At 40.0% G+C, this 284,578-nt stretch overlaps 18 protein-coding genes across 35 annotated transcripts; 6 read left to right on the top strand and 12 right to left on the bottom strand.

Annotated features, from left to right (window-relative positions):
• The first annotated feature begins 7,315 nt into the window (after nucleotides 1-7,315).
• On the top strand, nucleotides 7,316-10,570 carry znf648 (zinc finger protein 648). Its single transcript, XM_082524273.1, has 2 exons — nucleotides 7,316-7,715; nucleotides 7,993-10,570. Exon 2 carries the CDS (start codon nucleotides 7,993-7,995, stop codon nucleotides 9,457-9,459), a length of 1,467 nt encoding a protein of 488 aa, XP_082380399.1. The 5' UTR covers nucleotides 7,316-7,715; the 3' UTR covers nucleotides 9,460-10,570.
• Nucleotides 10,571-10,962: 392 nt separating this feature from the next.
• On the bottom strand, nucleotides 10,963-26,875 carry sec16b (SEC16 homolog B, endoplasmic reticulum export factor). 5 transcript variants are annotated; one of them, XM_082524270.1, is made up of 25 exons: nucleotides 26,717-26,875; nucleotides 25,736-26,014; nucleotides 25,405-25,493; nucleotides 25,205-25,307; nucleotides 22,940-23,142; nucleotides 22,713-22,864; nucleotides 20,810-20,871; nucleotides 20,548-20,686; nucleotides 20,195-20,425; nucleotides 19,665-19,762; nucleotides 17,510-17,591; nucleotides 17,292-17,409; nucleotides 17,103-17,214; nucleotides 16,831-16,936; nucleotides 16,054-16,191; nucleotides 15,845-15,958; nucleotides 14,135-14,210; nucleotides 13,896-14,055; nucleotides 13,631-13,794; nucleotides 13,499-13,527; nucleotides 13,236-13,343; nucleotides 13,053-13,148; nucleotides 12,860-12,974; nucleotides 12,502-12,545; nucleotides 10,963-12,113 (listed from the first exon to the last, which is right to left on the bottom strand). In XM_082524270.1, the coding sequence occupies exons 2-24, from the start codon at nucleotides 25,996-25,998 to the stop codon at nucleotides 12,529-12,531; spliced, it is 2,775 nt and encodes a 924-aa protein (XP_082380396.1). In that variant the 5' UTR covers nucleotides 25,999-26,014; nucleotides 26,717-26,875; the 3' UTR covers nucleotides 10,963-12,113; nucleotides 12,502-12,528. The 5 variants fall into 5 exon arrangements, with proteins under 5 accessions (XP_082380396.1, XP_082380394.1, XP_082380395.1 ...); XM_082524268.1 differs by lacking the exon at nucleotides 26,717-26,875 and adding an exon at nucleotides 26,089-26,685; XM_082524269.1 differs by lacking the exon at nucleotides 26,717-26,875 and adding an exon at nucleotides 26,510-26,685.
• Nucleotides 26,876-27,367: 492 nt separating this feature from the next.
• Nucleotides 27,368-29,207, top strand: gadd45ab (growth arrest and DNA-damage-inducible, alpha, b). Its single transcript, XM_082525798.1, has 4 exons — nucleotides 27,368-27,513; nucleotides 27,820-27,921; nucleotides 28,023-28,230; nucleotides 28,435-29,207. The coding sequence occupies exons 1-4, from the start codon at nucleotides 27,464-27,466 to the stop codon at nucleotides 28,546-28,548; spliced, it is 474 nt and encodes a 157-aa protein (XP_082381924.1). The 5' UTR covers nucleotides 27,368-27,463; the 3' UTR covers nucleotides 28,549-29,207.
• A 2,245-nt stretch (nucleotides 29,208-31,452) lies between these two features.
• Nucleotides 31,453-59,958, bottom strand: gng12b (guanine nucleotide binding protein (G protein), gamma 12b). Of its 3 annotated transcripts, none has more exons than XM_082523239.1 (3): nucleotides 59,660-59,958; nucleotides 33,592-33,712; nucleotides 31,453-33,482 (listed from the first exon to the last, which is right to left on the bottom strand). In XM_082523239.1, exons 2-3 carry the CDS (start codon nucleotides 33,682-33,684, stop codon nucleotides 33,357-33,359), a joined length of 219 nt encoding a protein of 72 aa, XP_082379365.1. In that variant the 5' UTR covers nucleotides 33,685-33,712; nucleotides 59,660-59,958; the 3' UTR covers nucleotides 31,453-33,356. The 3 variants fall into 3 exon arrangements, with proteins under 3 accessions (XP_082379365.1, XP_082379366.1, XP_082379367.1); XM_082523240.1 differs by lacking the exon at nucleotides 59,660-59,958 and adding an exon at nucleotides 55,414-55,486; XM_082523241.1 differs by lacking the exon at nucleotides 59,660-59,958 and adding an exon at nucleotides 37,314-37,577.
• A 1,446-nt stretch (nucleotides 59,959-61,404) lies between these two features.
• LOC309699954 (protein wntless homolog) lies at nucleotides 61,405-65,887 on the bottom strand. 2 transcript variants are annotated; one of them, XM_082523237.1, is made up of 12 exons: nucleotides 65,663-65,887; nucleotides 64,813-65,076; nucleotides 64,590-64,714; nucleotides 64,343-64,498; nucleotides 64,094-64,230; nucleotides 63,341-63,509; nucleotides 63,157-63,254; nucleotides 63,018-63,081; nucleotides 62,780-62,923; nucleotides 62,569-62,652; nucleotides 62,269-62,434; nucleotides 61,405-62,160 (listed from the first exon to the last, which is right to left on the bottom strand). In XM_082523237.1, the coding sequence occupies exons 1-12, from the start codon at nucleotides 65,844-65,846 to the stop codon at nucleotides 62,060-62,062; spliced, it is 1,692 nt and encodes a 563-aa protein (XP_082379363.1). In that variant the 5' UTR covers nucleotides 65,847-65,887; the 3' UTR covers nucleotides 61,405-62,059. The 2 variants fall into 2 exon arrangements, with proteins under 2 accessions (XP_082379363.1, XP_082379362.1); XM_082523236.1 differs by having other exon boundaries at nucleotides 62,780-62,901; nucleotides 63,029-63,081.
• An 83-nt stretch (nucleotides 65,888-65,970) lies between these two features.
• Nucleotides 65,971-69,276, bottom strand: dr1 (down-regulator of transcription 1). Its single transcript, XM_082523238.1, has 3 exons — nucleotides 68,334-69,276; nucleotides 68,046-68,209; nucleotides 65,971-67,165 (listed from the first exon to the last, which is right to left on the bottom strand). Exons 1-3 carry the CDS (start codon nucleotides 68,551-68,553, stop codon nucleotides 67,019-67,021), a joined length of 531 nt encoding a protein of 176 aa, XP_082379364.1. The 5' UTR covers nucleotides 68,554-69,276; the 3' UTR covers nucleotides 65,971-67,018.
• Nucleotides 69,277-70,885: 1,609 nt separating this feature from the next.
• On the bottom strand, nucleotides 70,886-73,527 carry LOC309699953 (retinol dehydrogenase 8). Its single transcript, XM_082523235.1, has 6 exons — nucleotides 73,237-73,527; nucleotides 72,311-72,472; nucleotides 72,033-72,212; nucleotides 71,862-71,955; nucleotides 71,306-71,489; nucleotides 70,886-71,221 (listed from the first exon to the last, which is right to left on the bottom strand). Exons 1-6 carry the CDS (start codon nucleotides 73,331-73,333, stop codon nucleotides 70,991-70,993), a joined length of 948 nt encoding a protein of 315 aa, XP_082379361.1. The 5' UTR covers nucleotides 73,334-73,527; the 3' UTR covers nucleotides 70,886-70,990.
• Nucleotides 73,528-73,633: 106 nt separating this feature from the next.
• scinla (scinderin like a) lies at nucleotides 73,634-85,284 on the bottom strand. The gene is made up of 17 exons (XM_082523234.1): nucleotides 85,153-85,284; nucleotides 84,128-84,320; nucleotides 83,873-84,027; nucleotides 81,359-81,520; nucleotides 81,094-81,243; nucleotides 80,893-80,979; nucleotides 79,688-79,820; nucleotides 78,696-78,784; nucleotides 78,376-78,588; nucleotides 78,165-78,298; nucleotides 77,269-77,359; nucleotides 76,515-76,685; nucleotides 76,244-76,418; nucleotides 76,049-76,164; nucleotides 75,831-75,908; nucleotides 75,676-75,736; nucleotides 73,634-75,112 (listed from the first exon to the last, which is right to left on the bottom strand). The coding sequence occupies exons 2-17, from the start codon at nucleotides 84,303-84,305 to the stop codon at nucleotides 74,967-74,969; spliced, it is 2,139 nt and encodes a 712-aa protein (XP_082379360.1). The 5' UTR covers nucleotides 84,306-84,320; nucleotides 85,153-85,284; the 3' UTR covers nucleotides 73,634-74,966.
• Nucleotides 85,285-100,659: 15,375 nt separating this feature from the next.
• Nucleotides 100,660-103,018, bottom strand: LOC309700295 (uncharacterized protein). Its single transcript, XM_082523782.1, has 2 exons — nucleotides 102,606-103,018; nucleotides 100,660-102,504 (listed from the first exon to the last, which is right to left on the bottom strand). The coding sequence occupies exons 1-2, from the start codon at nucleotides 102,784-102,786 to the stop codon at nucleotides 102,287-102,289; spliced, it is 399 nt and encodes a 132-aa protein (XP_082379908.1). The 5' UTR covers nucleotides 102,787-103,018; the 3' UTR covers nucleotides 100,660-102,286.
• Nucleotides 103,019-113,561: 10,543 nt separating this feature from the next.
• On the top strand, nucleotides 113,562-125,370 carry dipk1ab (divergent protein kinase domain 1Ab). The gene is made up of 5 exons (XM_082524888.1): nucleotides 113,562-113,863; nucleotides 123,670-123,804; nucleotides 123,900-124,007; nucleotides 124,095-124,268; nucleotides 124,358-125,370. Exons 1-5 carry the CDS (start codon nucleotides 113,810-113,812, stop codon nucleotides 125,168-125,170), a joined length of 1,284 nt encoding a protein of 427 aa, XP_082381014.1. The 5' UTR covers nucleotides 113,562-113,809; the 3' UTR covers nucleotides 125,171-125,370.
• Nucleotides 125,371-125,697: 327 nt separating this feature from the next.
• On the bottom strand, nucleotides 125,698-133,565 carry rpl5b (ribosomal protein L5b). Its single transcript, XM_082524889.1, has 8 exons — nucleotides 133,457-133,565; nucleotides 132,888-132,957; nucleotides 132,680-132,795; nucleotides 130,484-130,618; nucleotides 130,056-130,258; nucleotides 126,847-127,024; nucleotides 126,062-126,150; nucleotides 125,698-125,858 (listed from the first exon to the last, which is right to left on the bottom strand). The coding sequence occupies exons 1-8, from the start codon at nucleotides 133,457-133,459 to the stop codon at nucleotides 125,759-125,761; spliced, it is 894 nt and encodes a 297-aa protein (XP_082381015.1). The 5' UTR covers nucleotides 133,460-133,565; the 3' UTR covers nucleotides 125,698-125,758.
• A 4,490-nt stretch (nucleotides 133,566-138,055) lies between these two features.
• evi5b (ecotropic viral integration site 5b) lies at nucleotides 138,056-183,046 on the top strand. Of its 3 annotated transcripts, XM_082523418.1 has the most exons (20): nucleotides 138,056-138,325; nucleotides 145,835-146,067; nucleotides 153,367-153,556; nucleotides 158,065-158,289; nucleotides 158,458-158,532; nucleotides 158,622-158,747; nucleotides 158,836-158,979; nucleotides 159,718-159,807; nucleotides 159,993-160,090; nucleotides 160,565-160,625; nucleotides 160,721-160,774; nucleotides 161,724-161,756; nucleotides 162,139-162,291; nucleotides 163,062-163,193; nucleotides 163,340-163,480; nucleotides 164,294-164,452; nucleotides 164,974-165,120; nucleotides 165,270-165,365; nucleotides 176,784-176,879; nucleotides 181,166-183,046. In XM_082523418.1, exons 2-20 carry the CDS (start codon nucleotides 145,916-145,918, stop codon nucleotides 181,439-181,441), a joined length of 2,448 nt encoding a protein of 815 aa, XP_082379544.1. In that variant the 5' UTR covers nucleotides 138,056-138,325; nucleotides 145,835-145,915; the 3' UTR covers nucleotides 181,442-183,046. The 3 variants fall into 3 exon arrangements, with proteins under 3 accessions (XP_082379544.1, XP_082379545.1, XP_082379546.1); XM_082523419.1 differs by lacking the exons at nucleotides 161,724-161,756; nucleotides 162,139-162,291; XM_082523420.1 differs by lacking the exons at nucleotides 138,056-138,325; nucleotides 145,835-146,067; nucleotides 153,367-153,556 and adding an exon at nucleotides 154,362-154,430.
• A 267-nt stretch (nucleotides 183,047-183,313) lies between these two features.
• Nucleotides 183,314-189,568, top strand: gfi1ab (growth factor independent 1A transcription repressor b). The gene is made up of 6 exons (XM_082523424.1): nucleotides 183,314-185,805; nucleotides 186,328-186,516; nucleotides 187,010-187,389; nucleotides 187,715-187,852; nucleotides 187,998-188,163; nucleotides 188,343-189,568. Exons 1-6 carry the CDS (start codon nucleotides 185,601-185,603, stop codon nucleotides 188,519-188,521), a joined length of 1,257 nt encoding a protein of 418 aa, XP_082379550.1. The 5' UTR covers nucleotides 183,314-185,600; the 3' UTR covers nucleotides 188,522-189,568.
• Nucleotides 189,569-207,484: 17,916 nt separating this feature from the next.
• Nucleotides 207,485-214,374, top strand: glmnb (glomulin, FKBP associated protein b). 2 transcript variants are annotated; one of them, XM_082523422.1, is made up of 18 exons: nucleotides 207,485-207,681; nucleotides 208,093-208,218; nucleotides 209,078-209,188; nucleotides 209,266-209,374; nucleotides 210,107-210,356; nucleotides 210,472-210,562; nucleotides 210,660-210,826; nucleotides 210,909-210,962; nucleotides 211,050-211,080; nucleotides 211,161-211,250; nucleotides 212,183-212,224; nucleotides 212,329-212,402; nucleotides 212,678-212,762; nucleotides 212,841-212,950; nucleotides 213,557-213,620; nucleotides 213,700-213,835; nucleotides 213,941-214,035; nucleotides 214,121-214,374. In XM_082523422.1, exons 1-18 carry the CDS (start codon nucleotides 207,640-207,642, stop codon nucleotides 214,214-214,216), a joined length of 1,773 nt encoding a protein of 590 aa, XP_082379548.1. In that variant the 5' UTR covers nucleotides 207,485-207,639; the 3' UTR covers nucleotides 214,217-214,374. The 2 variants fall into 2 exon arrangements, with proteins under 2 accessions (XP_082379548.1, XP_082379549.1); XM_082523423.1 differs by lacking the exon at nucleotides 208,093-208,218 and having other exon boundaries at nucleotides 207,486-207,681.
• Nucleotides 214,375-214,377: 3 nt separating this feature from the next.
• On the bottom strand, nucleotides 214,378-216,441 carry cUnh1orf146 (chromosome Un C1orf146 homolog). Its single transcript, XM_082523425.1, has 5 exons — nucleotides 216,233-216,441; nucleotides 215,910-216,003; nucleotides 215,191-215,362; nucleotides 214,631-214,709; nucleotides 214,378-214,526 (listed from the first exon to the last, which is right to left on the bottom strand). Exons 1-5 carry the CDS (start codon nucleotides 216,296-216,298, stop codon nucleotides 214,386-214,388), a joined length of 552 nt encoding a protein of 183 aa, XP_082379551.1. The 5' UTR covers nucleotides 216,299-216,441; the 3' UTR covers nucleotides 214,378-214,385.
• Nucleotides 216,442-216,796: 355 nt separating this feature from the next.
• On the bottom strand, nucleotides 216,797-242,841 carry btbd8 (BTB domain containing 8). 3 transcript variants are annotated; one of them, XM_082523233.1, is made up of 19 exons: nucleotides 242,725-242,841; nucleotides 241,784-241,905; nucleotides 239,045-239,224; nucleotides 236,851-236,975; nucleotides 236,364-236,481; nucleotides 234,173-234,262; nucleotides 233,398-233,478; nucleotides 233,215-233,311; nucleotides 232,668-232,756; nucleotides 230,989-231,091; nucleotides 230,353-230,535; nucleotides 230,074-230,244; nucleotides 227,872-228,001; nucleotides 226,885-226,946; nucleotides 225,774-226,317; nucleotides 225,074-225,161; nucleotides 222,941-223,065; nucleotides 220,908-222,857; nucleotides 216,797-217,730 (listed from the first exon to the last, which is right to left on the bottom strand). In XM_082523233.1, the coding sequence occupies exons 2-19, from the start codon at nucleotides 241,888-241,890 to the stop codon at nucleotides 217,231-217,233; spliced, it is 4,743 nt and encodes a 1,580-aa protein (XP_082379359.1). In that variant the 5' UTR covers nucleotides 241,891-241,905; nucleotides 242,725-242,841; the 3' UTR covers nucleotides 216,797-217,230. The 3 variants fall into 3 exon arrangements, with proteins under 3 accessions (XP_082379359.1, XP_082379357.1, XP_082379358.1); XM_082523231.1 differs by having other exon boundaries at nucleotides 242,733-242,841; XM_082523232.1 differs by lacking the exon at nucleotides 242,725-242,841 and adding an exon at nucleotides 242,474-242,718.
• Nucleotides 242,842-244,888: 2,047 nt separating this feature from the next.
• ephx4 (epoxide hydrolase 4) lies at nucleotides 244,889-258,877 on the bottom strand. Of its 2 annotated transcripts, none has more exons than XM_082522874.1 (7): nucleotides 258,852-258,877; nucleotides 254,090-254,175; nucleotides 251,877-252,034; nucleotides 248,985-249,113; nucleotides 248,548-248,651; nucleotides 247,145-247,293; nucleotides 244,889-245,765 (listed from the first exon to the last, which is right to left on the bottom strand). In XM_082522874.1, exons 1-7 carry the CDS (start codon nucleotides 258,873-258,875, stop codon nucleotides 245,525-245,527), a joined length of 891 nt encoding a protein of 296 aa, XP_082379000.1. In that variant the 5' UTR covers nucleotides 258,876-258,877; the 3' UTR covers nucleotides 244,889-245,524. The 2 variants fall into 2 exon arrangements, with proteins under 2 accessions (XP_082379000.1, XP_082378999.1); XM_082522873.1 differs by lacking the exon at nucleotides 258,852-258,877 and adding an exon at nucleotides 257,490-257,827.
• Nucleotides 258,878-262,250: 3,373 nt separating this feature from the next.
• On the bottom strand, nucleotides 262,251-276,208 carry brdt (bromodomain, testis-specific). Of its 5 annotated transcripts, XM_082523416.1 has the most exons (21): nucleotides 276,109-276,208; nucleotides 272,087-272,357; nucleotides 271,816-271,953; nucleotides 271,414-271,549; nucleotides 271,084-271,220; nucleotides 270,427-270,768; nucleotides 270,207-270,335; nucleotides 269,086-269,283; nucleotides 268,816-268,997; nucleotides 268,411-268,700; nucleotides 267,454-267,564; nucleotides 267,326-267,380; nucleotides 267,204-267,295; nucleotides 265,875-265,930; nucleotides 265,609-265,783; nucleotides 265,179-265,249; nucleotides 264,680-264,740; nucleotides 264,479-264,585; nucleotides 264,006-264,178; nucleotides 263,558-263,774; nucleotides 262,251-263,447 (listed from the first exon to the last, which is right to left on the bottom strand). In XM_082523416.1, the coding sequence occupies exons 2-21, from the start codon at nucleotides 272,276-272,278 to the stop codon at nucleotides 263,385-263,387; spliced, it is 2,925 nt and encodes a 974-aa protein (XP_082379542.1). In that variant the 5' UTR covers nucleotides 272,279-272,357; nucleotides 276,109-276,208; the 3' UTR covers nucleotides 262,251-263,384. The 5 variants fall into 5 exon arrangements, with proteins under 5 accessions (XP_082379542.1, XP_082379539.1, XP_082379540.1 ...); XM_082523413.1 differs by having other exon boundaries at nucleotides 267,204-267,380; XM_082523414.1 differs by lacking the exon at nucleotides 276,109-276,208 and adding an exon at nucleotides 275,770-276,102 and having other exon boundaries at nucleotides 267,204-267,380.
• Nucleotides 276,209-284,578: the final 8,370 nt, after the last annotated feature.

Below are 284,578 nucleotides of genomic sequence, written 5' to 3'. Positions count from 1 at the left end.
CACAACTGCTATGGGCTCCACATGGGTTAGCCCATATGGGTATTTTGTGAGCAAGTCCGTAGTGGATTTGCCAAAAGAAAATCCATATAGGAGTCCAAAAGAGCAAAACTGGTCTGTGTTTGTTCACCCTTTTTAGCCATACCCACTTGGGGCCAATGTGAGATAAGTGTGGTGTTTCCCTGCACACACATCCCCACAATTCACCCACATCCACCTTTGGAGAATGCAATGGTCTCATGTTGTTAGTATGCCACTGAGACACAGTGTTCTGTCTAAGTGTGTGTGTGTGTGTGTATGTACGCATGTGTCTATGCTTTTGTGGTCTTTGGAAAAATGTAAAAAAAACCCTGATTAGATCTATTTTCTGTGCTTACTTCAAACAACAGATTAGTCTTTGCCCTGACAAGGACAATCAGCAATAAATTCATCCTTGGCTATATTTGTTTTTGTCACTGTCTATCCAAATATAGTTAAAAAGTGTCAATCAATGAATTAATCACTGCTAACAAATGGGATGGATAAGTTTGAAACAAAAGCAGCTAACTGAGTTGTGAGTTGTTTTCAAAATGGATTCCCTTACTCTGATTGGCTTTCTGGACTCTGTGGTTCTCACAGTGCAAATTCTCCCCTCTCCCCCTAAAATCTCATCCTGCCATTGACAATGCCCCATTCCAAGACCTACAAGAAGTACAACACCACCCCCACCCCAGAGTTAAAGGCTGTGGAATTTTACAAAGGTCACACAAGTGAGAGGAGGGTTAGCACGCAATCAGATAGAGCCTGTAAGCCTGAGGCAAGTAGAATAACATGAAAGCACTAAACAAAGCAGTTTTGTCACTATTACAGTAGTAAAAATTATTTTCTGGCCTTCTTAGAGACGTACATTTTTATACACATTTTGTAGGATTTGATGGATTTTGTGGCCATTTTTGGAATTCAAATGTCCCCTGGCACTCAAGGTCTTTACCCTGTTAATGATCATGACATGTTCTTGAACCAGTGTTCTCAAAGTGCAACCCTCAATGTGCAAACCTTGGAGAAAAAACATTTCTAGTGCACATTTCATTCATACATAGTTCATTGTATACTTTGATAAAGAAGTGCAGAGCAAGATTTTTAAAAAGCATGATCCTTTTTTAAATTCAAACAGAGCCAGGAAAGTAATCCTTTTTCAATAATGAGTAAAACTGGTATCAAGTACTGTAACAGCTGCCTAATTATACAGCTGTAAATGTCAATAAATCATCATCCTCTGACATATAATAAACACTAACTTAAAGTGTTTTTATTATATGTCAGAGGCTACCTAAATACCTCAGTAATTAAGATATTTGAGACTTATTTGTCTGCACAGTAAGCTCAATAGATATCATTCTATCCTGTCCTAAGACAAAAGAATCTTGTGACAAAAGTTCAATCTTGCTGTTTGCCTTAACTCATCCTGTCTTCAGTTGACCTTGTCCTTTAATATTTCCTTTGGTTTTGATAACCTTTGTCATTTCTTGTTGTTATGTTAAAAATCTTTGTTCATATAAGTCATGTTATATAAGTGATTGAAAATAATAAAATATTTGGCGGCCACAAAATAAAATCTAGATGACAGCAATAATCCGATTGTTTATGTCCCTGTAAAACATTATAATCAGATAACATTTTGGGAACCATCTTCTTACAAATAAGAGCTGCTTAGTTTTGCTTAGCTTATCTTAGCTTAAGTTAATGACAATTTACCAAACTACAAGCTACATATAAAGCTCATTAATATAAAGTCAAAGTATCCAGGCTACACATAGCATGGTATGCATCAAGCCTTAGTTGCTGGTAGATGTAGCTGTTTTCCTACTGGTAATTGTCTTCTGTTGGCTTGTTGAAAGGTCTTTGAAGCACATATTGCAGGATGACGACAGTTTTATGGCAATTTTGTGTCATTACTGCTCATTCTCTTTTCTGGGGTGTGAAATGCTGGACTCGCTTATTTGGGCATAATGTTTCCTTTGGCAGTTGTGCCTTGATTCACTGGGATACACATTGCAGAGGACAATGGTGTCACTCCTCACTCATCAATCAATTCTAAAGTCGCTGAAAAGACTTTTTTTTCCTAACTTTTCATATGCAGTGTTACGCCATCACTAGTATTTTAACAACTTGGTTTGGGCTTGGTTAGAAGTGACAGGGTGGTCACTTTCAACTCGTCATTTCTCAGCAGGCAGCAGATGTGGTAACTGGGCAGATTTTTGACCCAAAAAACAAATGGGAAATAGAATCGTACATGGAAATGCAGTATATAGGGGAAAAACGATTCTAACAAACTTGAAAATCTAGATTTGGTATGATTAGCCTGAACTCTTTGAAGCAAGTGTTGTTGTTGTTTTAACATAGTCCTCAGGAGTAGTTCTGCAGGATTACTGAAGGACATTCAAAGCTCTTCTTTGGATGGTGGCTGCCTTTTGTTCCCTTCTTTGGTAAAATGATCCCACACTGTTTCAATAATGTTCAGGTCTGAGCTCTGGGCAGGCCAATCCATGACTGGTGGAGTTACCTTGACTCTATCAACACACTGGTAAAAGTAAAATTTGTCTTCATCACCCCATCAGAGGTCCAATTTTGTTTACCACAACTTTTCTCCCTGTTTCCATTTTTTAAGAAAATGAGGCTTGAGTGAGTCAGTAGATTGATTCACTTGAATGGTCAGCTGATGTCCTTTTTCCAGTGTAGTACACAGCAGGAGATATTCTCTGACTGACTCCATCAGTGTCATGGTCCTGGGTCGAGCGACCCAGTGTTTGAGTTTTATGTATCTTTTGTATTTATTTGTGCCTTAGCTTAGTTCACCTAGTTAATTTCTAGATTGCTGTTTAGTCTTGTTGTCTCCCCCTGTACTAAGTCTCCCTGGTTCATGCATCATGTCTGCGTGGTTATGTTTAGTTCATGTCATGTCTAATCTCCATGTTTCCTGTTTTACTTTGAAAGTCTGTATTCAATGTCAGTGTATTTAGTTTCTCCTGTCCTGTCGTAAGGTTCATGTGTGTCAGCTGTGCTCCCATGTGTGGCCACTTCCCCTGATCATCCCTCATGTGTATTTAGTCTCTGTGTTTCATGTAGTCTGTGTCGTGTCGTCTGTGTTTCCACCCTCCATGTTGTCACAGCCAGTCTTAGTAGTCATAGTTATGGTTTCCTGTGTCTTCTTAGTTTTTCCTAGTTTTACTTTCCCAGTTTAGTCATAGTTTAGTTTGTCACTGCGTTTCTGCCTTGTCTGCACTCCTTGTCACCAGCCACAATAAAGGCTTGCTTTCAGTTAAGTTTACTCCAGTTTACTCCAGTCTACTCTCGTGTGTTCGCACCTGGGTCCACCACACACATCACCGCACGTCTGCCTCCTCAGATCGTGACAATCAGATTGTTTTCACTTTTGGAAATACACAGTTTAAGTTAGGTGAGAGCACCGAGATGCAGACAGTGCAGGGGACTAGATACATTAAACCCGCTCGCTTGTTGGAAATTCATTGGACTGTTCTCACATGTGACTAACTTGTTTTTTGGAAACTGGCTGAAGAAGTGAATGCCAAAATCAAAGTGCCTCAGACAATTGTGTTCTCCCATGCACATCTGTTACATACCATCTAGAAGAGGTAAGGGCTGGGGTGCTTGTGGGAAAACAGATTAGCAGTATGGTGAATCAACAGAAGTGGCTCCTTCCAAATAACAACTAACAAAGTCCATCTTCCAGCACCTCCAGCTCATCTGTTCTTATCTCACTCTTGCATGCAAATAAATAAAGGTTCCCAAATTGTTGCTGTAAAGTTGGAGCCCTAAATTTTAGCCACTTCCAGAAATAAAAATTTCCCCAGACTCAAATGTTGTAAGCGTGTGTACTTTAAAAACAGTCAAGACAGAGTGGAATTAGGAGTACTGTTGATAACTTTGTACACAAAGGAGATGTTTACAAAATAATCCATGTCACAAAACAAAACAAAAATAATAATTCACTAACACTACATAAAAGCATAATCTAAGTTTTAGTATGGGCAGCCTAACAAACAACAAAAATAAAAATATACCAAAATATACCATGAGCTGGAACTTGCTTTAAGTGGATTAGTTGTATGGGCTTTGTATGCGCTTTAAGCCTTTAATTATACTTATTCAACAGTACCTGTCAAATGCAATTGCTGATGGCAAACTATAATCACATACTAAGGTAAATTGGACTCATACAAGTCCACTTCTTAATAGACTCTAATTTAAATTTTCTCAATTGCAGAGAAATAATAGAATGAAAATCCTTGTAAACTGAGAAACTGCAGGTGTGAGCTTGAAGAACAACCAAATTCACTTAAAAAAAACTACTAAGGACAAAGAGGGCAGCTTTTAGTCTCCCAATACTGTAATATTCACCCTAATGAATGGTATAAGTTTAGGGTCCCATCTTTCTGTGACCTTATGTCCACAGATAGTAAATAAGATTAGGAAGGATACTTACCAGCAACAGGTTAGTAAACACTTTCATAATAAGCTAGTACCCCTTTCAACACTAAAGTCATTCTAACAGGATGTTTTTCGACAGTGCATTGGTACAACTGTTCCTTACTATATTTAGAAGCACACTGAAGTTATGAATCCTGCATGCCAACAATGGTGCCAAGCTTGTCAGCGCCGTCCAAGATGCAAACATACTGAACCACTAATTGTGCACATGAGAAGTAAGCCTGCAGCTTATGTGACTACATTCAAATAACCAGTGATCAAATCAGGTTTGAATTAAATACATTACAGTTTGTTATCATTTACAGTGTTCAGCATCATAAAGAATCTTAATTCAGCTCTTTCGGGTTACTGTTGTGCTTTGCATTGCACTCTATTGTAAGCTGTTTTCATTTTGTTCTCCCCCTGTACCTCATCACCCCATGCACGAACCAATTTGGCACAAAAAGAAAATCTACATGGAAAAACTGAAAAGTGAAACCACACCAAATTTATATTGAGTGGTACAATATGTCCTTTAAGGTAGAACTTAGTGGATGAATAGTGAAAAAAACCAACAATTTCCACAGCCACAGAGTGAAGGTCTGTGGAAAATTCCCCATTTGGGTATGTTCTCAATTAAGGCAGTTTACTCTCCAGCATGAAATTGAAGAACCACCTCCAGGATGACTCTGCACTTTTTCAGTGCACTTGAATGAGTTGCATGGAAATCAATAAAATGTTTATTCAAGTGTAACTTCCAAGGAAAAGCAGGTCAGTCAGAGCGAGTAGAACTAAAATTTGCATTTGGAGGAAGAGTCGCTCTCTTTCCATTACTTGCTTTGAAGGAATCACAAGGGGATTATAACACTTTCTTTACTGGGGGTCTGGAAAAAACACAAACACAAAGTAAACTAACAAACCACAATCTTTTTACTCCCAACAGAGACTTCCTGGGTGATGCTCTTCATGCTGATTGTTAGTACAGCTTCGGCATCCGGGTTCACGTCACTGCAACCCACTTATGCAACATCCACCAAAGCTTTGTTATGACAGCTTCAAGTTGATACATATACAAAGAAAAAGAGTAATTACCAGTTTAACTCCTGATCTGATTTTAACATTATGTAGAGTTAGAGTTACTTTTTCAAACTTGGAACTTGATGAATAAACTTGAAATAAACTAAAAATGATGGTTTTCACAAAACTAAATGTTGGACAACACATAAATATGCACAACTCCAGAGATTATTTTCATTGTTCTTTTTGTTTTTTCTTTTAATTGTGATATCTATGAAATTGTCCTAAATTGGTGTATCAAATCATCCATTTGTACCTACTGTTCAACAAAGGGGGCAATATCCCTGAAAGCTTACGTGAGAAGACATGTACAGGTATTCTTGTGGTGGATATGTGTGGGAAACTGAAGCCAAAACTTTGTGTTGAGGTACAAACGAATGGAAAATGCAGCCTTGTAAAGGTGATTTGTTAAGGATCTGATTTCAATCTGTTCTCCTGGGAAAGTGCTCTGAGTGCAGACTACAACTGTCAATTTAATTAAGATTTAAGTTACTTAACACATGCAGGTTTAAATCCTGTCAGTCCCTATAGTGTAAAAAACAAAAACAAAAAAAACCACCATTAATCTGACAGGGAAAAATAGGAAAGCTCTGGAGGATTTTATCAGGGAGGGGAAAAACACGAGTTCTCAAAAATAATAAAGACATGTCCTACTATTGAGTATGAAAGAAATATTATTATATTTTGATTACAGGACAAGTGGATTCCCTTATTTCCTTTTCCATGATGACTCTGTTTACTGAATGGATATTTCGAGGCCATCTACTGGCAAAAAACTGGACTGCAACTTATTTATCACAAAAGCTGTACACAGTGTTCTCTAAACAAGGGGGGGCACTAAGTTGAAGCCATTCTCCCATGTTGATTTTGTTAAGCATACCTCGGGCACATATAAGTATCCTTCAGAACTTCTGTTGTTTCGAAATCAACAAGATTCATCTGTTGATATATCCATAGATATTTTTTTTTCATTCAGAGACTGAGCTGAAAACATCGTGTTTTTTTCTAAAGCAACACAGATGTCTACAATAAGATGCATTCTAAAATTCACCCTTTTTTCTCTTTTTCGTAGAGCTGGTGATTTTCCACAGTTTTGGCTTCTGACTTGGCAAAATATCAGGTGAACAGTGACATCTTGTGGTCGTTACCCCAAAATGCTCATGGACTTAAAATAGAGGTGAAAATAACTTTGCTGTGATCTGAAACACCGTCATCAATGTGATACTTTATAGACTTTTGGACAGTACGGTGCTCACTCTTAGATTATTACTAACGGTTAGAGTTTAACGGGGAATGAAAATATACTTGAATATTAGCTGTGCTGAAACGGTTAGTGTTGGTCAAATGTTTTCAGCTCAGTGTAATTATTTAACAAGCAAATGGTTTAAATTTCTGTCCGTCTCCACCTGACCTCATAATGCATTTAATTAAAATATCAATGCACTAGTCGCATACTTACAAATACGACCATTATTTTATACCCGTTCAAAAACAAAATATGTCACTCACTAATAGCAAGGGCGAGTAAACTTAAACTGAGCAAAAATGTTTCCAGGTCTGTGATATGTAATTTAAGTAGAGTGTTGCATTTTGTTTCTTCCTTGGCTTAAAGGTAATTTGAACGTTTCATTAACGCCCTCCTGAGAGCGTAACCTAAATATCAATGCGCGGACGGCGGCACTAACTCACACATTATCAAAAACATTTTATTTTCTTCTTTTTTTGTTGTTGTTGTTTTTATTTCTATTTTTTAAAGCTGTTAAAACAAATTAATAAAAAGAAAAGAAAAAGAGTCAAAAAGAGTGTTGGTAAACTAAAAGTTAATTAAAAGTTAGTCTTTCCAGTTCAAGGATCCAACTTAAGCGAGTAAACTGTTAAAGTTTCCGACTTTCTACCGTCCAACGCAATCTGAAAGTCTCCGTCTGATGCAATTACTCAACAAGTCGTATGTAAAACGGGTGGCAAGTTCAGTGAGCGGAGGGTAAATTGAGCCCGGCTGTGAAGATATAATTGCTGCTGCTGACTTGCAGGATAGATGCTGACCTACAGAGGCTTGCTGCCAAACTCCGCCCGTTAACGCAACCGGACATCTCTCATAGAGTTATACTAGTACCCGGCCTAGTATATCTCCCAGGCATCTCCGGGATCTGACCTGCTCGCGTGGAGACTCCAGGGTAAGCTGCTCTATAAAACGATTTAATGTGTGAAATTACAAAATAATGAGTTGTTTTTATTTTTATAGTAATATAACGCTGCGGGAACACATAGTAAAGTTCTGGTGTCATATGACGAGCATGGTGTCAGAGCATGTGTGGGATATTTACATGATACTGGTGCATGCAGCAACAGCAGACTTGCTGCAGAAAGTCTGTGTGGCATCAGTTATGAGTAAAAAATAAATAAATAAATAATTCAAAACACATTTCTGACAAAATCAGTGTCATTCTGCAGATGTCTACTGGGACAGATGTTGACAAAAAAAGGAAAAGGAAAAGGAAGGGAAGTGTCACTCATTTTCCCCTGGATGGATACATCTTGAGTAACACTCACAGTGTGAATATAGAGTCTTCATTTGGCAGTAATGGTGTAAGAATGGAGCCATTCCCAGAGAGTAATGAGACTGGAATCCTTTATCTGAATCCTCAAACACCAAACTTCTCTCTTGTGGAGAGGTTTGCAGGGCTTTCACCAGGAGAAGAAACACCAATCCAGGATGAGCAAGAACACAAAGGGGCATCGCTACGATGCACTACATACACTAAGACCAATGAAATATGTAAACCAAATGACGTGCTCCAGGATGCTGTGACACAGAATGAAAGCATGTTCTTGAAACAATCCAAGAGCCAAAGTGATGTCTCAGACCAACAGAGGACATCTAAGCTAGAGTTAAGTAGTGAGGAATCTTCTCCAAGCGAAGGTGAGAATAAGACCAAACATCTGAATGTATATAGTCCTTCACTTATGAAATTGCTTAAAAAGTGTAAAGACGACAAAATCCCTCGACTTTTGGTAGCAATGAAAAAACGCAATGGAGTTGACACTGACACAGAGGAACGTCCATTCAAATGCACGCACTGCCAATGGGCTTTCAAGAAGCTGTGCAACCTGCAGAGTCACTTACAAACACACACAGGCCTCAAGCCGCATGTATGTGATATATGTGGCAAGGCTTACTCTCATCAAGGCACGCTGCAGCAACACAAGCGTCTGCACACGGGTGAAAGACCGTATCACTGCCCCTTCTGTGTCAAAACCTATATCTGGTCCTCAGATTACCGTAAGCATATCCGTACACACACTGGTGAAAAGCCATACATCTGTGACACCTGCGGCAAGGATTTCATCCGCTCTTCAGACCTGCGGAAGCATGAGCGGAACATGCACACCAATGACAAGCCCTTCCCATGCACGCACTGCGGCAAGACCTTCAATAAACCCCTAGCTCTGAAGCGCCACGAGCGTAAGCACCTGGGAGAAAGACCCTTCTCCTGCCCCGACTGTGGGAAGAGGTTTGCCCTGGCTAGCCGCATGGCAGAGCACCAGAAAATCCACAGAGGAGTGCGTCCTTTTGTCTGCTCTGTGTGCTCCAAGTGTTTCACAAAGTCCTCCAACCTGACCGAGCATGAAGCCATTCACAGCGGAGTGCGGCCCCATAAGTGCACAGAATGTGGCGTGGCATTTGCCATGGCTTCCCGTCTTGTTCGTCACCAGTTCATACATAGTAAAGAGAAACCCCACAACTGCGTGGGCTGCAGCAAGAATTTTAGCCACCCAGCAAAACTGAAGCTTCATCAGGAGCAAAACTGTGCAGGGAGGATTTTTGTTTGCACAGAATGTGACAAATCTTTCCAGTGTTCCAGAAAACTTGCACAGCATGTGCAGAAACATGGGGACAAAAGTGTCGCAGCCTGTTAAAGACAAGAACTGTACATATCCATTACTGTGCTACAGCTGTTTCATTTCAGTTATTAAGGTCAAGAAACATTGGACAAAAGGTTATAGGGCACCACTTTACATATGCTAATGAGCAATATTTATTTAGAGTGCCATGAGCTGTAAAATCTTCACTCTGTTTCCCCAGGGTGCTGGGTTCCCACGAGAATGTCTTGGGATAAAAATTACTGCCAGCACAGCACTGACACTGGAGCTGACAGTTTAATGGTGTGATATGAAACTCATTAAAAGAGCACTGAACCCTTTTTTAAAACTGTGAATGCACTGTAAATGTAATTAATGTTACCCACAATATAGCAGTTTTGCATTTAGGCATTTAGGCATTTTATCATACGACTTCTTCAATCATGCACTACAGCCATGAACTTTACAACACATTTCCCAAAGGAAGTGTGGAAATACATAAATGCACCACCACTCTGTAGCAACAGTGGCAGAAGCCAAACATACACTAGACATACCAGCTTCAAATGATAGGCAGCTTATTGTTCTTAACCCTTGCGAAGAATAATACAAATACAATTACAATATTTAAGTACTGCTCTTGAGTAGATAAGATTTTGCATCACTGATACTAAAAACATTACTGTGACAACATTAATAGACCAGTGCATTTGTAATCATTCAGGGAAGCTGGATTGCCAGTCAGTTACTGCTTACTCTTTTTGCTGATTTTGACTTTTTGGATGTGAATTTCACGTACTAGTACTTTGTATTCATAGTGCGCTTTATTTATTCAACTACAGCATTTGTCATGCTTACTTTTGTAGTTTAATTTCTATTTTACCAACAGAAATACACATAGTGAGAAAAATTGAGTTTGCCCGGATACAGAGTGTGATATTTTCTAAACACAGTAATAGCATTTATGATATTGTACTAGATGTCAGATTCCTATACGTTAGGTTTAAATGTATTTTAATCATGCATGCTGCCATCTTCTGAGTTTTGGTTCTTTGTAATCATATTGCTACATGTACAAGAAGCGTAGCATGTTTGGAGTTTATCAGTGAGTAAAAGTGAACTAGCATTTTACTGTGAATCCGAATCTCAATAAAGATTTTGTATAAGATGTCTGCCTGTTGAGGTTTTTTTATTTGTTTATTTTCCAATTATCAAAATATGTAACTTTGTTCGAAATATATTAGGTTCTAGTATAGTCTCATCTGGATGCCATTTTAAGCAGTCTTTCATAAATCCACTCTGATAATTTGTATAGTGACACTTTATTGGCAGGACGTATGCCATAGTTCACATGCTGCTCATCTGCATGTGTGTGTTTGTTTGTGCGTGTGTTGAATTCAAGGCCAGCGTGTGCCACTCATTCTTGGCTACTGCAGACTAATCGTAAAAGGAGACGGCACCTGCCGTGTTGTCACTTGCTCTACATTAATTGAGAGGCTCTGTCGGGAATTGCAGCTATTTCTTGGCAAGATGTAATTATTCAATATGTGACTATTAACATGACTGCAGATACAGCTTTTAATAATACTTTCCTCTGCTGCGAGAATCTGCTGAAAAGCTAGAGAATAAACACATTTCATGTGGTCGTATAGAGGTACAAAAACACAATACATTGAAACTTAAAGTCAAATGACTTAACAACATCCCAGTTACATCCAAACATGTTTACACGGTGACACAGAAATAAAAAAGGTCAATCTAAAATCAATTACAAGAGTATATATTACTGTTTTTTATATACAATTTAAAGAGCAGTGTGTAAAATCAACCTTTTATATGCTGAGCTCCATTTCATTACAAATAAGTCATCAGCACATAAACAGTTTGGTCCTGGAAGCGTCTGCTCTCTGGTGGGTGTAGAGGCTGTAAGAGGGTACTGGGTATTTGGCTGGTAGAGGTCTTCCCTGAGCTATCCTCCCCTCTCTCGCCATGTGGTATCATCAATCTTGGCAGTATGACAACATGAGAAGACACTATTCCAATTTTATTTTCAGCATTTATTTTCTGTCCCGTGTGCAATTTAAAATACAACTGTTGCACTTTTCAGATGACAGAAAATAATCAAGTACTGCCCATGATGTGGTACAGCTCTGCAAAGCTGGGCTACAAATTATGCTTAAAAAGCTTCTGTGACCACAGCATTTATTAGTGTGCGTCTTATTTCTGTTTTAAAACAGTGGTTGGAGCATAGATAATATAACTGCAGTGGTATATGTGTGTATATCTTTAAATATTTTCACGCTTATATTTAGCTGGATATTTAATTGCAGCATATAGCACAGATGATCGTGGCATAGTGATCACAGTTACACCAACATTTTTTGCCACAGTAGAACTTCAGCCCCAGTGTTGCTGGCGTGATTGCTCTGAGTTAAGCTATCCCTTTCCCAAGATATGTACTGCGTCTGCTGGTAATTTCCCCTAAGTCAGCTTTTAGAACACACCTCAGCTGTTTTTGTCACTGCAATATGAGTTGATATCCAAGTCGATGCAGAGTATTCCTGTAACTAACAAGGAACATCATGGTTTGCAAGCTCTAGGATTTTAAAGGGCATTACTAAAAAAGAACTAGTGAGCGGTATGCATCTTACAGTACACGACATGTGGTGTGACATTGTGATATCCTCACTTTTGGTGCAAGACGCATGACCCTGCAAACAGAACATGTTTAGTTAATGTGAATCCGTAAAGAATTATAAAGAATCAATATGCTTATCTTTAACCTCCTAAGACCCGAACTCTTCCACGACATGCATTTTTAATTTCTCTTTGATATTTGGGCATATTGGGGCCAGATGAATGTAAAAACAAAGAATTACCTGATTTTTTTTTAACCTTATTTTTGTTTTTAAGAAAATTAAGAGCCACATCTGAGGATATTCATTTAAAATTTTGATAGAACAGTAGCAGTATAATGCCCTCGTAAGTGGATATCAGGCCCATGTAGAGCAAAATTGAGTATTTTAGTCTAAATAACCCAAAATGTGATGTCCACATATGTGGACGGCAGGTCCTAGGAGCTTAAGTAACGTCATTTACCTGTGACAGAGGTGAGTCTCACGGTTTCTAACCCAGCTGCTGGCCTATAGTGAAGACATGGGTATTTAAAGAAAATGCTCACAATTGTAAAGTTAAATGGAGGTAAAATGTCCTCAGTAACAGCCGAAACACTTGCAATGTTTTAAGTTTCTGCACTAAAAAAAATCCAAGCGGTGTCCATCATGACTGTAATATATGAAACTGGACACGCTAGCTAAGACACTCATTGACCTCAGAACATACCATAAGAATGTGGAAGCTGACAACATGTTTATGTTGAAATCTATTATTAAAATAGTGATAAGTGACTAACACTGACACAGAGCCAGAATATTATGTAACTGATCACGTGACCCACCTGCTTTCCGTGAGAATGGATTAATCCCAGCAGTGGAAGACTGTGGTGGAAACGTGCCAGGAGGGATACTGGCAGGCGGTGGAGGAGGACAGACGTCAGCAGATGGCGAAAAGTCCTGTAACATACACAGCGATTAGTATCATTAAATGAAAACTGAGATCACATCTGAGCTCATAGTATGCTTGATACTTACTGTGTGAGCTGGGCCTCCCTGCTCTGAAGCCTCTTTTTGGACCACTTTAGGTTTTGACTTGAACCAGCCACTGAACCATCCTTTCTTTGTGTTCTGCTTTTAACACAGAACAAAGTGTGATGCATGTAAACTAATTCTAATGTCACTGAAAGCTGTGTGACATATGATAGGCAGCCCACCCACCTGTTTAGGAGGCTCAGTGGTGTCCTCAGAAGCTTTCAATCCTTGAGGGACAATCTGCTCGACTTGTCCCGGCTGACCGAAGTTCGTCTCAATCATCTGACCGTGTATCTTCAAAGGCAAATAAAGGCAAACATTTTAACTTATAAGCAGCACTAATCAATGCACAGCACAATACATTTGAATGTAATCTTTAAAATTATGCTTATGCGATAAATAAATCAAAGCGAAAAGTTGCCAGTGGAATATTAAAATGCATTTCTCACCATCCCTGCTCCAGAGGATGCTCCGGCCCCTGTAAAAGCAATAAAAAGAAAATGTCACACTGACTCACCGCGGGCCATAGTAAATACCCGAACAGAGAAGGGAATGATTGCTGTCTAACATTAGAGTCTCACCCTCTGCTATTGCTGGCAGATTATTTGGAGGACAATGTTGTGAGGCACTTTTGACTTCACCACTATCTGTGTTATGATAACTGAAGTTCTGGCTTGGAGCCACTGTGGGCACTGAGGGAGTATAGGCCACTGTTACTGGTGTAGCTGGGCAGTGGGCCTGTGGCCTAGACAAAGAGGCAGAGAGAGATCAGTGACATAATAGACTCAGTTACACATATCAAGTAAGAGTGTTGTCTGTGTGAAAGAAAAAGTAAATGAGGCACACCAGTCCTGAGCTGCTCCCATGCCCCATGACCTCACTGCCATTTCCTCAGTGTCTCCTCCATCTTCATGCAATATGCTTTCTTGGTCCTCATGTCCTCTATAATAAAGGAGTTCAGGCTCAGGACTCTGAATGCCGTGGCTCAAATCATCTAAATCTGATTCTGCATAGGGAAAAAAAGCATTTTATTAAGGTATACTTCTGCTCTACAGTGTGAAAAAAGCTACACAATGCAAAGTTACCTGAGGGCATTTCATGTGACATAACAGTATTCCCAGGAGCTGGCTGGTATGCTTCAGTAGAGTCGACAGTTCCAGTCTAATAAAGATAACACCATATTAGTTACAGAGTTTAAGTTCCATTACAGCTATGTTAGCAGTGTGAGTTTGTACCGTGTACACTCCACAGATGCTAATATTTCCCAAGTACAACATTTACCATGTGATGAAATTAATTTGACAGTCATTTTGTTATAAAGCCAAAATGACAATAGTTAAAAAGAAGTGAAATATTGGTGGTGCTAGACGAAAGGAGCTAGAGCTGTCTTTGCAAAATTCAGAAGCAACCATTCAATATGTTCATCTTATGTCAAACTTGTCATCATAGGCTACAGTGCCTGGGATCCCTGCATGTCTGTACCAAATTTCATGGTAATCCATCCAATAGCTGCTGAGATATTTTAGTTCGCTCTACAGTAGAGGAGCAACCACCAGATGGGATAACATTACCAACTCTACTGACACAGTAACATGACTAAAAAAGCTTTGCTACACAACTGGCATAACCAATATTCAATACATTTTATAATGATTAATAATTATTATTTTTAGTAGCATAATCAGCCCTGAATGTTTACATAAATATGGAAACTGAAGCAATTTAAGGGACCATTTTTATTCCTTTAAAATCTATTAAAGTAGTTTTTTTTCTTATTAATGAGTAAGTAAAGGGATTTGAAATGTAGAGAAAGATATAATGAAAATATTTAGCGGTCTATCATAAATGGCTGTGAGGCAGGATATGAACCCAATACGCTGGATTCAGGAAATGGAACATGAACTCAAAAAACAGCTCTAATGGTGAAGTCTTCAATTCACAGCTATAACCAGGAATCAAAAACCTACGAATCTAGGGTAAAATTCAGAACAATGGAGCACATAACCGAGAGTAAAGCAGGAACCGCAGGAACCACAGAAAGCATGGAGCAGAGGAGCACATAACACTGAGAAAGGACACAAAAAAGGGCAAGAGGAGACTTGAGTTATAAATACACACAAGGTACTTAGATAGATGGGAAACACCAGGGAACACAGCTGGAACTAATCAGGGAAATTAGACTCAGGAAAGTAAAACTGAACACTAAACACGTAGGGCAAAGGTTAACAAAATGAACCAGGAAATAACTAAGGGAGGCAGGAATACACAGAGACCCTAACCAAACCTAAACATGAAAAAACTAGATGTGAAATCAGAATTTTGAAATAAAATAAAAAGAAACCAAGAAACACTTTAATTTAAAAAAAAAGGTATCCCAGACCCAGGGACCATGACACAACCATCAGAACAATGATGATTTGCGAGCCTAATTCATGAAACAACTTCCTACTACTTATTTTTATATCACAGGAACGCAACAGTAACTTATGTGTGCAAATAATACCACTGATATCTGAAAAAATATGCCTCACTTACCGTTTTGATTAGGTACCTCGTATCACTCCTGTTCAAGGTGTGATGAGGGAAAAATGTGCACAATAAAATCACAAGTCACTTGTGAGCAGTTGTGATTGCTGACAGTGCTGAACTGATGCTAAGCTAAATTAGAAACCCTCATATATCATACATTTCCTCCACGATTTAATTCTTCCTTGTACAGCAGTGACAACGGAGACATTTCCTCTCACACACAGGTAAACATAGTATGATGTGAAAAGACTGAAGAACCTGATCACCTGTAAACTGTGGTGCCTAGCACGTAGGTGCTTCAGCCAATCAGGTTCTTGCCCGTCTCTATGGAGCCCTGCTTCACTGAACTGACCCTCTGAGTATCTCAGTCTGTCTGACAGCTGCAAGAAAAACATACATACAGTATAACCATTGTGTCGTAATTGAACAGATCACTGATAGTTAGTCAGATGTGTAAGACAACCTGTAGGTTTACCTTGACGACTTCACCAGTCAGCACAAAGAAAGGCTCCTGATGCCTGAGGATCGCCTGTCCGACCACCTCACAATAATCAAAGGCCTGAGATGAAAGCCCACAGTCCAACAGACGATTGGCGTACAGGAACTTATACACCTGACCAAAATACAACAATAACCACAGTCATGCATTTATTGCAGATTTAATGGTAATGATTCCAAATATTTAAGTCTTTGCTAAGGGTTGTTTGATCTAATGCAGTGAGTCTAAAATAGTGTCCAGAGATACAAAAGATGGGCAAAGTTTTGCCGGCAATCTTTATCCTTCAAGATCAGGTCCTCTACCAGAGGTCTAGGACTTGAGGGTCCCAAGCAGTATCTTTGCTGTTCCTAGGACTGCGATCTTCTGGACAGAGATCTTGGAAGTTGTTCCTGGGATTTGCTGGAGCCTCTCAACTAGCTTGGGGGTCACTGCACCAAGTGCTCCAATTACCACTGTTACCTTCACCTTCCAGATGTTCTCAAGGACCATACATTGCAACAAAAAGATATTCTGATTCTGAATGAAATGTTAATGTATTATCTTCCTGTATTGAATCCAAACTAGAAACCTTTTGTTAAACTGTGTAAAAGTGTCTAATAAATTGATGGGGGGAAATGTATTCTATGTGCTAGTGGAGCTGTGTTATAATGGAAAAATGTTAGATGTTAGATGACACAGAGAATATTCGGTGCCTTTAAATTTGATATTTCCATTTGGTACACCATTAACACAAAAAATATAAGTAGCACCCACTTGAAAGGAGGGTATTGAAAAGCTTTTGTTCCCAAGAGTCTGGCAATACTCATATAGTTCAGTGCACTGGATGGCAGTGTTTGTGGCAAAGCACTCAAACAATTTCCTAGAGGAAATAAAAACAGACAAATTCAAAGCAAAGAGCTGACAGAAATTAAGATCAAAATAAGACATGCACGTGTTTCAGCAGAAAATTAAGCTTGTGCTGTCAGTATAACCAGATGAACAGCACTTGGACTGATGAATGGCAGCAAGTCTGAATCACAGCTCACCTGTGGCTGCTGCCTAGAAGTGCCAGTCTCTCAGCCTTCTGTGTAAACACCCCGAAGGGAACACTGGCTGTCAAGTAGCACACATGGGCAGCATGTATGAGGCCTCTGGAGGCTGCACAGGGAAAAGCAACACACATCAGTTTGTATGTGTGTGCATGACAACCTGTCAGTCAGTCGGTGTATCAGTACCGAGTGTATCTCCCATGGTGACGATGGCCTTCTGTTGGATGGCTGGATCTCCTGTCTCATTGGAGAGCATAACAGCCAGATGGGGCCTCCAGTCTCCCCATTTTTCATTTCCACAGCACTGAGCACAGAAAATCACTATTAAACCTTAGTAATAAGATACAGGCTATAGCATAAGCTTGTCTTCATATAAGAGTTTTGTTAGGTTCTGGATATTTTACCGTGGCTGCAGCAGGAATTCTCCCAGAACGCAGCTGGAAGAGAGTCTGGAGGGGATCACTGGGCGTTAGCTGGCCTGTGAACCTGCCAACAGAGCAGCCTGTGTCACTGCACGTCTTAAGCAAGGCTTTACAAAAACAGGAACTATCCCATTTAAAGTGCATCTGTTCTGCTAGTATGCACACAAGTGAAACACCACACTGATAGCTCAGATTCTGCCCCTCTTGTCAATTACAAATCAAAATCAGTCTGCCTATCTGCCAGCCTTCTCCCCAGACATTCCTCTACTGACAACCTGCTGCTGGGCTGCTGAGACATACCACTTAGTCTGTACAAATAGTCTGTAAAAACTAGACTGGGTTACATGATAAATAGCTCACGGGAGTTTAATGAGAATATCTGTATTATAATGATTTCTGTTTATTACTGTTAATGAAAACTAAACAAAAAAGAAAACTAGAAATAAATGATTTTAATTACGAGGCTTTGGTACCGATTTTTAGTGTATGAGGGAAAGCCAACTGTTCTTCTCTAATACGTTTGGTGAACTTTTCAAACGTTTCCACTGACAAACAGCACCTATATTGTCATTAATTAGTTAGTAAATAAAAATGACAGTGAAACTAAAAAAACAACAAAAAAACTCAACATTTTGAAAACAATTAAAACCAACCAGCGCGGTTAGACACACACACTCTGAAACTCTGAAAAATAGCTGACGCTCAAATTAATTGAAACAAAAATATAAAACAAAAAAATTAATGCAATATGGTGCAAAAGCCAAACGGAGTATTTATGGCAAACTGAGTTTGTACAATTATAATGATCTTCAAAGTTAATATCAGGCATGAATATCTTTATTTTTCAAAACAACCTAAACCCCCTTAAGCAGCTTTCTCATAATTTCTTTAGGTAGTCTTCAGGAATACTTCTCCAGGCTTTTTGAGGGACACTCAAAGCTCTTCTTTGGAAGGTTGATGGCTTCTGCTTCATGACAGAACCTCCACTGTGTTTTCAGAATGGTGGTAGATACTCACTACAAGACTTGTTGCCACTGATTGTCAGTCCATGTTTTGATTAATTTAGCATAGTGGAATGGCTCATCCAGTGGGATCAATTCTAGGGAAGCTTCAGTAGATAGATCAAATGAAGTGACAGATGTACACCTGCTACACCTTATTTTATCCCCCCTTTGTCAAGTTTCCCGTTTTCATTTTTTAGGATATGTGCCAGGTTTTTGATTAAATGCTCTATAGGAATCACCTTGCTGGGACAAAAATATATTATATGCCTGTGAAACTGTGTTTTCTTCAGTGTCCTTTATAGATTCAACTACATAAATGGGAATAATTTAAACCTTTGCGACAGGCTGCTGGTGACAAAGTGATTAAAGAAATCATTTAAGATTGGTTATTTGCTAAGTTTTCTGCTATGTGTAGACACAAGACTGGTTCATCTCTTGAGTTCGGTGCCTTGTTATGTTTGAATGAGTCATAGGTCAGTGTTAAATGTGTTAAAAAGAAACAATCTCAAAAATGGACAGTTCAGGACCACGACTGGACTGAACTGGACTGAAAATGAGTGAAAAGCAGTCAATGTCCAACGAAAAAACTTTGAAAGACCTTCAGAAAGCCTGGAGAACTATTGCTCAAGACCACTCCAAGTCTAGTTTCCTGTTCTGGAAGCAGAATATGTAACCTCTACTTTTAAAAAGTAACCTTCTCATCACTACTCCTAATCTTAGCTGTCCTTGCGCCTAAAGGCAGGAAAGTCTGGGTACTCACTGTGATTGCTTTCAGCAAAAACAATCAGATCTCATTTTAAAATATTTCTATCTAGCATATCAGATCACTAAGGTACTGTTGGACAAATGAAAAACCTCTTGGGAGTGCTAGAGGAAGTTACTGGAACATCAAAGTTTCTATTTTTCATCCTCTGAGGATTTGAAAGTCCACATTTTGTGGAAATATATCAAATAATTTGAGTCTGGACCAAAATGGACCGACAGGAACATTTCTCACACTTCCTAGTAGTGCTAACGCAAGTGTGAAGGAAGCCATAAATATCTAAGTTTAGCAATTCTTGACAAATTACCACATAGAGCTGTGTGCTGATTTCTCTCAGCTGTCACGTCTCAGAGGCCATGAGTTTTCTCACCTGTTCAGTACAGTCATATAGGACCTGTTGTCCATTTTGCTGGCCAGAAAAAGTGCATGTCCCCACAGGCCGCTGGTCATAGCCGACTCCAGGGCCTCCTGAAAACCACATATGAAAGATAGAGACTGAGCTACAGTACACAGTACAGACTGATTAATATTTGATTATTTTATCCTGACTAAATGTGACTGACTAAATTCTTGCATATATACACATGAATTTAACTTGATTAGTTTCATTTTATGCTAATTTATATATTTACTCCAGAGCATCCCAGAGGAAACATTGTAAATTTGCATTCATTATACAATATCATATTACCTGTTGCTCTAAAGAGGTCTCTATAATGTTTCACGCAAAATCAAACATTAGAGAAAAGTGCAGAGGATTAAAACTAAAATCATGTCTCATGGTCACATTAATTTATCTTGGCTCTGTGCAGTGGGCCTGACGTCTTTTGAAGCCACTAGAGTTAAATGCTAGACTTGTCAGCAGCTGTTAAAAAGCTAATTCAAGGTGAATGTGGAGACCTTCTTTCTTCCAGCCAGCAGTAGTTGAGTGTAGGTCTGCAGGCCCTTCTCAGAGTTCTCTGAGCTAAAGCTGCTCCGGTTTCCTGTGAGCAGGTCGTCTCCTTTGCAAGGTGGTGCTTCAGCAGTTGTATCCTCATTGAAGTCAATAAGCGTGGGGGCATCTGATGGGCAGCTTCCATCTGAATGTGAGTCCTGCATCAGCAACTCTGCGATATCTGACCCGACTATTTGCTGAAATACCAAAATACAGTGACAACTGTATCAAAAATAATCACAATAATTGCTCTGATGTCTCTCTGATGGCAATGTGATCCCTCTACATACTGTGTAATGCCAACACATAATCCACTTACTCCATTCTGTCTGCAGAGCAATATCAGAATATTCCACAAAAGGGCAGCAGAGCTTTTATCTTGCAGTTTGTTGTCCCTCGTGCAGGCGCCTGCCATCTGGTGGGCAAACTCTATAGCATCCACTTTGTGCAAATCCTCCCTTCAGTAAAATATACATAACATTCAAACATGGAAGTCTCACAAGTCTAATAATAATCCTAGATCTGGCATACAGCTGAATGCAGTTTGTTATTGTCAGAATTACAAAACCAAAGACTATTACCTGGTTAAAGGCCCTGGGAAGCTTCTCATTTCATGCTGCTCCTGTGTCTCACTTAGAATAACCTATGTACATTTAAAGACAAAAATAATGTCTTGAAACCTTACTGGAAACATTACTGCTAATGTTTTATTGTAAGGGCCAATTTACTCTCCTGTAGCTGTAAATTATAAAGGTATTTCTAAAACAAAAATAAAATAAAAGCCCATTTCTGCAAGATTTACTATTTAGTACAGAAAACTGGATAGTATTAACTACTGTAGTTACTAACGTACCTAGTGGTTATATTTAAGATTATAAGGTGTCAGTCTGCTGAACCAGAACCCCAATACAGGAAGTCTGGATCAGCCCTCTGTGTTAAAAAAAAAGAAAAAAGAAAAAAAGTCCAGCCTCTGACCCCGAGTATTACCCAGCAGGCTAAATTTCATGGGGAAGCGTTTAACTGTTTGTAGACTCATATCCACTGTTTTACTATAACTTTTAGTAAAAATAAAAATAAAAATTAAAAATTAAAAATTAAAAAATTAAAACACTAGAGGTACATTTGAAGAGAAAAATCCTCCATCAAGACTTATTCTCCCATGTGCAGTTTCAAAACATGGATTTATACTGATACTGACAGCAGACAAAACAGAACTAAAACCATGGTGGACAAAATGTGCCACATCGAGTAGAAATATAAAACATATATTTGTAGCTACTGAGTAGTGGAAAACTTAAAACCAATGTGCAGGAAAGACCTCAACAAATCAATATTCACCAATTAATAACCCTAACTACTCTGTGACATAAATATTTTCAAACTCAAAGAGTTTTTAGGTTTCCAAGAAACCATTATACATGCTGTGTTACACGTTTCAGGGGAATACAAAGCAACAACAGAAAAAAAAATGTATTCTGTATTAGGGCTGTGCAATATGACCAAAATATCATATCCTTATATTAAGACATCTACCGTCCGATAACGATATAAATCACAAAAATGTAACATTTTCTGTAAATTCTGTGAATCTCGGGCAGCTCGACTTGCGTTAAGTGTTTCCAGCTAGGCGTCGTGTACCTGGAGTTGAGTGTTTTAAGAAACTATACATTTTTAGACATAAGTTGTAACGGCCGCCGTTTTCTTTGTGAGTATTTATTACACAGCGTGCTGCGGGGAAAAGCCTGTTCTAACGTTTGAGTCTAAGGTTTATTTTTTAGCACCTGACGGCTCTTTTTTTGCTTCTCATCCGTAAACACTCTGCATCCTTCACGTGATTCAGTTTATTTTGAAAAGTCTCAACAGGATCTTGAGCTTTATTGTGAAAGGCTTATGTGGACCAAGCGGACACGCGATGGTGTTACCGTCGTTGTTGCTAACGACAAGGCATAAAAACAAACGCTTGTCTGTCTGTAGTGTGGTTATATTAAATGTAAGAGAAAGAGAGAACTTTAAGAAATTAATATAGCCACTACAGTGACCATCAAAACGATGAAAAAAATATTGCCATAAACAGTTTATTTTGCGACACCACGAAACAAACAGTAGCGTAAAATGAAACATAGACATTTTTATATCGTCATCCGATATATATCGGTATATCGAACAGCCCTATTCTGTATGTATTTATTTATTTTATTTGTTATGGACCCATGTGTTTCTTTAATAAAGGGAAATTAAATTAAACAAATGACAATGCATGAAATATTAATGTTAATGGCTTAATTATCACTGACATGAGCAAAATAATTGTGGATTTGTGAAATCCTTTCCAACAGACCCAAATCAATCCTATTAGTCTGACTATAGTATACCTTTAGGACCCTTAAGGTCCATGAGAGTGCTATAATTTTCATCTGGTAAAAGATTAGTAGTATCCTCCATGAAAATCGGTTGCTTTTTTTTAAACAACTTGACTGAACCTACCTCCAGACTGTGGATTTCCAGGTGGCTGACATTCTCCTGTGCTGACAAGCCTGTAGTGACCCGAATCAGTTGACCCGCAGGCCCAAAACTGATAACAGCATGAGGGATCGAGTACTTCAGAGGAGCTGACATCTGATGCACATGTGCTTGGTCTGAGAAAATACAAAGCTTTAAAAAAAGAGGCATAAGCAGAGACAATGTGGACGTGAGAGGAACTGCGTGCTCACCTCCATAGGGTTGAGGGGCAGCATCACTGTGTTCGGCTCCATTCATGTACTGACTCAGCTCATAGCTGCTGGAAGATAACCCTGAGTTTTTGGAGCTTTCTAATGTCCCAAGGTAAAAAGAGGAAATCTCTTCATTGTCTCTGGAGGGATTGTCCTCAAAGTCATTGAGGTAATGCTGAGAGCTGTCTCTCACCTGGTTGTACCTGGAAGAAATGCATTTTCATGTGCATTGCTTTCTTCTTCACTGCGAGAACACATAGCAGTTAAGTCTATGCTGTATTCGTGTGACTTTCTTGCTCACAGAATTTGCAGTGATTATTAGACAGACAGTAATGCAGGAAGTATGTTTGTTTTTTAATAAATATTTAGGCATTAATTGTTTATACAGGGAGTGCAGAATTATTAGGCAAGTTGTATTTTTGAGGAATAATTTTATTATTGAACAACAACCATGTTCTCAATGAACCCAAAAAACTCATTAATATCAAAGCTGAATGTTTTTGGAAGTAGTTTTTAGTTTGTTTTTAGTTTTAGCTATTTTAGGGGGATATCTGTGTGTGCAGGTGACTATTACTGTGCATAATTATTAGGCAACTTAACAAAAAACAAATATATACCCATTTCAATTATTTATTTTTACCAGTGACACCAATATAACATCTCCACATTCACAAATATACATTTCTGACATTCAAAAACAAAACAAAAACAAATCAGCGACCAATATAGCCACCTTTCTTTGCAAGGACACTCAAAAGCCTGCCATCCATGGATTCTGTCAGTGTTTTGATCTGTTCACCATCAACATTGCGTGCAGCAGCAACCACAGCCTCCCAGACACTGTTCAGAGAGGTGTACTGTTTTCCCTCCTTGTAAATCTGACATTTGATGATGGACCACAGGTTCTCAATGGGGTTCAGATCAGGTGAACAAGGAGGCCATGTCATTAGTTTGTCTTCTTTTATACCCTTTCTTGCCAGCCACGCTGTGGAGTACTTGGACGCGTGTGATGGAGCATTGTCCTGCATGAAAATCATGTTTTTCTTGAAGGATGCAGACTTCTTCCTGTACCACTGCTTGAAGAAGGTGTCTTCCAGAAACTGGCAGTAGGACTGGGAGTTGAGCTTGACTCCATCCTCAACCCGAAAAGGCCCCACAAGCTCATCTTTGATGATACCAGCCCAAACCAGTACTCCACCTCCACCTTGCTGGCGTCTGAGTCGGACTGGAGCTCTCTGCCCTTTACCAATCCAGCCACGGGCCCATCCATCTGGCCCATCAAGACTCACTCTCATTTCATCAGTCCATAAAACCTTAGAAAAATCAGTCTTGAGATATTTCTTGGCCCAGTCTTGACGTTTCAGCTTGTGTGTCTTGTTCAGTGGTGGTCGTCTTTCAGCCTTTCTTACCTTGGCCATGTCTCTGAGTATTGCACACCTTGTGCTTTTGGGCACTCCAGTGATGTTGCAGCTCTGAAATATGGCCAAACTGGTGGCAAGTGGCATCTTGGCAGCTGCACGCTTGACTTTTCTCAGTTCATGGGCAGTTATTTTGCGCCTTGGTTTTTCCACACGCTTCTTGCGACCCTGTTGACTATTTTGAATGAAACGCTTGATTGTTTGATGATCACGCTTCAGAAGCTCTGCAATTTTGAGACTGCTGCATCCCTCTGCAAGATATCTCACTATTTTTGACTTTTCTGAGCCTGTCAAGTCCTTCTTTTGACCCATTTTGCCAAAGGAAAGGACGTTGCCTAATAATTATGCAATCCTGATATAGGGTGTTGATGTCATTAGACCACACCCCTTCTCATTACAGAGATGCACATCACCTAATATGCTTAATTGGTAGTAGGCTTTCGAGCCTATACAGCTTGGAGTAAGACAACATGCATGAAGAGGATGATGTGGACAAAATACTCATTTGCCTAATAATTCTGCACTCCCTGTACTTGCCTGTTTGTTGATTTCTTGTGTACACATTCTCCTCTAGCTTATTTCTACACTCACTCTTGATCAAGAGTGACCATCTATCACCACAACATATTATACTGAAACCCCAACATTATAGGTTTTCTTTTACTTTTTATTGTTTCTTCTTTTTTGTTTTTATTAAACCCTCCATACAAACTTTGTAGTGCTAGAGAACCGTTTAACCTGTCAACATTTCTGGATGTACCTCTCTCTTTTGTGCAGGTATCATTTTCACAGTATCATCAGATAGCAAAGGCACTGGCTTTGATAGAAGTAGAGTGCACTGACCCACCTGTACTCCTGAGCATTCACTCTTCCTAGTTGTTCTTGGTTGTGTGCCCTGTCATGGTACCGATCTGCTCTCCATGGTTCTTGAGGACCCCACTGGCCACCATCTTAAAAAACAGCGTTACACATCATCCCATCTCTCTTATACAGAGAGTAGAAGATGACTTTAAAAAAAAAAAGCTTGGCTGTTTTGTATCACTACACCTTGTCGTCCATGCTGCCCTCTGTAGTCATAACAACCATAGCTGTCTCTGTAGTCCCAGTGGCTGTAAGGTGGATAGTCATAACCATGCCTGAAAATAAAGGAGAATCTTAATGAAGTCATTACATTTCCATCATCTGTGATGCACTGCATATCCCAGCATGCACTGTTAGCAAGGACAGAAAGCTACACTAAGCTCAGTGTTGGAACCAGGCTTCTTTTACCAACTGTTGTGCAACTTTTATCCTACATTGCATTCACAAACACACTAATAATACCCAAATAATAACTCCAGCTTAGTAGCCAGTTGGGGTCACTTGTAACTGTACAAACCTGGACAGAGGTCTTTGGTGCTCAGGTCCATACCCATACTGATACTGCTGACTGTTGTATGGATAAAAGTCAGGTGTAGGCAGAGGGAAATGAACATTGTAACGGGCATCAGGATGGCCCCAGTGCCTGTCCCTCTCTCTGAGGTCCGGAGGTGGATAGAGCTGGTCCCTTTCCTGCTGAGAGTGGCTGGTGTATCCCTCTCTGTCTTTTGTTCTGTGGGAATGACGGCCTGAGTCCGGCCAGTAGTGACCTCTGTGATCCATGATGACCCTTTAACACCTGCGGTAAAAAATGGGAAATGTCTGCAATCATTAATTCGCAGGAAGAAAGTTGCAAACGTTTGTTATACTTACAGCTCACACATCCCAGCCACAGTCAAAGTACATCCACAAATGCCACATCACTCCATGGGAAACTCACAACATGAGCTGATAACAAATCGGTATGATAACAAGAGGATAAAGTTCACAAAATACTGTGACCCATAAAAAATGTCGTCTCGGTGCTCTGGAGGTGAAATCAGAGTAAATCCAAGTGCGAGGAATATATATATATATATATTACCATAGTATAGTTACATATTAAACAGATTAAAAAGCACACATAAGCGGCGCACATTCCTTGATCGCCGTTGTGTTTGCATTGTGTATCTCAGTGATCTGAAGGTAAACAGTGGAGCACGCCCTGAAGAGTTTGACAGCTGCTGTTCCAGGGGGCTGTAAAAGAGGAAATCACGCTCATCCTCGGGATAATCACAATAAAAACTAAACTGACCTTCTGGTCTACGTCAGCACAACATGACAAACCGTGCCTTCGACTGTAGGTTGCATGTGCAGAAAAAAGCGCAACTTGCCACGTTGCCGGTAGGCAGGATGCAGATGACGGTCAGCTGGTCTCCGATCAGATTTAGTTTTCGAGACAGCGAAAGCGTCAGAGCCCAACGTTTTTTCACAGTTTAAAAAAAAAGTACACATTACTTACCAGCAGAGGCGCTATATCCCACATTTCCTTTCATTCAAGTCATATATTTACATCTTCCATCACATGGTGCTGCAGATGTGTAGGCTGCACATCCATGACGCGAATCTCGCGCTCTATCACACCCCGTTTGATTGCGATCTGGTGACTGTGGTGGTCATTAAAGTGCAGTGAACTTACTGTCATGTTCAAGAAACCATTGTAAAATTATTAGACATTTTTATATTGAAGCCAGAAACTACTTTGCACCGTAAAACGAAATCACTAAAGGTTAATGTTTTAAATCTGTATTTGTAAAAACACATGAATGCATTTGGGGTCTATTTGTTAAAATGAATATTTACTGGGGATTTTTTTTTTTTTTTTGCAAATGTTCATAGAAGCTATGACATGTTACTTTGTTTCACCGTGTGGAAGTGAAATAAAATGTTTGGTTAGTTGCTGTAATTCTGAAAATGCCTCGTGATTACTGACGAATTGGTTTTACTATATTTCCAGAAACTAGTTCTGATTATTCTCATATTAGTCATTGTCCTGTTATGGCCACGGGATGTCGCTTTCTTCTAAGCACAGGTTCAATGTGAATCACGTGACCAGTCATCCACAACTGGGTAGGCTTTATGCAAATGAGTTCTGCGTACACAGGATTTTTACTACTGGAACCCGGACTCTCCGAGCACAGCGAGAGTCTCACTAGACAACAGAGGACGCACAGATTCCGCTCTGGACATTATACCAAGACCCGGTTGGATGTGCAATATGACTTTTGAAGATACCAGTGGAGATAATTCAACAGAAAGGTTAGCTTTGCGTTGAACTCTGCATTTTCCTTTAATTTAATTCTGTTTTTAATACGAATTTAGAAACTTTTTGTTAGAATTATTGGTTTGCAGATATAATTGCACACTGCCCTTTGTGACCGACATTCAGCCCTATTATATTGAGCCGTCCCCCGGTTCTTGCATTTGTATCACACATGCAACGTTACATCACGAGCTGGCATTCACATGTCACGTGAACGGCGTTAGATGGAAAATTGGGGCATCAAATCTTAAACTAACAGCCTCTCTGATCATGCGCGTTCTGTTAAACTTTTGTTTCTTTAGAATGGACTCGGTGGCTACAGCGTTAGAGGAGGTCCTGAGCTCTGCATTGCCTCAGGGTTGCATCACTGTCGGAGTTTATGAAGCAGCAAAGTCACTCAATGTGTAAGTTGATAGTAAGCTCGCTACTGCCGCACTATGAAAAACTAGCTGGGATGAGCATGAAGTAGTAATGTTTGCTTTATCTTTTTCCTCATTGCTTTTAGGGATCCAGACAATGTGGTGTTGTGTCTACTGGCCACAGATGATGAGGAGGATGTGGCTCTGCAGATTCACTTTACCTTGATACAGGCATTCTGCTGCGAGAATGACATCAACATCCTGCGTGTGAGCAACATGAGGCGTCTGGCAGAGATACTCGGCGGAGTGAAGCCTGGAGGAGAGCCAATGGACTTACACTGTGTTCTAGTTACTGTAAGTACTGTTACTCACGTCCGTGTAGTTTAAACCTTGGGAATATTGCTCATTTCCTTTTGAGCAATCAAATGTACCTGGGGTTTATTGCTTCTCGTTTCTGCTGTCAGCACTTGGGAGTTGGCATCAGTTATGCAATCTGAATTATTATTTGCAAGTTTCATAAAAGAACAGATGGTAACCGCTTTGCTCTTTCCTGTGCAGAATCCGCAGTCATCCCCGTGGAAGGACCCTGCACTGAGCAAGTTGAACAGATTCTGCAGAGACTGCCGGTGTTTGGATCAGTGGGTGCCTGTTATCAACCTTCCTGACCGATGAAGCTGCTTGGAATATAAATGTATTGTGTGCAATGGGGAAAAAGTAACTGCCTAAGGCCTGTGTTAATGTCTGTGTTGGACTTGATTGGAAAGCGCCCCAGAGAGAGAGAAGTGGAGAGGGAGCGACGGGAGAGTTAGGAGAAGGAAGGGGGGGGAAAAAAGAGCACAAGCGTTCCAACAAATTTACCAGGTCAGGGTGAACTTGTGGGCCAAGGAAGAGTGACTCAGCTGTCTGGGTTCCCGGATTTTAACGTATGACTGCGCCTTTCTCTGCCGAGAAAGAATAATTTTCGAGGAAACTGAATCATGTGAGCATGGAGCACACGTGGTGCCGAGCACAGGCGCATGGACTGGGGGAAAAGCCGACAGAGTGTCTCAGCTGACAAGACTCCAGGAACTGGACCACAACAGAGTGGATCAGTCAGCTGTCAGCTTGAAAAACTCCTCATGAAAATTTGACCAAATTGACTCAGCATTTCTTCAAGAGAACATTTACTTAATCTTATTTAAAAACTTGTCACTTTGATAACTCTGATAACTCAAAAGGGAAAGTTTTCACAGTTTATTATTATTATTATGGACAATACAATGTTTGTCCGGTAACTTGTTATGTTATTAATTTAATAAGTTATATTTATTGTGCATAGTTGAAAAGATTGTGCCTTGAAAATTTGAATAAAATAACATTTAAAAACAGTTCTCAGATGGGTTTTGCTTTACCTTTTCAGCAACTACTCCATCCGTGCACTTTTAGAAAATCATGCATGAATTTCCTGACATTTGGAGTTTGTTGTTACATGTCACAAGGGAAGTGACTCGTTTATTTATTTACTTGACATATGCTTTCGCTTTTCTTTTCTTTTGCATTTCAGCATAAAGCCAACCTGTTTAGGAGGGTGTACAACAAAGACAGAAGTGGAGTAGCTAACGTGTTTTCGGTAATCCACATGGTCTGAGAAGGAACTAGAGTTGTGCACCTCATCTGGGCTTTGTTTCCCAGCTTGAGGGGGGGGAAAAAAATCTAGCCTGTGGCAGAAAAATGGACAACTACAAGTCTTTTCAGACCAGATTAGCTGGCTTTGAAATGTGCTGCAGGCATTAGGTTTCTTGAAATAAAGTTTACTCCTGCATGGGAACCCTAGTAAACGTTGACCTTTTGCACATCTTGGAGATCTTATTACACAGAGGGGTGGAGAATTCCCATTGTAGTCAAATCTAAGTGGGATGGGGCTCATTGTGACAGCTCCTTCTTCACACCCCTCTGCATTCACGCAATCAGTGCTAAATTTACTGCTGAGAGAATTAAAAATAGCAGTGAGGCATGAAAAAAAAAAATGTTGAAGACCCCTTTCAGGCTGTAAAGAGAGAAAACCAGAACTTATGGTGCTTGCACAGAGTTAGAAAGGACAAAGGTTTCCACACAGAGCGTCACGAGACAAAGGATGCATGAGTCAGGGCTATTCAGCTCTATTGCTAGAGCTGTACAGTACTTTAGCTTTATGCCTAAAAATAGCCACATGAATAGAGGCATACCCTCTGACCACTGGCAATAATAGTTCTTGTAATTAACATGCAGTGTACGCACAGAGACTGACCCACTGAAGAGATGTCAGTTTGCAGGCAGGGATATCACAAAGACAACATTCCTGTCAAGCGGAGGGCTAACAGATGGGGAGGGAAAACTGGGTCAAAAAGGGACTGGAAGACTGAGGAGGATTGTGGGGTATGACAGAAGCTACACGGTCTGTGGTTGTCTTAAACTGACTGCAATAAACAAGAAAATTTTGCAAATCTGATAAACTGTATAGAAGTCTGTACATGTAAATAACGTTAACCTTGATAGAATTTTTAGATCTGAAGGGGTTTTTTAGGTTGTTAAACAATATCAGAAATAGTAGAGTCTGATCTGTATGACATGACACCTCCTGAAAATCAGTTTGATCACTGAAAGGCCTTCCTGACACTGAGGGAGGAGCTTCTAAAAGTAGGTGAGATAATGGAGATAGTGGATTATTGGCTTATCCCAGGGCTTCTTCATTACCAGGTAACACTATCACTGCAAATGATGCTGCTACAAAAGCCAGCCATGTAAGTCATCTGACTTGAGTGGGGATTACATGAATGTGGGCCAACAAATATGGCCTGACCTGATTGTGGATGTAACATCGCACCTGAGAAGACTGAGACAGGAGATAAAAGGGTGCTCACAGAAGTAGGGATTATTGCATAACATGGTACTCATGGCTTACGGGCATGTAAACAACTTTGCTGAGAAATTAGAACAATCAAAAATGTTTGGGTCTTTGACCTGATTCACTCACCCACTTGTCTAAACATTGTGACTTGTGATTCAGACAAAGGAGTAATATTCATGTTGTTACAATAAGACATTTTCTATATAATTACAGTGGTGGGCGTGCATATAAAACATGCTCAAACTCTCAATTAATGAGGTCAGCAACCCCTCATAGCCAAAAGCTCAAGCTCCAAATTGCTTTAGATGCTCGATATCAGGACACTTTTCTGCTCTCGGCTCTACATAATGTCAGTGAGAGTGGATATCCCTACTATGAATTTCTTAATGTCAGGAACACAGCTACAGCTACAACCACAGCTGTTCAAACCCTGCTGTTTACAAGGGGCAGCCAATCAGCAGATAGCTTGCTTAAAAGGTAGTTCAGTTTGTTTTAGATGTTGGATTCACTTAAGATCTGCACCAATGCTCAGTCTAAGACAAATAAGGATCATCATGAACTTTAAATGATGAAAACCTACTATTGTAAAGTCCAATATCAAACATATGGAGCCGAAAAATGAACACTGTAGACCCTCCATTTGATTATATAAATGATGATTCATGCAATGAAAATGTCTAAAACAGGCTTATGTAAATTTAGTTGAATAATTTAACTTGTTTTCCATATTTATTTGCATTGAATATATGCAACAACAGGCAAAGGTTTGAATATGACAGTAAGCTGTTATTGACACCACGTGTGAGAAACCACAGACTTATCAACAAAAACATAAATCCATACAGACTGATCAAAATCAACCAGATGTATCGTTAACACAGCAACACGTAACACTTTTTAATCCCAAACATTGAACTCATGAAACAAAATAGAAAGTCAAATGTTAAGGTTTGACTGAAACCTGAAAAGAACATTTACAAGCAAGCACATACTCTGGTACATGGGCACAGTGTTACAAGCCTTTAGTAAGATATACCCCATATATCTCTTAATTCACCTAAAGAATCTTATAATTCACAGTTTTAGACAACAGCACTTATGTGACTTAAAGGTAGTCAAGAGGTTAAAGTAGGATTAACTTCATTATTAAGGCCCTGGCTGGTAAAATTACAAAAGTAGTTGCTCATGTTTTAGCAAGAGTATAGCTCACAAATGACATAAAGTTGCAGCTATGTCAACATGATATAATCAAAGGAAGTTTGAGCTGTAAACATGAAATGTTTCAAACTCATAACAGTCATTTGGTGTTCATTAGTTTCACAGTGCCTGAAGTGTACAAACAAGAAGCCTCAGGTCTGCAGACAGAAGCAGCGAAACTAGATCTGATGAGTCTGATTACTGTAAATATTTTTCTTCTACAGTAACGGCTTCATGGCAAGGTTAAGGTTTACTCCATTTAAGAGTGTCATCCTCCAAGTACTTGCATCGTAAGACTTACAGATATCATGTTCGTGTTCTTTTATCGCTCTCCGCTGAATACAACCAAAGTTGCAAAAACAGCAAGCTTACAGCAAAATTAAGCATCAATTCATCCTGAAATATTGGCACTGCACTGTACAAGTGCACCACATCATTTTTTGAAATGTCTAAAAAAATCAAAATCTGAATTATATTTGAACAAACTCTTTGCATCTCTGGAAAGGTTATATAAGGTTAGATATAAGAGACACGTATGATCGAGTAATCCCTATGATCTAAAAGCTCAGCCTTCAGACTGCTCTAAGCACAGCTTCAGGCAGTCCCCCTCCCTCTTGGGCAATAAGGTATGGTGCAGAAGCCCCACCTACTTGTGAGAGGCAGCCAATCAGATTAAACGTGACATAAGAGGAGGGGAATAGGAAGTAAAGTAGAATGCACAAAAACTAAGGAATATTTTAAATTGTAAAATCATATAAAACTACTGTAGTAGAGTCTAAGGATAAAATGCGGAGCTGGAAATTATCATAATGGGTCTCCTTTGATGATTTTAGACCATTTCTTCTGAGTCAAAATGCGTGACAATAAAAAGTACATCAGTGGTTATGGACCTCCCTTTCTGTTTATCCCGGAAATGCAGGTCCATTAGAGTTTGGACAGTTAACTCATCTGACAGGATATCATTATCTTGTTAATTGTCTCATTCTGAACAGAATACAAACCGTTTCCTGATGAAAGCAAGAAGTGAAAACCCAAAGCCTAAATCTGATTAGACCAATGACTTGAAGGGGGCTTGTTTATACGTGCTGTCATAATTACAGTCATCAACTCTCAGCTCCTTTCAGGCTGAGGTCTGTGGCCTTCCAGATCCTGTCAGATTACAGTGCAGACAAACAAAAGCCACCACTTTTAATCATCTTTGTTAGAGCCGCAGCTTTGATCAGAGGCAACGGCTTCAGCCTTCTGCCCGTTCTTTGGTGTCACAGCTATTTGACTAAAAGGCAGAGAGGACTACATTCCTTATCAAACTCAAGCAGGCATGTGAAAAAGTTAAGGGGTATACTGGCCTTAAGGCAAGTTGTGAGCAGAGCTTTTACACATAGGATTTAGCATCAAAAGCAAGAGTTCAGGTGTTTCCCTACAAAACTGTGCAAGGCTTCTTGTCCTTGAAAGGGTTTTCTGAAGCAGGGATACCCATTAGCAGCGGGTCATTCTTGGCATGCTCTCCACAGTAGCGCATCAGCTCCGATGAAGCCTTGGACACCTGCAAAGAAATCAGTAAATACACCAATCTCCTAAAAAAAAAAGAAAAAAAAAAAAAAAAAAAAGAAAGTGGAACAGTCATAGTGGTGTGAATGTGACTGCAGACATACCTTTATCCTCTCGATGCTGGCTTCTATCCTCAGCTGCTGCACCGTCCGTCTGGCCTGAACTATGCTACTGGAGCTCTGCATTTTTGATGACATTGCAGTTTTTAGACAGCTGTGCTTAAACCTGTGTAAGACAAAATATGATCCTTACTGAATGCACGTTAATTAGTGTAGAGATGCATCTGGTATTTAGATAAAGGAAACCAAATAAACCACAGTCTAATTAATTTGTTGATATGCTGACTGGCAACAAGATGTTCCTGCGGGAGATTAAAGAAGTGACACAAAGGCCAAGCTGCTGCTAAAAATACATGCGAGGCTATAACAGCAACAAAACAGAATCTAAGTTGATGAACATAGACTTGATGCTATTAGTATATAGAGACGAATGAGCTTAGCATCAAGTCAAATTGCAGTTATTTGGCTTAAAAGCTGTATTCGATACCTCCCATGTCCCAGCTGCACATTACCTTTCTGCTAAGGTTACAGCATTTAAATGCAATATTAAGTTACAAAATTAAATGTTGAAAAAAATATTGTTTTAAAATGATACCAATAAGAGGAAAGATGTGAAATAGAGCTATAAAAGTTGAAACGGAGCAAGAAGGAATCTGGCTCGGACTAAAACAAAAGAACACAAAAAAGTCTCTTCTGCCAAAAAATTAATGCTGATGTACTAAGTGGGAAGTGCAATTTTATTTCATGACCCAACGACAAATCATTGTGGCATGATTTGTCATACCTGACATCAATTGGCTTGATTTTCCTCCACCTGCCATAAGATTCTCCCAGGAAAGTAAAAATCCAATCAAATGACAGATCACTTATTGACACTACACGAGGTGGTTCTAGACAAAACATCAAGGACCAATGGCTTTAACCATCTTTGAGATACAGTCTATATCACTGTGTATGTCTGCATAAAAATGTTGCAACAATCTATGTAATACATGAAATATTTCAGTTATTGGCAAGCACTCACTAACAAAAAAGGGCTATAAGAAAAAATACAAAGCTGCATGTTTACGCATTAGAGGTTTTATGCATGATGTCCTTAGATATAAGAAATCAAGTTACTAAAATGTGGAAGCTGAAACAAACTCTATAACTGTGCAACTTCTCAGAAGTGGCAGTTGACCAAATCCTGAATTCATTCAATATGCGTAAAAGCTGTGACCCAACCCAGTTTCACAATTCCCACTTCCAGGATACATTGGTTTGCTTTTACCGACTCATTACGTCATTGCTCGTAGGGGAGGCGACACGCTGGCCATTTTTTACATTTAACTTTAGCCAACTGTCAGGCAGAATTCAAAGGGGAAGCAGTCTTTGAACAAAACCTCGTGTTTCCTTTCTGTTTTCTCCACTAAAAGCAATTTCCTTTAAAAACCAGAAACAGTCTCTAACGCAAGAGTAACACAATGTCTTGTATTCAAAGTTAGAGTAAAACACAGTAAATGCACTGTTGAGCAATTTTATTGAGAACTTAAACTGTGCATAGCAATTGTTCAGCTGATAATTTGCAGCTTTTGTTCCTGGAACACATTAAGAAAACACAGCAGAGAGCAGCTCTGTGGGACTGACAAAAATAACCTTTGGCATGTGGTGCAGTAAATGTTAGCTCTGTGCTCTGATGCAGGATATTACGGAGGAGGGGAACACGCTGAAACGGAAGGGAGATGAAACATGGGCAACTGCAGAACTGCCTACAGAAAAAAAGACAAGACCATACATCTCTCTAACCCCCCCCCCTCACCCACCCACTCCTTTCCGCTTCCTCCACAGGAAGCAGTATCGCCTGTTACCCTCCAAAGTATAAATGATTAAATATGGGGTGGAGGTGCTAAAAATAGAAGCTACAGACATGGGATAATAACCTAGGATAGAGAAAGTGTAGCTGTTATTGCTGGAGTGCAAGGCTTTTGCAAGGCAGTTGTCAAGGTAGCTTTCCTGAAAACCTGCATGCTGACATTAAAACCAAAAGCACGATTGCACATATTTACTGTCAGGCTCGTGTACAACATTCTGGACCTGTGTACTCATTGTACAAAGGAAGTTACCACTTCATGTCATGCATCTCTCGTCAACACAGCTGTGCTGGCCAGGCAGGAGTGGACTCTGAAAAAGGTTAGAGCTGCGTCACAGCAGGGTTAGTAACTACCCACTAACGTCTGCACGGACACTGTGTGACGCTGGCTGTTACTATCAAGCCCTGAGACCAGAAACATAAAAGTGCTGGGTAACAGTGACTGTTTACACTGATCTAAACATTAGATTTTTGAGATGGAAGTGTAGAGACCTTTCATCTTGCAACACAAGTCACAGACTAAAAAACATCTAAGGTATTTAGGGCATCCATACCTATCCTGGTATGGCTGTGTAGGTTTACTTGCAGCTTGCATGTTTAATGTTAGTATAGCAAAGGGCACTATGCCCTAAAAAACTGTGACCCCCTGTTGCATATTATTCCCCATACAAACTGCCATAATAAGTACACTTTAGAGTCCAAAAAAACTCTTTCCCAACTAAGCAGCTTATCCTTCTAAATATTGCAATCCTGCTTAGCACATTTTATGCCTAAATGAAAAGGAATGCTGCACAAACATGCTACAGCTAGCATGAGTAACCTGTTTGGAATTTCAAATATTATAGCAGATATACTGATCCAAAAGAAAACTTCTATAGGTGTACTACTTTGCTCATATAAAACTGGGTCAAGGGAATTAAAGAATTTAATAGATAAACAAATTCAGTAATGGAATTGCTGTCAATTAGACGCATAATTAAGAAGATCCACTTAAGATTGCACTAGTTGTATGACAGCTTTGAAAGTGAAGCAGATTGGTGGCTTTCAGATTGTTTAGGTGAAGCAACTTTTAGCTATTGTTCCCTCACTGGTTATGCCTTAAACCATTAGGCAAGAAAGCAAGTAAACCTGGCTATGCCTCACATTTCCAGCAGACCAGGTGTGTCTACCCTGGAGCCGAGTACCTGAACTTAATCAAAACCCTGACCAAAAACAAGCCACACTCCATTCTTCAGAGAGATGCTCCACCCTGCATTTTTCTGGAGAATGATACATACTGCAGCAGGACAATGAATCCAAACACACCTCAAAGCTTTGAGGGCCTACTTGAACACCAAAGTAGACCAGGGAGTGTGGACTGCTACCTGACCTCAACCTCAAAGAGCATTTGTGGGGGCACTTCAAAGACAAGTATTCCTGGCATCTCAAGAAGTTCAGTGGAACACTGTCAGATCATGCCAGTTTGTGTCCATGATGTTATTAAAATACAAAGAGTGAAATAAAAACCATTCTGAAATAAATGTACTTTTTTTCTAGAGATTCAGCTTCTCACTTAAACTATTAGGCAAGAAAGAAAGCAGAACTTATTTATACAGCACATTTCATTCTAGGTGGATTCACAATGTGCTGCACAAAGCACGAGCTACCACAGAGGCTGCAGGCACAAACCTAGTCAGATAATATGAAACTAAGTCAACAGACTGACGTGAGCAAGTGAATAAATAAAATAACTAAGAATATACCCATAAGATCCATAACACTTCACCACTTTTGACTGATGTCCCAGAATAAGCAGGCAATGAAGAAGAAAAAAAGTATTAGGGGTTTAGTTCTAAAACAAGCAAAAGCCAATACAATGACCTCAGTACAGGTGCTATAGTGGTCATATTTCCTGTAGAGCTGAAATTAGGATGTTTACCTGATAATCCTTTGAGCTGCACATCCAGACAACTAAAAGTAAAAGCATGGACAATTCTTTCTGCACATTAAACAGATAAAAGGTTTAAAACCTTTGTGCTATTTCCCGATTTATCAAATTGCTTGATTTATTTTGGCTCTGCTGCTGATTTGTGAAAAGATTTATAACCTATACCACTTTCTATAGAAAGCTGTAAAAAGTTCATAAGAAAAACAAAGTGAAATTATTTGCAATAAAAAATAAGTTCCAGGTTACAAAAAAAAAAAAAAACTCATGAGAACAGCTAAAAAGTAGCTGCTGGGAGGTGATCGTCCACCAGTCACAGAGACGTGGAGACCGCAGAGACCAGATGTGGCATACTGTCTTCAGCAGCCAGACTGAAAGAGGTGAATGGGTTTACAGATCCTTCCAGCAGGATTGGTTCATCACACACAGACTCTGCTGTGCAACTTCGTTCAAAGGAACTGTCTGATACAGGGAGGTCCCTCTCCTGAAATGAGCTGGATTCCAAGTAATCCCTTATTATAAGTCAAGGCAGTGACTAGTGTTACAGTAACCCTGCTGCTTCTGAGGGATCAAAATAAACTAATTACTTCTAAATTTCATGCATGTCAATAATGTGACTTTTGTTGTAGGTTCTCCTTAAGATTCTGACCGTACTAAAGCTATTTGAATAAAATGAGTATTTTTATATTTCTTGAAGAAGAAAAAAAACTCCCATACTTTTCCCGTAATATGTATGTACTGTAGTGAGGCAAACCGGACTGGTTTATAGCATGCATACTCAAATACAAGAAACGTTTAACCTGGATTTGCCCCAAAGTCAAAAAACATAAACAAGCTCATTTGCCCCGAATGAGCTTGTTTATGTTTTATACTTCTTGAAAAACATGAAGTATTCCTGAGTTAAAACCACCACTGCACTATATGCAGATAGTTCCTACTGCAAGGAACACTTTTTAGTACACTAGAAATTTTATTTTTGAAATAAGACCTCAATTAAACAAATGCGTGGTTTAAAAAAAAAAAAAAAAGTGCACTCATTCCAGTAAAACAAACATAAACAAGTAGTGAACTTTTATCACTGCGGGTGTGTGATTCCAAGTGCGGCAGAGTCTTTAAGATCCTGCTAGCCAAAAGAATGTCTGAAATGTCTTCAGCTGTGTTGCGCCTGTCTGCATCTAGCGTGTGTGCTTATGTGTGGCAAATGTAAACATGTGGCATACTGAAAGGATTGATGAAAACATATTTGAAGTTTTACAGCGGAGGGCTTACTTTGATGTGGCTTCAGGGCTTTTGCACAGGTGGGCCCTCACAGTGCCAGCACAGAGGTCCTGCAGAGTTTATGACAGCAGCTTTTGCCCTTTAGTGTGTAATAGTGCACACAGATCTGCTGCCTGACCAAATACTCTAATGACCTAATGACATATCATATGCCCATATGTGTACTGAAATACTCCTTAGCTGTTATTATCATTTCTTTGGTCCATATGGTCCTCCCTAACCCTAACAAGCTCAAAGCGGGAGTGATTGCTACAAAAATTTGCAAAACTCATTAATGAAAGCTCAAACTATTCCCGTTTCCATCCGTGACTAGCAAGAGTTCAAGAATTGGCTGTTGGTGCTGCAAATTCTTCATTTTTTAAAATTATGTTCTGTGTTTAACCTTTCTGAGACAATTCTTTTTTTTTTTTTTTTTTCAAGAGTGAAATGGTCAAGAGGGTGGAAAAAGATAGGCACACGCAAACATACAACTGAACAAATTAATTTTCGGTGCAACATTCAAAAGCATGGGTACCGTTTTCTTGATGCTTTACAAATGACTTAAATTGCCCCACTGCATGCTTCTCATGCTCTCTTTTTTTTTTTTGGCATGTTCCAGTTCCAAAGCCTCACTTGGCATCTCCCTTTCTCACCTACAGTGACTCCAAGACCCACAGTTTGAGAAGTGAACTTGTTATTTAACTGACATTTTGGTCTGTTTTCTGGTTTTTGACGTGCAAACCTTAGGCTAATTAGAGATTTATTGCGCCGTTATATCGATACACCTCGTTCTCATTCCCCAGGCACCATTTAGTGGTATTTTATTAAATTTGTGACTCATTTAGGTACAAAGTGTCCTGTCCTGTGGCACTGGGTAATGGCAGGTTGGGTTACTGAAGTGGCTTTCATTTCCAAACAGAGTTACTGTGAAGTGAGCAATTTTAAGCTTTTTTTTTTTTTTTTTTTTTTTTTTAAACACGAGTTATGAGAGTAACCACAAAAGTAAAAAGCTAGTGAGAACAAAAAGTAACAGAAAACCAAACTGTAAGAGTTCCCAAGGTGATGCACTTCCACCTGCATGTGCGCCCAACCTGCAGTGTCTCCATGCCTCCATGCTTTGAGAAGCACTGCAATAGAATACTGAAGCCTGTTATTTAGCTGGCTTACAGCCCACTTGCTGGTCTTTGATTTGCATGTTTCAGGCTAATTACAGCTCTAGATTTTTATGCATCGATTCAGCTCATTCTCATCCCCAGGCTTTTAGTTCTGTTTTACTAAATAAGCTCACATGGCTCATTTAGGAACAAGGTTAGCTTCCGGACCCTTACGCACTGGGTGATGACATTAGTGATATGTGGGTGTAACGGAAAACTCCTACAAGCAAGGTTACTATTGTGAGAGGGCATATTTCAACTTGAAAAACAGTATTTTCCTAACCCTAATCAACAGGAAAAGGACCTTGAAAAATAAAGCAAATCAGCAAGTGGAGAAAATAAACAAAGTGCAAGCAGGACACGCACCAGGGTATTCATCCTGATAACAGGGTTTGGGTTAGAACTGACGCATTGCCTGTCAACAGTGTGGCAGTGTCATGAAAAAGCACTCCCCCCTTCCTGATTTCTTTTTTTAATATTCATCACACTTACAGATAATCAACAAATAACAACAATAGACAAAGATAACCGGAATAAAAACAAAATGCATTTTTTACATGATGATTCAATTCAGAGTTAACTCATTAATTAACCATATTGTTTGGAAAGCTGAGCTCAATTTCAATAGAGACACAAGTGTAATTATTTCAAATACTGTTGAATCAAGAAATCACTTAATCTGAACCTGTCTGATAATATGAAGTAAGCTAAAAGATCTATAAACGCAACACATCATACCACGATCTAAAGAACAAATGAGAAACAATGTTATTTATATCTATTAGTCTGGAAAGACTAATAGCCAGATTGCAAGCCGTTCAAGGTTCAAGGTTCTTTATTTGTTATCCACAAATGACAAAAACTGGGATCAGTGGTGAAGACTAAGGAGCTGGTGGTGGACTTCAGAAGGGGTCAGCACAGAGACTACAAGCCCATTATCATCAATGGAGCTCCAGTGGAGAGGGTGCAATCCTTCAAGTATCTTGGTGTCCACATCTCCTCAGACCTGACATGGGCTGCCCACATTCAGGTCCAGACCAAAAAGGCTAGGCAGCGCCTGTATCACCTACGACAACTGAGGAAGTTCAGGGTCTCTCCAAAGATCCTCAGGATTTTCTATACAGGCGCTGTGGAGAGCATCCTCACACAGAACATGACATCGTGGTTTGGGAACAGCTGTGTGAAGGACCAAAAGGCTCTCCAGAGAGTGATCCGTACAGCAGAACGCTGCTGCAGGATTGCTCTCCCCCCACTTCAGGACACCTACACCAGGAGATGCTGGACTAGAGCAGCGCAGATACTGAAGGACCCGTCCCATCCTGGCAACAAACTGTTCCAACTTCTGCAATCTGGTAGAAGGTTCCGCATCTTCCGGGCAAGGACAGAGAGACTCAAGAGGAGCTTCTATCCCCAAGCCATCCGTGCCCTAAACACACACACCCGCCCGCTCACATCATCTATAATTGACTGAGACAGGACTCTCTTCCAGACACTCTAAACCCAGGCACAATGTACATTTCAACTCCTTTAATTTTAAACATGTTTATATTGTCTATCCTGTAAAATAGTCAGATGTCTATTCATATTAATGTACAGAATTCGCCTGCTTGCAGTATTCACTGTGTGTTATACTTGTATAACTATGCATGTGACAAATAAAGAACCTTGAACCATCCCAGGAGTGGCCAGCCTACCAAAATTACTCCAGGAGCAAGAAAGAACCCAGAACTACGGACATGCAGCACTCACTTGTCTCTGTTAAGGTCAGTGTTCAGAATATTTAAAAAAAGAGTGGGCAAAAATGGAATCTACTGGTGAGGTCCAAGGTGAAAACCACTGTTGACCAAAAACAACACGGAAAAAAACATTTTGATGAATAGATTCTGTGGACTGATGAGACAAAAGTTGATATTTCTGGAAGGTTTGCGTCCTGTTATATCTGGCATGAAACTAACACTAACACAGAAACAGCTCATGTCCTGAAGCTCAAGCTGGGCAACTCAAGAGTTGGGAGTTCGCCTTGTAATCGGAAGGTTGCCGGTTCGAGCCCCGGCTTGGACAGTCTCAATCGTTGTGTCCTTGGGCAAGACACTTCACCCGTTGCCTACTGGTGGTGGTCAGAGGGCCCGGTGGCGCCAGTGTTCGGCAGCCTCGCCTCTGTCAGTGCTCCCCAGGGCAGCTGTGGCTACAATGTAGCTTGCCATCACCAGTGTGTGAATGTGGGTGCAATGTGCTTTGGGGTCCTTAGGGACTAGGAAAGCGCTATACAAATACAGGCCATTTACCAAGTACAAATGATTCTGAAATACTCCAGCAAATTAAATGAATAAATTTTTTTTTAAATATGTAAAAGTCAAAGTCTGGACTTAAATCACATTGAGATGCTCAAAACCCCTCCAAAGTGGCTAAATTGAAAAAAATATATATATCAGCGAAGAAGCTATCACAGCTATCACAAACACGATAGAGTGCAAAGGGTGGCGCTACCAGTTATTACGTCTAGGGGGTAATTACTTCTTCGCAAAGGACCAGGTTTGGATATTTTTTGGCTTTTAATAAATCATATTTTCATTTCAAATCTTCATTTTGTCTTTACTCGGACTGTGTATGTCTAACATTACAAATTCTTTGATGATCTGAAGGATTCAGCACACATATGATAATATGTCAGTAAGCCATTAAGAGTGTTTGGTCAGGCAGATCTCTGTGCAATGTTACAAGCCAAAGGGGAGCAACTACAGCTTTGGATGGACTATGTAATTTCAATACTCTGCTGCAATATATCACTATTTATAATACTTAATTGCTTCAATAAAGAACAAATGCTTCATTAACTCCTATCTATTGCATACAAAGGTGTTATTCATTGTTTTGCCCAACTAAAGGCAGGCTACTAACCATGTCCTGTATGATTAGTTATCAGCTGCAGTTACAAAAGTGTTGCTCCGTGGGACACAGAGCACCTCTGTTATCTGTCCCTTACACTGAGACAACCCCGGCAGGCTCCACAGTCTACTCCTGGGCCAGGATCTGTGGCAGCCTCTACAATAAGCTCTGAGGCTTAGGCTCATTTGAGAGGCACAGTAACAATGCAGACAGGCTATCAGTATTGTGCCACACTCACAACAGCTATTTTTGCATTGTTCACAGCAGAGGCAACTGGGACAGGAGTTGTGAGCTTTTACAAGTTTAACTGCGCCCTCATGAGCACTAATCTCAGACAGCCTGATGTTATCAGGGAACCAGACTGCCCAGTCAGGCGTGCAGAGGAAAGAGACAGAGGCCTCCCAAAGAGAGACAAACACACAGCGTCTCTTCTGAGTGTTGGAGGAGGCAAACTGTATGACTAATGCTATAACATTTCAATGTGTGCATGAGCATCATCGATTACAAGCTTTGATGGTGACAGACTTTGAAGGCGTCGGCGGTGCTGTCCAAAAAGCTTTGAACACCTAACTGTGTGAAGTCAGCAGACATGAAAAGAATCACAGAAGGTGTCGGTGTTTGCGCTGCAGATTAAAAAGGAGATCGGGGTTCCGAGCCGCTGAGTCACAGGCTGCAAGTTTCTCTCTGAGCTTCTCACTTTACTTTACATCCATTTCCTGAACTACTGGCATGCAGATTTTTTTTCTTTTTTTTTTTTTTTAAAACCAAGGGTGAGGTCAGATTTAGGACAACAGATTTTCACTCCAGTTTCCGTCTGCCTGTCCTTTCTTCCCACCTGGGCCCCATGTGCGGAAAAACAGGTTTCTTTTGAGAGCGTGTGCATGTTCGGTCACACAGCCTGCAGACAGGCGCAGCCGTTTAAAAGTTCAAAGCTTTGACTAATGTGCTTCTGATTCCCTGAGAAATAAGTTCATCTTGGTCTTTTTCATACACACCCTGTGGAGAGGTACAGTGAATGACATCTATAGATTAGAATGCTCTTTGAAGTTCTGGCAACTTGTCTTTTATGTACTTGGAATTTAGTGAAAGACAAGCAGCTAAAAAGCCCCAAACCAGGTGCTGCTCTCTTCTACTACACTTTATCATGCTGTATTCAGTTTCCTCCTCCCTCTGCTTTGATTATTTTCCAAAGAAATTAGATTTGGCTTTGGGAGATATTGCCTTTATTTGACAAATACAGAAGAGCAACAGACGGACAAAAGAGGAACTACCCCACCATGTCTGAAGCGAAATCTGGACGGCCAGATGCAAGACAACATGCCAGCCAGCAGCTGTTGCTATTAATATGGAAATTAATGTGGGTGGGGGTTATCATGCAAACCTGTTGCAAAACTCACTTTGAACATGTGTAATAAAAAGAGCTTTGAAACAACACTTTTTTAAAAACTTGTTGATTTTTTCATCCACCCACTTTGACTGCAATCCATCAACAGTTGTTTGATGGCTAACTTAAAAAAGTTTTCCATCTAAATCAGGGATGTCAAACTCATTTTACATTGCGAGCCACCTACAGCCCACTTTGATCTTAAGCAGGCCGGAGAAGTGAAACTCCCCTTTCTGAAGCCACATATTTGACTGTTTTCTACATCTTAAAGAAAAAGTTGCTGCGACAAAGAAAAGAAATCTGTCAGAAAGTTGAAATCTCTTTAGTACTGAATAGCAGAAATTAGGCTCTCTTGTCAGATGTCATTTTTTGGAGGAAAAAAAGGAGGCCAACAACACTGTACACAATGATAAACTGATGCGTAATGAGCAAGCAAATAAGGCAGAAAATAGAGATTTTTGATGGGAAACTGGTCTCAAAGTACACTGAGCGAAAGCTGTGAGGGAAGACAGCCAAAGTAAGTGGGAATTCATTACAATGTTTTTCAAACGTAAGGTGTAAAGTAGTCGTCTCCTTTTGCTGCTGGTTCAGTGAATTTTGGTTGGAGAGTGACAAAATCTGTAGTTTTGGAATCTGGGAGATGTTGGCTTCCCGCACCTGTTCGTTAATTGTTTGCCGATTTAGCTTTTTGGTGGTTGTTGAAATGGTTTTATGAGCTTTTAACTGAGATTCTGATGTTTCTGTTGTCTATATTCAAACAACAGATCTGGCGGTACATCACATTAAGCTAGATGTTCTCCCGCTTGCCCCCGATTGTTTAAAGCGATGTTCAAACAATCAAAATGCATTGTGGGAAATGTAGTTTATAGCCAACATATGCTTTAAGCAGCATACAGTAAATGTATTTGAAGACAATAATGCACAAGCTTTCGCGGGGGTTACGCTTGCAATATGTGAACTAAACGATCATTTGAGTCTTGTTACTAGCATCTGAAATGATGAACTTTCCTGAAATAGCACACATGAGTTTCCACTTCAAAATTAGTGACAAACTCCGAGTCATCACAAAGACATGTTATAGAGTGTGCACTCACATTTTTTACCACCTATTTGTTCATTTTAAAGTTAGAAGGCAACTATCTACTGATCCCAAGTAGTGCAAAGAAATGTATTCAGTATCTTTGTTTGACAGTAGTGAAAAGTTTAACATTTTAATATAATCGCCCAATCCTCCCTGACACCACGTTACTAGCGCCCTACTCCAGACAAGCCAGACATCCAGATTGAAGGGGACGGGGCGTCTGCAGGGATATTTCTGTGTTTATCCAGACTTTATTATCGTCACTTAGATTTTGGAAATGGTTAATAAGTCTGCTGTCAACCCTAAATCCTCCAGACAAGAATCTGTCTTGGCTCCAGGAAAGAGCCCTCAAGGCATGGCTGAGTGTAAGAGTTAATGAACCCTTAGTTAGTTCTGTCTGCTCACAGACAGTCATCGTCTTTGACTTATCTTGCTGCAAACAGCCACTCAGAGACAATTGAGCCACACAAAGGACGTCCATAATCAGAAAGCTAAAGACCCGTTTTACTTGTAAAAATGTTCTAACTGTGATCCAACTGTGATGGGCCCTACACAAAGTGGCTGAGTGTGTATGCATCTGTAAATGTGAGTATTCAGGATGTTATTTCCTGGTGAGTGTGAGACATGAAAGCAGTGGGATTTTTATGCCACTGATATCACTGCACACATGCACCAAGCTGTCTCCACCCGATCATGGGAGAAAAACTCCCACCACCACCAACAAAACAAAAAAAACCCCACTCTCAGCAATAGACTGCATTTGCTGAAATCCCCAAAGGAAAGAAAAGTGAGCAGGATGGAGGAAAAAAAAATAACAGCCTACTCTCTCCCACCAATACTTCCTGGAGCCTGGGGCAGTCCTGGATCTGCATGGGTCTCCCCGACAACTGAGCTTTGTCTAGACAGAAACCAATGCACCGCTCACCAGATAGGAATTCAGTAAACCCACAACCCCTCAGTCTCGCACCACCTTTAGCTCTCACATGGCACCAAACGTACAAGTCACAGCTCTCATTGTTTAAATAATCCAGCATTTACACTTCTAACCAACTGCACCACCCTGTTATTCATGAACAGCAATGGATGCATTTAGCTCCAAAGGGTTCTTTCTCTGCAAGAAGACCAACCCGTTTTACTCCCTACTTTGTGGGAAAATAAACAGGGAGAAGGAAATTCCTCTCAGTCCACATTAAACTGCAGCATCACATCACAAGACGCTTCACATTTAGCTTCAAAAACAGCAATACTGAACACAGACAGGGGTGTGAATGAACAGTTGAATAACATGTCAAACCAAGTAATCTACAACTTTTTTTTTTTTACATGCTCTGTTGCTCAAGGATAAACGTCAGCAGGTCGTCCTCCCTTGTATCACCATTACACATTCAGCTGACACTTCCATGCCATTCCTCCAAGGTTACCAACACACAGTGCTCTCACCTTTTCCCCACTTCCCCACACTCAGCATGCCTAACCATCACACATACACTTATTAGCTTACATGCATGCAAAGGTTGTTCTTTCTTTACTGGTTCTGCCAGAGAGGAAGGCTAACTCACTATACCTTTACTACTGGGTGGCAGGTTTAAACATTTTATATACATTCTATTATAAAATAAAATTTTGAGAACATTTAATAGCAGGCAGTACTTCACACTTCACTCAACCATTAAAAAAAAAGTGCAAAATAAGAAACCACATTTTGTGGCAACTCATTAGCATACATTTTATCAATGCTCAGTGCACATTTTCTGCAAAGAAAGCATGCGATTAAAAGGGTAAGAACGTGTAGGAAATTATGAGCATCCTGAGTCTAATTCTGAGTCTAATGATGGTAAAAATCTAATCTAGTATATTTTTTATTTATATTGTGGAGGGTGCAAAAGACTCCTGCAAAGACAATGCAGTCCATTACTTTTATAGATGATTTTTGTGTCCATCTTTTCAGATATTACTCTCCTTTCTACTCTTTTCCACTGCAATGCAAAGCAGGTCAGTGGAAAGTTGCTCCAATTACCCAGGATTAAAAAGGGAAGTTTATCTGAAGCTACTACTCATTTTTTTTTAAATGTTATTTCTTTAATGATTTGTTGCTTTTAAATTTTAGTCACTTTCACTTTAAAAAAAGAAAAGAAAAGATGATTATTCTGTAACTGACATCAGCAAACACATTCATTCATTTGATCAGCTGCTGTGCTCGCAATTGCTACCAAGGTCAAAATGACCCCTTCCTCCTGAGGTTTGTCAGGACATTTCAATGAGACCCAGTTTATCTTCATGTAAGAACTCCATCCTGCAATTTAAAAAAGCAGGGATGATAACTGATCTACAACTAAAATAAGTTAAGCACTCTAAATGTGCTTGATTTCAGCACATAGACTTTGCAGACTCAAAGTTTTGGTGTTATCAGTGGTGTAGCACTAAAGTCTGAGCCCTATACATGTGCAGGCGCAGTGCCACCCCGCTTCTTTTGATGACTCCACTATCACACCTCCTACATAAAACTAAATCAAGCTAAATCTATGTGTCTGAAGTACTTATCCAGATTGTCAGTAAATGTTAAACTACATTTAAATATATTCTTTCAACATACTTCAAATACTGTGTGAATTTTTTAAGCAAGAACTGTACATGAACATAGCCACTGTAGCATCATCTATTGGTTACTTTGTTCTAGACTTCACATCATGAGGCGTTTTCAAAGTGGGCATCATGAACCGGATCAGGTGGATCTCAATGGGAAACCGTCAGTAACTCTATGCTCTTAAGGTAGCAATTTCTCAGCCGATTCAAAGAATGCAATTGCACAAGATGCAACACAGAATGTTTCATAAGCATCTGAGAAACAGCACTTCCCTTCCCGAAATATATGTCGTGTCTGTGACGGAATCAGACTCAAGCAAGACAGATCTGAGTCAGAAACATAGAATCTGTAGTCCATCCTACATCAAAAGTGGCCAATGGAACAAAACCTGATGCACTCACAGGTCACATTTGAGTGATGGGAGCAATGTAAACACAAATCGATTAAATGTTTTAATTTAACTATGCAAGTGTGGATTGTTTAATGAGCCATTTAAAAAATATATATAGTTTTTATTAACAAATTTATGCGATAATTAGACAGTTAGACTGCACATATTTATTGCATTACATTGTTTGACTACATGGTATGACTTACAGAGCAAGCTGAGCTTCGAAAGCTGGACCTGAAGACCTGCTAAGTTTAACACATATTTACACATACAGTAACTGTATCTCCATACCAATATCAAACACAAACAAGTTTAGCAGCTTACATCTTTTATGGGTGTTTTTGAAATCTAAAACAAACACTTGAAGTTTGAAAAACTCTTCTCTTTATTATGCTAAGCTGATGTTCTGGTTTTTCATAAACTGGAAAAAAATTTGTTGTCAATAATCAGTGACTCTAACATGCATTGGGTGCATGCTAGATTTTGAGGCAACCAAAAAATTTATTCTGGTATGGCATACCACGTTGCATGGCAGATTACAACCTGCAAATATAATACTGTCTGCACAAATAAAATGAGAGTCTGGTTTTTAGTCAAATGAGAGCTTCCTGTGGTTTTTGTAGAGAAGTTGATATAATCGCATGATGTAATCAAACATGCCCACTAGTGAGAGAAGGTGGTGTTAAGTGATAGTGGCTGACAGGAAGACTACTTCTGCTGCCACCTGACTGCTTATCATGACGAACAAAGGACAGAGAGGCATAAAAAGAGGCTAGGGATGGGAAAGAAAAACACAGCCTTCTGACCTCACACTAACAACTCTCCCACCTCCCTCTTCTTCTCCCTCCGGTGAACTCTAGAGCACCCCAGAGCTGAGTGAGCACACAATGAACAGCCGTGGGAGAGGCAGAAGACAAGGCTGCAGACGTAAGAGCAGATAGGGTGGACACCGTGCAAAAGTGTCCTAATAGGGACACTACACAAGTGCTTGCAGCTTATGTCTCGTGACACCTGATTGTAAACCTGCAGTCCTAACCCATTACTAATCTGCCCTTTGGACTAACACGTTATTACCAGAGAGTTTGTATACACTGAGTTGAGAGCAATGAAACAGGTATTATTAACTGAGAAAGAATTCGAAACATCCACCTCGCCCATCTCTGCACAAGGAGGCAAAGTACATTTGGGAAAGTTTCAGGATGACAAAAACCTATACAGCACATCACTGAGGATTTAGTTTTCACGGAAATTCAAGTTTAACTGGTCTGAATGCAACTGCAATCTCAGTGGACATTTTGACTGAACCCAAATAATAATAATAAGAAGAAGAACAAAATTACTATTTGAAAGTACATTAGTTTATTTAGTTAAGCATTTGTCTTTAACTTGTCCATTTATAATGTGTCACCTTAAACAGTCACACTTTCAATCATAAATATTTTAAATGTATTTTACAGGAGCAATTATAAAGCGCAGTTAAGCAAATACACTTGTTCAACAGATTTCCTGAAAAAGAAATTAAAAATAATAATCATATTTTATACCTTTTTAAGTTTGTATGCGAGTTACTCTTTCAGCTCTGTTTTTGTTTTCTATCAACTTACAAAAGTTGTTTTGTTATAGACACCAGATGTTTGCCAGCTACATTAATAACATAGTTACAGCTAAAATGAAAATAAAAGCATGTCTTTACTAGTTAGGGCACATATCTTTGACTGGGCAAAGGACAGAGAGACCTTCAGAGTCTACAAGGCAAATCAGTTCTCACTTTCACATTAACTGGCTCTACCATTAACCTCCTAAGACCCGAACTCTTCCACGACATGCATTTTTAATTTCTCTTTGATATTTGGGCATATTGGGGCCCGATGAATGTAAAAACAAAGAATTACCTGATTTTTTTTTACCTTAATTTTGTTTTGTTTTTTTAAAAATAAGAGCCACATGAGGATATTCGTTTAAAATTTCGATAGAACAGCAGCAGTATAATGTCCTCATAAGTGGATATCAGGCCGTTGTAGAGCAACATTGAGTATTTTGGTCGAAATACCCCAAAATGTGATGTCCACATATGTGGACGGCAGGTCCTAGGAGGTTAAACATGGCGTCATTGTGCAGTAATCTCATAATAACCATTAATATTGTCATTCCAGTTCTGTAAGATATAAGAAGAATTCTGCAACCCCTCCTGCCTTCATCTCCAAGACAGAAACAATGAAGTCTGTAGTACGTCTTTCCAAAGAGAAAGCATTGAAGGGAGGGATTATAAGACTTCAGATTTCCATGCACTGCAGCTTTAACAAGGTTTTACAATGTAGTGTAGGTTTTGTGTTGTAGTCATGCATCATGGCTCATGTCAGAAGCATGCTGAGCAATAGCTCAGTCAGTGATACTGCTCATTTCCAGTCATGACAGTTAAAACACCAAATAAACAGGATTTACTGCCGCCACCAACCAGTCAAGCTGCAGTTCACATTTTCCCCTCTAGTTCCTAAACAATGCACAACGGACAGAAAATCATTTTTGCAGAATATTATAAAGTGAGGTTGACCTTTTGCATTTAAAAATTAATTACTTTATCACTTCATTCTTTCTTTTTTCACTCTTCATACATTTAGTAAGGTTAAAGCAACTTTTGAACACCAAATTTGAATAATTTCATTACTGACTTGCATTTCACTCTCAGCATCTTCAGCAACTTCAAAACTTCAATGTCAGTTTGTCTGCCACATGTTCTGACCTGCTGTGTCACTGTTGAGAAGTGAATCACAGCTGCTTCGATTTTAACAATGAAAGCTAAACAGAGCGCTTTTCAATATATAATCTCTTGGCAATTAAGCATTTACATCAGTAAGAGCATTTATGCTGTCATTAAGTTACAAAGACCTAGACAGGTCTGCGATTTCAAAAGTGCAGAAATCTGTAGTTTCATGCAATAGCGACCTGCTTATTATCCAAAATAAGCAATTTAACTTCCCAAAAGATTACCTCAGTCTGCCTACATGACCTACATGATATGACAGTCAAACCCGGTCCAGTGCAGAGAGTTCAGATGGTGGCTGAGCCTTTTTCAGTCATGCATTTTGGAGTATTATAATGCTGCATTCATTCAAAGCACCGACCAGGATCTCACAGGGAAAGTATGTGCGCACCAGTTGGAGCGGTTTGTTTTGAGAACAGTGCAACTGCATTGGAACGTGGCTGCAGTGCTGAGCTGCATACCACCCTGTTTCATCTCTAATGAATGTCAATCAAAGGCACATTTTTACAGCAGCGCAGACCACCAAGTGTATACTTGTAAGGCAATGCAATTAAAAGCAACTTATTTCTGGACTGGAAAATATTTCGCTGTGCCACTGTCTGGTAGAGGAAAATGTTTTAGGAAAAAAAAAAAAAAATCAAAGCAGGAAAGAGCAGCTTGTACAAAAGAATCCCAGGCATGCAACCAGTGGCTAGGCAGAGTTTCTGGGCAGGATGACATCCCGACGGCTGCTTGGCCTCCCTCTCTTAACTGCCAAACCCTTATGTTTGTTAACTGGACGCCAACACTCCCTGAACGGCTTCCGCAGCAAAGATCAGGGTGGCTGGAATTCTCGTCTGGCAGACATGTGGCACAGGAGCGTCTCAAAGTGGACACCACAGCACACGAACAGATAAAGCAGCCTGTGTGCACTGTTTATTGTCAGGGCCCTGAAACCATGATTAGAGCGTTGGGTTGTTTTTTTTAAACGGGGCACATTTGTTGCTATGCAGAAGCACTTTCTAATACCTTCTATACAGTAGCATGTACAATGACAGATACATATGAAAACAAGCAGCTGCTGCTTTGTCTCTACAAGGGAAAGTCACCCATGCTTTGTATGAACTATAGCTGGAGTGGACAGGTACTATAGTTGCATGCTCAAAAAACAAAACAAAACAAAACAGGAATGCAGGTTTGCAGGATAAAAATATGCCTTTAGTTGCATTTATGTGTACCAAGGACAGAAATGGAGCTAAACAATGCATGGAGCCTGTGCAGACAGCTGCATGCATTGATTAATGAAGATCATTACTACATCATCAGATATGCAGTACAGGGACAACTGAACGCTTCCTGTGTGGACACAGCTTAACTGCCTATTGCCGTGTTAGTACCTCCATGAGGATGTACACAGTCCACAACTGGGGTAATTACAAAAATCTTGCTAACCTACCCACATAATGCTAATGTTGAAACGGATCATGTTTACCATGTTAACCATTATTTACAATTATTTTTTCTATAAGGAAATGGCAGTGGATCATCTTTCAGTTCATCTTTAGAAAACAACTCTGTTGTTGCAGACTGGAGAATGTATTCAGTTCTTGAACCATGCATGCGTGCGCAAAACTTCATGGCAGTTGCATGAAAATTCTATTGATGGAAACTGGATATGCAGTGACCTAGTTGTTGACTAAGCTGATATTTCATCGGGAGCAACAAGAGGGCGACATTGTAATTACACATCTGAAACTGTAGCAATAATTCATTTGTGGCTTTATGTCTACATAATGATGGGTAGACTGGACGTTCTGTTTTATTCTCACAAAGCATGCCATGGAGAAGGTTCCTGTGCTAACAATAAACTACATAGTAGATTTATAGTATTAGTCTAATGCATATGGTTCCCACTGAAAAGGGTTTTACAGGTAAACAAGGAGCAAGTAGAATCAGTGGCTGAAGTAGCCCCAGCTGCACACTTCTGAGACTTTATGTTCTTTGACTTGCAAACTTGATGAATCTGTTTGTCCTACTTCAAAGCCAACATGTGTCTACATTATAGTTCTGCAGATAGAAGAGCTAATCTCAAGTGGCATCTGCAAGCCTTCGGGGCAATCAAAGGCCACCCAGTGAACGCCAGTCCATGTTAGAGGTACATAAATAATACTAGAACTTAAATCTCTGTTTCACTGCAGTTTCTGGGAACACGGGACCAGTGCAAAAGAAAGTCCAGATGAAAAAGAAATGCTATCGAACGCATTCACTTCCCATACACTTCAAATACGTTTTCCAAGAAACAACTTGAAGCATGGAATGTGCGACATGAGAGGAAAAAAAACTTCGCAAAGCAAAGTACAAAATAAGTGCTACCCGGCATGAGAACTGGTGAGCAAACTACTTCCTGCAGAGGGGCCGGCCACTCCTGCCTCAGCCCATTGCTAACCGGCATGAGTAGGAGTGTGCGTGCATGTTTGCGTGTACAGTAAGTGATTGTGGGGTGAGAGGGAAATTCGAAGGGAGGGGTGGGGTTGTTGTTCAGGAAGTAGACAGTGCAACAGAGGAGAAGGAAGGAAGGAAGATGCCCATATATGAGCAGGCGCTTACGAAACAGGATGGAGGACATGACTGAAGAGGCCTGGGATCTCCCGTGGGTGCAGAAATAATTAAGTAAATGTGAAAAAACCTCCTACACATATAAAAACACACACACTGTCAATCAAAAAATGCCAAGCCCCAATTTTCATGCATCCTGACGCTTGCACAGTAAACTGCTGTGTTCAGTTAAGATCTCACATTAAACCTGCTCAGTAAGAAAAAAAAAGGTGTTAGAAATTGAAGCAGTTATTGAGGAACCAAGATAGTCCCACCAAATGCAAGACATTGCCCCACAAGGTTTCTGTTAGCACAGTGGAAAGACTATAGACAGAGGCCCTGCAGCCAATTAATAACACACCTGCACACAGGCAAAAAGAGCCTTTGTTTAACACCTGCATGTAGACTGGGTCACCTTTTTTCACTTGCTGTTTGATTTAAATTCAGGTGAATGCATATTTTTCAAAGTACTTACTTTGGACCTACAACTGATTTAAAGCTTTTATTTCCTGAGGGGCTGCCCCCACAAATTGCACAGTAGTTTACATTACACACACCATAAATTTCACTATACACCCACAGGTTCCTATAAAAGGCAAAAGGTTTGTGTTGTACCCCTACACAAACATGTAAAAAATAAATAAATAAATAAAAAACCTACACGTTATTAACAAATGCAAAGTTCTTAACAGGGTCACTCTGCACAACACATGAGTATTCACACACGAGTCCCAACACAGCTGCAACAAATGAGCAGATGTGCATGCTTATGGAGGTCCCAGTGTGGGACATTTCAGATTCTCAGTGTTTCAATGGCATAAGCGAAAAAGGAAAAACAAAGCGGTTTCTACATCAGTTATTAATTTAACAGACCTTCAATATGCTGCAGCAATGAAAGGGTTATCTCACGCCTAACATAAGGACAAACCTATAGACTGTATAATACTGCCACCATGTGGGGGAAATTTGTAGAATTGAGTCATACAACTATCTGTAAGAAGGTATCCACAGAGAAACTAATCTGAAACTAGCTTTTTCTTTCATTTCCTAGATTGATATTGTGTTAGCAGCAGATCTCTTAATTAAAACAGATACAAGTAACAAAGAACAGATTGTTTCCTTATTAGTACATGTGTATTGATTGGCAAACCTGAGACTTTTATTATGTGTAATATACTTTTAACTGAGTTATTAGCCAAGACATTTTTATTATATTTAGGTGCATATTTTCCTGACCAAGAAAATAACAAACATTAGTTCAAGTAAGTATCCAATGCACCTAATCATAGGTAATTATTTAGAGAAATTAATTCATTAATGCTATCAAAACAGCTTCTATTTCTAGTTAGAGAAGATTCTTTGGATCTAAATCATGATTTTGTAGAAATGTTTTAAGTACTGATATCATTTGGAGCCAAAACGTGTACAGGCTTTTCTTCCTTTCTTCTTTCTGGCCTGAATCTAGTAATGTTTCACATTTTTCCCCTCTAATATTAAATGAAGAACCACTCAGAAAATAGGCCATTTAAGGCCCTCACAGTAAATTCATATTAAAGGGGTTATCAAGTATAAAGTTGGATGCTTGAAAACAGGGGCAGGGGTGAGTAAGATCCAATTTCATACAGTTAAGTGAAACAAATTATAAATGTTATGTTTCACTGTGTTTGAAGCATACATTACCAGTAATGTAATCAGTAGCATGTATTTGTATCTTACAAATTCCACACCTGTGATGCCTTTTTGTAAATGTAGGACCCAAGTCATAATCCTAAAGAGCAATCCCCTATGATTTAAGAATATAAGAAGATACAGTGTAGACTCTTTCTAAACACAAGAGGGCAGCACCTCACAGATGGTCCTTAAGTCTGAAGATATGAAATACTCAAACAGGCTGTGCCTAATTAATAATGAATAGGCTGGTGAAACAATGTTTGCAACCTGAGCCACCTTGCAATTACAGAAATGGCTGGTGGCGATAGTTGTTTTAAAGATGGGAGGCAGCCTATAAACAAGGACACAGACCTGTGTGCGAAATGTTCTCAGGGAGCATGTACTTGGTGTTTCTGTCTGAGTGGGCAGCATAAATATGGAAAGAAAAAGGAAAGAAAATATTATTTTTCAAAAAATTAGCCAATCGTGGATTCATGTTTACCATTTCTTCCAGATGAGGCCAAACAAAGAGCTGTGAGCTCCCACGGTGTAATTAATGAATGCTAGCCCTCTGACACTAGTTTCCACATCATTTAGGACAAAATGTGAAGCAGTGGTGGGTGGGGTATACCCAACCCACTGCTCTACTTGCATTCATTACCACATTCCAGTGAGACCAGTTAGATGGCCAGTCCTTTAGTCAGAGAACTTTGTGTCTGGGCAGTTTGTCCCAACAACAGAGAAGAGGCAGGACTTGGTGGTTTAAAGTAAGGAACAGATATCCTCAAATATTTTTAGTACTTTCCACTGTTTATTATTTTCTTTCCACAGTAGTAATTCATCTTACACATTCTTCAAGCCTGAGCAATACTCGGAAGAGTTGCTATATAAGCATTAACATATAAATAATATTCTTAACTGAAACAAATGCAACAATTAAATACAACATAAAAGGTTTTTGCACAGAGTAGTAGAGTTTTTGGGGACAAACATTCATACTGAAGGTACCATTTATTCAAACTGTTATTTAGTCATTATTTACAGTAGTTATACATGTTCAATATCAAATCAAAGCACACACACACAGTCCTGGAGTTGGTTTATGCAATTGTCAGTTGAGCTGTACATCATGTAGAACTGCTCAACGAAGCACGTGTCTATAAATAACCCACTGCAGCAATATGACAAGTCCCAAAATGTCACTGAGATCAGACACAGGGTGACACGAACAAGTAACCTGGCTACTGTCACACAGGGTCTGTGTGTTGCTCTGCGGGTCAGGGGGAGACGCGGCAGATGAGATGTTAATCCTGCCACAAGGATGGAAAAAACAACAATGAGGCTGCAATTTCTGCTCCCGCTAAAGGAGTTTACAGCAGATGTTCGGCGGAAATAATTTGGAAAATTAAAGGAATCTTTGATGAGAACGCAGAAGTAATAAAATTTCAACACGCAATGTTCTAAGATGCTAATATTGGGAGCAACAAGAAAGCCAACAAGTAAGGCGAAGTAAGAGACGAGAGCGTGAGTTGGTTTGGATAAAACAACAACCTCCAGGGCCAATCCAACAAAGAAAAAAGCCAGGACTGAGGTTTCAACATGTGGAATCCCAAAAACAGATGACGTCATGGTGGCTACATCCATCTTCTACATACCATCTATGGTTTATAGACAGATAAATGAACTGAAGTGGCACAGCAGTTATAGTCAAATATACAGAGAGTTTATTTGACTACACAATCATCTTGTTCAATCAAACCACCTAAATATTGTGCATGCGTTTCATTCTGAAATGTTACATTATAGGGCGCTCATTTCAAAATTGCTTTCCAAGTAGACAAATAGTAAAAGAATACACAATCCCAAGTGACATCTTTGTTCATTTATTTATCCGAATATTGACATAAATCCTAAGTATTTTTATAAAGGTTTAAACTGGAAAAAAAGGGAATCCTTACACTTACAGAACCTTTATGAATTGCTGCTTGATGAATACCTGCATCAATTAACTTGTAGCTGACTAGTTCCCTGCATTAAAATATCTGTTAAATGTCCATGCTTTTAACTGTCTCCATGACATCTGGAGGAAACAGCTGCTGTGTGAACAACGGTCTGATTTTGATTAACTGATTAAGAGCTACACTGGTTTTATTGTAGAAGGTCTGAATATTACAATATTAATAACAAAAGCCCTTCTCTAATCTAATAACTTTAAATAGAACAGTACACTGCCTGGTGGCCATCACACAGTTTTCAGAAATGCCGCATCTTGTTTGAAGACAGAGAGAGTCAACACTGTAATTACAGGGTGCATGTAACTAACTATCGGTTTAAAAATGGAAAGTATTTGAGAGGTAAAGTCATTGAAAGCTAATTGTGAAAGCCTTTCATCACTTGCTGATAAGCAGTTAATGCCTTGTGCACTAAGCAGCCCTCTTACGTGCGACATATTCTCCTCGTTGAGGGTATAATACCTTCATCACTGCGACACGCTCCAGTGAGGAGGCTAAGAGAGCTCTGACATACGTCAAAGCAGGAGGACATTTTTCACATATTGCTGTGGACTAACAGCTCGAGGGTGCCGTCGGCGACTGTGCTGTGTTGACTGGAACTTCTCTCTAAAGGTCTTTGTGACCAGAGCTGTGACGCACAGACGAGTTCCCCAGAGGCTGAGCGTGGAATTTGAGTCAAGGGATAGAAGGGGGGTAGGGGGGGACCTTCTCACGAGATTAAACCACGCTAAGGTCTGCACCAGTAAGTGTGGGGTAACCAGGCAACATGACCATACCCACGTCAGCACCACAAATGCACTCAGGTGGAGTCACGCTGGACTGCCAGAAGCCATGACAAGATAATTCTCCTGAAAGATGAAAATCATTTGTCATGGACACACAGAGTTACGTTGCATGCTCTCCACAAACATGCTCACAGGTTCAATAATAATAACAGCCATACCAAAATTATCTCACAGAAACGTCATCATACTACTGAAAGAAAGTAAACACGTGTAGCGCTTAGAAAAATATGTAGCATCTGTTTATGCAGTGTAAAAGACAGCTGTTTTGATCAAAACTTTGCCAGTTTTACACTCAATTTTTATATTAGATTTTGGCATGCTGCACTTTCCTTTGGGGTGGACCGAACATTTGCTCAACAAAAAAGCTTCAACTGAATGCCCCCTAAATGCAAAATTTTCAAATGCATCCCTTTATTCATTTAAAAAGTCTGACAGACTAACACTAAAACACTGCTGAATACTGCAGATGGATTTCCTGGTACTAAAAATCTTGATCAATACGTATTTAAAATGATCATCATTACCTGTCTCATTAGCTACAAAAACAAACAAAAAAAGCTATTAACTGAGAGTTAATAGATTACTAGCTCGGTTAGTAAACTGAGACTAGTTTTGCCAATTTTCTGTAGTAATTGGAGATGGGAATCCAGAAGTGGTTCCAACTGATTCAATACATGGGAATTATGTGCCTCAAACTTCCTTTTATCATTGCTGGCATGTTTGTTTTCCTGACAGTTGGATGTTGCAAAATGTCAGAAGCTTTTGCACAACTCAGTCATATGCAATTCTTTGTCTTCTACTCTGTTTCTGCAGTCTTCAAAGTCAGAAAAAAAGACTAAAGACTAGTGCAGGTCTTCATATTATCCACAAAACAGATACTGTGTGGAGTAAACGGATCAGAAATCAGAAAGGGATTAATACCAAATAAATGTAAGTACTAAAAACACTCTTAAACACTTATTAACATTTAAATAAAAGCTAAACTCTACAGTTATTTTTTAATCATAAATCAGTCTATCATCTACATTACTAAAAGTCCAGTCCAAGAGTTTGTGCAATGCATAGGCTTTAAGAATGCGACTTCACATCTTAAATTCAGATTTTAGCTGAGCACATTCACCTGAGAAATACACCGCTTGGAACGTCAGATATTATAATGAAGTGTTGCTACTCCTATAAGAACAGCAACTCCTCCCGAAACACGTCTGAGTTAAAGAGAAGTTTAAACATTTAAGGCAGACTATGTTAATCGACTGTTTACTGCAGGTCTAATAAAGCACTTCACTCACATTTACTGAACTACGTTTAAAAAGAAGAGCATCAGTTTCCCCGCTCTGATAACCTACAGTATGATAACTTCCCACAACACGCTGTAGTGTTTTCACACTGTTGTAATACTGGCGCTGTTAAATTCAAAGAAAGCCCTGCTGCAGGTAGGCTTTCCAAGAAGTGTAATATTCCATCATACTTGTAAATCTCTCAAATATTCGCTGACCTTCACAGAGATTTATCCAGCATGTTTTCTCAGAAATATCGCCATGACATCACTCATGTCTCCTCTTGAAAAAAAAAAAAGAATCCTAACCGCTGATTGAAACACCTGTTTACCAACCATGTATTTGCACAAAAAAAATTTGCCAACCATTTAAAGCTGCAAAGTGTTCTTTCCCATACTCTTACCTCGTGTTTACACTGGTTGTTGCCTCAGGTTAATGGACTGGAAGTCACAGTCTACCATCTGGCGTTTATTAAAAGCAGCAGCAGTGTGGACACAGCAGAATGAAGAAAGATTATTTATGTAATCTCTGTACTGATACTCACCTGGCCTCTCGGATCCAAAACCGGGTTTGTTCCTTTGTTTTGTTTTTGTTTTTTATGTGGTTGTTTTGTTTGTTTGGGGGTGGTGGTTTCAAAGTCGAGCCATGAAATAATCCCACACGAAGCTCTCGCAACTCGACAAAAATGTCGACTGAAAAGTTTCAGCTCGGATTAAACAAACATTCAGCCGTGTGGAGGTGAAAGCGCAGTGACGGGAGACGCGCTCAGTCATCTGCTGTTGGCTGCTGCTGGGCAGGACTACACGCCGCTTCCTAATCTTTGGACAAGGCAACAGCGCCCCCTGTCGGTGGCTTATACAGATGGTAATTCATAGGATCCTGATTGTGCTACATCTGCACCTGAGATATTCAAAATGTAGAAATCCAGGTGTCCACGTCCACGTTTCAAAATGATCCTGCACTTGCCATAAATATATTTTCAGTATGAAGTGCGGTTTTGTTTTGGTTTTTGTAATCTTGATAAATAAAAAATACAAATATTTTCATTAGTCAGAAATAGGTTTTTTTTTCCCCTTTAATTTTGTCTCCTGATTGTCAATACCCAGAGAAGTTTATATATATATACATATGTATATATATGTATACATGTATATATATGTATACATGTATATATATGTATATATATGTATACATGTATATATATATATATATATATATATATATATATATGGTAAATGGCCTGTATTTATATAGCGCTTTTACTAGTCCCTAAGGACCCCAAAGCGCTTTACATATCCAGTCATCCACCCATTCACACACACATTCACACACTGGTGATGGCAAGCTACATTGTAGCCACAGCCACCCTGGGGCGCACTGACAGAGGCGAGGCTGCCGGACACTGGCGCCACCGGGCCCTCTGACCACCACCAGTAGGCAACGGGTGAAGTGTCTTGCCCAAGGACACAAGTGGTGTCAAATTTATTTCATGGACTTCTCAGAGCTTCATCTACTGACTTGACCAATAAAGCAACTGCATAATAATCTAAAAATGAATAAACCAAATAAACATTTTTAAAATTCTTCCCATTTCTTCTAGTATAGGTTTTAGCACATTCTGAAAACATTTACATTCCATAAAGCATCTTGCAGATGAACAGTCTGAGATGATGAAGAAAATTACATGCCATTCCAACAAAAGGCTTCAGGGTTTTTTGGTTTTTTTCGCATTAAAGAAATGCTGTTATTGTAGATAAAGAGAGCTGTTAGCTGGACTCCTCGGGTTTTAACCACAATCAAGGAAATAAATGTCTAAAGTTACAGATACAGTACTAGCAGTCTTTTACCCGGACTTTGCTCCATAAATAAAAACAACCAGAACAGTGGATGTACTGAAACACAAGCAGGAAATTTTCAGTGATATAATCAAATATTTGCTGGAAAAAAACACCTAATTTTTTATTTATTTTTTGGTTTATCTCTGGCAGGCCATGGGAAATATCTTAGACGTCTATAAAATGAACACTTCAGACTAATTTTCAGACTTTTCATCTGGTGGCTACATGGGTCTGTTCTGGCGCTTTGGCCACATATTTGAGATCCCTGGTCTAGATGTATGATTTAATTTATTTGTTTGTTACAACCTTACGCTGCATGTCATGAAAGCTCATTCTTGCATAAAGTAATAAACGCCAGAAACATTCAGTAGCAAAGTAAGTTGAAATAAGCAATTTGAGCACTGTTTTATTAGTAGAAAGCATATATATAATACTTTCACACAATGCTTTTTCACTATTTACATTAAAAAAATTAAAGTTGTATTTTGTATCTGTGTTTTAGACTGAATGTGCACAAAACCTGAAAAATTGTGAAGAAATGTTTAACTGTCCATGCACTTTGTTGAGCCATACACTGTATATATATAGTATTAAACCAAGTATTTAACAAAGGATTTAGATTTATTTTGGCATTTTGCAAAGATACAAAGAGTGAAAAGATTGGCCACTTTTTCTTTTCATTACAAGTTTAAGGAAACAAATCTACATTATAGGAGGTTGTAACAACATAGTCACATAAGGGGAGTCACAAGTTAACAAATTTCCTGTCATACCACGTAGAAGATGTCTGTTAGATAACAATAAGAACTTCAATTTATAGCATGCTTTAATTATTTTTCCCACGGTCACAAAGTTTAAAATAAGCAGCTTTTGGAGGCCTCTAAGGTCTGACCTTCCAGTGAATCTAACTTTGAATATTCAAGCTTTCCTCACTTTTCCTTATACTGTAGCTTCCTGTAGCTTTTGTTTCCCCAGTCTGTTCACTTGTTAAAGGTTACAGTATTGTACAATGGCTCACTTGTACATTCAATAGTGTAGAAGACTCTGGCAAGTAACATCAAATTAAAAGATAACACACCACAAATATCCTGAAACGAGCCCAGCAGCTATTCCTCAGCCACCTTCCCAGTGATCCTGTAGACCTCTGTCGGCCCCTGCTCTCCACAGGTCAGCTGTGTCTCTTGGCTCTCGGGCTTGTCCGTCATATCTGCAACATAATCTCAGATAAACACCTCCAGCATATTTACAAAGCAAATATCTCTCGCCATCGGTTCGCTAAACTGGATTCTGACCAAACAACAGAACTGTTACGCACCTGTGTGTTGAGTGTCTCCTAACTTCTTCCTGTTGTGCTTGTGTGAGGGGGCATAGAGGAAGATAATGGTAAAAACGTACAGGTTCCACATGCCATAGATTCCTGTAAGAAAAGCACTGTGGACCTGGAGAGTGTAGTCTCCCCAGTGCCAATGACCTTCGCTGACCTATTTGAAAAAATAAGAATATTTGAAATAATTTTTAAGAAACCCAAACATGTCCAAATAACAAATCATAAACATATTTTAAAGAAGAACAAACTGCAATTAAAACTGCTGCTCCTTAGAAGGCTAAAACTTACTTGATTTAAGATGAAGAAGATGATGGTGAGAGCAGCACATGTGAGTGTTGCCAGCATTAAAAATTTAAACCTGAAAATAATACCCTGGGGGGAAAGCACACCTACAGTCAGTAAAGTAAGTAGAATTTCTGCATAATCTAGTGAATGAAAAGCTTTTTCTTTTTGTCAAATTCACTACTTTTTCTTATGTGATTTTGATATAAAATTAAACCTTATAGCGCAGTCTCCGAGTCTCTGGCATTGTAGGAAGCTGTTGCAATTTCCCACTAATGGTTCTGAACACGCAGTGCACCATGCGACACAGGGAGAAGAAATAAAGGCAAACAGAAATCCCTGCCACAATAATGAAGGTAATATGTGGTTTCAGATAAGAAAAAAATCTTGGATGTTAATGGTAGCCTGACTGCTGAATTACTTTTTATAATAAAGAATAGATATTTGAAGGATACTGCAAACTTACTCCTGGATTCTGACGCCCACACACTGTAGAATGGATTGCTCAAACGAACCCCCCTTCGGTAAGAGAGAAAACAACTTACTTTTTTTATTAAATCCACACCAATAACACAAAAAATGAAAAACATTTACCTTTCACTCAGGTCAAATATGAGAAGAACAGAAGATCCAAACACCACAAGCCCAACTTGCCACCAATAAGCTGAGAGGAGATTCCTCTGACGTTGGTCCTGGTGATTTAATGAATGAAAGAATAAGTAACAACTGGCAGGAAGGTGCAGAGAAATGTGCAAGCAGCAAAGAAAGACCTGCTAACCATGAGGTGTTCACCACAGAAGATGATCCAGAAACAGAAGAGTACAGAGTATAAGGCGCACTGCTGGGCATCTTCAAACAGCAGCATCCATGTCCACTCAAAGCCCATGGACAGCCACTCCACCGGCATGTCCAGGAAGGCCATTGAGAGGCCCAGAGCAAAAATCACCCTGAGCAGGACGAATACATCAGTGAAAGAAACACTTACATCCACTCTAACAGACAAATAACTCCTTCTGCTCTATTGCAAATGGAGAAATGACCTAGCTCTAGGCAATCATGCACTTAGATCAAACACTTTTCATTTCCTCTGCTTGGAAATGCTACACAAAAGTATGTTGGACTTCTGAAAAACAAGCTCTTAAAAGTATGCCAGAAGGTTTACTTGCAGTTTTAAGTTCTCATTGAGTATAAAAGAGCCAGGAGCTCCTTACAAGTAGCTGTATTGTATAACTTCACTCTACCTTTTAAATAAGATGATTTTGTTTCAGTCTGCAATAAAATCTCAATAAAATCAGTCCGCAGAGGCAGCAATCGCAACCTAAAGTGCTCAAAATTAAATATTCTTATTCTTATTAGTGGTAGTAGGAGCAGCAGTAGTAATATTATTATTATTATTATTACATTGTTTTTTATCATTTGAGAAATTATTAAAATTCAACTCAGTATTCTGACATAAAATTCATAAATATACTTAAATGTTAAAATGTCACTCTTAATCTCTCTTTCCACATGCAGGCTAGCCAAAACATACTTTTCCAAAAGGACCGGAGGTCTCGCCAAGAGCCGAATCCTGTACCAGTACCAAACTGTAGCCACTGATATCCAGGGACTGAACACAGTCTTCATGCTGATCCACACTTTGGTGAAGCCTCCATTCTGGTGGATGCCCTGAGGAAGAGGAGGGACATCAGATGTCAGAGTGCCAAATTTTTAGCTTTGGAGATTAATTCAAACACAACATGCCGTATAACAGAAGTTAACATGTAGAAATTATACTCACCACTACATGGATGTCCTTTATTTCCCCGATGCCAACGTTCATTGTGTCATTCACTGGCAAACGCAGGTTCATTAAAAAATATTTGTGGGCTACACTTCCCAGCTCCATGAATGGTATTGGGTCACAGTGATAAAAGCGCCCTTCGTTTTCATACGTCTGAAAAAAACACTGGGTTTTTCCTCACTAAGCAGAGAAAAGTGTAACTATTTCTCATTTCTGTGTATAACATGAAGTCATGCAGGTTTACCTTGGATACTGCAAATGTGCATCTGAGTGGCCTTTGCTCCACCGAGTGAAATTTTGTGGTCCACTCAGACGTCATGTCATCCCTGTACGCCAGACGGGCATCGATAGTGATGACCACATCATCTTCTACACAGGCAGGAAAATTGCTCATTTTATTAGAAACCCACTTTAACTAGGAAACTACGCTATTTACATTTCTGACAAAGACAAGACACACGTCTTACCAATCTGATTTATCATTTTGAATGCAATGTCAAACTGCAGAACAGCCAGCATGTATTGAAACCACGGACTCATTTCAGTGTTGGGTAGGGGTACATGCACAGCAAAAACAATGTCGTTGGCATCGAGCGTTTTTGCCAGAGGGTCGTCAAAACTGTGGACCTGCTGGCATCGATTTGAGCCCCATGGCATGAGCCAAGCATGTGTCCTGTGGAAATTGATGCATTTGGTGGCCAAGTAGCTGATTGCAGTGGTAGGACTGGGAGCTATCATAAAGGAAATCAGATATATATTATGAAAAAAGACAGACTAAAGCTTAATCATTAAGAGCATTGGGAAAATTTGTTTTTCAGAGCGCTTCCAACACAAAAAATTATGTTAATTAGACTTCATTTTCCTAAAATTGAAATCATTGAGGGCTATCCTGCATTTACAATCAAGCTGAGTAGCTCAAAAGCACACAAACAATAAAAAAAATATACAGTAGGTGCAAAGAAACCCCATGCAAAAACTATAAATATAATTAAATATGGAAACTCTACAAGATAAAAGATGCAAAACTGCTCACCCAGGTGTAGAAACAAGCTAAACTGCTTGCAATCAAGAATTTAAATTAAATAAATGTTTAGTTTTTAGAATACATAGAAAATAGAAAACAGTGAGGAAATAATTGAGAACATTAAAGGAATGTCGCCAGCTTTCATTGGCTGGCTGAGTAGAATCTGCAGTGCAGTAACATCTAAATGCACATAACAAAGATTGAATAAGATAAATTACTCCAAATAATTATTAGAAAACATTATTATTTGCAAACAAATGTAAAAATATGTTTTAAAAAAATCATCTACTTACATATCAATGCTCCAACCAAGATGGAAAATATTTGGAATAATAAAATGAAGAAAACAAATAAAACCAACTTTTTAGTGCTCATCTTCTCTATGATCGCTCCTGCCATTTGTAAAAAATATTTTGGGTAAAAAAATATAAAAAGAAAGTGTTGTCCAGACAAGCCAAGTGCTCCACTGAAGCTCATCTACCTGCTCACACACATCTGACTCTCATATGGGATACGCCAGACATTAGGCTCAAACAGAGCATGTGCAGAAGGGACAGGAGGTGGAATCATTAGGCATTAAAAAGATCAGAGAACACTGGTCTATAAAACATGATTCCTTTATTGCTTAAAGAATACAACTTTGTAGTATAGGCAAGTGAATGTGTATCACAACTAGGTTACTTATCTTTACACTGAGGATTGACCACAGTCACAATGCAAATGTTTGATACTGCACCCAAGGAAAAGGGAAATAACAAATCTGGCCTCGATATCAAAGCGTCTTACAAAGTTATAGGTTAATAATATTTAACATTATTCACACTGATCTGGAGCCAGCAATGAGAATCACAGTAGCACCTACACCTTAAAAAGAAAACAAAACACGAACTCTGGGCTGTTAGTCTATCTTTGGTTCTATCAGACAAAAATATTCAGTTTTTCAAAGGTGCAGCTAAGAACCAATACTGTGTGTAGTTCAAGGTAGAAAGGAAACAACATAATGTTTCTGAATAAGCTAAAACAAAAATGTATTTTTCCATTATCTAATAGTACAATTTCAATATTGACGCCCCCTCAACTCTTCCACTGTCGAACAAATAACTCCACAGAGGGGTAAAGAAAACCCTTTTTGACAAAATGGCAAAGACAAGAGAAGAGGAATTAGATGCTCTGGAGTCGTCAGGAGCGATTCGCCTACACCACTGATTGTTATCTAGCACTATGGTTGACATAAACAAGCTAGTTGGTGCAGTACCTGAAAGAGCAAACACCTGCTGCACCATTACCAAACTTCAGTGAAATGTGCCTTCAGTGCATCCACAGTACATCCAGAAATCTACAAATTACTCACAACATAACATCAAGACATAATTAAACGGAAGTAACTTAAAAAGGGGGGGCGGGGGGATAATCCAAATTTTATTAACAGCTTTTCAAACCAAACAAATTTCAGGTTCTGGTATCATCATGTTGACATCCCCCTCCAACTCCATCTCCACTGTCGATACCAAATGTGCATTTTCCTTGTGTCACTGATGTGCACCAGCGGTCAAACACATCTCAAGTCTCTGTCAACAACAGCACTGGGAGGTTTGCCCGCCAACACTGTCCCAGGAAGGGATTCGGACAAGCTGAACGGTATCCTGGGATCATATGTCATCCTCTTCGTCTTCATCCTGAGAGGAACCGGCCTGTTGGGCAGCAGTGGCAGATGCTGCCGCCATCTGTGCCTGCTGGGCGGCCTGCTGCATCTGCAACCATTCCTGCTGAGCGAGTTCTGCCTGCTGCTGTCGCGCCTTCACAAACACATGAGAGGCATGAAACAGGCGAAGGTGAATGAGGATTATATCAGGCAATTAGAGAAGCTCATGGTGGTGATATCTGATGTCTAATTAGAACTTGAATATTTTAAGACACATTCGTTTTATATGTCACTATAGCACTGAACATTGAAAAAAATGAAAATAAAGTTTCTGCAACATATTACTATCGCTGAATTATACTTGCTTATACTTGTTTCTAGAAAGGGATTGAGTTAATAATTAGCAAAGTACTGCTGAAAGTTAACTAAATGGATCTGTCATGCATTACTGAACAGTATAGTGCAAATAATGTGCCTCAAGTGGTTATGTGTAACAGCCACTCAGCACACAGATGATTTAAATCGGACATGGCTTTGTTGTATTTCTCCCTAAAGGTTTACTCATTTCCTAAGGAACTTAGCCCAAAACAAAAGACCAATCACAAAAGACCTACTTCAGAAAGACTCAGATCTCTACATAATGTGAAGTTCTGGTCCAATAATTTTGTTTATCATAACATTTCTGAGCAATCATAGTTGTGCTGGTTTGTTTAATTATTTTTTAGAACACAGTGTGGCAGCAATAAATTCACATTTTCAATTCCACTGTTTTCGCGGACTCTGAAAGCAGCACAGAATGATTTCCTCTAGTCAGAACTTCAAAAACAGCTATGCTCAGTTCAGTGGCTGTTGGAAGCACCTGGACATTTTCTAACAGCTGCTTTTTATCATTTTATTATGTCTTTGCTGTTTTTAAACCTGATTTTTAAATGCCCCTCAGAGTTAGACTAAATGACCTGGTGTGGAAGTCAGTTCCCTGAGCTGAATTATGTGGATTTGTACTGTTTCTTGTGTCTCCTCTCTCAAAATCATACCTTTGCAAACAATTCCTGTTGTTGTCTGAGGAGCTCTTCTTCAGGGATGCCCAGGTTCTCCAGTCTCGAGCTGGCCTTCCTCCTCTTCAGAGCAACAGTTTTACACTCCTGCAGGACGTCTTTCACCTCCGTGATGTACGATGCGAAACCGAGGCTCTCGAGCGCTGCGGTGCGAAAGCAAGAGGCGAAAGTGTTTCAATCACTCTCTGTGGTTTAAGGCTCATTACATGGTGCTGCACACACATACACACACCTTTCAGGGTATAGGGAAAACAAAGCTGGACTCACCGTTGATGACATGCTCTGGGGAAATGGTTTTCTTCTCCGACTTGTTGCATATATCATTGGCTTCTGAGGATATGAGGTGGATGAACTCTGTGCAGCAGTTAACAACAAGCTCCCTGGCATCGTTGGCCACCCGTACATTGGGGAGAGTTTCTTTAATCATTTTGTTGATAGCTGCTCTCGGGATGGTGAGGTCGTCGTCATTTCCAGAGGAAGAAGCCATCGTGGCAGTCGACGGGACAGAAACCAGGGAAAAAAGAAAGAGAAACTCCGATACTCGACGGAAGGAAACTGTTACGAGGCCTTCTCGGGTCGGCAGAATTAAAATATAACGGTCAGGTCAAGACAACGTCAACGCAGAGTTAAATGTCATATGGGAGAGTGACGTTCCTCCAAGTTAGCCGGCTAGCTTAGCTAGTAGCTAATAGTTGAAACAATTTCCGCAGAGTGGAGCCTTTGTGCGGAACGTGGTAGAAAAGAAACCGTTAGAAAACGCTAAAGCACATACACCATAAAAGAAGACAAAACGTCAATACTGTGTGGAAAGTGCTTAGCTAGCTAGCAGCCAGGCTAGCTAGTAGCTGTGGTCCCTGTCGCCAGAAAGCCGCCGCAACGCAAAAGACAAGTGAAAGCGGAGAGCATGGCTACCGCTAGGCTAACAATGAAGTGCCTCCCGCATGGCTAAACAGTTAGCTGCATAGACACAGAAACGGGACACACGTGCCACAACACTGCCTGTTGTTCTACCCTGCATCGAGAGATGATTTGGACATTTTAGATAAGCAGAAACATGGTATCGATTCGTTTATACGTTTGAAATGTGGGCAACATTAGCTTAATTCAGTCCGGATGCAACGTCAAACAAAGAGCCGGATACCGTTCTTCTTCTTTGGTGTTTAAAGCCTGTCTGAATCGCATTGCTGTGTCCTTGTGGTATTTGTCGTCCATTACTGCCCTTAGAAGATATGTTTGGAGAATTAATACAGATGGTGGAAAAACATCGAGATCAAAACAAATAAACTGAATATGTACTTTTTTACATTATCTATATATTTTGATGGTAGCTAATATTTCGTATACAGTCAGAGGACCGAATCCCATATGCACCTCACATCCAAAACATAAAAGATGAGGCCAATCCATAGCTGATTGTGTGAGTTTTATATCCAGGTATGTTTTTACTACATTATCTTTAAAAAAAAATGAAGCTGTTGCCAATCAGATGCTTTCCAGATGGTCTTGTTGTACCCATCTCCCGAATTTCACTTTTTTGTTTATTTTTCATATTCACCATTCCATAATACCTGTTTCCATTGATCTTCAGTCCAGTTCAGCAATTTCTCCCTGTGTCCATAATTCCAGTGAAACCTCTTCTAATGAAGTTTCTGTTCGTGGATCAACTGATAGTCTTTGCTAGGGTTTTTTGTATTAAGGACATGATTTCCAAAGACTTTTCATTTGCTGTACATAGTTTTTCAGACCTTCCACTTCTTCTTTTGTCCTCCACTTGTCCAGTTTTCTCAACAACAACAAAAAAAGCACACAGTGCAATATGCCAGGTTTTCGCCTAATAGTTCAGTGGGATTTATATTGTTGGTGCAACAACACAAATTATGTGCTTTGGTGACAGGCTGCTAGTAACAAAGTGCCTAAAGACATCGTTTAGAATGGGTTCTTTGCTAAGCTGTCTGTTATGTGTTTACACAACACTGGTTCGTGTAGTGAACCAGTATCTTTGTACAGTACTGTATGTTACCCTCGTGTGGTAAACATAATTATCAAGAGCATCTCTTTTAACCCTGTTATCTCCTCCCCGGAAGGGTACGTCTGATAACGTGTCTACTAATGCTTTTTCATGTATATTTTTCAGCACAAGCACAGATCTTGCTGAAACAAATTTGAGCCGCAGTCATTTATGGCCCTATTTCTGCAATAATTATCTATTTTATTTTTGGACTTATCAGTGTTCAGCAGCATCCAGACTGGTTTCACAGATGTTTGAATTTCCTAATAATTGTTTACTGCCATCTAGTGTCCATCAAGAGAATACCAGCTTTTACTTTATTATTTTCTTTTTATATTCTAACATGATCAATTTTCTAACCAAAGCCTGTCAATATCCTACAAAAAATAAATAAATAAAAGTTTTCTCACATTAAAGTCCATGTGGCGCGAGGCTCAGAATTCAGCAGCTATATTCCAGATTAAGCCATGAGTAATTATGTTATGTAATCCAGCAGATTAAGATAAGATAAAATAACCTTTATTAGTCACACACAAGATTATGTAAGATATACATAATCTTCTGACACTGTAACAGAACCCATTAACAAAACAATGCTTTTAAAAAGACAAAAAGTTCATAAATTAGTCGTTATAACTCTGAACTACCTGATTTACTTTGATTTAATCTTGCTGTTCGCATAGCTTTGCTTGTTTCCCATATTACACAAGGCTCAAGGGCTTGTCAACTTAAGACAGTAATGCCACTTGAATGCACCAGGGTGTGGTTTAAACCTGCAAGAGCTTACTGCCACGTATGAAAAGAGACTGCATTGTCATGGCATTTCATAGCTTTATTTATTTCAGGGAGGTAACACTGCTAGACAATAACAGCCAAATATGCCCATGTCACAAAAATAACAAAGATATGACATGATTCAGTTGCTCTTCTCTAACTTAAAACTCTTTCGGCTTCTCCACTGCAAAAGCTTGATGAAGTTCAGGCTGGCCGTGAAGACCTTGTCGTGTTCAAACACCATTTTGTAAAACGTTTCAATCGGGAGGTCACCATTTGGGTCAGCGTACTTGAGTGTGGTCATAGGGGTATAGAGAGTGTTTGTCTGGTGCCGGAAAGGGGGATTGTCCATGATGAGGATCTTGAGGGTGTGCTATGAAGAAAGATCATTCATAATATAGTTTATTGCTCTTGTAGTGCATTAAAGGTTAAAGGTGAAGTATTTGCCAAATGATACCTCTGCCACGTCCTCAGGAGTCTGTCCGAGGGTTTCAAAGATCTGTTTGTAGTTCTTTAAGTAGACATTTGTGAACATGTCAGCAGTCACTTTGTCTGCTTTGCTGAGATCAATCTTTAGGCCCTCGTCATAAACCTTACGCTCAAACTCGGTTATCACTGGACCTGGCTCTATCAGGCTGATGCTGAGGAAGAAACAGAAGAGAAGAACATCAAAAAATCTCTTGAAATAGGAAACTGAAATTCAGTGCACAACTGTGAAAGGTAATTAAATATTACTTTCATTATACAGGAAACTTTAGAAACCACATTAATATTCAGTCATCATTTGATACTGTGTTAGAACATGCCTAAACATCACAGTGTGCTGTGGTTCAAATATTTTCCTCCTAATGGTGCAGAAAGTGCTAGGTGTTGTTGTTCAATATGACTTCACAAATATACCAGATGCAAGGGCTAGTTTTCAGGTAGTTACATTTTGGTTGCACTTTTTTTCTCTCACAAACATGCTAGTAAAAGATGAACAGGAATAAAAAATTATAGACCTAGCATCTTACTTTAGACCAAACCTCAGGGCTTGTATCGCTAGGCTTTCACAAAAGCCTTCCAGTGCAAACTTAGATGCTGCGTAGATATCGTTGAATAAAATCCCTGAAACAGGGAAAGAAGTTGTGAAGCAACTGTCTTAAAAAAATGTTCTCATGATCAGCAGGTGAAGCAGCTCTTACCCTGAATCCCCATGACGCTGCTAATGACCACAATATGACCTTTTTTCCTTCTCTTCATGTCGGGCAGGATTTCCTTCATTAATCGCACAAGTCCAAAGAAGTTGGTGTCCATGACACTTTTCATCTCTTCAATAGACTGACACTCAATGGGTCCAATCAGACCCATCCCAGCATTACTTACTGTGAAATAAGGTCACACAGACACATATCATTTAAATTTCCACAGACGGTCGAAAAGCCAAATTAATACTGTTTCAAAGCAAATGGTAGGAGCTTACTGAGAATGTCTACCCTGCGCTCAGGCAGACTGTCCACGCAGGCTTTGATGGAAGCCTCGTCACATACGTCCAGCTGCTTGATCTCCAAGGTCCGGCCCAGGGTCCGACCTGCTGCCTCAACCAGAGGCTCAGCCTTACTCAGATTTCTCATGGTGGCATAGACTACAACAACAAAAACTCATCTGAAGCTGTTGTATTTTTATTAAATTTAGAACTGAAATTAAAATTTTACATTACATTTGAGAAACTATCACAAAAATTATCTCCACCAGGAGCAGCAAATGTGGATTTTTCTCAGATTTCAACTTTCAGGTGTTGCCTGTTACATCAGTACGACATGGTTACTAGTTACTCAGGGTAATCAACAGACCAGGAGGACCATTTCTTCCATAAAACATGTTTAAGATAAAAACTGTTGATGGTGAGCTGTATGGATTGTTTCTGGAACCAGAGTTAAAAAAAAAAAAGAACTTGTCAATATTTTGTTTGTAGAAGAAACCCATCACATATTGATAATGTAAATAATGTGAATTTTATCAAGTTAATATCCTTCTAGTGAATGGTTTCAAACTGGTATCACATTTGCACAGTTAACTTTAATGAATAGTCTGCAAAGTATTAATAGTAGAAATTATTGAGCCAGACACAGCAGCCATGTAACGTTCAAGGAAAGTTCAAGTACATGTGAGATGGTAATATTTTAAAACATCCTACACACTTCCAAAAAATTCAAAAGGAAAACACATTTTTACACCATTATGTGCTAGTTTTTTTCACATAGTTCCTCTAATTTCTCTCATTTGAAGCATTTTCAATCACAATTTAAATACATTATATTTTTCTTTGATCCCTCCACACCTGACACAGAGTTTTGAAATGTAGTCAACAACCCCAGCTATCTTAGAAAAAGTCTGTTAAAAAGTTACCCATGAACCTCTTCTTCTCATCTTTTGCAATATGGACAGCCAATGCGAGGCCAATCCCAGAGGAGCAGCCGGTGATGAGTACCACCTTCTGGTTCATCGTGCCTGGTTAGTGCTTTTCTTGCAGCTCCAGCAGTAGAGAATAAAACGGGAACAAAAGAGGAGAGGCAACAGACCACATGCGGGCACTTTTAAAGCCCCTTCCTTAATCAGAGGTTTACAACTCAGCAAAAAGCTGTGTGCACATGGTCTGAAGATTAGTATCATTCGTGGCATTCACATGGTGCTGTTACATGGTGAGGATTTAGGCTAATGATAAATCCAGTTGTAATATGAAGAAAATATCAGACCTATAAGCAAAGTGCATCATCTTATTTAAATAAAATAAAATACAATCAGACAATGGTGAAATATTTTATTTAAATTTGGAATTTCCCACAAATTGTTTTGCAACAAAGACAGCAAAAGGTAAGTTCTTTGTAAAAATATGGAGAAGTTAATTTGTGGTTTTTAAAAGAATCTATTTAAAACACAGTTTTCAAAATAATTTTGAGTAAATTGTAAGACCACACTTAATCTAGACAATGTAGTGGGTTGGGTTTTTTTTTTTAAAGTAGATGTAAAGTAGATGAAAAAAAAACATTCATTGCTGTAGCAAATAAAACTTTCTCAACATTGTATTATTTTTTTTTTTTTTACTGTGGGCTGTGAATTATTAAATTCAGTTTTTTAAATATGTACCCTACTGCTCAAAGTTTTGAGATAAAAAATAATTTTTGAAAATTAAAGTCAAGTTGATGAGAAATGCTATTAATATTTAACATGAACATTGGTTTTTTTTATATCTATGCTGACACACACACAGGCCCGTTTTCACCAACTGCCATTCATCTGTTGTAATAGCACGCTGAGTCACCTAAAGCAAGTCTATCCCATTAAATTCATTAATCATTCAATTACAATCATCTCAGCACATCTAAAGTTTGTGAAACTGAGTCAGTGAGTTTGGTTATAGTCTCAAGAAAACAAAAAAAAAAAAACGTGTACTGCTTTTACAAAACAGGAATAAGTGGCTCTGACTGAAAACTAGAGAGCACAACTGAGTAGGACAGCTAAATCAGAAACCTTTTGGTTCCAAAGCAGACACCTCACAGGTCCTTAAATGACAGATTCATTAAATGATATCTCCAAGAGCCAAATTTTGTTGGTTTGTCATGAGAATACCTAAAGCTGTTGTATGAAAATTTCAGTTATCTGGTCATTTTCTCCTATAGCCTCAAACAGCCTTCATTTATTAGAAAAACTTTAAGATGATACATTTTCTTTGGGTTACACATGTTGCTGGAACACAGCACTGACAGCTGCTGAAAAGAGCCTGAATGCACTTATGTAGATATTGCCTTAAATTAATTATTACTTCTCTTCTATAACATTTATGAACATTGTAATGTTATTTTGTGTAAAAGCCAATGTACTTTTCTTTTCTTAAATAGTAGCTTGACTATATATATATATTTTTTTTTTTTACTCTGAAAAAATGGGTTGGAAATCGGATGGGTTACGTTTTAACCTGCACCACAGCTTCAAGCACATATTTGCATCTGCACTTCACCTGCAGAGAAGTTCCATCTTAGGTGCCAATTTATGCTTCAAGGTCAACAAAAAATGGCAAACATCAAAACTATCCAGATTTTTCAGAGATGCTTAAAATATGCGTTTATTCCAATTTAATTCTACTGGGCATAAAGATTTTGGGACCACATCTTTGGGTCCCAAGCTTGGAACCATCCGGTGAAGGACGGGATCTCTTCCCCCTGCTTAAGGATGGTGATGGGGGTACCACGGCGGCCAGAGGGGTCTGAATCCACATATTGTTTGGCTGAAAGGAAAGCAGGATGTATTTGTAAACTGAGGTCTCTTCTGTACAGTAGGCTTAAAGGGCCATTCACTATAACCACATTCAAATTGGAGCTAAAATTATAGGAAGAGTGGTAAATTTAGAAATGAATGTAAAATAATATTATTTAATATTCTTTAAAATTATTCAGTCATAAATTTGCAAGATTAAAATCTTAAATGTCCAGCAAAAATATTTTATTCTCTGAGAGTAAATCAACAAATTTACAAACAACATAATATGAGAAAAAACAGTCTTAAATTTCTGAGCTTATAGTCAAATTTTTGAGAAAATAAATTTGTAAATTAATAATCTCAAATATTAATCTAAAGAAATTGTTTTTAGGTAAATTTGGTCATTTCCTTACTCATAAATTTACAATAGTTATCTCAAATAAAATATATTTGCTATCAGAATTAATATCTATAATTCATGCCTTATTTTCTGGGAAAATGATTCCCTCTATATATGTTTTTATTCTCCCTGAATTGACCCCATTGCTGTATTTCTGTAATTCCTTCTCATGTCTAATAGTTTTCTCTTACCCATCTTAGGTGATTCAAGTTTCTCCGTTTCATTTGCTTCGTTTCCAATCCAAACAAAGATCTGATGGGAACAGTAATCAAAGAGCTCAAGGATCAAAAGGAGGAAAACATCAACTAGCTACAACTCGAGTCTTTCATCAAAAGTGCTTTTATACCTGATCCCATGTGTCCAGAATCATGACATCATCAGTTGCCAGATCGATCTGTGAGAAGTCCCCGGGAACTTCCTCAACCTGAAAATTGATCAGCACACAATTACAAAGTGGCCATTTAAAAATTGTTAAACTAGTTGGTAAGAAAACAATATAACTGTTTATATAAATATAACTACTTACATTTAAAAAATCTGATTGATGAACACTTGAATACTCACTGTTAGCCTGCCAGTTTTGTTTGAACATCCAAACAGTCGTGGTTGTCGGACCACTCCCCGAAGGGCCTTGGACGTCTGGTATTCTTTCTTACCACCCAGAGCAGCCCAGAAAACAGCTGGAAACAAGGAGAAAAGGACCGTTTTCTACTGGGGACATCTCACAAATACTACTTTGTGGAAATCAAAGCTCTTTACCTGGCTCCTGTGTCTCCTCCACCCCAGTAGCAGTTCCTCCAAGGAGGCTGGCAACATAGTTAGCTGCAGCCATCTCATCTGAACTTGCACCCTTTCCCTTCCACAGGAAAAGGCAATCAGGAGTCTTCAGCACAAACACATCATTGGTGTTCAGAGAGGATGCAGTGGGCTCCACCTGTGTGGGTGTGACAGAAAGATAGGGAGGAGTGGTGGCATCTGTTCATTATAAAGAACCAGTTTATTAACATTCGGTGTAATAAATGAGGCTGACCTCAACAGCTCGTGTGGTATTGTTGCCGCTCTTGCGGATATGAAAGAGCCGTGTGCTGCTTGGCTTAGTCTCGCCACACTTGCGGGATGTCCCACCCTGATGGATGACCATGGGCTTGTCCTTAAACAAGCTCACAAGATGGGGGGGTTCTTTACCTTGAGTGACCCGAACCTGCGGAGATACAGCCACACAGTCATTAAAATTGATGAGGAGACTGATCCCAGACTTACCTCTAAGTACAGCTGGGAGCTGGTTAATAGGAGCTCAGGGTAAAGACTGAAAACAGGGGACAGCAGTTCCTCTGTATGAAGGTTAAAAACATCAGCCTACCTCTTCTTCTCCAGTTTGTATACTAAGCTAACAGCTGCAAGATGCCAAGGAGGTCATGTTTTTGGTAGTGTCTGCATGCATGTCATCGTGTCAGTTTGTAAACACAATACAATAGCTCAAACATTTTTGAATGAATTCTGATAACATTTTGTAGGTGTGTTGAGTGGGGTCATGTTAACACTCCATTAAAATCTGGTTTAAATCCACCAAAGTCTTCAAGGTCAACTTAATGATTTGTTGGTTGAAAATGGAAAAAAAGTCTGTTAATGTGAATGATTTTGCAAGTGTGTTGTGTATTTTATTGCTTCTTGTTCATAATATAAAAGATGGACCTGAGAGTTGCATCATTCCTTTCACTAACTGTTGCCAGGTACTTTTATTTCTTAACATTTTAACTCTTACTTGAAATCTGGAAAAATCTTACCTGTGTTGCTACTCCATTCATGGAATCATCCAGCTTGACGGTGAGGAAGGCCGAAGCAGTCAGTTCATCCTGAGTGCATTTCTGCCCTTGCCTACAGCAAGCAAAATTAAGCACAATTAAATATGATATTCACAATTAAGGCATAAAAGTAATGTTTCAAAAACTCTTGATTCTCTCAGCACCCTCACACAGCTTACAAAAACACTAAATACATAAACTGACTACCCACAATTATATTTTATTATTTTACCACAAGTTTAAGAAATCATTAATGTTGTTGGGTTTTTTTTTAATCACAATGTCATGAGATTTCAGCAGTACTATAACTGGTAACTGTTTTCATTCTGTGGCATCATCATATCAGACAGACAGAATGGATGTGATGAAATTTGTTACATTTGCATTCCACTCTCAGATTATATTAATATTGGCACTCATTTAATTCTAGAAACATTAAAACTGCTTTAGGCTGATTCAGAAGGGGTCGGCATAGCAACCTCAAAGGGGATTGTGTCTCCTTCCAGGATTTTAGAATCATTAATGGGTCAATGTGTATAAACCCTGCCTAACATGCCTGCAACTGAACAATCCCACCAGCTTTGATCACTTTCATTTATTGGTTCATCTACAAATTCTGCATCATATTAAAGAGTGCTTGAAGATAAAGCAAAATTTCTCTATATCAAACCCAAACCCTTCATGAATAAAAATCTTGTTACAAAGACCAGTATGCTCTACAACTCAGTGGCTTTACTTCTGTGTGTGTTGTGTCACAAGTTCATATCATGCTTACATTTTTCATTCACCTAAACAGAGAAAGTGAGTACCAAGGCAGGAATCTTTGCCTTGTACCCCTTAAAAGAACAATTCTGCCACATTGAGCATGTTTTACGCACCAGGTGTAAATGATGTGCTTCTCTCTGCTTCCACTGTTGTAAGAGTACAGCACCAAGTAACAGTCACCTCCAAAGAACTGTCCATAGGTGGATTTGTCCACTTCTACCTTATCGCCTCCTTCCACACGCCAAATCTGCAGACATCCACCAATGTTGCATTTACTTATTAATTTTTAAAATAAATAAAACACTGTCAAGCTGGTTACTGTACCTGAACTTTCCCAGAGCCATCATCAACCACGCCATACTGGGCAGCCATGGCGGGGTTGTTGTGGAGATTGGATGGATCGAAGGGAATCTGCTCCACCTTGGCAATACGACCAACTGTGTGGGTCTGCCCTGGGCCTGTGATATTCCCTTCAAACCATTTGAAGAAGAACTGCTTAAACATGGTGGGCTCACTCCCTGCTGGCACTATCAGGACCTGCACATGACATAATAAACAACGAAAAACACGTTAAGTCATAAACACAATGAGACAGCAGAAGGATGAAGTTCTGGCAGCAGATGATCACTACATGCTAACATTACCTGAGTTTTACTGGAGTAATTTTTGTCTGCGATAAACTTGTCAGCAGCAGCCTTCGCTGCTTTGCGCTCCTCTTTGCTTGCTTTCTGTCCTGCAGATTAAAGTTTGGTACAGAGATCAGAGAGGTTAAACTGGTCAAATCAAAGTCAATGACTCATGTATGTTTAACAGTAGAAACCATCAAATGGTTCATTATGATTCTTTTAAAAATTGTGTAACTCTGTTAAAATAAATCCACATCATTACATATTTCATGATTTTTTTTTTCCTATAAAAGGCTTGTTTATCAAACAGGAAATTTGGGGGTCTGTAGGAAAAAGCTTTATGACCACATATACCTAGAACCACATATTTCCATATGAAAGCTGCTCAGTGACAGAGGGGGTATAGCTCAGTGGTAGAGCGTTTGACTGCAGATCAACAGGTCCCCAGTTCAAATCTGGGTGCTCCCTGTTCATTTAAAAGTCATTATTGCAATATGACAACTTTGAGTGTTATCCGTTTATAGTAATTAATATATTCAAAATTTATGTTTTTTGTAGACAACTATGAGGTCAGTCATGAAATATCACCAATGAGTTGTTTGATCTGTTTCACAGTGAGCTCAAATTCAGTTTTAGCGTTTCCTAATAACAGTCTTATTCTATAATTATTTGTTGCACCTTTTTGTTTATTAGTTTATTCAAATACACATTTTATCTGTACAATCCATACTGATCTGCATGTAAAAATTTATATTAATTATATTTCTAATTTGATGACAACTAATCTTCAAAAAAAGGGAAAATTTTCTTTCCCAATATTGCTGTTGCAGGATGGGGTCAAACTGACACCCACTGACAGTACTTGGGGTTTAAAATTCTTCTAGGTTCTAGCGTTAAACAAAGAGTTTAACGCTAAAGAGAGTTAGTAACAACTTACTCAAATGAGCAGAGACTTGATTAATATAGTAGATGAGAAGTTGTAGAAATAAACAGATGTAAAAGCTTAATACCTTTCCAGACAAATATATTATTATTCAATCCATTGTCCAAGATGTAGCAATCATTCTGGTTGAGCATATCTTGTTTGAATGGGTTTTTATCAGCCACCAAAGATGTCTTCATGGCACCAGCAGCATCAGAAATCTAGACAGCAGAGAGATCAGAGCATCTGTATTTGTCATCTGAATTTCTTATTTACAAGGATCATGTCAAGGGACCATACGCCACGGTTGAAAGTCTGACAGAGTCTTAAATAATCTCTCATATTTTCATCTAAACCTTGAAATGATCCCATAGTGTTAAATTACAGAAGCCTATACACAATCCACACAGGAAGGAATGAAGAAAATCAAACATTTAAGTTTTTCCTCTATTGTTAGCTAGATCAGATTCATCTGAAGCACATGGTATAGTGGCATTAACTATGCTTGACTGCCTTGTGTACAAAGCAATACACAACGCAGGTAGGATTTCCACTGAAGCAGCATTCAGATAAAACTGTATTACAAAGAACAGATGAAACGTTTTAATTGATTCATTAGAGGCGTGTTGAGGGAAATCACCTTGCAGCCACTGCACCTCTTTTCAGCACAGTGAAATCAAACTCAGCATCAACTCTGCACTTGAATGAGGGCTTCAGTTTTAATGGGCTTTTCCATGACAATATGAAGAATCTGTGGAAATTGTAGCATCAACCACAATCGCGCAGACTACAGGTAAGAGAGAATGCAATCAGCAAAAGTCTTGCCAGCAGAAGGCTGTGCAGGGGAGATCTCAGTGCATGGATGGATAGCATCAGGGGTAATAAGAAACCCACCATCATTTATTAACCTATACTGTGCTAAACATTTAAGATGGGCTGAGATCTTTAAGAGCATTTCTTCCTCAATCACCTGATCTCAACTCCACTGGATGTATTTTGGGCACATGAAGACTGAGAAACCCCCGAGGCTCTTTAAAACACAATGGCAGGATAACATGAATAATCAGGTGTTACAAAGATTTATAGCGTCCATGGAGCTTGAGGGCTGCAAAACTGGAGCAAATCAAATTCGTGGACATTTTTTTTAGAAATAGAACTTCTGATTTAAGCTGTTCAGCCAACATGAAATTTTGCAATAGAAATGCCTTTTACTAGACTAAAAAGTAATACAAGTAGAAATTTTTTCACTGCTGCTCCTTGACTTTTTGGGCTTCTCTGTATGTGTGTATTTACCAGATAAAGTGACGCCTTGTTCCTGTTTGTCTTTTCAACATCTGTATCACTGCCTCCTGGTGCGAGATCAGGCTTGGGTCCAAGTACCTATAATGAATACAACATTGTACTTAACATCCTCTCTAGCCACCAAATGAGACAAATAACTTATTTGTTACAGTCACAATGATTCTAAACAAGGAGGAAGTCACTAAAACTTACCTTTGTCACAGCTTCTGGCTCTTTACCTTCATCAATTGTATGGACTTCACCGCGGCCATTTCGCTCATTATCACGAATATCTCGGGCCATCTGAGTGGTTTTGAGCTTCTCAAAGTGATTTGCTTCACTGCCAAACCAGCAGTAAATGTTCTATTAATTCACAGAGAAGATGCAAAGAAAAGAAGAAGTAAATAAGGTTGAGATGACAAAATGCAACATCTAAACTCTGTACGATCTCTGTAAAACATTTTAAATTGTAGATCACCTTTCCCAGATCAATGATGAAGGAGTCTCCTTTGTTAAAGCTTTGCCAGGACAGATCCTCCTCAGTTGCTCTGACTGGTCGACGACCTTTCAAGTGCAGCAGGCGTTTGACATCTACATCATTGGTTACCACATGTTTAAAGCCTGAGGCAACTCCACCTTTCTGTGTTAAAAAAAATCTGAGTTATGCTCTGTGTAAGTGATCTAAGCGCATAAGTTATGTTTTTGGCAGCGTACCGTATAAAGTACCATATAAAGATTTAAAATATTGTGTCACATCTGACCCCTGACCTCTCCTGCAAGGCCAATAGATTGATAGGAAGCCAAAGTGATACTAATGCTAAATACAGCTTTTTAAATCTATTTCTTACTGACATTTTTCCCCTTCCTGGACCTCTGACCTGTTCTTCAAGGTCAAACTTTAATAAAAATGTATTTTATCTTTAAAACAGTACTTAAAATTCTACTATATTTGTACTGGCAAAAGTAAATGACACTGGTATACTGGGATCTAAATATCACATTATAGTTTCCATCCAAGTAGCATGTCTTCTTTGACCTGTGTCCTCACTTTTAAATTTTAGATCTGCCTTTCTTTCAAGTTGACTGAAAAGCATGTTATATCTTTAAAGAAAGTACTGTCAGTAGAAAGAAGATGACCTGCCTAGTTAGTTAGAAATAGACTGTAGTATAATATAATATAATAAGCTAAAGTTATTCATGTCCACTTATTTACAAATCAATAGCTTTTATCCATTACCCACTCCTGTATAATCTTTTAGTAATCAAGGTACCCTTAACTGATATACAAAATACAGCACAGTGAGCTGCTTATAGAGGAGGTCTGTGCTTTCGGAGTGCTTTTTATATGAACGTTTTAGAAAGCTGACACCGCTGTTATGTCTGTACTTGCTCTAGTTGCAAGAATTCACTTCTTTAAAGTCAACATAATCTCTAAAGATCACGCCTACTCGTTTGTTTACACTGTGCACAAAATGTCAGCAAATCCTACCGCTGACTGGAAAAATACATAAATAAAAGGCAAGAGCAGGTATGGCAAACCTGACAGACAACTAGCTTTGTTTCTAGGAAGTCAGTTCCTAGAAACAGTCCAGCACATAAATACACAGTATGCTAAACATAAAAAAATATGTAGTCTTTGATTCTGAAAAGTGAAGCAAATGCAGGTGCTTTGAATTGTCATGATGATTGAAAACACAAGTTTCCGTGCCATTTTCATTCCAATAAGCACTGTTTTTATTCATATCTCAATAGTTTAAGTAGCACAATAGTTGGACCTTTTTTCGCTCTCTGTTTTTATTTTATATACTAGTCCTTTAGTTCTTAACACAGTTTCATAACCCAGTGCTAAGAGGCAGGAAAACTAGTTAGTAACCAGGATTTCCCCTCTTTGAATGAACAAGTGGTGTAAAAATGCAGGGAATGTTCTTTATTGAATTCCACCATCCATTTAGTTCTGGTCCTCTAGTTATCATACTTATACAGGATGATCATCAATATGCAATAAAGTAATAATTTCTTAAAAATAGTTCTAAACCCAGTATTACTTCTCGTGACAGCTTTGGCTATGGTAGATAGGGGTTTAGCTGCATAAACATGTGGCTGACAAATATGCACGAATGATATGAAGCAATCATGATAACATCGAGCATTATCTCAAACAGCTGTCTTCAGGTCGTAGCAGGTCGTAGCAATTACTAAGGCAGTTCTAATGCTGGAGATTGATCAGTGAGTCTAAGGACCCTGTTAAAACTGTGAACACATAAAAAAGAAGTAAATACAGAATTAAAAGATGGTGCCTTAATCATTTAAATGGTTTATGCTCATATATTACATTTCAAGGAAACCCAGGTGTTCACCAAACTTCTCAAACCTGAGGCTTATAGAATGTGTTCTTTAGAATGGACAGCATGACACCATAATATTCAACATAATATTTTAGGTCTCCCTGACTATCTAAATGTTTTTAGACTCAAATTCTCATAATATAAAGAAAGATTTCAGACTCTTGTATGTCGCCATGTTTTGCCTCTCCTTTTCCAGGAATTGTGAAAGGGAAAAATTCTTTTGGGCCAGTGTGTATCACATGATAAACAGAGAAGGTGTTATAACATGCCTCGAATCCTGCACACAGTGACTATACTCCTCTGCTTGTCCTGAAAAGACCTGCTCATGTCTAACAGGGGGAAAAAAAACCCTGTTTAAAGGACAAATTCAAGGAAGAATGATCATTCCTTTTCCTATGACAAACAAGAGCAAGGTCCCAGTCAGACTAGTCGCTCATTTTGGAGTCGCGTGGGTGGTGAATTATGACTTTTTAGAACTGTTTCCTTCCCTGAAGCTGTAACAGTATATTTACAGAGTTGACAGACATCCAATAAACTGTCACAAAGTCACAGTCATGGTTTGGTAGCTTAGACTCACAACTTTTACCTTTCTGAGGCAAACAAATTCAAATGACTTATACCACCATAAGTACGCATGCAAATTTCACCTTGTATTTGATGCCAGACTTGAAGTAGCCCAGGAAGGTGGTTGACTCTTGGTTTTGAAATTCATTGTACTGGATTGCAGCTCCTTGCAGGTGGTCATCCAGCTGAGTTATGAAAATGGCAGCTGCCCCACTCTCATCCTGGGAAGCTTCATCGCCTAAGATAAAAAGGATGGTAAATAAACAGTGTGGAAAATAAAACAGAACATTGACAGGGAGGGAATTTAGCTATTAGGTTGTCAGCAGAGAATCCAATACCAATCCATGAATGAACATTGTATGAGGGAGCCTTGGTGGTGTAAAGCAAGATGTAAGCATCTCCGGTGAAGAAGTCTCCATAGAGTGCAGGGGGAACAGGTTTCAGATCCATGTTCTCCACCCGCCACACCTGCAGGCCAGGCTTCTTCCCTGCAGTCTCAAACTCTTTGTGTGCCATCGTGATGATGAGGACCTGAAAGGTGATTTGTCTTCATTAAAATCTTCAGGTCACAGCAAGGCCAACAGCTACCATTATATGACTTTTGGTTGGCAAAAAGAAGCAATTTTCACATCATTCTCTGACAATTTAGAGACTCAGCAATGAAAATAATCGATTGTTGGAGCCCCAGTTTTATATATAAATAGATATAAAATCTGCCTTCATACTGAAAGCTGCTGATCCCCACTTTCTTTTAAAGCCATCTGTAGTTCACATCACAACATTTTATATTACTATTTCAGTTACTTTTCATTGAATCCATGTTTGTTAAGAATGCAATTTTCAAGACCTTTTCTGCAGTATCTGTTATTTAACCTGTAACGCAGGTGCTTGCGGTCGGTACGCATATCACAAGGTGTGTCTGCTCTCAGTGGCAAACTATGTTGTGGGGGAACGAAGAGCCGCTCCCAACAAGCAACCACAAAAGCAGGCATTTGTAGGTTATCTTCTGCCTGTATAATACGGTACTACTGCCTTGTGCAGTTTTCTACCCAACCATGTAAAATATGGACACAAGGAAAAATGCAATAAACAACAGTTTATCGACGAAATTTATATTAAAAGCTTAACCAGTAAGAAGATAAGCACGTTTATTCACGCATTCTCTCTTTATCCTCAACGTAACTAGTTACAGACACTGAAAATAGTTTTTAGTTTGACTTCCTTAATGCAAAATGAGGAAGAGCTTTTCTAGAGTAGCATACTTCAGCATTGTAAGCATCGCTTTATAAATGCTGTGTGAAAGGCTAACTGCCAGCGAGTTATTAGCATTCGTTCTGCAGCACATAAGAAAACTTTATATTACCTGGTATAGACCGTAGACAGATGTTCGGTGTTAAGAAGATGCGCTGCTGCTCTTCCAGTTCTCCGCCCTGGTTTCCTGAGCTGTCCTCTGCTATATAGGCTGGACAAACATCCGCGTTGAGAGAGGCGTGTCAGTTCGCCCATCCCAGAACAGCGGGTGATGGAAAACAACGCCCTTGAGTTGGTTTAGTTGTTTGGAATGCTTTTTTTTTTCGTCTTGAAAGCCCAGTATGCAGGTCAGTTCCGTATTCCCCCTTCCCTATTTCGATTAAATTGGAGCGGTGGATTTCTACCAAATTCTGCCGAATTTCATTTTTATGTTATTATCTATGTATTATTTATGTATCTTACAGCTTTAGATGCTGAATACTATATAGTTTGTAAAGTGTAAAGTGTCTGATTATAGCCCTGTTTATTTACTTTTAATGCAACACTTGAATGAGTGACATTTAGTTTTATGGAAGAGGGTGGTTTGACTGGAGCCACCTTTGATGAAATCCATGCATTTATCCATAAAGTGTGTGCATTAGGTGTGGAAAAACTTTTAACTTTTATTTAAGCCAACATTTTCTTTTTCATTGAGAAATTCATAAAGTCATACTGAAGAAATATTTAGAGTGACAATTAAATCCTTATCTCATATTACAAAAACGTTTCAAATTCCAACAAAGTGGTCCAGAAAAATATAATACAATACAATAAATACAATAACGTCTCAAAAGGATCAAAAACAGGATGCTGAATCATCTCCTTCCGAAATCCTACTTGGACCTGTAATGGCAAGAACAGCTGTCCTTCTTCTGGAAGCAAATGGATTGTATGACCAGTGATTGAAAAAAACTGAGTTGATGTAGCAATCACATAGTTGGTTGGGGATGCATTTGAGTTTGGGGTGTGATCGTGTGTCACTTGTCTGTCAGCAGCTTAAGTTAGCGACCACTCGGACTCCCATGTGGCAGCTTGACAGAAAGCAAAGGCACAAATCTCTCCTCTGAGCTCCGCCAGTCCCCTCAGGTTAGGGCTGGCTCCATCACTCCCACTGCCAGAGCTGCATCAGCACATTCTGCCCCATTTAACAGTGTACACAAAACACACACAGTCGGTGTCTGGGACATACCGCCATGCCTCCACAAGTAAAAGCATACACAATCCTTTCATAGTGACTGAGCACAAAGGCTGCCGATTGCATCCTACTTGTTTTAACTTGAGTGGGGCTAAAACATCCTTGCATTCCATGTTCTATAATTGTTAACTAGTTCCCAGCAGCATTTTACTGAAATAATGCACTGAAGCATACACAGTTACATAGCAGAGCTTCTCCCTGGTATGCATGTGGCTACATGAATCAGTGAGTAAAAACTGACTGTAGGTTTGTCTCAGAATTGTTCAGCACTCATTCATATAGAAAATCCTTCACAGCCATCAAAGAGAGGTCCGTGGTATTAGTAGAACTGATTAGTATACCTGAGTGTTTATCACTAACTTTAATCTACAGGTAGATAGAGCTGATTTTTTTAGATATTGTTAAACTAATTGTTTTAAACCAAAGTAAAAAAAATACATAAATAAATAAAATACAAGTCTGTAGTGTTTCTGTTTACAAGTCGGAAAGTTTCTACTAGGGTTGAATTCTCTAGCCTGTTGTGGCCTGTCTGTGTGAGTTCCCTCTAGCACTTGAGCTTCCTCCCACACTCCAAACACATGCATGTTAAGTTAACTGGTGATTTTAAATTGGGCGTAGGTGTGCATGTGAGCATGAATATCTGTCTCTCAGTGTTAGCCCAGTAGTAGACTGGTCCAGAGAATCTTTCACCATGGCTGTACAGAACCAGGCAAAAAGATAAATAATATAAATTCTTACAATGTTTTTATACCGTATATGCAATATTGATACAATACCAGCATTTCAGTGTTTTAAACAGTCTTTTATAACATGTTAACTTGACACTCCTAAACATCCAGTTAGATTAGTTTTGAATGCAGCCTGAAGGCAAAGGAAACAGGTAATGGATGAACCATTGTACTTAACCACAGCAGCTGTTTACTCTTTGCTATAGTTGTAGGTAGTCACTCTTTTTATCTGATTCTTGGGAAAAAGCCAGTGTGTGTTTTCCCAGAATAGCTCTTTAAAGCAATATATTTTTCTATAACAAAGCCTCAGCTTTTAGTGCAGTCACTGAACTCCTACTTCTGACTTATTTGAAAGACCAATAAAGCAAGGCAGCAAGTTTTCTATTTATTATATTTAGATGAACTTTGCAAAGCAATATTTCTGGATTAAGCAAAATCTCCATGAGGCCCATCACAACACCCTTCCCTTTTTTTTTTACCAAGGTTTACTTTAGATGTATATGGGATTCATACGGGATACAGAGAAGGAGAACAATAACCCAGCTGGAATACTGCATAATGCTGCAAAGGACAAGGTATTCAGTCTTCGGTGTATGAGTTCACCTAAAGTGTGCAGTTGAACAGGAGGTGAGGGTCAGGACTGTACAAACTGAATTTGTGCTCCTCAGTGTGTTCATGAACATATTCTTAGCTACGAAAAGACAGCACTGAAACATAGTTAAAGGGGAACTTGCATACATTTGTAAAATAGATGGAATTTATCAAATCAGCAGCTTTAAAACTGAGCCAGGCTGAATGCACAGACTTCTCAAGTCCCTGAAGGGGTACTCATTTCATTTTATATAAAATGTACTAATCATAGGAAGCTCTCGTGAGTGAACTGTGTAAGTTGAATTTTATACATATGACTAAATTTTTATGGAATGCAGATTTTTAACAGAATTTCTACATTCCCAATAACAAGTAGGGTTGAATAAAAACAAGACAAGTGAAGATTTTTTTAATAGCTTAATTAATAAAAAATAAATAATAATAATTAATTTTTAAAGACGTTATGGTATCTGAACCCTTCCTTTGGTTAAAATGGTTAAAACAATGCCAGAAGCCTATTTATATACACTTAAGCATTAATCAGTCTACCTGCTGTTACCTCAGAATAAAACTGGTACAGAGAAGGCCAGCGTGGTGGCTTGGTGGTCATTACTATAGCGTCACAGCAATAGGTTCAAATTACTGTGTGGGTTTACTCTAGGTGATGTACTCCTTGCACAGTCCAAAGACATACAGATAGCAAGTTGCCCATACCTGAGACCAAGCTAAGGCTCACAACCTTGCCAAGCCACTTGAAGAGGTATACCAAAGAGTTAGAAGCCAGGAGAATAAATCAGCTGTTTTCCACTGAACCATCCAAGGTGATTTTATCTATTGTTCTGATTTTATCTGTTTTGATTTTATATACTGTTTTGTTTGTTTGTTAATTAGTTTGTTTGTTTGCTTGTTTTAATCAATTTTAAATCATGCTTTTTATTTGTTTTTGTTTCTAATGTCTCTGTAAAGCACTTTGAATCACCTTGTTGTTGAATTGTGCTATACAAATAAACTTGCCTTGCCTTGCCTTGCCTTACTCTCAGTAGCAGAGGAACAATGTGGCAAACTAGTGGAGTTAAGAGCAGATGGGAACCTCTCTGAACAGGTTCCAGTAACCATCACAGTGGCAGACATCTCAAGCATGAAGGTTTGGACAGCACCAGGCCCTGACATGAGTCACACCTCCTGTCTAAAGAAGCTAACTACATTCGATGAGTATTTGGCAGCATAGATGAACCAGCTAATGGACGAGACACAGCCAGAAGGGCTAGCTGAAGACCAGACAATCCTGTTCCCCAAAGATCCCCAGAAGGGACCGCTCCCATCCAACTACCAATAATCTGCCTCAGTACCACATGGAAGCGCCTATCAGGCATTATAGCGGCTACGATGACTATTCACATGGCTCAATACATGAGCGGGGCCCAGAATGGAATTGGCAGGAGCAACAAAAAGAGGGGGAGAACACCAGCTACCAGACTAATCAACCTGTGTACTGCCTGGACTGAGTACAAGAAACCCTAAGACTCAGTGTCTCACACATGGGTCCTGGAATGCCTAGAACTGTATACGACCAAAAGAAAGAAGGAGGCAGGGGACTGGTGAGTGTCAGCACCATGGTACAGGATGAGACAACAAGCATCCACGAGTACATCAGGAAGATGGCCCCAACTGACAGCGTGCTCAGTGAATACCTCAGGCAGCAGAAACCCAAGAAATAGGAGGAAACATCATAGAAGGACAGGCCCCTGCACGGTATATACCACCAGCAGATAGAGGAAGTGGCTGACATCCAAAGCTGGACTGAAAGACAACACAAAGGCACTAATCATGGCACCACAGGAACACGCTCTAAGTACAAAATCCATAGAGGCTGGGGTCTACAACACCGGGCAAGACCGAAGGTGCAGGCTGTGTAAAGATGCCCCTGAAACAATCCAGCACATAACAGCAGGGTGCAAGATGCTAGCAGGCAGGGCATACATGGAACGCCATAACAAAGTGTCTGGCATAGTGTACAGAAACATCTGTATACTATGCCAACCAGACATAGTAGTGGTGGACAAGCAGAGGAAGATGGCCATAGTGATAGATTTAGCAATACCAAATGACAGCAACATCAGGAAAAAGGAACATGAGAAGCCTGAGAAGTGCCAAGGGCTCAGAGAAGGGCTCAAGAAGATGTGGAGGGTGAAGGTAACAGTGGTCCCAGTGGTAATCAGAGCACTAAGTGCAGGGACTCCTAAGCTAGGTGAGTGGCTCCAGCAGATCCCAGGAAATACCTCAGAGATCTCTGTCCAGAAGCGCGCAATCCTAGGAACAGCTAAGCTAAGAACAGCGAGAGGGAACTTTTTATATATAGTGGGCTACTGGAACAACAAGTAGCCCGCTTGTTTCATTTCATTTCATTTTCTCAACCATCCATCCCACCTGAGGTTGCAGCGTTTGTGCAGGGTGTGGTGCCTTGGGTAGGTTTCCAGTCCATCAGGGGCTGACACACAGATATACAAAATTACACTCTTAAATGTATACCTCTGGTCATCTGAGAATTAAATATTCTAAATCAGAGCACCCAAACCAAAAGAACATACGATATGTGACAAAAGACAGGAATGTCAGAATATTTTTGCTGCATCTATTGTTTACCACGTTCTGCAATGTCTTGATTATAATTAATTATCATTTGTGTTTACTGATAAGTAACTAAATCAGTGCTAGGATGTGATTAAAAGTGATGAAAAGTTCAACAAAATGTAGTTCAATGAAATGGAAATTGCAAACTGGTGTCAAACCCTAGAAATTTTGATGTTGGATACCAGGCAAGGATCCACACATATGTCTTCAGTGTGCAATGGGACATCCCTGCTCCAGTGCAGCAACAATTTAATCAAATTCAATTGCAGAACTGGCACTTCCCAGTTACTATACCAAATTTACCTGATTTCCATGTGCATGACATTCAGACTACTCATTTATGATGCAGAACTCTAGTCAGGCTCATTCAAGTATGGTTTGGGCTCTGGAACCAGTCTCCTGGAGAGGGCTGGACTCCTAGTCTGGAGTTGCCCTTGGTGAGAGGCAATGGGCTAGGGTGGGCTGGCTTTCTGCCTGTACATTGGAGTTTTTCCAGGTGGATGACAGGGTTTGTTCCCTGTGCCTTCAAGTCAGAAAACAGGTCCTGAATTTTGTCTGCACGTATGTGCTGAACAACAGTTCAGAGTATCCTGCCTTCTTGGAGTTTCTGGGTGGGGTGCTCGAGGGTGCTCCACCTGGGTTGTCCTACTGGGAGAGATCTATGCTCATGTGGACAACAACAGTGAGACCTGGAGATGCATGATTGGGAGAAACGACCTGCCTGATCTGAACCCGAGTGGTATTCTGTTATTTGACTTCTGTGCAAATCACACCATGTTTGAACACAAGGGTGTCTATAAGTGCATATGGCACCAGGACACCCTATGCTGCATGTCGATGACCAATTTTGTAATCGTATGACACTGGACGCAGCGCGTTCGGGTGATGTTTACCAACTTTACTTCGTAACCCGGAAGTTCCCCCACACAAAGCCTTATGGGAACAGTAGTCTACTGCTACACCTCCTCCTTTTAGCTAAAGACACACTTCATAACGACTCAAACAGCTCACAAGAACAGAAATGCGGAGCATAACCAAATGTGAAAATTATGCACATCCCTCATTTGTTCACTTACATTTAAACGAAACACATTATTGTAAACATCCCTTACAGCTTAACCCAGCTTTGAATAGGGCATGAATGGATAACTTCAGAGAATTACACATCCAGTCTTTCAGGAGGTCTCACCACTCGACCAGATCTGGTAATAGTCCCTGTTGGTCTGAGGTGGCTCCTATTTCTCCTCAGAAAACCCCTGTCTGTCTCTACCACATAAGATCTGAGAGCATTGGCAGGTCCAACTACTGCTCCAGTAGTTCCTTCAGTGGTAATCCACACTTTCTGTCCTGACGATAGTTCCGGAAGTGGTCTGACTCTATGTCTGCAGTTGCAGTGTGTTTCCTGCTCACGCCTCCCCTCCTCATCTTTATTGCGAAAAGCCTGTAGGTCAGGACACTTTGGCACCAGCTTTGCCACAGCTTGTGGCAGTGAGGTAAGCAGGTGTCTCCCCATAAGCAACTGCGCCAGCGAGAGCCCAAGTTCCAGTGGGGTGGCCCTGTACGCTAACAGTGCTCTGTTGTAGTCACAGTCCTTTTTCCACAAGTCTTTAATGGTACGAACAGCGCGTTCTGCCTCCCCATTGGCTTGGGGGTAGCTGGGGCTGCTCATTTCATCTGTGAACAATGCAATGTTTGGTTTTCTTCCTGAATACTATTGTTGTTTATATTTACTGGAAGAAACAGTTGGACCCAAAATGCAGGACTCAGACTCGGGGAGGTGAACTCAAAACACAGCTTTATTTGCTGGTAGAACAAACATACAAAACTAGACTAAACTGGGAAACCATAAACTAAGAACTCACAGGGAGACACAGGGAGATCCACACACAGCATGAGGGACGACACGACACTGACTCAGAGAAACACAGGGTTTAAATACACTGGGAAGTAACGAGGGGAATAAGACACAGAAGGAGGGCACAGCTGGGAGAAATCAGGACTGACAAGACAAGCAAAGCAGGACGCATTCACATGAGACACGGACCATCAAAGTAAAACAGGAAGTATCACACAGAGACGCGAATTTGACACAGCAACTAAGAAATACAGAGACATAAACCATAAGGCAGAGGTCTAAGAACCAAAATACACAGGGAAATACTCAGCTGGGAACACAAGAGACTAGACTAGAGAGAGTAACAAAAAACCAACCATGAGAACATAATGCACAATGCAGAGTGACAGAAAACAAGAAACTCAAACATGCAAAGACACACAATTACACAGAACAGAGGGGACACAGAGAGACATGAAGGGCAAGGGATCAAAACTAGAAGCCATAGAATAAATCACACACAAGTACAATAATACAAAAATCACAAAGAACTAAAAACGCTGGGTCAGGAGACCCAGGACCGTGACACCTCCAGCATTTTATCTGTGGCTGGGAGATGGGAAACTACACAGACCACGAAAACCTCCACCTTTTTTTCCAGCTGAAGATACCCAGCAGAAGGAGGGCCCACCAGCGGTGCTCATGAGAGGGCATCAGTGGGGTTCTTCCTTGGAACATGGACAATGGTGAAAGTAAAGCGCAGCAGCCTGAGGCGGGATCTCAGGATGCGTGGAGGCAGGTCGTCCAGGCCTCTTGTGCTCAGAATACGGACCAGGGGTTTGTGATCTGTGATTAGAGTGAACTGTAGGCCCATGAGGTAAGATGACAGTCGTTGACACGCCCACATTACAGCGAGCGCCTCCTTTTCTATCTGCACGTAGCGTTTCTCTGTGTCTGTGAGACCTCTTGAGATGTATGTGACTGGTCGCCAGGAGTTGTCAGACTAGCAGTGAGTGGCCTCGACTCTGGCGTGAGCGGAATTTGACAGAATCCAGACCGGGCGTCGAGCTTTGTGAACACTTTATCATCTTTCATCATCGCTAGTGTTTGACCTACTGCTGGGAGGATGTGCCTTTCTCTTTTGACTACTGTGTTCAGGGGTGTGAGGTCCACACATATACTGGGGGGCTTTCCTGCTGGTCTAGGGATCACTACCATGCCTGAACACCAGTCTGTAGGCTCAGTGACTTTGGAGATAACTCCCATTTCTTCCATTCTGTGCAGCTCATTTGTCACTGCATCTCTGAGGGGAAGAGGAACACGTCTTGGGGCAGATAGGGCTATTGGTACAGCTCCTTGCTCTACCTCGATGTGGTAAGGCTCCTTCAGCACGCCTAAACCTTTGAAAACGTCTGGGTATGCTGCCCTGAAATCTGTCACCGATTCCATTACTGTGCTTACTCTATACACAAGACCCAGAGCCTCACATGCTGGCCTGCTTAGTAGTGGCTGTACTAGACCTGACACAAGGTAGACGTCTTGAGAAACAATGCACCCTTTCACTGCTAGCTGCGCCTCAAAGCAGCCTTTAACATTGAGTGGGCAGCTGCCTGGCCCTAGTAACTTCTTTCTGGGTCTCTGCAGCATACCATCCCTGTCTGGACTGTACAAACCCTCTGGAATAGACGTAACATCCGCCCCTGTGTCGAGTTTAAAATATACATTTTCCCCATTTAACTTGACCTTTTGCACCCCGGGCTGTGACCTCTCAGTCTCTACTTCTCCCAAGAACACACAATCCTTGCTGTCTGTATCTTTCTGATTTTCTGTCACTTCGCATAGTGCTGCAGCTTCACTACTGCGACAGACAGCAGCAAAGTGCCCTTTTTTCTGACATTTTCGACACTCTACCTCTTTGGCTGGACATTCTTTCCATGAGTGTTTGTTCTTGCAACCACAGTGGCCACATTCCTTTTCCCTTTGCTTGATTGGCTTTTGTTCTTTCTTCTGCCACGTCTGCGTTTTCCCACGTTTTGTATTTGTCTGTATTGTGGCAATGCACAATTTTCTGCAAGTTTGTGCACAGCAGCGATGAACGACTCTGTACTTTCACCATCCTGTTGCCGTCTGGAGTTAAACTGTGCTCTTTCAGAAATGTTTTCCTACGTAATGTTTGTCAAATGCATCTCCCATAGCGTACAGGAGTGAGTTAACTTGATACTCGTCTGATTTGTTATCAAGAGCGGTTGCAATGCGAAATATTTCGAACCTTCTGATCCACTTTGGCCATTCGGCAGGATGAGAAAAGTCAAATGTTTCTGGGGGTGTTATTTGTACCGTGGTCGCCATCGTGACGTGTGGATCCCTGGCTTCTTCGTGTTCAGAATCCAAGCTTTCCGGTGCGCCGACATGTGAGGCTCGTGCTCGACCAGGCGCGCACACGTGCACACGCGCCTTGTTGCTAGCGCTGGTAACAGCCTCGGCCACGCTTCACCTGCATGCCGGTCTTGTTTGGGTCACCGATGCGAAAACTTCTCTTGCAAGTTAACTGCACCGTACTGTACTCGAAAATACTGTGGAGACCACTGTTCGCACTGACACCACGTGTAAATGATGACACCGGATGCAGCACGTTCGGGTGATGTTTACCAACTTTACTTCGTAACCCGGAAATTCCCCCACACACAGCCTTATGGGAACAGTAGTCTACCGCCACAGTATCATCAGAGGGTGTACTGCCTGACAGAGGCTCCCGTCTGCGAGATCTCGAACTCCCACCTCAGGCAGAGCTTCAACAGTATTCTGATGGAGACTGGGGACTTTGAGTCCGAATGGACCATGTTCACCACATCCATTGCAAAGGCTGCTGCACTCAGCTGTGGCCACAGGGTGGTTGGGTCCTGTTGTGGTGGTAACTTGCTAACCAGATGGTGGACACTGGAGGTGAAGGGAGTCATCAGGCTGGAAAATGAGTTCTGTTTGGTTTGGTTAGCATGTGGGACTTTGGAGACAGCTGATATGTACTGAGAGGCCAAGCAGAATGCAACCCAGGCAGTAGCTGAAGCAAAAACTGAGATGTGAAAGGTTTGGGAGTTCAGTGAGGCTCTGGAAAAAGGTTTTCAGACTGCCTCAAAGAAATTCTGGCAAACTGTCAGGCGACTCAGGGGGAAAGCAGTGCTCTACCTCCTTTTACCCTCTCGAGGATATTTTAGAGTGAATGGGAATTTGCCCAACCACTCTACATCTTCAGAAGTTTTCTGATGACTCTGCGGTGGTTGGATGCATCAGCAGGGATGATGAGACAGAGTACCGGGCTGTGGTCGACTCCTTTGTCACGTGGTGTGAGCAGAATCATCTGCAGCTCAACGTGGCAAAGACCAAGGAACTGATCGTGGACTTCAGGAAGACCAGGAAACACTTGACCCCTGTTTCAATCCAGGGGGTCAGTGTTGACATTGTGGAGGACTATAAATACCTTGGAGTACACATTGACAATAAACTGGACTGGGCTAAAAACACCACAGCACTTTACAGGAAGGGCCAGAGTCGTCTCTATTTTTTGAGGCGACTGAGGTCCTTCAACATCTGCCAGAAAATGCTGAGGATTTTCTATGAGTCTGTTGTGGCCAGTGCGATCCTCTATGCTGTTGCATGCTGGGGGAGCAGGCTGAGGGTCGCAGATGCCAACAGACTTAATAAACTGATCCGTAAGGCCAGCAATGTTGTGGGGATGGAGCTGGACTCCCTCAAGGTGGTGTCGGAGAGGCGGATGCTGTCCAAGATAAAGACAATGTTGGATAACACCTCCCACCCACTCCATGACACGTTGGTCAGTCACAGGAGCTCGTTCAGTGAGAGACTGAGATTACCGAAAAGCACCACTGAACGACACAGGAAATCATTCCTGCTTGTGGCCATCTCCCTGTACAACGCATCCACTTAACACACTGTTTGCTGCTACAACTACACATGTTTCTTTTCCAAATATTTATTTATAAGTGACTTATGTATGTATGTATATATATGTATATATTGTACTATTCTTAGTTAGCGTATTGTCTGTCTTGTCTTAATGTTGGTTTAAAATGGAGCACTGTAACAAAAAATAATTTCCCCCAGGGATCAATAAAGTATTCTGATTCTGATTCTGATACATGTGTTTTATGGACTTGGAGAAGCCATTTGATCGTGTCCCTCTGAGTAGTCTGTGACAGGTGCTTCAGGACTCTGAGGTGTCTGGCCCATGGCTACAAGCCATTTAGTCATTATGCAACTTTTGCAAGACCTTGGTCTGCATTTCTGGCAATAAGTCAAACTCGTTTCCACTGGGTGTTTGACTCCACCAGGGCTGTCCTTTGTTACAGATTCTGTTAATAATTTTTATGGACAGAATTTCTAGGTGTAGCCATGTGGCAAAAGGCTTTTACATGGGTGGTCTCAGAATCTCGTCTCTGCTTTTTGCAGGTGATGTGGTTCTATTGGCTTCATCGGGTGGTGGCCTCCAGGCCACACTTAAGGCATTAGCAGCTGAGTCTGAAGTGGCAGGAATGAGAATCAGCACCTCCAAGTCTGAGGCTATGGTCCTTAGTCAGAAAAGAGTGGCGTGCCCACTGTGGGTCTGGAACGAGTTGCAGCCTCCAGTGGAGGAGTTTAAGTATCTCAGGGTCTTGTTCACAAGTGAGGTTAGAGGGGAGAATTAGATCGACAGATCAGTGGCCCTGGATAAGTGGAAAAAAATGGATGGATGGATCTGGATTAGCTTGTGATATTTTCATGAAAACACCAATAAGATGTCTATCACTTTTTCTCTTTTAGTTTCTGTAAACATCACACGGCAGACCAGTCCACAATTCAATGCTTTTCAGCATACTTTATTGACTTTATTCCTTACGGTTGCTGTTCACACACACAGCTGCAGCTTTCCAGCCGCCAGCCAATCACACATCACCGCCAACAACAACATCATCCTTCAGGACAGTTCGCTCTTATTGGCAGTGGTGGTGTGGTGTGCCAGCCTCCCTGTAGCCGCGCCATGAACCACGCCCGCCGCAGTTTGATGTGTATTTGTGAAACTATAATGCAAATGTGTAATCTTACTATGCCAATGAGTCCTTCCAAAATTCCTGAATCCAAATATGGATCAACTTCCTCATTATGTTGAACTAGGAACTGCTTTGCTGAGGATGACTTAAATAAGATTATCTCAAACCTCAACTTATGACACTACAACTGTTTGTAGGAGTTGGTTTAAAAAAAACTGGGCTGTGATCACCACACTCATTGTCGTGGTGCCTGTTTTACAATTTTTTGGTTTGAGTAAATGTTTTAAAGCTGTCATAACAAGAACATTTGTCACGGCTCTGGCAGACAATATGTTTTTCTGCGCATACAGTAAACTTAGCATCAGCAGTTCACACAAACAATTCCAAACCATTCATCAGGCCTACTGGTGTTTCACCAGTGTTTGCTCAATCATTTAGTGGGTTCATGATGCAACACAGTCAGACTACTATAGCAGTTGAGTGAAAAGAATACCACGGAGTTCATAATGCTTGTGGCTAATGCACAGGTGGTGCTTTCAGAAATGTTCAGAGAGATAATTAGACTTTAACAAAGAGGATTGTTGGCAAGTGGGCTAACCTGTTCTTTCGCTGCCCTCCTTTTAATGAAAATGTCTTACAGTTAGGTAAGACCTTAAACCTTTAAGCTTCAAACTGAATTGAAGGTGTCACACCAGTGCTTCTGAAGGTTTTTCTGGTATGTTCATTTTTATGAGCTTAAAAACCCAGAAATACAGATCCCACTCATAGCATCAACACACACTAATTACACTTTACTTTCATTTTACTTTCACTTCATGAATTATAATGCTATTTAACCATGGTCACAGCCCTCCTACAGTGCCTCTATGACCCACCAGGGGGCATAACTGTACAATTCCAGTACTACTGTGCTGGCTGGTGGAAAACACAGGTGAAAAATACTTGATTATTGTTTTCTTTCTAACTTATTTTAATAGAAATTCAAAAAAAATCAAAGGTCAAAAAATGGTTGAAAAAATATAAGCAAAATTTCAAGGAAAACATGGACATTTTTTTAACATCAAAAGCTTCTGCTTTTGTTTACATTTCCTATCTAAGGGCAGAATGTATGTACCAAAATCATTAATTTCACTATTAGGTGTTTTAGCGCCTTTTTATGTATTGCAAAATGGTTGCAGTGGTAAACTCGAGAAATATACAAATGCAGTTTGCAGTCTGATAAAAATGTGTGAAAAGGGTTACCGATTAACTGCTGATTGCGGTCTGTGACATCAGTGGGGTTGTGTTGGGGGTAACTGCAGTTCATCCACCATTTGAAACAAGCTGGTTTTGCTCCCTTCTCTTCCAATTTAAGACAATATAGAAAAATCCGTTACACACATTTCGATGTTAAGAAGATTTATTCTCACTGACATCATACAGAGCCAACAGTATAAAGGACGTCTTATTCTGCGTGTTTAACGCATTCTGAAACCTGAGGTTTTGAGTGACTCATGGGTAGTGACGTCTGATGTTGACATCATTATTTGAAACTCTGACCCTGTTTAGTATGAGCATCCACAATTCTAACAATGTTTACTTAACCCTTGTATGGTGTTCGGGTCTGTGAGACCCGTGTTCAGTTTTTTTCAAAAGAAAAATTAAACAATTAATTATTTTTTCACGTGTAAATGTGTTGTGTCTTTCCACTCACTCCACCTGATTATAACTGATTTATTTATAACATTTTATAAAAAAGAAAAACGAGAAGCACATTAATTCATAAATGTGATCTAACAAAGGTAAAGGGAAAAAATTAACCATGTTTGCTGTTCATATGTCTTGTAATTGGGATGAAGTAAACATCTGTTGAGTAATTTAACATAAAATTATTTGATAGTGTTAATTTGGAAAGCCAAAACTCTAGCGGGTCCACCAGACCCATGAACACTGGCTGAGTAACAAAAATACGAACACCACACAAGGGTTAAAATCAGTTCGATTTTATATATATAGTGCCAAGTTTACAACAGTTGCCTCACTTTATATTGTAAGGTATAGACCCTCCAATATGAAAATGAAGAATCAGACAGCCCCCTGTGAGCACTAGGTAACAGTGGGAAAGAGAAACTCTGTTTAAACAGGAAGAAACTTCTGGTAAAACCAGGCTTAATGGGGGGCGGCCATCTGCCATGACCAACTGAGGATGAGGAAAAAGAGAAGAAAGCAGAGAGAGGCAGGACAAAATTCACACTGTGGAAGAAAATGATTAACTAAAGATTAAAAGGAGAGTAAAGACACAGACAGTGACAAGAGGTGAGTGAAGCACAAACACTCGGAGCATCATGGGAAGCTCTCTCAATAGCCTAAGTCTATTGCAGCATGGCTAAGGGAGGGTTCAGGGTTTCATTTGGATATGCTTTTCTAACATTATGAACTTAGCATGTATAAAAAATAATAATATTTATCCCAGCACAAAACCCTGCGGAACCCTGTTAAAAAACTTAAATCTATCAGATATAGGGATGGGAATCGAGAACCAGTTCCCAGCATTTGAAGTCCTTGAACTGTCAGTTGGCTTGTCTATCTATCCTGCTTATCTGTTCCACTTGCACTTGTGGTACAGTCAGCTGATTTAGGTTCATAGTGTCATACTCTGCAGTGTGGATGTGAACATTAATCTTATTTTTATTGCACAAAAGGATGAGAGTGTGATGGTAGATTGGAAACGGCATCCAGGGCAGAAACAACTGCTGCAAACACAAGTTCAGCTCTTTGCAAGCATCTGCATAGACAGCACGCTAATGCTAAGCTAGCCAAGAACCCAGAGTGACGTAAAAGCTGAGTGAATGCTGACCCCAGTCCAGCTGCCAGATCCTGAACTTAAACAGGTAACAAACTGATGAGCAGTTAAGCTTCATTTCTACCTGTTGCTGATGTTTCTAAAGTAGAATCACTGTAGTTTAAAGTTTCTTTGTACTGGTTTTCATTTTGCTTTGTGCTGTCGGTTTTGTATTCATACCTAAATACTAAGAGAAAGATCAAATGTGTGTCCTCATGAGGACTGGTATTTGGATAAGTGTAGCCTATAGGTTTATATTGTTAACTGTTCATTATGAGGCAATTGCTTTTCAGGTCATTTTACAGTAACATGAAAGCAATGTAACAAGTCAATTGATGAATTACGTTTTGCTGTGAGTAATATTGTAACGTATTGCATTACTTTTAAGAAAAATATTCTGTGTGTTATGCATTACTTTTTGAGTAATCACCGCAACAATGACACAGAACAAATAAAAGAAATATCTCGACCTGCACAAACATTTGACCACACAGCATGCAACCGATTTGCACAAATGTGATGTGATATGCTGCTTAGAGATGGTGATGACACTGGAGCCAGTGAGAATGAGTTGAATGAGGTCTACAGGACAAGAACAAAGATACGCTCACTGTCAGAAGCCAACAGAAGATCATTACCTTTACTAGAACTATTTTCTTTGCTATGATGTACTACAGTAAATCTACTTCAAGCATACTTCAACATATGGATGGAGGAAATGAATGTTGTGCCACAGGCTGAGAAGAATATTTATAAAGCAGTTTATTATTTTGTTTTGGACAAAAGCTTATCTAGACATTTCTGAATGCATCAAACTCATTACAATACAAGCAAACAAATCCTAATGTGTGGTCTAAAGCAGGAGAGGAAGAACGATGCAGCTTGCTTTTTTCCAGAGATGTCTCCAGTGTCCCCTGTGGGCTCATTGCTATATCTGTCTCAAAAAGACTTCTGCACCAGTTGAAAGGGAGAAATAACAGAAAACAGTCCAATTCTATGTAATTCAGTTTGAAAAATTAATCTGTCAGGAACATTGTGTGATGATCTGTGATGATCTCATATGGGTTTGTTTACTTTCCAGGTCATCATAAATCACCTCCAATGTTCTACTTTTAGCACTCATTCATATGCATTTGTGCGATGTTCATAATATCGAAATCATACTTTACATGGGACAAAAGTATGAGGGAAGTTACGATCAAGCAGAAAGCATCAACATCAGAAAAGTAACACCAGCATATGAAATCCCCTCTCAGCTGCACAGCATGTGATGCTTTGTGAAACAAGCTGTACTAAATTAGCAAACATCCAAGCCACAGGGAAGGCACAAATACAGCTTTCAGATGACTCACCACAGGAAACAGACAGAAACAGCCTATTGATCCCAGAGGGAGTTGAAACACTGGAAACTTCGGCATTGCACTCAACGTAGTGAGTGCAGTGCAGTTGATAAGGGTCATTGTTAACAACAGGGTCATTCCTATAATTCTTCAGACCATCTGTGGCAAAATGTTTAAAGTTAAATTGCATAATTCTATATTTATGTGCAATAAGTCATCAACAAACATTTTATTCTATACTATTCAGACAAAGATATAAATCTATGTGCTGTTTATCACTTTAATATATAGCAGAATTGAGTAAGAACTCTCATTCGAATAAGTTGTGAATAATAATAATAACAATAATACTACCTTCAGTAATGTCATGACTGACTTATTAATAAATTCAAATTCTGATTTCAGTAAAAACCTAAATATTATTAGTTAACAGAGATATATTCATTAAATGTGATTAAAAGAAATGTAAGATAAATATAAGATTTACTGTATATCACTGACAGTTTTTCTTCTCATACAAAGAGGAACATATGAATGTGGAAGAGTTCAGGACATCTTTCTAGGAGATAACACGACTCATTGTTGCCTCTAAAATGAGGGATCTAATACAAGCCTAAGCTCCATATATCAGGCTTAAAAGGTACTTCTTAGTAATGTGAAGAACTACATGTATAATTTAATATCTATGAAGACATGTGTAATGGGTTTTTCCCATTCGCATAAACACCGATGGTTAATCATCTTTCAAATACTTTCAGAAGGTACAAAGAATCAGATGCTTTAAATTCACTATATTGCTATGAGACTTACTGAGATTAATGAAAAAGCGAAGGAAGAGTAGTTGAAACATATTCATGATTCAAGTCCAAATGATGAAGATTTACAGCCTCACTGCTGAGATGGGAAAAAACAGTGAAAGGACTTTCTTCCTCTATGATTTCACTGGTGCCATCTCGTTAGATGTGAATTCTGCACAGCCTTTCTGACAAGATGTAGGATTTCAGGTTTATTGCGGTCAATGTTCTTCACCTGAGCCCTGCAGCCAGCTTCTCCATTGCAGCCTTGCGTTCTTCTGCCTTCTGCTGTGAACGCCGTAGGACATTCCTCAGCTCCTGAAGGTGGTCCAGGGTGCCCACCAGCTCACCTTTCACAGTTTTCATCTGGCTCTCCAGCATCTGCGTGTGATGGAGGGAGTTTCTCCTGTATCGTCTGCTGGAGCGCACCTTTTCCTCCAGGTCCTCCACTGAGGCAAGCAACATAAAACGATGTCACTGACTGCGATCAGCAGCGAGAATGTTTGTAAGTGAAAATATGAAGTTAGAAAGCCTTGTTTGTAACACTCACCCATGTTCTCCTGGTATCCCAAGCTCTTCGAACCAGACTCCGTCTTCTTGTCCAGCAGATTCTTGGTCTGCTGGAGCATCCTCTCCATCTTGACAAGTTCGGCCGCCTTTGTGTCGCTGTCCCGCCGAATTTTCAGCATCTCCTGCTCCTTCTGAGTCAGTTCACTGTGACACTTACTCATGTTGAGGGCTAAAAGTCTAAATGGCAAGACCCAAAACTGAACACAGAAAAAATGAAGACAACTGAACGGCCAGAAACCTTAGCGAAGACAAGACGCAAGGATGATGGCTATAAAACTGTTTTGATCATCCAATGAAGCACTACTCTTAAAGCCTCTGAAAAGCATAAACTTCTCTTTCTGCTGTGGAAGCACATAAAAGACTGCTTTGTTTGCAGTTTAAAGGCGCTGCTGGTAACATTTGGCTTTTTATAGGCCCAAACCTCAGTACATACCCAGAAGTCATCTGAAAACAGCATCTCTCAGTACACACTGTTACAAACTCCAAGTCATAAGACTGGCTCCAAACAGTCATAAAGAAAAAAATAATAATTTCACAGCCAGTCATTAAAACCCTGCAGTTTTTAATGGGAATAAACAACTGAAACATCTTTCTTTACTAAAGAATAATTGTTGCACTGTTATTAGGTGACAGAAAAAGGCAGTTAATAACATATCATGTAAGCCTAGTGTTTGGTAGTAGGCAGCTTGGTAAAACACCATGAAGAAAGAAGCTCATACAGAAGCTGCAAGTCTTGTTTTATTATTGACTCTAAACATTAGTGTCTATTTAACCTAATTTTTTTTTTGTATTTTGATAATACTTTCATGTCTTTGTCCTGTCTTTCTCCCCTAATCCCCAACCGGTCCCTGAGCCTGGTTCCTGTTAAAATTTCGTTTTTCCTTCCCACTGTCACCAACTTGCTCATAGGGGCTCATATGATTGTATTTTTTCTTTGTATTATTGTACAGTCTTTACCTTAAATATAAAGCACTTTGAGGAAACTGTTGTTGTGATTTGGCGCTATATAAATACAACTGAATTGAACTGAATTGAATTAAATACAAGCTGTCTCCTGATCTTAAAGTCTAGAAGAAACAGGGCAAGTATGTACAGCCCTTGGAAAGGGCTTTCCTTAGAGAGTATATCTTTTCAGACTCTACCTGTAGAGAAAGAAATAGGCTTTTACTTTACATGCAATTCTAAGCATGCACAAACCAAATCAACCAGTCAGTCATAGAACAAATCTCATACACTCCCTTGATTCACCTTCTTTCAATAGCTCTATTAAAAAACCTCATGTTGTATATGAGGCTTCTTGTATAGCATCCTATTTTTGTGAACCCGTGACAGGGCCGTGCTAGTGGTTTCCCAATGTGCCTCGACTCTGTGCTAAATTAGGCTTGCTGTCTTCTGTATTTAATGGAAAGACATAGTTTTAGTATTGATCTTGTCGTCTAATTGTCTGTAGGAAAGTGAATAAGAGGATTTTCCAGATTGTCAGCTGGTAAAAATGTTAGTAAATGGTAATGCTTTGCACGTCTAATCCATAAAGGTGATTGATTTGTTCATTTTACCCATTAAGTTTAAAATAACGACTCTTAAAGCCAGTGTAAAAAAAATAATTTGCAGTGGCCTGAGTATTTTTATCATTTGGGTTACTGACATTGTATTGGGAGAAAGGAACAGTGTAGGATTAAAGGTAATGCTACAAACACTACAAGCATCTTTCTCTGGAACCAAGCAGAAATGATCAGTAGCTACTGATTGCAGTGATTAGAAATAAATGCAGGTTACTTCTTAATCAATATAAAATGTAAAATTTGTTTAATCCTGAGCTTTTATTACTTTGCCACATTTCTCTGCATGGATTATCCTACCTCACAAGCTTTCCACGGCTTCTTTTCTCATTTTGTAGTGTGACTTTCTCTAAAGTCAACGATTTCCTCCAGGGTGGCTACATGCATAGATACTAACAAAAGATTTATTTTTAAACACAAACCGTGAGCCTCATGAAACACCAGTGCTGTAATGTACAACCAGCATCTTTTCAGAATTAGGATCAGACGTGCATTTTGATAACAGTGTTTTAATGAATAAATCTCCATTAGATGTGAACTAATCAAACATTGTGACTGGGTTTCAGCTGTGTGCTTGTTTATTTGTTTGTTTTTTCTTCACATTTAACAAGCCTTAATTTATTAGCTGTGTGACTCAGTTACAAAGTAATAAAACAAGAGATACCATTGAATGAGTCACATTTATATTTATTATAACAAGAACACATTGCCACTCTGAAAAATATAAACTCTTGGATGTTTTTCAAGTAGAAAAAAAAAAACTTCTTCCCTCAGGCCAACCGAGTTAGACAAGTGACTCATAATAGGTCACTGTGTTAAAATGTCAGTGAATAAGCTGGTGTACTTTGATCAACAATGAACCCTTGTGCTCTTGAAAGCGTTCAAAAAATGCACACAGAATCACAGCCTGCTCAACATTAACATGAACTGGATAAAGGGAAGCAAATGGATGGATAAGCCAGATCTGTCTTTGTGGATTTGTTTTTATATCTGAAAGAGAGACAGAGACAATGTCAGAATTGATCAAATGAGCGCATGGTAATTAGTAATATTCATTTGTATAAAGAACTGTGAACACAGCGAGGACACTTTAAATAATGGTTTTATTAATTAAAATAGAGATATTGTTTATTTACTTTCTAGTTACTGTTTACTTACTACATAGAATCCCATAATTACCCTTCTGCATTTCACAATCTAATTTTAGCCTAGTAATTGTGACTTAATTTGTGACTCTGAACAGAAATGGCCTTTGCTAATCCTGCCATACTTATCCACCTAAATCTGCTCTCAACAATCCCATTTGTTAGAAGTTGCTTCTAAAAAATATCCACATCAGAGACTGAGACATAGAAGGGCCACTGTGTTTCACCACCTCATTTCACATGCAGGCACAACTTGAAAACATTAGTCATCACATTTACATAAAAGTCACTTGCAGTGATGCACACCATCTGTTATGTAATTTTAAGCTATACCAGCATGTTATTATAAATGCTGCTCCAGAAATAATTCCCCATATGGCATGTATAAAATAATCTCAGGAAATTCTCAAACACTTCAAATCACAAAATACTGAATGATTAAACCATCTGGGAGGTTTTATGAAGGGAAGTGTATGGTGGTTTTATTGTAGGTTCAGTGCTTAAATGTACCCAAACACATCCCACGATATGTGCTGAATTTCATTGTGCCGATGAAGATAAACAATTGCAGCCCTTTCATACAATCGGCTTCTTCAGTAGAAGCCCTCTGAGCTTTGGCAAACAGTATATGCATTTAAAGCAGTGGTTCTCAGACTCTCACCTGGGGTCTGAAGGCACGGACAACAAAGCAAAAAACATGGATTAAAAATAGGCTGATCTGGCAGGGAGCACTCCTACTGTTTAGTGTAATTGTATTGCAAGAATGACAGATTAAGATACTCTATATTGAAGCCTCCACCTCTAATAATACATTTGCCTAACATGAAAAAGATCCCTGGTTTGAGAGCAGGAGGAGAACGGGTCAAAAGCTTGTGTACTCCTAGTGCTGATCCCAAGCCCAGGTAAATCAGAGGGTTGCATCAGGAGATGCATCCAGTGTAAAATCTGTGCCAAATCAAACATGTAGATTCACCTGCTGTGGCGACCCCTTAGAAAATAAGGCACCAGCTGAAAGTAGTTATTTGTGTTATTAACATATCAAAGTTTCACATTCATACAAGGATGGAGAAGATGGAGTCGAAGGAAGAAAAAGAAGAAGATTTATGGATGCTGTGATGGAGGACACGGAGAGAGTTTGTGTGTCAGAAGAGGATGTTATTAATGAGATGGAGGCCGATGATTCACTGTTGGGATCCTTGCTGGTGTAGCTGCTGCGTGTTACTTATTACTTAATTATTTATTTATTTTTTAAATATAGTAAATGCTGTTTAACTTACACCATGAAGTGATACATTGAATGCATGAATATGATTTATGAATGGAAGCAAAAAAGAGTGCTAAGCTTGTTTGTTTAAATTCACCCCAAGCTTTCGTTTACTCTTGGTGATAAAAATTTCTATATGTGGGTTGGAAAAAGTTTAAATACCACTGAAAGGCAGAGAGAGTTTCAGAAATAAAGATGGGCAAAGGTTCACCAATCTACAAAAAACTGCATGTCAAGTTATGGAATAATTTCAGAATAATATTGCTCAGTGTAAAAATTCAAACCTTTTTTAATATGTCATTCATGTTATCATCGAAAAGAAATATCTATGGATTTCTCCACAGATCTCGAGAAATCTCTGTGTGGAAAAAATTAGGCCAGAAATCAGTATTGAATTCCTGTGATTTTCAGGCCATCAGGTGGCATGGCATTAAAACAGGCATAATTATATTGTATTTATTGCACATTTGAAAAGACACCATTAATCCTGTAAAGTACATATGGGTTTTATAGCAACATATGCTTCCATGTCTTTCTCGGGGAAGTCCTTGCATTTTTCGCCAGTTCATTGCTAATCTGTTACAGTACAACAGCATGGCTTTGTAGTGGAAGAGTCCAGGTGCTAAATGGTCTACCTGCAGTCCAGATCTTGTAGCCTCATGCAGTTCATATGTTTCACATCAGAATGGAACAACATTTCTCTCCCAAAAGTTCAGCAGCTGGTGTCTTCAGTTCCCATATTTTTTTACCTACTATTGCAAACCACTCTGTTTTTATTTATAGTTTACAGTGTCACAAAATTTTTGTAACTGGAGTTAAAGAATAACTTAAGGCTTAACTCATTGTATTTGTTCTAAATATCATAAGGTCTAATAAAAGGGGAAAAGAAATATCTTTTAAATGCTATAACAATACTAAAACAGCTTGGTATAGAAGTAGGGCATATTTTGTATGTTGATTGTAATGGGAGAACAAGTCTCCCAGAGCATCAATGTATCTCATTCAACTATAGGATCTTCTTTCTTTTTTAAAATCTTTTAAATCAAGAACAACTTCCTCCCCTCCTCCATATAAATCATATCAAAAGTTCAGAATTGGATAGGTTGTGTTTGTGCCACTGAAAAACAGTTAAGTTTTGATTAGAGAGCTTTATATTTTTTTCTAAAAAGTGTAACTCAAATAAATAATAATAGAAAATAGCATAGGTCTGTCTACGCTGGCGTCTCTTCCCAGTTGCAAAACCTTTAAAGTCAGGCGACCAGCCTTGAACAACAGCCCAAGAAAGAGCAGCAGAGCACATACAGTGGGGCAAAAAAGTATTTAGTCAGCCACCGATTGTGCAAGTTCCCCCACCTAAAATGATGACAGAGGTCAGTAATTTGCACCAGAGGTACACTTCAACTGTGAGAGACAGAATGTGAAAAAATAATCCATGAATCCACATGGTAGGATTTGTAAAGAATTTATTCGTAAATCAGGGTGGAAAATAAGTATTTGGTCAATAACAAAAATACAACTCAATACTTTGTAACATAACCTTTGTTGGCAATAACAGAGGTCAAACGTTTACTATAGGTCTTTACCAGGTTTGCACACACAGTAGCTGGTATTTTGGCCCATTCCTCCATGCAGATCTTCTCGAGAGCAGTGATGTTTTGGGGCTGTCGCCGAGCAACACGGACTTTCAACTCCCGCCACAGATTTTCTATGGGGTTGAGGTCTGGAGACTGGCTAGGCCACTCCAGGACTTTCAAATGCTTCTTACGGAGCCACTCCTTTGTTGCCCGGGCGGTGTGTTTTGGATCATTGTCATGTTGGAAGACCCAGCCTCGTTTCATCTTCAAAGTTCTCACTGATGGAAGGAGGTTTTGGCTCAAAATCTCACGATACATGGCCCCATTCATTCTGTCCTTAACACGGATCAGTCGTCCTGTCCCCTTGGCAGAAAAACAGCCCCATAGCATGATGTTTCCACCCCCATGCTTCACAGTAGGTATGGTGTTCTTGGGATGCAACTCAGTATTCTTCGTCCTCCAAACACGACGAGTTGAGTTTATACCAAAAAGTTCTACTTTGGTTTCATCTGACCACATGACATTCTCCCAATCCTCTGCTGTATCATCCATGTGCTCTCTGGTAAACTTCAGACGGGCCTGGACATGCACTGGCTTCAGCAGCGGGACACGTCTGGCACTGCGGGATTTGATTCCCTGCCGTTGTAGTGTGTTACTGATGGTGACCTTTGTTACTTTGGTCCCAGCTCTCTGCAGGTCATTCACCAGGTCCCCCCGTGTGGTTCTGGGATCTTTGCTCACCGTTCTCATGGTCATTTTGACCCCACGGGATGAGATCTTGCGTGGAGCCCCAGATCGAGGGAGATTATCAGTGGTCTTGTATGTCTTCCATTTTCTGATGATTGCTCCCACAGTTGATTTTTTCACACCAAGCTGCTTGCCTATTGTAGATTCACTCTTCCCAGTCTGGTGCAGGTCTACAATACTTTTCCTGGTGTCCTTCGAAAGCTCTTTGGTCTTGGCCATGGCGGAGTTTGGAGTCTGACTGTTTGAGGCTGTGGACAGGTGTCTTTTATACAGATGATGAGTTCAAACAGGTGCCATTCATACAGGTAACGAGTGGGGGACAGAAAAGCTTCTTACAGAAGACGTTACAGGTCTGTGAGAGCCAGAGATTTTCCTTGTTTGAGGTGACCAAATACTTATTTTCCACCCTGATTTACGAATAAATTCTTTACAAATCCTACCATGTGGATTCATGGATTTTTTTTTCACATTCTGTGTCTCACAGTTGAAGTGTACCTCTGGTGCAAATTACTGACCTCTGTCATCATTTTAAGTGGGGGAACTTGCACAATCGGTGGCTGACTAAATACTTTTTTGCCCCACTGTACTTTGATTTTTCGCTACCAAACAGAAAACCAAATTGAGCCCATGAGAGAGAAGATAAGACATTACATTAATATTATGGTGTACATCAAAAGGCTGAGATTGCAGTTATTTTTCATTTTTGTGCCCAGTACTGCACAGTTGCAGAAACATTGATTTTATTAACAATTTTATTAACATTTGAAGCACAGCACTGAATGGGAATCTTTAATGCTACAGCAGTCTTAGTCATTATGTCCTTTTGTTGGACAAATCTGGAAACCACATTACACACATCTAGAAAAGTCGAAATAAACTGTCTATCTAATGTCTAAATATGTTGTTACATATATTTCTGTGATCATTACATACAATCACAGAAATATAGGAGTATTAAGAGCAGTCTGTTGTTATGGATGAGGATGCTTGTGCTTCACCTGCTAACGTGCTGGATAACTAAACGACCACTACGTTTTGATTTATTTTTTTTAAATGAATAGTATTTTCATACACCCATTATCTCCTGCTAATGGTGGTAGCAGACAAAGAAGAGTATTGCAGATGTTGTTCTCCCCAGCAACAATTTCAAGTTCTTCCTGGGGGGGAATCCTCACATTCCCAGGCCAGATGAGTTATAACATATCTCCAGCAGACTATAGGACTACATTGGCATCTCCTGCCAACCTTTAAAGTAAGGCAACCGGTCTTCAACCACCTCAACAGGCTCTTTTTGACAGGGAGAAGCAGCGGTTCTACTCCAAGCACATTCTTAATTGTTCACCTTTCATTGTTTTACATGCTCTAATTCATTTCAGCTCTTTGTATGTTATAACTTTGCTGCCGTCCATTTCTGGCTAATGGACCAACAGCCCAAGCAAAAGTAGCCCACAGGCTGGTTGTATCACATACTTTGAACTCTGCCTCCATCTGGCAACAGACAATCTCTGCATGTAGACGAGCAGTCCTTGGCTACCTATAGTCCACGCTGATGAAGCAAATTGAAGTCCAGGAGAGATAAGTACACTTTTACACTACATTAACATTATGGTGTACTTTAAATAGACAGAGATTTCGGTAATGGTTCATTTTTGTGCCGTTACAGAAAAACATGTTTTATTAACATTTTAACACCAGCACTGAATGGGAGTCATTAAACACTAAAACAGTCTTTCATTGGTCAAACCTGGAAACCACATTACATAAACATTTTAGCAATCCATCTGCTCGGCAACACTTCTTCTTTCATGAAAAACAATCACAGAAATATAAGACGGCTGTCTGTTTTGATGGATGATAATACCTGTGCTGGACCTGCTAATGTGCCATATAACTGAGTGCCCATTACCTTTTGCTGGTGCACTCTCTTGAGATCCAGACTTACTGTATCTCTTTATTAGATACCAGAAACAGAACTCTCATCTCAAAGCAAAATACAGTAAAGAGGAATCTTTGTAATCTTAGGACATAAAGAGATCCACTACACCTGTTGAAATACACCATTAAAAGAAAATGCAGGTATGTGCCAAAACCTCTTAAAATATACATCAAATCAGGAATGTTTTTATACATGATCCTACTCTGGCATTATAGCTGAATGCTTTTGGTTCTCCACTTTCCTCTGCTGATACAAGCTCCCTCTGAGCTCTGAGATTTATCCTTAAGGAACATCACCAGGGAACTGTCTCTTTCTCCAGGGAAACTGTGAAAGTCTGCCAGGAATTACCCTGCTTTTGTGCACTGTGTGTTTCTGTTGTTTTTACCCAATAAATGATTAAAATTCTCCCCTGAAGCTCCTGATTTTTTTTTTTCAGGACCTGCGATAACTTGTATAGGTCATCTTCTTTTCAAGGTAAGTGGTAAGAGACGCTTAGAGCAGAGGCTCCAGACGTCCATTCCAACACAAACACATGAAAGTATCACTGATAATTCAACAATAAAATAGTTTCATGTTGTGGCCATCACATGGTGTTTTCCAGAGTGATCAGGATAATACTTTCTTAGGTTTATTATTTTCAACACATTTATAGATTTATTCCAACCCATTCCCAAAGCGTAAAATGCAGATGACTTGTCTGTATTTTACGCGTTGGGATGAGAACGCGTTGTCCATCCACAACCAGTGTTGGGAAGGTTACTTTTAAAATGTATTCCACTACAGATTACAGAATACATGCCCCAAAACATATTTTGTAACGTATTCCGTTATGTTACTCAATGAGAGTAAGGTATTCTGAATACTTTGGATTACATAATACATTATCATTCTTTTTACAACTACATGAATGTACTATTGCTGTGTGATTTATTACTATTACTGAAGGATACTCGCCATACCAATACCAACTAGATCTTTAAATATTAATCCAAAATGAGTAACAATAGGGTGGACATTAGGTAAGGCTGCACTTTTTGCAGTAATCTCGTATAGAAAACTGTTCCGCGCGTATATAAAACAGCAGCTCTATTAAAGGGACCTCTGGTTAATAGGTCGGGTTCCGTGTCGGGCTCGTGGCCAAAAACTAGCTTTACTTTGTTGTCTTGGTCAACTTTGTTAACGAGAGACAGAGAGAGGCGTTGAAAGGCTGCTCCAACGGAACTTATGGTTTCTGAGAAAAACACGAACACAGTGTACAGCTGAGTCTTAATAGCTTACTTACAACTGGGCTACAATGCCCATAAGGCTACATTCTATAAATGGGCCGCGAGATTGAGACCGAGGCATTAGAGCCTCTTAATGCGTGTTTTGTTTGGGTTTCCACCAGCGTGGAATTACCAAAAATAGAGAGGGCATAGCCTAACATATGAAACAAGAAAAGACCGCTGTATTCTGAATACCACCATTTTAAACGGTAACTGTAAAGGAATACAGTTACTCATATTTTGTATTTTAAATACGTAACGCGAGTACATGTATTCCGTTACTCCCCAACACTGTCCACTACACAAGGTTAGTCATTAAAATACTCCGTGGTTTGGATTGATTGCTATGAAAATGTCGTGATCTTAAACTTAAAGTTAACACTTTCTGAAGGTTTCTAAAAACTTTGCTTGAAAACATGCTGCACATAAATTGCACAAGAGGCTGGAAATTGGTCAGTTTTAGGGTTCAGAACTCTAATTTAAAGAAAAGAGACACAAAGCATTACAACCAGTAAAATAAAAGATGACGACCTCAATCAATACAGTAGAGAACTGGAAACAGAAATAGGGTTGATATGTCGTCACTTGTTTTTGTTTTTACTTTAAATGGGACCACAATTTACAAAGTCAAAACCATTCCGTATTGACTATGACTTAAAGAATACTTCAGCTTCACCTTTCAGATTTGGGAGCGACATACGTCCTTCTTTTATATACAGTCTATGACTTACACAATATTTTCCCACTTGCAGGAATCATTTGGTTTATCTTCATTTCCATGTTCAACTTTCAAAAATCAAAATTTGTTTGAATTAAGTATAACGAAATAAACAAACTTTCTTTACAACATTGATAATAAATATTACGTTTAATTACTAGTAATGTAAGCAAGCATTTCACATTATACATAATTTTGAACAAAAGAAAACGAAACTATGACAAAATCCACTTATCTGATTGACTGATTTGTTTATATTTCAAGTCCTAAAGTTGAGCCTTACACCTTTACACAGAAAGGTGTAAAGCTACAGAGCTTTCGATTTCCGCCTGCCCCTAGACAAATATAAATATCCTTTTTTTTATTACTGTTTGATGTAGGTATTTTTGTTTCTGTTTCGTAGTGCTCTGTCACTAAGTCGAATAACAGGAAAAAATAGCCTGTATTTCTGACTCATCTGAATGTTTTTGTTCTATTTAATGATTAAAAGAAGAACATGGCAGAATTGAAAAATCAATATTCAGCAGAATGATGGCTTGCCAGTGGTATGAAATGATTTACCCGTTAAAATAACTTATATCCGAAGCGTTCGCATGAACAAAAAAATACTGAATGAACTACCTTATGGCCTAATTTGCAAAAACAGAACCAAAACGTAACCAAATCGCCAGCATTTGTTAAGGAAACGCGGTGAGGTTAGCAAACTGGTGCGCATCCTCTTTCTGTAATTGGCCAAAACGCCTCCAGAAGTGATCATAAACCAATATGAGTCTGACTTCGCTGCAGCAAGCGGTGCAGCTCAGTCCGCTGTCTCTCGGCGCCTAAACGCACATCCACGGTGCTGCCGACACTAATAATGATGATTTATATGTGGAAATTTTCCAGGGTCACTCCAACAGGCGTTGCCTGATACGAATGTGAAGTGCACACCGAATTTATTGCTTCAGCAGCTGCTGTGAGATGTTCGGCATTTGCCATGGCAAGAGGTCTGTTTCCATGGGGGTTCTTCAGAAAGCCTCTGTACATCCAGGTAAGAAAATCCATCTTCACTCTGGTGTGAAGTCCATTTAAAAATCTGTCGATGTATGTTTGCATGCGCTCGGATGTTACAGGGAGCCTAAATGAGTGACGCTGCGCTTGATTACTGTTAATTAAATATATATATATTTTTTTTTATTTAACCTTCAGATATCTCACATGGATTTGGAGGTAATTTACAGAATACTGTGTAGGCTTCTTACAATGAGTCATAAAGTCACTTGATGCTCGACGACTCGACAGGACTCAACCATCCTCCTGATCTCCGTTACTGTAGCAACCACTTCCATGATGCATTTAGCTGGTTGCCATCCATTCAAAAGAGGCTTTTTTATGCTGCAAAAGTTTAAGATCTCCTTTGATTATGTAAGTCATTCAGATATGTCACGTAGATCTAGTGTGACATATCTAGAAGAGTCGCCAGATATTAATGGCTGTTTTACCTTCACTCGGCTAGATTAAGCACTGCAAACGTTTCATGCTTTGATGTAAGTTAATATAAAGTTCTAGATTTCTGTTTGATATGATTATGCTCCTCATTTGAGAATCTTTGAAAGAATATTGTGTAATCATTTTCTGTGAGTGAAATTAGGTGAAGTCCACAGAGGAATTGTTCATAAGTAAAAATTAAACTGGGGAAGTCCCTCAAGGACAGGTGGAGGTCTCAGGAAACGAAATGCACAGACGAGCAGCAAGTCAACTTCAGCGTGTTTTCCACTTGGCTAAAGAGGGTTAAATGCTTCACTTCTCTGTCAAACTATTGTTATTGCATTTTGTTTCGTTTGCTTTACCTAATTTAACAAATTTCCTTATCTAATCGGCACCATTTTCTTCACTCTTTTATCTCGGCAGCTGCTCCTGTTTGCTTCCTGTCCGTACTCATGCATGTTAGAAACAAAACTGTCAAATGCAGTGAAAAAAAGAAGAGACAGTCAGTCTCAAGGCGCAGCCACCAGTATCGCTCAGTTTTCTAGGCCACCCTAGCCTTCCAGTGATGACTTAAGAAGTGTCATTCAGTCATCCTTTGAGAGAAGCTATTTCCACTGAAATAGTGAAATACTTTATTTTATTGTTGGGGGGGGGGGGGGGGGGGTGCATATAAATAGTATTTTTTTGCAACAGCACTAAACACTGCGCTACTAAGGCTGCCTGTAATAATAACAGTATTATTTGAAATGACTCAAATTCCATGAGTAGTTCAACTGTATATATATTATAACTGAAATCAGCAAGAATCGATGTCGTCTCCAAATGGAGCTGCACATGAAGCATTTCATCACAGGTAAAGATTCAAAAGATGTAAAATTTCAACCAAGAAATAAGAAAGAAAGGTCGAACATATGCACCAATCCGGCTTAATATCATGACCACCGGCCTAATATTGTGTTGGGCCCCCTTTTGCTGCCAAAACAGCCCTGACCTATCAAGACATGGACGCCACTAATCCCCTGAAGGTGAGCTGTAGTATCGGGCACCAAGATGTTAGCAACAGATCCTTTAAATGGCGATGTGGGGCCTCCATGGATTGGACTTGTTTGTCCAGCACATCCAACAGATGCGTGATTGGAGGCTTCCCAGCAGAACATTGCCCAAACTGGTATACTGCCTCTTCTGGCTTGCCTTATTCCCATAGTACACCCTGGTCCCAGGTATTTCCCAGGCAAACGAGCCACATCCACTCAGCCATCCACATGATTTAAAAGAAACGTGTTATCACCTTCTTCCACTGCTCTGTGGTGCACCTTTGATGCTCACGTGCCCACTGGTGTCTGTGGCTGACTGGTCTGTGGCTATGCAGCCCCATGCACAACAAAGTGTGATGGACTGTGAATTCTGACATCTTTCTATCAGAAGCAGCATGAGCTTTTTCCTCAGTTTGAGCTACAGAAGCTCATCTGTTAGTTGGTCGTACTACAGCGCATTATGTATATTATTTAAATACTGCAAAGATATCAGTAAAAGAGAAAAGATGCTTAAGATTTGTTGTTTTAGAACAACGGGAAGTAAATGGCAGGGTCTGCAAGTTATTATTGCATGCATCGCTGCAAAGGAAATGGCCACGATGTCAAAGAGCTAGATGTCTAACTTCAGAATAGAGAGAACAACTGGTGATAAAGTTCACATGTGTTAATGTTGCTGCATTACTCAGGAGGATATTACAGGGGGAGGGGTTGTCTGCTGTCTGTACAGTTATGAGTCAGATCTTCATAATGTCTGTTCCAACAATGTGGCCTCCTTCTCACTTCAGAGACTTCGAAGAGAGAAGAAGCGGAGAAGCGTGGCCGGGCTGTTTCTGATGCATCTTTCTATCAGTCCTTTAGCTGCATCTCTCTTTATGTTGGCCCGCTTTTCTATTTGTCAGTGATATTAAGCAACCTCTCTGCAAATGAATCCTCCTGGCCTCTCCATCTTTTGTTTCTCTGTTCTCATGCCGTTCTCATCCCTGCACAGAAGCCCATTAAACAGCAACCTCTGAGGGATAGCTTTATAATCATACATAATGGATGAATGGTGTGCACGCTGCAAAAACCAAGTGTCAGAACAGCAGAACAGTGATGTGGTGCTCGTGATCAGCTTAAATCTCCTCTCTGCTTCAACAGATCAACAGCAGGTGATCCTTTGTAATAGTACAGCACGTCCTCGATTTTTTCAATGTTATTTCACAAGACCTTCAGGGCTAAATACAGAAGCCTTTTAACAGAGCCGTGGGTTGGTTTAGAGGAGAGTTCAACCAGATGAAGACAGACTGTTTCTTTCCACCCACCTCAGCATATGGCCACAGTTCCCAGTCAGTCTCTAATTAATAGCTGTCACAGCAGCCACAATCAATATGGGCTCATTAGCCATGTTTGTGTAACTCTCTCAACTCACAAAGGGTCAATACATGATGCAGCAGATAGAAAAGCATAGGCCAGACTTGAAACGAAAGCCACAAACTATCGATTAGAAAAAGGCCAACCATGCATTTGTTTTCCCCATAGAGCACCATTTCCATAATGTTTTTGCTGTTGATATATTTCAACTACAACACAATAGATGGGAGGTACACAGAGCACTTACTCGTGCGGTTACTGCTGTTAAATTTGCTGTGGATCTGCACGATCAGATTTGTAAGTACATCAATCAATAGACAAAGCAACAACGATGATATTTAAATAGCAAGAGTTCAGTGGATTTCCTGGTTTTTTGCAGGGCGCTTGCACAGTGATTGTGCATCTTTTTTTTTTAAAACATTATCAGTAAGACACATTGACAAAGTGTAGAATTTGGAATAAGATGTGTGTGGGCCAGCAGATCTCAGCGCCAGTCAGAATGAACGATTGTTTTAAAATGTCAAAAAAGGAATGACACCCTATGAGCAACACTTGGCAGCAGTAGGAAGGAGAAAACCCCTTTTAACAGGAAGAGACCTCCAGTAGAACCAGCCAATCATCTACTGCGATTGGCTGAAGCGTGAGGAGAAAGAGTAGAGAAAAAACAGGAGCACAGAGAGACAAGGACAAATCACAAACTGGAAATGACAAAAGTTAATGACATTTGGTAGTGACATATAAACAAAAGAGGAATGAAAATTAAGATACCTGATTCAGTCCTGACATTAAGCTTTATCAAAAAGAAATGTTTGACGTCTAACCTTATCATTAAGGTTCTTTCTCTAATAATCAAGGGTCTTTACCTTATGGTATAAATGAAGCTGTTGTTGTTGTTCGGGGTGACCATGGCTCAGGGGGTTGGGAAGCGTATCTGTAACCGGAAGGTCGCCGGTTCGATCCCTGGGCTCTCTGTCCTGGTCGTTGTGTCCTTGGGCAAGACACTTTACCCTACCGCCTACTGGTGTTGGCCAGAGGGGCCGATGGCGCGATATGGCAGCCTCGCTTCTGTCAGCCTGCCCCAGGGCAGCTGTGGCTACAACTGTAGCTGCCTCCACCAGTGTGTGAATGTGAGAGTGAATGAATAGTGGCATTGTAAAGCGCTTTGGGTGCCTTGAAAAGCGCTATATAAATCCAATCCATTATTATAAATTGTCACTACATAAATAAAATGTAAGAGAAAATGGAGTTTTACTAATAGCATCATGAATCTTTAAGTGTCTGTCTGTCTGTCTGTTCTTCCTCTGTTTCAACAATCTAAGCCGGTGTTTAATTCCAATTTAAACACTAAACCTAAGCCTTAAATCTCAAATAATCCTGTGGAGATGTGGAAAAAGTGACATGCAGCCCAAGGTGCTAACCTTTACAGAATGTCACTCTGATGGTGTAAAACTCAAATTGGGGCCGACAAAATGTTTCATCAAATTTTATTTATTCTGTCTCTATGGTTTGTTGTTACAAATACTCAGCCATTCTATAATGCTGAGCGTTGTTTGGTTGAGAAAGTGACAGCCCACAATCTGCCCGTTTTGCACGGCTACGTTTTTAACAGTCACGATCATTCTCACACTCACACATCCACACTCAGTTGATGCAGCCTTACAGCTGTCCTCTTTTCAGAACAGTAACTTTATGAACAAAAAGTTTAGGGGACGTTTTGAAACTGTAGATGCAAAAACATGAACAAGCACTGCACCGGGGTTTGATTTTCTTTCCAAAATAGGTTTCATTGGTACATAAATGATCTGAATGTTTCTCTTCCTCCTCACTCTTTGCTGGGAGTGAATGACTGATAACTGACATGTTTCTGTGGTTTTAAATCTTACTTCCTTTACTGTGTTTCTGCATCATTGACCAACAGGACACAAACCTCTTTAAACACCATAGAGACAGAATAAATAGATACTGACTTTGTGTGTTGCTTTTTCAGTGACCTTAGTGAAACATAAAGTAAAATAATGTACTCAAACTTCACAGTCCCAAATGGTAGAGAGCCACTGTTAGCAATCAGCCAGTGAAATAGGTTCAGCATTTAATTTCTAGTGAGAGTTCAATTCAGTTCAATTCAGTTTTATTTGTATTGTGCCAAATTACAACAGCAGTCATCTCAAGGTGCTTTATAATGTAAGGTAGAGACCCTACAGTAATGCAGAGAAAACCCAGAGTGGGAACGAAAAACTCCCTTTTCACAGGAAGAAACCTCTGACACAACCAGGCTAAGGGAGGGGCAGCCATCTGCCACGACCGGTTGGGGGTGATGGGAGAGAGACAGGACCAAAAAACATACTGTGGAACAGAGCCAGAGATTAATAATAACTAATAATTAAATGCAAAGAGGTGTGTAAACACACAGGGAGTGAACAATAAACTAAGGCATAACTATAAGATTTATCAAAGAGGAAGGTTTTAAGCCTGATGTTAAAAGCAGAGAACGTGTCTGCAAATGCAAACTGGAAGCTGGTTCCACAGAAAAGGAGACTGAAAGCTGAAGGCTTCTTCTCCCATTCTACTTTTAAATATCCCAACCACAAGTAAGTCAGCAGTCTGAGTGCCAAGTGCTCTATTGGGGTGATAAGGTATTATGGGGCCTTTAACTTTACAACAAAATAATGGTTCAATAGTGTGTTTATGGCATGATACACTGCCAACAAACAACTCAAAATTAATCTAATTCTGCTTTTAAATGTTTAGTTGTTGTCTGCTCCTTTCATCCTAATAACACCAGGACTGAGTACCGTGAGATCTGAGGTCACTGCGTGGCAGAAAATTAGATTAGATAGTGACATATGGAGGCTGTCTGAAAGCAAAATTTCTGCATTATCTATGGTGCTGAAAGCAGAAAATGGTTGACAAAGCCATTTGGAAAGAGATACGAATGACAAATACTGCGTAATCTACTTTCCAATACTGGAAAAAATCAGATATTTGACTTTTATTACATTGTTAGATTGTCTTACAACTGCTATTAAACTATCATTGATGGGACAAAAGAAGAAGATGGATTGTAGAGTGCTACAGAGAGGAAGAAGATGAGGGAGACAGAGACAGAGTGACTTATGCCAATAAATAAATTGGATCTGAAAGGGGCAGAGGTGGGAAGCAGGGGGTGTCCATCACTGTCAAGCACTAAGTGCAAGAACCATTAATAGAGAAGGAAGTGGGACTGCGAAAAAGTCTGTTTTTGTTCACTAATGTTCTCCAGTTGGAAAAATGCCATATAGATCTAAGTGGAGTGTATATTTTATCAGGCAGGGAATTAGAAAGAAAATCAAAAGACACAGTAATGAGTCTGGAGTCACTCTAAATGTTTCACACAGCAGGCCGCGAACACCATTTACTGTTAATTACTGAGCACCTATTTAGAAGCAATTGCTTTAATGATGTACTCAGTGATACAACTCGGTTTAGAGCTTATTTGCATTCCTTTTACAGGCTTGTTCCCTTACTAATAGACCAAATGACCACTGAAAACATCAATTAAAAGGTCTCTTTATTCACTTACACCAGACCATTACAACTGTAAACACATTTTTTATACTTATTTTCCAAATTGATTGAGCTTTCCATAATTATTTTCTTCAAAAAGTGGAACAGTAATGTTAATGATGGTACTGAGGTGCACTCTACGGCTTGTAAGTGACCTGCTTGAGTCATTTATTCACCCATAAATAAAAGCCATAGATAATACTGTGTTAAAGCAGTGCTAAGTTTGAATTTAGCATTTTCTCAGCAGCTGTGTAGCAACAAATTCATTCATCTTTTAGCCCTTAAGCTTGTGTTAATTACTTTAATGACTGTGAGTCTGAATATTGTAAAAGGGAGACATCCATTAGTGGTACTGTGGTAGTACAGTTCTGTGAAAAAGTATTTGAATACTTCCTGATTTCTACGTTTTTGGCATAATTGTAAATGTTTCATATACTTGGACAAATTTTATTTTGATTATTCTTAAAAAAATAATAATAACTTTCATTAACCACATTTTTTGGAAAGCTGAGTTAAATGTCACTAACACTACCCACACCTGTTGAATCAAAAAATACTTTAAATAGAACGTGTCTGGCAAAGTTAAAGGCCCTAAAACATCTGAAAAAGCAGCACACCATGCCACGATCAGCAGAGGTTTCAGGTGAAAACATTGTTGAGACCCTGCCTCACCCTGTCATGTGACTTATTGAGATCAACTGACACATGCGACAGATGTGAGTGGACGTTAAGAAGTTTGGGTGTCACAATGGTTGCACCCATAACCTCTGCTGATAATCACCGATGGCCTTTTCCGCACCTTGGCTCATGTGATGAGGCACATGATCAATAGTAATCGACGACCCTCTTAGGGAACTTCAAATCAGGGACTAGCCACCATTTGGGCTTAAAACTGAAGGCGCTTCTCGGATGAGAGGTGAAACGTCTTAAAGAAACTTAAAGAAGTCTAGTCGCTTGTCTTTCCGAGCTCCTTAGATGAAGTTAGATGCGTTCAAATACCTGGGATCGACCATCCAAAGCAATGCACAATGCACAAGAGAGGTGAATAAGAGAGTGCAGGCATGGTGGAATGGGTGGAGACGAGTGTCAAGGGTGACTTGTGACAGAAAGATAGTGCAAGAGTGAAAGGGAAAGTTTACAGGATGGAAGCGGGACCTGCTATGATGTATGGTTTGGAGATGTTGGCACTGATAGGAGGTGGCAGAGTTGAAGATGCTACGATTTCATACACGGTTAGAATTTAGTACATCAGAGAGACAGCTTAAGTTAAGCAGTTTGGAGAGGCAAGGGTAAAATGGTTTGTAAAAAGGAGGGATAGTGGCTGTTAAATATGGACTTGCTAGGTATGAGGGGAAAAAAGACGAAGACCTCAGACGAAGTTTGTGGATGTAGTGAAGCTGGACATGCGGAGTAGGATGATAGGGATCAGGTGAGATGGAGGCAGAGGCAGTAACATGCATGTGCTTGGACTGTAGGGGTCACTGTGGTGCCCCTAAAGGGAGAAGCCAAAATAAAGAAGTAGAAGAAGAGTAACATTACCACTGGTAGCAATTTTATTTATTAGCTAAAAACAAACTATTTTTTTCTTCACTTTTTTTTCTGAGGATCAAAGCACTAACACCATTAACTTGTCATTTAATATAATAATAATTATACAGCTTCAAATAACGAATGGCAGTACAACAAAACAAACCATCACCTTGTACAGGATGCAAGCAAGGAAACATTTTAACAGAAAAAAAGCTAAATCACTAAATTGACAAAAAACATAATGGAATCAGAAGAAGCTTTCCTATAATAGTATGTCTTAGAAAGAGATTTTAAAGAGGCCGCTGACTCTGCTGCCCTCATTTCTTCAGGCAGCCTGTTACTCAGTTTTGGACCTCTGCGTCAATGCCATCACTAGTTTGCAGCTTTTCCTCTGGAACAAATAAAAGCCCTCTGCCTGAGAGTCTCAGGCTATATACAGATCATATGCAAGAAAGAGGTCAGACACACAAGATGGTGAGAGGGCACGATGAGCCTTAAATGTCAACAGTCATTTGCTCTGTCAGCTGTCATCGAGCGGAAGGGGTACATCCTGTCACCAGTCCACCACACACACTCTCCCATACATGCCTACAGATAATTAAGCATCACCAGTTAGTCTAACATGCATGTGTAGGAGGAAGCCAGAGCATTTAACATTAATTAAATAAGGTGGAATTCTAAGTGCTTTTTGTCAGCAACTGGTGGAGAACAAAAACGGTGCTCAAACAAAGCAACAGCAGAATAAATGAATATTCTCAATGAATGCTAATCTTTCTTCTTCTATGTCTGCTGGGTATATAAACTGGTAATCTCAAGGAGGACATAACGTGCAATGAAAGTGTTTGGTTTAGAGATTGTTCTGCTGCCCTCAAGTGGCAAAAACTAAAATTAATTTTTGCCATTTTTTGTTTGGTTTTTTTGCACCCCGCCCCCAACACTGTTAGCATACTGTTGTACAAGGCACACAACTAACCATTGAGAACAATGTGCAGTTCAGTCAAGGACATTGGAATCAACTCCTGAGCCACTTCTCCAAATGAATGATGTCAGTGTTCATTTGAAAGTTGTGTGTACTGGCCTTAAATTTGTTTTTTTTAGAAGATAAACCCATTAAAGTTAACCGTGTCAGACACACTCATCCATTTTGTTACTCTCTTATCTAAATCAGAATTGCTGTGGGCCTGGAGCCTGTCCCCGCTGTGTTAGGTTGAGAAGTGGGGTACTCCCTGGACAGGTCACAAGTCTATTGATGGGGTTGAATTAAGTTTTTAAAGAAGCAGAGTGTGTGGAAAACCTCAGCCTTTGCAAAAGACAAAACTGTGTTAATTATCCTGAATGCTGATTTGGGGGAAAACACTGTTTCCCCAAAGTTTAACTTGTAGTTTTGTTTCAAGGCCTCCGATTTGTTATGCATATTTGTGTTCCTGCACAATGCAATTGATGTCACTGTACCGTTGTTGCGGTTTTCAAGTTAGTGATTTCTGATCATAACAAGCGAGCTGGCTTTGACATATAAAATATGTGGAGCGATGCTTCAGTCAACGTTAGCAGCAGGGTCCTGATTTTATCTGTAAATGTGAATTAGAAAAAATGAAGTAAGGTACAGTGTGTGCTCATCAAATAAAGGAAGAGCAATGAACTGGCCTCAAGTAACAAATATGACTCTTATTCTCTCATTAATCTCCATTATGATGTGTCAAATCTCTAGTTTAACAGATCTGACAGTTTAATGCAATATCCAGATATCTGCATGCAGTTACAGTACTGAAACATAATAGAGTGCAGATTGGTTTTTTTGAAAGCCTGATATCACTCTGTGTATGAATTTAAAACAATGAACTCCCATAATACAGTTTTACAGTTGCAATTCACTCCAAAAGTAACGTAAATGTTTGAAATATGTTGCCAACAGGCGAGGTTCTCCTACCTGCACATGAAGTACCTGTTCTTCTCGTGGCTGGCAGTGTTCGTGGGGAGCTGGATAGTCTATGTGGAGTACTCGTCCTACACAGAGATGTGTCGTGGGCACGAGTGCAAAAACTCAATAGTGAGCATTTCATACTCCCATTATGTACCCGCCCAATCCCATCAGGTCCTACAAAATGTTTACAGTTCTGTGACAATTTCTTTTTTATTTTCCAGTGTGACAAATACAAAAAAGGAGTCATTGATGGCTCAGCCTGCAGCAGCTTGTGTGAGAAACAGACTCTTTACCTGGGAAAGTGCCTCACTGCCAACCCCAACAGCCAGGTCAGCTTTTTTATTTATTTATTTTTATAAATGCAAACATCACTCTCCAGTCTGCTTTTTATTAATTTGGCTGCATCTTTATTTTAGGTTTACTCGGGGAGCTGGGGAGACCTAGAGGGTGTTATTAAGTGCCAGATGGAGGAGGCTCCTCGTTATGATTTGGGAGGTGAGCCCAGGAAAGAGACTTCTGCAGCCTTCAACAAACCAACCAAGGGAACCTCAGTGGAAAAGTTCAGAGAGATGATCACTGACCACCTAAAGGTTAGAAAGCCAAACACTAAATACTGTCAGATCCAATTTCAAAGCTTCAGTTTGGATTTAAACCTCATTTAAACTACATTTCTTTACAGGCCAAAGTGGGGGATCAGGCAAACCTCGCTGAGCTGGCAACTCAAGTATTGTCCATTGCAGATGGCAATAAGGACAGCCATATCTCACTGCCAGAGGCTCGCTCCACATGGGCTTTGTTGCAGCTTAATGAATTCCTATTGGCTTTAGTCCTGCACGACAGAGAGCACACACCCAAGCTATTGGGCTTCTGTGGAGATCTATATGTCATGGAGAAAGTACCACACTCTCCCTTGTATGGGATTAGTCTACCCTGGATTATCGAAATGTGGATCCCTGCCGGTCTGCGCCGCAGCATGGACCAGTGGTTCACTCCATCCTGGCCACACAAGGCCAAGATCTCCATCGGACTGCTGGAGCTGGTCGAGGATATTTTCCACGGCACTTTCGGAAGCTTCCTCATGTGCGACGTGAGCGCCACCACTTTCGGTTACAACGACCGCCACGACTTGAAGGTGATGGACGCGCGCCACATCGTGCCTGAAGCCATCTTCCAAGAAGTCATCAGGCAGCAGCGCTGCGACGTGGACGAGGACTGTCTGTATGGAGCCGACTGCCTAACTTCCTGTGACCTCACAAAGCATCGCTGCACAACAGAAGTCACCAGGCCAAACTTAGCCAAAGCCTGCGACGCACTCAAGGACTACATTCTGAGGGGAGCGCCATCTGATATGAGCGAGGAGCTCGAGAAGCAGCTGTACGCTTGCATCGCATTGAAAGGTTCAGCAGAACAGATGGAAATTGAACATTCGCTCATTCTAAACAACCTCAAGACTTTGCTGTGGAAGAAAATCTCTCACACGAAAGACTCCTAATAAGCGAGGATTGCACAACAGCACAATGACTGACGCTTGCCCTTTAAGTTTATTAATAAAATGGACAATCATTTTCACCGTGGAAACTAATAATCCTGTGGTATTCAATGTTTAACAGATGTATTCTAAGTTGGCACTATAGGTGTTAGCAACATCACCAATATTAAATAATGTACACAAACGGACTCCGTTAGGATTAACTGCAGTAAACTGAGTGCAATTTTTTTGAAACCAGGATGAAGGTGAATAATAAATTTGAAGTAAGGTCCTGCATGTTCTTTTGGGTAGCTTGTGTACTATATGCTGACTGAGCCTATGGGTGTAATGAACAGTCTTCCAAGGCTTCCAGTGGATATCCAGTTCAACACTATTTTTGGCAAATCCCTGTTTTGCTCTTTTTGACCTACTTAGATTAACTAAACTTTACAAAAACAAAAGATATTTTTAATATTAAAATAGTCTCAAGAGCCACCCATTACAGCAAATGCCGTAGGAAAAAAAAAAAAAAAAACTCACAAGAGGACCAATTCCTTTTCAATAGCTTTATTAGAACAAATTTCCTCATTCGGAACGGAGCAGACCAACGCCTTAATCTTCAGCCTCCTGTTCCTGAGCCCGGAGGAAGCTGGCCTTCTTCTGGGCGACGCGGTCTTTCCTCTGGGCCAGAGAGAGCTTGGCACGGTTCCACCTTCGCAGAAACACACATAGACACAATTAGAATTTAGTTTAAATTAATTGCGTCAGAGCCGCTGTGGCAAAACTAGTTCAAAAAGGCACTGGAGTCATGGTATTCCCTATGAATTAGCCGAGATCTCAAACTGACATTTCCCTCCCAATTTCAAATTTCAGTTCTGAGAAAGAGTAAAGCAAAGCCCAGGTATCACTTCTCACCTCTTCTTCTTGACTTCTTTGGGAGGCTTCTTTTCATGGACTGGGTTCTCGCGAATGGCAGCATGAGCCTTTTTGTACATTTCCTCAATCTGAAAAATGGATAACGACTCAATCTTATGTCCTAAAAAAATACAGATTTTGGATTTCACAATGTACACACACACAAGAATAGATTCGATTATTATCATTTGGCTGATTTTTCAGCCCTAAACTATTCTAAGAATCAATATGTTCAAATAGTGGCAACTACATCAATGATGAAATGCTTCATTCGTGCACCGCATCGCTCATTCCCCACACCGAAATCCTGCTCTCATTTTACCAGCTGAAGTAGCTCCGCTAAAATTGCTCAACACACAAAACTAAGCTGGCAAATGTGTTGTGCAAATGTTCTATGCTGAGACGTACAAAGGCACAAATTTGCTGTGATTGATGTAAGATTTGTAAGTCAACAGCTTAGCCTCAGGAAGTGACATGAGATCACTTTAGAACTGAACCTCAAACCATTATCACACATTTTGAAAATCATCAATACCCTGTCACTGGGATCAGAATGTTCTAGTTAATTACTTTGTGAATGGCAAAGGGTCATTGCTTAGTAAAGCCCAAGCTTAACCTAGATTAACTACACTTACAGTGCACAAGGTTCAATAAAACAAACAAAAAAAAACCAATATACTCCAACACTAAAGAAAACTAGAGCCCCCTGCCACCTGAAATTTGACTAAATCTATGAATCCACACAAAACTCAAAGGTAATTTTATAATGCAGAAAGTAAACTTGCTGAATCAGGGGTGACTCCATTCTTGATGAAGCGAGAGAACTGTTTCTTGTAAGCGTCCTCATCCTCCTCCATCAGATAGCTCATGTACTCAGACACGTTGATGCCCATGATGTGCTTGCGGTGGACCTCAGCGTTGAACTCTTTGCTCTCTGTATCATACCCAGGGAAGCGCTTGGTGCTGCAGACAAAAAAAAAAAAAAAAAAAAAAAAAAAAGAGAGAAAGCACTGTTGATATGCAGTGCAGATTCCACACACTTGGTCTTATCTGTGTCTATTTAAATTAGTCTTCGAATACAAAAATGGCTCAGCTAAGCAAGTTGTCAGATTTTCACTTCGGTTTCCAATAAGTTCACTTAGCCAAGACCAAGGCTACGTCCACACTAATGCGTTTTCGTTTGAAACTGCATCGTTTTCTCTCCCTTTTGGCCTCCTGTCCACACTGAGACGGCATTTTGGCTGATGGAAGACGTAGCGTTTTGAAAACGCTCTCGAAAAAGCACACATTTCGCAGTGGGGACAGCAAAAACGCAGACTTTCTAAAACGATGACGCATGTTAGTCATATGAAGCAGTCATGTGACAAATTAAACTAAGATAGCAGTTTAATGTTTTGTTTGCTCTCAATTTTGACAGCCCTATTAAAGATTAATATCAGTCTGTACATGCTCCAGATCTTCAAATTCTTTAACTCTCACTTGCTTTTGCAACTTTGTACTTTTGCGTTACTCGCAGCAACAACTCCACCTCATTGTTAGCCCATTTTAAAAAAACTCTGTGCTTTTCTCAACTGTTCTCACTGAGAATGCGGTTTCAGTCTCTTTGGCTTTTTATGTTTCTACTGTTTGCAGAGGAGCATCTATTCTCTCCCTGCCACACGCAGCTAACACTTTCAGTAAATGAGGTCAAACAAACTGCCTCTAGGTGCATTACTGCCATCTTCAGGGAGCATAGGTGCATTACAAGATATCAAGTGCAGACTAAGAAGTAAAAGAAATTATTTTAAGAATTAGTTACATAAACCATTTTATTTCTAATTTTTTTTTAAAAATGCGCTTTTTAAAATAGTGGCCTCCCCAGAACAAACTAAATATACTTTCTGTCAAGCAAATGATAGCGGGTAAGATGAACTAGTGAAATAAATCTACTTAACAACATGCTTTTAAAAGAAAAAGGCATCGAGATCAAAAAACAGCCTGAAGTTATTTTTGAACCCAACACATTTACTCATATTTGTGCAATGCAGTGTAAAGTATTCTAAATGTCATAAATGTATAAAAAGAATCAATGATCTCAAATCGCTATCTATATTTATTTTTATTTTTTTTAACTAATGGACAATTTTACATACAAAACCTACAATGTTCACAAGTAAAATATGCCGTGCCATCCACAGTCAACCTTTACTGTTACTTTTGCAAGTCTGGACACACTGCTACTGTTAGGCTACTAGCAATCACCAGAAACTCACGAATGCCTTTTTTCCCCCCAACATCGATCGTCACCGATGAATAGCAGCGAAATTAAAGGACTCTGATATGAGATTATTCTTTTTGATCCACCCTGTATGGCTGGAGACTTAAAGACATGCCACTAATTGCTGCTCTCTTGTCTCACAGGCTTCACATATTGCAAAACTCTGTTTCAATTACAAAAATCAATACAATTCCACACAGAACCGCTGCAGGATCAAGCATTATCCACCTGCAATCAGGCATACTGTTTGTGTAGCTTGCGAGTTCAGATACACTGATGGTAGTGAGTAATACAGCCAACCGAAAGCGGAGGATATCAGCTGCCTCGTTTTACACTTGATCTTCAGATCCATCAATTACTTCCACGTGTCTGCGTTTGTAAGACGAGTAACAGCAGGATAACATTCAGTAGTTTAATGTTTGTAGCTTGTATATGAAAAAATAAATACAAATCCTGATGCTTATTTTATTATTGCTTTCCTGCTCGGTCCGACTCAATAACTGTGCAGCGATTAACTCCGTAAAACGGCGGATCCTTAACTGTGCCAACAGAATAATAAACAGGCTAGCGGGAATCTGATCGCTTTATCTTTTACTTTTCATGCTGAGGAAAAGATAACCGTCCCACGTGTTCACCGCAGCACTTAAAGCGGCAATCCAAAGACCTGTTTCTTTTCTTCGTTTTTTGTTTAAGCAACACAAGTTTGGACGTTTCTGACAGCATTCGGACGACCGCTTTGTTGTTCTTTTTATAAGTCCATCTTCTACAAAGACTCATCCGACACGATGCACTGGCAGTCTCATTCAAAATTCGCAACACTGACAAGCTGATGGGTAATTTGAAAGAAAAGGGGCCAGGTAGTGGGTGTGTTACGAGATGCACACATTTGCAAAGCAATGTTCTCTCTGACGACAGACTATTAACATGTAATCATTCCCACACCTAATAGCCCTACTTATTCTCTGCTGAAGAGAGGTAAGTGACACATTCTCCCACTCAAAACACCTGTGGTTCTGACTGAGGTACTGTGATTGAAACCAACCACTTTTACCGAGCTGCTACTGCAGAGTCTTGAAATAATTCACAGCACTGTCACACGATAGGATTCAATTCACAAACAACTGCTTTTCTACCGCCACCCAAACCAACTGAGGTACTTCAGTAATCACTTTATGACACGGTAGTAACAGCCTTCAACTCAAAGACGCTTTATCAAAAAATTGGTGGAAAACTCAAAGACAACAAGCTCAACATAAAAGGTCTTTTTCTCAGCGGGCGAGGTGCAGGCAACACTAATAACGGTAATGATAAATATTTTCTGTCAAATTTCCTCAGTCAGCACACGCAATACCAAGACCGAAACTAACCCTTACATGTAAACCAACTTCTAATTGCTGAGACTTGGCCAAATGCATTCCATGAAGGTCTGTAGCACCAAGATGTTTGAACGTTTTATTTTCTGCATGCATCTATGGCATTTACAGGGCTTTTAGACTTTAACTAGACCTAATGATTTACTCCTTATGACATCCACACAAAATATTACAGGATGTAAGACCGTCCCTTAAGCAATTTCTCAAAAGTATAAATATTTTAAGAACTAAATTGCTGGAGCGTTTTTTGCAACGGGAGCTAGAAAAGCATTTTTGCTGCCCAGCACCAAAATGTGATTTGCCAGGCAGCACACCTCACACCTGGGTATGTTTTGTTTTGTTTTTTTGTGTCTGTAGAAGTTACCTGTGTGGAATGGACAGGCCTCCATCCACAGCCCCCTTCAGGGCACCGAACACCTTGTTGCCTGTGGTGGTTCTAGCAAGCCCAGCATCCAGGTAGCAGGAGAAAGCGCCTGGCTGACCATCAATGCTCTCCACGTTGAACTCGTCACCTGTCACCTCAACCTGGCCTTCGTACACCTTATCCAGGCCAAACTTGTTCAGGAGCTGCGCACAGAAAATGTCATTTAAGAGATTTAACAGCTGGATATTTCTGGATCAGCAATCAAAAACCTTTATTCTGGTTTCCAAGACTTTATCTATACAAATTTGCCCCGATTTCAGCAAATCGTTAAGAGGCTGACATCTGCTTAAACATTCTCAAAGGACTATGAATTTCATCGCTAAAATTTCAGGTCAATTTAAGTCTCTTGGAACAGGTTTAATACATACTCTGCGGGCCAGCAGCAGACCAGTGCAGTAGGCTGCGGCGTAGTTTGTCAAGCCCACAGTGACTCCATACTTTGGCAGCTCGTGTGAGTAGGCAGCACACACGATCATATCACCCTCAATCTTGGCATAGGCGATCTGCAACACAAGCGCAAGGAAATGAATTCACAGGAGGAGAAAAATCTTGAAGGTGTATTTATACTCTGGACTATAAAGCAGCTCAGCATGATGCTGCTGCACATCACAGTGATTTAATAGCAACTAATTTTAAACTTTTTATAGATTTAGCGAGATTTGGTTATTAGAATATTGCAGCTAACAAAAGGGAAACTGACTTGGTAATAAAATAAACCTGATCTCTAGAGATGAAAGTACCGTAAATGTCGGGCTATAAGCCGCTACTTTTTGCACAAGCTTTGAACCCTGCGGCTTTTAGTCAGGTGCGGCTTTTCTATGGATTGTCTGTGATTTTTGTCATATCGTAAGACGATTTGTTTTGTTTGTTCCGCTGTTGTACGGCACTACGTTGCCTGGCGGAAGGATCGGGGTTCAAGAGTGGTATGTTAGTCACATGTCCGTCCGCCAGGCAACGTAGTGCCGTACGAAGTAGCGCGAAAAACAAACTTCAAAGTAGCGGTATGCGTTCAGCGGGAGTCGTGGATGATGAGCGGCGATAAACTTGCAAGTTATGCCCAACTCCACCGGTGGATTCTGACAGCGTGGAAAAGTGTGAAAACATCCACGATCACCAACGGATTTTGAAGGGCTGGACTGCTGCATGATGGAGAGGACACCGCCACGGCCCTTCTGAGGGTGTTCGACTCTGACACTGACAATGAGGATTTCTTTGGTTTTGAAAGTGACAACGAAGGAGAGAAGAAGAGTGGATGACGAAGCCATCCTGAGCCTGTTTGTATCCGACACTGGAGAAGAGGACTTTGGTGGTTTTAGTGCGCAGGAAGAAGAGAAACATGGTGGTGAATGACTGACTTTTCTTCTTGTTAAAGCTGTGTCACTGCACCTGAGCCTAAAAGGTAGTCCGAATCTATTTTTCTGGTGTGCTGTAGGCTACTGTTATGTACTACATGTGCAAATATGTACCCATAACTTGTTTTTCAAAATATTAATAAAAGTGATGTCTCCAAACAGCCATCTCTTTCCTGACAATTCCCTTTGTGCATATTCTCTTACATATGATAAGTCAACATTGAAACACCTGCGGCTTTTGGTCAGGTGCGGCTAATGTATGTACAAAACAGGATTTTCCCCTGATTTTAGCTTGTGCGGCTAATATTTAGGTGCGCTTTGTAGTCCGGGAAATACGGTAAGTGAATTTCAGGGTGCGTGCTTTTTTCTTTTCTTTTGACGCTTAATTTTGATCTGCATGAGCAAGCCAGACTTACTGCTGTCATAGTTATACCAGCACCAACTTGAATTAGCTTAAGTCTGCAAGGCTCTGTTCATCAAAAACTACTGTGCTGTACCTGAGAAGTACGCATGTGCACAGCTTTTTACCCTTGAATTAAGATGGGCATGAAGGATATGAGCTGTTAAAATGATCTACAAGCCAGCTACTACCCAGCAAACATGGCTGAAACAGTAGAACCATTTTCCCAATCAAATCTTCCTGCATTACGAAGGCAAAAATGGTACGATAGATGGCAGGATGTTAAGGTTCTTAACAGCAACCCAGCTGTTTCTGACAAATTAAGCAATTCTAAACATTAATGCAATGAAGAAACGAAACTGATGTGCCATTCTGTAAAAATGACTGACGAACACTAACATGATTAACATTTTTAATGTATTTAACCCATCTGGAAGACAGAATGGACAATCTTTGGACAAACTGCCTGAAATGCGTTGACAGAGACATGTGATGATGGATTAATCCGCGTTAACACATCAACTTTGACAGCCTACAAATTATTAAAGTCAACGTCACAAACACCTACTACCATTAACATGTTTTTAAAAATATACACATCACTTCTCTACCCCTGACATCAGCATTATAAATGATTAACAAGTGGTTTGGTGGATCTGTCAGCTGATTTGAGTAAAAAGTGGACCTCAGAGTGAGGTACAGAGGAACACCAACAGCATATACTCTGACCCTTTCTCAGCCAAATGTTGTAGGGGCTGTCAGATATTTTGACCTCCTGCAGTTATAATGGTGCAGGTGCAACAAATGCTTACCTGGCAGATGATGTCCCTGTTGGAGAAGCGGACAATCATCCGGTACTTGGGTGTGTTGTACTTATTCTTGTCCTGAACGACCAGGCGCTTGCGAGCAAAGAAGTCAGTCTTGCCCTCTGTCAGACACAGAAATCATGAGTTACTAACAGAACGACAGCCATAATAAGACAAACATAAAACGACTGGGAGCATCACGGGTATGGGTTACCTCTCCTCCTCCTGAATTTGACCTGGTACCTCTTAAAGTAGGCCTTGTTCTTCACCACTTTAACAAAACCCTGAAAAAAGAAGTATCAACTTAACAGCAAGTTCAAAAACTAATACAGACCTTAACTCCTCAGTGAGACACTTGGAGATTGGTTTATAATGCTGCTATGAGCTGGACTGTCACTGTCAGAAGAACTACAGTCGGTTAACATCAGCTAGCCGACCCAATGAAAATCAACGGGAGGAGTTAGCTTAACTGCTAAGTAGGGCAGTCGCTAAGCTACAGGACCAAACGTAGTTTTAAAAATATTAATTAAGAGGACGTGATCTTAAGGACCTACTGGTCACACATCAATGTAAAAGTTTCAAACATTTTACAGACAACAGGAAGCGGTAACTTTGTAAAGGCAGCAGGTAGGCCACGTTTAAGCAGACCAGGGTAGGCATTGGCAAGACTGAATCTATCTTCATCTGAACAGCAGCAATGTGTTTTCAAACATCTGACACCACACAGCACAAGATGTACGCCTAATGTATACATATAGGCACATATGTGGACAGATTACAAACCATTTTGCAGTCTTTTTGTCTCCTTATGAAGGAGCCCGGAGCCAAAGACTGGGGCTTGACTCCGCTGCACTGGAAAAAGGAAGATCATCGTGCGCACGCTCAGTAAGTACCGCGTCACAGGATGAGCCGTGCCGCTTTGGAACCTTGGATTCACAACACTGCCTCCTAGAGAGCTGGGGAAGCTATTTACCCGATTATCTGCTTGGGGTTTTGGTGTGTGTTTTGTTTTGTTTTGTTTGTTTTGTTTTGGTGTTTTAATATTCCCGTGTAAAATCATTTAGATTACATCACATTTCCAACCTCATCCCCTCAGAATCAGCTGGTCTTTTTGCTCCTATCTCAGCCTGTTGTAGGCAGAAAGCGATAGTAAGTCTCGACAAATGCATGTTTCATGAAACACGTCACCAAAGTTGAGGTGTATGTCAAGTTTGCAGCTGCATTCCACTTAGGTCCTTCAGTTTCAGACTCTTTGTGCATAGCCACTGACACACCCTGTCATGGACAATGAATAGAGTCAATTTCAAGCCTAGTTAACTTGCAAGTTGTAATGTCTGCTGTGGAAAAGCTCTGCTGCTTAAAGTTTCATTTATCTACTTTAACCTTTTTCCTCAGAAAAATCCACAGACACAAATGCGACCTCTTTTTCAACCTGTTGCAAATAAAGTGAAAGTGGAGTGTCTCAGTAATGTTCCCAGACAGGAAAAACACTGTTGAAATGTAGTGTCAGTTTTCAGTTCACAGATGCACCAAAACTGCTAACTGTTAGTTCGTGATTTATTGATGTAGACAGGGAACCTCACACAGACAAAATAGTAAGATATAGAGTGGCACTAGGTTCTGTGCCAGGACCAATACTTTTCACATTTTTCATGCTTCCAGACATAGCCAGCACTCGGTGTCTCAGGAGGGCAATGCTGTCCCATCCTGGGCAGCTCCTGTTCAACCTCATGCCCTCTGGTAGGAGGTACAGGTGTTTAAAGTCACCTTTTTTTTCCTGGGCCATCAGAACATTGAACAATAAGGCCAGTGATTGGACTTAGTGAGCCTCACTCACCACCCCCTACCTCTTAATATTCAGTACAATTTTCACACAAACACCAGCATAACATGGCACAATATACAATAACACCCACAACATGGCTGTTGCAAAAATAAAGGAATCTTTACCTTTATCTTTACAGCACTGTAACCTAACCGAGCCATTGATACAAGTCATGATGGATCCTTTGTTTCATGATGTTTGCCCCCAATCTATGTCGCAGCTGAAATCAATGCTAATCAGATCAATAGCACTGCGAGATACTGCACTGATTGATTTGGTATCAATCAGAAATCAAGTAAATAGAGGGTGTGTCTTAACACAATAAGACACACTTTTCAGCTTTTCATGTATTTGGAAACTGGGTTTTTTGAAGACGTGGAATGTAAATGTATCTGTCTTTAAAGCACTTTTTGTCAGTTTATGTTGTTTAACTGTATTATAGACTATAAACAAAATAGATGTGACCATCAACACAAAAGGTTCAGACAGTTTTCATGGTGCCATTGAGCTATATTTTTTGTTTCCAAAGAAAATAATTGATTTAACATAATTCACCGAGCTACATACTGAACTCAGAGGGTAGAAACAACGTATCGATTTCATCGCGGTAGTATCAACTGGACACCAGTACACGAGTCCACTTCTACAGACCAGACAACATTTTCCCAGTCATCTGTTCTTCAGTATTGGTAAGCCCATGCTGACTGTAGCCTCAGTATCCTGTTCTTAGCTGACAGGAGCAGCACCTGGTGTGGTCTTCTGCTGCTGTAGCTCATCTGCTCAAGGTTTAGAGATGCTCTTCTGAATACTTTGGTTGTAACAAGTCGTCATTTCAGTTATTGTTGCCTTCCTGTCAGCTCAAAGCAGTCTGGCCATTCTCTTCTGACCTCTGGCATCAGCAAAGCATTTTTACCAGAGAACTGCCACTCACTGGATTTTTTCCCCCCTGACCATTATCTGTAAACCCTAGATAATCCCAGTAGCTCGGCAGTTTCTGAAATACTCAGACCAGCCTATGTGGCACCCACAAATATGCCTTGTTCAAGTCACTTAAATGACTTTTCTTTCCTATTCTGATGCTCGCTTTTCATTAATGAGCAGTTGATGATGTGTTATTAAGTAACTCCTTGAGTTAAAAGTAACTTTTTGAAAAACTCTGTTATATTTAGAGCATATTTTCAGTGGAATAAGTTGCCTTATGCAATTAGAGAATTGGCTTCTATTCATAATTTTAAAAATCACCTAAAAGCCTATTTAGGCAGTTTTTAATTTATTTGTAAATATTGTAAGAGGGCAATGTCACTTGTAATGGAAATTGTGTATTTTGTTTGAGTGTTTTTTATATTTTTTAATATTTACATGCTTATATTTTCAGAATTGTAAAACCTTATTGTGGCTGTAAGAGCTAAATTACGTGGATATTTTGCATCCAATTCATTGTGTAACATTTTATTCGATGGTATTTGATGGTTTGGGCCCCAGGAAGACTAGCAACCAGTGTTGTGGAAGCTAATGGGGTTCCTTCTATATAAACAAATAAACAAATAAACTAATAAAGTTGTGGGCGAGCATATATAAGAGAAAATAAAGGCCTCATTGCATCCCATTAGAGTAGATCTCTCTCTGAGTGCAGTCATGTTTGTGGTTCCAAAGCAGAAAAGGAGTCATAGACTGCATTGAGGACACTGGACTTATGCTGTGGTGATATATAAATGCAACTGAATTAATTGGAATTTTTTATTTTCTATGCAATTACGGGAATCCACCTTGTAACATAAAAATACATTTTCCATGTCCTGATCTTTGACAGTGCACTTTGAAGTGTGGTCAAAATCAAGATAGTACAGTAGTATGGATGTTAATCAAGTGTACATCAAAAATTGAGCGATAACTGTAGACATCAGTTAGGAGTGTGTGACTGCAAACAACACAAGCAAAGTCACAGTTTGATGATGCTCCTTCACAATAATTTGGCTTTTTGCTGGCTCAGCCAATATTAGCACAAAACATTATAAAGATCTATTTATAAAAAGCCAGCCAACTTTCTCATCTATTTTAAGGTCTCTGTGACTCAACTGTTTCGTCATAATCTACCCTAATAGTGTGCATTACAATTTGGGTGTGTAGCCATAAGTATGTAAATATTTATGGTTGACGGGCTGAGATGTCATTGTTGACGGTGTCTCAGAGTTAGAAGCCTATTCACTGTGGTGTTGCCAAGTGTCATCTACAGTTCGAGCTGCTTTTCAGCCACTGTCATCGAGGAAGGAGTGTCCAGCTTGTCAACAAAAGAAATGCGTCATTGCTCTCATGTGAAACCTGAAAAGTAGGTTTCATGAGTGCATGGTATGTAATTCTAGTCAGTCGAGTCATATTTTTACCAGAGCAAGTGATTGCTGCATTATGAGCTACATATAGCTACTGAAGGCACTTTGATTGAGGTGTCATATTATAGATATTTTTCAAATTAATATTTCCTCATACGTTAAAGTCGTTTTTAAAGGTTTACACCAGAGTTTTTTCTGGACTTGTTTTTGGTCTTTTTCTGATTTTTCAATGAAGATAAGATTATTTAACTGAAATTTATAACAACCAAAGTGTTTGTACCTCCAGGTTTCATCTAACACAGGTAGTTTTCTCTCAGCAATGAATTTCAGGTAAGAAAATTAGGTAAGCATTACAACATATGTGTGGAGCTCTTTTCTTTGACTTGAAGATTTTACATTGTATAGACACACTGGTTCCAAATTAGAAGCTGTTGAAAAACAGACATGACATGAGGTGATGTCTGTCGTATCGTTGGCAAAAAGACACATGAGCCTAATTTGAATGTGTGTGAATGGTTTGCTTTTTTATATCCTGTTCCCTGAATGCCTTGGGCATTCTGTAGCGTGTTATGACACTTTGGAGCTAAATTTAAATAAGGAAAAAAGGCATAATTATACTTAGACAAACCTAATACAGCCTTATAATTTTGATTCCTTTCAAAGATCTTTCATGTGTATCTGCTTCTGTCTTTGATAACAGGATTCTTTACGTATTTTGTTTCTTAAAATGTCTTATCCATATTTTTTATAAACAGGTTACAACTTCTCACTCACTCTCACTCTTAGTTTATAAATATTGTTAATGAAACTTAATTAATTCACTAACCAGCTTTTGAACAAGATATTTAACATAATGTGAAAAACCTGTCCTGGCAAGCAGGTTTAAGGTGTCACTTTAGTTGTGTTTGTACAGTTTGTGTTGCCGCGGAGAGTGATCATAAAGAGCAAAAGTATTGACGTCCTCGGGTACAGCCAGAAGCACAGCTAAATCATCTGTCATCATCAATCTAGCTGATGATCTTAAAGCTATTCACAAGGAACATAGGGAAGAAAAACGTGACTTAATTCCAATATTTTCTATAACAAATGCATGATTTTCCCTTTTAAAATTATACTTCTTTTTTTTTTTAACAACGAATGAAAGAAATGACGTATTGGAGGTGCAGTTGCGCAGTTTGAACGCTTGGTGTCAGTATTGTTCCAAATCAGGCATGCTCTGTGGGATGTAAACACTCGGGTAGGCCGCCGTCTGTCCCAGCTCCGCAGACATTTGTGTACACGTATTACGGCTGCATGGGTTGGACCCAAGAGTCAATGGGAACGAGCTAACTTAACGCTGGCTAGCTTTCAAGTGGAAACCGATCTAGGCTATCTTGGGTAACATATGTACTTGGGTGAACCGTGTGAAAACCTGTCGTTTTCTCATAGTATCAGGACTAGCACACTTTCGTGCATGGGAAGCAGGCGACGTCTGCTGCGTGTGGCTAAAGACGGTTCAAGGTAAATGATGTTCTTGCTATTTTCGGGCTATGTCTAAATACTGGAACGATCAGTAACTCGTAAAATCTTAGTTCTCACCCGTGACTGTTAACGTGAACAATGCGACATTACTTTAAAGTAAAGCAGATTAGCTTTACTTAACTCAAAAACTGCGGTTTAGTATCAGCGTGTATCACGGCTTGTTGGCGCTGTTGCTTGTGTTAAATGTTTGCTGTTGATCTCCAAACTACTTTATAAAGGACTCTGGCTATCGCCTGGAACAAAAAACCCAAACCTAAAAAACACTTCATCCTTTGATAAGCAGTGTATTTATTCTTGCAGGGTAGTGTCTGCTAAAGTCACATTTATTCAACATGTAACCTCCTGTAGTGTTGTCCGAGGCGTCGACTTTAGAGCCTTCTGGAAGACATACAGTGTGCATACTGTTGCATTTGATGCTAGATCTCCATTTCGTCATTTCACAACATCAGCAAGCCATAAAAGGAATCGGGAGCTCGGCGTCTAATGCATCTGTACTCAGCTTACTGCCCGTCCCCTAAAGTGTTTTTGATAGGTAAACAATATTATGTGTGTGTCAGTAGACTAAGCAAAGGATTTAAACTGCTCAGCAGTAGTGTTGGCTGTGTTGCAGCTAAGCATATGCGTCAGTCCAGCTGCAAAGAAGTGACTTGCAAGTTGCAACAGCTCTCAAAGTAGAGATCAAGCGGACTTTTAACCCACCAGAAGTTATTATAACAGGAAGAAACGTCACCAGACTCAATTAAAGTGCATTTCATTCGTACTTTAAATTCCTAAAGCAATTTAAACTGATCTAAATGTATAATATTGCCAGATTAATAACCTAATACAGTGCATTATATTGAGGGATGCGCAGACTGTGTTTTTTAGTTTAATATAGAGTGTGCCAATTCACAAAAGTCATCTTAGGCTTTTACTCTAATATTGCATGGTCTTCCCGTCACCAAAGACCATGCAATATTAGAGTAAAAACCGTACCGATCACAGATGTCCTATGAGCTTGAAAATGGCGGGGAGGAAGAACTCTGTTAACAGGAAGAATTTACCAGCAGATCCAGACTTAGTGAGGAAGGGCTATCTACCTTAACTGTTCAGAGAAGGAGAAAAGAGATGACAAACAAACTATGTGAGAGAGAAGAGAAAAGTTGCTAATATCGCTATGATCATTTGGCCAGGTTGAAATTGATGTGACACAAAGGATAAATATCAGCTATCAATGTCATTTTATTTGCCAATATGCCAGTATAATAATCGTTTCCTCTACCTGTACTTAGCTCATCATTTCACTGAAATAATCAGTTTCAATACACAAATAATAAATAATAATAAATAATCAGTTTCAATACACATTTACCTCAGATTAGCATTTATTTTTTTGTTGTAGCTTGAGCTAGGGCTGTGCGATATGACCAAAATCTCATATCCCGATATAAAACATCTATCTTCCGATAACGATATAAATCACAAAAAATTTAATATTTTAATATTTTCTGTAAATTCTGTGAATCTCGGGTAGGTGAAGTGTTTCCAGCTGGGCATCTTGTACCCGGAGTCGAGTGTTTTAACCGATGCATGAAACTACACATTTTTAGACAGGTTGTAACTGCCACCGTTTTCTTTGTGAGTATTTATTACACGGTGTGCTGCGGGGAAAAGCCTGTTCTAATGTTTGAATCTAAGGTTTATTTTTTAGCACCTGACGACTCTTTTTTTGCTTCTCATCCGTCAATACTGTGCATACTTTTTCACGTGATTCCGTTTATTTTGAAAATTCTCAACAGGATCTTGAGCTTTATTGTGAAAGGTTTATGTGGAAAATAAACAAGCGGACATGCGATGGTTTTACCGTCGTTGTTGCTAACGACAACCCATAAAGCAGGTGCTTGTCTGTCCTTAGTGTGGTTATATTAAATATAAGAGAAAGAGAGAACTTTAAGAAATTAATATAGCCACTACAGTGACCATCAAAACGATGAAAAAAATATGCAAACAGTTTATTTTGCAACACCACGAAACAAACGATAGCGTAAAATGAAACGATAGACGTTTTTATATCGTCATCCGATATATATTTTATATCGAACAGCCCTAGTTTGAGCCACAGTGCATCGGTGAACAACTTTGGCTCATGTGGTGTCAATTGCCAAATTCCCAACAAACACATAACAACTTCTCACTCTTTTTGTATGTCAGCAAGTCAAATCTGTGAACCCAGGGGACATGAAGCTTCAAGAACTTTCCTGTGACCCCCATATTTAAGAGTCCTTGGAGAACATGGATCAAGGAGTTACAATAAATCGTGTGTGACTAAGCGAAGCAGAGGATGATCGTGTTATGTACTCGCCACCTACACTCTATGTATGTGCCTGTGGCTGAACAAGAAAAAAGTACATTTGAATCCATTTTTGGTCATTTTACACAGATTACAGTGGTTTTCTCCCTCAGAGAACTTATCGCCAACAACTAGTACTGAAAACAAAAAGTAACATTTAACTTGTCGTGAGACGAAAAGCCAAGCTGTAATTATTACTGTAAACAATGTGTCAGGTGTGTTTATATTAGCGTGTGGCCCGTGAGAAATCTTATAACTGCAGTACCTAACTGAATGCATCCAGTTAAGCCTATGATTTCCACCCTGTGGCGCATCAAAGCAAAGATAATACCTACAAATACAATCACCAGTAATGCATTACATTATTTGTGTAGCTCAGAAAGAGAATCCTAAAAGCCACAAATCAGTAATGCTGTCACTTCAGTGTAGTTTCAGTGTTTTGATCCCCCCGGCCACCATTTTCCCCCTTGTGAGTTTTTCTCTTCTTCCCCACAATTTCACTAACTGGTGTTTATGTTATCCTCATTTATTTAATAAGTATGATCAGGCAGATTGGACTTATATTTATATTATATTTAGTGTATATTTATATAAAAAAGCAAGACAAAAAAGCCTTATAGTTAATGTTTTAGATTGGCTGTAGCTGTTTCTCCCAGTGAATAAACCATCCATTGCTGGAATTTAAGTACTGGTATTATATAAAATGAGCTGCTGCCAGCACATATGATTTCCCACACTACTGTAATGCTAGATTTTTGTGGGCCAAATGTAGCTCTCATTATGTGGGTGCACGTTGAAGAATAGCCTTCAGCAAGACCATTGAAATGCTGATGGTACACTGGGAAAATCTGCACTTGTGTGTGTGAAGTCAAAGGCCTTCCCACCTCAGAGTGTGTGTCTGTGTGTGTTATTATAAGTCAGGCCTGTGTTTTAACACCCTCACAAAGCACATGGACTTTTTTTCTCCTCTGAGATTTGGGTCTCTCATGCTCAGCCAGACAAATTTGATGTAATTCCCCTCCTAGAAATGGGAACACGAAAGCCGAGTGACTGTAAATATCTTCTTGACTGAAACTTCAAGCTTTACATTGAGCTAAGAGAGTTGTCTGTTAGGTGTTGTTCATTTTGAGTAAAGACAGTAAATGCTTCTGCCTTTGTGGTCTTTCTCAGTTCCCCATGAAGTTATTCCCTAACGCCTTCTTCTGGCCTTTCTGTGGGTTTCATTAGCTATGCACACTGCATCTCAGGGCCCCTTTGAGTTCTTTGGCAAACAAAAGAAGCAACAATCTCTGTATCCAGGATTTATAGAGAGGCCTTGCTGCAGTTGGCGTGCCTTGTTGGAAGGAATGTCTCCTAAGGCCACCTGGACATTGGCATCTGTCTAAGCATGTCCTGTCGTGAGATGATTACATTTTAGTTGCTACTCTCAGAATGCTTGTATATCCTGACAGAAACATCTAATATAAAATACACTAGGATTTGTTTTTGAGCTTTACTTTTTTCAATGATTCTCATTATTAATGAGATTCACAATTTAGCTGGGTTATAGGAATCCTCCAGTGCATGTCAGGAAATAACATGGGTTTTACCCAATGTAAATGGCTGACGATTGTGTGACATCAGCCAGGTTTTACATCAGTTTTGAAAAGGCTAGATGTTCACTTTACACATTTAGTGTATTCTATTTCAGTGATGCACAAAGCTTTGAGTTAAAAGAGACCTCCATGCAAGATAAAACCTAGAGAGGTCCATTTCTCAGGATCAGTTAATGATTCCCTGACAGTTTAAGTTTTCACAAAGAATAAATTTGTTAAGATGTTCTTTTAATAATGTCTATCTTTATGGTAGTTTTTTTTTTTTTTAAATTTGATTCACGTGGCTGTAATTCAAATATTTATCATGATTTTCCGATCAAGGAGCAGTACTGCCAATGCTTTGTTTTGTAATTGAATGAATGAATTGATTGGACTCTAAGCTTCATTTTGCTGATTGTTTGTTTGATTGATTGCTGAAATGGGCTGAGTAAAATCTGACAGAGACCTTGCACTGCTCACATCAGTTAGTGCTGGTTTTAGTAACTCATTCTATGCAGGTCTCAACAGCTGTTGAAAGTTGTCCTGTGAGTGCTGGACTGACTGGAAAAAGCTTAGTGGTAGATGTAAAGGCCAGTGGTCTTTATGGTCATGCAAACCGTCATTTTTAGTAGGATTTCACAAATCAAATGGAAATGAATTCGTTGATGCACTCATGGTTTAGTTATAGTAAATGGTTAATATTTTACCTGCCTTGTTCTCTGCTCCTCTTTTTAAATAACCCTTCATGTGTTTGTGGGAGTGCGCTCATTGCACAGACCTTTGCTGCTTTTGTCTTGTTTTTCTGCAAGGTTAATGTTACCCTCTGTGTGTTCGGATGTCTTTTTGTTCTCCATCCATGTTGACTTAATGCAGAGACACTGTAGAGCTGCAGAATGAGGATTTGTTTGTTTAGCTCTGTCGTCATATCGCCGATGAAGGTCAGTAAATGTGTCCCCCACGGTGACAGGTCAGCAGCTGGGTGGTGTTATGAAAATAGTAAAGTTGGTGTATCAACTTCCTGTTTCTCTCTGTTCCAGAATAGACTTGGCACAGGCCCCTGTTTATATTAGATGCTATGTCTTTTATGACAAAGTAAAGCATCTTTGTTTTTCTAGATGTTTCATATTCAGTGGGATAAATCATATATATTTTTTTTTTTAGTCATTCAGAGTAGAGATGCTAAACTATGCGTAAACAGCTGAGTGAACCAGCAAAGTCCAGTCGCCGTCTTTTCAAGCTCCTTAGGCTACCATGACCTGGATGACTGAGGACCTACACAGATGATACTGAAGGAGCAAGGGTTTGTGCAGTTTTAGGGAGCCAGCATGCATTGTTGCCCAAAGAGGGAAAATTAACAAACAAAATAATAAGATTTCAGACAGTGCCATAGGATGCGCTGCAGAGAGGGCATTGCATTTCTAAGCTGACACAGTTGTGTTAGAGCAGTTTGAGCCAATAGCCCGATAGTGTAACACGTACGTACAGGCTGTTGTGTCCTTAATTTTGCATTGTATATGTGATGGATTGAGTTTTAATGTGTTTTCTCTGCATATTGTTCGTGGTCTTTGTTTGTTTTTTGGGTGATTGAGTTTATAATAATGATTGATTAATGGTTTCAAAGTGAAAGTGTTACTGGTAGTCATTGCTGTAGTTAGTCTCTCAGATAGTGAGTTGTTTTTGTTTTTTGTAATCTTTGCATTGCAGTTTTGCTCCTGTTTGTGAGATGACTGCTCGATGTCATATACATTAAGTTTGTGGTGAAATGAGACTGAAAAAAAAAAACCTGTTCTGTTTCCTTTTTAGATCTGTTACTTCAGATTTGCATTTCACGTCAGTGGTATCCAAAGCTCAATAACATCAAATCATTTCATAGTGAAGATACTATATTAAAGGACGGTTTCTTATATTGTCACGAAGTCTGGCTGTTTCTCTTGGCAGGAGGAAAAAAAGCTTAGCTAAGACACTTTCAGTGTGCACCATAGTTCATTCCTATCACCACACTTACCACAAATTGTCCCTCCTCCTATGATGTGATACTAGATACAGAGAAATTAGTCATCTTTTTCAGGGTAGTTTTTGAAATGATTGGTTTCCTGTCAGGTCTCAGTATCCAGACTTCCTGTCGGGGTGAAGGTGAAGTTAAAAAGTGTTTCTCAGGTGTGAGGTGAATTTCTTTCTGCTGAGCACAGTGATATGCTTCCTGCTCTAATCTTGTTTCACTTGAAGGAAGCCGGTCGTTTGGAGCACTTTGACCCCTTCTGAGTTTGATCATCATATGACTAAAGGACCGTGTGTCGTTGAGTCGATCAAAGGTTCTTAAGAGTGGAATACTTTTTGCGTTGGATTTGAAATATTTAAGCTGTCCTTTTTAATGAAGGCATGCTGGATTTCCTCATGGAAAGCAGCTGTAGCTTGGATTGTTTGGAGTAGCAGGTAGGAGTGGATTTAAGATGTCCTGCATTCATTTTATGCTGTTATTTGATGGTTGTTCTTCTTTTCTTATTTTTATCCAGTATAGTCTCTCTTTATGATAATAGATTATCAGTTTCCAAGTGTTGCTTTGAGCCATTCTTCATGCTGCAGTCAGTAGTGTCCAGTGAAACAGAGACAGTATTGTCACCGATTATAGTGGTGTGGCATGTAGTGCACAAAAATCCCGTCCTCGGTAAACCTGAAATGTCAGTTATGACCAAAAAGAATGGATGGTACTTGTGCATTAGTAATGTTTACAGATAAAGAAAGCAGTATCTTTATTTTAAAGGGATTTATTGTTCTTATTTCCTACACCATATATATTTTTATTCTCCAACTGGTTTCTTGATTTATACTTCAAAATAATCATTAATCTTTTCATGCGCTGACTTGAAGCAGCTCCTCAGTTTTAGCTCCTGTCCTTTGAAGGTTACCTCCACTTTAAATGGATAAATGGTGTTTGGCTATCCCCCACAAACTGGAGCTTCTGTGTTCACAGCTAAACTGTCTGTAACTGAACATTTGTCTCGTACAGATTACTTGCACGTGTACTGACCTCATTATCTAAAACTTGGACCTTTTTTAATATGAGCATCAACCATTGTAACGCACATATTGCAAATATGCAAGTAAAAGCATAATGTTTCTCCTATAAAGTAAATAAAATCCACAGAACATCATTTTAAGAACCTCCAGAATTGTGACAGAATTATTTTAATCCCGTCCTTGGTCAACGCGCCTTTACTGGAATACGAGCAAGTCATTTAAAGTATTGATTGTGGTATCAGAAAGAGACAGATTTGTTTGCCAATGCTGACTTTGTAAACTAAGCAGGTGTATCGATCCAGCTGACACTGACTCCTGGCGCTGCTTCCAACAAAGCTGATAATGTAGCACTAAAGGCTGCTGGGATGTATTGATATTCTATCAGGAGGAAGATGTTTTGATAAATATTTAACTCTTTGTAAATGTAGGCTTCATGTAAGTGACTGGAAGTGATGTTAAGTGGTGTAGTTCAGACTAGGATGTGGTTAGTGAAAGTGTTTAATACTGTATTTTGATGAAACTGAGAGATTTCAGAAGGCTTGGGCTCATGCTTCTCATCTTCTGCAGGTGGCGACAGACAAGGTTGCTGGTAAGCTGAGTTCTACTCTCTCATGGGTGAAGAACTCGGTGTCCCACACGGTCAGTCAGATGGCTAGCCAGGTGGCCACGCCCACATCCTTGCAGACCACTGCTACCTCCTCCTCCACCTCTTTGTCCTCGCCTGGCCTCTCCCCATCCTCGCCGGCCCAGCTCAGTCCTGATGATGTGGAGCTACTTGCCAAGCTCGAGGAGCAGAACAGGTAAGCTTCTCGTGCGAACTGACTCATGTTTGATTTCAGGTTGCGTGGCACAGGATGGACTGTATTGAACCATTCTTTGAGACAGTTTGTGATGTAGTTATAGAGGGGTGGAGAATACAGTCTGACTGGTTTGGAGATAGTTGGAAGAACTGGTCTTTGGACATTGAGACCTTACAGAGACACAAAGTTAATTTCCTCTGGACAATGTAGACTATAACCTCTGTTTGCTAGTCATGAAGCACAATCCTTTGTCAAGATTCTATTCTATAACCATTCTATTTACCATTTACCAAGATTATGATGGCATGTGACATGTGAGCAATACTCACTGACCATTTAAGGTAAACTTTGCTAATAGTAGTATTAACTATGAAGTAAGATTTTAGAAAGTTGATAGTAGGGCTGGAGAGTATATTATAAGTATATTGATATGTATTAAAATTAGGCATAGGGTAAATAGATAAAATTACTTCATATAGGGCTGTTCAAGAACAAAAGTCACAAAGTGATTTAAAATTTAAAAGGGGTCTGATAATACACTTTACAGTATGCTGAATTTAATTTTATGGCGTTTTGAGAAAGGTTACCTTGTGTAAAGCTGTGCCAGCATTTATATTTTGCTTCTTTTACTCTTTGTAGTGCTTGCCCATACACTTTCTTTCTGTGCTCTGCAAGCAAACCTGGCAAGAACTTCATTGGAGCCTTCCCCCAGCTATTTTAGCCAGAGCCAAAAAGAAAATCACCGGCGTTGCAATGACTTTTTTTTTTTTTTAAACTGGCAGGCTGTGAGGCTTACCACTTAAGCACGGGTATCATAGGTGAACATGGGCCTGTTTGTCTGTCATGGTTCATGTCCACTACTTCAGTATTATCATTTGGAGCTTTTTAATGACATTAATTTATAGCTGTACGGTTAAATGCCCATTCTAACCCAGAACGGGCCATGTGCAAGCCCAGTTTGCACCTGTGAACGATGGTTTGTTGATTTGTTGAAACAACACAAGCAAAAAGTACGGCAGAGTCAGCATACACTGTCTGGATTTAGTTGTGCGTGTCATCATGTATTTATGGTACAGCCGCATGGAGACAGTGAAACATTGGCTGGAATCACATTTATTGAGTATTGTTATTTTATTTATCTTAAATAGATATACCAGAAAGTCTTACTAAGCTTCAGGGATTTTCCAGTAGCTCGTGACTGAGAAACTTGCGGCTTAATATGACCTATGAAATTATTTTTTTGTGTGTTCTGGTCACAGTTTATTTTAATAGTGTGATAAATCACACATGGCTTTCAGTACCATCTGATCATGTATTGAGCTAAGTAGAAAATACCAGTATTGTATGCCACTATTCAGTCTGAAAATACATGAATATGAGCTTTTTGGTCCACACTTCAGAGCTCTAGTTGATGGAATAGAACCTCAGTGTGACCCAGTCTAGCTCATGATGTTCTAAATGTAAGTGCTAATGGACTAAACTCAGACTGTGACAATTGCATTGAGGGAATATTCATCCTCCTACCTAAAAATGGGAAGCAGGTTATGATGGATGATGTGAAAAGGAACTCATTATTCTATGCAGTTTGTTCTTGTCAGCAGCAGGCACACTGAAATGTGCAAATGTTGTAGGGCATCAGCTTCCTGTACACCCCAAACAAGTTGAACTTCCTCAGGAAGTACAGTTGTTTCTGGTCTGGTTTTGTTCTGCTGGTGTTTACAATAATATACTCAAAATTGCAAGTGAAAAAATTCTTTATTCTTATTAGAGATGGCACGATACCACTTTTTTATGTCCGATACCGATATCATAAATTTGGATATCTGCCGATACCGATATGAATCCGATATAGTGTTTTTTAATCAACAAAACTGTTTTTTAAATATCTTGCTGCATTTTGTATAAGTTCATACTCAAGTTTAAAACAACAACTACACTAAAGCTATTCTGTTATACCTGTATGCAAAAAAAAATATTTCATAGTTCAGCAATACTGATCAATCTAATAAACTTAAATCCTCCCTATTCTGGTATTTTAAAGAGTACTTAGCATATATATTAAGCAACCTAACTAATAGAGTTCCAACTCCCAGCAACAAATGGCCTGTATTTATATAGTGCTTTACTAGTCCCTAAGGACCCCAAAGCGCTTTACATATCCAGTCATCCACCCATTCACGCACACATTCACACACTGGTGATGGCAAGCTACATTGTAGCCACAGCCACCCTGGGGCGCGCTGACGGAGGCGAGGCTGCCGGACACTGGCGCCACCGGGCCCTCTGACCACCACCAGTAGGCAACGGGTGAAGTGTCTTGCCCAAGGACACAACGACCAAGACTGTCCAAGCCGGGGCTCGAACCGGCAACCTTCCGATTACAAGGCGAACTCCCAACTCTTGAGCCACGATCGCCCCAATAAAAATAAATAAATAAAAAATAGGGAACCACCCCTCACGCTCCACCTCATGATGCTTAATCGACGTAATCAACCTTAATTTGATGCAGTGTGGAAAAAAAATGCACAGAAATCAATTATTTTTCAAGAAATATTAAATAGATTCAACATCTTTCTTCAACAAAATTGCAGACTGCACAGATGGTACCTTCCCAAAGGGAAAAAGTACTATAGCTTACTAGGGTATATATATTAGACTTAATAGTTACTATATACAGTAATTGACTTCTATTCATTTTACATCAAATTAAAACTTTGGGTGTCAGATAATTATTTATTAAAAGCTAGACATTTTAAATGAGAATAAGAAAGAAAAGTATGTCTTTGTGCCCCCTTTTCCCTGTTCATGCCCTATCGGCCCCCCTGGCTAAACTTTGCTAGATCCGCCCCTGCACAGTTACCAGCGTCAGCTACGTAGAAAAAGATCCTCGAGTAGAAAGTAATATTAAATACATTCTAACAATAGCTGATCAAGCTTAAACGTGCTGCTGTTGTTCAGCCGCTGGTTTCCTCTTTCTGGTGCAAAGTGGGCCAAAAACAAACTAGAGAGACGGACTCGCGACAGAAAAGCCGATCAGCTGATCGTTAAGCAGTTTCATGATTGAAGTAGCAGCAAGAAGAGGCAGTCGTTTGTTAAGCTTAACGCAGGAATGCTTTACAAACATTCAGAGATGGACTTACACACTTGCTTTACTTCTCTCGGGATAACTTTATCGGAGATGAAATGCCGGGTTGCTAGCGAAGCTCCACATGCTATCCAGACCACCCACAGGTCCCGCATGCCACAGCCGCTCTATCACGTGATGCATACTGCTCCAACGTGCTAACGTTCTGAGGTGAGTTACGGGGTGTTGCAAGTTTTGTGAGGTGCTTTCGTGATATTTAATGGATCGGATTACATTTTTTATTTTTCTCCGATATCCGATCCAGTAATTTAGGTCAGTATCGGACCGATACCGATACGTAATATCGGATCGGTCCATCTCTAATTCTTATTGGTGCAAATACTATCTAAGATAAGTCACAACCTAATTTAATCATATAGTGGAGTGGTTGAATATTAATTATTTAAACCTTATTGAAAATCTCAAATCCACAAAACCTTTGTCTTATTATGTTGTATTTGGGCAGTTGTGCACACCTCTCTTATTACCGTCACTGAATCATTTTGCAGATCCTACAAATGTATCTTTTGCTACACATGCAGAAACACATTAGTGATGTTCAGATTGCAAACTAGCCACTTTTAGATGAAAGAGCGTAAAGTATTGATGGAATAAAAGTTAACACTCAGTAGTTAGTCAGGTTCTAGTCTGTTAACATTTAGGTGCTTTAATAATGCCTTCTTCTCCAATAAATGCAAGATGGTGTGTTGCTTTTGATATAATATATCTGATAGATATCTGAATATGAGTATAAAGATTCTTTAGGAATAGGCAAGCTTTCTATTTTCATTTTTACTCTTGGAATTTGGGGTAGTTGAAGGTGGGAGGTTAAAGGCACATGGGGAGGACAAACGAGGAATGCATTGAAACCTTCCCTTATCCATATAAGATAATTAGGTTATTGTTATTGTTCCTATTATTATTTATAGTCAGAACTGTAAACATTACCAGAAGTCTTTTCAGGATATCAGCTGGCTGCACCAGAAGCCGAAACACTGTTCCTCTGAAGCTACATTATCAGAAGATTGGGTCTGATACGTTTGTTAGGGCCTAAATATTCAACTTAAATGTTATCAAATATTTAACCATTCAGATCGTGCCCTGCCCCTCCCCCTGGGAAAGGCTCCAGTCTACTTTGAATAGTATCGTACTGCTTTGCAAAGAACAGCTTGCTCTCATGGTGCAGGCACCATGTGTTCTAAAGAGAGTGAAGTGAAGAAAGTAAGAGACCGTCTGTTGCTTCTTTCTCTCTACATCATCATTTTATATGGAAATGTGCAAGCCTCACAGTGCAAGCTTTAATTTGTGTACTTGATTTTGACTCAGCTCACTGGGTAAAGCTTCGATTGAACCCACCAAACAACTCACAAAAATTATATTCAGATCATCTCGAAGGTTTCTTAGTTTGTTGTTGACCGTTTTGTTGTTTCAGGGTGTGGAATATATTTCCGGGGTGAAGGTTCCCTGCATGTAGACTCCGAATGGAAATTTTCCCTCAGGTTGACTCGCATATTGTACCCATATTTGTGCACACTGTACTGCTAGGTAAACAGTAAACAGCTCACATGGCTGAAGCAATGTCCATTAAACATTAAAATGAAGACTATGGCCTCTTTGGGAGTGTTTTTTTCCTGTGCTGGTTCCTCATTTAGATTCGATCAGATAAACGGTTCTTGCAACAAGATCCAGAATTTGATAAGGACTCTCAAAGCCACAACAGAGCATGTCTGGCTGTGGATGGGTTTATTTAAATATTGGATCAGTGAGAGAAGACTATAGTGTGCAGTCCCCGAGGTTCTCATTGTTCACGTCACATAAAAGTACTGTTAGAGGATGACGCAACTATTCTCTAAAGCCAGCTTTGTGAATTCTTTCCCTGCTGTAGATCTCTCCCATGGATAGTACACTCTGTGTCAGCATAGAAACCAAGTGTGCCACTCAGACTGTGTCACAGCAAAGCTCTGTTGAACGCAGCGGTCGTTGACTCATCGGTAACGCCTACCACAGCTCCTGCCCCATAATGCCAAGTGGCATTTGATTAGGCAAGATCAAAAATAATCAGAGACATGTTCTTCATAATGTCCTTTATAAAGCTCAAACCACATCCATATCTATCGAATAAAATTTTTTGTATCACAGAGCTCAAGTTCGTCTAACCTTTGACCCTTCCTTGACTTCACGACGCCCGTTTAGTGTCTTTATTTTGCCGCAAAATCCTAACGCAACCTTAATACACAAATCTTTTCATTTTGTCACTTAGGTGTTAATAAGATAGGTGCAATGGCAGGCAGGAGGACTTAGTTACAGATTCTGTGACGCGGCCTGTGGTTGTTTATCAGGTGCATGTGTGTTTGGGGAGCCCTTTGTACTCTTCAGAGCAGATAAAAGTCCGAAGCGTTGGTTCAGTGGTGTCACACAGTCGAGGAAATCCTGCACTGTTGCCTTCAATTTGTTAATGAGACTTGCCAGAATTCCTGAATTCTTAGAAAACTGAGACATGTAGAGTACATCATGAGTTTATCTTGGTAAGTTTGCAGTATTTCATTACTTATTTTCTTGAAAATTGTGGGCATGACGCACTTTTTTCCCCACTTGTCACTTTATCTGGAATGTGTTTTTGTCACTAAAATATTAGCTACAAGTTTGTTATATTCAGAAGACTTTGGTTTTGTATTTGGCTGTTAGTGAGTTACTAGCAGAGCTGTAAGTATGTTTAGGCTCATGTTTAACACGTATTGTAATTTTTCTGAGTCACTGTTTTCGATCATTTGACTGAATTGCTTGAAAAACGGGTAGTTCCTGTGAAACTTTAGCGCTCTCTTTAGCTCGGTGTCAAAGCTGAATACAAGTAAAGAGAGGCCCTCTTGCAGGCTGTTCTGTCGGGGCCGTCCGTTTCACTCCCTCCCACACAACCCAAATTTGGCTGTAACCCTAGCCATTCGGATAGCGCACTCGGTGACATCACAGGCTCCACTGGAGAGGCCCCGTCCTTTTTCCGAGATCAGGTGTCTGAACCTTTGTTTGTGTGACATAAGCTCTTCGGTGCCACGCAGGTTGGGAGTCACCGCGTTTTTCCCCCACATTCTAATCTTTGATCAGGTCACTTTGTGAGTGAAAGACTGATAAGACTGATGAAGTGTGTGATAAATGTGACATACGGGCTTTTTGTGCTACTTGACATGCTGAGCACATATGAAAGAAATGAATGATATTAACAAAATGAGTCAGAAAATATTTTACTGACCTTTACAGCTTATTTTCAACCACTTACAGTTGCAGCCATTAGATTTTAAATAAATGTCATCTCTCTCTCTCTCACTCAACAGAAGTGTTTTAAACCCTTTTTTTTGGTCAGCTTTCAGTCTGATTCAGTATTAACCTGTGAGATTTGGCTCATATATAAATATAAATGTTAGGTCACAGCATTTACCTGATTCTCTTATGTGGCCACAAGCTGTGGGTAGGGACTAGAAGAGTTAGACTGAGGATAGAAGTGGCAGAAGTAGCTTCTTCCAAAGAGTGTCCATTCTTAGAAAGAGGTTGAGGGGCTCAAAGTAGAGCCACTGCTTGTCCACATCAAAAAGATCCAGCTGCATAGGATTTCCCCCTAGCTCGAGTGTTTGGGACACGTCCAGCCAGAAGAAGACAGGCTTTCAATACCTTGGTGCATCCCTAGAAAGAAGAAAGTCTATGCATCTCTACTCACTCCACTGGCCTTTGACCCAGATCTGAATAAAGGGAAGACGGTTATTATGTGTCAAAACAGTAGCTGTTTAGATACACTAGTGTAAATAATAGTCCTCAAAAGAATGCATAAGATTTAAACTAGCTAAGTAAATATTTCCATTTGCTATAGTTTTACAGTCCTTTCTCTTTCTTCTTTTTTTAGTTTTGTTTTTAGCTTTCATATAATATCTCATGCACCTGTCATGTTGAAAGTTCTACATATATATATCCACACAGCTTTCATTCAAACTGTGTTTTGCATTTGCAAAGTGTTTTGCAAAATGATCTCACTATGGTCTGGGTTTCCCTGAAGATGTGAAATTGTACTTTGCCTGGTAAATGGGATGTCTGATGGACAGACATTGACAAAGTCACGGTATAATGTAGTTGCGTCTCTGCACAGTTTCTTAAATGTTCACAGTATATATCGCCTCTCACCTTCTCTAAAGGCTACTGGAGACAGACAGCAAGTCGCTGCGCTCCATGAATGGCTCCAGGCGAAACAGTGGCTCATCCCTGGTGTCCAGTTCCTCCGCCTCATCCAACCTCTCCCACCTGGAGGAGGACTCATGGATCTTGTGGGGGCGAATTGTCAATGAATGGGAGGATGTGCGCAAGAAGAAAGAGAAGCAGCTTAAGGTGAGACTCGTGCACATGACTACCTGTGAGGTGACGGTTGATCATGTGCAGACCTGCTTAAGAGCTTATTCAGCCTGGGCTGTTTTACTAGCTTACAAATAGACATTTGACGCCTCGAAGACGAGGTAAAGAGCCTTCTCTCAGCTGCTCCTTTACTCACACGGGGTCAGCAAAACAGATAGCTGTGCATATTTGATTTAGCAGAATTTGATGCCATTCCTCGCAAAACACCAAATGGGATTTGCGTCTCCTCCTAGTCTCAAACCTGTATAAACCTCTTCACACTTACACTTAAAAACAGTAAAACTCCATGACAGTTACTCTAGGTTGCAAAAAAGGGTCCAATGATGCTGCTGTTTCTGCATTAAGATTGTTTAACTTAACATATTTCAAATCATGGCTTATTTGTTTTATTGTTATTATAATTGTGTTTATAATTTTTTGCTGCCATTTGAATTTCCCTGGCTCAAATGTTACAAAGGCCCAGTTCACGTGACTGTTTACTTGGTCCAGTGATAATTTAAAGGCTATCTCTGTCCTCAGTGACCCTGTGGGGTTGCCCTTGAACTTGTTATTTCAGACGTAGATATTTGACGCTAATTTTAGCTTGCTTGTTTCTACAGTTACTCTGTTAAGCCCCGTAATAATCCTGTGCCCAGACAGTGGCAGTGGCAGTCTGATTTAAACTGCACAAAGACTGTGGACATACACAGTGATTGTTGTTTGTTGTGTAAAACCTAGCCAGGTGTGTGTTGGACCACCTGATTGTAGCCACAAGTCTGGGATAGTGGTGATTCAGCAGAAAGCCTGGTGTGTCCGGAGGTTAAACGACTCAGTGCAGCTGCAACAGTTTGAAAGTTACTGGGGATCTACAGTTGGTGCTTTTTATCTTTATGCACTGAGTGTTGTTAATGGAAGTTTTGTTGAATTCTACTCAAACTGAAGCCTTCTTTGGGTCATTTAGGAAAACTGACAACCAGTAGCTGTGCCAGAACAGCTAGGTGCTCAGCATTTATGGTCAGACGTTTGTTATAACCATAGAGACTTCAAGCCCATTTCTTTTTGTTACTTAGATGACTGACACAGAGAAATATTTTACTGTAAAGTTTCTGTTAATTAAAATAATCATGCAAAAGACTAATGTCTTCTGTAGGGACGGAGTTTCTGTTGTTCTTGTTGCTGGATGTTTAAATGGGGAAGTGCTGGGAAGGAGCTGTGAACATACACAGTGTTATTATGTAATTTAACAGAAGTAGTCATCATCGCATGGGTGCAACTAGCCTAGGATATTAATGACAGTTGCTGAGGCCTCCGCAAAATTGCTGTTTTCTTCCGCTCTGCTTACAAGAAACACAGTTTCTGTTGCACAAAGGAAGAAACGTAAATTTTTTCTGCACTTGTTAGCAAAATCCCTGATTTGTTCGTCTTTCTAATACTTTATATTTCATATGTAATCTTCTAAGACCCTCTGCTCTTGAATAGTTCTTGTGACTCATAAGGCAGCTTTCGTTCAACAGTCAAGGTTTGAGACTGTGGTGCATTGTTTCAGTCTAGAACAAAGCTTGGTTTGTCTTATCTAACCTCTAAGAGGGGAGAGGGGTCCCCTGCTGAAAGCATGTGTGGGTGGACCTCTGCTCCAGATGCACCCTGGACTGACCAGATGCACGCAGACACCGCACACAGACAGACATACACAACCACACACTCACTCACGTGGCCGCATAGCAGGAAAAATGACTGTTCCCTGTCAGCACAGGAAATTGCTTAATCAAATTGTATCAGCAGTAGTATATGGAAATAAATCACTCTACAGAATGTATCACTGACAAGATTATGTTTGGCAGTGGAAACTGTATTATTAAAAAAGATGCACAGTGTGCTGAAGTGGAAAAAGAAATATTAGGCTTTGAGGCATACCCATGGTTTAATCCTGTTTAAGATGCAGGTCTCTGTTTTTCTCCACGGAAGGGTTTGGTGTTTTTCTTTCTGTTGTTCACATTCAGAGCTGAAAAAAGAATCCCAAATGTGCGTTTAGGTTCCCATGGATTCATTTTACATTGTCATGGTTTCCCCTACCATTAAACTCATGAAACTAGTCCACTGCCTCTCTGGGGAGATGTTTTTATGATAAACTGTTCAGTGTGGGGAAAAAAAAACAACCTTTTGCGATCCATTTGTGGTTCGACACGTCCACTGAAGGGGAAACCAGTACTGATAAGGATTCCTCCAAGTTGAGTGGAAATAAGTCATCATTTTTCTGCACTGCTAATACAGTGCAGCAGTATAAAGGTGTTTCAAATGAATGAATAGAGTTGCGGAGCTCTTAGTATTTTTTTCACTTATACTCTGGCAGATGTAATATGAAAAGCTTTTTTTCACATTACAAAAAGTGAAGAAGTGCAGACTTTTTAGAAAAAAAAGTTATTTATTAACATCAGCTACATGCTCTAGCTGCATGACTACACTGTTTAAGAGACATCCACAGTGATTTACACTACCACGTGTATGCCTGTGTACGCGAATGCTGGATTTCCACTAATGAATTAGAAACTCATTGGCCTGATGAGCCTGAGTTGACTCTCTGACAGACCTGTGCACTAAAGATTTTAATTATTTTAACCTGCAACGGATACATTTGCGTTATTAGACTGCGGTTCCCATGAAAAGATTTTTGACACACACAAAAAACATAATTTAAATGTATACTTTATTGATCCTCGTGGGGAAATTCCTCTCTGCATTTAAAACATTCACTCAGTGAAGCAGTGGGCAGCCACTGGGCGCTCGGGGAGCAGTGTGTAGGGACGGTACCTTGCTCAGGGGTGTCTCAGGGTAGCTGTTCAGGTGAATTGTGTGACTGGATATTAAATCTGACACTATCCAGGGCTCTCAAAATTTCAAAATCCCTGGTAGCCCTTCGGGCAGGGACTCTTCAGTTTTTGGTAGCCAAAAATAAATGTAAGTAGCCCGAATAAAAAAGAGAGCAATTTTTTTGATTGATGTTTTGTTTCCTGTTTTGTTTCCTTTACAATATTATACATTAAAGTATAATATTGTAAAGGAAACAAAACATTAATCAAAAAATTGTTGAAAAACAAATTACAACATTGTATAAAAATTACAATCATCAACTCAAATACTTGGTTCTAATTGAACAGAAATTTCTATGAACTTGTAAGAACTGTGTAGGACATGAATCAGTCTGTGTCAGATCCTGAATTTGAAATTTCCGCTGAAGTCACGGGTAAGAGACAGTGGAACCAAGATCTAGGCCATTTGCTTTTTGAAGTTTGCAAAGACTGCTAAATTTTGCCAGTGGTAGTTCACTCTTTGCAACATAGTACGCTGTTCTAAACAGATTTTTCAGGTTTATTTTTAGTATGTTATTTGCAATTGGTGTTTGTTCTGGGAAAGATATTGCAGACTGAGCAATAATGCATTTCTTGCATTTCTCATGGGTTCTAATGGGGGCCTTTCTTAAAATGACTGGTCCCAGTAACAAAGGCGCTTGTCGACTCAGAAATCGAGAGAAAACCAACAACACACCCGGCAGAACATTATGTTATTTACACGGGTGCACATAAGTGGTCCGCATGTGCGCATTCGCTGTCAAAATAAAAGACTCGCACCAGATAAGAAGTTGCAACGCGCGTTTGCGTATCTGATTGAGGAATCACTCATCTTTGGAAAAGAGAGTTTATTACAGAGAAATGGCTCTTTCCAAAATAAAAGCTATACTATACGCTTCTTCTGGGCTATATTCTCAGCAGCATATTGTAGCGGGCCAGGGCTGTTCGGGGTTCTGTTTGTACAGTTATGTTTTGTTTATGTTGCCATAGTGACGGGTGACGCCCTCTCGCTGCGACGGTGTGTCCTTCCGGGGTCAGAGGGCGCCCTGTGTGTTGTTGTTGTTGTTGTTGTTGCTGTGCGGTTGCCGCGCTGAGCAGTTAGCTAGCGGCAGTGTTCTTCTGCAGATGTCAATAAACGGCTGTGCTCCCTGGCTAGCTCACGGGAAGCAAGACCAAACGACACCTCCGTCTCCTCGTTGTCTGAGCTCGCCACATTGGTGTCAGAAGTGGGATGATGGTGGCACCCCATGTTCTGACCCGAGTGACTTGGTGCGCCAAAAGAAGGCACCTGGACATTTGCAAAGTGAAAGCAAAAAACAAGCGCAAATTCAAACGCGATTTCAATATGTCACATATTGACAGTGGCTCACCGATGCCAATGACATAATTACCCAGCTACATTTCCGAAAGAATGCAAAAGCATTGACATATATTTTTTCCTTCCTATGATAGCCCGACGGGCAGGGCTGAGATAGATTTTGGTAGCCCGACTGGAAAAATCGCTAGCCCCGGGACGTCGGGCTAGCGATTTTGCGAGCCCTGCTATCATAAAACCTGAACAAAGAACAAAACTGTTTCATTTTAAAAAGTTGTTGCCTACACCCTGCAGAAAACTTTAAGAACATCAAGAAAATATCTGCTCTTTTTTTTTCTCTACAGGATCTTGTTAGGAAAGGGATTCCTCATCATTTTCGAGCTATAGTGTGGCAGCTGTTGGGTAATGCCCAGAATATGCCCATCAAGGATCAGTACTCAGAATTATTAAAGATGACGTCACCCTGCGAAAAGCTCATACGCAGAGACATCGCTCGCACTTATCCCGAACACGAGTTCTTCAAGGAGAAAGACAGCTTGGGTCAGGAAGTGCTCTTCAATGTCATGAAGGTGTGTCTTCTGCGGTGTCTAAGAAACCTGTTTGCATGCAGATAAAGAGATAAGTCTTGTGTTCCAGTAACAAGAACTGGTATTTGGTTTTAAGGTGGTTTAATAAAGAAAAAGAGAGAAATCTGATCTTCAGTGAGACTCCTGTAACGATAATCTCTATTACCTTAGGCATATTCTCTGGTGGACCGTGAGGTCGGCTATTGTCAGGGAAGTGCGTTCATTGTGGGTCTGCTGCTCATGCAGGTAATGATTGTATTCTCCACACATACTCTCACACACTGTAACACAAACTTCCAGCTAGTAATTTGATCACTATCATAATATTTTTCTAGATGCCCGAAGAGGAAGCATTCTGCGTGTTTGTGAAGTTGATGCAGGACTACAGATTACGAGAACTCTTCAAACCCAGCATGGCTGAGCTGGGACTCTGCATGTATCAGTTTGAGTACATGATCCAGGTAGACACCTCATAGCTTGGGGAGTAACAACGCTTTGCCAACATGTAAGCTTCAACAATAGTGAGTCTGATTGTTATTTTTTTCACAGGAGCAACTCCCAGAGCTTCATATACATTTCCAAGCTCAGAGCTTTCATACCTCCATGTATGCCTCTTCTTGGTTCCTCACCATCTTCCTCACCTCCTTCCCTTTGCCCGTTGCTACGAGGATCTTTGACATCTTCATGTGTGAGGTCAGTTAAAGCAAACTGTGGCTGAACGATAAGCTCTGTAAACTTGTATGAATCTTTCTGTCATTCTCTTTACTGAGCTTGAAATTTACACCTGTGTTCACATTCTTACAACACTGGCTTCTTCTGTCTTCTTTTTTCTTTAAACTTCTGTTTGCTTGTAGTTTTTGCGATCTAAAAGAGGAACTAAAACTGCTGGTTTCTGCCAGTGTATGAACTGAGGGGGTGCACCAAGGCCCAGGATTGATTTTGAACTGTGACTCATGCAAGGCTACTCTAGTAAAGCCTGTGAATAAAAACGTTGAGCTGGAAATGAGTGCAATAGGTCCACTTGGAAATGAGCCATCATTATATCAGTGTCTAATCTGAAAAGGGTTTGGGGGTTATATCTTAAGCTGCTGTTATTGTAAGTCACTGTGAACTAATAGCCCCACCTCAGAAAAACAGAGTCTGTGCTTAAATTTTTAAGAGTATTTGTTTAGAGATGATTTCAGGCCAGTACACTTATTCTACAGCTTTAAGAACAGTTAGGTAAAATCAGCTATCAAATAAAAGTTATCCATTAGTGCCACCTGTTGGACAAAATTAAGCACTACAGTTACAGTCACCTTTAGCAGTGTGGCCTTTTTCTTTTTCTCTAAATCACAATCACTCGGGCTGTTTCTTCTCAGTCCACTGTCCAATAAATTTGACAGCGCACTGAGTATTATTTCATGCTCATTACTGGTGGGGTTTTTTCAGGGCCTGGAGATTGTTTTCCGCGTGGGGCTCGCCATCTTGCAGATGAACCAGGCGGAACTCATTCAGCTCGACATGGAGGGAATGTTACAGGTGAATCACCAGCAGCACTTCCAGGGGAGAAGCCTCCATCACCCTCTGTTTATGTGCAACCTCTCATCTCGTCCCAGTTTGTGGGCATGCTGATGTTTAGTGCGGTCCTTTGAGGTCAGAGAAGCTTGTGACTAAAACATGCATTCTGGTGTGACACTTGCCCCCGCTTTCTTTATGTGCTTCAGCACTTTCAGAAGGTCATCCCACACCAGTTGGACAGTGGACCAGATAAGGTCATCCAGGTTGCTTATCAAGTTAAATACAACGCCAAGAAGATGAAAAAGTAAGCGCAGCAGGCATTTCATAACTTCCTTTTTCAGAGATTTTTTTTTTTGCTGTGATTGTTTTTTCATTGTTCCTCTTTTACAGCTGAACCCCCTTTTTGTTTTTTTGTTTTTAAACTGTTGCATAACTTTAGACAAGATTTTTCAGTCAGCACTGGAGCAAATTGACTGCTAATATTTGAATGCTGCAAATTCAAAACTTGGTTGATACCCGTTCCAAGTGGAGGAAGCAACACATTTAAACGTTCTGTGTACCTGTTCAGTATAGGGGCCAGGGAAATTCCAGAGTTTCTATTTGTAATGGTGTCTCTTTAAAGAAACGTATATCTTTTTTAGAAGCAATAACATATAGAAGACAAAAGGAAAGGTGATTGTATCCCAAATTGATACATGGAAATCAATTCAGCCGACTTCATTCTAATCATTCTGTGCTTGATTTGTTTTAACAGATGCTCTGTGCTTTTTTTTTTTAGGTTAGAAAAAGAGTACACTACAATCAAAACAAAAGAGATGGAGGAACAGGTGGAGATAAAGGTGTGTGGACATACTTTAAAGTCCCAGAGCATCCCATGTAAACAATTTGTAGTATTTTTTTTTCTTATGTCTTTTTGCAATTCTGTCTTTTTCAGAGGTTGCGGACAGAGAACAGGCTTCTGAAGCAGAGGATAGACACACTAGAGAAAGTGAGTGAATCAGTGTTTGTCACAGTCAGACACTGCGCTCTCCTCATCAACTTTACATTAACCCATTCTGCTGTTTATGTCCATATATCATGTGTATTTCCTAATGACGGAGTCTTGTCTTTCACTAACTGAGCTGTGTTAGTTGAAAGTTGCTGGTACGCCATCATGGACTGGCATGGTGAATGTTCTGATTGTAGATAAAGTCAGAAACATTGATGGATTTGGGCTTTAGGTCATGTGGAGAATTTAAAAACCCAGCTGACCCCACTAACAGAAGCAGAGAAGCCTGTTTGAAATGTGAACGGAGCTGCTTGATACTTGACGTCCATACAAAGCACTGCATGTCAGGGTGCACTGTTTGTGTCATTGTGCACAACACTGAGTCTCTCTGAATGGGCACTTCTACTGCCTGGTAAAGGCACCATGCATGAGGTCTGTTGAGGATATTAAGGGTGTCTGCTACGCTGTGTTTGCCTGCAGGGCGGAAACGAGTCCGTTAGTTTAAACCAAACTCGAGGCTGCTGCTCCTCGTCACGTAACTCTCAGGATCTTTTAACTCTCCACTAACTGAAACCGCTAAAAGCTTGGATAAACCACAGAGCCCCAGCGCCTCTGTTAAGTAAAACACCGCTCTTTAACACTGTCGTCATGCTGCTATTATAGCAAACTTCACTCTCGGGCTGCCCTGTGCTTTTTCCTGTCTGAAACCTCTTTGTTATCTGCACCGCCCAATTCTTCACTCTGTCACCAGCTTATTTTTGCACCTTTTTCACCACACCTGCTTTGCAATGTTCCTTTTATACCTCATTGCGTAAACCAAATATTTTTGGAGGGAAAATGAACATTGCACGTCTTCTTTTAAAGAATCAGTTGTTCTTTTGTGTGCTTTAAACTGTCCTCTGGATTCTCTCTCTCTCTGCTGTCTCTTGTTGATATTTCTGTTTTGTAGGAAAGCGCTTCCTTGGCAGATAGATTGATCCAGGTATACTCCTCATTTTCTTTTTACCCTTAGAACTTATGCTGGACTTTCCTTCTTCCATCTTTTTGTCTCTCTTTAGCAATGCATGCTTATGATTAGTAAAGGGCAGTGACAGTGCTAATCCAGATTATGACAGCTGATTACATCATTAAATAACTGCATGGAAAACCACATGGTGGCATGTTAGACAAAGTAAGAGAATCACAAAAGATGCTAAATACATCTAAGGAATTAAAACTAAATCACCCGCTGCTTAGAGTTAAAAACAAGCATGTCCTTAGAAAATCCAATCCTTCATCTTCTCTGATTTGCCCACCCATTCCGTCCTTTCGTTTCACTTCCTGTCGTGCTCACTCCACCCCTCATCGGTTGGTTATGTCCAAAGGGACAAGTGACTCGAGCTCAAGAGGCAGAGGAAAACTACCTGGTCAAACGGGAGCTGGCTACAGTCAAACAGCAGAGCGAGGAGGCCGGTGCTCAGCTGGAGCAGGCCAAGAAAACCATCAAGCAGCTCCAGCAGCAGCAGCAGCCACAAGGGGTAAGAAGAGCCACAGACAGTCTGAGGCAGGCAGGTTGCACTGGCTCATCTGGCTGACCTGAGTGTGACTGGAGCTGTGACACTGAGACTGGGGTATTGCCCAGGTCTGTGTGTGATGTGCAGTACGTACAACCTCAGGATGACTATTTTATTATTATTATTAGGTGTGCTACAAATTACTTTTGGGCCTGTAAACATTGCAAACAACTGATTTTGGATACATGGTGGGGCATCTGCAATGGCAGAGCAGGACTTTTCTCACTTTAGGTAATGATCTGTTTTGGCATGCATGGATTCATTTTGAGACACAGATTTCTACAAAGTTCAATTTATGTTCTTCTGCATTCTCAGAAATGCTTTCATGAATTTGTAAGCAGGTTGTATCTCAGGCTGGTAGATTTCACACATGGCCCACTGTTCATTGAATCCTCACCTTGCACAACACATCTCCTTAATTATTAATGGTTGGATTCCACATGATAATGTGCAGGCTTTACTGTGTTTTACATAATTTGCTATCTTGCTACACAAAGATTGTTCATGAATTATTTATGTGGAAGTGAAAGGAAAAATGGTTGATGTCAGCTGAAATGAATGTAAAGAGGAATTGAGAGTACTTGGATCAGTGTAAGTATTGTGGACATTACTGGAGATTGAATTTAGTTTGAGGTGAGTGCACACAGCTATGTTTGCTGTCCTTCCTGCTTTTTTTCTGCGTGCTCATTTGTTCTGTTTTTTCTTTTCTTTTCTTTCTTTTTTTTTCCTTGTAGAAAGGACCCCCACGCTTCTCTGAGGAGTCCGTCCTGCAGCTGGAGAGAGAGCTCGTGCAGGCCCGACTAAAGGAAGCAGAGTCCCAGTGTGCACTCAAGGAAATGCAAGACAAGATTCTCGATATGGAAAAAGTGAGTTGTGTCATTTTAATGCATCTGCAGTGGGACTGTACTGCCTAAACCTCAGCCGGCAAAGAGTATTACTGTGATCTAGGCCTACCCTGTCATTTCTTTTTTTTAAAGGTTTAAGAAAAATTTGATTTTTCCACCTTTTTCAGAGGAACACGTCGCTACCAGATGACACCAATGTGGCGCGGCTGCAAGAAGAGCTGATCGGGGTGAAGTTGAGAGAAGCGGAGGCGCTGACTGGACTGAAAGAGCTGAGACAGCAGGTTAGAGATCTGGAGGACCACTGGCAGGTGAGCACCAAGATTTCAGCACGCAGGACAACTTGAAATAGCTGATCAAAACCCCAACAAATCATAATGCAAATGTTGTACACACACACCAAACTACGCTGTTTAAAATCAGAGTGGATTTTGGTTTTCAAAAAGTATTTAAATATTCTAAATTTAGATTGCTTTTAGTCATGCCATTGTGAGAAACGCTCATATGCAGTGCTTCTGTTTTTTCTCCCTCTGCACACTTAAACGCAACTGCATAATTAAGGCTGTCAAGTTTTAACGGCACAGTAAACTTGTGTTCAAACAGTGATTCATGAGTTTGACTACAGTAATTATTTAAGATAGAATGGGTTTAATTCAGAACATTTGATTTGGCTTAATTGCCGTTTAATTAATCCATTCAGGCTGATTGAAAACATGAAGCATGTGAAAACTTGAACAGATAGGTTGGTTAACTCAGCTGCAGTACTTAGTTTAAAGAAAGATGAAGATGCAAGTTTAAGCTAGTTAAAGGAGCTGTTTCAAACCTTGAACAATGGCTTATCATTTAGAGTAAAAATAATATTTTTGTTTTCTTCTCACATTTATTAAAAACATTTTGAAAAAATTCTTGCTCTAATTAGACACATCTGTGTGTTTATTTGAAGAGGGTACATTTTCCCTTTTGATGTGTATTTCCATTTAAAGTCGTATTAAGAGGATTTGCAGGTACCCTGTAATTCCTGCTAGTTACAGAGCACAGATCTGGTATGACACACAAATGGTAAAAGTCAAGTGTTTATTTGGTAAGTGATGGTAAACAGGACTGACTGTCCCCGCCCTCTCCAGCGTCACTTGGCACGCACCGCTAGCCGCTGGAAGGACAGTTCTAAGAAGAACACCATGAGCGAGCTGCAGGACGAGTTGATGAGCGTCAGGCTACGTGAGGCCGAGGCTCAGGCAGAGCTTCGAGAGATGCGGCAAAGGATGTTGGAGCTGGAGACACAGGTCAGAGGTTGAATCGGTCTAACAGCACTAATATAATTTATGATTTGATTTGTTATCTGGATTATAACCTGATCTAGATCTTTAAAAGCATTATTCAAATTCCTCATCACATGTTCACAAATATATGTGATTCAGATATCCTTCTCAGTCCAGAGATACAATTCATACTGTATGCAGTCTTTAGGAAGAGACTTTTGTTTTCAGAGTTTTTATGTACTTGCAGTGCAGTTAATTACAGACAATTAAAGGTACATTGTAATATGAAAACATCAGTAAGAAAAGTGAATGTGCATTAAGTGTGATAAGTAGTAAATATGCTGGAAAATAAGGGAATTCCCTCCCTGAATTTCACACAGCAGCCTTCAGGGGGCAGCATTTATCTTTGTATGCAACACAGAAACTGGAACAGTGAAGTAGTGCTGAAAGTCGCATTAGGTTTCAGTTTCTTTATCCTGAACCTATCAGTCAATAACGTGAAATAATCCGCTTTTGCTTTTTGTTTTTTAAATGTGCTTATTCAGAATCAGATTCACAACAACCAGCTGCGTCGAGCGGAGCAGGAGAGTCGCTCTCTGCAGGAGCGCGTGCAGAAACTGACAACACAAAACAAAGATCTGAACGTGCAACTGCAAGAAATCAAGAGGAGACAAGCTGAGATTGAATGCAAGGTACAAACTGCTGCTGCACTCCACACTTTGCACCTTTGGGGCAAACCGTTGCAGCGCTATTGTGGTTTAAATCTGTGAAGTTAAAAAAAAAAAGAATTGATTTCTTAGAGAGGTTGTCGCCTGAGAGTTCTCTGGTTTGTTTTCTGCAGAGCAAGGAAGAAGTAATGGCAGTGAGGCTGAGGGAAGCTGACAACATTGCTGCTATGGCTGAACTCCAGCAACAGATCTCTGAGCTCGAGATTCAGGTAAGGTTTTGACTCACACTTCACCCACTGCACCAAGCTTTGGATTTCCTCAACTCCCTCACAAACCACATTACATGTAAGCTTCCTTCAGCCATAAAAGGAAATGTCCCATACAAGGATGTGGTGACAAACCCAAGTTATATTTTTTGGGCCCTATGAAGACATCATCCAAAGTTATAACCATAATAGTGACTGTTTGACCTGGCAGATTTGTGGTTTTCAGTCTGAGCTTCTTTACTGTTTTAAGATATGGAGAAGGGAAAGAAAATGTCTGAATTTCCATTAATCAATCAGCATTTCAAAGCTTTGATGATATGAATCTCATGTATTGTTTCCTTATGTTGCCTAGGAGACACCAGTGTCAATCAAATCTGGTAAAGCCGCAACCTCTTCCGGTTCCAATGAAGCGCATTTTAACTTTTTAAACTGTTATTACATAACCCAAATACGTATGCAGATCTGTTGGAAATTCTGAAAAAATGCACTTTAATTGATTTTAGTTGATGTGGAAAACTTGGGGGGGAAAGGCTTTTTTGCACAAATCAGAAATATTAAAGCATGTCCCCTTCATCTATATTTATTCCCAGCGTAAATGGGAATTACAAGTCTTAACAAGCAGGAGAGAAGGAAGTAGTAGCATTTATCCCACCAATGAATTCAACATACTCCACAAGCTTAACCAAAAACAAATACAGGCCTGTTCTCCCAGTGACAACACTCAACAATACTAAAGAGAGAAAGTGATCTAAAAAGACTTGATATTGTTGAAGGTGTTTATGGGTTCAACACTTCTCACACCATGCCACTTTCATACAAGTAAAGATACTCGATGAATAGTGAGTGTTGCAACAAGCAGATAATCTTGTTGTGTGTAAACTGGCTATAGGGCATGGGTGTGAAAATGGAATTTAAATATCTGTGAAGATGGTTTCCGTTATGATTTTAAACACTTGGCTTGTACAAGCACCCTTCTAGAAAAAACACGCAATGCAGCCCTGAGCATTTTGACATTAACCAGTCCTTAACTTGCTAGATCCTTATTACAGAGTCCAGTGCTTTCACCGCTAGTGAGTTTGTGTCATGTGTGTCTTATGGTCTCCAAGCCAAAGTGTTTCCATATGAGGAAAGAAAACTTAGGAAAATATCCCCACCTGATTCGAATAAGGTTTGAATAAGGTTAAAGTCTTCTGTCATTTTTGGGACAGATTTTGGGGGATTTTTCAATCCACTTATTTGGAAGCTGGCTGTGGGAGCCACCAGTATAATATCTATTTTCCTGTTTTCTCTGTGTGGCTGCACTGAACCCACACACAGAGATAAGTCACAAACACCTTCATAGAACACTTCTGACGTCTTCAGTTATAGAAACTGGGGGATGTCCAGTGATGCCTTGCACTGAAACACTTGAAGCAACTCTGCGGATGCTCAACTTTGTGCTTTTTTTTTTTATTCCTGTTGCGTGCACCTGGAATTGCTCAGGAGTTTCTCCAGTATAGCAGGACATACAGCCCTACAAGAAGAAGGCCCTTCTGTCACATCTGCTTTGCATAACCACCCACTGCAGTTTTCCAGATCTTTTTGAAATTTCCCATGCTTTTGAACGTAACACCAGACTTTTTCACACGCACCACAATCGATATCCCTCTCTTTAAATATCAGTGAGCTGGTGACATTATCAAGCCGCTTCTTCAAAATTTGTCAGCTGAAAGTTTTAAATGTTTTCAGTAGGACTGGGCGATATGACCCAAAATTCATATCTCGATATTTTTTTAGCTGGATGGCGATATACGATATATATCTCGATATATATATATATATTTTAAAGACATAAGGCAAGAACAAAAAGAGTTCTTAGTCAAAGCTGTGTCCCAGATGTCACACAGGCACTTTTATTAACATACAGCGTAGATGTACATGAAGAAATTACTCAAAAATAAATTATCAGCATTTATTAAATAATAATGCTCCATAAATAAAAGAAAACAATGTTGTTTTTGTGCATAACAAAAAGCTCACAATTGTACCGTCAAAATGTAAACTAAAAGACGCTGAGCATAATAACAAAGATAGTCAGATTTCACAGCTGCTCTATTCCCAACTTCTACTGCGTGACTGACAGCCTGGAGTTTGAAACCCGCTTCGTAACCGTGTCTCTTACAGGTGCCAATTTGTGGTCCTTATATACACACAATACGGTAATATTACGTTCAAGCACAGTACGTATCACTCCGAGAGGCTCCAGACTACGGTAGCCGTAATGATCCGACAATCCATCAAGCGGTGCAGCTCCATAGCTTACCAAAATCGTACTAAAACATTTTTTTGACAGATTGCTGAGCGCCGTGTACAACATAAAATCGGTTCGCGGTCATCAAGCACAACCAGAATTCATACATAAGGCGCACTGTCGATTTATGAGAAAATGAAAGGATTTTAGGCCATGCTAGGCCATGGCGTTAGCGCGGTTAGCTCGCTAACACGTTGACGCCGTTCAGCCCCACGCACGGGGCGATCCGGGGTAACTTGTTAACGGAAACTTGCTGGTCCATCTTGTCATTGCCTGCAGGCAATGCTATGGGGGAGGGGAAGTTGTGTTCAGTGAAGGAGAGGCGAGGCCGAGTTACGTTGCGGAGAGACAAAAGTGGACGAAAGAGAGACAAACTTGCGGCTCCACAAGTATAATTATAACGTAACATATACTATATCGATATAAACAATATTGTCACATCTTATATCTCGTATGAAAAAATATATATATATATATTTTTTTAAAACCTCGATATATCGTGCAGTCCTAGTTTTCAGTTTTAAGTGCTTCTCAAGTAGTTCTTGTTTTTTGTAAGCACCGGAGTGTGGGCACATGAGTGTGGCATGTTTGCACCTTGCACAGTGCATACACAGTAGAGGAATAGCATGAGCCCCGTGTTAGCAGGAGTAGCTTTACTGCTCCTCATCTGTATCAACACAAGCTACAGTCATGTACAGATTACCTGTGTACAGTCAGTGGCCCCTCGCTATAACGCGGTTCACCTTTCGTGGCCTGGCTGTTTCGTGCATTTCTTGGTGTGCAATTTTGCATGTTTTTTTGTTGTTGTTGTTTGTTTGTTTTTACAGCGCATTGTGTTCTGCATCCTGATCGGCTGCAGACAATTGTCAATCAATCTCGTGCTGTGTCTCCTGTACAGTACAGAATGCATTCATCTTGTCAAATTTACAGAAATGTTCGATCACTAGCAGTGTGGCTCTGCAGTGTTGTACTGTTTGTAAGTTTTCTCCCCAACAAACACAACAACAACAATGTCGACGAAACGTTGTGCACCATCAAAAGCAACCGCGGGTGCCTTTGGTTTCATTCTATAACACTGGACTTTTCTTCGAAGGTTTGAACTTCGAGAGTGTTCAAACAACAGAGAAACGTGTGAAAATGTTCATGTCTGTCTGAGAAAAGTGTATAAAGTGGTGTAGTGAGGGGTTTTACTGCCTTAAAACATCTATAATTATTGTAAAAAATAAAGTTCGCTACTTCGCGGATTTCACCCATCGCGGGTTATTTTTAGAATGTAACTCCCGCGATAAACGAGGGACCACTGTAGTTACACGCATAAAACAGATCAATGCTTTTCCATCCCACTGTGTCAAATACCATAGTTTTGTCAGCTTGTCCCTTAGTTTCACATTTATGCACAAAGGCGTGCTTTGGGACAAGTGGCTTGATGCAAAAAACACAAAGTTCAGGGTGTTGGAGGGGTGGCAGGAACAGGTTTATCAGTCAGGAAACTGTGGTCAGGGTCTCCTTAGGATGTTTGTATGATCTACTTGGTTTCACTTTCACTTGCCGGTTAGGTTTAGGCACTAAAAACTGTGGGTTGGGGTGAGGGAAGAATTATTTTTCATTTAACAATGAAAATTTCTAGTTTCATTGTTGATGATGATGATAAAAAATTACTTTTTTATCTTATCTTACTTTTGAACTGATGCGTCACGCACCTCTGCCAAAGTAATACTTGTATGTAACCTGAAGAAACAAAGGCTATGGGCATGACCATTTACTTGGGCTCGCATGACTTCAAGCTATCAGGCATCCTGTGGGGTTGAAATGATTCTTAATAAAATGCTTGAAGCTATAAATAATATGGCAGGTTGGAATAGTTGTGCAGCTCGGTGGTTAGCATTGTTGCCGCATAGCAGGAAGGTCCTGAGTTCAATTCCACCATCAGGCTGGCGTCTTTCTGTGTGGAGTTTGCATGTTCTCCCTGTGTTTGCGTGGGTTCCCTCCGGGTACTCCGGCTTCCTCCCACCGTCCAAAGGCACACAGCTTGTGATTAATCCAAGTTGCACATGGGTGTGAATGCGCGAGTGAATGTGTGTCTGTCGCTGTGTGTTGGCCCTGCGACAGACTGGCGACCTGTCCATGGTGTACTGTGCCTCGCCCTGTGACAGCTGGGATAGGCTCCAGCACTCCCCGGTGACCCTGATAAGGATAAGTGGATGGATGGATGGATGGAATAGTTGTTTTCTACCCTTGGTCAATTATTTGATGTTGCAGCTGGTGATTTATGCTCATTTTAATTCTCAAAAACTGCAATCTCTCCTTGCAGCTTTGCAGTTACACAAAACAGACGTTTACTGTGTAGTGTTTTGTGCTTTCTTGGGTTTCCAAATGTAGTTCTTGCTACTACTACTACTGCTACTACTAGTAAGAAGCCATGGTGTTGTAATAGATGCAATGTGGAGTTTAGCATCGTCATCTGGATAGGAGCATGTTTTACTCCAAAACCTAATAGTGCCTTTCCAGGTGCACGAGCTGTCAATTACTTAAGCATCATCATAGATGATAACAATCCAGATGGTCCATCTTCTCGTTAGTCTGGAGGACACAGTGTCCAGCTTTTCCAAAAGCCATAGAACAGTTTTCTTTTTTGCCTCCGCTCATTTTAAATTATCTTTAGCCCAGAGAGGACAAAATCATTCCTGGATTATATTCACGTGTGGCTTTTTCTTTCCCTGATAGAGATTTAACCTGTATATGTTGGTGGCACTGACACAATTGAGTTCACAGATGGAAATTTCTGAAGGCATTCCTGAGTGCATGCAGGAATTTCTCTGACAGAAAATTATACTTGTTTTTAATATTCTTCAGATTTCTTCAAATTCTCTGAATCCGTTGATGATAGGGGTGGACGATAGAAACAATATATTTGGCCAACGATAGAGATTTTGTGTGAATGGGTGGATGACTGGATATGTAAAGCGCTTTGGGGTCCTTAGGGACTAGTAAAGCGCTATATAAATACAGGCCATATACCGCTCTATTGCGATAGCGCATGTTGATGATGTCATCAAGCTGCGCCTGCTTTGGTCGAAAGCGGCTACAACCATTATCATCTGCAAATTATTCCGGGCGACAGTCGTAGCAAAGAGATGAAGCACTTTTGAAATATGGGGAAAGCCAAAAACTGCGCTTCCTCCACTTCCGTAACATTGATTCATTAGTGTTGAATTCTCTCGCAGCTGCTCTATTCCCATGTTGTTGCAGTATATTAATAACTAACCTCGTATTGTGGATGAATAATCTCAGTTGTTCTCCTGACTGAAGTTTTGCCCGTGTATAGCATCCTGCTATGCAATTGCATTTGTCCCTGACCACCAGAATCCCTCACGTTAACTTTTATCAAGTGGAAAAAAAGTTGGCGTTCATCCTCCAGCTTCACTGTGCTAATGTTATGCTAACATAGCTGTGTCGCTAGCAATCACGTAGCACAACATTGTATACCAGGTAGTCCAACTTCAGTAACCCTGCAAACGCCACTGCTGTTTTTTGTTTGGGTTTTTTGGCTCCTACACATGCAACATGTTCAAATTCCCCCTCTAAATTTTCAAGGTCAGGGCATCAAAAGGGCAAACTTGTATAAGAAGGTATTGGTGCACAGTGAGCAATATGACATTCTTTGTAATTCGTACTTAATGTGCAAACATTTGTGGCAGACAGTGATTAATTTAGTGTCGGGTAAATGACGAGGGTGTTACAGGAACTGTGGTAAATGCAAATGCAGCTCCCAGTGCTCTGATTGTCTACTTTTTTCTTTTTTTTAGTCATATGGTGATTTGCTCTTTGTGCTCTAACAATTTTCCTAAATTTAGATTAAAAAGACTTTCAAAATGCCAGTAAAGTTCTATGTTTGGATTGTTTCATTTGTGCTAAAATGTTATCTCAACTTTTCTTTAATCCATGAAATATATTTGTCGTGCTTTTGGAATAGAGCGCTCAGTTATTTTGATCTATCTAAAACCTGTTACAAAAGCTGCTCGGTTTATCCAGATATTGTTTTACATGTATCTAATGGTTTGAGATGAGGTGGCAGATAGTTTACTTATAATTCTTCCTTTTAAACTGGTTGCACGTCAGTGAAGCAATGCAGCAAGGCTCTAATATCACATAAACCTCACTGCAGCTATTGTGAAGTTATTTTTATGTTGTACCCTTTTGCCCAGTTTTCTTTAGAAGTTTCCTTTAACTGTTGTTTCTTGAACGACATTTCAGATGATGGAAATTGAATTCTGAAAGCACTTTATGTTTTTTGTTTTTTTTACTTTCCTGTGCGTAATAGGCACATCTTCATTTTCAGTTTCTCAGTCAGGTGACTGTTTCTATTGACTTTTCACTTGGTTTAACTAAAAGGTTTCTCAGACTTTTGCACACACTGGAACTACTGTCAGGGCTTTAGAGTGCGACCCAATTTCTCAATGGTGTGACAAAACAAATAAATCCTAGGCCGCACCGGCGCAACGGAAAAAGGTCTCCGCAACTCTGAAATTCTCTGTGTAGCCAACAGCACACAACATTATGCCAATATCGAGGCCTTAACTGATCATGAAGGTGCTGCTTAGAGTAGCTGTTCGATTGACTTGTGTGTCACACGCGTGTCTCTGCACAGACGCGCAGGAAGGGGAAATGACATAGGGAATTCCCACAATAATCCAATAGCACACGGCGACACCTGCACATTCCGCCAATGTGCCAATGTTCAAAAAAATCCTAGATCGCACCGGTGCGACCAGCTGTTCATGTAAAAGAAACAAAAAAAAAAAGTCTCTGCAATTCTGAAAGTCTCCATGTGGTCAACAATAGACACACATTATGCCCATATTGTGGTCTAAACCAATTAGAGATAGTCAAGGGCCCAAGGTAAGATGTTCAGATACTGAGATGTTCAGTTCAAAGCCTTTAAGGCACTTTTAATTTTGACTTTCTTTGTACATATATCGTAAGATATTTTACGTTTAAATTTCAGCTCAGTGAAGCACGTTAAGCACAAGAACTTTTTCAGTACCGTATTTTTTCAGACTATAGGGCACACTTAAAATCCTTTAAAATCCTCAAAAGTGCACCTTATGTATGAATTCTGGTTTTGCTTACTGACCGCGAACTGATTTTATGTTGTACGCGGCGCTTAAAAAAATCTGTCAAAATGTTTTAGCACGACTTTGGTAAGCTATGAAGCCACACTGCTTGATGGTCAGGAGCCTCGCAGAGTAATAATACATACTGTGCTTCAACATAGGGCTGCGCATGCGTGAAGCACAAGAAGATTCAGCCTGCCTCATTTCTGTCTGCCGTTTATTTACTTTCCGGTTCGTTGAAACGTCGCGGCAAAAGGTCGAGGAAAAGCACCAAGTTTTTTAAATGGACTAACAATGAGGTGGAGTTGTTGCTGCGAGTAACACGAAAGTACAACGTTACAAAAGCGAGTGAGAATTAAAGAATTTGAAGAAAAGCTATCTGGAGCATGTACAAACTGATATTAACCTTTAATAGGGCTGTCAAAATTGAGAGCAAACAAAACAACTGCTGTTTAATGCCCTCCGCTATCTTAGTTTAATTGGTCACATGACTGCATCACATGACTAAAATGCGTCATCGTTTTAGAAAGTCTGCGTTTTCTCTGTCCACACTGCCACGCAAACGCACTGTCTTCAAATGTATTTGTTTTCGAGAGCGTTTTCAAAACACCGTCTCAGTGTGGACGGGAGGCCAAAATGGAGAGAAAACAATGTGGTTTCAAACGAAAACGCTTTAGTGTGGACGTAGCCTAACAATCAGTGGAGGACTTGTGTTACTTGGGATTAAACAGTCATGTGAAAAAGAGTTTTCCCAGTTCTGCATACAGCCGTGTGTAAAAAGAAAAATACACCCTTACTAGTTCCACTAGTAGCAAATCAATCAATCAATCAAATGTGCTTGATGTGCTTGAGAGATTGAAGAACTCAGCATCTGTGACTCTACAGAACTCGGTGAACATGTTAAATATAAAAAATAATGACAGTATGATTAGAATAAGACTGGACGACAGGACAAAGCCTCTTCTCTCTTAAAAGAATGTGGCAGCACAGCAGACTTGGAGATGTTTGGCCAAATTGCACAGCAACATTTTTGCAATAACCAGACACGGCATATCGGCACAAACACCTCGTACCAACTGTCAGCACGGCGGTGGAGGGGTGACGATTCTGGCTTGTTTTGCAGCCACGCCTGGGGACCAACCATGTGAGTTCCTTTGTATACCAAAGTATTTCAGAGTCAAATTTGAGGCCATCTGTCCACCAGCTAAAGCTTAGATCATGCAACAGGACAGTGATCCCAAGCACAGCACAGCGTAACATAAGCAGAGACAACCAGAGCTGTAGAGTCTCACGTTTTGTCTGAACTCCTTCCTACAGTGGAGTCACTCTCACCACAAAATGTTTCTGTGAAGTGCTGCAAGGACTGCTTTTCACTCACTTGGCCGTCGACCTTGTGGTGATACTTAAATAGACTACCAAAAGAAAGATCTTCTGGATTTGCAGATATGTGGGTAGATGAAAAGTTTAGTGTTGTCACGTTAACTGGCAATCACGCATGCAGCGTGAGTAATACTGAAGCACTGTAACAAATAATTTTCTACACTGAGTGAATTAGTCAGTTAATGCATTTCTCTGGTTCTGTTTGATGATTATACTTCCTATGTTTTATGGATTTATGGTAAATATAATTTCCTTTCAGTGTCAAATTGGAAACTTTGGTTATCCGATGAGTCCTGATGGAAACTGTTGTGACTTAGTGCTTTTTAAATAACCTCTGTATTCATGAGTTTTAGGGTGTTTTTGATCATCTTAGCTGGAGGGCCATGCTATTTATAAGTTTGACACCTACAAAAAACCTCCCCCTCTTCCCCTTCAGAAGCAGAGTGTGGTCTGAGGTTTGGTTACTAAGTGATGGAGCAAAAACACGCAACACCAAAAATTTTACTGCTGCCGCCCTCGTGCTTTCTTAATCTGCCTAATGAACTCTGACTCAAATACGTTAGCAACAAGGGTCGCGCATTTTTAGACCTTTACCGCTTTCTTTTTTAAATTATGTCTAGAGTTCAAATTGCAGATTTTTTCGTTGTTTTGTTTTTTGTCAGTGCCACAGTATGAAATCACTGTGCCTTTTGGGCTTCTTGGTCTGTGGTTTGGTTACCGTCTCTATATACCCTGTGGGTAAAATTTTGGTTTGATTTAGAAGAAAAGGTAAAAAAAGAGCAGAAGTTTCATAGCTTTGTCGTCAGAGATGGTGACACATGTTGGTGACAGTTTGCACCTCGGTTTTCGTACAAGAGGTCAGACTGGAATCAGATTAATGTTGCGACTCTTAGTACTTAGAACTGTAGCAAATATCGATGTAGGACATTACTTTGAAGATCAAATGCTTGAGTATCAAGTCAGAAAATGCTGCAGAGATTTAACGAAGAGATGAACAATAATGATAATATACAGTGTTTCACTGAAAACACATTTCAGTGAAACCAAGATGTCTAGAAGGGTTTGTGTGTAGGACTCTTTCACTATCGCAACCATGGCGTCTGTTGTCTTTGGGCTTTAAAGGAAGTGGTTTTTCATCTTGAAGCAGCAACTCTGCCAAAGGTGACATGCATGGTTTATTTTGAGGTTTCTATGACATACTCAGAGATTTATACTAAAAGTTTTAGTGTGTTTAAAAAAAAAAACCAAAAAAACCCCTGACTTCTCAGATGTGTACTGCATACGTGTCACGCTAATGCTGGAAACAAATCTGTATGATGACTATCATTGCAGTGGCCATATATTTATCCTAGTCACAGTTTTGTCTTATTTCAGCAGAAGGCTAAATTCTCTTAAACTTGATAGAGGAACAAAAAATATTTTAGCACTTAATTTTCACACATCTTTCATAGACGTCTTTGCAGATTCAAAATAACCTTTACGTCATTACCACAATGTTGGAGATGCGCGTAAAGCCGACTGAAACGTCGCATGCAATCGGCATTTCATGTGCACTTTTTTTATGAGCTGTGATTTTTGCCCACTTGCCCAGGATGTGATGAAATGGGCGGATGATTAAAGGATGATCTCAGATTATCTGATGCTCAGTTCAGATCTGCCAGGAGACTGAACAAATTTAGTAGTGTACTTTTTAGAACGCAGAAAGCCCCTACACTGCACTATTTGAACTAAACAAAACCACAACACACTGGGACTTGAAGATACAATGGTAAGATGTTTCTGTGAGACGTTTGCTGTCCCTGGCCACAGCCTGACACCTGGCGATTCACACAGCTGAACACCAGGAAGTCTCTATTAACTGCCTGTCCTTGTCGTTGCAGTGTTTTGGAGCAGCAAAACCTCAAAAACAACAGGTTCTTGGAATAATCTCTCTTGTTTAGACCTCTCCATGTGAAAAAAAAAAAGGCCTATTGGGACCCGCCATATTGAACCCCACCTCACCACAGGAATCTAAAACCCTATCTGTATTTTGGGGTGTTGTTCAGGTGGTGAAGACTCGGTGTCACCGCTTTACCTCGACACCCCACCCCTTACCGAGCGCGCGTCTTCCCTTTTTTTGCCTCAGTGCTGCTGCCTGTGTTTTGAACTTATCTCAGTGTGGAACTGGCAGGTTCAGGGGTGTGATTGAGGTTTGAAATAGAATATGTGTTTGTCTCCAGTGCCTGCAGATGTCTTCACTTAGGAAGGTAAACATCGCATGGGCTGTTTAACTGTTAGAGGCAACAACCAGCCTCATCCCCAGGGCCCCAGGAGGAAATCAAGCACAAATGACACTGTTTTGTGTTTCACCAGACATCTGTCACCTTGTTCGCCCGCCATACATGCAGGGTACCGCGCGATGCCGCTTTTTTTTGCAGCGGGGCTCTCAAAGCTGCCGTTATTTCTCCTGCCTGTGCAGGAGTTTTCAACCATAAACAAGAAGACATAAGTATAATTTCCACAGACCCTTTTTTATTTAAGTGTATGTATAATATGCCAGAAATCTAAAATATTTTGACCCTGTAGATGATTAACACAATCCTTTTTTTTCCAAAAGCTGTGGAACATGTTTGAAAGTTGTGTATTTTGTCTCAACAGAAAGAAGAAGGAAAGGTCCAAGGCCAGCTGAACCACACAGATTCGAGCCAGTACATCCGCGACCTCAAAGACCAGATAGCAGAGCTACAACATGAGGTGAGACTCCTAAAAACAAGCTACATGTTCACCTCAGTCACACTACCAGTTTTTCGTTGTTGGTGTAAATGCTTTGATCGAAATTTCACAACAATCCCTCAGATATGGTTTTACTTTGACTTGAACAGATTAGTTGAAGTGTTAACTACACCCAGAGACTTCCTGTGTGGTGCTGAAGTTGCAAACCTCTTAGAGATGTATTCACAAACATGACTTACAGAGGTTTATATGGCAGAACATTGAGGCACGATGCAAAGATGGATGCACATTCAAATGATTGATATCTAAGAATGAGTAAAATGTCACATATGACGTCAGAAGTGACACATTCCCCACAGTCTTAGTCACCTTTATTCATTCTTATTGGTCCTGTCAAGCTTGTTGACCTATGTCATGTGTTTGAGAAAAGGTGTTTTAAAGAGTGCTGTCTCAGTCGTTTCCCTTCCCTGCCAGTTGTCTTTGAGTTTTAGATTGCCCGACAATGATTCTTATTATTTTAAGCATGCACAATGAGCAAAACTGAAACTGGTTTAAGTCCCGTCATGCACCTCTTGCACAGTTTCAATTAACATCATACAGCTTGAAATTTTATGTGCAGCATCTCAGATGTTGATTAGATCACCGTTTCCTTTCACATGACAGCAACAGGAAGGCAGTGTGCCAAGTTTAGAGAGACCCAGGTAAATGTAGGGTTGTTCGGGTTTTGGGTTGTTGTTATCGTTTTTATGTACTGTGCTCTAAACTGGCCTCTGAATGCATCTCTTTCTACATGACTGTCTGTTGCATGGCAGGCCAACCCAGGTGAGTGTTTTCAGATGTTCTGTGTAACACCCCCAGCTTTTCAAGCCTGACCATGTGTTGATCTTTACCCAACCCCTCTTTGAGTCTGGTTAATTCATGGTGTAGGAGACCATCCCAAGTGCTTCAAGGTAAAGCTAAAGAAAGCGGCCGTGCACGGCTGTAAACTGGAGGTGGGGACGTTAACTGAAAATACACTGTTCAAAATAAAATTTAAAATTAGTGCATATGTAGGCCCTTTTTGAACTTATAGCTGAAAGATAATCGGAGAAAATACAAACCCATTTCCAAAATAGTTGGGACTCTGTAAAGTGTGAATAAAAACAGAATGCAGTGATTTGCAAATCTCAACTGAGACATGAAAATTATTAGCTGATTTTGAATTGGATGTAAGAGAAAAGTTGGGACAGGAGAAACAAAAGAATATCTTGGAACTAATTAGGTTAATTAAGGTCAGTAACGTGAATTAGTATAAAAAGAGCATCTTAGAGTGGCAAGGTTTATAAACTGAGTCTACAAATTCAGCAACAGTTTCAAAATAGCGTATGCTTTTGATTGCTTTAACTATCTCATCATCTAAAGTACGTAATGTCAGAGAGTCTAGAGAAATCTCTGTGTGCAGAAAAGGCCAAGAACTGGATGCTGTGATCTTTGATCCTCGGACAGCACTTCATTAAAAACAATAAAACGATTATTTTTGCGATTAGTCGACTAATCAGATCATGCATCCATTGGACGTAAAGCGTACAGCTTATTGCACCAGCATGCATCTGCTCTTATAACTATCATTAGCTTACAGCTTTAAGTGTTTTAAGGTATGTGCTAACTAAAAATAACGACAAGATGATAGTTTATTAAATTTTAATGACATTTGCAGATTGTTTCGGTGAAGTTTAATAAACTCAGCCGTCTGCTCCTTGCTATCTAAAATATAACAGGACACCGGAGTATATTCTCGAGCATCTCACACTTCTGATAATCAGCTGTCTGCTTGACGTTTATTCAGCTGTGTAAAAACTATAACTTTATCTCAGCCAAACCGATTTACTCAGGAACAAATAAAATACTAAAAAAAAAATTTAAGTTATCTAAGTGATTTATATATCACGTTTAACCTGAGTAGTGAAAGATGGCGGTGGGTTTGAAAACGATTTGCCGGGAGTCCGGTGTTCTCACGGGCTCTAGTGAGCCTTGCCCCCGGCTAGCTATCGAGCTGGTGGGTAACAGACGTCTCCGAAAACGTCGGAGTGTTTTTGCAAATATGTGGTGTCTTGATAAACTGAGCAGATATTTGAGGTTTACACAGCTACATTCTCGGCTGAAAATATGTTAAACGTTTATTTTGTGACCCAGAAAGAATAATAAGAGTAATATTAAAACTAACTAGCTGCCGGCATTGTTGGAAACTGAGCAGGGCCGCGCTATGAATTCTGGGACACAGCTTCTTCTTCTTCTCCTTTGGGGTTTAACGGCAGCTGGCATCCTTGTACATGCAGTGCTGCCATCTTCTGTTTCAGTCCGTTATTACACTCTTAAATCCTGCCACTTATTCCTGCGTCTTTTGGGATCTTACAAAACTTCAAACGACGCTTCGACTATTAAATTAGTCGTCGATGATTTTAATAGTCGACGTAATCGTGACTAGTCGACTAATCGTGGCAGCCCTATTTCTAACTAACCTGGATAGCATTAGCTTATAGCATTGCTCTCTATCATCTAAATATATTTCTGACTTTTAAAAAAAAGTGCAGCAATGCAAGTCTAAAAAATTAATGGATGAACGCCAGATTGGCTATAGCCATCTTTTATATACAGTCAATGCAAAAAGTTCCTTACCAGGTATTTTGTTTTCCGAGAGAAAACAAATCCTCCAGTCTCAGACACTTTTCCTTTGCCTTGAAGCTCTGGAAGCACCTTAAACTGTTAACGTGGTTTAAGGTGCTTCCTGCTACCATGCAGTCTTAAATGGAACATAATTATATGACTCTTTGTCCCAAATCCATACTACACATTGACTTTAAGTGTTGAGATTATAAAGCACATTCGTGCACACATTCAATAAACTCATCAAAGATTGAAGCAAAGACAGCATATAGGCTTTGTGAATTGGACGGTGACATTTCTAAATCTCTATATAATTTTATATTGAGACATGTGAATAAAAGCTTTTACTACAAATTTAAAAGGGACAACTTGTCTTCCTCCGTGTGAGTGCTGTAAAAATATTTATTTCATGTCTACTAATTATACAAACAGGACACTCACCAGTTGTATACTCTTGGTGTGTAGTATGGCTCTGATTTTATTGCATTGTTCCCTTTTGTTTTTATTTTTGGTTGAACTGGTGCCTGCATGTTGAATTTGTAGAGGACATCTCATCTTATTTGTTTCAGTGTTTCTGGTAAAATGTCACCAGCTCCCACTGACAGTTTGTTCATATCACGTGTGTCAAGTTTTTGTTATCTCACTGAGTTGCTAGCAGTCACAGGTTGTCCAGGAAGCCGTGCAAGAGTCATATTTCTCTGTCGTTATTCATTTTAAACATTAGCGTCACAGCTTGGCTGCTTTTTTTTTTTCTGTAGCAGCGCTACTTTGACACTAACAGAAAAAATGTGGATATAATTATGTTGTGAATTCAGCTGCATTAAAACATATCACTCTGTAGAATCAAAGGGAAAAATGATTCTGTAAACTTTCTGATAAGTCGCACTACTATTAAGTAAAACTGGCCACAGGAAACACATTTGTTGAAATTCAATCCGAAAACTGTCTTAAATTTCTCTTTATTAGTAAACAATGAACAGCGGACAGGACAGGAAGTGCTGAACTAGATATCCGCTCTCTATATTTCCTGCACCTGGCTAAAAGAAGGTTTGACCAAGACTTTCTTCCTCCCTCTTTCCTTCTGAGTACAATAACAGCAACCGAAAAAAATAAATAAATTAGTGAGCTGTCTATACAACTATACCCATTTTAATCATTCACACTTAAACCTGCTTCAGAGACACAAGACAGTGAAGCAAAAATAGAGCTGGTCCACGACGATATTGGAGCTGAGGATCTCAGGGAGGTGATCCAGGCCTTAGCACAGCACCTCGGGTCATATAGCATCTGTAACAAGCAGTTTGAGATTCCTTTAAGCCAGTTTTCTTCTGAGCGTGCTCACACATGTGACAATGTCAGGATATCCACCGTCTCTGACATCCTGTAGAGCCCCCTGGTCACAAACCAGGTGTGTAGAGTCTGGAGCTTTTGGCTTACTGGGATAACTTGCATGTTTGCTGACCTCATTTTTTGAAACTTTGGCTATATTTAATGTGTGCATCCACCACTGTAACAGTGTATTTATGACAGAAAATAAAGAAAAGCGTAATATGTTAGCTGTAATTTTTTCAAGAGGTTTGGTGTTCATGCAGCTGCCTTCAGGCACAGAAGTCTGATCTGTGGGAGATTGTGTGGCTCCTGACTCTCACTGTTTGCTTTCACAGATTCGCTGCTTAAAAGGACAGAGGGGGCGCTTGGCCAATCAGCCCACTTTTGATGGGATCCATATTGTCAACCACTACAGGGCGGATGATGAGTCTTACCAGTCTTCGGACGACGATGGGGTCAAGGTCTCCCCCCTGCAGGTCCCCCAGCAGAGGAGCCGTATCAAACTACACCCCAAACTCGAGGACACCGACAGCGATGAGGAGGAGGAGGACGGAGAGGCCCTGCGGATCTCTGTTCCTCAGAGCAGCAGCCACAAGACCACCTCCGTGTGAGCGGCGCCCGCCGGCTGCTGAAGTGGAGACGGAGGCTGTCAGCACTAACTGTGGAAGAGAGGGTCATCCAGCAAACCATTTCAGAGGAGACTCCTGAACTTGAAGAATGAAATGCATCATCATCATTTGATATCCTGAGAATCACACGTGGATTTAGTTTTCTTTACCTTCCTTTTGCAGTTTTTTTCTTGTTGTTGTTTTGGGGGGGGTTTGTGAGTAAAGCCAGAAGCTCAGCCTGAACCTCAGTAGAGGCTCAAATCACGTGGAGCATCTCAGACTCTACTGGGCCACAGAGACCTGACAAAGAGGAGGAGAAGGGAGATCTCAGTCTATCACTCCTGACCGCTTCTTCTAGGTACAACACAGAAAAAGAGACTGTGCAATAAAAACGTTTTACTCTATATTACACACTTCATGTTTTTATATTTTAAAGCTTTTTATAAATGAACATCAGAAATGCATTGATGCCGTTACTACTAAGTCTCCATCATGCAGAGGCAGATTTGTATGAGTGCTGTGCGTGCGCATGTATAAATATCTATATTTCTAATGTCTTGAAGAGCTTCATCAGAGCCTGGTATCAAACTCGCTTGTATCAGCCAGCGACGACTTGATGACTTTCTTTGGCCTTAGCACGTGCCACATGCCTTTCAAGGTCAAAGTGACATTGCGTACAAGTAGATATGTAAATGTGTATCATGTTGTTTGTTTCCCCCCACTTCCTTTTGAACTTGAAAATGCATATCTGGTGTTTAGAATATGCTGTACATTTGAGAGTAAAGGGACATATAATGTAGTTTAACACAAATAACAAATCCTGCTTTTGAGACGAGGGAGGTGAATTCCTGGTAGAATAACTAGTCACCCCTCTTTAGATGCTTTTGAACTCTCCGTTCTTAAAGCAGTCAGCATGTTAATAAGTGCAGATGGGGACAGGTTTATTTCTTAGCTACTGTTGCTGTTTTACAAAGTTCTCTGAAAGCATCACGATCTCACTTTCACGATGAGGTAAAAGGCGAATCACTTCAGTGCATAATGCATCTACCGATGACTCAAAGCTGAATGATGCCTCTCATATGTTCTGAGTGTCACTAATTTGCACGGAATTGATGACAGTCTGAGAGAACTTTGGTCAGGAGATGAAGCCGAGATAAAGCAACACTCAATAACACAACATGGAAACTAATCGGGACCGGCAAAGTGTTACCAAAGCGAGGCCTATGTTCTGGATCTACAAGCCACTCCATTTCATGACCTGGATGTGTAAAAGTGAATTTCTCTGAATGTCTGAACACTAACTTCTGTATGAATCGAGGCAGCCGCAGTCTCCAGGAACCAGCAAAGATTCTGACTTTGAGCAGGTGATGATGATGTTAATGTCTCTTTGCTGATGGAATAGAAGAGGAACACCTAATGGCACTTTTTTTGAGTCTGCAGTGCAGTATGGACACACTATGATGGATGCAGTCAAGCACACTCTGCAAACTAAATGAGATTGTTTTATATATATATATATATGTATGTGCGTGTGTGTGTGTGTGTGTGTGAGAGAGAGAGGGAGTGAGCGAAAGGGATGAATTCACAATAAAATTGTTTGATAAACTCCTGGCCTGGTCTGTCTTGTAATGGTGGCTGCAAACCTCTAACCAGAGTCTCCTCGTGCAGGCTGAACAGCACATGTGGGATGTTTAGTCTCAGCGCTGCCTTCCTCTGAAGATTCTTAGCTTAGATTGACTGTTTCAGGAAGTGATTTTTCTCGCGGTTTTCAAAGTTGAGCCTCAACTACTAATCATTTCATGCAGAAAACCACATTTTAAAAAGAGCATCTCTCTTCGGGCACTGAAACATTTACCAGGTTTGTGTTTGGTTTTTTGGCTTTTTCCCCCACAAAATGCTGATGATGAGTTTGTGTTGGACAGTGAGGCCAGTCTGTTAGTGATGTAAGCTCAGATTTTTAGAACTTGCGTTGACTAGTAAGGTTGGCGATTTTTTTTTTTTTTTTAACGTGGCGCAGTGGAAGGTCGCTTATTTCTATAGCGGGTGCCAGATGTTACAGCCACATCAATTCTATTTTAATCATTTCAATTTTAATCTCAAAATTCGGCTTTATTTTTAATAATACCCGAGTTTAGCACAACCTAAACAGCAGTACTCCTGCGCAGACACGGGTGTGTGAATACAGCTGATTTTATGTATTTTGTTGATTTCTTTTTCTTTGATTGACCTTTGCAAATATTCGAGCAGATTTAAACGTGCGTCCTGAAATGTTTACTATAAGGAGAGCGCGATACAGTGGCGCAGTGTGGGAGGCGTGAATCATTTGGTGAGTTCACATGTAGAGGCGTTTTAAAAGCTGAATTTCAACGGAGAGAAGAAAATATTTAAATACTGCAGAAATAATGACGCAGTTAATTAATTGTGCGGTTATAAACAACCGCATATCAAATCAAATCTAGTTTCAAACCGCGAAGTTCTAACAACCTGCGTAAAAGCGGCATCAAATCCCTAAATGTATTTATATTATTAATATCATTAATATTATTATTATTATTATGTGCGTGTATTTAATTTTGATGGCATGATGCTACAGTTAAGAAACCGTCTGCCTATCGGGCAGCAGGCCCTGCTGCAGCTGCTTTTATCGGTTCGAGCTTCATATCTTCTCCAAAAAACTGTATCCGGATGCCGTGATGCGTCTAATCGAGCTGGGACATGTGGTCCTTTAATTTCCTGTCCTTTATTTACTGATAACGGTTTGCATGTAGCCGACATTATAAATGCATTCACTGACATGTTGGTGCCAAAGCCGTGTAAACGGTCTGAAACCTTTTTGGGCGTCCAGTTGTCTGATTTGGAGGAAACTTCACACCTTTACAGGCGTGGAGGATTTGACCGGAGCGGATTTACTAACGGTTACCTGGTGATATATTAAAATAATAAGTAAAGAAACGCAATGAAATGAAAAGTCATCCAAAATGCGCATGTGTGAATTTCGGCTCCGTGGCAATTCAACCGTCTCAAGCCACGAACAATAAAACTTTAAAGCGCAAACATGGCCTGATAGCCACCTGTATTTACTGCAAACGAATGCAGGTTTTTGATCACACTTTCACTTCAATGCCGTCTCAAAACTGTTTTATTACACCTGCAGTGGATGAAAGGCACCAGGACGCACGACTCCGTCTTATTGATCAGCGCGTAATGACGCTCTAATCTTCGACCTGTGCGAACAGAAAACAAACTGTCTCCGTTATTTGCTTCTTCCTCTCGGGGTAATGTGAAACGGTCACCGCAGGCGTTAGGACGGAGAGTGTCTGTCACATAATAACAGTTTATGGGCTCAAGTGACCACCAGACCGGGACAACACTTTGTCCTGTGTGGAGCCGGCAGTGAGTTTTGATCAGAGAGACACTGCGGTGCGTTTTTATGTGAGGATTTATTCTCAATGAATTATTTTTCCTCTAGCGTTTTATTGGCTGAACTCAACCGGAGACACTCTTGGCAAACCCGAAGCGTTTGGTCAAATTTTAATTGCAGCCTATAAGAATAATAAGACTACCCCGCCGGTTCAAAGTTTCTCCCACCCCTTTATTTTACCACGACGTGCTACTTCAAGCTCCCCAGCAAGGCACCCTGGGGTGTGTCTCCCCGTTTCCTCTCCCCCTGCCCCCTTTAAAGATTGAGAAAGGCGCCGATAAAGCCTGTATCACCTCTCCCGACTGCCACGGGCTCCATGGGAGACACGAGCTGCAGTCTGCGAGAACTTCGGCAGCCCCAAGCTGTGGAAAAGTTAAACACTGCAAAAAGTGTCTCATAGACTTATCGTCCCAAGTTGTACTTTTAAACAATAAATAAACTTTTCTCTTCTTCATTCCACCTGCGTTTCTTGTAAGAAAGGAAACCACTGTCGGGTTCTGAAATGAGTCCGTTTGCTCTAAAGATGCAAGACGACGTCGCCCCCGCTGCAGACAGTTTTCCTACAGCCTGCTCTGACTAAAACTCTGCAGGCGGATATTTTTTACAGCGCACTGAGCTGTGGCGAGCAGCCTCGACACCTGTCCGACGACACCTGGCAGGCGTGACCGACAGTCCGCGCATGCTCCCTTGTCAGGTTGAAACCTCTTAAAGCACTTGGGAGCAACATCACCACACCAGTAGATGTCAAATCTTGGAGCGAGCGGCCTCGGGCGCAGGAGGACTGCTCTCTACAGCTGGATTATTGTCACTGATTTGTTCTGTTCCGCTTCAGAGATGCCCCGCTCCTTCTTGGTGAAGAGTAAGAAGGCGCACAGTTATCACCAACCCCGAAGTTTTGAGGATGACTACAACAAGCTGGACACGATACTAGCGCACATATGCTCGGGTATGCAAAAGGAGGCTTTTCTTCAATATTCCCCTCTTTGTCAGATGACACTTTCAATGCTGTATTTGATATTGATATAATCTGACGGGATGAGGGGTATTTTTCAAAAGTAAAATACATTTTTGATCGCAACACTTGCCAATAATTTGTAAGATGAATAATGCTTTAAAAGAAAAGCACTTTACAGTTAAGAGTCATTGTAGTGTTTTGTATTCAATTCTGAAACTGTTCTTTTGGTTAAATGCATGTATTTAAATATCTCGGGTTATTCACAGTTTTATTACATATTACAACATTATTTTTATTGTTATACCATATCATATATTAACACTATTACCACAAGAAAAATTGACGTTATCTCTGACTAATTTTGTCCACCAAAAATCCAGTTTTGTTTTGACAAATTACCGAACTGGCGACCATCCACGTCATTTATCAGCCCTTTAAAAACAACATAAGAATGGCTTTAATTGAGTCACCGGTCATTACGATGCTGACTGTCATTTGTTTTGTGCTTCTCAGAGGGAGATAAACTCCCAGAAGAAGACACGGATATGTCGGTGGACAGGTACAACCTGTCTCCGGACTCCCACCTGGGCGACGCAGCAGATTTCTCCCCCAAGTCTCCGCTGAGCTGTGCCGACAGCCTGTGCCCTCGCTCCCCGGACTATGAGGACTTCTGGAGGCCTCCATCTCCCTCCGCCTCGCCAGGTAGACAAAGACACACACATACATACACACATACTGATGATCCTGCAATAGATTACATTTCATGTACACATGAAAGACCCAGAGCGGAAACTGTAAAGCATCCAGGACGCACAGATCCAATGCAGACTTTGATTTGTATTTTTTCCACCATGGTTTAGAAAACATACAATACAATGTTCGTTTCGGCAAACTAAATAAGCAAAACAGGCCTTTGTGATAGTTTACATATTTTGCTGTTTTAATCATTTTCTGAGATTGTTTTAAATTGAAGTTATTCTTCACACAAATACGTTTTCAGTTTTTATAATAAATCAGAGCAGATATCATCTAATCTAATTTCATTTTAATCGGACTCAACCACAAATCATCACTTGGGGAATCTGAAATAAGTTTTCCCCTCAATGATTCCTCTGAGGCCCCGTAGATCCCTGGAAGTGCTCCTCTTCGGTCACTTCACTGCTTTCATTAAATTTTTATCTGTTCCCCTCTCCAGCTGATTCGGAGAAATCTCTTTCTCCCCTGGTGGACGAGACTCAGCCCTTCACCGTTCCATTCCGGCCGTACGCCTGGAGCAGCAGCTATCCCAGGCCGGAGCTGAGGCCGCTGGTGCAGCCAAGCCTCCATACGGGAATGGAGGTAGAAAGAGGCCCGGCTGCGATGGGCTTCTACGGAGACAGAAGCACCCATCCTGCCCTGTATGCAGACCGAGCTCTGGGAGAGGAGACCTATGGTAACTACAGGAGGCACGCTGCTGCTCTGCTGTTTCCTGAGGCAGGCATGCACGGAAAAACCCACGACGTGAACGCGCAGTCTGATCTGCTGTGCTCTAGCCTCATCCTCAATGGGGCTTACAAGTGCGTCAAGTGCAGTAAGGTGAGGACAGAGAGCAACGAAGAGAGGTGTGATTTCATATAGTCCAGTCTAATATAGTGTCTTCTATAAAATGCATGCATGTTTGTAAGAAAACACCAATAATTTAAAAACTTGGGATAATTTGATTTCCGCTCAACTTGGCCCCAAGCAAAGACTCACTGCAGCTGCTGTCTTTTGGCTGACCTCTGACCTCTCTATAGGTGGAACAAAACACAAACAATTGACTCTCCAGTTACACAGAATCGAATTTGGTTGTTTTTTTTTTCTTTGATGGTTTATTGCAAATTTTAAAAAGTTCTTATCGTCAATTCATTGTTGTTCTCAGGTGTTTTCCACTCCCCACGGTTTAGAAGTGCACGTCCGCAGATCACACAGCGGCACCCGGCCATTTGCGTGCGAAATCTGCGGCAAAACTTTCGGACACGCAGTGAGCCTGGAACAACACAAGGCCGTGCACTCTCAGGTATCTTCACACCTCAAACCACAAGATGCAGTTTGCACCCTTTTCTTTTTTTGGATTCACATCTTACTTTCAACCCGCCTTCCTGTCAAGCGTGGATGCGCTGACTCGAAAATGTGACGAAAACAGGCCTCTGCTCACGTTTCAGGAAAGAAGTTTCGACTGCAAAATATGCGGTAAAAGTTTCAAGCGGTCGTCAACTCTGTCGACTCACCTGCTTATCCACTCCGACACGCGGCCGTACCCATGCCAGTACTGCGGCAAAAGGTTCCATCAGAAGTCGGACATGAAGAAACACACCTTCATCCACACAGGTGAGCGAAGAAAGGGACGAAACTACATTTGTTGTTTTGATTGTTCTGTAACCGAGGTAAAAGATCTGTGCGCAAAATCCAATTTTTAAGCAGCAAAATGTATACCTCTCGTTTATTTTTATTATATATATATTTTTAAACCCTAAATCAAATGTATTTTTATTTTTTTTCTCTTTCAGGTGAAAAGCCACACAAATGCCAGGTGTGCGGGAAGGCGTTCAGCCAGAGCTCCAACCTCATTACGCACAGCAGGAAACACACCGGATACAAACCTTTCGGCTGCGACCTCTGCGGCAAAGGTTTCCAGAGAAAGGTGGATTTGAGGAGACACAAGGAGACGCAGCACGGGCTGAAATGAACTGACGCGGCACCATGGAGTCAATCTAATCTGACTTCAGAGCAATCATTTGCTCATTCCTAGGAAGTCGTTTTTAGACATCCGGCATTTTCGACTTTTCCTCCTTCTGCCATCCACCTTGAGGACATTTTTCGGATCAAGATCGACTCTGACTCTCATTTAGCTTGTTAAACGTGCATTGAACCTATATTTAACAACGACAGATGGTGTTTTTTATTTATTTTATAAGGGAAAAAAACGTTTAACGGGCGACTTTTTGCAGTGCGAAGACGAGCAACACTAACGAGACCAGCCTGCTGCAGAATGTTACATGCTCACAAAACCAGAGATAAGCTGTGGACTTTAAAATACATGACATGTAAGCGCGATAATAATAATAATAATAACAATAATAAAATTGTCTGTGTCTTAAGCCCATAATATTAGCAGTCACACTTCAATAACAGGATTGGCAGAGCCATAAAGAAACAGATGCAAATCTGCGCTTCTCCAAAAGAACAGACGTAGGATTTTGTTGTCAGCTACAGCGATGCTGGCAAAACAGTTCTTCCACTGTCTGATTTAATAATCGCTTCCATTACCAAGCTGGTATCTTTGGTCTATTTTGCACATTTTCTTGTCAAATTTAAACTTCTATCGTTTACAAATAAATATTACTTCTCTTCAAATATGTATTCCAGTTTCTTGTTGATGTTTTAAAATGATTATTATTATTATCAAAATTTCAATGCAGTTAAAAATATGGATGAGTTAAGTTTTTCCAAACGAAAACAGAGACGGAACGGAAAAAGCGTGCATAAAAATAAAACAGATTACATTAAAGTAAAGGTCGGGTTTCATCACCTAAGTTTAAAAAAATTCCACAGAGCGTCTTTTTTTCACTGTTGTCAGCAGACGCGTCGGTAGATTTAAGGTCATTAGCAACAGTTATTTCAGATTTTTTCTCGATCGATCGAACACACACACACACACACACACACACACACACACACACACACACACACACACACACACACACACACACACACACACACACACAGAGGGAGAGAGAGAAATAAAACTATGATCTAATCGAATAAGAGCTTTACGTTCCAGAGTGTAAACTTTAAAACAAAGGCGCCAGGACGTTGAGCCACCTTGCTGCCGTGATTGTGTGATTGCCCAGAGGCTACTGTTTGTTTTGACCACTGCAGACATTTGTTTGGACCTCAAACAGTATGAGCTGATTTAACCGTTAACCAAATGCGTTTTACCCTCATGGCTGTTATTTGGGGGGGAGGAAAAAAAACGAGCTTTGGCAGAAAAGATATCACATGTGGCAGCTGTGATCCTGGGAAAAATGAGAGTCGGGAAGCACCCTGTCAAAGTTTCTGTACTGCTACATAAACAATAGATTAAAGGGTTTAATCTGATAAACAAAAACGCTCCCTGGAAATATTACAGCACATTTAAGAAACAGGTGGTATCCCTGTCATAGAGACTATTTCCATAGATAGAATCAGTTTAATACTGTGAAAATACCTCTCATAACTGGTTAGGTGAGCTTATAAACAGTCGCCTTATTAATCTACCGATTCTTCCAAACTCTTATCTTTTAACCTCCGACACAAAAGAGGCGGAAAGAGGAACAATCACTTTGTCGTTTTCACTCAACATTGATTGAAATCACTGACTCACAAGGATTTTCTATGCCTCACTTGCCTCAAAATCGTACAACATCCAGGCCTGCGAAAATACTGAATATTTTAAACCCCAGGATGAACAGACTAAAGGAGAACAGGAACAGGCATGCTCATTTAAAGCAAGATTTAGTGGAGCTGTGCGCATTACAGCTACATGGCAGAGAGACTCACAGTGTTTATTCTTTTCAAACGAAAATGCATTTTATATGCAGCAACCACACATTTCAAGGCGAATAAAAAGCTTCAGTTTTGAAAAGACTTCAAAACTGAAGCTCCTTTAAAATAAATCTATAAAGGAAATAAGAGGTTACGCTGCTTGAAAGGAGTGCACTTTTTGTTCAGACTGAATGAGGTTGAATCTGGTGACAGGGGAATTTCCTGATGCCTGATGCCAGTGCCTTTAATGCTCAGAGAGCCCCGAGCCGCCAACCTCACCTTTGAAGTAAGCAAGCAAGCAGGTTCTCTCAGGTGGGACGTTTCACTGCTGGGCAGAGCAGGTCGACTTCAGCTGAACTTGTGACACTGAGCTCCTCTCATAACTGTTTAAGCAACTGAACAACCTAGATCGCTTATGATGGATGTTTTGTTTGTTTTTTTACCTCATAGAGTGCTGTATGACGAGTCCCTTTGAGAGATGCTCTTCAAGCACAATCTCAGAGTGAAGCTTCTCAAGTAAAAATCTTCAAACGAGTCAATAGGCTGACCAGATTTCCTCCAAGTGCATGGCTAGATTTTTCTTTTAAACTTTATCCCACTGCCTAAAGGCATATCAAATATGAATAGGAGATGGCTCGATTGATTTGAGTGGGCGAATAATCAGAGCATTGCAGTCTGAGGCCTGCATTTTGGCCCGTAAGTGCACACGGTGGATAAACATGCACTCATCTGTGCACGCAGCCACACAGCATGCAGAGGTATGGCTGGATTAATTTTTTCTGACAGACATAGTTGTGCAATTAGAAAGTTCAAGGTCTGGGTTTGTGTGGTCTTGGATGATCTATTATTAATCTGAGATTATACATGAATAATAAAAGATGGGAGAGAGACTTGGGTGTTTAATTTCTTTTTTCTTTTTTTGATTTTTAATGTCTGAAAAAACAGACATTAAAAATGTAATCAAATTATTAGCTAGTATTATGGGATATTTGGGGTATTATGGGATAGATGACCCCCCCCCCCATTATACAAAAAATATTTTTGTATAAAAATAATCTACTGAAAAGAGGTCAAGTATATAGATATTATTGCACAATCAATACATGAAAAAACTTCAAAATAAAGCCAAGTTGTATGGGACATGCTACACCCGACCTCCCATAACTTCATAATGAAAGCTCTGATTTACCCAAACTGAGTGCGGTGGTTGACAGGAAGTTTCTCTACATGTCTGAATAAACAAAATGTGAACCGCTGGGTACACTGAGGGAATATAGCTGTACTTCCTCTAAACCATCAATGTGTCTAATAGACTCCATTCCTACAAGCTCCCACAAAAAGGTCTTACCATTTAATAATGCGGCAATCTTAAATATGATCAATTTAAGATTAATATTAATGTACGTACAACAGGCCTTTAAGGTGAAGTTACCATAAACCATTACTCAAAAACTGACCATCAACTGACTCAACTGTTTTAGATAATTACCGGCCAATCTCCAACCGTCCTTTTATTTCTAAAATTCTTGAAAAAGTAGTTGTGAAACAGCTAATGGATTGTCTGCAGAGGAATGATTTATTTGAAGAGTTTTAGTCAGGTTTCAGAATTCCTCACAGTACAGAAACAGCTTTAGTGAAGGTTACAAATGATCTTTTCACGACCTCTGACAGTGGACTCCTTTCTGTTCTTGTAGTGCTAGACCGCAGTGCAGCGTTTGATACTGTTTACCACAATATCTTACTACAGAGATTAGAACACACTGTAGGTATTAAAGGTACTGCGCTGCTGCAGTTTGAATTATATCTAGTTTCTAATTTGTTAAAATAACTGGAGAGGCCTCTTCACACACTAAGGCTAATTATGGAGTTCCACAGAGTTCCGTGCTAGGACCTATTCTGTTCACGTTATACATGCTTCCTTTAGTCAGTATCATTCGAAGGCATAGCATACATTTTCACTGCTATGTAGATGCCGGATGACACGCACTAATGAGTTCAATTGCAGGAATGTCTTAACGATATAAAGTCCTGGATGAACTCTAATTTCCTGCTTCTAATTTCAGATAATCTGAGGTTATTGCACTCGGCCCCCAAAATCTTAGAAACATGGTGTCTAACATGATACTGTGGATGGTATTACCTTGGCCAGGATATGTCCTTCAATGCTCATTTTATACAAATATGTAGGACTGCTTTCCTACATTTACATATTATTGCTAAAATCAGAAGCATCCTGTCTCAGAGTGATGCTGAAAAACTAGTTCTTAATTGTAGGCTGTAGACTATGTTGTTCTAAAATGCTTCAGTTGATCCAGAATGCTGCCGCAAGAGTACCGACAGGGACTAGAAAAGAAGTGCATATTTCTCCCATATAAGCTTCTTTTCTTCTAATTTTCATTGTCTCCTTGTTAAATCCAGAATCAAGTCCTTAAAATTCTTCTTCTCACATACAAGGTCTTGAATAATCAGGCCCCATATTATCAATCAATCAATCAATCTTTATTTATAAAGCACTTTTCATACAGAAAAAATGTAGCACAAAGTGCTTTACATAGTTAAAAGCAGCCCACCCCACCCTCCAACTCACTCCCCACACTCTCAATACACATATATCCCCCCACCCCCACCCACACACACATACACACACACGCGCACGCTTAAAGAGTAAAAATTGGGCTGGGCTCGCATGAGCCAAGTGAGGAAACATTATAACAGAGAGCCGTCTGCACCGGGAGCCGGTCACAGACCGCAGCCTCCGGGCTGGGCACACAGCAGGAGGGAGGCCAAGGAGCCCCCCAACCAGGCTGAGAGGACCCCAGAGACCCAGCGGCCACGGTCAATAACAGCCCCGGTGCAGAGAGCGCCCTCCGAGGAAACACTGGAGATATGACGCAATACGATGTATACAGGGTAAAATGATAAAATAAATAAGAACAGGATACAATATAAATATAAATAGAGTAAGAAGATTAAAAAATGAATAAGAATAAAATCAAAAAATATTAGGTAAATCCTAAATTAATAATAGAATGACAGGATAGAATAAATAAGCATAAAAAATAAATAAACGCTAAGTAAAAGCTAAATTAAAAAGGTGGGTCTTGAGCCTGTTCTTAAAAACATGTACGTTCTCTGCGGCCCTGAGCTCCTCCGGCAGGCTGTTCCACAGACGAGGACCATACCACTGAAAAGCTGCCTCTCCGTGAGTATGTGTCCTGACTTTAGGGACAATCAAAAGGCCAGTACCAGAGGACCTCAGGGTCCGCGAGGGTTCGTATGGTAAAAGCAGATCTGAGAGATAAGAAGGCCCAAGACCATTAAGACATTTAAAAACCAATAAAAGAACTTTAAAGACTTCATAGTACCATATCACATGATTAGAGCACTTCACTCTCAGTCTGCAGGCTTACTTGTGGTTCCTAGAGTAGAATAGAGGGCGAAGCTTTCAGGCCCCTCATCTGCGGAACGAGCTACCAGTTTGGATATGGGAGACAGACACCCTCTCTACCTTTAAGATTAGAATTAAAGCTTTCCTTTTTGATAAGGAATAATGTTAGGGCTGAATCAGGTGACCCTGAACTCGCCGTATGCTAATAGGTCGAAGCTGCTGGGGCTTCCCATGACTCTCACTGACTATTTCTTCTTCACTCACCTCTTTTCACAGCCTGTCTGTATGCACAACAAGTTTCTTCCTGTTAAAAGAGAGTTTTTCCTTCCCGCTGTTTCTTGTTCATAGTGCTTGCTCACAGGGGCTCGTCTGATTGTTGCGGTTTGCTCTGTGTTATTGTAGGATCTTCGCATTATGTTATAACGACCTTTGAATTGACTGGTGTTGTGAGTTTGTCCTATATTAGCAAAATGTAACTGATCTGAACTGAAAGAAATGCAAAAATGAGAATATGTTATGAATGCATTGTATTGCATTGCATCGATCAAATGATGAAGTCTAAAAGAGTTAAAAATGAACATAAAATTTATTCAAACTGCTTAAAAAGTCTAGAAATGTCAAGAAAAGTTTACATTACTAATCAAAAGCATGGATAAATGATTGTGGGCTTTAAACGGTATGAACAGCTGTCAAATGCAGGAGTAACATCAAACAGGGAGCAAACGGGTGACATAGTAAGTCAATAACTATAGAAAAATGTCTGAGAGAGTTCACTAGCCATAATTGACCAATGGTAAGCAGAAAGTGGTCGAGATCATGCTTACGATGGGTTAAATGAGCATATTGGAGGGGCTACATTGCTGTTGATGGATTCTTAAGTACTGAAAAGCCTTTGGAGCTGATCGGATGAAAAGGTTTGGGAACCACTGCTCGATGTAACCACTCTTTTAATTTTGTACCATATAAAGGCAGAAAACTCTTGAAATAAAGCTTCAGAAAAGATATAGGAGACATTGCCCCAGGTCAGCAAGCTGGAACCACTTTTAAAACCAGATCCCCATGAAATGATTTACAATTGTGATATGTCACCTGAGGGACTAAAGAAAAGAAACGATTAAACCATTATATAAAGCGCCTCACAGATTAAGAAATATAAAGCTCACACCCACGCAGCTGACAATATCTGGAAAACATCTGCCGAACGGTGTTTTACTTTTTATGAGGGAGAAGACAGACACAGAGAGAGAGAACAAACGTGATTATTTCCCTGAGGGTGAGCAGACCTGTTGTGTATATTGTCATAATAATGCGGTATTTGCTTTCATACGCTGTTCAGCAGATTTCACACAGGTTTGACGAGTTCGAAGGTGAGATAAGCTGACAGAGATGCAGGATTTCTGACAGCAAGCTTTGGTGAAAAAGCAGTGATTAAGATGTTCGCACACGGAAAAATTCACGGGAGATTAAAAGATATCAAATGAAACCGTTTTCTTCTGTTTACGCTTTTAATTCGGGAAAGTTTCAACATCAGAGACACTTTCCTGCTTACCTGTGGTTGACACGCCAAGTAAGCTGGGGCAGATGAAGAGAGGCAGGGCTCATATAGAACACAGCTCTTTTGTTGCATAGGCTTATTCATTATTCACCTGATCTGAAAAACAGACTGCAAACCAACTGCACAGCTGTCATCAAGCAACAAGGCGTAGACACAAATTATTCATGACTCCGCAAAGAAAAGGCAGCAGAATGAGAGGAAAATAATAACAAGAGACATCAGTGAGGCAGCTGACAGGCCGAACATGTGCAGGGAGAGCAGGCCTCTTCGGGCTAACAAGCTTCCTCCTCGTGGAAGGCCAGCCGTGGCTGAGGCACACTTCCAGACTTTTGCAGTGTGTTAGTGAACAAGGAGACACGCTTACTTACAGTTTCTGAGAATGGAAATGGACTGAGACTGTGTATAACGCTCATTTAGTCTTACTGACCAGTCAAAGCGTTCTACGCTACAAGACGCAATCACTCTCAAAGCCACATTTGTATGGTGGTTTGGTTTTACATTTAGACCCACAACTAATCTAATCAATCTAACATGCACATCTTTGAACTGTGGGAGGAAATCACAGCCCTCAGAAAGAAGCCAGTAGATAAAGGGAAGACATGCAAAATTTGGTGTAGTGAAGTCTATAGGTCGAAGAAGACAGCTCCATCAGACACAGGACTCATATTGCGCAACATTTGAATGTAATTTTATCCAATTTTATGAAGTACACAAGCTTTGATCCACCCTTAATTCCTTTATACATGTCTAGGAACATCTAAAATAGGTGCAGTGATGTGCTGAAGCATGCGCAAACGTCCCCAAATCCCCAGCACCCAAAGAACCCCCACATCTTTGAGAAGAGACCTGACCATGACAGAACCTACAGCAATCTTTTTTAAGACTTTCATTTCTAGAAATAAGAAAAAAATACAGACAAAACTGGTAGAAGAGGTTAGAAGAAGTGTCCGTGTGACTGAATGTGGAGTATGGTGAGTATGCTCTTTTCGTTCAGTCTGGTTCACTGGAATTGATAGATAGGAGAGGAAAGGGGGAAAAAATTGATTAATTAATAAATATTGTGAATATTAAAAATGTAATTGAAAAAAAATTGGAAAATGCATGGAATTCCTGGGGATGCGCCTCAAGTCAGCGGCGTTGGTGTGACTGAGAGTCAGAAACCACAACCAGAGCTTTACAGGGCAAGATCAGCAGTGTTGTTATTTTATGGTTAATAAGCAGGGATTATCTGCTTTTTCTTTTGCTATGGTAAATAGTGGTAAAGAGAAGCTTTCGCATCTCTCTCCTGACCTCCTCTGTACATACTGATAACGATTTGAGCCGAACATATCACGTTTTGATTTATCGCTCATTATCGCTTCATTTAGTTTTGTCTTGATTACTGTGATTAATCTTTGGCCTTACCTTCACTACATGCTGTTCAAAACTAGAAATAGATGATTGGATCATTTTACACCTCTTCCAGCTTCTTTACACTAGCTCTTTGTTTATTTTAGAAATATTTCAGAAATTTAATCATTTAAGTTTCAAGACACTATATCCAGCTGTTTATAAATTGAGTTTATGACGTGCATTTCTAACACCAGTGTTAAATTAATAAAAATAGGCAACCAGCATTTTTTTTATGCAGGTGTGTGTGTTTACGTGCATGCATGCGTGTGGATGGGGGGTTGGAGGGCGTCGACAGTGTTGTTGTTTTCAGTTTCCAGGCCTGTTTATAAAGGCACGTCCCTAGGTGATTGTGTGTTTACGTGATGCCTGAGCCACGACCACATAAACACACAAAAAAAACCCTATACACTCCTCGCATCAGAAAATGGTGGAGGCCAAATGAAAGCCGACGTTTTGCTCCCGCCGCCTTGAAAGCTTTCCATTAGCCGGGCTCTGTTGAGGGTCTGAGGCCCTGAACAGCGTGAGGCCGTGATGGTGAGGAAGGGGGGGGGCTGGTCAGGAAGGGGTGTGTGTGTGTGCATGGGTGGAGGGTTGGGGACCCGCTGGTTTGATAAAAGGGCAGGAGGGTTGGGAAAGCTGTTCGCTCATTTAAAGACATGTTTATCCGGCTCATTTAGCATTGCATATCACTAGACTACTTGGATGTGAGCTGTCACTCAGAAACAAAAAAGCTGCTCTGCTGCAGCTCGGTCACAAGCCCCCTCCTCTCTGGACAGATTTACACAACTGATCTCATATTCTGCACCGGTACTAAAACGAAGCTGTGTTCAGTCCTTGTACTGTATCTGCTTCTACACCACACTTTTACCTCATTGGCCTGGTTTTGTCTTTCATCTGAAGTCATGTCTAATAACGTATGAATCCTGAAGGTGACGTTAAAAGGATCCACTTTGGTTAAAAGGTTCTGTTAACAAAAGATCCTCTTGTCTTTGGGGGGAAAGAAAACGCATGAAAAAGAAATCTTCTGAACACAAGTGACAAGAAACAGAGCTGTGCAGCCTTTTAATGTGCGCACGATATTCGTGTTCAGTCGTAAAAGGTTTTACGTGGCTGGGAATTTGAGATGGAGGGTGGAAGGTAAAGCTGTGAGGAACTTGCAACAAATCCTTGCATGTTACACAGTTTAAGATGTGCGTTAAATTGTGCGAAAAAAATGTTTTTAAGACTAGAGAATGAACCTCAGTATCTTAGTTTAGTGCTGATTGAAATATGTTCATATGACAGAGTATTAAAAAAACTGTCAATTATCAATGTTGGACCACAAAACTGGAATTTTAATTGGTTAAAGAATTAAAAGTAGAGTAAGTAGAGTCTTTCACGCCATGTCAATCTGTGAAGCTTTGATTAAACCACAGTGTTGTTAATGCTGAATACAAGACTGTTCAGCAGTTACTATACAACAGTACAATATGTTGCACTGTGACTGAAAGATCAGCTCACAGTAATGCCAAAAAGAACATTTTCACAGGACCTTACGTGGACATTTTCTGCTTAAACATATTTTTACACCTGCTGAGAAACAGCCTGATTTCTTTTTTTCTGCATCAGTCTAACCTGATTGCTAATCTGCAAGCTAGCTTCCTCTTCCCCTGTGATGCTTTTAGTTCTCCCTTTATCCACTGATTATCATTTCGAAAATCTTGATGGATTTCTTTAGTATAACATCAACAGACAATAGTCTCTTACCCCAGTGTCAAATTTGTCCAAGTTCCCACTAGTGACTATGAAGATTTCCCATGATGCACAGTCACAAGATACTCTCAGATATATTTTTCAACTCTTTACAACACAGGCTTGCTCGTTTTAAGCTAGTGTTTATAGAAAGGTACCATATGAATCGCATTATGAGTCCCATAACATTTTGGATGCCACCTACATATTGCTAAAGCATAAATCAAATGCTCTGTCTCAGTTATTATAATATACAGGTTTGTGTAAATATTTAACCCTTTAATCAAACACAACTACATCAGCACTGGTACAGCTAGTTTTTAGAAGTAAATTAATTAGTTGAATGTAGAACAACTGGGCGTAGCCAGTGACTGATGACACATTAATGTTAATAATCTTGTAAAAATGCCTCAAATTCTGGGACATATGCTGTCTTAGACGACGTTATTGACATGGGGGGGAAAGGCATGTTTAAGACCCAAGTAGTTTTAGTGGTGGCTCATTATTACAGACAGACAACTAAGCTGGAGCATCTCTAAAAAAGCAAAGATTATCTGGATCTTATAGTCAGCAATGAATGGAAAAACTGGTGACTGGTTGGAGTACGATGTCCAATGTCACCTTTGATGGCCCTGTAGCGTTTACACCTTAGCGGGCATGAGCTGTTTTGGTAACACCGCAAAACACAGCATAGTAGGCTGAGGTTGTTAAATGTCAAAGCATTTTCTAGTCTCTGACTATCCCAGTAGAATTAGGGAAAAGGAAAAAAGGGAGTGAAAATGGGAGCAAGACTACAAATCTCCGTTGTGGAGGCTGTACTCAAAAACTGCATGAAGATGGAATTTTAAGAAACCCTCAGTTTCCCCATGTGACCTGCCAGATCTTAAGCATTTTTGGGAAGAAGAATGAAAAAATTGGCTGTGCCCTGATTTGTAAAGGTGACAAAGATGCATCCAACAAGTAATGATTCGACACTCTAAATGCTTTGAGTTGCTATCTGGAACAAAAACAATGCACAGTAGGACTATTAGGTAAATATAAATGCAAACATGTAATCTATTAGTAATAACTGAGATTTTTTCCTGTTGTGTTTATACTGATGCAAAGCAATAAAACCAGAGCTTGACTAAGCAAATACTGTTAGAATGACTCTGTTGTATGCAAAAATAAACAAATCAGATTACTAGTGTGTAAGCCAAATGCTAACAAGGTGTTAAAATCTGTTATGATACATAAAAGTTTAGCATCTCTGTCAAAGTAACACAGAAACTATTAGCTTATATCATCTACGCAAGCAGAGGACGATTTGTGAGTGAGAACGGCAACACAAGATGTTACTTTGTGATACAGTCGTCCCTTAAACCAGGGCTGATTGTAGCTATGAATCTTTCTAAAAAATTCATAAGATCCATTTCACAAATGACCAAGCCAAGCACGTGCCTGTATCTAAACAGCAAAATGAGAACGAGGCGAGGAAGATCTATAAGAGGAGCCCGCAGCCAGAGGAAGGAGAACAAAATGACAAAGATTTATTCTCAGCCATGATCAAATATTTATGCTGAGGCATTCAAGTAAAGTTACTTTTTGTGTTCTGATTTAATGAATGATTTGAGCAGTGGCAGTGCTGGGAGGCACAGATGTTGGGTTTGCTGAAGCCTGCACTAATGCCCATTCAGGGGTCTGTGTGGTCATGTGTCAGACTGCAGCAGGATCAAAGCGGGAGTAACGCCACTGTGACGATCACAGCTTAGAGGAGGAAACGGTAAGTACTTCCACAACCCCTGAGATCTCCACTGGGCCACTGCTAGGGAACACGAAGTGAGAAAGAGAGGTCACTGTAACTATATTAACACAAGCTGCTGCTGCCAAATCCTGCACAAGAACATGTTTTTGCAGTCCTCCATTGCAAGTTCTATTTATCCGTTAGAAATGATCGGCTCACTTGCCTTTAAAACACATTAACCCAGTACCTTATTATTAACCAGATGCCATTATGTTGCCTATCACTCCATTAGAGCCAAGTCACTTTACAATAGGCCTGGTTATGGTGGGATTGATCCAAAATGACAAAGCCACAGTCAAAGGAAATGGATCCCGGCGGTGCAGTGACTCTCCCATTCTCCCTCTGGCATCCTCTGAAACATTAATGACCCCAAGCTGAATCTGATCTGGCCTTTTTTACTCACTGTTTTATTCTTACTCTGATCTATCTACCCACTAATGTTAGCCACTCTCACGTATATAAAAAAGGAGTATTGATTAGTTGTGTTAAGATTTACTTTCATTTTAGGCTAAGCTAATGTAATCTAACGAAATTAAATGGCAGAAAGTAAAAGCTTCAGCAAATCAATAAATTGGGAAACTAAGAACAAAAAGTAGTATAACAGCAGCATCTAAAAGACTTCATCAAGTAACAAGAGTAAATATTCTAAATGAAGTTGTAAAGTCTGTAAATTCAAAGAAGGGTTCAAATCAGATGACCTGAAAGGGAGCTGTGAGCGGGCAGGAAGTACCAGGAGACATCTGTGGCAGGTGAAACAGAAATTCTAACACTTGAGCGAACACTTAAATGGATAAAGGGAGTTTGGAGGGAAAAAAAAAGGCTAAAAGCTTCCATCACTTTCAACAAGACGTTGGAACCCAAAAAACAGTGTGTCAGCATCTTTAAACACCGGAGAGAAGAGGAGATGACAAAATCATTTTGACAGCCAGTTCACATGTAACATCTCCGATTCATCCACCTTGGGGAGTTGCTGGGCAGTTTTACCCAGCTGCCGGGGGAAACCAAGCCCCGTGTGTTAAAGCAGAGCGGGCACGGCCGAGCTTGTGCGCCGCACCGCGCGCCGCTTATCGATCAGAGTCAGACAGGGTGTCAGTCTCCACAGCCCAGAGATACAGCCGGCAAGCAGCATTTATCTGCGTGTATGAAGGTGTCCGCTCTGTGTGTATTGATTGGGAACAACTCGACACTGGGAATTGTCATCAAAATGCCGATTGACAAAAGGTTGAGCAGGCGGTGATGAAGTCTGCATGCGTGGTCCACTAGATATGGATTTGTTGCAGTTCCCGAGCGTCGATCCATACCAGTCAGGCACTGCAGGTCAGGAAACACTGAGGTGTCGAGCCTGGGCCTTTGTCTCACCCTGGGAGCTTTCAACTCATAGTACACTGGTAGACAGAGCTGCTTTATGGCATGTTGAATGATGTGCAAAAGACAGGACGACATTATAGCAACAGTCTTTGCCAAAGCGCAAACAGATGTTCACTAAACACACTCGGACCGCGCCTGCACAGCCCCTCCCTGCAATTGTTTGCCACAGAGGCAAAGCTTTTACAAAAAGGGGCCAAGGTCAGTATTTCCCTAGTGAGACCACCACCTCCATTAGCTCTCAGTTCACTGGGGTATCCGTTTCTCCCTAAAGATATTCAACTTCCAGACATCCACAGCACCGTTCATGGAAGAAAAAACAAGAACAAAAGTGCCAGCGTGCATCTCTGTACTGACCAAAACAATATCAAGATTTCATTTAATTAACCATACCAACACAAATATATCAAGTTCTTCGTAGGTTTGAGACATCAGTCACAAAAATAAAATGGGCTTCAACAGATCTTTAGTAGTGCTTAAAGCATGTAGCAATTTTAACAACGACCTGATCAGGTATCACAAGTACCGTTGATTCCAAAGATGATCCGATGCCACAGAGTTCAATTATTTTATTCATCTAAAAAACACATGAGTAGTCTTACACTGACCGATCCTTCATTTGTATCCACAAACATGCACAACACAGTTTTTTTTTTATTTATTCAATCCCACAGTTAATTCCAGCTGCCAAAAATCCAAATATGTATTAATCAGTGGTTGACTATAGTCTCTGAGTAATGTACAATGTCCCTATGTTTGAGTTACATTCACTAAAAACTAAGTGCACGGCTGCAGTGCTAAAAACACGGAGAAACTCATTTTCCCTGCCCTGCCTCAAATATTTTGTGCACACACTGAGTGCAAAATACACTTAATCCCATGTTATATGTTCTCAGTACATTTTTTGATTGTTTTGTCAGATGAAGGCACTTTGTGTATTTGTGACATATGGAACAAGTGGCACATCTGCAGTTTTTTTCCTTTGGAATATCTTCTGAACAGCACCCCAACTTTTCTGGAATCACGTTATCAGACACACCCTCATGCTGTTTTGTATGCATTTTCCACTGCTCTAGAAAATCCACAAAGTGTAGACAGTCTTACTGAAAATGATTTCCACCAAAGAAACAGTCGTGACAAGCAGATTATCCTGAGGAACCATAGCATGTTTTATTAAAAGAAATAAAAGAAATAAATCACACATACTTTTATTTTTTACTCCCTGATAATGCATTAACAGGGCACGTCTGTACCCTTAAACTGGCAGAAATGTGTTGTGCAAGTTTAAAAGTTGCGTCACTTGTGGTAACCGGCATATCAATCAAAATCTACCCATCAGAAAAGGAAGAGCACAGACATGGACGCAGAGATATTTAGACATGCTATAAATATCTCTGTAGAGTCCAGCTGACTCACATGTGAATATATGCAGGATGTGCACACATTGCAATGTTCCCTGGTCGACATAAGATAAAAATTTAAAGATTTTAAATGAGATTTCTTTTTGATTTTATTTGTTCTTTAACACTTGTTACTTATACGTCTGAAATAAAAATGTGATTGATTTTTTTCATCAGCACCTTGCATGCATCAAAGGAATTTGGGTAAATGAGGAAACAGTTTTGGGATTTCACAAATTAAGAGACATTTAAAAAAAACACTCCCAATAGTAATGCAGCAATCACAAAAGCAAATCTGGACGGTATAAAGGAAATATCTCAAAATCAAATTCATCTTCGTGCCTCATAAAGCAGCAGTGTAGCTGATGCAGGACCCGGGGGAGAGGCCCTAAACATGGCAGTTTTTCCTGACAAGCACTGCAGAGCCTGGGGAGGTTTCAGGCAGACAGGAGAGCTTGAAGCAGTCTGCAGAGGCCTCCGGGGGGAAGCAGACTGGATAAATAGTTCACTTAGACTCTCTTGCTCTCTAAGAGGTCACCAAGGAAATATGGAAGGAAAATGGAGAGGCTTTATCCCACTCTCACAGGACTGCTGAATGTTTGCATATTAGACTGCTCTATGAATACTGCACACATCTGCTCCGCAACTGAAATGATACGGTCCATTTTACTCATTCGTTCAATCTAAGAAACTACGGTCAAGGTCTTAAAAGTGCCCCTTGAATATAACCTTAAACCAAATCCTGAATGAATCTGTTGGAGGTGGATACTGGTTGCTGTAGCAACACAGATCTATTAAATATAAATGGATATTTGATATCAGTGACCTGAGATATGGCTCTGAACACTGCAAACTGCTCTCCACATGCCTACAGACTGCCAGACAGCATCTCCACCACTCCAATGATTGCTCAGAATGCGCACTCATGAAAACAGATACTTCTTTGACTCTCAAATGAATTCACTTGTTAATCAAAGACATGATACCGGTGTAAAACATCCTGCATCATGAAGACTAAGTGTCACATTTCACAGCGATACAAGTAGCAGTATTAATGGCTATACTGTGTATATTAAGGGTACAAATAAGGATATTTGTATTTGTTTCTTTAAAATATTTTTTTATTAGTTATTGATATTTGCCAAATGGCCTCTCTACTGGATCCACAGTAATGTCATGAAATGTCTTGTTTGACATTATAAAATAATATATGCAATTTTGCTGGTGAGATTTTCGCTTTGAATTTAAAGAAAACTGAAACTAAAGTAAAGTGATATTTTTTTAAGCCTTTTTCTGATAAATTTGACGATTATGGCTACTCAAGATCTCACATAGTTGGAATATTCCATATGACTGATCAAAAAAAATGACTTAATAAACAGAAACATTATATTTCTGAAAATACACTCAGTACTTTACACATTTAGTGTAAGTGCATCAGTGCAGCATGGCATCAGCTTGTGGGACTGCTGAGGTGTCACTGAACCTCAGGTTGCTTTCGTAGCGGCCTTCAGCTCCTCTGTATTTTTTGAGCTGGGTGTTTCTCATCCTCCTCTTGACATTACCCCAAAGTTTAACCAGTAATAACACAGTCAGCAAACAACTTGATAATAGTTTTGGTTCTGTGAGCAGGTACTAATTCTTTATGGACAATAAAATCAGCATATCTATAAAGCTTCTCAGCATGGAGTAGATTTGATAAAATACAGAGGACCAACTATCACCAAGATCAGCAGATGACATGGCAACCAAAATCCTCACAAACTTCACACTGGACTTCAAACACCGCAGACTTCAGGACCTTGACTTCCAAATGAAGTGCAAAATTTGACTTTGCTCTGAAAAGAAGACTTTAGTCAACCGAGCAGCATTTGAGCTCTTTTTCTCCCTAGACCAGCTAATACATCTCTCAGAATAAGACCGTGGCAGCTCCTTTCCTAAAGACATCTGTGTTTGACGGCTCTTGATGCTCTGACACCAGCCTCAGTACCCTGACTGTGAGCCTCGAATTGACATTTGTTGACGATGCTCAGGAATCCCTGTTGCTTTGATAGTGATGCATGTTTATTACCATATTTACCTTCCAGCCAAATGTTAAGAATGTTAAGCCAAAATGTTTTTTCTTTGATTATTGCTTATTCAGACATTCGGAAGACATGCCAAGTCTCTTACCTGTGTTGCTATATTGTTAAAGTTGAACTTTAGCATGGGTCTAAAATTAAAAGATCTTTTTCACCTATGTGTGAATTTAACAATGAGGTGCTGAATCCACAGACTGATTCTGCCATCAGAGTTAAGCCCTCAAGACAAACAGTGCCCTCCTGAGTTGGAAAGGGATCACTGCTCTGACTCTGTCCTCCGATTTCTTGCGCTTTAAAACGAGAATCTGTTAATCAGAGACACGATGTTTTCACGACTGTGGAGCATCAACTGTTCAAACAAAACTGAAGAAATTTTAAACTAGGAATTACATACCAGTTAAAACAACTTATTCTGTGACATAATGGTTCTTTCGACTCAAATACTGTTAAGCTTATTTTAAATCTTAACTCTGCGTTTGTTTATCCTAAGCCTAGACCTTGTGTGCTTTAATATTTTGTGTACCCAGGAGCACTGCCAAAACAAAACCTCATCAGCCTGCAATTAATGACAGCAAAATCAGGGACAAAGACGGACTGAGCAGCAGTCTGTGTACTGTATTTGCTTTGTGGCTTTTGTCTAAGGCTTTCATCACAGCGCAATACACAGAGCAAACCTGGGCGGCAGATGTCGGCTAAATCCGACCGTTCAAACACGCTTCTACACCTATTCATCTAAAATCAGGACATGAGCTTCTCCTCTGCTGAAGCAGGAGCAGGAAGTCAGTGATTGTGCTTGTATTATATTATACACGCACGTAAATGCTGAGGGGGGAGAGGCGATCAAAGCCTTTGAGGCCTTTGTGTTTGCACAGAAGAGCAATATGTTGTCATCAAGCAATCATGGAAAGGCATTCGTAATCCCTGTGCATCTGTGTACAGCAGGCACTTCCTTTTAATTACATTGAGAAGTCTGCTGCAGCCAGCGTGTGTCACAGGATTTATTTTTTCTATAGATACTGCCACATCACAATGGGTCCTACACATTGTTCTCTCCTTAAATCTATTTGAAAAGAAGTATAGCTGATGTTTTAGTACACTACAAATCATATGTATATGATCTCATTCCAATATAATTTACACTATAAACAATACCTGCAATGCATATAAAATGAACTTTAACCCCTGCCATGTTACTACTTTGACAAGGTCTGGAAAAAACAAACAACTTGTCACCCTCAGCTGAGAGGAAATGGGTTAGGAGGTTAGGTTACTGAGGAACAACTCAGGAAACACCAAGGCTCAAGCCTGCCATGAACTAAAAACTGCTCACACTGTCCACACTGAAGCAGGTCTTACATTGCCATGGACTAAGAGGGGGCTGACCAAGAAAAAAGCCCCTGCTCCAAAACAGACTCCTTCAGGCTCAACTGAAATTTGACAAACCATACGCCCTTTGAAGAAAGGTTTTCAGGTCAGGAGTAAAGCCGAGGCTTTCAAACCTGAAAACACTGCACCAAAGGTCAAGCATAAGTGGTGGTAGCATCACGGTCTGATGCTGTTATGCTGTTATTCTGCTGGTGTTATTGGTACACTGCACAAAGTGGATGGAAAAATGAACCAGGAGGACTACCCCTAAATTCTTCAATGTTACCTCAAAGCAGCAGCTAGACAGCTGAAACGTGTCGGTTCCAACAGGACAATGATCCCAAACAGACATTAAAACTTGTTTTGGAATAAATCAAGCTAACATTAAGTTTCTGGAACAGCTTTCCCAAAGCCTCGACTTCAACCCTACTGAAATTTTTTGGAACAAGGGGAATTTAATTAAATATTAGTGGAGGTGTATGTATGTATTTGGTACATTGTGTATACTTTTAACCCTGGGGATAAGAAAAAATCCCAAATAAATTTAAACGTACGTGTACTAAACTAGGTGTACTTCACAAGGCGAAGAAAAAAAACCCCCAAACTACAATGAAGGTTACTAAATTTGTGCTAATACACAAATTATATTTCCCTCTATGCAAATGACCTCATTTTAAGGTAGCAGAACTTTAAAATATAATCTACTAAAAATGTATTTTCACAAACTACACTGCTAGCATGCATATTAATTTCTATTTTAGTTGCAGACTATGCTAAAGTGGCATATCCCCACCTACACTGCAGGAAATTAGGTAAATATCTCAGTGGTAGGGCAGGTGTAAATAGATCATGAGCACAAGTTTTGACACCGAAGTTTCAGTTTTGTCATATTTAAATTCCTATTTTGGACTCTTTCTAAGCAGTGACAACCTCTGTACAGTTTTTATGTGACTGGATCCTTCCAGACATGTCTGCACTTTCTGTGACCACACTGAACTGCTCTGGTTTAATCCTATTACGGTACATGTCAAGCACAAAGAGACCTAAGAGGTTTATGTTTCGCTTCCTTACAGAGTGAATCTCTCCCTCTTTCTCTGTCTCTCTTTCAAGACACCAGGAGAGCTATATATTTGATCATTTTGATTCTGTGCTGTTGCATCATCTGTCAAAATAAAGGCCAACTGATAATAAGATTGTCTGTGAGGGCTGAAGAGAAACTGATGATGAATGAAGATCAGGTGAAAGAGATAATCCAGAGATGGGTAAGTCAACAATATTGCGCCATGGCAACACATTTTAGCTGAGGCTATCGTACTCAGGATCTCCTCTCCTGATGTTGCAATGAAGTATGACCTTCAAGTGTGGGGAAAAATAGCATAACGGCTGACAGATTAGCTGCTAGCATTAGAGTATAGAAGAACTGGTGCGTTGGGTGACGCTGCCTTCATTATATCTCGTTTGATCCTCCTCACTCAGTAACATTACAAGAGGAAGTCCATGTTAAATAAATATATTTGTTTCTTAGGGTTTATGCAGGATATCCTGACATCTACTCACACTATACTAGCACTATCTACTGCTTCTGAGAGGAAACTCATGACTAAGCTCAATGGTGTTTATCAGCAATAGTAAAAGAAAACATTATGACGTAATATACTGTGTCCTGTATTTAGAGAAATACTCAAGAAGACGATCTGAAGCCTGAGGACTACCAGCAGTTCAAGACTTTGGGATGTGCCAGTCTCAGTGAGGGTGAAAGTCAACAGCTCTTAAAATTCATACAAGATGAGAAAAACCAGGTATTCCTCGTCGTTGCCAACACAGCAGATCAGGGCAGCTGTTTCCTCCGTAGCAGTTACATCTCACAGATATGAAGTGACAGCAGATTGGCAGCGTTAATCTGCCATACAGCTCTAAAAGCACGGCTACACTGCAGGATCGTACCTACTGAAGCGAGCAGCCTCTTGCCTGCTACACAACTATGCTAAACATTAACATGCAGCTACCACTCTGTGCCTCCTAGCCTCTTGACCTGGAGGTGTGCTGGGAAAACAAGCAGATATTCAGTCAGATTTCTCGCTCCACTGATAACCCTCTTCAATACAGCGCTTCTCTAAGTGCCCTTGGTTGTCCCATCTCTCCACGCTCAGTGCAGTTATTTGTAGCCTACATTTAAAGCATGTGTCATCTCTCACTCCTTCCTCTTTCTGAGCTAAAACAATCTCAAGGGCTGCAAATGATTGATTATAAAATGAGAAATCCCTGGATTTTGACTTTCAAAACCATTGCCGAAAAAGAAGCCGCGCGGAGAAGAACAAATAGGTGAACTGACAGTCATGGGATTGCAGCTCTGCAACAAATGATTTTAATAAGAATCTTTTTCCACAGATTATCTATATAGTCTAATGCCTTTTTAAAATTATTTTCAGAAGGTGAAACCTGCACCTTCTTCCACTCCTTTTTCGTGTGTGTGTGTGATCTGGTAGATCACACTTTAACCAGCAGTTGTGAAGATGAAACTGCACTTCTTTTGCATGCATCAGTTTATGCAGCGATGCATGCAAATGGAAAGGAAGGGACTATCAAATTCATATGCCGACAGGGTCGCTTTTAAGGTTCCCGGTGACGTGTACTGATTGCCTATTGTTGCACTTGCAGGTTATTGTGAAATCTATGGGCTGTGTTATACTGGCACCTCTTCTAAATGAAGTTGTAAAAAAAGCTAAGGGTCTGGATCAATACCAAGCTGCCATCACACATCTGACCAGGGTAGGTGCAAGCAGTTCTTCTACATAGTGAAACACGCTCCCCGTGCATCACCTGAAACGTTGCATCTGTTCGTTAAGACTTGCAGGCCAAATGAACTCCTGGATTGCATGCTTGAAATAATTGAAGGCATTGATCCAGGTGCCATTTCCGAGACAATCCTAGCCCTTCTTCCGCATCTTCAATCAGGTAACACAACTAATCATGCAACAGTACTACTACTAAATCAACACAACAGTCTCGGCCATAAATTCTACCTCTACCATAGAAATAAAGACAGCTTTTAGGAATAGCTGCAGATTCAGCCTGATTCACCATCATCCACTACAACGGCAATATTAAACTACAATTACAACTTTTTTTGACAACATTTTTAGATTTGCAATAGTAAAAATGAATTTATGGTAGAATTGCTTTTATCGCATTAAACTGCACAGCCATAACCAATAATCAAATGATCCCCGTTAGGCCTGGTAACATTATCAATCGAACAGCTCGGTGGACGCGCTCAGGTCAGTGGAGTCGCTTGCTAGTTTATTAGGTGAGTGGGGAGAGTTGTTATTGCTGTTGTCTAAGCTGACATAAATGCAGTGGATAAAATAAGAAAAATTTAACACGATCCAAAAACACCTCAAACTAATCGGCCAAAATAACAATACGTTTGAATCGACAGTTTCAGCACTTTTGACAAACATTGAACACCTTTACCGTCATAGCACCTTTTTTTTTTTGCAGGGTTCTTGTATTAGACAACATGTAGATCATGTGCATCACATGTAGCCTGGTTTACTGAGTGCGGTTACTGCTTCTCCATGCATTGGTGGGTTATGGTGAACAAGTAAATGCTGCTTTTTCTTTTTCTTTAAAGGGCTCCCCCTGCTGTACGCTTACTGTAAACTAACAAACTGTGTTTTTAAACAGTACTTCTCCGACTGGATGAGGGGAAGGCAGCCTGTGTGGGCTCGACTCTGTCGGCCCTGCAGAAGCAGCTGTCCCGGCTGCCTGTGCCTTACACGGAGCAGCAGGAGGAGGCTGATGAGTACGGCCTGTGCCGCTGCAGCGCTGCCTTGACTGTGTTCACAGAACCTTTTGTGGAGGAGGTGAAAAGGACAGACGGAAATTGTGCTGCTACAGCTGAAGATGAGGAGCTAAAGATTGAGCTTCTGAAGTTGTATGTTTCTCTCTGCAACTCTGTTTATTTGTAGTTATTATTATTAATGATATTAAATACAAATGGCAAAGCAAAATGACTTCGAATTGAATAACTGATTGCATTCTCTGTTTAGCTGCATGAGGAGTTTGAGAGAGCCTTTGCTTGAGGCTGAACTGAAGCACGACAGAAGATCACCATTGTGGCTCTTTGCAGTAGAGATAATGGTACGGGCAAAGTCACTTCACTTTACTTCTATTTTTTTTTATTTAGAACACAACATGTTTTAGTTATTTAGTCCCAAGTCACATGTGTGCATTGCAGGTCACACTTTCTGCAATCAAAGAGCCTCTTCCGGAGCTCTTATTCTTCAGCTCACTGAGGAAAAACATCCTGATGGACAATAATCAGTTCAAGGAGGCGAGAGCATGTCTGGCTTATCTGCTGTTTGTTCAGCTCATTACCATTGACAACTTTCCAGCAGTGTTTAGGTAACGTGAGCAGCCACATTTTACTTACTTAAATTTACTTTCACTAAAAACTATTAATGTTGAACTTTTCCTGCCTTTCTAGCCATGTGTTTATTCTCCAGTGCAACATGGAATACATCAGTCAGCTGCTCAGCAGGTATGCTGTTAACACAACATTAAGTGAACATGTTTTCTGTTTTAGAACAAACTTACAATCAGAGTCATATCTGTGTTTCTCTGACAGCAAAAAAGAATCACATTTGCTCAAAGGATTGGTAAGAGCCCATCAGTATGAAAAACATCTGAAAGCAGAAGACTGAGTTCATTTTAATTGCCCATAATTATCTATTATTAGGCGCTGTTCACAAAAAGCTTGGAGCGTGTGCAGGACAACAGCTTCCCAGTGAGTCTGCTGGATCTGAAGAGCTTCTACAGTGTGACACAGGTAAGACAAGCAGCCGTGCCAGACTCATTTCTATTTCTCAGGCTGCATACACACACAGGCCGGAGCAGCAGAATTACAGAAAAACCTGAGATGTCTTAAGTCTGTTTGCATATTCACTGAGATCACTGTCAGTGCATGCATGTCACTCTGTGACCTTCACCTTTAAGGTCAAGGTCACTGAGATTCAAAACCTGTCCGAGATTTTTCGTGGTTGCTTCTATGGTATGAATTTAAAAATCCTAAGTTGGCTCATTCTCGAGCTATTATTTACAAGATTTTTAGAAACTTGACCTTTCCTTGAGTTCAAGGTCACTGAAAATCAAACTCATCTGATACTTTTAGTAGAAGCAATTTCCAAGCAAGCAAATTTCAAAATCCTCATTCTCGAGGCCAAGCTGCTTTAGGTAAAGAACTGACAGTGAACTGTCAATCTGCAGCCTACCTCAGTTTCATAGTGTTTTATGTTTCATTGTTTAGCTGTCACACATAAACCATTTGTTGTTCGCACTCACTGCTCTCAGTGCTTTTATCCTCAGCAGGCAGCTGTTTTCAGTGAAAAGCGCTTAAGAAATCAAAACAAGCTATTCAAGTAACTTAAGCAACCCAATTGGCAAAAACAAAGGGAGCTCCAAATGAAGCTGAAGAATGCTTGCTTGCACTGCAGGATGGATCCGTGTCTTTAACGTGATACAGCTCTCTGCTCCCCTCTAGTGGCCTAAAAATGTTATTCAAAACTACAAAATAAGCATCAGTTAGTAAGCTGTTTTTTGTTTTTTTTAACGTGATGAGACTTTGAGACTCAGCCTGTGAAGTGGCTGTAAACTATAATATTATAGTTGTAACATTTACTGCGATTCACAGCTGTAGCTGACTTAAATGACTCAACCATAACACCGAAAGCTCAGTGAGCTGTTTTGTGCTTAAATTCTCAGAACCTGCGGCGAGTTCTTACCGACTGTCCAATACAGCACTTGGTGAGTGCTTCATTAGTGGTCAATATGGGGAAAATGTTTGACTTTTGCTACACTATAAAAGGCATACATCTGTTCACTCTTCCGTCTGATCATTGCTCCCCCAGAGAGAATCGGGCCTGCAGGTTTTCCAGGTATTCATCAATAAATTAGATGCAGAAGCAAAGCACAAATTCTTCAGGTGAGAAAAACAGTTTCAATTGCAGTTGCAATTTCTTTCCAGGTGTGAAATTAACGCCCATTATACAGCTATATATATAGACTACTTTAACACTTTATTAAAAACAAATGGCCCACAGCATATTCTTAACTTGTCCCTCTATTAATTTACTGCTGCTTCTCTCCATCTAGCGTTTCCAGTTACACTCCAGCTGACAAATGTTTACAGTATTCTCTTAGTCTTCTAACACTTTAACGTAACGCTTGCTGTTTTTGTTTTTTTTGCTGTTGTTGTAGGTGCATGTTAAAAACCAGCAATCACGCAGGAATAGAAAGTTATATAATCAAGAACATCAGGAATCAATTTGAACTTTCTATGAAGGTGAGAAAAACACGAGAGTCACGCCATAGCCTGCATTTTTTTTCTCTACACGTTAAATGTACTACAACTCTTTTACAGTGGGGTAACGCCAATGAGTGGTTCTTGGGAACGGAGTTTATTTCACTGATGACACTGGTGCTGTGCTTGCCACAAGGTGCTCAGACAGATTTGCTCAGCAGTATGGACAAGTGAGTAACGAGAAAAGTTTGAAGCATTATTACAGCAGACTGGAGGAGGTGGAACCTGGTTACCTGAAGCACAAAGTCAGTGGAGTGAGACGTAATTATAATTCTTGATTATGGCAAAATCGTAAACATGGATACTTTGGCATGTGCTGAGAGCATAATAGTAGCTTTATTATACTTTAAAAAGAAAAAACTTTTTTTAATGAAGCAAATTCCATTTAACTGTCATTATAATTACAACCTAGACTTTGGGACACCTGGAAATTGAAATAATTACCCTTAAGTACCCCGCCTCTCGCTCTATGACAGCTGGGATAGGCTCCAGCGCCCCCCGCGACCCTGAAAAGGATAAGCGGAAGCGAATGGATGGATGGAATATAGGCTCAAAGGCATCCTTAGAATATTTTGACCTTTGAAAGAAATACAGAAAACCGTATCTGCTACCAAAATACATGGAGTTAATGGAACTAAATTAAAGCAATTTTCAACTTCAGATCTAATCAAGTTAAAAACTATCCTGCAGAGATTCAAAGACAAAAGTCTGTCATTGTGTGAACTGGGAAGCTTCATCCAGATTGAGCCATTAAGTAGCACTCTTTGTTTATCCAGGGTAATGGAGAGCCTAAATCTGCTACGCTATGTTCTTATCAGAGACGAAGAGCTGAGAACCAATGTAAGTAAGTCTAATACAAAGCTTTCAGTTAATGCCTGGTTAGGGCAGGACGCTGATCATCTGTTCTGCCTTCCTTTAGGAAGATGTGTGGGAAGAGTTGTGCAGGATCAAAGAGGAATACCTAAAAATGCTGCGTGTATGTATCAGCATATCAAGAGCGTATTATTCCTCTGAACTGAAAGCACTGAGGGAGGACCAAAAGCTAAAAGCAAAAGGTAGGAATTAGCTACTAATCTGTGTGACAAAATTCCAGTGAAATAAGCTTTACACGAATAGTTTAAGAGTCTATTTTTATACTGTCAACACTTCCTATTGCCCAGAAGCCAGAGATGCTGCTCGACCCACTAAATTAGTCAAAAGCATCACAGTAAGGAAGGAGAAAGTGTCCAACATGTCCCCGGAGGTCCAGCATCAGGTCAGGAAAACTCTTCTAATTTAATAATTTTCATTTATGTTTTGGACTCTACGACTAGCAAGCTGACTTTTGTCATGTTTCTCAGGTGCTGCAGAGTGCTTTGGTGACATTTGACCTCATGGAGAGTCTTATAGTCCGAATCGAAGAGATCACAGAGGAAAAGCAGAACAAACTAAACTGAGGCTCTGAATTCAGACCCTTCAATATTTTTCTAAATATATCTTTATTTGGTTTGCTTTGTTTGACTGAATAAAGTGTGTGCTTATATACAAGAATGTATACAAGATGATACTATATACTGAAATGTCTGCTTTTCTATGTTCAGCACATTGGGCTCCTGCTGGTTAGCATTAAATAAAACATGTCGAATCACCTGCCTGGTTTTGCAGCATGTCTCTTAACATTTCCCACACAGGACTGCTTTCAATGATGTGAGCCCGAGCCAGAGAAATCCGGTCCCGGATGCTGTCTACATGGGGTTTACTGGTGGCCTGCAGGAAGGTGTGGCTTAATTTAATTCAAGGTTTCACAAGGACACATCAGTTTATCTCATTTATATTTAAAATATACCAAATAGCTGCGCCTCCATTGTTACCTTGGCAATTGTTAACATCCCTTTAACAATTTCATCAGTGTTTTGCACAGGCAGGATCCTGAGATTGCTGCCAAAGAATCTGCAAGAGATAAAGACGTCCTTAGTACAATATAGTTATTCTGTTTTCAATATAGAACCTTTAAAAACAAAATCCACAAATTCTTTGACAGACAAGAAAAAAAGCAAAGTTAGGGGAGATAAAATACAAAAAAGATACCAATAGCAATAATGACAATTAAAAAAACAATTACTCTGAAAATACTTACAGAGTCATAAATATCTATGGTTGATTTTTCAGAGGCTATTTATTCTCCTGTAGCCTGCTTATTGGTTTGAATATGTAGATAGCCATATAATCAACATAGAAGTTACTGTAGGTGGACAAATTTCAGGTTGGCAATCAATAGACAAACTAAATAATAAAGAACCCGGGGCTGACCCATGAGGTACTCCGACATCATCATTATTATATCCTCAAGCTGCTGTCACAAAGCCTTGTAACCAGAGCGTTAGAATCAGTTAAGTAAAGCAAAAATGACACAACATGACTATTAATCTACCGGTTTTGAATCACAGTCAGCGTTTCCAGCTCCTTTTTTCCTTTAAATGGTGAACGAAGGAGTAAAAAGCAGTTGCGGTGGACTTGCACAAATTTCTTTATCCTCTCAAAGACTCCCGATTCTTCAGAGGGCTCTGGGAGGTCTTGCGGGTCAACCATCAGGAATGCAGTACCTGCAATAAATAAAAAACAACAACAACAAAAAAACCTCACACACACATATATATATCTGTAAGTATGGGCTTTAATTCTGCCACAATCAGGGATCAGACCAAACGAGTTACACTCACACCCTCTCCTCTGGTGCTAAATTAATGTATATGTAGGAGTACTTTTTACTTAATCACTTGAAACATATTTTGATGCTAAAACATTCCCACTAGGCTACTTAAATAGGATTATGACTTAAGTAAAGAGTCTAAATCAGGGGTGTTAAACATAAGGCCCAGGGGCTTTAGGACAGCTTTAGAAAATGTGAAAGAGTGCAAAGATTTAGAACTTTTGACTGCATTTTCATAAGTTTTAGAGCTTTCCCAGTTGATATAAACCCCGACCCCCCACTACCATCACACTAAACCAAAGTATGAGGTCATTTACTGTGAACAATGAAAACTTTACACTACATTATTAAAATCCACTGAGTGTCTTATAGAAAACAGAATAATGTCTTATAGTGGGTTATAAAATACACGGCAGGTGTACTGGGGGACTCGGGTTTACCCGATAGAGGAAAAATGAAGGCTCCGGGATGAACACTGTCTGAAAACCTGATGCGGTGCTGCTGAGCGTTTAGCATCCTAATGATTTCGTGGCTCTGTGGAAACAAAATGAAGATAAGTTAACTGCTAGCATCGTTAGCTGGTACAGTTCTTTATTCAAAGTCAGAGGTGGGCAAATAACTAATATTTCACGTATTTTGTCGGTGCTAGTGCCTTGGCTTCATGGCTAAAGCTCTTTATGTTAACTTATTTTTTTTATAACTGCCACCAGAAACCGACCGAGCAAAACATTTTGACGGTTCAGGTTAAACTTTCTAACATTACCTGAAGCGATGTGCTGACAATAATCGTTGTTTTCCACTGAGGAGTCCCTTCTCCGCATGTCGCCATTGCCTGCTAGTTATTAACAAGTGAACGACACGGTTCCGATGACGACACTCTCAACCCGGTTTTTGGTCCAAAGCTGTTCCTGCAGCGGATTCAGCCGTCTGTTGTGTCATGCCACCAGGACGCCACCAGGGGGCGCTGCGGTAAAACGTAACGTCCTGTTCATCGATAAAAGCGTTTGTTTTGTTTAATTTCCCTTTCTCCTTTAAATGGGGCATGAAATAAAAAGTTCCTGTAATTATCTGCCATTCCAAATACCAGCTTTTTTAAAGCTGAAGTTAAAAAGTGTTAAGTTTAAATATGGACCAATTTGTAGACTTCAAAACTTAAAATATTAAAATTAGACAAATGCTGGTCGTATTTTGCTGTCATGCAATTAAAAATAAAATTTGGCACGTGCAAGTGCTAATGCATATTTATATTTCTAGCCGTAGTCTGAAAAAAAAAATGCACAAAGTAGTCAACTTGACCCAAAGTTATTAATCACACTGCTCATTTCTTTCAGAAACACAAACTTTTATTTTCAGTATGACACTAAATGCAAGCCATGAGGCTAATTTTATTCTTCTTTAAGAAATTCAGTTCTTATTATAATTAGAAGACTGTCAACAAAGGATTTTTCTGAAAAGGAAATATAGTTCTGACCCTTATTCTTTTCTAGAGCTTCTGAAGCAACACCAATGAAACAGTCAAACATACAAAAATGTCAGCATGCATAACAAGCCTGTTTGTGTTGAGAAACAGCCCAATAAGGGCACTATGAGGAATGCAAATAAACAGAATCCAGAGTTCCGTAGAGTCCAACAAAAGACACCAGTCATAAGAACAGAGACAAAATGATATTTTAAATTATAATAAAATAAGACAAAAATCAACGTAATGACATTCAGTTCAAACAGAAGGCGTCAACTGTCCGGCAGGGCTCTCCGCTGAAGTCAGTGATGTGTTTCTAGCTCCACGATGGTCCACTCTCCCTGTGGAGAAGCAGCATCTTCTGGGGAGAAGCTGGTTACAGTAATGCTAGTGGAGGAGTCCTCCATGGGTGAGATAAGCTCCGCCCAACGTTTGAAGGTCTCCTTCTCTGGGGACAGGAAAGCCTGCGAGTCCAGACAGTCACGTGACAGAGACAGAGTCTGCTTGATAAGATACTGGGCCAGGTTGAGCTCCTCAGGTACAGGGTTTATGACACCCAAATTGGACGCGTGGTCTGTCAGGAGCTGCTTGAGCAGGCTCCAGTCCCGCTCGGCAAAATCGCTGCTTTTATCCCCATCCCCTGTTTGCTTTTCTTCCTCTGCTTGCCGTTTAACATTCCTGTCCTTGTCCGAAAAGTGCTCAATAGCTTCCCCCACATCCATCTCGTAAATGGGGGACAGGGCTTTGGATGGTCGGCGGTCATGTTTGCAGCTTTGATCCAATCTGTCACAACCAATGTCCCCTAAAAACAATTGACAATACTGCACAATGACAAACTGAATCATTCCTGCACAGGTCTTTTACTCAAATCAGAGACTAATCGCTGCAAACTAAAATAAAAAAAATATTAAAAAAAACATGACAGAAAATTTACCCTTAATGCAACTGTTCCCTTTAAAACACACAACAACAAAAAAAACAAACAAACCCCACAAAACCCCGTAGTGATGTCAGGTGACGACAACACAGTGAGCGAGCAGTGATACTGATGATCACATATGATTATCACCACAAATTTCAAGTTCATCAGTTCAAAACTCACTCATCACTTTAGATATGCACGTCAAAAGGCAAACAGTTGCTTTGAAGGTAATGTACAGAGGTTTGCTTTGCAGGATGCATCTCTTTATCCACCTGTTCAAACAAAGTAAGCCATGCACTACCAGCACCAGTGAGCTTTGCATTTGCCAGAAAGTAACAGTGATATGTTTTGATATTCACGTGCAGGCAGACGTAAGAAACAGACTTAAATACTGTCACAGAAACCGAAATGCGAGCAACAATGCTTTTACTTAGTTGCACAAAAGATGGCATAACACCATGTTTCTTTAGACATTCTCTGTCTTCTCTACTTTTAACAAATTACAAAAATGGCAAAAGACTGATAATTACAAAATATTTCATGGTTGCATAGGGATAAACCCTTGGAAGTGGTGCAGCAGGACTTCTTTTTCAGGAATATGATAGTGAAAAAAGAGAGACATGGCAGGACAATGAAGACTGCTCTAGACACACGTTACGTACGTTACAGAGGAGGCTACTGACACTACACAAAACCTACTGAACAGAAGTGTATAGACAACAAAACACTTTCCTTAAAAGATGGACCTCTACGTGTCTAGACACAGGTCTACTGGGTATGATGGAAGATGATGGAAAAATCAAAATATAAAACATAAATAAAGGATGGTGCTGATAATGATAAAGCAATTTCAACAACGGCATGCATGTGTGCTGTGCAAAATTGAAAAAAAGGTAAACAAAAGTCAGAAAGAGGTACAATCTTGAATACAAATAAAAAGGAACAGAAAAGCCAGGGAAACGTTTCCTAGCATAACAATCTTTTCTGAGCAGCAGTGGCAGTTTGGTGTCATCTACTTTGTACAAACAGTTTGTATATTTGGACTTTTAAGTCAGGTAGTTACTCTCCAAAGATTTGGAAGAAAAAGGAAAAGAAAAAAAACCCTAACAAGTAATTTACCTGATTACAATTTTGAAAAGGTGCTACGTATAACATTTTAACACCAAAAAAATAAAAATAAAATCATCTATGAACAACAAAATAAAACATCACTCCGCTGCAGTTTCACTCCCACATGATTCTCAGTCTTACTGAAGATTTGAGGTAATCTGTTTCCATGTAATAAGACATTGAACATCTTTTATTACAGTCTGGTGTTTCCATGCGTAGAAGCACTTAAGTGCAACATTGTGACAACCACGAAAGTGAATCAATGCACCATGCATTAGTTTTTCTTAATGCGTCTCTTTGCCATGTTTTTGCTCAGAAGATGGATGTCTACTGTTCAGTGCAGCAGTCATTGTTATAATGTTGTGCTAAATCCTCTCCCTCTTTTTAAGTACTTGTACTTTTATTTTAAAAAAAAACAAAAAACAACAACAAAAAAAAAACAACCCTGCAGGGGAACAGTGGAGCTCAGAAACCGCTGTTATACTAAATCATACTCTAATAAAAGCTGGATGTAGCCACTGTGATGCCACCTACTGGTTAATGGACTCATTGCACTTCTATGCACTTCTAAATCTCATCATCGATTCTTGAGCAAGAGATGAACATATTTAGACTTGGAGTGCCAAGTTATCAGCTGATGTTTGTATGCTTGGTTAGCAAGCTGTATCAATAAACTGCACCTGTTAGGTAGTGCTGAGTAACAGGCTAATAAATTACTAAAATTTCACTCACACAGACAGAAACTATCCAGTCTGCAACAGAGTTATTTTCAATTCAACAGTGGAGCTGATCTGGTGTGACTTTGGAGTCAGCCTCAGGTGGTTATTATCAGAGGAACTGTTTTTAACACTTCCGCTCTGGCTACATTTTTCAGCCCTGAAGGTTGCTGCTTGATATCCGTCAAAACGGGAAGGATACAGCTAGAAAGCAATTTAGTTAAACAAGACAAAATGCTTATTTTAACCTTTGTGGTTTATAATTTGGATTCTATCATTTTTGAGCTTTTAATACAATTAGAATTGGAGTACAAGTGTCCATGTGGGGGGAAAAAGCCAAGCTACATGCTACAGTGCAATTTATCCCTAAGAAGACACCAACAGAAAAACAAACACAAATAGAGTGTCAGAAAGAAAACAGGTGCTGTAGCAGCATGTTCTCATACAGCAGCCAGTGAGATTTATGAAAAATATCTTGATTACTGGCATAACAAAATGATCAACTAAACTATAGTCTTATAGTGCGAGGAATCATACAAGCGAAAGAAAATGAATCGATAAACTGGTATTAAAATGCTTTATGTAGCACCTTCAGCTATTTCAAATGATCTGTGGCTCAAAACGGCCAAAGATTCTTCCACTGCATAAAAGAAATGAAAAAAAATTATAAAGAAATTTATTTTTTATGTACATAAAAGTGCATTGAAAAACCTATGTCACAAGCCTTGTCAGAAACAAGGCAGATTATTTTAGGCAGATACAATTTTATGATCATTTTTAATGAAATGTACACTGTTTTTCTCTTTGATGAGTAAACTGAGTTTGAGCCTACATGCCTCAAACTAAAGGTAGTTCAGTTGTTAAAAGATGTAGTTTCGATGGGACCAATTTCCATCTGTAAAAGGATATTGATGTTGCAAATTCAAATTCACACCAGCTACATGAGAGGGCTGAGATGAGAGAACGTTTTTAGCTATTAAAGAATTATGACTATAGATTTTATTTGAATTTGAACTTCTATTTGTTACTAGTTACTAAACTAGTACACTTTGTAATATCCTTTTTTTCTGAAGGTGGGGTAAGGTATATACTGGAAGTAAGTAAGGTAAAGGAATTAAAGTAAAAGTAAATGAATCCTGTGGGGATAAAATATACCTTCACTGATGGAGAGTGGGGGGATAAGATGGGTTTGGATTTGGGGTCTAGGAAGGATCCGGAGATCATACATTACCTGCTGGAGATTGTGCAGCATGTACAGGAGAGTCCCCTGTCAACTGAGACTCATTTAAGTCTAGATGTAAATCAGCTTTCTTGCTTTCTGAAGGATTGGAGTAATTTTTGCTCATCCCTCCATTGTACTGTTCAGTGTGACGCAGATCCAGATGGCATGGGCGTTCTTGGGGAGGCGTATCTCTGGTGTCAGAGCCCAGGGGAGGACAGCTGGACTTCACTCTGTCTACCTGGATGTGATTTTCCTCCTTCTGCGTGGTGTCCTGGATCTCTGTAAGGAATACAGATTTTTCTTCCTGGTCCTCCTCAGGTTTTTTGTGCTTCATACCTGTGTTTTCAACATGATGTGGCTGGTGGTTCTGTTGGTCACTCAAAGGGGCGCTACTGAACTGAGGAGCAGAAGAGTCATTATCAAAAACATCACAGGGAGTCACATCTTGCTGCTGAGGTGGAGTTTGGACACCGCCCTCCTCTGAGCCCAACTCCTCGCACTCATCAACAGATAGCAACACTGACCGACGGAAGTTAGATGACTGATAGTCTGGTTGCTCGTTCTCCTGGTCCACACCTTCGTCGTCAAAAGCCAGGTTGACTATCCCCTGAAAGTGTGGTGAGGGTTCAGTTGGCAGCGGCAGACCCTGACCTGGAATCACTTCAACTTCTGATCGCTCGTCTTCTGTTTCCTCCTCCTCCTCATCTTCCTCTTCCTCAGAAGAGAAGAGCTGGTGGTCAGGGACACTTTTTACAGTCACAGTGGCCTCAACTTCTGAGTGCTCCTCCTCCACTGGCACCTCATCTCTTTGCAACCACGAACGAGGGCGTCGCCTTACTCCCTCTTCCTCGCTGGTGGTCTCCGCTTCTCTCCCACGCAGGCGGACCTCCACTCTCAACCCAGCCCCACCTTCATACATCTTCAACTCTTCCGGCGTGCTGGTGTCACTGCTGCTGCGACCCAAGAAGTCGTGACAACGCATGGTGCCGCACTTGGACACGCCTCTATCGTTGGAGCAATCATCATCCTGTGAACCTCCTGCATCGTAGTCCTCTGAGCGGGGCTTGATGTCGTCAGAAGAAGTGGTGTGTGTGCTGCCGGTCTCGGATTCTGGGCTGACCTGATGGTGGATGCCGCTCCAAGAATCCTCTACAGGGGTTTCAGTGCTTCCCACACTGCAGGGGTTATCTACGGGCTGTTGAGTGTCTCTTGGGGGATTTGGCGAGCTGATCTCATGAACATCTTCGCTGATGTGAGCTGGGATGGCATTGCTTTGAGGCTGTTTCACTTTGCTGCCTTCAGTTTTTTTACAAACGTCTGCTTTTGGAGAACTGACACGGGTGGCGTTTTTAGCTGCTGGTGCGTCACTGGTCTTGTCTCCTCCACCAGCAGTGTTTTCCAGCTGTACTTGAGACTTCTGGAGACTCTGCTTGGGGCTTGACTCTAGATGACGTGACTCTTCTCCATCCTGGTTTGATGGCTGCGTACTAGGTGCTGCAAGCTGAGCAGAGGGTACTAACTGTGCAACATCTTTTTGCTCAACAGCATCTCCAGAGCCTTCGTTTGGACCAGGCTCTGTTTCGCAGTCTGCCTTTTTACTATTCCCTGCCTCTTTTCCTTTAGGTTCTGATTGCTTGGAGGCAGCAGCAGCTGTAGCGGAGGTTTTAGAGGTTCTTGCAGCTTTTGGTGAAGATTTCTCTGTAGAGAACTCTGTAGTACTTTTTGGCTTTGATCCAGACTTGGCAGCTGCTACTGAGGATTGCCTGGAAGGAGCTGAGGAGGCTTTTGCTGGTTTAGTACTGGACTTCACAGAGACTCCAGTGGCTGAAACGGGTTTTGTGATCTTCTTTTTAGGAGTTTCACTAACTGTTTTATCTGTTGCTGATGGTTTTGAAGGATCTTTGCCATCTTCTTTCCTGGGAGAAGCCGTTTTTCTTATGGAGGATCCATGTTTGGAGCCTTAAAGAAAAAAAAAGGACAGAACATTAATACTATGCAAATGGTGTAAAGACAGACAAATTAAGAAGATTTTAAAACTTCACCATGGTGATCTGGTGTGCTCCTTCCCTTGGTATCTGCTCTTGCTGCTGTCACTGCAGTGGCCACTTTCTCTTCTGGACCAGTCTTTAATTTGCTAGTTTCTCTCCCACCAGTTTTTTTGGATGGACTGATGAAACAGGCAGACAAAGCAATAAAAACAACCATGTGAGAAAATTATTTTTTTTAAACAAATACTTAATTAACACTCCGGGACAATATCATCATAAAAATATTTACAGGAAGAGCTGCAAAAAAAAACAAATCATGAATTAATATTTAACACCAGTGGGGGGCAGCAATGTTATTTCTCCAATTTGGTCAAGGGCAAGCTTCTGAGACATGAGCAGACTATAAATCCAAGGAACTTTTAGTGGTTACTTCGTGTCCTTGTGATGTTTTTCTTGGCTTTTTAACAAAGTCAGACTTCAGGAACACAAACACAGAGGACATTTTACAGTCTGAGACATGCTGTGGGCTCAAGGTCAAAATGTCTTTTTTAGCTGAGATATTAGGAGAGAATTTACACAGCAGAGGTAAACAGAAGCTTCCTCTGATAGCTGTGATTGCTAACAGCAAAAACAGAAAAAACGATCAGTTTTCTCACAAAAATTTATGTGAAAAGACAATTTAGCGATAACCATTTACCACAATCCACCACCCACACCACACTCAGATGAAAACTCAAAACGGACCCAAAAATGCAACAAAGATATTTTTCAAGTATTTGCAGGCTAAGGAAGAAGAAAAAAAGATTTGTTGGTTTCTTTCTGGGGAGCCAATGAAATATTAATGTGCTCCCTTGTGATGCAGACGTCAGGTGATGCTGACTGTGAAACCGATATTTTTAACACCTTTGAAAGACCCATAACAGGCTTGTCAGAATACACTACACAGTTGCTTTTATCCTCCTGACAGCCACATGTGACCTAAAAAAAAAAGAAGAAATAAATAAGGCAATAGTGTGCTGCAGTGCACATCTTAATTGCCCTAGATTTACATTGCTAAACATGCGGTCTCATGCATGTTTGGTTTTCTACATACTGACTGCTTGAAACCAATGAGACTGAGCGAGTGTCTGCTGGATGTGCTTATTTTACAAATTACGTTTAATATACATGAACACAAAATTCTCTGCACTCTCACACCTTTATTTGGGTGACTGAGTTGTTTTTGACCTTCTGACATATTTCCAGTACTGCAGGTGGCAAAAGTGGGTTTTTTTGGTCACAGAAATTTGAGTTATAGAAGAGCGTTGTCTATTACACTTTTCTTTTAAAGCTGCTTATTTACAGAAAGTTATTAGCAACCAAAATACAAAAGGAAGTGACTGTTTGTTTCCCAAACCCTTCAAGTAAACAGCTGGCTGTGGCTCAGGAGGTGGAGTGGGTCATCTTATGTAACTCAGTCACCCAAATAGAGGTGTGAGAGTGCAGAGAATTTTGTGTTCATGTATATTAAACGTAATTTGTAAAATAAGCACATCCAGCAGACACTCGCTCAGTCTCATCGTGGCTTAAGAGTTGGGAGTTCGCCTTGTAATCGGAAGGTTGCCGGTTCGAGCCCCGGCTTGGACAGTCTCGGTCGTTGTGTCCTTGGGCAAGACACTTCACCCGTTGCCTACTGGTGGTGGTCAGAGGGCCCGGTGGCGCCAGTGCCCGGCAGCCTCGCCTCTGTCAGTGCGCCCCAGGGTGGCTGTGGCTACAATGTAGCTTGCCATCACCAGTGTGTGAATGTGTGTGTGAATGGGTGGATGACTGGATATGTAAAGCGCTTTGGGGTCCTTAGGGACTAGTAAAGCGCTATATAAATACAGGCCATTTACCATTTACCATTTAAGGGTCCTTGGGACCAAATTGCTCCCTATGCTTCCATCAGTGCATGAGTTGGTGCATGCACTTAAAGATAAAGAATAAAGCATTGCATGATTGTTTGACCATGATTGAGTGAGTGAGCAAAAAGTGCTTTGAGTGCTCAGTTAGAGGAGAAAAAAGATACATTTAACATATTAAAACTTTACTTGAATGTCATTTGATACTAAGCCCCCAAATGGGAACATCTAAGGGGTAAATGTAACCATTAGCATTTGACTGAATATATTAACATATTAAGTGCTGCAATGCTAGAGTTAAACTCACCTGCTAGTCTTTGTTGCATCTGATCTCTGAGGAGCTTTTGTCATTGGGGATTTGGTTACTGCCTTGGCCTGGTGTTTGGGCTTTGCGCCTAAAACAAAGAACATGGATCACATGCAGAACTGCTGCAAGCAGAAGTTTGTGAGTGCACTAATTTCATCCCTCCAACTATATTTAAAAAAAACAAGAGAGTAGAAGGAAATAATAGAAAGGTGGCCTAATGTAGGTGCTCTTAGCGCTTAAGCTCACATTACAGGCAGTTGCTTTCAGGGTGGAGTACAGGGGGACACATGCTGCATTTGTACCAGTTGAGGCCCAGTTGAGCTGTGAACACTGATATCAACTCTTTAAAGCTTCACTCAGTAAAAAAAAGCTCAAATAATCAGTCACACCACCCTGTGTGACAGCTGTAAAGGGCTTTGACCTCTGCTGTTTTGTTTCCAAGGACAGGCACATGCACTTTGTTTCCTCATGAATCAACATTCATACATGACACTGCCCTTGTCTTCCACAAAATCCCTCCTGGCCACAACGCCACTTTGATCATACTAATTAGTCTGGAGGCCCCTTCATATTTCAGCTACAGTTTTATCCCTGAAGTGTCAGTGAGCTGACTCACTAACACTTCAGCCTGGCTGCTGTGATGTACTATACAGTAATTGGTGTCAGTCAGAATGTAAAGAAGTCAATAAAGAATGTGAACCTGGAACAGAGTGGGTGTCATTGCGAGGGCTGCTGGCACAGTTCTCTGGAGATGCACTGCCTGATGTAGATGAAGTGTTGGGCTGGGCTTGGGTGGTGCCAGCAGTGTTGTCAGCCTTTCCTGCTGAGCTCTTTTGAGCTTTCGTTCCTGCTGTTTGGCTTGCAGATGTGCCGCCTGTGGGAGAGGTTTTAGGCCTTGCACCTGGATTTGGCTTCTTTTCATGCTCTTTAGCCCCAGGAGAGCTTCTGGGGCCATTGGCACTGGCTATATCATGTCTAGCTCCCGCAGCTCCCGTGCCATTGACAACTGGCACCCCAGCTGATGCTGTCTTTGCTTTTGCTGCTACACCTCTGTCTGCTGGTTTCTTCACATTCTTTGCCTTGGATGTTTGACCATCCCCTGGTTTGTTAGCTGCCCCAAGTCCATCAGACTTCATGACTGATGCAGCACTGCGAGAGGAAGGATTTCTGTTTACAGACACCCGCTGGGTCCTATGAACAGGAGGACTCTCAGGTGCAGATGAAGGGCATTTTATAGCCCTTGACTGCAGGGGAAAAAAGCACATTAGTTATGTAACAGTATTACTGAAGTGAATTAATAAGCCACAAAACAGAGCGCTGCCTTAAGAAAGTAAATCATATTAGAGTTTCCTACGGAACACTAGAGCATACCATTAGAAACAATGCCATCTATCAACTCAGATCTAGACAGCCGCCTGAGCACTCTATAGTTAGAGCTAAGCTATGAATTCTATTATGTATCTCTATGTCTTTTTTCACTCAGAATCTATCAGCTGAACATTCCTCTTCGCACTGCTTCAAACCACCTCCTGAAAATCTTCAGCAGCTCCACTGCTCCTAACCACTCTTGGCAATGTCTATCTGAAATGCCTCAATCAGCTTATCTTATCGACACATCTGCTGTTCTTTTCATACGGTATCCTTCTCCTGTGAGGGTAAAGCCATGATGACATATGGCATGCAACAGACAGGCCACAACTTTTCTCTGAGCTAAAGCAGCCTCGCAATCATAAAACTCAGAGTCCTTAATAACAACCACAATAAATAAAAAAGGACCTTAAATGAGGAAACAAACCATTTAAAATTATTACCTGTGAACTAGTGAATACAGGCTTTTTTCCAAGTCTTCGACTGTCCCCTTTATCAATCGCATCTGTCAAAAAAAAAAAAGGATCAAATCAAGTTCATTTCAATAAGCCAATCAGGATTCTGCCAATATTCAAATCTGAGCATAACACAGATGAAAAGGTGGAACCATTTTCTTTTTTTGTAAATGACGCCGTCCTGATGTCCCGTTCGTTATCTGAGCTAAAGCAGCCATTCTGTTCATTCACAAATTCCTGTTTCCACACCCTATGTTTACCACTAAAGAAACAAACATTAAATCAGTGGACTGATGGGGTCACCTGTGTCTGGTAAGCATTCGTCCAGACAGAGGATGGCCATTTCTATACTTCATATCTAATATTGCTAAAAATTAAAGCAAAGTCAAATTTACTCTATTTGCCAAAAGTGCATTTGTTATGTTTGCATGCAAGAGTGAATTCTGATTGCAATAGGCAAGAAATATAGCAGTAATAATCACACACCGACACCAGCCAAATATATTATTCATGCAGTACATTTCAACACACTTCTAAGAAAGCAGTGTATTATTAGTACGTGCAAAGCAGTGCAGACCGACAAAAAACAGGAATCCAGCCTTTCATTCACACCCATTAAAAAACAAGCATGGCGTATCTGGTGCCTTTACCATACTGCTGTGCACACATCTGTCAAACACTGTTAAAATATAGCTTAAATGTGTAGAAAAGAGCCCTGGCTAGACAATAAATTGGTTAGCAGTGGCCAGGTTACAGTGCAGAAAGAAGCCAAGAAGTATTAAATCAGCCAACAGCATATGCTTCGGAGCTTTGGTTCCTCTCTGATGATGCAGAACCACTGCCTCAGCACTAGGCTGGGTTAGGGAGAGTGAAAAAAAGAAAAAAAAAAAAACCCACTTACATCCACACACCGCATTAAGAACCTTCTGTGTGCCTGGATATAATAGGTCCCATAAATGGAATAAAATTATTTACCTGCCAGTATCCTCTCTCTGTGTTTGGATGATAGAGTCTCCCATCCCTGCGTGTGGCGAACCGCGTAAAACGTCTGAAGCAGGAAGGTCCAGAGCCGGCCGCGTAGCGCACAAATCTCTTGCCTGAACGGCTGGCGGTAATACAGAGGAGAGAGGGAGGAGAAGAATGGAAGGGGTGCGCTAAAGCACAAGCGAATCAGCAGCTGCTTCAAGAACCCTTCTCCATGGCAACAAATACCCCCTCCCTTCTCCCTTTGCTCGCTGAATCTGCCCCCTCCCTCTCCTTCCCCGTCTCTGTTGCAGAATCAACTTGGGCTCCCTTGAGAGAAATCTGTGATGTCACGGGCTGATGCGGACACTCCTTTTTCCTCGCTTGATTCTAAAAAAAAAAAACAAGGCTGGACAAGTAGGGAGGAGCGATCTCCACCTCTTCCGCCTTACCCACAACACATACCCTTCTCTGGCAGATACACAGGCTACGCAGATTAGTGAGGGTTACACGTCACAGTCTCCCTCTGCTTAATCCATTGTGCCGTACTGTACAGTATTTAGAGGGGTTATGTGCTTTGACATGTTCAGCCAGGTCACTTTCTCCTGAAAGTCCTCTCACAAGCTTAACGTCCCTGTTTGAATGGTTTTATTAGTCCCTTTAAATAAACAGTGACACATTACATGCCACTATTTCTATACTTGCTCATCCAATAACTCAGAATTAGAATCCACATTTTTTCCATTTTAGTTCCTTTTGTATAGAAAACATATTACAAGGGGCCTCTAGAAATGTTTAATCTGTCATGTCTGTAATTTTTTTTAATTAAAAATATTGTAAAATATTTCACCAAATGTCCAAAAGTCACAGGATTAAGAGTGTGTTTTGTACAGTGCATTTGCACAGGATAAGCAAAGTCAGTGCTTTGCTCAGACATCTGTGCTCTCTATCTACAGACCTTAGGTTAATTTTTAATAACTGTTGAGTCCGTTTAAAGACATCAAAGTATTCCAGGCCAAATGCTTTTAATGAATATTTTCCTCCTTACATCTTAGATGTTTCAGTCTTTGCATTGTATTTTGTGTAATATCATTAGTCCTCCTGATTTAAATCCAAAAAGGCTGTGTAAACTTTCGCATGAAACTTTCATTGTAGCCCCACACCTCTTGTGCTGGGTAAAATTAAAGAGAAAAGGTGAAGTGAGTACAAAAAACCAAACAAACTGCAAATTATAATAAATAAATAAACACTGGATGCACAGGATGAATGTTACAAGCCTTCTGTCCTTGGTGAAAGATGCTAGGAGATTACTAGGAGTACATGTAAGTTCACCAACACTCAACCAAGCAGAAACTGTCACACGTGTAGTTCTCCATGAGGTGGTAGCATCTGTGTGCAAGCATTTACACTTCGACAGAAGCAGAGAATATGAAGGATGCTTCTGGCGACTAATTTCCTAAAAAGGAAGAATCTCAAAACTGAGAACATTTTGACTGACAAGATTAACTATTGTGTGTATATTTGAAAACTATTTCAACTCATGACTCACATGTGTCAACAAATATTTAACCAATAACCCACATTTTGTGGCACGTGAAACACTCCACACAGGTTAGTTTGCTAAACATAGCTAACATTAGCAGTGCTACCACCAGTAGCCTTCTTTGCCTGCAGGTCAACATCCAGCTGATTGTACAGAAAGTGGTAACGTATGTTTGTATAAGTTTTTGCTGACAAAGGCTAAATGCAACATCCATGTTGCACGTTAAAATCCTGTAACATCATCTGTTTGTCTCTCATTTTCCACCTTGCCTTTTTATGAGGGTTGTTTCCATGTGCTCCCCCATTACCTACCACTTAAAGTGGCTGCGAAAAATCTAAGAACCAACAGTTAAGTGGTGTCGTACATTAATAAAACACAATGTTAGAATATTTAGTCCTCCTATAATGTTGCTGATTTAACAGATTATTAAATACGAGGGTAAAATAATGTTTGCTTAATAACTTGTCAACAAAAATATTGGCGTAACATATCCTGGGTGAACTAAAATTTTCTTGCTTGCTTTTTCAGGTGGTCTAGGTGACTTACTATTACCCACCTTTGATTGTAATTAATGTTACAGATCTACATGGACTGAACTAAGCAAGGAAGTTTCATTTAACTGCATACACAGATGTGATACAGTAATATAATAGAATTGTGACTCATTTCACCTCCTCTAGTTGTTGCAATCGCCTCTCCATGCAAAAATCCTCCTCAAAGTCATCTTCGCAAAGCGAGTGCACAGCAGTGAAAAGGTCACAGCAGTTATCCACAGTCACACCTTCCCTGATGGCTGAACAAAGCTTCCTTAACAGCGTGGGCTCTCTAGTAAACTCTTCTCTCTGTAACGCAGTCAGACATAGAGATAAATATGGGGGCTGCTTCTTGTTACATTTCCAGACGATCATAATAAATCAAAGTGTATTTGTATGGCTACTTCACCAACTCACTATGCAAAGGTCCTTGAAAGCCTGAGTGTCGGTGACTTTGGGGAAGTGCTGCACAATGACACGCAAGCTCTCCTCCTGCAGCTCTGTGGCCAGGCTTCTCACCTGTTGGGCCCACTTGACTTCAGGGAGAGAGCCAATCAGCTGCTCAGTTCTACAGAGCATGGTCACGGCGTTCTGCACAGTCTGCATGGAAATATCTATAAGCTAAAGAAACTCTTGCTACGTGACAAAACAAATTAAAGCTGAATGAGCACAACTCCATACAAAACTCTTTTACTCCTGCCCAGGACCTATTGATCAATTGAGGAATTCCCCTGCATTGTGCAACCACTCTTGGCCAGCACAGAATCCCAGTACTTGGCAAGCATGAGCAATATATCCCCCCAGTGATGTAAGACAGGCTCACGACTCAATTATCAATAAAAAGGCTGGCTCACTCCCCATCTGTCTGCATCATACTCTTCAATCACCCACCCATTAATAACCAAGAATTTAATAAAGGTCATCTTTAATTAGATCATGTTCAAATTTCCTTCCTGTGACAAAAAACCCCCAAACAACACGGCTTGATGATACTTTATGACCATCTATTATATGAATAATTACAGCTGCAGACTCTGGGAGGGACAGACTTACCATTGTTTCAGTTACAGCTGTTAGGCAGGCTCTGTGGAGTTCAGGTGGCAACAGGGAGAAGTTCCTCTCACACCAGACTTTCACAAAATGCTCTGCAACCCACCTAAAATGACATATTAGAGATTAATAGGATGGCTAATTTTCATTTCAGCAATTCTATCACTTATTCCTAAATAATTTCTCTGCACCGTAACCCTGAGGCTCTGAGTATCAGCCAGCAGCGTGTTGCTTGAGGGAAGAAAAAAACAATGAATGACTGAGTGAGCATGAGAGGCTTGGTAACGCACTGCTGCAGAGAACAGCACTGTTCGGTTCACCATCCCAGTCGCGTGACTCATCAGACTCAATAGACACAACAGGGTAAGGGCAGCCCCTCCTCCCCACAACTTACATCTACACACACCACTTCAAATAAGACCCATCACAGCCAGCTCACAGCCTCCCTCAACACATCCGATTCCTCTGACCTACATTCACACGATTCTTGCCCACTCACTGCAGAGTGCAACACCACAGTGTGCAGTAGTATCAGATGCGAAACTGAAAAAAAAAAAAAAGACTTAGATGCGCATCGCATGTGAAGTGTATAAAATCCGAGAGCAGAATGAAAATATGTAATATCTGCTGTAAAACTGGTGTTTTGTTTTGGTGCAAAACACCGGATTTCTTTGAGCTTCATTGTTCCACTGAAGCAAAATTCATTCACTCTCATGTGATGATGTGATTGCTTCATTGGTTGCCAAAGTAAACGTCTTTACTGAGCACTGTGGTAGTTTGAAACACGCCATGAAAGGCTCTGTAATGGGAAGCACAGAATCAGAACAAAAAATGTAGACACCCAGACATCAATTCACACAGCATTAATATTTAGAGGTTGGTAACTTACACTGAAATTATAAATACACAAGCCTAGCATGGGACAAATATCACATATTTGTTTGCAATAATTAAAAATTATCCCAGGTCCCCTGGTATTACGTATCCTGTGCATAGGTCTAACTCCTATGAGAGTTATGAATGATGCATTGGCAATTATGAGATAAATTATGAGATAAATTTGTGAAAAAGTCACAAGTCAAATTCCTGTTTTCTTGGCGTCAAGCACAGCTCGGTGAAGGTCCTAAGAAGGCAGTGCTCTGGATCACTCGAAGCCATAGCTCAATTAGAAGCATCAAAAGTAAACAATGAATCAAAACTGAAAATAAACTTTGTAACAAATAAAGAAAGAGCTAAATAAAGAACTACTTTATTTAGAATAACTCCAATCAGCAAAAGATCTGTCAAATGAATGCTGTGTAGTTGTAGTCTCAAACAAATCTCAGGACGAGAAACAAAGCCAAAGAGGTGAGCTAAGCCACAAACAAAATCTCATATTGACTGATTCTAAGTTTGAGAGTTTTGGCATTAACAGACACCACGATGGATCAACACTGAAACACCATTGCGGGAACCTTCGAGTCTATACGTGTGATTTGCTACTCTGGAGTTGGACATCTGCACTGAATAGACTCCAGCCAGGCCCAGGCTAAGAAGACACAGCAGTCCATTCTTTGGAGAGATGCTTCACCCTCTGGGTTCTGAAACCTTGTGAGTATATGCATTTGTAAGCCGTAAGAAAGCTTCCAAAAGTGTGGGAGTCTTGTTAAATTGCCCAAACGGTGCTGAGTGCAGACACTTACCGCTTACACTGCATATGGAGGTTTTGAAGACCTAAGGCATGTGTGAAAGAGAGGCACTCAAGGACTGTTCTCTGAACTCCATCAGCTGGCTGCAACCGCACACAGACAAGAAAAAAACCAAACAGCAATACAAATATATAAAATGCTTTCAAACCGTTTCATTTAGGATGCAGTAGCATTCAGTACTGAGAGACTAAAGAAAACAAGAGATGATTACCTTTTTGAAGAGATTTTCTAAGGACACGTAAAGCTAAATGTGTGGAGACCACAAAAACTTTTTTCTTTTTTTAAATCCATGATGCCACATACTATTATGTACATTAAAAAAGGACACATCCTGCATTAGAACTAGGGACTTTTCTGAGGCCATTGAAGACACATGACTGTGTGAAGATTGTGTGTGAAGGCTGAAACTATTTTTTGCCGTGTGATCATAAATTCAACGTATCTGAAAAATCAAACTTCAACGACATGCTGGTTTTAATGACATTTTCATTCAAGTCCATGAAAGCCATCCATCAAAGTACTCTGCTTGTCAATAGCTCACCTTAGGGAAGAAGCGGCAGTAGTCTCGGGTCAGAACCATTTCCACTACATCTTTCAGCCCCTCCAAACCCAGCATGTCTGCAGCCAGCACCACCTGACTGTGGAACAACAGACACCACATCCACGTCAGCATCTTTTCTTGGTTCTGAGTTTTATTTCTGTCAGTTCCCTGTACATACAATACCTGGCACTGGCTCTTCTGGGCAGATCCACAATGGCTCCATACATGAACTGAAGCAAGATTTCCATCTCATCTGGCCCCAAGCTAAAAAGATTAAAACAAACTCTTTATAAGCCTTGAATTGGAGGTTAACAAACGAAACTGCCCCAGATCTCACTCTAATATTCTCAATCTATGCACATTTCTTTGGCTATAAAGCCAAATAAGCCAGTAAATAAAAATCAATTTATCATGCAGCACTCGATCCATGTGCAATATACGGGCCTCACAGGTTCCCCTACATGTGCAGGCACTCTATTCTGATTTCTGTCTTCCCCGTTACCCTTAGATCAGTAATGCTGAGGTGTGTGACACGTCTCTCCCCGGAGGGAAAAATGGGCTTCATTTGCCTCTGTCATTCTGAAAGAAGGAGAATGCGAGTGGTGATGGTGATGCTGAGTGGGCGGGTGGTAGCGGGGGCTCTTCAGGAGGAAAAGGATGAGAAGACATTTATGTGCCTTGCAGAGGAAACATTCCAACTTTGCTTGATTGAAATCTGAGCCAACTATATGAGATTTCACTGACAGCACACTGGCTGTGTCTGTTTTTGAAGTGTGGAGTTAAACATGGCATTGTGAGTGAAACCACATACAGTGCAGAGCCACCTCTGTAGCAATACATGAATAATTAATGCTCTATATGCAACTGCACAGTTCAGAAATTACGTTAGACCAGAAGTGGAGGTGTATTATTGATCTCTATGTCCTGCTGCTACGTGATGCTGATGTACTGGCCTTACCCTTGCAGAGTGATGCACTGTCTGGAGCTCTCCATCCAGCTCCCGCTAAGCATTGCTCGGAAGTACTGAGATCGTGCACACAGGATTGCCCTAGAAACCCAATAAAGCAGACAGCTGCATGTCAGAGAGCCACCTACCATTTATTCTTCACATCATTTGCAACTGAAATTGTTTGCACTTAAGCAGCTTTGAAGTGACAAGCAAGAAGAAAAAAATAAAATAAAAGAAATTGAGTTTTCTTGAATCTTTAAAGGCTATTTTTATTCTCTCTGACCTCACTGTACCATCACTGGTGTAAAAATACACCAGACTAGAATATTTATAAAAGGCATTAAAGACACGAGAGATTTTTCTATAAATTCCTTTTTTACTGTACACCCTTGAGTCCACATTGCTTTCTTTCTTGTCTTATGGCAGCGTTTATCAAATATTAGTGGCATGTAAAATAAAGTCTAAATGTGGTAAACCACACATTTAATTAATGACTTTGATTTTCTTAGGCTAAATAGGATAGCAGGCAGTTTGTTTCACAAATGCTTCTGGCAGATTTTGTTAAGGTAAAGATATGTCATCAGTCAATTGGTTTAACAGTAGGTACAGTTTGAGGGGTTCAAATATTTTTGGTTGACTACAGCTGAACTCTAACAGTTAATCCATTTTCTTCACCACTCATTAAATCCAGGGTCATGGTGAGCTTATCCCATGTGTTCATTAGGCAAGAGGCAGGGTACACCCTGGTCAGGTCCCCAGTCCATCACAAGGCTAACAGACAGAAACAGACACCCATTCACTTTCAGATTTACACCTTTAGCCAATTAAGAATCACCAGCTGACTGAGCATGCATGTTTTTGGACATGCCATAAGAAGCTGGAGTATCCAGAGAACACCAAGCGGGCAAACTCCACACAGAAAGCCCCCCCCCCAAAAAAAAAGAACAACAAAAAGAAAAAGAGCCCAGCTTCTCCTCTCTGCTGAGCTTTTTATGACTAATGGGTCCCCTGAGCAGGAGCTGGGAAAATCCTGTCTCCATAGCTACTACAACCTCTGCACTGCTGAATGACCGCCCACCACCGCTGCTTCACATTTGCATGAGTCAACAAGCGCTTTATTGTTTAACATCTGATAAATGTGTCTGTGATGTGCTGAAGTGAGGCGCTGCCTCCGATGTTTTGTGAACCAAAAAATAACCAAGATTAAATGGAAACCACACGTAGGCGCTTTAAATTCAATCCCATCAACACATAACACTTAGAGAATCTATGGGAAATTTATCAGAGGAAACAAAGAACATAATAAGGCAAATAAAGATATACCAAGGCAATTTTTGACTTCAATATTGCTGGACTGAACATTGGACTGGTAATTATTATTAAAAGAACAAATTACATCAGACAAAGATGAAGGACAACATGAACTAATTCATGTTATTCAACAAAAATATTTGCTCGAGTTTTATTTGAGCTCAGTGAGTCTTTACTGCATACTATTTTATGGTCATCCTAGTTGTTTCCTTTCCAGCCTCACCTGTGGGGAACAGCTGACAAGAGACAGGTAACGAGTAATAACATTAAGCTTCCCAAAAATTTGAAACCAAACATATGGAGAAAGAGAGGAGCTGACAAAGAAAGCACCATGGTCAGAGCTTTCAGTCACTTGGTTGGAGTTTGCAGTTAAAACAGCTGCAAAGAGACAAAGCAAAGCTGCTGGGGTAGCAGATGTGAAATACCTCTAAATTGTATTACCTTCTTCCATACTATGTTAGCTCTCAAGCCAGCCATTAGTGAACTGCTGCTGCTGCTCTGTGGTGTAATGAACAAAGAATAAAACAGACACTACGTAGCTCAGCCCAATTCAGCCTTCTGAGTCAGAATCAAACAATATCCGATCCAAATACTGCACCGATTTTTGGCTAACTCTAATTCAGTGAAATGACCTGAATTAACTTAACTGTATCTTACAGTGTCACCTCACTTTTTCATTCATATAACACCGCCCAGTGGTTTAATCTTTGCTTGTTTTCCTTCAAACTGCATATAATTTTACACGTTTTGAGTTACGGTGAAAAAAGGGTAATTTCTGTATATGATCATATAAGCTTAGAAATAATTGTAAATTGAGCTACAAAAAAACGTTTTTTATTCCCAGTGTTTGGATACAGATGGCTGAAAATGTTGCCATGAATAGATCTACCTGTGGCAGGAAAAGACCTGATCTGCTACTTGGATAGTAATGTCACACTGCTCTCCCCTTTGGTACAGATCCAGCAGGTCAGCTCCGAGGCCAGAGGCTGGCTCGAGAACAACAGCATCTGCACACGAGTTGAGAAGGATAATGAGGAAGGACAGGAAGTGGAGGGTGGAAAAAAAAGAGGAAAGCTTTAGGCTTATATTAATCTGCTGAGACCACACACAGAATGTGTGTATATGAGATAGCTCTCAGTAAACCAAGTTAAAAATACTGTAAAATATAAAAGCAGAGTAAAATCATGAACTAACCACATCGTGGCCATGCTGTAATTACCAACAACAACAGGGATCTCAAAGCGATTAGCTCTTAAGTGGATTATGGCTGAGATAACATAATGGGAAGAAAGTGGAGGCGGGAGAGTTGCTGAGCAGCTGAGCCGTCACATAACTTGAAATAAACCCTTCATGGAAAAGAGGCTGGATCTGTTTACCTGATTTAGTGGATCTATGAAGGTCTGCTGTGTCGGGAGCAGGCAGAGTACTTTCTGGCACGGAGCCCTCAACATCTGGGATTATTGGAGCCGAGCGCATGCTCTGGTCTGCTGTGTACACTCGCCTGCAGGGGAGAAAGACTAAATTTAATTAAGAATCTTTCATACATATTAAAATGACAGTCTCATCTGACGCAGCTAGGCGATCTAAAGTGTGCCGAATTTGCTGTTCCTGCTCAGTGAAGCATTTAATAAAGAGGCTAGCAGGCCAGACCTCTGCCCTAACACCTTCTGAAAGGCGATTGCTCTGCTCTGGGTATTGTGTTATTGTATCAGTTTGAGTCACGGTCATAGTCAAAACAACAAAAGAGGAAGAAAAACGAACCAAGCAGACATTTTCTGAGTGGTTTCCCCCAGAAAGAAAACAAACAAACAAAAACAAAGAAAAAACAAAAACTCTTTACGTCTTACCAAGTCAGCTGGATGGTGTAATCACTTAATCACTTAAATGAGATCTGCTCATTTTGGTTCAATTTTTTTTTAATTGAAGTTCAGAAATATAATACAGACACAACACTGCTTGTCATGCGAGTCTCAAAGAAAAGCAACAAAGCAAACATAACAAATTTAGACAAACTATAAAACACTACAACTTAAGACATTCCTATATATACTTATTTTAGTGTATAAACAATATAATATCAGCGAGTAAAATGTTTTTTCACACCTCATTTTGTTTTATTTCACTATAATAACCTTGCCTAGGTGTTACCAGCTAAATGCAAATTTTTAGCCACATGCTTGAAAGTATATTCATTTTTTGCTCACTGCTGCTGCTCCCAGTGGCCATTTAAAGATCGAAAACGTATCATTTTTGCTGGTGTAATGAATGAGGCTTTAGTAATCTCCTCTATTCAAATCTAACAACCAACTGTCCTTACTTGTTTTTAACTATTTTAAGTTAGTGCAAACAGATGCAGAAACAGGGAGCTGACTATCACGAGAGCCTCCCTCCTCGCTGCGTGTCCTCACTCTATAAGACTGAGGTGCAGTTCAGTGCTATAAGATATCCTCTGTACTTTATCAGTTTATGTATGCGTCAACTTTCTGTTGTTGTTACATAATTTTTTATCATAGATGTGATTAAGAGTTATTCTGTACTTAATGTTGGCCTAGGAAACATTTTTTCTTTCTTTCATGTTTTTAGCATGTTGAATAGTGATCTCTCCCTCTCTTTCTGCCTATCCATTTTTTTGTGTTTTTTCAGCCACTGTCCTTATTTCTTGTTTAAATAACCGAAACATTTTAAAAGACTTCTGACGAGTCTTCTAATCGAAATAAACATCCTGAAATACTGCTTCTCCCCACCTCTTTCTTTCCCTTAATCTCCTGAATTAATATATAAAATTTAGAGTTCTTTGTTTAACTAGCATGCTTAGCTACACTGTAAATGACACACAGGATGAGTTTAAGTTTAATTAAAATTTGAACAAATTTGGTGACATTGCTGCACAGATCACTTTTTCCTGCACCACCACAACGGTGGACATTTTCATAAGGATTTCTGAGCAGTTTATTCATTTTAGTAATAAGGTTTAGTGTGAGGTTTCATTTAAATTTCACCATCCACAAAACATCACTCTTTTGCTTCCCACCTACCACATATAGCAGGAAAAAACAAAACAAAGCTGAACCCTTTCAGTAGCAGCAGTTTCTATATGACCTTATTTAGAGTGCTATGTCTAACTATTAAGAACGTCTTCCAGAACTAGGTAATAGAATAAGTAGTGCTGCTGGGAAAGAAGTTTTAAAGTGACTTCTCATTTCTGTGGCAGTGCAGTCGTAAGAGGAAGGCTTCTTGTCCTAATTTTAATTTGCTAATGAGACTCCATTCATTGGATCAAAGCCTGCGCTGCAAGGCTTTGATTAAAACTCAGTTTGCTATTTGTGCGTCTCAGCAAGAACTTGAAAATGAGCAGTGTAATTTATTATTCAATAGCTGCAGCATTTGCAGAGCTCACTGAATCAAGATTACAGCGCTTCAGAATAAATATGGAGCACTTGGCGCCCCCTGTCAGACAGACACTGAAGCAGCAAAGATAACACATCAGGGAATAACTACCGTCTCATAACACCCCTACAAGGAAGCAGATGTAGAGCAAAGGTTTCATGTATACTCAGTGAAATGACCTACCTAAGGAAATCTTTGAGCCCAGACAGCTCATAGTCTGGCAGATGGATGATGATGGGATCTTTGTGCGTCTGTCCCTGAAGGACATCAGGAGCTCTGGCCAACAATACAGCTCTGTGTGCTCGGATCGAGCCAGAGCCAGCATACAGAGAAACATCAGCCTCCAGCTCCTCCTGCAGTAGCCTGGGGAAACACATCACAACACTTTAACAGCGGTGTTTAACAAAATAAATAAAACAACAAAAGTTGGGAAACAGTTTCGTATTTCATTGATCTTTAAAAACAAACACAGAAAGGAGACAATGAAGAAAAGGCCCAAGGCTCTGAAGATTCATCTGATGGCCCATTTTTCCACTTGAGAACAACACAAGCAGAGTCCTGAGGTGGTCTTATCATCTCATTCAGCCTCAATAACCAATGATCCAGAAACCAGTCAGCTGATGGCCAACTGTGACACTATGACTTCAAACTCCGGTGCTGTGTCCACTTGTATTACCCTTTGATTAGAAATGCTGTCCATGCACCAAGGAGATCCACATCCCAGAGTTTCCATTTATCTGTGAAACCTAGTGCAACTTTGCTTGCACCAAGTTTTCTATTCCAGATCCACTGATCCTATTATCTGAGGAAAAGCTCTACCCACGGCAGGCATTTCTTAAATGCAAGTTTGAAAGTAAGTAAATATAGTAAACATTGTACCTTCTAGAGGTTATTCAACAATAATTCCTCTGCTTCTGTGTTCTTTTAACACATCATGAATAATTATGGTTTTTACAAATACACTTCTGTCATTTCTTATTATTATAACTCTAATATGGAGCCAAGCACGTTTAAGAGACATTTGGAAAGCAATCTTTTTTTTCCCCCAAAGGAAAACTTGGCCTGATTCAAAAGAGCACTGGCTGTGAAACAACATCATTTATTAGACTGTGTCAAAATGGTCGATAAGTACATGTAGGTAACGTATATGCCAATGAAGCTTGTTAAAAAGACAAGAAAATGTCAGGCGCCTTCATCCAACAGACAAAGAAATACTGTCAATATGTCAGATGACATGGGTTACTATTTCACAAAGAACGAACGAATACAGGAGTGAAAACCAGCTCTATACTCTTAACATTTGAACAGCACTGGAGTTACTGCTAAAAAGTTTTTTTTTCTCAGTTATGGTGATGAATATCTCAGTGTGACACCAAATCTTTAATCAATAAAGCTGTCTGACAGGCTGTGCAATCGGTTTAAATGCTATGAGTGTGTGTGTGTGTGTTACTGAACATTCAGAAAATCTAGCCTGGGTTATTAAGGTACAGACACTAGATTTTAACTTCAGCTTTACTTTCTATAACCACATTTTGCTGCTTTTTTAGAAGCTTTTAATTAAATCTTAGAAATATTTTTTAAGTAGCATACAAAGGTGGCATAGTGGTTAGCACTGTTGCTTCACATTAAAGGAAGGTCCTGGGTTCAAATCTGCTATCTGGACAGGGCCCTTCTGTGTGGAGTTTGCATGTTTTCCTCATGTCTGCATGGGTTCTCCCTAGGGCTGTTCGATATAATGATATATATCGGATGACAATATAAAAAGTCTATCGTTTCATTTTATGCTATTGTTTGTTTTGTGGTGTCGCAAAATAAACTGTTTATGGCAATATTTTTTCACTGTTTTGATGGTCACTGTAGTGGCTATATTAATTTCTTAAAGTTCTCTCTTTCTCTTATATTTAATATAACCACACTACAGACGGACAAGCGCCTGTTTTTACGCGTTGTGGTTAGCAACAACGATAGTAACACCATCGCGTGTCCGCTTGTTTATGTTCCACATAAACCTTTCACAATAAAGCTCAAGATCCTGTTGAGACTTTTCAAAATAAACTGAATCACGTGAAAGAGCAGATTATTTACGGATGAGAAGTTAAAAAAAAAAGACACCAGGTGCTAAAAAATAAACCTTCGACTCAAACGTTAGAACAGGCTTTTCCCTGCAGCACACCGTGTAATAAATACAAAGAAAACGGCGGCCGTTACAACTTATGTCTAAAAATATATAGTTTCATACATTGTTAAAACACTGGACTCCAGGTACGCGACGCCTAGCTGGAAACACTTCCCGCAAGTCGAGCTGCCAGAGAGTCACAGAATTTACAGAAAATGTTACATTTTTGTGATTTATATCGTTATCTGGATGATAGAATTCAAATATCGGGATATGAGATTTTGGTCATATCGCACAGCCCTAGTTCTCCCCAGATACTTCAGCTTTCTCCCACAGTCCAAAGGCAGGCAGTGGGATCAGATTAATTGGTGATTATAAACGGGGTGCAGGTGTGAACTTAAGTATGAATCGCTGAATGCCTCTATGTGATAGCCCTGTGACAGACTGATGAACTGTCTAATGTGTACCCAGCCTCTCGCGTTATGGCAGCTGGGATAGGTTTACACTTTACCTGAAAAGTGAAGTACTGCAGTGACATTTTCTTTCCCTGTTTTTCTCAATCTTAAATTGAAGATTCTCTTTCTTTGCAAAATCTGATATTGAATTAATTAAGCTAAAAGTGGTGTTTTTTTGTTTGATTTAATCAGCTCTTTCTACAAGTTCACATTACTGGACACAAGAACTGGTCAATTTTTATCCTTTGACAGCTCGGAACTGCCTTGGACAGCTGGATGAAAACTTGTTGCACATGTGTCAAAGCCCAGCCTTTAACACTGAGCTTTATGAGTCAGTGTCAGACACCTTACCTGTTCAGGTCTGCAGACAAAGCAGAAGATAAACATCTCTTCAGCTGATCCTTGTGTTTGCGCTCTTTGACCTGGAATTCGAGTCTCGCTGCCTCACTGGTGATCATGGTGTGTTATGTTCTCTAAAAGTGAGACAAGAGGGAAGACACACTTCAGCTTGTGAACTCAAAGGTGTTCTGGTGGAATGGGAACCACATCTTCCAGTGGCATGCTGTGTGCACACTATGACAAAGTGAGGCAGATCATCACAAACTGTGACAACTACACCAACAAGGATCACCTGACAAGTGCTGTCACATAGTCCAGGACAACAAAAGGCTACTGCGTTCACCTTTTTTTTCCGTAATCATATGCTGCAATACCATCTTTCTCCACAGTCGCTGACTCATATTCGCTTTCCTTTTCTATCCAAAGAGGCGCTGTTAGCAAAGTTTAGCGAAATCAATGAAACCTGGAAGAGGTGACCGCAATAACGACAGAAAATCACCACGTTACGTGACCGAGAAATTTATTTAGCCGTACCCTTAAAAAGGATGATGATGTTATCCATGGTAAAATACCTGCTTTCGTGTGTTTCCAACAGAAAACACACCCAGCACCGCAAATATTAACCAGTGTCTGTTTGTGTGAAGTTTAATACTCAATAAAGCAATCCTTTTACAAAATTAAATACACGGAGCCCAAATTCACCTGCTCTAGCTCAGGTGTTTCCTCGTTCTCTGTGGGCTCCAGTTGGTACTGTAAGCAAATCAATCTCATTTTCCTCTGGCTGCTAGCATGCTAGCTACGAGGAGCTACCGTTAACAGTAAGCTACCCCCTTTAACCTTTAACTACCCTCGTCAAAAAATACACCTGCACAAATTAACTCCAGTCGATAGCTGCCTGCGAGCACGAGGCTCGGTAACTGCTCGTTAAGGATAAAATAAATGAATATGCTGACCCACTGACCAATGTTGTTGACATCACTGCTACACGCTGTTCGCCACCCACTACGACGCGGTTTGTCAAACGAAAAAGGAGTGGACAAGCCGGAAGCTTCGGAACATGCGCAGTACACCTAAAAAGCTACCTAGCTAAAGAAAACGATGCATTCACGTACAGCCTCTTCTAAACAGACAAACACAAGAATGGACGGGTTTGTTTGGTTTGTTTGGGTGAATACTTCAGAGATGAGAGACATGGAATGTAGCTCCACATTTTGAAATCTATTTTCTTTTATACAGTAGAAGTGATTATAAATACAGAAAGAATGAAAGCATGCTAAAGTGACATTAGCAAGAGAAAAACCTAGAATTATCAAACAACTAGAAGGTGGAGGGTCGCGTACTGGAGCGGGCATATATGGCAGGAATATGAAGATTTCAACACATTTAGAAAAAAAAACATAATTATGAAAAGTTAGAGTGAAAACCCATCGATAAATATTTCATATTTTATTGTGGTTCACAGTGTCATATAAAAATTGTTGCTTTTGAAAAAGCTAAAGGTTTTTTTGTTTTTGTTTCAAATATGCATACATTATAATATCCGGTTAATAGAAACCTGAAAATATAAACCTGTTTTCTACTGAGTTACCGGAGTCAGTGAAGGCAGCAAATGAACTAGCTCGCCTTAGTAGCATTTACGTCATTGTTCCATCCCGGATTATTAGTCCGAGTTTATGATGCCACTGTACAGTACTGTACATGAGAAAAATTGATAAATACGAATAATGTAGCACTGGGCATAGACTCGGTATAATCACTATATATGTGAGAATGAAAGTAAATGGTAAACTTTCTAATAACTATAGTGCTGTTTTACATATTATTTATGTAGATACTTGTTATATAGGAATATATAATGTTTATTGTATTCTCAAAACGTAAGTCATTCATGAGGGCAACATTTGATTATTCAGAATGTAAAAAACTGCACCTAACCTAAATTGCAATTATTGAGATTTCTACATAAATATATATAAAAACCATGAAAATATTGTGTCCCATGGTGTGAAACATGCTGTACCTGAACAGCAGTGAGTGAGTGTGTGTTGGCAAAGCGATAAGACCTGTATAAAAAGTAAACCATAACAAAATGCAATGATTTGCAATTTTTCATTTCATGAGGTTCAAAAAGTTCTGAGTTGGAAGCAAGTAGGCCAGTTTAGCACCCGACTATTCTACTACTAAGTATACTCCAGATACTTCAAATCTTATGAAAACTTTATGTACTGTCAGTGATGAGATATTCAGTCTTTATAAGTTTATGCTGAGGAACATTATTCTGAAAATGTTCCACAATTTTTTTGTAGGTTAGTCAACCTCTACCCAAGCATTTCTGAGACACTCTTCCCCTCTAAGATGCTCATTTTATACCCAGTCATGTGACTGACCTGCTACGAGTTAACCTAATGGTAAATGGCCTGTATTTGTATAGCGCTTTACACATCCAGTCATCCACCCATTCACACACTGGTGATGGCAAGCTACATTGTAGCCCGACCGAGACTGTCCAAGCCCAGGCTCGAACCAGCAACCTTCGGATTACAAGGCGAACTACCAACTCTTGAGCCACGATCGCCCGTAATGTTACAGTTTGTTCCTTCAGTTGTCTTTTTAGTACCGCTTACACTCGCTGCCTTTTGTTGTCTTTCTCTCAACATTTTAAGGAAGTGTTTCCGTCATCAAATTCAAAATCAGCCAATCCTTGTCATGGAACAGTAAAATGTCTCAGTTTACACAATATGTTTTCTGTGTTATATTGCGAACAAAATATGGGTTTATGAGATTTGCAGATCATTCTGCTTTCATTTATACAGCGTCCCAACTTTTTTTGGAATCGAGTTTGTAAATATCTGTCTGATGAACACATCTCACCTTATTTCCACATGAACATTTCTGTTTGCACACAGTGGAGGTATAAATATGCAGTGCCACTCAGCTCTGTGCTATATTTAACAGAGCATCCATTGCTATTTCTGGTAGTTCTTTTTAAATCTGAGACAGTAACAGACACACAGAGGGGCATCTGGAGGTTTTCTGCTTTTAACTTCAAATCCGTTATTATCTTTTTTTAAAAAAGCAGTGAAGTCTGACAGTTTGACACTTAGTTTATTTATAAAATCAAATGGTGTAGACCTGGCTCAGTGAATTTCAAAATGCAGTGTGTAGGAAGAGATACAAAATAGTACAATAGTCAACCATCACTGACATTTCTATACAGGAAGATAACATTCTCTACATTTGAGCATTAATCTTCGAGGGGAAAAAAAAGCTTTTTTCAGCAACACTACCTGATAAAGGGAGTGGGAGGGTTACGCCTCCCAAAGGACTGTGCCCAAAGTGGAGTGGAGCGACCCGTTGAAACACACAAGTATAGCAGGCGACGCCACATCCCCAGTCTCGCAGGACATCGTTACACTGCGACAGCTCGAAAGTTAAAAAGGCACCACACAATACAAGTCACAAAGGAGATTCTGCCACACATTTGTAATGCTGAAACCGACAAACTTTAAGGCGGATGTCGTGTGCAAAAAACATCTTGAATATGTGTCACGCGTACTGTTCGGTGTCCTCTCTGGTGAAGTGTGCTTTGATTTCTTCCTTTACGGCTGACTTCTTTAAAAAATATCTGAAACATGTGAAAGATTTAAAGAATGATTGCATTATCACTATGTTGCTTGGTGTCACAGGCACATTCCAGGCTTCCAGGGAGTGAGTGAGGAGAGGAGAGGTGCTGGAGGAGGCCTCGCTGTGGATTTAGTTCCTGTAGCTTTTACGTCCCTCGCCCTCCTTGAGGAAGGTCCATATGAGGGTGTTTACGATATCGGGCTGGTCCTGCTGCAGCCAGTGACTGGCCCCGGAAATGATGTTAAGACGGAAATGATTCCTGATGTAGAGGCGGCAAGCCTCGGCCATTTCCTGTTCCAAGAAGGCATCCCGCTCTCCCCACAGCAGCAGCACCGGAGACCTGACGTGGTTATGGCTCAGAGGGAGGGAGCTACAGAAAGAAAGGAGCGACATGAAAAGCCTTCAGTTGATCACATTCGTCCCATATTCTCTTCACTGGCTTCCTGTTATCTCCAGAATTTAATTTTAAATCCTTCTCCTTACATACAAAGTTCAGAACAATCAAGCCTCATCGTATCTCACACGACCTCAGAGTACCTTATTATCCCGACAGAGTACTTCTCTCTCAGACGGCACAAAAACTTCACAAAACTATATTTATCCCAGCAACATTAAACTATATTTAATGTAGCTAGGATTGACTCCGAGCTCCTCACAACCATGTTAAGGATAAGTGGAAGAGAATGGATGGATGGAGGGATTCATGTCCATTCATGTCATGTACCAGATTTCCGATGGACCCGCAGCACCTGGGTCTTAATTTAACATCCTGTTCTGTAGTATCACAGTTGTTAAACATCACATGCAGTACGGCACGCTTCTGCCGAGACGTCCTCCAGCCTCCATCCTGTCTCAGACCAGAAAGCAGATATACATTTAAAAGGATGGCTGAATGTTGACTGTGCATTCACCTATTTTTGTCCCCTCTGCATTTAGGTATGCTATCCACAAACAGACAGACTAAGTGGGCATGGGTCACTGAGATTTCTTTTACGTAAGCATACAAAAGCTACTCTGAGATAACTCATTGCTTGAGAAGGGAGCAGATGGCCCGCTCAGCCATGCATGTATAGGGTCACATGTCAAAATTGCATGCACTGAGATTTTCTTCGATCTCGTTTATGCGGACCATTGTTTGCCAGTAAACGTGTAGGAAAGATGTGAATGTGAATATGAGACAGTATTGTAGCGCTGACAGAAGTAGAGGCTCAGTTTTCTGTTCCCCCAGAGTTCTGACAGTAGATGGTGCTACTAAATGCAAACTACACAACAAAAACCTCGTTTATCCTTGGAGCGTAGAACATAACGTTTATTAAACTGACACAACTGAAAATTACTTTTCAAGCATGAACAAAAACTCAACGAGTAAAAAACATTTAAAACAGCTATTTTCTGCTATGTGTCTGGCAGTTTACTGCTCATTTATTTTGCAGCTGACATGACCGTGGCAGTCACAGCTGAGACTGTGGTGCCAAAACACTGGGCCTGTCCTTGCACCTCATCGTGGAGCGCTTTCTCTGAATGTTTAGAACTGAACTGTGCATACTGCTGATCTTCAGTATTGCTATTTTAATGTAAGAGAGCAAACTTTTATTTGGTGTGTTTTTAACAGCTTTTTAGCTTTAATATTATTCTTTGATATCTTATAAATCATACAGATTTTGCTTAACACATATGACATATCACTGTTATATAGAGATTTTAAAAATCCTTTCACATAATCCATCCTTGGCTGAGTGAATTCCCCACCTGAAGACATTCCTGTAATAGTTGAGGGCTCCTGTTAGAGCTCCCGGTTGTGAGAGTGCGTACAGGTAGGCTTCCAGATCCTCTGCGGTGAGCCATCGGCCTTTCCTGCCGATCCCTGTGCTGCGGCTGGTGAACAAAGCCTTCAGAGCCTGCAGCAGAGACACAGCAGCAAACACTGAGTGAGGTTTGCATGGGCGGTACGTTCTGATCTAGACAGCATTCACTGAAGGACGTCCATGTCGCTGTAACGCGAGTCAGAAAAGGTACTTCTGTGGTGAAATCAGCTCTGATGACCTTCAGTCACAGCTCTGGCTCTCTGACTCTCTGCTGGCTCGACGACACTGCATGCTGTGCACCAGCGCGAGCATATGGCAGCATTCTTTCATTTAATTAGCAAAACTCTGACATATTGATTATACAAGGTGATATAACACCAGTGTCTTAGAAATGCTTAAATAATTATAAAACAAGGAATTTAAATAGAAAGTAGTTTTTAGTTTTACAGTGACATTAAACTCACAATAAGCGGAGATTTGAGGTGGTTTGGATCAGTGTTTGTCATATTTTGGCTAACCTTTCACCTTTTCTCTATTTCCTGCATGTGTGGTGTGCAAATCAATGATGGTATACTGTAGAAATCCTCAGCCTGTGGTGAAAACTGCAGGGAAATCTGGGCAGTTACAAAAAGGAAAGACTTGGTTTGAGGTGTTTATCATTGTTTTAAACTAACAGCAATACACACACAGACACAGCAAGCTGTCCTCGTTTCAACACATCAGCATTTTCTCTGTGTCTTTGCTTTCACAACAACTGATTAACTGCGTATGAGGTGTTTAGTAGTCTGTAAATTGTAGCTACAAAAAATAACCCGAGGCACTGCTCTATGCGCTATGTGTTAATTAGCTGTTGATGAACCGAGTCAGGTTAGTCTTTATTTTCAGTCTACATGCTAACTAAGGTAAGCTAAGCTCCCAGCTGTTGCTTAATATTTAATGAACAGACATGAGAACAGTGGCAACCTCACATCAAACTCCGGGAATAATCAAGCACCGGAAATACTGAGAGAACAACTAGAATCTGATCACTGAAAGATAAAATACAAACTGTGTGTATTTGTAAATCTTCTAACACGAAGACAAGATAATATTAAGTACAATTACTTTTAAACAATGGGAAGAAGAAGATAACAAAATTGAGAAAATAAGAAATTAAATGATTAATTACTAACAATATTTTAAAAATCCGGATATTATTTTGTAATAATCTGTAATCCACACATTTCCTGCAGTTTGACCTGATGTAAACACCAAAAATAGACACTGCTCGTAATGTGCGAGGTACACTATTGCACATGCACGTCCACACACGACCTTGACATTGAAAGTCCACACACAACAGACCACCTTGAAATCATTGATGGAGAGCATGAGCTCTGGGAAGCGGGGCAGCTGGAAGAAAAAGTAATGACTGGATTTCAGCAGCTGGCTCGGGTGACGCAGGGCATAATCTGGAGGAGAGGAAAGGAGAAGAAAGGGGACATTTAGTTTCTCGACATAATTAAAGGGCAGGTTTCTTGTGGACATGATAACTCAGGTGCCTCTCTGTCTGCACCATTTAAACCAGCTGTTCCAGCTTCATATTAGCCTCCTCTAATTAGTGTCTCATCAACTTGCACTTAATGCAGAGGAGGATTTGCCAGATGGATGCAAACATGCAACTGAAGTAATAACACTTCCTAATTATCATTAATAATTACAGTAATAACCCAAGAGTCAAACCAGAGCTTCTCTAATTAGCGTGGAGAATACTGATTTTCCAGCACACCGTCCTGAAATCATACCTGTGAACACAGACGGATGCGGACAGTTGAGAACAATGAGTTTTGTCACCATCTCGGGGTAGTGAATCGCAAACAGCCACGCTATGGTCCCACCCCAGTCGTGGCCAACGAGGCAACATCTGTTGTAACCTTGGAAGAAATAAAACACGAATGAAGGAAGCTGGAAGTCCATTCTAACGTTAAACCTAAGCAACAATCTCTGTGGCTCAAAAGTGAAGCCAACATAGTGAGCAGCAGCAGGGAGGATTTAATGGCTTTGGTTGAAGCTGTATACCGACTGCTTTCTTACATACAGGATGTCAGTGGGGTACTTTGAACTCTTGTTGGGTTGAACTGGATGTGTCTGCAGCATTATTTTACTATGTTTAAGTCATAATATATTTAGTACCGGAGTGCGTTTTGAGCTACAGAACACTTGTTGGCAAATGCAATGGTCATTTTGTCAGATGTCTTCATTTAAATCCGAAAAATAAAAAAAATATATAAACCAAAAAATCACCCAGCGAAATTACATCAGTGTAATTTCATAGCTGTCTGCTGTGCTTGTGCTATAGCTGCAAAATGGTAAATACGATTCATGCAACTGGCCCTTTGGTTCGTAAATGGTCCCTTACGGTTAAAAAAAAAAAAGAGGATAAAAAGCCCCAAATTGACACAGTGGGTGATGCCACAGGGTCTAGCCACTTTGTTACACTGATACAGTCCATTGTGTAAAAAAAAATTTTTTTAAAAATGCCACTGCCTGAAAATCACTGTTGACTTTCTCAGAGGACATTTACACTCATCAAAGGATGGATTTCATGACATTCAGCCAAATGCTGACCAAAGTCAAGGCTTCAGTCTGATCACATTACTGTTGCAGTTGCTACAAACTGATCCCCTTACCTGAGGTCGCACCATTTACACCTACTAATATGAATCACCCCAGCAGGCCCACTGATGTTGCTGATGCTACAGAGGAAGAGTCTATAATCTTAGACGGGGAACTACATCTGGAAAATAACAGAGCACCACGGCTCTTTCGGCCTTTTGGGCTGTTAGCAGTTTACTGAAAACGCTGAAATCTGCTACCGACATGGTAACTAGCATAACATGTGTTCTGTGAATGCAGGCAGCTGGGTGGCTCTCATTGGCTCTAAGAGTTGATCACAGATTAGAGAAGAGCAGTTATCAAACAATCAGTGCTTTCCTTCTTCCACTGAAATGACCATTAAGTGATTTGCTCAGCAATGTGCATGACTGAGTGCTTAGCTCCCAAAAACCTGTTAGGTAATTGACCGGGACAGCCAGAACAATGTAACGAGATGCAAAACATCGTGATAGAACACTTGTGGCTTTTTAAAAAGCTACAATATAAAAAAAAATATCAATGGTTCAATTTAATTTGTGCAGTGCACAGAGCGTTACAGACTGATTGCAGTTCCTTCCAGCATTTCAAAGATGCACAGCCTCTCAGCTTAATGTTTTGATGTTACAGGCCACAGCTTGACTGTTGTGGTCGAGTTTCACCTCTCATTGATTCGATTTATAGCTGCAACAGGCAGCTGCAGAAAGCTTTGTTTAATCCTTCCATTTTCCTGACTGCTTTTCCAATCCTTGATCATCCAGTCACTACCTGAAGGATAAAAGAAATTTTGAAACATAACACTAAACTGAAGAGCCAGATATTACCTATGAATGACTTTGAAGTAATGAACATGTAAATGTAACACATGATGTGATCACAAAGTTCACCAACTCCAGGTGTTAAAAAAGGAAAGTGATCTGAAAATGAAAGTAGGGCTGGTAAAGTTGTATCACTGCTGAGGAAATAGCTTTTCCTCAGCAGTGATAGGTTTTTTTTTTTAATTTTTATGGTTTGGGTTGCAAAATTTTATGATCACTCCTCATTTGTTTACCTCAGAAAAGTTTAAAAGGCAGAATTACGTCAGTGTTTAACAATGTTTACGCCTTCTTCTGTCACATTTAACTGATTCATCTTTGATTATTAGGTACTTGCTGAGTCCTGGAAATTTCAACAGTGCTACAAGGAAACTTAAATGGACAAGAACAAGAGCGTCAGATAACCAGAAAGGTTGTAGGCAGCAGTTTAGAGAGATTATTTGAAGCCCTATATTTTAAGTTCAAACTGCATTTGAAATGAAAATGCTGCTAACAGTTCCTCTGCCTTTCGTGTGTCTTCCATTTGTGTTTGGCTACCATGGAGGAGTGCGACCGACAGAGTTTCATGCCCACGTTTTGGTTCATTTTAACCGTGTGTCTGCGTTTCCAGATCTACAGAACTCCTACAGTAAAATATTGCTGTAATAAAACAGAAATTTTCTTTGATACTGAAAAGATTGAAGAAAGCACCTCAAAGACTATGCAGGAAAATCAAGACACGACCTTTTCGGCTTCCTTGTAATTGACACTGAAACAGCCGTGTTAACACATTTAGATGTGAGGCGACAGGTGTGAAGGAGAATGAAAGGGCTCATGTCCACTGAACACAATCTTCAGCGACATTTCAGGGCTGAGACAGATTACCTGATAGAGTGTGTAAGCCGTGCTGAAATGACAGGAAAAACACTGAGATACGTTGGCCAGTTAAAGAGCAAAAACTGTCATTCTGGCCAGATAATCATTAGCTGGTATGTGCACACCACCTCAGGCTAGCTCCCTGCCAGTGTTAGCACGCAGTCAGCAGGCTTTGGGCTCTGTATCTGCAGTGTCCCATGCTCACTTAGAATGAGTCACAGGAAGTTTGTCATGCCGTGCTGCAGGCCTGAAGGCTGTCCACGGCGTAACATTGATAAACAAGTTTATTTTTGACCCAAGTAGCTGTCAAAACACTCTCCGCTCCTCGGACTGATTCCGAGATTACAGGCACGCAGTTCTCCCGTGTTTCCTCACCTAAGTACTCCACAATATCTTTGACATCCGTGACCAGGTATTCGAAGCGGTAACTCTCAGTGGAGAGCGGCAGGTCGGACTCCCCGTAGCCCCTCATGTCGATGGCCACCACACGAAATTCACTCTTGAACTCACGCAGCTGGTAACGCCAGGAAAACCTGAGGCACACACACATTTGACAAGTATTATTGACAAGACGATGCAGGTTAATGCCCGTTTCTCATGGATATAGAGATTTTTCAATTTAAGTTTATTGACATTTATATTACATATAATACATAAGTAGGTAAAAACAAAATCACAGTTATGTAACAAATTATCAAAAGCTTTCAAAACGGATCTAAAATTAGACTTCAAACCTTCAAAGAAACCTTATAACGGGGACAGTGTTTAATGTCTTTAAAAGCGTAAAGATAATGTGTCATTTATACAGCTAAGGAACAAGAAAGTAATTTGTGCCTAAAACACTTTATGAACCCCTTCTACAGTCTTACTTTTGCTCAAACATTCATTCATTTTCTACTATGGTGGATTTAAAGCCCATTCTCCTCTTTTAGGGGTTCTTCCATTTCTCCTAATGTAGTTAGACAGCAACATCGCACTTCAAAACAAGGCAGTTGAGGTGCTTCGGGCACCTGACTAGCATGCCTCCTTAATTCCTAGAGATGTTTTAGGCATGTCCCACTGGGAGAAAACCCCAGGGCAGAGAGATTATATCTCTTGGCTGGCTTAAGACAGTGTCCCCCTGAAAGAGGTGGCCAAGAAGAGCGAGATCTGAGTATCTCTGATTAAACTGCTGTCTGACAGAGACCTGAATAAGTAGCAATAAAGGTATGGACATATGGATGATTTGCGTAATAAATTATTTTCTCTCTTCAGGGTAAATATGTGTGTTTTTCACAATTCTAGCAACTTCCCTTGTTTTCTGAACTCGCGTCTCTTCTCAGGATTAGCATGAGAAGCACAACGAAGTAAACACTCTATGTTTTCTATGGTGACGTACGGCATTTATCCATCATGCCTCTTGATAAATGACTTTTGCTTAGGACACACCTGTGCTTCCTCACTCCTAGCTCCTCCACAAGCTTTCTTTCTCCTTCAGGAGCAATTAAGGAACTGATAGCTGAAGGAATATAATTTCCAGGCCACAGAAGGTGAGAAGATGCAAGGAAGGATAAGTTAACAAAATGGAAAGCCTCTTGTTTGTCTTTTTATCTCCAGTCCCAGAGTCTATGACACAGACTCTTTCTGTTAAACATCTGAAGTCTCTAAGTCCAAACAGCACATTACGCAAGTGTGTTCACAGGCCTTTCCCTGCGATTACGATTCTTACAAACCAACTTTGCAAACTCTCTTTTAGAAACTAGCACTCAGCTTTCTTTCCAGCTGAGTGAAGGTCACCTCTGGATAATAGAAGCTGTTTTAGATTCTAATCCGCCCACTGAGGTGGACTGGGATGACTTCCTAATTGAAGATCTTGTCAGCCCCCCTCCTCCTTGTCCTCTTCCTCCTCAGCCGAGTAACGGGGGGAAAAGCAAAATGCAGAGCCCTGCCTGTGATTCTGATGAGTCAGGATAAGATCCCGGCTCTGAACCCTTAGATCTTTGAATACAGAAGAGGGCTGAAGGAAAATAAGCCCCTTGCAGCCCTCCATCCCCCTCCTGAACACAAAGTCTCATCTTTCTTATTTCTGAAAGGGAATTAGCACATTTTAAAAAGCACTCTTTCCAAGCACCTCAGTACAGTTTCATCGTTCCTCTGAAGGATATGTCAAGTGAAGCAGAAAGAGCTCCCCTCTACCGTTAATTAATCCCTGTCCTGTCCGCAGCTTAGATAGCATGCTAGAGATATGGACGGGCTTACAGTTCTTGACAAGCTCTTTGGCCCTGATCCAGATGCAACACTCAACATCATTTTTCATTTCATATCAGGAGGAAGAGAGCTTGAATGCTTTGGACCCCTTTCCCCCGATGGCAAATCATGTCTGTGAATGAGGACTCCTCTCTGCTGGCTTGGATTTGTTTTTGCAGGCCCACAGCCAGATCGCAGAGATTTAACACTGCTGCTGAGCAAGGGAGGAATCCTCATAATGGAAATTTTAGAGAGATGACCAATGCAGCAAATACCAAATACAACTGCACAACACAACATCTTACAGTCTGGTTTAGAGAAGCTTTTACTGTTACTCTGACCCTGATTTGCCTCTGACCTACCAGAACTCAGGGAAGCCGTGCAGAAACAACATGAGGGGCTTTCCTCTCTCACCAGCAGCAACATAGTGGAACCTGAGGCCAGACTCCTGCACAGAAACAAGACACACAAAGACACATTTGCACATGAACACTTCAGCCGTCACTTTTATCCAAAGCCATTTAGTGAACACAACGGAACAAGCCAGCGCTCCTAAGTGACTGTTACTGAGGGGAGCTGCAGGGAAAACTACTACGGGGAAACAAGACAGGAATAGCTCGTTTTCTTTTGAGCCATTAAATAAGAATCAGTGTATCACAAGCTTGTAAAATCATGTTTACTGGACCTGAAACACTCTTGTGAATTTGTTTCTGCAGAATACTAAGTGCTCTAACAAACTTCAAGACTCCTTCAGGAAATGTTTGTAGACATTTAAATGTACATGTGTAATTTTAACACAAAAGAAAATTATGACAACACCTGCCCACATTTCTTACATCCACATTTAATCTTCCTAAATAATCTAAAGTGCTATAATATGCAAATGTTTCATTTTGAAAGTTTAAAGACAAGACAAGCAGTGTCCCCAATATGTCAAACTAAAGGCTCATGAAAGATAAATAAAATTATGCAGAAGACACCTACAATATTTCCATCTGATGGAAAAAGTGAGAGTAGAGAAGAAGAACAAGTTAATGTAAACACTTGTGTTTAAATAGTTGGAAGTTCATTAGATTTAACAGGGTTTGATTTTTTAAATCTTTTTAAGAAACATATCAAAGCTGTGCCTCAGAAATGTGGGGATTTTTTTTATTTTTTTTGCTTTTCTTTCTCATATATCACTGTTTGGGGTTCTGAGAAAGAACAACAAATACTTTAAGTGCGCATTGTAGGCTTGAGATTATTGAAGCATCTCTACACAAGGCAGTCAGGTGAATCAAAAACAGGAAAATACGGCTTAGACCTTTGCAATAAACTGGTGACCTGCTCTGGGCGTAACCTTCCTCTCACCCTACAACAGCTGAAATAGATTTCAGCATTAAACAGAAGCAAAGAGGAAAGCTGCGCAATAGCGGGCTGACACAAAAAGTCCCCTACTTTACTCTAAAGTCCTTAACCCACCTGAAGCTTCAGGTTCCTGCACTACACTTGTGTAAGCTACATGCAGGACTGCTTCCTTAGTTGTGATATCACCAAACTCCTGCTTCTACAGACATGTTGCTAAGATGGATTTAAGTTGGGCATATTCTAGAGTCAAAGTCAGCTGATAAAGTTGAATTGATTGTTCTTGATAAAGTTCAATAGCTCAAGTGGGATAATAAGAAGCCAAAGGTGTTTCTGTTTTTAGGCAGTGGGGGCAGATTTAGTTCCTATTTAGCAAAACGAAGCATTGTAACAAGAAACTTCAGGGTCACTTTATTGTGCTTGCTCTGCTTGGTTTAGAGGCTTCGCGGCTACACTTAGGATCAAATTGCAGGTGATGCGAAATAACATCCGCAGTAATCATTATATTAAGAAAACCGAGTATCAGACAGGTACTTGTATATTGAATGATTTTGTTCTAATACATATAGTTTTATAATTCTGTTGATGAATTTTATGTCACATGTTGAAATGAAATGGGTGTTAGCGCACTTCAAAATGCTACTGCTTGGACTAGAGTCTATTATAAAACAAATCAAATACAAAGAAAGCAATATTATTGGGCTATTTAAAGAGAAAGACAATCCCCCTCAATCCCCACCTTGAGGTGTTATTAAGTGTCAGATAGAAAAGCTTCTCTGTTTTTATTTAGTGGGGATTAGGTGCTTTGGAGGATCTTTCTCTGAATATATCAGAAAACCACAGTCTCTGCAGATTTAGCAAATATTAGGATAGATTTCTGAGTGATGTGCTTTTTGGATGGTCAGCAGGATTTGTGCTGATCTTTCCAATGTGTTTGAGTATGTGTACAAGTTTTCTTTGTGTGAGCAGGATAGTTATAAATATTATTTTTTCTGTTGACACTGTCAGTGAGCTGGACAGACAGAGCAGAAATGCAGGTTTTCCCTTCTTCATATTGAATTTTACTTACTATTTTTAGCCTCTCATTGTGACATGGTGGGACAGTGGTTAGCACTGTCACATCACAGTAAATCCTCCGGACAGCAGAGGGTTTCTGTGTAGAGTTTGCATATTTTCCCCATGCCTGCAAGCTCCCTCTGGATACTCTAACTTCTTCCCACGGTCCAAAGTCATGAATTTTAGGTTAAGTGGTGATTCTAATTGGCTATTGGTGTGAATGTGAGTGTGAAAGGTTGTCTGTCTCTCTGTATCAGCCCTGTGATGGACTAGTGACACGTCCCGGGTGTACCCTACCTCCTGCCCTATGACAGCTGGGATAGGCTCCGGCGTAACCCTGAATTGGATAAGTGGAAACAATGGATGGAGTGGATGAATGGTATTATGGATGGATATTTAGCTGTTCATCCCAATTCATTTTAATATTTGATCAAATTTTATTTGCAATTTTATGGTTCTGTAAAGTAATCTGCTTCCATGGACATATACTTGCAGTACTTTTTTCTTTCTTGTATGGTTACACGTCAGCAGATTTATTCTGTTCACTTTAATTATTTCCCCTGCACCATGTTGTTTTCAACCAAACCCTTCATGCACTGTGCTCACTGTAGATCAGATTCATTTGCTCATGGAAAACTTTGGTTTATGACTAAGAAGCACATGCTTTAACAGGCACATATGAGTGTTCTTGCGCTAAAACAGTGTACATGTATTCTAGTACTTGTTTAAGGTATTTGTCATTCTCTGCTACTTTTGTGGAACATTTATTTTTAAACACATTGCTATTCTCCAACAGATCATGAAGTAGATCAGAATTCCTTCTTATATTAATACGTTACTAATGACAATCCCATAATATAAGAATGACAGGTACACGCTGCTGTACTTGTCATGCTTTAAGTACATCTTGTGTTGGTAGTCATTCCGAAGTCTAGGATGTGAATAATTCTTCCACCCCTCACATCGGGACATGCTTTGATATTTTAATTACATAATCCTGAACACACACTGTAGGTTGGTAGTTAGAGGCTGGCAGCACGCTGCATGCAGAGACGTGAGGCGGAGGAGCTGTTCTTTCAGCACCACCTGAGCTCCGCGCCAGCAAGCCTTGACTCCACCAAAAACATTACAAATAAATAAATAGAAGCGCTTCGCAAAAACAAACAGACGCTTCGAGATTGTGCTAAAACATCGGGCCCCGTTTGGATTTTCACGACGCGACACGGCGGAAAGGTGTTGAGGCGGGTTTTTTTTTGCTTTTTTTACACGTGAACACCCTGGCGTCCGTACACACACATACACACACAAAGGCTGTTACCCTTACAGACACCTTTCATGTCCAAGTGCGTGCGCGTCACTTACCTTGATCCTAACATAACAGTGGGTTCCCAAGGACGTGTCATTCAGACAAGCCGGGGGAGTTTCACGAATCACCCATTGGAAGGTTGTTGTCGGCCTTAAAACGATGTTCCACCAAAGTTTCAGCAGGGCTACGATGGCGCAAAGAGCACAATAACCGTATATCAATGACCAATACCCCAAAACTCTGATTTTCAGCGCAAGACTGATTAAAAATATCAGCAAGTTGTGGAGCACTCTCGCCATCTTTACATTGCCGCAGGAAATCAGCCCGGATCACGTTACCTATTGATTGATTTCTGTTAACTGGTCGTTTCTGTTTAAACACCGCTCTGACAATGCCGTCGTTTCTTTACCAGCGCATACGCACGACTGTCTGAAGGGAGGATCCCAACAAGCGGCTGAATGGGACGGTGGCAAGAGCATCACGTCAGATTTCACGCGTGCGTGCGACAGCCGTGGCTGTTTGGCAGGAGACCGTGTTGTTGACTATACAAGGCAAGTCCGAAATCGAGCAATAAGCGTCTCGATGCGGAGCTTTACGTTGATTTACATTGAACAGCTAAGAGGCGCTGTTAGGCAGCAAAACCTCCGGAGGAAAAAAAATCACTGCAAAGCACCACGGCTTCACGCTGTTATGGCAACAAAGCTGCGATAAAAAAGAAAAAAAAAAGGTCTGCGTGACTTCAGCTCATCATCAGTGAAATAATCCCCGTTATTTTAAATTATCTCACCAAGCGCTTCATGAACAATAAGTGGCGGTTTCCCGGTTTAATTAGCAGGTAGGCTGTGACTGCGCATTGATATGTTAATGAGATGCGGTGTCACAGGTGTGTGGCTGTCAAGTCTACTAAATCACACACGGACACGAGCAGGTCAATTATTCCGTTAGAAAACCGAAGCGGGGACCGGATAACACACATCAGAGGCCAGTTAACCGACTTTGGATTAGCTTAACCCCTCACGTGGCTGGATATGTGGAATCGATAAAGACCTCTGTACGCTCACGCGAATATATGGAGGCCCAACCATGGCAAAATGAAGAAATCCTTTCCCCAGCTATTCACAAGGGCTCGCTACAGCGGACAGCTCCACATATTTGATTTGGTAGATTTGTTACACCTTATGCCCCTTCTGAGGAAACCCTCCAAGGGCTTTGATTCTCCTCTTGGATCAAACCGGATCCTAGGCGAATCTGTAAATCGCACTAGTAAAATTAAACAGGATTTATATTTTAAAAACATAAATTGTAAAAAGAATTATCCTAACACTATTTGCACTTAAGGGGAACAAACTACAGTTAAGTTTTATTTATATGTTTAACTCAACAAATTTAAACTTAACAAATGTTAATTGCCATCTCACCCCGAACAAAGCTTGTGTGATCATCAGTGTTTCCCTCTGCCTTTAAACTCAGCTTTAGTTATTTAGCCAACAGGAGGTTTGTTACTATATATCTAGTCTCCCACATTTTGATTGGTCTACTAACTCTTAAACATTTTGTTAGTTTGGATGCTTCATTGTAAATCCGACCCAGAGACGCTGTGAGAAAAACACATTTTAACAGAACACATTCTTTAAAAAGCAAGGATGGCACCAGCATTTCATAAACAGTTTTGTTCCTGTTTTAAATCTACCCTACATGATGTTTCTTTTTTAAATCCAAGACTTTAATCAAGCTCTGCACAGAAAAAAAATACATAATGCAATAGTAAACCTATACTGAATAGATATGTTCATATATGCCTGAAGCACAAATACTGATTTCTACCCCTTTTTAGTCATTTATTTATTTTTTACATTTACCCCTCTATTTTACTTAGATTAGATTAGATTAGATTAGATTAGATAGAACTTTATTAATCCCTCGGGTGGGTTCCTCTGGGAAATTCGATTTCCAAAAAAGCACAGCACCGACAGAAGTTACAGAGTTATACACACACACATATATATAAATACAGAGACAATATAAATAAAATATACGAAGGGGATAAATATAATAAATAGGAATAAAAATAAAAATACAAGTGAATTGCACATTTCAAGTATTGAGTCTATTGCACTGTTGACTATTTACAAAAGTATTGCACAAAAGGTATTGCACAGTGAGGTGAAGAGGCACTACAGCTTAGTTGTTCCCTCCTTTGTCCTCCTGTTTCCCCTCCCTCTCCCCTCCAGAGAGGAGTTAAACAGTCTGATGGCGTGTGGGACAAAGGAGTCTTTAAGTCTGTTAGTTCTTGTCTTTGGGAGAAGCAACCTGTCACTGAACAGACTCTTCTGGTTGTTAATGGCCGTGTGCAGAGGATGTCTGGCATTGTCCATAATGTCCATCAGTTTCTTTAATGTCCTTTTCTCTGCCACTGTCACCAGAGTGTCCAGCTTCATGCCGACCACAGAGCTAGCCCTCCTGATCAGTTTCTCCAGCCTGGATGAGTCCTTCTTTGCTGTGCTGCTCCCCCAGCACACCACAGCATAGAAAAGTACTCCAGCAACCACTGACTGGTAAAACATCCTCAGGAGCTTCCTGCAGATGTTAAAAGACCTCAGCCTCCTGAGGAAGTACAGTCGGCTTTGGGCTTTTTTATACAGGTGCTCTGTGTTGCATGACCAGTCCAGTTTATTGTCCACCCACAGCCCGAGGTACTTGTACTTGTTGACCACCTCCACCTCCTCCCCCTCTATCTGAACCGGCAGTGGACCTGCTCTAGACCTCCCGAAGTCCACAACCAGTTCCTTAGTCTTTGAGGTGTTGAGTTGCAGGTGGTTTGTGTGACTCCATGCGACAAAGTTCCTCACCAGACTTCTGTACTCCTCTTCCTGATCATCCCAGATACACCCCATGATGGCTGTGTCGTCTGCAAACTTCTGAATGTGGCATAATTCAGAGTTGTAGCCGAAGTCAGAGGTGTACAGGGTGAAGAGAAGAGGGGACAGCACAGTTCCCTGTGGTGCTCCTGTGCTGCTGACCACTGTGTCAGACGTGATGTCCTTCAGCCTGACGTACTGTGGTCTGTCGGTGAGGTAGTCGGAGATCCAAGCCACCAGGCAGGGGTCCACCTCCATCCTGTTCAGTTTTTCTTGAAGCATACAGGGCCGGATGGTATTAAAGGCACTGGAAAAGTCAAGAAACAGGATCCTGACCGTGCCTTTTCCCCCATCCAGGTGTGAGTGGGCTCTGTGTAGGAGGTACAGGATGGCATCCTCCACTCCGACACCCGCCTTGTATGCAAACTGTAGTGGGTCCTGGGCATGTTGTACCTGTGGTCGGAGGAGGTTGAGGAAGAGCCGCTCTAGAGTCTTCATAAGATGTGACGTCAGTGCCACCGGTCGGAAGTCATTCAGCTCATTGGGCCGGTTCTTTTTGGGGACCGGGACGATGCAGGATGTCTTCCATAGGGCGGGCACTCTCCCCAGTCGCAGACTGAGGTTGAAGACTCGTTGTAGCGGCTCCCCAAGTTCAGCAGCACACGCCTTTAGCATCCTAGGACACACCTTGTCTGGGCCTGCTGCCTTTCTGGGGCGAAGCTTCCTCAGTTGTCTCCTGACCTGATCCACTGTGACACTGGGAGATGTTTGGGCAGAGGGGAGGGGGGGAGATGTCTTGCTGCTGAGAGAGGGATTGGAGGAGGGGGGTGTCATGGTGTCAGGAAGGGGGGGAAGCAAGGGAGGTAGGAGAGTGGGGATTGGACTCTGTAGTGAAGGTGAGGGTGGGGGGGTTGTGGGCTGGTCAAACCTGTTGAAGAAGTTGTTAAGTTCGTTTGCCTTCTCCACAGTCCCCCCCACTGTGCTTTTCTTGGTGTTGTGGCCTGTGATGGTTTTCACACCATTCCAGACCTCCCTCATATTGTTCCTCTCCAACTTCTGCTCCACCTTCCTCCTGTAGGTGTCCTTTGCTTCCCTCAGGCAGCGTTTCACCTCCCGCTGTGCTGCCTTCATCTCCTCCTTCACTTTGCTCCTGAAAGCCTTCTTCTTCATGTTGAGGACAGCTTTGACTTCCTGTGTTACCCACGGTTTGTTATTAGGATAACTTATGGGAATACTACAACATATTTACAGCTACATCACATTTATATTGTAGAAATTTACTAAAACATTCAGACATTTAGATTCTAATTTTAATGCATTTAAGAGAATAACCTCATCTATAATTAAATCCAATTGATTTATCAAAAACTCATCACTAATTAATGGATTATCAATATTCATGACTGCACTATTACCAATGCAGTTATGAATAGTAACTCCAAAGAACATGTGGTTGATTTTAACAAAGAATGGAAACAGTTCTTAGATATGTTTCTGTATTCATGAAAACATTAACAAGTATATATTCTGTGCTTGGCTAAATATCAAGCACAATATAAAAGTTCAAGTTTAATAATTTCGTGTGTAGCTTTATCCGTGACAGCATAAATAATGTGAACTTGACACACACACACACACACACACACACGTCAAGCTCCTTCATATTTCATCAAGTTAATAAATAATTAGTGTAGAAGATTGTGTGTGGAGATTAAATTGTTTAAATAATATACCTTTAGCTAATTTGCCCTGCCAGCAGTTGGGTTTTATTTTGCACTCTGACATGACATGCAGCACAGCAACCATAACTAAATGAAAGAAAACTTACCAGTGGTTGTGGTGCATGCTGGTAACCATATGATTAGCTCTTGTATGGATTTATGGGGGATCATCTGCATTATGAGTAAACTGCATCTGTGCAGTAACCTGATATTTTGATAAAGTGATCCAGACTGTTTAGTGAAAAAGGTTTATTGAGTAAGAAAAAACTGCATGAATAACAAAGTGCCTTGCATGTACAGCTAACACAATATTTGGCATTTCAAGTACTCAAGGAACTGAGAAGTCAATTGCACAAAGAAAACTTTGGTACTATAATATTTTTTCCTGGCTCAGTTTAAAAAAAAAATAAAAAAATAAAAAAATCCAAGAATATTTAAGAAAGAAGAAAACAGTCAGTGTGTAAACATGCTACAGTGTTCTGTTTACATTTCAAGTATATTTAAGTCAGTATTAACAAAACCATGGTAAACACTTACAGGACATTAACATATAATACCAGAACAACCGCTGCATGTTTAAGTAGACAATGCAACAAGGTGGCATTGAAACTGCAGTACATGGGATATGAACTAGCTTACTGTGCATATCTTACCTCTGAACAGTAGAGAAAAACATAACTCTTTTATGAAGGCACTTTAACCCTAGTCAGGCGAAAATCCAGAGGGCACTAGTGCAGGCATTTATCAAATGCTAAGTAAGGACTAAATCCATTTGCACTTAAAGCCCCTTTAAGATGTGCACGACTTTACATTCACCTGATGGCGCCTCAACATTTTGTCAAGTTGTGCCAAAGAGCACCTGGTCAGGTTTCCGTAATGCTTACAACATCAATCTCGCCAGGTCTTTCCCACATCTTTGGGATGCAATAACATGTACATAATAGCATTTGTATCTCAACAGTTTAGTTTCAAAAGTGCATTAAGATTAAAATGTTTCTCTTTTAATCCTCTCAGCAGCACTATAAAACAAACAGAAGGACATACCGTGCAGAGAAAACTAAAAAATTTTTTTCCAACTACTCCACTAAATAAAGACGAGCATATTAAAATATGCTTGTTGCAAAAGTGGAAACATTGTGTGTATACTGTGGTTTCCTCCATCGCTGACATGTCCGATCAAACTCTCTGCGTGAACATTAACAAAATTAACTCTTAACAGTATGATGAAATGATGTTTGAAAAGGGCTCAAATTACTACCACCCCCACAAATGAAGCATTTATTTTATTAGGTTTAATGACATGTACAGGGCATCAAAGGGAAAAAAAAACTATCAAGACATCAAACACGTTTCAGATAAATCTCCGCCCAGTTTAAAGGTCAAGCTCAAATCTAGTCATGACATCCCGTTGCAATGTTAGGTCGATACCAGTCATCTATATAAAAGAGAAAAACAAACAGCAATACAGTTTAACATGATATTTTTTACCAAAATCAAATGAAATGATACAAATGGATCACTGAAACAGATACAGAAGGTACTCACTGCTTCTCGCTTGCGACGTTCCTGCGCTCTTTGGCGGGCCCGCTCTCTTTCTTTATCTAAAGACGACTGTGTGATTAGAGGTCGCCTTTTTTTAGACCTTTGCTGTTCAACATGTTTGGGAGCATCCAAGGGACCTTCTGTGCAAATACTTCCAGGCAAACCCGAAACTTCCTTAACAGGCTGTGGGTTTTGTTCTGATTTACATGGGACTTGTAGACTAGAAGGAGAATACCCAAGTTACTGACTTTGCTCTCTTTAAATCAATTATTATGTTTTCAGAGAAAAAAATATATATCTTGGCTTATAGCAACTAATACAGGCACTCAGTAGTTTTGGCATCTTTAAAACTTTGGCCAAAAGGCAACAACTGTATGCCTGACAACTTAATTAAATCTACCTATTAATTTAAATTCACATCGAATGCTTTAACTATTAACTGTGTGAACACCTGGTCTTTTCAGGAGCCTCGATCTTTTTGCTTTCATCCAACAATTTCTTTTTCAGTAGTTTTTCACGAAACATCTGGAAGGTCCCTTTTGAGGAATTGTTTGGAGGTAGCATCACCCTCTCTCTCGGTCTTCCCAATCTCACCCAAGGCTCGGTGTTTTTCACCACAATATCCTAAGCAAGGAAAATCACAATGTTTAGATACATTCACTTCAAACATTGGTGTGCATTTGTTGGCATCAACCAGCTAGGTTTTGGCCACTAGAGGGAAAAAACACAAAAAAAAGTTAAGTTGTAATAATTTAATGCCTTCTGGTGGTGGAAACACCACATTTGAAAGTATTTGCACCACTTTCTAATGAATAATGCACATAAAAAGCAGCACATCCTTGAACATTGATATAATTTCCAGCTATATCAGCACATAAAAGTAAGATAAATGATCATGACAGTTTTCTGGAGTATTAAACCAACCTTTTTGGGAATTTGGGGTTTTTCACCCTCAGCAGATTTACTCGCAGCATCAGTGTTAGGCACATTAATCAACTGCTTGTCAGGAAGATCTGCAGTGTATCTGAAATCTGCAATAATAAAGTTAACATTTCCTAACATTATGAAGAAAACGGTAGTTTTTAAAGATGGTGATGTAATAATAAGTGATTTAAAGCGACTTACTGGGTGTTATTTCGTCTTTGGATTGCAGAGGGCTGTCTCCAAGAGGGGACAGCACTGGACCCTGCAGGAAAAGCAAAATTTTGTTTAAAAACCATAGCTTTCAACTATGACACATGGAATGGGTGGGTGCAGTTTTTTCCACGTGGCTAACTCATGCACTCAAATTATGAAGGCTCCAAATTGCTGAGAAAAAAACCCCCAAATAAACAAAACATATCCCTACATAATGCAATAGTAAACTGCTGCTGGGAAAGATGGCAGATTCTGCTAGACTACACGTTCTTAATAAAGGTCTCTTCATTATCATTTCAGGCACGTTATTTTTTTAAATCAGCTGCTGGTACTGACGTTGGCCTGTTCATAGTAGTTGCAGCACATGCCTACACATATTTCCTAACATATGATAAAACATGTATCTAATATCTACCCCAAAAGCTGTTACAAAGCAGATTTTGTAAAAGTTGCCTTTGTGTGCAGAAATGTGCCTTTTTTGACGTACCTCAAATCTTGCAGCAGCCCAGTCCAGTAGCTCTACGGGAGATCCCATGGGGGATAAAAGTGCAGACAAATCTGGACAAACAGTAAATTACAGGAATTCATTCTCAACTCATTACAATGACACAAGAAGCAGATTTCTGCACATTTATTTAAACACACGTGCTACTATTGAGTAAAACCAACTAAAGGCAAGCATGAGTATTATATTCCAAACCAGGAGCGGGGGGAGGGTAAGGAGGCGCTAGTTCTTTGTCTGGCCTACCAGGTAAATGGGTGGTGGTAAAATCAGATAACTGTTACTGTACTTTTCATGGTGGGAAAACTGTTAGTCCTGAGAAATAAAGAATCTTGTGGAAAGATCTTTTCAAGAGGCTGGTAAATCTTTTTTTACTTTTGGACAAATGTTGCATTTGTAAAGACAAAAACATTACCTGGAGGCGATAAAGTCAAGTCATCAAAGGTTAGCGCTGCATCGTGCTGTGCTGGATGTCCTTCCCTGTTTGCTTTCTTTACAGACTGCCCATTAGCAAGAAGCTGACTGGTCTTGACGGATGCTTTCGTCAAATCTGCTCCTCCCAACATCTGTTTACCAGCAGCATGTCTCACCTTTGACACAAGAAATTACAGTCTTACTTATCAATGTAACCCGCCAGCTTACATTGATCTATTGAATAAAGAAAAAAGAGAATCTTTTTACCTTTTTGTTAACCTTTTGGCAATGGTCTTTAGATTTCCGCTTCCTCTTTTTCAGCACTGAAAAACATTGACAATAATAACTCATTTTGTGCCATAAATTGGAAAAACAAGACACCGTGAAATTTATAACAATTTGCTTTTCATACAACCTTCAAGAAAAGCTAAATAGTTCCAAGTGTTAATTAATTATTCATTTTTTCACCTGGACTTTTAAGCAGGTGGTTGCCCAAATAGGGTTAATGAAGTTTCGCTAGCTGGTATTTAATGATGTGCTACGTGATCGCTAGCGACACAGCTACGTTAGCATAACATAAACACAGTGAAGCTGGAGGATGAATGCTAACTTTTTCCCACTCGATAAAAGTTAACGTGAGGGTTCCCGATGGTTAGGGACAAATGCAGTCGCATGGCAGGATGCTGTAAATGGACCAAACTTCAGTCAGGAGAACAAATGAGATAATCCATCTGCAATACGAGGTTAGTCATTCATATACTGCTGCATGGGCTGGGCTGTAGTTACATCGTAAGGTTTTAAAAACTGAGCTTTGAAATGAATAGCGGTAATAAAAAGCGAGAGAGGCTGACAGTGATCACTGACTGTTTTTAGGGGCTTTTTGAGATTAAAAGAACAAGATACAAAGCATTAAAACGGGTTAAACAGCCTTATTAAACGCAGGGTAGTTTGGGCCCAGAAGCAGGATTCATCATGTCATCATTTAAAGACCGGATACCTAAAAAAAAAGTAGCTGGTAAGCATATGATTAGACTTTTTACTTCTTTAATTTAGGCTACAGCCTCTTAAAGTTTCCTGTTCAAACATCATGAAAAACAAGCTATTTGAGATATCTTGGCAGCATAAAATAAGAATAGTTTGTTACATAAGCTCTCATTTATTTTTTCCTTAAAAAAAAAAGAGAAAAAAAAGCAATAAGACCCTGTCATCAGAGAGAGCACACATGCCTGACTGCACCAATCGCCCATCAGAGATGCCGTTTTTCAGCCTCGCATAAATTTACTTTATGAGTTATGCTTTTTCTGTTTAATGGCACCACTATTATGCAACACACTTCAGTGCCTACTAAAACAATGAAAAAAAATACCCCCCAAAAGACCGAGACTTTACTGCAGCTGTCATTGGTACAAACATGCAGGACTCATCCATGTCAGCAGATTACAAAAAGGTGTGTATGAAATGTGAAAAAAAAGAAAAAAGAAAAAAGAAAAGAGACCTTTATAATTAAATAAATAAATAAAACAAATTAATGAAAAAAGGCACCCATGTAAGAAAGAAGGGGAAAATGAGATGGAGAAGCTGAAGACAGCACCAGACCTGATTCAGTGTCCCTGGCATCACAGGCGGTAGAAAGACTACTCGAGCTGCTGCTGTCGGATGAGCTGCTGCTGTCGGATGAGCTGCTGCTGTCGGATGAGCTGCTGCTGTCGGATGAGCTGCTGCTGCTGCTCCCACTTGAGGAGCAGCTGAGACCAGGAGAGGCCACGACTTGAGCTGTTAACACAAGACTGACATTTTTACACTGTCTCACACGTGGAAGTACCATTGCAACAAATCTGTTTCTTACCTGATGACCTCTTTTTACCAGTTAAGTGCTGGTCTTTGCCGACAGTCTGAGACGTTCCGCCATACTTTAGTTTTGAAGTCTGGATTGCTCCTGTGGGCTTGGGTCTTTTTTCTGAGAAGCACGACATACAGGTCATCAACAACAGAATTGAAAAATTATGTTTCTATTTAACATAACATTGTTTTTATTGTTTAATTATTTTGCTGTAAATACTATAATTTTATCAGTTTGTGTTGATAAGTAGAAAAATATCAGTATAATTCCCATTATTTTCCAGACTGGACAGACTTTTTTTTAAATCTACTCTTCAGCCATTTTTTGAAAAATTCATGCTAGATACATTTGTGGAGCAGAATTTTGGTTTGTAACTACTGAGAATATCTTATAATATAAATATTCATATAGTGCAGCAGTCTCCAACCCCCGGGCCACGGACCGGAGTCGTTTGGTACCGGGCCGCGAGAGTTGAGGCTCGGGTGTGAAATGTATGTTTTTCAGGGTTTTTATTGTTTTTTAGCGTTATTTTGTTATCGTTTTTATCGTTAACTCGGTCTTCCTGGGTCTTTTCACTTGTGTTATGAATAAATCTTATTTTCTTCTGTACCGGTGCTAGTTTTATTTTGTTGTATTTATCCACGACACCTTAAAAGCCGGAGTTTATTTATGCTACATGATTCCATACATTTTGCCTCATATTTTTGATGTCTTCAGCGTGTATTTAAAAGGCAGAAAGTAGTAAAAATAAACAAAAGCCATTAAATGAGTTGTTGCGTTGTGTCCAAACCTTTGACTTGTACTGTATGTATAAAGACAAGCATATACTAAACCTAATATTTCTTTTATCATTACTGGACAGATTTTGACTGCTTGACCTGATAAGCAAGCACTGTCACTGTAAAGACACTTCAAGTTTAGCAGACTAACTTGTATTTTCTGATTAAGTCACGCTGTACTTACTTGTTACATTCTTGATGGATTTAGTCAGACACTCTGCGACGAACCTCTGCAGAGCTCGCAGTGTGGAAGACTTGAGCATGTCAAAGTCAACTTCAATCTCCTCCAGAGTGGAATCTCGCAGACAAGACTCCCTGGTGTGGATGATTTTCACCAACTTGCCCAGTTTGTCACCAGGCAGCTTGTTGATGTCCAGTTTTAACTGTTTCTTCTCCTGGTAAGTAATTGGTGCCAATGGGGCTGAACCCTCATCTTTCATGGATTCACGGAGATTAGGAGGTCTGGTTTCTTTCCTATACATACATATGAAATATTTATGTTTAGTTTATATAGTAGCATACACAGCCCAACAGTTTATGTTAGGTAAAAAATACAAAAATATTGATTGATTAAGTGGGGTTCACTTACAAGGAAGAGCTCCTGCTGGGTGCGATACTTTGAACAACAGATTTGTATTTAAAGGATTTGTTCTTTAGTTGAGCTATATCCTTTTCCCTTGATCTCTTTTCCTTCTTCAGCTTTTCTCTCTTCCTTGATTTCATCATGGGATCCTGGACAAACTTCTTCAGCTGCTCACTGACAGCCTTCAACTGAAAAGCGAGCCATTTAAGTTAACTATAGAGCACTGAAGTAATTTATTTCTCAAAGCTTGCTTGTTACTGTGTGCGCAATACTGACCTGATCCTCCAGATTGGCAAGCAGAATGGCTCTCCCTTCTGATGAAAATTCTTCCTCAGATGATGAGCTTTTGCTGTCAGAACTTTCTGAAGTTGACAGACTTCCATTTCGGTTTCCTTTTCCCTTTTCTTGCTGATGTGATGTCTGATAGGACTCTGCTTCATGTGGAAGCTTCAGATACCGGGCCTCAAAAACTTCCTGTTAAAACAAAATATTTTTGCAGTATTGTTAGCAATTACACCAACTGTAATTCGTCAACTGACATAGGTTAGTCTATACAACTGTTACAGGGGCATGTCAAAGCAAGTTGTATTTGAAGGCCTTTTGTTTTGTTTTTTGGGGGGATGATTAGTGGCAAAAATGCTCCATCATGCACAAAGAAATTGTAAACCACCCCTATTGTACAAAAAGTGCTCATAATCACAGGATAGTTAGACAAGCAAAGACACTTTCCTCCTAAAAGTCCACACTAGTTTTTTTTTTTTTAACATTTTGCAGCTGCAACTAAGTGAAAAACTATTTATCTGGGGGTGTTTTTAGAGTTCAATTTAAACTGGTTCAAAAGGTGTATGTGTGGAACAAGTTACTGCTAAGACGCACTCTAACATATAATAAGCATGCTGTTGTTGTGCTTCTGTTTAGTGTCTTGTACATGTGGCTCATGATGATACAACACTGTAAACGGTTTCAAATCATATAACACTTGTTAACTGCAATGTTCTCAGAAGTCAGCAAACAGCAGATAAATCACTTAAGTGGGAATCTGCTCAGGAGGAGGAGGAGATTTCAAGTTTAGCACCTACAACACATTTGCTTTTTAGGCCCAGAGCCCCATCCCCGGAGGAAGCAACCAGCAGCAATTTGGCAACCAGGGATAACAGGAAGCCGATGCCATTTTGCAAGCTGAGGTGTGCGGGTACAACTTTAAGGCATGTAATTAAAAGACATATCAACTAGTGACCAACAATAAGCAACCAACCAATGTCGGACAAGTGAATTTCATTCGATGTGAATGCGGCTTTAAGGACATGCAAAATGCATGTGAAGGTAAACATAAAACATAACTTACATTTAAATATTGTCCTACTGATTTAAGAAATCAATAAATTGATAAACTGTACCTGAAGTTTTCTTGCCATGTGTACCACCTCATTTGAAGGTGGATTGTATTTGTAACAGTTGGAGAACATCAAGCGAACATCGGCAGCAAACACTTTTGCATTTCCGTACTCTCCTTGATCCATCTTTTTCTGAGGAAGTAACATTTTTGTTGAGAAAACTGATCTACCATATACTGAAAATCACATTACATGCTTCAGTTAATCAGCTCAGACATTTTACCTTGATAGTACTCAGGTCCATGGGATGCTTGATGATATCATGGTAGTCATGCAAACCCAAAGCAATCGCATCGACTGGCACATAAAAGGGCCATGCATATGCAGAGTGCCTCTTTGAGAGCAGCTCCTTCAGGATATCATTGCAGCATCTGAGCTGCTCAGACAGTCTGACCTTCTTGGCCTCAATGAGAGGCAATTCTTTCTTAGGACGCTTGATGGGCCTTCCACTGCCTCTGTGGGAGATCAGCATACAAGGTGCTGAATGTTCAGCAGGGGAGACTTCACTGCTGGTGATCACTGAGGTGGTGGTGGGGTCTGCTTTCCGCTTGAGACCTTTTTTGCTCTAGATATTAAAAAAAGGAAAAAAGCAGTGGGACACAAATAACAAAAGTGACATTTAAAAGTTTGTTTTAAGGCACAAAAACAATCAGTAATAAATATGATTAATAGCTTCTGACATCATTCGTTAATGATGATCATCTATATGCGATGATGCACTTACTATACTAAATGCATGCACTGTTTGAGGTCTTTGGTTAGACAATCGCATAAGGAACCGTTACTAGTACAGCTAAGTTTATGTAAAACGTTTATCTCACATTTTACTTAAATAGAACACTGCATGATTTTATGTATATTCTGAAAGTTGCTCGCAAACCATTTCAGTGCTTAGTGTTGAGTCAGTTTGTGCAGAGAGCTGGATGGGTAGGCTCGACTGACGGACATCTGGAGGAATGACTGTCACAGTCTGCTGAAGAACAACCTCTGACATGAGGGATCGGTGCTTTAATGCATCTGCATCACAGGTGATAAAGTTAAACATGAACAAAATTTTATATGGTGAACAAAATCAGTGCAATTTTAATATCTTCCTGTGGTAACATCGTAATATCATTTTTGAAGTTTCTCTTTCTCATTTAAAATTTTACAAAAATTATAAGACAGGACAAAATGACCCTGCATTACTAGTTAGGAGCATGCAACATACCTGCATTAGAGTGTTTCCCTTTTTGTAGGTCCTTTGTAGTGACTTCTACCACAAACTCTTTCTGAGGCATTTTAGAAAGTTTCTGCAGAAAAAGCTTTTCGAGGGTTTTTGCCATAAAGACAATATCATCCCCAGGCTGTGGAAAGACAAATGATGCATTAAATAGGAAAAAAAGGCAAATGTGCTTTTGTGACAGTTTAAACTGCTGAGATGCATTCCAATACTGTTAAGCACCAAAAGTTACACAAAACAAAAGTGTGACTTTGTTATTTTTTTGTCCAGCTTTTTTTCATTGTAGGACTACTTCTGATTTTTGTACATCTTGCTTCTGTGAAGGAATATGAAATGTGCTTTGTGGTTATATTTTGGTATCATACAGCAACATAACTATTATCATCTTACCTGGTTGTACGCATAGCAGTTGGTGAACATAATATTGAAGTCTTCTATGCAGTCAACTGCTTGCCAGTAGTAACTATTCTTTAGCCGCTTCTTAATGGTGCCAAGATCCATTGGATTTGTAATAATTGTATAATAATCCTGAAGACAAAGACATGAACATGAAAACATGCCTTTCTGAAGTGTGGCTCATGAAGACAGTTTTAGGTTCAAACATTAAATACACATGACTGCAGTCTTACTGCAGTGCTACAACTACAATTTTACTACTTACTGGGAGACACAGTGCCACTGCATCCACTGGCTGATAAAAAGGCCATGAGTATTGATGCCTCCATAAAGCTTGGAGCGCCACCTTCTCCAGATACTGTAGCTGATTGGTTACACGTCCAGGCCTCTTGGAATTTATGACCTCTGGTGGAGGGGGATTTCCACTCACAGGGGGGCCGACGTTCCCTTCAGACATTGCGATATCCAAATTGCATGCAGGGGTAAAGCCACCTGGAAATTGCTTTGCAGAAACTCGATGCTCGTACCACGTTTTCCTACATGTCAAGTGAAAAAAGGAAAGCATCTGCTGATTAAACCAACAATAATATAACAAAACTACTTCTACAAGAATGTCGCAAACTAGTCTCTCGACCCCCTAAATTCTTAAAAATTTATATTGAGCATTAATACTCCCCGTGACTGCTATAGCATTCATATTCTTGATATAAAATTGAAGACATGCCAAATACATAAAGGTAAAATTAAGTATTGAACATGTCACCAGTTTTCTAAGTAAATATATTTCGAAAGATGCCATTTTCATGAAATTCCCCCAAGATGTCAGTAACAATCCATCCATTTCACACGTGCAAAGAAGTCAAACCATAAATATCCATAAATTATGTGTAATAATGAGAAATGACACAGGGAAAAGTATTGAACACATGAAGAAAGAGAGGTGCAAACGGGTATGGACGTCATGACCCAAGCTGAAATCTATCAGTAATTAGAAAGCAAGCCTGCCTCTTTATCAGCTAATATTAATTTGCAGTCCCAACTGAAGGCCTATAAAAAGAGGTTTCATTACCAAAGTATCACACAGCCAAATAATATATATAAAAAAAAAGAAGTAGTAGTAGTTGTAGTCATTACACAAGAAACATCCCTTGATATGTAAAACTATTGATCGCACTTAAGACCTTTGCAACCTTGTTTTTGCAAAACATACTGATGGCATTGTTTACAAAACAATTTCTAAATGAATGAAGGTTCTAGTAAGCAACGTTGTGGCCATAATCTGGAAGTGGAAAGAACACCATTTAAACATGAACCAGCCACAACCAGGTGTTCTTGGCAAGATTTTAGACAGAGCAGTGAAAAGAACTACCAGCTGTCCAAGAGCCAAGGACCACTTGTGAAAAGACCTGGAATCAGCAGGTACAATGGTTCTGAAGAAAACAGTAAGTAATGAAACGAACTGCCATGGCCTGTATGTGCATTTACCATGGAAGACTCTATTGTATGTTGAAGCACTTTTAAATTTTGCTGAACAATATTTATACAAGCTTGTGAAATACTGGGGAAATATAGTGTGGTCAGATGAGACCAAAATTGAACTCTTTGGATGCCACAATACACGCCATGTTTGGAGGTCAAAGGGCACTTTCTATTAGCCCAAAACACCAATAGTGAAATCTGGAGGTGGGGATATCATGGTGTGGGTCTGTTGGATGGAAAAAATTACCAAGACATTTTTAATTAAAATCTGTTTCCATCTACCAGGATGATGAAACTGAAACAAGGGTGGACATTTCAGCAAGACAGTGATACCAAATGCAGAGCCAAGGAAACTCAATTGGTTTAAGGAAAGAAAATTAAGCTGCTTGGACGGCCAAGCCAATCACTCGACCTGAATCCAAATCTATGGAAAGAACTAAAGGTCAGAGTTCAAAGCAGGGGCCCAGGGAAACCTGCAGGATTTAACGACTGTGTGGAAGAACAGCCCCTCCCTTTTTTTGTAAAAAGTATCAAACAAATTAAGTTTTCAAAAAAATGTCATTAAGTGCGTTCAATACTTTTCCCTGCGTCATTTCTCATTTTTACACATAATTTATGGACATTCATGGTTGGATTTCTTTGCATGTATGGACTGGATGTGTTGCAAATTTCTGGTGAGAATTTCATGTCAATAGCACCTTTAGATAGATCTTTATTTAGAAATTTGATGAAGTGTTTGATACTTAATTTACCCACTGTATGAAAAAAAAGATAAAGCTGCAAAGGATGAATCTTTTTTCTCTTAAAAAAACCTTAATATCAATAAATGAGTCTAACAACTATAGTCTCTTCAGCAGAAAATGAGTATGTACAAACACTTCTTAGATTTATAGCAGAATCCAAACAGAAAAGAAATATTTGTTGTTGTTTTTTTTTAAATATTTCTTTAAGAATGGAAGCTTAGGAGAGGCTCATTTGTGCTAGACACATGTAATACTGCCATCTACAGCATCTCTCCAAAACTGCTCCAGTGCACATTTTACTTCAGATGAAGCAACAGTATGTTTGCATCCTTTAAGTACACTATGTGGGTCTGATACGTTGGGGTATTGTTACCCATCCTTTTCAATCATACATTAATGAGCATTCTAAATAGTTAAACATACACTGGATTACTGGAAATGGTCTTATTAATCACTTAGTTGCGGTTTCCTTTTAGTGCTGGCTGCCAGCAGTTATTCAGGGCCTGTTCAAGTTATTCAGTGTGACACTGAATTCAACATTAAAAAGAGGATAATGGCTTCTACAAACATATCTACCATAACTGAATTTGTCCCCTCAATGTGCTTGGGAAAGTAATTTGTAAATGTGGTGACTAAAGATCTGTGTAATGATGATGATGTACAGATTCACAGTTGTAAACTGTGTGCTGAAGGAAATATGTTGGATTGCAAATTATACATGTATAGGTGACAGGATTCTGGATTTTGCTCATGTTTGCAAGCTAAGTATTTCTCTGCTGACCTCCTTTGTAGATAATAATGATGATTTGAACCAAACACCCAACATTCCATCAGCATTTCTGATGAGGCAGTAGATGGATCAACAGAAGATCCAGATGCATCTCTGAGAAATAATTTAATTGCATGATTTTCAGATACCGTTTATCTGCAGTAGATTAAAATTTTTTAAGGCATTCACGCCTTTTGTTCTTTACTGGTTTTATTTTCTCTGACACACCAGATGCCAAGTTATCAGCCAACAGATCACTGGGAATTACCTAGTTTGATTCCTGGTCAACCTGTGTTACTTTTTTTTCATAGATTAAAGTGCTTCACGTCACCTGCTTTTAAGCAACGAGCAGCCAAGATCTTGGAGAGATGCACAGGAGTGCGTCTCTCGCCCTCTCTGTCAAACCAATAAATGGCAGGCACATTTAAAAAACCAGCTTCAGTCACGCCCACCGGTTAGTCCGCCTGCCTGCTAACCTTACCAACAGTCGGTGTACTATACCAAATAAAATAACCACAGTTGCCGCGTACTAACGGAGCAATTTAAGTAGTAGCATTTTGTATTTTATGCACTAACAACCTTGATGATGTGCTAATGCTCCCGGATGAGTTTGGTCGTCAGCGCTAGAAAGTTAAACGCTTTGTATTTTTCATCTCTGCACATTTTAGCAGTTGAATCTTGCACAAAAAAAAAACAACCTTAACAGCTAGTCTGTAAATTATTTTCTTCTTTTCAACGCAAGTCGCTTTAGGCAAGCATTTAACGCGGCTAAGCGCGCTAATAACCGAAGAGTTTAGAAGCGGTCACGTTTCATTAGTCTTCCTATCAGTTTGATGACTTTTATATAAGTCCAACATATTGGGAAATAAAAATTCACCAACCACCATAATACAAGTTTGCTCTGGTTATCATCACTACTACCTTAGTCGTCGTCTTTGTCGTACTAACAAACATTACCTTACGAGATTTCGCGGAATCCTGCGTTCAACTCTTCGGTAGTGGACGTTTCTAAGGCAACCACTTCAAATTTATACACCTCTGCTCAAGACTCCAGACTTGATTGGCCTATATTCTACCTACCTACCCGTGTTTTTCTTTGAAATAGTTTTTAAAAAATGACATTAAAATCACCGTTACACAGCCTCCTGCAAAGTGTTTAGCTAACTGTTTTTCTCTTTAAACCATGAGTTACAGATTTATGTTGAGCGTTCCCAACAAAATGGTAACTCGATAACATCCCAGTACATTATCGGTTGCTTCCGCTGAGCAACTCCTGCAAATAATAATGCCACTCGCCTGGTTTGTGAGCCTGCGAAAGCAGGCTGCGGACTTGTGGTAACTGTGGGGGGAAACGTGTCTGTGGCTCACCGGGAACACAAAACCGGGATCTGGGCGGAGCGATGAGTTTACGGGCTGACTCAGAAACGGGAAATTTGCCTTCATTAAACAGAACTAAGCTACAAAACAATTCTCAGCAGCGAACATCCCTTGCGTTACGTCTACTTGATTTATTAAGCGATTTTGTCTATCGTCTTCGTGTTTTTTTTTAAAAAGTATATTTATAAGGAAACAACTTGAATTACGCGCCGTTACTCAAAGTTTTCATTTAATTTTTTTTGTACTTTTGAAATGCAACGAGACATTATAATTTCTAATCAATAGTAAACAGTTTTAAGGGCTTTTCTTAGTTGTGAAAGGAAAGTGGAAAATATTAGAGGGCTTGAGGTGAATGTGACTTTTACAAGGATCACCTGAAGCAGACATAATTTTACTTCCTGCGAAATAGAAACAGGCCTTGAATTTAAGTTGAAGTTGAGTTAACGTTTAAAAATAACAAAATTGGTGTTATTAAGTACGAACAATTAAAATAAAACAAGCCTTCAATGAGTTTGAGTGTGTCTATGCAGTGACAATAAAATTGCCAGGACTGGGTCAAATTTCTTCATTGTGTAATGCCATTTAATACAAATTTGTCCAGAATTCACCAAACACCCCCCCTTTAAATATTTCCAATCTTGTGTTTAAAATGAGTTTGTGCCAAATGAAATGCTGGAATCTAATTACCCCTATTAAAAGGTGGAGGCTGTAGGCTACTATACCACAACAAGTGGATTGCTGCTTCTTTGGTGGAATTTCTTCTTCCTGCTGCTGCTCTTTTTAATGAAAGGAGAACTTTGCTCTTATAATTCAAGTGGTGCATGTTTTAAATTTTCAATTATTTCATTAATTAATTTAGTGGCAATATTCTTTCTAATTATTCCTTTCCTTATTATTGAACCTGAATGGTCAACTCAGTGCTTTTAGGTATGTAGACATGGTGAAGATGACCTGCTGAAGTTCAAACTGAGCATCAGAATGGGGAAGAAAGGTGATTTAAGTGACTTTAAACATGCATGATTGTCGGTATCAGACAGGCTGGTTTTGAGTATTTCAGAATCTTTTGATCTACTTTGATTTTCGCTCTAGGATTTACAGAGAATGGTCCAGAAATGTCAAGTGAGCAGCAGTTTTCTGGTTGAAAATACCTTATTAATGTCTGAGGTCAGAGAAGAATGGCCAGACTGCTTTATGCCTATATAAAACAGAGGAGCTACATTAGCAAAGTTCAAACTGGGTGCCACTCCTGTCATCTAAGAAAAAGAAATTACGGCTCCACAAAAACTGGACAGAAGATTGTAGATCAGCATTGTTTTGCTTTGTTTTATTACATTTTGTAGTTTTTTACTGCCTTTGGCATTGTAAACCTACCACCACTTTTTAAGTTCTTCCATGTTAAGTACATTAAGTTTGCTTCTAATGAAATCTGATATATAGAAAAAATTGCCACTGTGATTAGAAAATTGTGAAAAATTTACCTGGTCTAATGAGTTCCAATTAGTAGTGGAATATTCGGATGGTAGAGAGCATGGATCCATCCAGCCTTGTATCCATGGTTTAGGCTCGTGAAGGTAGCATAATGATATAGGGGATATATTACATCTTGGACTCCTTTGTACCACGTGTTCATCATTTAAACTCCATGGTCACCATGTTGCTGATGCTGATGCTCGTGCTATCCCTTTTATGACTTCAGTATAGCCTTCTCATGGCTGTTTCCAGCAGACAAATGCACCATGTCACAAAACTCAGTTAATCTCAAATTGGTTTCTTGAACATGATGAGTTCACTATTCTGAGATGGCCTCCTCAGTCACCATATCTCAATCCAATGGAGCACCTCTGGGATGTGGTTGAGCAGGAGATTTGCATCATGGATCTGTAGCTGCAAATCTGCCGCAACTACACAATGCTATGATGTTAGTATGGACCAAAAACTCTGAGGAATGATTCAGTTACCTTTATCATCTTGTTAAATCGGTACCATGACGAATGAGTGTAGTCCTGAAGTCAAAAGTGGGAACAACCTGGCACTACCAAAGTGTACCTAATGAAGTGGCCGGTGAGTGTATTTGTGCATGCATTTTTATATGTATATTACCTGTTTTCTTTCTAAGGTAATTTGTAAAATATTGTATTTTTAAATCTTTTAGCCTGTCAGTAAAAAGGAGTATAAAACTAATTCGACATTAGTCACTTGCACCTTTTTTCCACAAGATGGAGCCATGGCCAAAAATGTGTGGTGAAATTATACAGCTTCGAGTGCAAAAGGAGGCGGCATGTTGCTTTCCTTTATGTCCCACATACCCACAAATTATTTAACTGGAATATTCACGTTTCTGTTTAAATGTCATTATGAAATTATTGGCTGTCATTTAAACATCTGGAAGTAAACTCAGAACATAAACATCAGTTTGTTTTTTGGAGGTTTTAGTTTTTTTTAAAGGCTCACTTGTATATCTTTGTAAGTAAAAGAGATTTTTGACTGCAGTCTAAAGTGAAAACACGTGTTTACATGTATATTGTAATTTATATAGCATCAAACTAAATTTAAATGCAAGAAGTAGACCTTTTAGGAACTGAGGCAGAAAGGGGTGTTAAACAGTCTTCAGTATACCAATAAAAGACCAAATGCAAGGAAGTTCAGAAAGTGAAAGGTATAGGCAGGCAGAATGAGTTTTGAATCTGAGCGTAAATACTGACACAGTGTGAGTTCCCCTGACAATTACCGGAAGCTTGTTGAGAAGGGAGGAGGTCATAAAGGAAAAGGTTCTGCCCTGCCCATGTTTCAAAAGTGAGGAGAAACAACGGGTATTTGTTTTTGAATGAACAAACATAAACTCAAAAGAAGTGAGGGAACAGACACTGTTTACACATTTAACTGCTTCTAATCAGAAGTCAAATAGCTTTAATGCTACTTTATGTTACTTGAAAAGTACTTGTCATATTATTTTCAGGAAAGGCTGATTTACCACATTCCAAACCTTTAGTGATCCTAGGTGACACATTGTTCTGTATTAGCTAAGCAAATGTTAAATAATCAGGATTAACTCTAATTCAAACAACAACACATCAAGACAGACATGATGGTTAATATAACTTACATTAATATCAAAATGACTAGAATATTTCCATTTTATAAAATTGAGTATTTATGCATTAAATACAATTTGATAGCATTATTACTTTGCTTAAAACTTTTAATTTATTTACTTTTTAAAATTCCCACCTAAGATGATCCTAAATCCAGTAGCAACTCCAAAGCTATAAGGCAATAAATAATATTTGGCTCTATTCAGATGACAATAAACGTCTTTTCCCTGTAATTCCAGTGGGATTCTAACCCAAACTTCATACACAGCGTAAATAAAAGCCTGACAACAATCAGCCAGGAAATGATGATCTTATTAAAAGTGTTCTAATTCTAAATCAATTGAAAACTATAGAGTTGAAATATAACCATGCTACATTAATTTTATTCTCAGTAGTTGGGCTGAGAATGTCTCGTGTTTGGTAACCCTTGAAAAATGTTGTCGGGTTGCCTTTTAATAACCGATATGGCCTGTTCCTGGAGCAGGGTTTAGTAAAGGATGGCACTTTTCTTACCTCTGCTTGTGCTGCACGTATTACTATTTTTAATGGTCTAACTCCTTCACTGAAGAGCAGAAAAACATGCTGAGCAAATCCCTACTTTGCTCTATACCATCCATAAGAGGGCAACAGAATCCATATTTTTATTATGCTACACTTTATGTTGTGTAAATAAAATGCAATTTCTTATTTTTCACCCTATTTTTCAGTCCAAAATGGGAATAAGAAATACTTATTCCCATTTTGAAACTTTGAACTAAATCTACTAAATCTCCTGTTGTGCATCACATTTAAATTCAGTGACAGAAATCACCACAAAACTCTGTTTTTCTAAAGAAAATTGCAAATTACAAGGAAATCTCTAATGCAACTCTGGTAAAATGAAAGTCTTTTAATAACAGATATGAGATGATCTCTAAGAGGTCAACAATTTTTTTTCCCAGGTGACCTTTAAACTATATGTGAGATTGACAGAATGTATTTCTTATGTCTTTTTTGTTTACCTTTATTTAAATAGTTAAAAAAATAACCTGGAAAAATTTGAATATAATTAAAATCTTTGAATAAACAACAGACTAAATGAAAGTCTAAATTTTTGAGCACATTGAGGGACTTCAGAATCTCATATGTAAGTTTACTGGCCATGCCCGAAGGGAGAGGTGCTGCCAATCTGTCTGGTTGCTTAATAGCTACGTTAAATTAACATTACAAGAAGACTTTTACTATGCTTTCACAGCTGACTACTTTGGAGAAAAAAAATACATGTGCAGATTTGTGTGTTCACCTGCTGCATTATTGTCTTCATATGTTGTTACCAGATGGAATATCCATTCATCTAACTTAAGATGTCTGGAGTGGTATAGCCGCATTTGGTTTGGTTTTAAAATGAATTAAAAGCAATAGGCCACATTTAAATAGAAATCAGATGTGTTTCTGCAATGATTTAGGAGAAAACCCCCAGTTTTACCATAAAACTAGTGCTCTACAGTAAGCCCTCTCATCTTTCCTGCTACTGATAGGTATTTGAAATCAAAGTGAGAACATGTGAGATGCTGTCCTGGTCAGTAGTCAAAGACACCATGCTGTACCAAGAGCCAGCTGGAATGAAGCTTTAACGTTGGCTTTGCCTTTTTTTGTGGCCTTTGTGTGACTGAGAAAATGTGGGCCAGAAAATCCCTTTTCACTCTTTCCATCTGATAACACACTGCAATCCAAGTCAACAGCAGTCCAATAACAACCCTGCCCTGCTCAAACGTTTGGAGTGTCCAAAAACATTGCTGAACCGAGGACAAAGCAAGGGGGACTATCGCTGTGATAATAACTTATTCTTTTCATTCAAAAAAATATTGTTTCAACCCAATTCAAGATAAAATATTATCAGAGAAAAAAGGCTTGTCTTGCATAAAGTACATCTGATTTTGGTCTTTTTGCAATACTTACAGAAGCAAATATTTGACCCTCTTTAGAACAGTGGCTATACCTGTACAATGGAGGCGTCTAACTGTTGTTATATTTCTGAGATGACTGCTGACAATATTGACTACTGAGATGCAGTGTGTTTGAAAGTGGGGGTGTGTTGTCAGGTGAAAGTACACTTCATAAAACCTTCATTGCTGTTCCGTTAACAAAGGAAAAGCACAATACTCTGAAATACTGATATCATATGTGTTGTAGTTCTACTTCACTACTAACAGTGTTTTGAGACACTTATTTTTTGTGTTTATCCACCTTGTAAAGGACACTGAAAAGGTTGCGCTTTAAACTTGACCACTTTATATTCTGCATATATTTATTACTGTCTTCATTCTGGCTTTGAACACATTAATCTGCTTTTGTTGTCTTTTGAAAGATTACCTTTGCCATAAAAAGGAAATGATCCTTCCAGTATAAAAAGAAAATCATTGTCTGTGTCCTTGAAACATCATGTAAAGAAGCCGAACAAAAGAGTTTATTATGGGTAGTCCATTACTTATTATATATCTGTATATGTAATTTATATTTACTTGTAAGAATACATTAACCACACACAGCAGTGATAGAAAATAACAATACAGCAAAAATGAACATGTTCAAGCCCAGATTGTCTAAAACTGTAATTTTTCTTTTGCGTGTAATGCAATTCAGCCAAGATCACTTATTATTTCATGCGGTGACACTTGGTGGCACTCAAAGTAGAGCAATATTAGTGAAAAGCATGGTTGGTCTTGACAGGTAGAGCAATCAACTGGGTCAATAAAGAGTCAAGAACGGGAGTTACATTAATGGAAAGTGAAGAAGCTTCAGATTGCTCATATCTTTGATGCACCGTTACACTTTCTATTCCCCTTCATCTCAGCTGTATTCACAACCCTAACACAGTGTAAATAAACAAAGTGGAACACTTTAACCGAGACATGCATATGTATGAGATGTAAAATAATTTGATCCCTTTGAGCGTTTCCTTGTCAACTCTCAAAAGCAGCACATCAGTGTGTTTTTGTGTGTTTTCCACAACAAAAGTTTCCTTCCCTCTTGTCACAGGTGCCATCTCATTAGTGGTGAATCACTAAGCTGACATTTATGTTGTACCAAGTCACACAGCATCTCCTTTTTGCTGGGAGTCTGATATCACAGCAGAGCAATTCGGTGTTTGTTTAGCAGCGTACGAGAGATTTCACACGCAGGAATCGCTCCGCACACAGTTTAGTGCTTGTGATGGGGGTTGCAGGGTGCTGAAATAAAAAGGATGTGACAAAAAAAATTCTTGTGAGAGCTGTAAAAGAAAACAAAAACAAAAACAAAAAATTTCCTAATATTAGAAACCGCTTCAAAACATTTAAACATACAAATGACCGAGATGATAAATATGAAACTAATACATAAGAATACTATCTTTATTTCTAATGAAATGATCACAATGACAGGCAAAAATTAAAAATGTTAAATAAAAAAAAATAAAATAAAAAAAATAAATATATATATGTGTGTGTGTGTGTATGTGTATGTGTATATATATATATGTATATATATGTGTATATATATGTTTGCTCTACTTCACATGGAAAACAATATTTCACAGAGTGGAGAAGGGTTTTTTTGTGTTTTCTTTTTGTCATTTTGCTTTACAAAAAGAATTTAAAGTATGTAGGCCCAAAGGCATCACATCAGTCACACTGTAACCTCTAAACTGTCTTTGTTTGAGGGCCTCTGGTGGTCTTTGATCACTATCTGGTGACACCAGATCTCCCATTCACCATAAAAAACATTCACTCCGGTCAAATGGCACATTTAAAGTAAAACCTCAGGACTTGATCTCTTGACCTTGACCTCTGCACTGATGGGATTTGATGGCTCTGTTATGCTTTTGGGGCCTGTTTTGGTGAAATGGGTTCCTTGGTCCCCCTAGTGTGAAGGATCCTTGTAAATAAACACAGAATTTGACTCCCTGTGATGAAACACATGTAGGAGGATAACTGCCTCCGCCCTTAGGCCATGAGCGGTCACTGAATGATTTCATCAGCATGAAAGTTATGTGCCATACCTACCCTGCCATCCGTCCTGCGTCAGCTGACCTAAAAGCTGTTCTGGGAAAATTTGATAGCCTGATACTTTCCCAAAACACTTCCCAAAACTGGATTTTCTTTCATTTGTCACTATCTTTAGGCAAAGAAAACAGACAAATTACTCCATCAGTGAACATCTAATGTCTTTCCTGTAGTAGTAATTTTTGCTAAGTAGTCATCATCATGTGACAATGAACTAATTCAAAAAGGTAGACAACTTTATGTTTTTTTTGGGGTGAGAGACTTCATGATATGTTTAGTGACTGCATCTTTAACCCAGTGGGCATTTCAGACACTGTGCAGTGCAACCCGTCACTGCTGCTCTCAATCTGCTGACGGTAATTTCCTATCCATTACACTTTCAGAGTGTTTAAATAAATAATAAACCCAAACTGAGTGCATATGGTCTTTTTCACAGCAGACATAGTAGGAAATAGTAGGAAAAGCATAGACGTTCTTCAACATTAATGATGGCGCTAATGTATTCAAATGCGTAATGGTCCTGAACATAAAGCAGCTAGAATAGAATTCAGCTGTCATAACAGCATTTTTTATATACTAGCTCCTTTGATTTGGCTTAAAGTACAATCAGGTTGGATGGTTTGTGAATTCCTCACATCGCATTGCAGCGATACTGTGACTTTTCTGTTTGTATGCTTTTTGGATAGTACACATGCAAAAAGCATACACATCAGACACAGATTGGATGATTTAGACATTATTTGAACTGTACAACTATTCCGACAACTTCTGGATTTCCTGCAGCAGTGGTCTTTTCACAAAAATATTATTGTTCTTTAGCAAGTCACTGGAATACCAAGTGCCACTTGGGCTTGCAAGCTGCATCTGCTTGCAATCCCAAGTGTCTGCCATGTTTGTCTCAGTTAAATAAATATTGCCAAAGTTTGACCTCAGTTTAGTTAAAGCATATAGATGATGATGGTTGATTTAACAGTCATAACATGTCTGATTGTTCTATTACTATATCATATGTTATAAATCATGGTATTTTGTAAAATTGTAATTGCACAATATCCTATACATGGAGATTTTTAATAAACTGGACATTAGATGCCAAAGGATTACACAGAAACACCCTACCGCCAAACACCTTGCAACACAATTATTTTCATGACTCAAAACAAAGTCCTCTTGCTGCAGCAAAAGGTGCACATCAAATAGAAGTCTTGGTTAACCAGATATTTGTATTACCTGTCATAATAGGCCTCCATGTGGATAAGGATCACTCTGTTGGCC

The sequence above is a fragment of the Aulonocara stuartgranti genome, assembly GCF_965226115.1.
Source record: "Aulonocara stuartgranti genome assembly, chromosome: 23".
Lineage (NCBI taxonomy): Eukaryota > Metazoa > Chordata > Actinopteri > Cichliformes > Cichlidae > Aulonocara > Aulonocara stuartgranti.
The sequence above is the reverse complement of the archived record's forward strand: the minus strand, read 5'-3'. Positions and strand labels throughout refer to the sequence as shown.

Bases quoted from the DNA above. Each gene is read 5' to 3' on its own strand.
- gfi1ab (XM_082523424.1), top strand. From the start codon at position 185,601: ATGTCAAATCTTGGAGCGAGCGGCCTCGGGCGCAGGAGGACTGCTCTC. The intron at 186,517-187,009 runs GTAGACAAAGAC...TCCCCTCTCCAG, and splicing joins ATCTCCCTCCGCCTCGCCAG to CTGATTCGGAGAAATCTCTT. The intron at 187,390-187,714 runs GTGAGGACAGAG...TGTTGTTCTCAG, and splicing joins AGTGCGTCAAGTGCAGTAAG to GTGTTTTCCACTCCCCACGG.
- btbd8 (XM_082523233.1), bottom strand. From the start codon at position 241,890: ATGATCACCAGTGAGGCAGCGAGACTCGAATTCCAGGTCAAAGAGCGC. The intron at 233,312-233,397 runs GTATTGTATGTA...GTTGTTCCACAG, and splicing joins CCCAGAAGAGCCAGTGCCAG to TCAGGTGGTGCTGGCTGCAG. The intron at 231,092-232,667 runs GTAAGTGTCTGC...ATGTCATTTTAG, and splicing joins CTCCATATGCAGTGTAAGCG to GTGGGTTGCAGAGCATTTTG.
- evi5b (XM_082523418.1), top strand. From the start codon at position 145,916: ATGGCTAGCCAGGTGGCCACGCCCACATCCTTGCAGACCACTGCTACC. The intron at 158,980-159,717 runs GTCAGTTAAAGC...GGGTTTTTTCAG, and splicing joins TTGACATCTTCATGTGTGAG to GGCCTGGAGATTGTTTTCCG. The intron at 164,453-164,973 runs GTCAGAGGTTGA...GTGCTTATTCAG, and splicing joins TGTTGGAGCTGGAGACACAG to AATCAGATTCACAACAACCA.
- LOC309699953 (XM_082523235.1), bottom strand. From the start codon at position 73,333: ATGAACCAGAAGGTGGTACTCATCACCGGCTGCTCCTCTGGGATTGGC. The intron at 71,956-72,032 runs GTAAGAGCTGCT...TCCCTGTTTCAG, and splicing joins CAGCGTCATGGGGATTCAGG to GGATTTTATTCAACGATATC. The intron at 71,490-71,861 runs GTAAGATGCTAG...TTTCTTCCTCAG, and splicing joins GCCCTGAGGTTTGGTCTAAA to CATCAGCCTGATAGAGCCAG.
- scinla (XM_082523234.1), bottom strand. From the start codon at position 84,305: ATGGCACACAAAGAGTTTGAGACTGCAGGGAAGAAGCCTGGCCTGCAG. The intron at 76,419-76,514 runs GTCAGCCTCATT...ACACCCACACAG, and splicing joins ATACCACACGAGCTGTTGAG to GTGGAGCCCACTGCATCCTC. The intron at 75,113-75,675 runs GTAAGAGAAAAC...CTTTCCTTTCAG, and splicing joins ACTTGAATCACCTAAGATGG to CCAAACAATATGTGGATTCA.
- znf648 (XM_082524273.1), top strand. From the start codon at position 7,993: ATGTCTACTGGGACAGATGTTGACAAAAAAAGGAAAAGGAAAAGGAAG.
- glmnb (XM_082523422.1), top strand. From the start codon at position 207,640: ATGATGAATGAAGATCAGGTGAAAGAGATAATCCAGAGATGG. The intron at 210,563-210,659 runs GTACGGGCAAAG...TGTGCATTGCAG, and splicing joins TCTTTGCAGTAGAGATAATG to GTCACACTTTCTGCAATCAA. The intron at 213,621-213,699 runs GTAAGTAAGTCT...GCCTTCCTTTAG, and splicing joins ACGAAGAGCTGAGAACCAAT to GAAGATGTGTGGGAAGAGTT.
- sec16b (XM_082524270.1), bottom strand. From the start codon at position 25,998: ATGGATCACAGAGGTCACTACTGGCCGGACTCAGGCCGTCATTCCCAC. The intron at 20,426-20,547 runs GTAAGTGGATTA...TTGGTATTTCAG, and splicing joins TGCTCTGCAGACAGAATGGA to CAAATAGTCGGGTCAGATAT. The intron at 14,056-14,134 runs GTAACTTTGCAT...TTCCCTATGCAG, and splicing joins GTCACATGAAATGCCCTCAG to AATCAGATTTAGATGATTTG.
- gadd45ab (XM_082525798.1), top strand. From the start codon at position 27,464: ATGTGCAATATGACTTTTGAAGATACCAGTGGAGATAATTCAACAGAA. The intron at 27,922-28,022 runs GTAAGTTGATAG...CATTGCTTTTAG, and splicing joins GCAGCAAAGTCACTCAATGT to GGATCCAGACAATGTGGTGT. The intron at 28,231-28,434 runs GTAAGTACTGTT...TTTCCTGTGCAG, and splicing joins TACACTGTGTTCTAGTTACT to AATCCGCAGTCATCCCCGTG.
- gng12b (XM_082523239.1), bottom strand. From the start codon at position 33,684: ATGTCATCAAAAATGCAGAGCTCCAGTAGCATAGTTCAGGCCAGACGG. The intron at 33,483-33,591 runs GTATGTCTGCAG...ATTTCTTTGCAG, and splicing joins CCAGCATCGAGAGGATAAAG to GTGTCCAAGGCTTCATCGGA.
- ephx4 (XM_082522873.1), bottom strand. From the start codon at position 257,732: ATGGCGAGAGTGCTCCACAACTTGCTGATATTTTTAATCAGTCTTGCG. The intron at 252,035-254,089 runs GTAGGTCAGAGG...TGTGTGCCTCAG, and splicing joins CACGGCTTCCCTGAGTTCTG to GTTTTCCTGGCGTTACCAGC. The intron at 245,766-247,144 runs GTGGGGAATTCA...TTCTTTCTGTAG, and splicing joins TATTACAGGAATGTCTTCAG to CTCCCTCCCTCTGAGCCATA.
- brdt (XM_082523413.1), bottom strand. From the start codon at position 272,278: ATGTCTGAAGGGAACGTCGGCCCCCCTGTGAGTGGAAATCCCCCTCCA. The intron at 265,931-267,203 runs GTCTGGTGCTGT...AATGTTTTTCAG, and splicing joins TGCCAGGGACACTGAATCAG to TGCTGAAAAAGAGGAAGCGG. The intron at 264,586-264,679 runs GTAAGTCGCTTT...TTATTATTGCAG, and splicing joins CAAAGACGAAATAACACCCA to ATTTCAGATACACTGCAGAT.
- LOC309700295 (XM_082523782.1), bottom strand. From the start codon at position 102,786: ATGAGTAAGTGTCACAGTGAACTGACTCAGAAGGAGCAGGAGATGCTG. The intron at 102,505-102,605 runs GTGAGTGTTACA...TGCTTGCCTCAG, and splicing joins GGGATACCAGGAGAACATGG to TGGAGGACCTGGAGGAAAAG.
- LOC309699954 (XM_082523237.1), bottom strand. From the start codon at position 65,846: ATGAGCTTCAGTGGAGCACTTGGCTTGTCTGGACAACACTTTCTTTTT. The intron at 65,077-65,662 runs GTAAGTAGATGA...CCTTTATGATAG, and splicing joins CTTGGTTGGAGCATTGATAT to CTCCCAGTCCTACCACTGCA. The intron at 62,161-62,268 runs GTGCGTAACAGT...ATTATGTTGCAG, and splicing joins AGGAGACACTCAACACACAG to ATATGACGGACAAGCCCGAG.
- dipk1ab (XM_082524888.1), top strand. From the start codon at position 113,810: ATGGCAAGAGGTCTGTTTCCATGGGGGTTCTTCAGAAAGCCTCTGTAC. The intron at 113,864-123,669 runs GTAAGAAAATCC...TGTTGCCAACAG, and splicing joins GAAAGCCTCTGTACATCCAG to GCGAGGTTCTCCTACCTGCA. The intron at 124,008-124,094 runs GTCAGCTTTTTT...TCTTTATTTTAG, and splicing joins CTGCCAACCCCAACAGCCAG to GTTTACTCGGGGAGCTGGGG.
- rpl5b (XM_082524889.1), bottom strand. The intron at 132,796-132,887 runs GTAACCCATACC...TGTGTCTGACAG, and splicing joins CAAATTCAGGAGGAGGAGAG to AGGGCAAGACTGACTTCTTT. The intron at 130,619-132,679 runs GTAAGCATTTGT...CTTGTGTTGCAG, and splicing joins ACAGGGACATCATCTGCCAG to ATCGCCTATGCCAAGATTGA.
- dr1 (XM_082523238.1), bottom strand. From the start codon at position 68,553: ATGGCTTCTTCCTCTGGAAATGACGACGACCTCACCATCCCGAGAGCA. The intron at 68,210-68,333 runs GTGAGTCCAGCT...TTCGCACCGCAG, and splicing joins CCCAGAGCATGTCATCAACG to CGCTCGAGAGCCTCGGTTTC. The intron at 67,166-68,045 runs GTATGATTTTGA...GTGTTTGTGAAG, and splicing joins AACAGGAATTGTTTGCAAAG to GCGCGACAGCAGCAGGCAGA.
- cUnh1orf146 (XM_082523425.1), bottom strand. From the start codon at position 216,298: ATGGCGACATGCGGAGAAGGGACTCCTCAGTGGAAAACAACGATTATT. The intron at 215,363-215,909 runs GTAAACCCGAGT...TATTTATTGCAG, and splicing joins CTTCATTTTTCCTCTATCGG to GTACTGCATTCCTGATGGTT. The intron at 214,527-214,630 runs GTAACAATGGAG...ACCTTCCTGCAG, and splicing joins GGATGTTAACAATTGCCAAG to GCCACCAGTAAACCCCATGT.